At 42.2% G+C, this 288,358-nt stretch overlaps 7 protein-coding genes and 3 long non-coding RNA genes across 35 annotated transcripts; 6 read left to right on the top strand and 4 right to left on the bottom strand.

Moving 5' to 3' along the window:
- Nucleotides 1-44,405: 44,405 nt before the first annotated feature.
- On the top strand, nucleotides 44,406-117,281 carry AGFG1 (ArfGAP with FG repeats 1). Of its 11 annotated transcripts, none has more exons than XM_058702522.1 (15): nucleotides 44,406-44,709; nucleotides 62,652-62,745; nucleotides 88,066-88,181; nucleotides 91,435-91,597; nucleotides 92,600-92,753; nucleotides 100,213-100,332; nucleotides 101,014-101,085; nucleotides 102,601-102,810; nucleotides 104,422-104,539; nucleotides 107,311-107,390; nucleotides 107,601-107,693; nucleotides 112,671-112,718; nucleotides 114,553-114,711; nucleotides 115,658-115,749; nucleotides 116,596-117,281. In XM_058702522.1, the coding sequence occupies exons 1-15, from the start codon at nucleotides 44,543-44,545 to the stop codon at nucleotides 116,653-116,655; spliced, it is 1,746 nt and encodes a 581-aa protein (XP_058558505.1). In that variant the 5' UTR covers nucleotides 44,406-44,542; the 3' UTR covers nucleotides 116,656-117,281. The 11 variants fall into 11 exon arrangements, with proteins under 11 accessions (XP_058558505.1, XP_058558477.1, XP_058558475.1 ...); XM_058702494.1 differs by having other exon boundaries at nucleotides 104,359-104,539; nucleotides 115,664-115,749; XM_058702492.1 differs by having other exon boundaries at nucleotides 104,359-104,539.
- Nucleotides 44,999-48,972, top strand: LOC131496854 (uncharacterized). Its single transcript, XR_009254674.1, has 2 exons — nucleotides 44,999-46,665; nucleotides 48,242-48,972. It is a non-coding gene; the product is annotated as an uncharacterized LOC131496854 (long non-coding RNA).
- Nucleotides 117,282-130,289: 13,008 nt separating the features above from the next.
- Nucleotides 130,290-165,802, top strand: LOC131496726 (uncharacterized). Of its 6 annotated transcripts, none has more exons than XR_009254645.1 (7): nucleotides 130,290-133,377; nucleotides 147,720-147,845; nucleotides 149,317-149,393; nucleotides 152,741-152,892; nucleotides 160,256-160,393; nucleotides 160,484-160,592; nucleotides 164,326-165,802. XR_009254645.1 is itself a non-coding variant. In XM_058702489.1 (7 exons), exons 2-7 carry the CDS (start codon nucleotides 147,832-147,834, stop codon nucleotides 164,479-164,481), a joined length of 582 nt encoding a protein of 193 aa, XP_058558472.1. In that variant the 5' UTR covers nucleotides 130,308-133,377; nucleotides 147,720-147,831; the 3' UTR covers nucleotides 164,482-165,802. The 6 variants fall into 6 exon arrangements, 4 of the variants coding, with proteins under 4 accessions (XP_058558472.1, XP_058558474.1, XP_058558473.1 ...); XM_058702489.1 differs by having other exon boundaries at nucleotides 130,308-133,377; nucleotides 160,320-160,393; XM_058702491.1 differs by lacking the exon at nucleotides 149,317-149,393 and having other exon boundaries at nucleotides 130,310-133,377; nucleotides 160,327-160,393.
- Nucleotides 165,803-167,742: 1,940 nt separating this feature from the next.
- LOC131496783 (uncharacterized) lies at nucleotides 167,743-169,405 on the bottom strand. The gene is made up of 2 exons (XR_009254647.1): nucleotides 169,148-169,405; nucleotides 167,743-169,049 (listed from the first exon to the last, which is right to left on the bottom strand). It is a non-coding gene; the product is annotated as an uncharacterized LOC131496783 (long non-coding RNA).
- Nucleotides 169,406-174,748: 5,343 nt separating this feature from the next.
- Nucleotides 174,749-175,081, top strand: LOC131505702 (small cysteine and glycine repeat-containing protein 7). The gene has a single exon (XM_058719547.1). It carries the CDS (start codon nucleotides 174,749-174,751, stop codon nucleotides 175,079-175,081), a length of 333 nt encoding a protein of 110 aa, XP_058575530.1.
- A 4,233-nt stretch (nucleotides 175,082-179,314) lies between these two features.
- Nucleotides 179,315-221,134, bottom strand: LOC131496668 (thiamine transporter 2-like). 4 transcript variants are annotated; one of them, XR_009254622.1, is made up of 7 exons: nucleotides 218,904-219,643; nucleotides 204,816-204,976; nucleotides 201,975-202,791; nucleotides 197,578-197,770; nucleotides 191,176-191,317; nucleotides 181,125-181,514; nucleotides 179,315-180,387 (listed from the first exon to the last, which is right to left on the bottom strand). XR_009254622.1 is itself a non-coding variant. In XM_058702486.1 (6 exons), exons 2-6 carry the CDS (start codon nucleotides 204,963-204,965, stop codon nucleotides 181,341-181,343), a joined length of 1,476 nt encoding a protein of 491 aa, XP_058558469.1. In that variant the 5' UTR covers nucleotides 204,966-204,976; nucleotides 221,027-221,134; the 3' UTR covers nucleotides 180,409-181,340. The 4 variants fall into 4 exon arrangements, 3 of the variants coding, with proteins under 3 accessions (XP_058558469.1, XP_058558468.1, XP_058558470.1); XM_058702486.1 differs by lacking the exons at nucleotides 179,315-180,387; nucleotides 218,904-219,643 and adding an exon at nucleotides 221,027-221,134 and having other exon boundaries at nucleotides 180,409-181,514; XM_058702485.1 differs by lacking the exon at nucleotides 179,315-180,387 and having other exon boundaries at nucleotides 180,409-181,514.
- LOC131496710 (uncharacterized) lies at nucleotides 208,225-222,186 on the top strand. 2 transcript variants are annotated; one of them, XR_009254643.1, is made up of 3 exons: nucleotides 208,225-208,321; nucleotides 213,641-213,761; nucleotides 222,053-222,186. It is a non-coding gene; the product is annotated as an uncharacterized LOC131496710 (long non-coding RNA). The 2 variants fall into 2 exon arrangements; XR_009254641.1 differs by lacking the exon at nucleotides 222,053-222,186 and adding an exon at nucleotides 221,127-221,240.
- Nucleotides 222,187-226,206: 4,020 nt separating this feature from the next.
- SLC19A3 (solute carrier family 19 member 3) lies at nucleotides 226,207-252,823 on the bottom strand. 7 transcript variants are annotated; one of them, XM_058702444.1, is made up of 7 exons: nucleotides 252,503-252,823; nucleotides 249,001-249,382; nucleotides 234,619-234,770; nucleotides 232,041-232,866; nucleotides 230,004-230,196; nucleotides 228,414-228,555; nucleotides 226,207-227,301 (listed from the first exon to the last, which is right to left on the bottom strand). In XM_058702444.1, exons 2-7 carry the CDS (start codon nucleotides 249,110-249,112, stop codon nucleotides 227,125-227,127), a joined length of 1,602 nt encoding a protein of 533 aa, XP_058558427.1. In that variant the 5' UTR covers nucleotides 249,113-249,382; nucleotides 252,503-252,823; the 3' UTR covers nucleotides 226,207-227,124. The 7 variants fall into 7 exon arrangements, with proteins under 7 accessions (XP_058558427.1, XP_058558436.1, XP_058558421.1 ...); XM_058702453.1 differs by having other exon boundaries at nucleotides 252,536-252,823; XM_058702438.1 differs by lacking the exons at nucleotides 249,001-249,382; nucleotides 252,503-252,823 and adding an exon at nucleotides 247,200-247,328.
- An 11,190-nt stretch (nucleotides 252,824-264,013) lies between these two features.
- On the bottom strand, nucleotides 264,014-264,340 carry LOC131505701 (small cysteine and glycine repeat-containing protein 7-like). The gene has a single exon (XM_058719546.1). The coding sequence runs from the start codon at nucleotides 264,338-264,340 to the stop codon at nucleotides 264,014-264,016; it is 327 nt and encodes a 108-aa protein (XP_058575529.1).
- A 2,150-nt stretch (nucleotides 264,341-266,490) lies between these two features.
- On the top strand, nucleotides 266,491-266,817 carry LOC131505700 (small cysteine and glycine repeat-containing protein 7-like). Its single transcript, XM_058719545.1, has one exon. It carries the CDS (start codon nucleotides 266,491-266,493, stop codon nucleotides 266,815-266,817), a length of 327 nt encoding a protein of 108 aa, XP_058575528.1.
- The last annotated feature ends 21,541 nt before the right edge of the window (nucleotides 266,818-288,358 follow it).

Genomic DNA, 288,358 nt, shown 5'->3' with positions numbered 1-288,358 from the left:
AATTCAGCCAATTTTTTTAGACTGTTTCTCGTTCAGCGGTTTCTCCTTAATTTGAGTTATGGTGAAATGTTAAATGTGGAAGAAACGTGCTTTCATTTGGACATTTGGCCCAGATACATACATGACATAAACATGAAGGCATTCTCCTGCCATTTAAAATGGGCCACGTGGACCAGAGCAAGGACAGGAACAATTGGTCCTATTTACAAAACCTGATCCTTGGATCTTTAGATCACCCGATACAATTATAGTACAGTGACATCCTCTGTTGGAGCTTGTGCTTGAAAGTCTCCAGGAAGCTTTGATTCCTCCTAAACAGAAGGGCTCATTAGTGGAATGTTATCCTTTCAGGAGTATGTCACACAAATCTGCCCTGTCCATCAGCTTCATTCCCATGAAGGCCCTTTCTGGGCGGTGTCCAGAGAAACGGGGGGTGTACGTGTCAGCGGCCACAGGGCCAGGCCGGTGGGTTAAAGAGAGAGAGGCCAGTCAGGTGAAGTAGGCTGCCCTTCTCCCCCATCCCCCCCCCCCCCCACACACCGTCCCCAGCACATCGTGGCTACCGGGAAACAGACCAGCTGTTCCCAGATCTGCTTTTTCACCAGAAGCCGGAAATCCAGATTTGATCTGCAATTTCTCAATTTCTAGATCTTGGCAATGCATTAAAATTAAAGACAAGACACAACAAAACAACAAAAAAACACCTATGCCAGACATTTTTTTGTCCGTGGGCGGGATCTGGCCTGGGTCCCCAGTCTATGACTCCTGCCCCGGTCAGCCCGTACTGCAAAATTGAGGGTCGAAATTGCCCTGAGCTCATGTGTGTTCATTTTTATGAATTTCAAAACCTTGCTTCAACGAGAGTCTGTACATGTGTATTTTTGTGGCTGTATCGGACCCAGCCAGGCTCGTGACCAATTTCTCTCTTCCCTATATTTCTGGATACTGAAATTCGTGGGGCCCTCTAAGCCACTGCTTTGGAAATGTCAGCTTCTGAACTGTGTGTTCCCAAGCAAGGAGTCAGGCTGAGCGAAGGCCAACAGGAAGGATGGGACTGGATTCTTCTGTCACCCCAACAATGTTTTCTAAACCTGGAGTGAGGCTTCCTGACTCAATCTCTGCCTGTCTTCATACAAGAGTTGCCAAGGAACAGGAGAAGGGGTACTAAAAATACAAGCTTTGTCACCTCTCTGTTCTTTTTTCTTCAAGTCTTTTCCCCACTAAACGCCTCTGCCCAACTCCTGAATCTCCATTTGTTTTTCTCATTTGTTCGTTTATTCATTGACTCAGTAAACATTTATTAAGCAAATGATATGTGCCAGGCACTATGTTACGTTCTGGGAAAGCCAAGATAAGTCAGACTCGGCCCCTGCCATTGAAAGGTTTATGGTGACGTGGGTTCTTGGCTGATCCAGGACTGAGGCTGGAGTATGTCTGGTGATCACAACCCCTACCTACGTAACTCCTCCCCCTCACCACCCCTCCCAGGTATGGAGAATTTGGCCTGGGAGGCTGGAAGTGGACAATAGACACCAAATTGAAACGGAATCCTGAGGTTCCTTAGGAGAATACTGTATATCATGGGAGATGCCTTTAAGCCAAATAATGATTTTGGCAAAGGCATTATTATACTTTATTGTTTTTTTTAACTTTTCTTAATAGACTTTCTTTTTCAGAGCAGTTTTATATTCACAGCAAAAGTGAGCCGAAGGTAGAGAGGCTTCCCATATATTCCTGCCCCTGCATGCACACGGCTATCAACATCCCCCACACCAGAGTAGTTCGTTTGCTGCAATCCATGAACTCCATCGATAAATTTTCACCCAGGGCCCATAGTTTACATTAGGGGTCGCTCTCGGGGTTGTACATTCTGTGGCTTTTGATAAATGCACGATGACACATGACTACCACTATGGGGTCATACAGAACAGCTTCGCTGCCCTAAACAGTCTCTGTGCTCTCCCTATTGGCATTATTTTCGAAACTTTGAAATGTTTAAGAAGAGGCTCAGTAAAATGGCCGTAACCCAAGTGGAGGATGATTTGGTCAAGTTTAAGGAGCGAGTCAGTTTTATCCTATCAGAGTTCAGGGGAAAGAAAGCTCCAGTTTCTCCTACAGGAACATGAGAGACTCACCCAGAATAAGTTAAAGTCATTGAACAGCATCAGGCAGCTGACTCTGATGAAACAGCAGCAAGGCATTAGTGAAGCCACCACGAAGCCACTACCCCCTTTTTGTCCCTTCTGTCACATTCACCATCCAAAGCATTTGGAAGCCTCAGTGCTTAACACATTAACAATACCACTTAGTTGTCCAAGAAAGACGATCCTGACTGTTAATTTGATTTGAAATTCCTTATGGCAGTGAGGAACAGCTATATGTGCTAAGCAGATTTGCCAGAAAAGGAAGGCATCTTCAGGCCAAATGCTACTGGACTTATATTTTTGGAAACCTTAATGAGGAAAGATCTCAATGAAACATTTGCAAAACTGCTTTTATACTAAATGTTTGGATTCTCGTCCTTAACTGCTTAGAACTGCATCAAGTTTTATTTTATTATCAAAATAAGTGTCTGTAGATTCACGGTCGACATGGTTCTAGAATTGGGGTAGACAGGAGAAATCGAGGTAGCAAATGCTGCGTTAACAATCCCTGTGACCGTAGCTAACAGACACAAGAAGAGATGCTCAACGTCCCTCATCGTCGGGGAAATACAAATCAAAACCACAATGGGACACCACCTCACACCTGTCAGAATGGCTAAAACTCAGGAAACAATAGATGTTGGGGAAGATGTGGAGAAAAGGGGAACAGTTTTGCACCGTTGGCGGGAATGCACACTGGTGCAGCCGCTCTGGAAAACAGTGTGGAGGGTCCTGAAAAAATTAAAAATAGAACAACCCCATGACCCAGCAATTGCGCCACCAGGTATTTATCCAAGAGATACAAAAATGCTGATTCGAAGGGGCACGGGCACCCCAATGTTTATAGCAGCACTATCGACGATAGCCAAAGTATGGAAAGAGCCCAAATGTCCATCAACTGAAGAATGGAGAAAGAAGATACGGTACGTATGTACAGTGGAACATTACTCGGCGATCAAAAAGAATGAAACCTTGCCATTTGCAACAACATGAATGCAACTAGAGGATATTATGGCCAAGCAAAACAAGCCAGTCAGAGAGACAAATATCATGTGAATCCACTCATATGTGGAATCTAAGAAACTCAACAGATGACCATAGGGGAAAGGAAAGAAAAATAAGACAAAAACAGAGAGGGAGGCAACCCATAAGAGACTCTTAAGTACAGAGAACAAACTGAGGGTTGCAGGAGGGGAGGTGGGTGGGAGGATGGGCTAGAGGGGAGGTGGGCACTAAGGAGGGCACTTGCTGGGATGAGCACTGGGTGTCACGTGTAAGTGATGAATCCCTGGGTTCTACTCCTGAAACCAAGACTACATTGGATGTTAAGTAACTTGAATGAAAATACATAAATTTCTCAAAAAGCTACAATTACTGTGACCTAATTTGTACCTGAGCAGTCAGTGAGCTATCTTCTCCCTGCTCCAAACCCAGCCTTCTACACCCTGCCCTGTGATTCTGCTGTCGGAGCACTGCAGACTCATTTTTGCTCTGGAGTTGGCTTCCTGGGTGGCTCTGCCCAGAAGACGCCAGAGGGGGACTGCAAGGCTGTCCTGGGTTTCAACTCAGCCCCCTGGGGGGGGGGGGGCTCTTCCTCCAAGCCTCCCAGAGGCCAGAGTTGTAGCCTCTTCTCTTTGCTTCCAAGCTTTGGGGGGGGGGGGGGGTGACATCCGCTTCTTACAGTTACTGCTTCCAAGATAATTTATTGCTATCTTTATGCCATTTCTGTTATCTAGTCAACAACTCTGCACTTAGTTAAGAATGAAGTTCTCTCTGTTTAGATATCTCCTGCTGGACCCTGACCGACATAACACCTAAGGTTTGCTCTGGGCTTGTGTTCATTCAACAAGCAGGTAATGAGTCCCTGCCGTGTGCTGGGCACCGGGTTAAGTGCTGGGGACTCAGTGATGAAGATGTCAGACCGGCTCCCTGCACTCATGGGGGAGGAGGGAAACAGACCCTGTCAGGCTGATGGCTGGGCTCCTAAATCCCCAGCACCCACCAGGCGACAGCCACACTTGTCCAGCCCCATTGTGTTCTTCTATTTATGTTTCTGATTACATTATCCAATGAAATAGTATGTAACTCAACAAAATGTAGTGCTCAAGGGATGGGAATTCTTTTTATAAAAGGCAAATTATTGGGGGTGCCTGGGTGGCTCAGTTGGTTAAGCGTCTGACTTCGGCTCAGGTCACGATCTCACAGTTTGTGGGTTCGAGCCCCGCATCGGGCTCTGTGCTGACAGCTCGGAGCCTGGAGCCTGCTTCGTATTCTGTGTCTCCCTCTCTCTCTGCCCCTCCCCAGCTCATGCTCTTGTCTCTCAAAAGTAAATATATGTTAAAAATTTTTAAAAAGAAAAAGAAAGTAAATTATGTGAAGGTCGGTATCAACAGGGATGCAGGTGGACAGCTATTACGTGCCTGCGATGGGCATCTCACCTCTGTGTGTCCTTTCCCCAAATCCACAACTCCAGTCTCCTAAAAAAACCATCAGATATTGGGAGACAGTATACTGACACCTGGCCGGTACTTTTCAAGACTGTCAAGATCATGAAAAGCGAGAGAAGATGGAGAAACTCGCAAAGACCAGAAGAATCTAAGAGATGTGATAACGAAATGCAATGCAGCACAGGGGGCTCGACCCTGGGTGAGAAAGGGACAATGGACAGGTTGGTAAAATCCCAATAAAGCCTGGAGTTATTATTAGTTACTAATAATACGTCGTGTCATTTTCTTAGTTTTGACAAATGCTGATGTTAATGACTGGGAGAAGTGGGGCCAGGGGTACTCAGGAGCCCTCTGTACTGTCTTTGCACCTTCCTTATAAATCTAAAATTACTCCAAAACAAAATGTCTGTTTAAAAAAAGAAAAAACTAGGGGCGCCTGGGTGGCTTGGTCGGTTAAGCGTCCGACTTCGGCTCAGGTCATGATCTCATGGTCTGTGAGTTCGAGCCCCGCGTCGGGCTCTGTGCTGACAGCTCAGAGTCTGGAGCCTGTTTCAGATTCTGTGTCTCCCTCTCTCTGACCCTCCCCCATTCATGCTCTGTCTCTCTCTGTCTCAAAAATAAATAAACGTTAAAAAAAAATTAAAAAAAAATAAAAAATAAAAAACTAAATTGCATGCTTTGGAAGATTTGATAATTGTGGGTTGCTTTCAAACAATGCTGTTAAATTAGACGTGGGCAACGCCTAATTGTAAAAGATAAGGAAAATATTTTAAAGCTTGCTTCCCAAGTTCCTTTATGTTCCTGCTCTGCTTTAAAGAAACTGGAACCGAAAATAATAGATGATGTTCTATGGCTCTAGCTTATGCAAGAAAGACGATGCTGAACCTGAATCAACAAACTCCTATTCAGGATGATGACCTTGCCTCTAGGTTAAAACTGCAGCAAATGAACGTGCATTCATTGATATTTTCGTGAAAATATTTAATATAAATATACCTCATTTTTTATGATTCCCCAATTTTTGTCCTACCGACTACTGGCCTCAATTGCATTAAATAAGACTGCTTCTACTAAAAACTAAAACAAGATAATTGCAGGGTGGAGGTGTCTAAAGAAATAGGCCTGGCGTAATGGAGAGGGACCAGGCAAAGACGGGAAGGTTTCTCCGGGAGGTCAGAGAAGCTCCCTGAGGAGATGACATTTGAGTTGAGGTCAGAATATGGCGTAGGGAATTCTGGTTGTTGGAATTTAATGACGGAGAAAGTCATACCAATAAATACATGCAGCAGTGTCTTGAGATGGATGTGCTGACACGGGGCAGCGGGGACAAGGAGGGTGCTCCTTTCTAACTGGGGACATCAGAAGAGGCTTCATAAGAGATGCTGCCAGTGCTTTGAAATGAAGTCATTTCCCAGGCACGTGCAGGAGGGAGCAGGGTGATTTTAAGCAGTGGGGGCAATATTAATAAAGCACAAGGGTGTGAAACAGCTTGTGGTATTTAGGAAACAGGGAGTAACAAGGTCAGATTTACATTTTATTTTATTTTATTGAGAGAGCAAGAGTGAGGGGGGGGGAGAGGGGCAGGGAGAGAGAATCTTAGGCAGGCTCCCCGCCCAGCAGAGCCCGACCCAGGGCTTGGTCTCACAACCGGGAGATCATAACCTGAGCTGAAGTCGAGTCAGATGCTCAACAGACTGAGCCACACAGACACCCCAGATTTACACTTTAAAAAGAGCGTTTAGGGGCACCTGGGTGGCTCAGTTGGTTAAGCATCTGACTTCAGCTCAGGTCATGATCTCACGGTTCACGGGTTCAAGCCCCATGTCAGGCTCTATACTGACAGCTCAGAGCCTGGAACCTGCTTCGGATTCTGTGTCTCCCCCTCTCTCTGCTTCTCCCCTGCTTGCGCTCTGTCTCTCTGTCTCTCAAAAATAAGTAAAATGTTAAAAAAAAAATTTTTTTAGAGAGCATTTGGCAGCAGTCCTGCTTTCCTACCTAAAGTGTGGCCCCAGGACCAACCAGCATCAGCACTGTCCGAGAGTTTGTTAGAGATGAAGGATTTCAAGACCTCCCCAAACCTACTGAATGGACATCTATCTTCTTTGTAATAAGAATCCCAGATGATTTGGATACAGCATTGTAGTTTAAGAAGCATTGTCTAGAAGATGGAACAGAGGGATGTGTTCAGAAGTTAAGAGACGATTTGAAGAGATTATAACAATCTGGTCAAGAAATGGAGATGTCCAGAGCTAAAGAACTAACCCTAAGGAAGGAGAAGAACAGATTGTTCGGACAATGGAATTATAGGACTCGAAAACTGATGTAGCTGGCGTGAGGGAAGTGGGGAGCTCACATGACCTTCAAAGGGTGGCATGCCAGACCCAGGGGGCGATCCCATTGTATGCACACATAACAATTACTAAAAGTTAAATCACACACACTGACAATAAAATGAATTATATTAAATATAAAGGTAATAAATTCACAAAAGTCATCACTCTCTATTTTACTGCGTTTTTCCATTGTCTAAGCTCTGAGGTTATTTGCATCTACTCTCTATGTTTGCTGGAAACGCCACCTAATGATGTGCTCCTGTGCACCTCTTCCTCACGTCACAATCGGTGATGCCACATCAGCTGCTGGAAACCTGCCACAGTGGGAACATTTTACAGCGGAAATGGGAAAAAGCTACAAATCGGGACTTAACCTCGTTGCTTTGTTGATTTTCTAGATCAGGGAGACAACTAGACCAGAAAACTTTTACTATAAAGGGCCAGATGGTAAATATTTTAGGTTCTCTGGGTCATACAGTTCCCATCCAAACATTCAGCTCTGCCATTGGAGTGCAAAAGTAGCCGTGGACAATACGTGCATAAGTGGGCTTGTGTCCCAGTAGAATTTTATTGACAAAAACAGGAAGCAGCCTGATATTTTGTTTTTGCTTTCGTTTTTTGCCCAGCAGGCATAGTTCACCAACTCCTGGTCTAGACTTAAGAAAGTGATGGAGGGGCGCCTGGGTGGCGCAGTCAGTTGAGCGCCCGCCTTCAGCCAGGTCACGATCTCGCGGTCTGTGAGTTCGAGCCCCGCGTCAGGCTCTGGGCTGATGGCTCGGAGCCTGGAGCCTGTTTCCGATTCTGTGTCTCCCTCTCTCTCTGCCCCTCCCCCGTTCATGCTCTGTCTCTCTCTGTCCCAAAAATAAATAAAAAACGTTGAAAAAAAAAATTAAAAAAAAAAAAGTGATGGAGATATTGTTAATGGAGTAAGTCAAACAGGAAAGAGTTTCATGTCTGTAGCCGTTACACTGTGAGTAACATACAACCTTGAAACTTCTGATTCAGCTAAAAGTCATCCACATCACTGATGAATGAGTGAGGTTCCAAGATATGTCTTCCTGGCTTCATATTAACTGTTATAAATAAAAATACTAATATTACCCAGCATTCATTGTTGGGGCCATGTTCTTCCATCTGTGCCACCACACAATGGCTGTGCTTACGAGAGGTCAGTGAAATTCAACAGAAGCATTCGGTAAGAATTTACGGTAAGGATTATTATATGTTTTATTACATTTGTAAATTTTGTGGCACGCATTCTTTATAGAAGTAAAAGTTTTCATGCACGCATGTGAGTGAAGATTCCCTTTTTATTTTCTGGAGAGCTAGTTGCTATGCATCTGTCAGCACACCCCTACTCAGGTTTCTGGTTTAGATGAGAAGGTTGGTGGGGTCGTGGGACACAGAAGGAGCAGTTTTGCAAAGAAAATGAAGTTCTGTTTTAGACATATTCCCCAGTTCCAATATGCTACTTTCAAAAGGGTAAGAGCAGGGCTGCCTGGGTGGCTCAGTTGGTTAAGCATCTGACTTTGGCTCAGGTCATGATCTTGTGGTTTGTGGGTTCAAGCCCCTCTTTGGGCTCTGTGCTGACAGCTCAGAGCCTGGAGCCTGCTTCAGACTCTGTGTCTCCCCTTCTCTCTGCCCCTCCCATGCTCATGCTCTGTCTCTCTCTGCCTCTCAATAATAAATAAACGTTAAAAAAAATTTTTTTAAGGGTAAGAGCAGAGCCCGCTTAGGCCCCAACCCCACATTCCATGAACAACCCTAATTTCTTACCAAATCTTGAGTGGAATCAAGAAATTTTCTAAAGCTATTTGGTATCTGCTCACATCACCTTCCCCTACTGATGTATATGGGGCCACTGAGCAGGCTGAAGATGTTAACTCTCCTATAGACCTCGTGAAAACAAGATACTGATCCAACTCATTTCTCTCTCTCTCTCTCTCTTTTTCTTTTTGTTTAAAAAAACATAACCTTCTTAACTATTTTAAGTGTACAGTTCACTAATGTTAGGCATGTTTACATTGTTGTGCAACAGATCTCCAGCACTTTTCATCTTGCAAAACTGAAACTCTGTATCCATTAAACAACTGATTGAATTTTTTAAAATAAAATTAAACAAGTATTACAATTCCTAGAATTAGACTCAGAGGTAATTCCTAGAAACAGACTCAGAGATACAATGAGGCCCAAGATTCACAAAAAAAAACAAAAAACAAAAAACAAAAAACAACAACAACAAAAAAAACCACCAAAAAACAAAAAAACCCCAGCAAAGTGTATATATATTTTATCATCTACATCTACCTGTTCAGGCACTGTTTAATTAAGTCATGGCTTGCTTTCTTGAGTTACTTCACTTTTAAGGCAAAGAGCTTGGGTCCTGATCAAAGATTCTCACCAATACATAAGGTACTCTTGCTACTCAGGTTTTGTAGCTCTCTGTTGGCTGACTTTTTTCTTTTTTTAAGTTATGTTTATTTTGAGAGGGAGAGAGAGAGCACGAGTGGGAGAGTGGCACAGAGGGGGAGAGAGGGAGAATCCTAAACAGGCTCCATGCTGACAGCTTAGAGCCTGACTTGGGGCTTGAACCCATGATGAGATGAACCCATGAACCCATGATGAGAATATCACCTGAGGTGAAATCAAGAGTCGGACCCTTAACTGACTGAGCCACCCAGGTGCCCTGGCTGACTTTTTTTTTTTAATTTTTTTTTTAATGTTTATTTACTTTTGAGACAGAGAGAGAGAGAGCACGAGCAGGGGAGGGGCAGAGAGAGAGGGAGACACAGAATCTGAAACAGGATCCAGGCTCTGAGCTGGCAGCACAGAACCTGATGCAGGGCTCGAACCCACGAAGCGTGAGATCATGACCTGAGCCAAAGATGGACGCTCAACCAACTGAGCTACCCAGGCGCCTGCCCCCCCCCCCCAGCTGACTTTTTGTAACTGTTAGCTGGTATTTATGAATTCATTTTGTAACTGTATTTTTACCTTTGACATAAGACAATATCTAACTTTATTTCGAGTACATAATTTATGGCAGATACTGGGCTAAGTCTCTTCCCTGTAATATTTCATTTAATCCTCATGGCAAGCTAAAGAAATAGGAGCTGTTTTATTCGCTACTTTAAAATAAGGAAACAAAAGCATAGAATGCTTACTGCCAAGGGTCACATGACCAGCAAGGGGCTGAGCCAAACTTGGACCAAATTTGGAGCCTGAGATCTTCATCGTGAAAGTACAGATTGTCTTTTCTGTGCTCCCAGATCAGATTTCCAGATACAAGCACCGGCATTGACTTTCATCTTGAGGTTTAGCAATCTGGGGATTGCTGGTCCCAAGAAAGAATGGGGACCTTTTCTTCCCCCTTCATCACTACCCCGTTCATCCCCACAACCATCTCCTAAGGCAGGGACTCAGACAAGTTGCTCGATCCTTTTCCTCTGCCACTCCTGTGTGTGCTCCCAGGGTGACTGCTACCCGATGTCCTGCACCCTGAGGTAGACTCTTTCTGTCCTGCTAAGGAAGCTTGGGGGTGGATGGGTATTGAAATGACTGGCTTAGAAATTATTCTGGACTCTTTGCTGGGAAAAATGAGAGCCGCCGCTGGGTTTCCCAAAAGGTGTTCTGCAGAACGAGAAGAGTTTATGTGGAAAAAGTGTTCTGAGTCATTTATTTGGAATGCTACAAGTGAAAGTTAATCGTAAAGTTAAATGCATTTTAATGAATGCAGAATATCTTAGGGCCTCGAATGGGCCAGTGTAAATTGTGACTCTCCCAGGAGGGGTAGAACATCGATCTCAGATTTTGGCTTTCTATGCACATCTATCCCTCATGACTACTGTTCTCAGGAAGACACCTGACACATGGTTCCCAAGGATGACCCCCAAAGGGGATGAAAAATAGCTTCTTTCATAAGTCTGACACATATCTCTTCTTTAAGGTAAGAATGTTTATTCTAATATTTTAGTCCAGGTACAGCACTGTAGGGAAGGGAGAAAAATCTCTTCCTCTATCCTTCGTTTCTCCAGCTGGGGTTCTGTAAATCTGGCTGTAGACAGATTAACAAGAGAAAATAAACAGAAGTTAATTAACCTGTGCCTCATGCATATGTACACGGGAGCACTCAGTAACAAGCAACCCAAAGGGGATGTTGGAACTATGGCTTCTATACGTAGGCTGGACAAAGGGAAAGGGGTCTTGGCTTCTGAGAGGGGAGAAAAGTTATGGCAAGGCAATAAGGAAAAGTATGGTAAATAAGGATTGTTCAGTAACATTTATTATGGTGCTTCTCCATTAATAGTTAAGAGTCCTTCTCTTGTGGGCACAGGAGATTTACACTTTTAGTGCAAATTGCCTTTACAAAAGGGAAACTTGTGCCCTGTTTTTAAAGCGTTTCCCTCTTCTGCTGGTTCTCAAAATGATCCACATGCCAAAGAGGCGATATTTTAGGGTGGTAGATCCTGGTGCCTTCCAGCACTTTCCAGCTTCCAATCCTAGGCCAACTTTAAGCCAGTCATTTTCACCATAAGGTAAAGCTGGGTGAGGTTCTAAGCTGAAGCCTAAACTGGCCTCATACACTGTCGGGAATGTCAAATCCAGAATTTGTAATCTGTTCATTTGTAAATGATGATAAAAGAACCTACAGGTTCATTCACACAGATGTTATTACTACCTGCAAGATAGAGTTATTCGTTTACTCAGAAATCCCTAGGTACTTAAACAAACAGAAAGTATTTCTACCTATTAGCTGTATCTGTACCCTGTTACTGTGTGTACATGCTGGGGAGAGTTTTATGGATAGTCCCAGGAATTAGTTGGGGGTGGGGAGAAGGAAACATTTTCTATCTCCCAGTAAGCAAAAACCACGATGGAAATAATTGTAAATGTTTCCTCTTATGCAAAGAATGCCCCACGTAGCACTGTAGAAAATAAATATGACAATATTGTCAGTTTGGGAAGCAAGAGGGAGAGAAATGACAAAAAAAAATAGGGGGTAGAAAAGCCTCCGTGGTGCATACCAAAGATGCTGAGATTCAGAATCATGGGATATAAGATTACTCCGTGCAACTCTTCATCTTGTAGATAGGGAAACTGAGCCATGGAGAAGCGTATACAAGGACACCTGGTTATTTTGGTAGAACCAGAAGGAAGGAAAGCGATCACATTTCCAGCTTACTTTTCTGTTAAGCTCTGGCCGCCGGAGGCAGCCTGCATCCACGTCCTGCCTTGCGAATGTGGGTCAGGTCCAAATCCACATGCCAATCAGGAATGTTTCTACCTGTACTAACAGCCTTTCGCTCCTGAGGCTTGAGAGCCAATTTCTATGGTACATGCTGACCTGGCGGTTCACCTTTCTTCAAGCCTTTGGTAGCGCGATGTAAAGGCATCAGACTCTCTTTCACAACAGGAGACAGTCCATTTTGCAATCCCTTTCCTAAGTTGAGTTAATAGCTGAGCTCCTGTGGGATGTGGAGCGACTGAAATCCTATTATTTAGTGATCAGAAATGGCCCTAGTCCTAGTTTTTCATTTCCTTTGAAGGAGCCAACATGCTTTTCCTCTTTTTTTCTCTTTTCATTTTTATATAATACAACATATAGGTATTGTTTTATGTTGGAGATATCTTTCATTGGCAAAAAAAAAAGGTTTTTGTAGGTAGAAAATATTTGCAGCTGTTTAAAAAGCAAGCAAGATTTGAATGGGAACCTATGTGCCTATTTGCAAACTACTTAAAATAGATGAGATGAAAAGACATAACTTGCAACAATTTAGTAGCTATTGGATTTCATGTATCAGGTTAGGCAATCAATCAATCAACATAAAATAACACACATAAAAACCGTAAGGGTAGTTCATATGACTTACTATCTGAGTAATAATAAGTCACAACAAATACCATACAATATCAAAATGAACAGCATTTTGTTTTGTTTTAAGTTTATTTATTTTGAGAGAGAGAGAGAGAAAGCAGGGGAGGGGCAGAGAGAGAGTCCCAAGCAGACTCCACACTGACAGCACAGAGCCCAACGTAGGGCTCGAACTCATGGACTGCAGTATCTTGACCTAAGCTAAAATCAAGAGTCAGATGCTTAACCGACTGAGCCTCCCAGGTGCCCCCAAAATGAACAACATTTTGAAAAAAAAAATCAGCTCTATTGATTGAGGTATAGTTACAAACAATGAAGTTCATGCATTTATGTTTGATGAACTTTGACAAATCATTTGCGTAATCATTGTAACCACCATGACAGTTAAGATATGAAACATTTACAGCCTATAGGTTCTCTCATTTCCATCTAAGAGTAAGTTGCAGACACAATGATTTTTTTAAACTATTTTATAATGTTTATTTATTTTTGGGAGAGAGAGAGCGTGTGTGAGCAGGGGAGAGGCAGAGAGAGAGGGAGACACAGAATCCCAAGCAGGCTCCAGGCTCTGAGCTGTCAGCACAGAGCCCAACGTGGGGCTTGAACTCATGAACCATGAGATCATGGCTTGAGCCAAAGTTGGATGCTTAATTGACTGAGCCACCCAGACACCCCTGATGATCTTTTATTTCCCAAATATTTGTTTACATTTCCTTAAAACATGAATTCTCTTGCATGACCATAGGACAATGATCAAAATCAGGGAATTAACACTGAATCAATGTTATTATCTTATCTACAGACCTTATTAACTTTGTCAGTTGTTCCCACAATGTCTTATTTTATAGCAAAACAATGTGAAATTTGAATCCAGTCATCTTCCTGTTTGGGGGGGGAGGGCAAAGGGAGGGGGGGAGAGAGAATCTAAAGCAGTCTCCATGCCCAGCACAGAGCCTAATGGGGGTCTTGATCTCAGGACTGTGAGATCATGACCTGAGCTGATGCTTAACCAACTGAGCCACCCAGGCATCCCTGCATCCAGTCATCTTGTGTCTTCCGTCTCCTGTGATCTGAGACATTTCCTCGAGCCTTTCTCATGACATTGGTATTTTTGAAGAGTGCAGGTCAGTTATTTTGCAGACTGCCCCTTCACTCAGGTGGTTTGGTGTTTCCTCACGACTAGATTCAGGTTACATACTCTGGGCGGGAATACCACAGGAGTGACGCCAGGTTCTCAGACCATCCTAGCAGGAGCACGTGCTGTTGATTCGCCCCATTGTTGCGACGTTAATTCGGGTCATTTGGTGAAGGTGAGGTCTGCCACATTTGTCCACTGTAAAGTAACTGGTTTGCCCTTCATAATTCAAAAATACTCGAGGAGGAATATTCCTTGAGGTCCACATTATGATTCAGCACCCTATCCTCATGAACACTCTTCTCTGAAAACAGTATAATCTCAGGTGGGCAGAGTCCGTGCAATGGAAGTTGTTCTTTGCTAAACTGTTGGTTGCTCCCTATCACCTGGGGAAAGGAGACGATTTAAACAATGTTTTAAAGCTGGCATCAGGAATTTATCTTTCCAAAAAAATATTCTAGGGTCTACCTGAGGTTCTGAGGACTGGTCTTCAACCTTAGCATCCACTGCAGTTGGCCGTTAGCATGGATGTTTTGATAACTCAGTCTTCAAGGGTTAACTCAACCACGATGATACTTGTGCTTAGAAAGTCAGGAAAGCTTGGGGTGCCTGCTGGCTCAGTTGGTTGGGTGTCCAACTTCGACTCAGGTCATGATTTCACAGTTTGTGAGTTCAAGCCCCGCGTCGGGTTCTGTGCTGACAGTGCGGAGCCTGGAGCCTGCTTCGGATTCTGTGTCTCCCTCTCTCTCTGCCCCTCCCCCACTCACACTCTGTCTCTCTCTCTCTCTCTCAAGAATAAATAAACATTTTTTAAAAAGTCAGGAAAGCTTATATATTTTAGTAAGAATTTCAGCAATCGATGTTAAAAGTGCTGAAAAAAAATTCCCATTTCCTATTTAAACTTGAATAAAAATTTTCCACTCAATCAAGGTTCTCTAGCATGTAAGAAACTGTTTCATCTTTGACAATTATATTCCTAATACATAGTATTTGTTCCACATTTAAGTTTTTTATGCCTTTTCACATATATGTGAGACTGCATTAATGGACCATTAGATTTTTAACCACAATGATTTCCCTTGTCATTTAACCTTTGGGATTAACTGTTTTCATTTTTATTTATTTATTTATTTTTTATGTTTACTTATTTTTGAGAGAGAGGGAGAGAGAGTGTGAGCAGGGGAGGGGCAGAGAGAGAGGGAGACACAGAATCCGAAGCAGGATCCAGGCTCCGAGCCATCAGCCCAGAGCCCGACGCGGGGCTCGAACTCACAAACCGCAAAATCATGACCTGAGCTGAAGTTGGACATTCAGCCAACTGAGCCACCCAGGCGCCCCTGGGTTAACTGTTTTTAAAATGAACATTCCTGGCATCAAATCATGTGGTAATTAATGGGCAGGAATTATGTTCATTCTCTAAAATCATCTTCTACATTTATTTTGTTATTTCTTTATAAGAAGTGTGGGAAAATGTACTACACATGCTTCTCAAACCTAAGCTGTTACCACTTTAACAAAAAACAAAACATCCCGATTCTAAATGCTTACTCATCGACCGCCCGGGAAGGCTTTTACAGCTTTACATTAACAGAAGCGCTGCCCCCACCCCCCCGCCCCACCAAGTTTCAGATGCCTTCATTTTATGTTTTGTTAAATAAGAAATGAAGACTTGACAGGATATCCGTCTGAGCATTAAGCATGACTGAGAGTCTATAGCTTCCTGTTCGTTTACATCCACTGACAGATTAGGAGAAGGAGAGAAAACTTTTCTTTCTCGAACAAAATCAGGTGTGGAGAATAGAGAAGCAGCAGTGAATTTGGTGGGGGAAGGGCGTGTCTGGATGCTTATTTGGTATTCTCACCCTTCATGCCCTTCCCTGACTCCCACATTGGCTATGAATTACTCTGCCCTTGGCACTTCCCCACGGCCTTGACCAACCCACCGTTGTCCTATGGCCATGCTTAGCCCCCACTACATGGAGAACTCTAATTCTTTTTTGTGCGTAGGACCCCTAGATAGGTTCCTGAGACATGTCAGACAGTTGAATGGACGACTGAATGCTTCAGAGGTTGGATTAATATCATATAATATTTTATAAGCAGAAAGAGACTTAAAATCATTTAGCACAATGCAATTTTTCATGGGAGAAGAAAGCAACTCCATGTATTTAAATGACCTGCCAATGTCACCAACTATTTATTATTTTTTTAATTTTTTAAAAATGTTTTTTATTATTTACAGACAGAGAGACAGAGAGAGTGAGAGTAAGAGGGGGGGTGGGGGGGAGAGAGGGAGACACAGAATCCAAAGCAGCTCCAGGGGCTCGAACTCACAAGCTGTGAGATCACGACCTGAGCCGAAGTCGGACACTTAACCACTGAGCCACCCAGGCGCCCCGCGTCACCAACTGTTTAGATGATAAAACACCATTAGGACTCATTTGGTACTTCTTTCTCTTTTTCTTTTTTTTAAAGTTCATTTTTATTTATCTTGAGAGAGAGATAGAGAGCAAGTGGGGGAGGGGCAGAGAGAGAGGGAGACAAACTCCACACTGTCAGTCCAGAGCCTGACGCAGGGCTCCAACTCAAGAACCGTGAGACCTTGACCTGAGTCAAAATCAAGAGTCGCACACTTAATTGACTGAGCCACCCAGGCGCCCCAACATCTGGTACTTTTTCCCAAGCAGTATGCATAAGTAAATTTGATTCTTACAGGACTGAACAAAAACAAATTAGAGAGACTGTAGAGACTAGTCTCCCCATGTTCTTCACCTAGTGGTGATATAGCTAAGGTCCCTGGAAAAATTCACCTTTTGAGAATAACAGCCCTGAAGGTGACAGATAACCTCTGTCAACCTTGGTGTCCAAGCACTGTTTTCCTCGGGGTCATCTGGAACCTGCTTCATCTGAATGACATTTTCCATTTTAGAATCTAATGCATAGATGACTCCCTGGCCATGTTGTCTCTGAATCTTTGTTCTCAATAATGTCTCCACTTGGAATGCATTCTACCTATCGATAATTTTCTGAGACATGGATAGATCTGAAAATTTTTAAATGTTGAGTAAATAAGAAAGTTGTAGAAGGATGGGGTATAGTATACAACAGCACTCAAATAACTTTCTTCTCTACTTTTTAGTTACGTACAATAAAATACACGCTTTTGGGTGTACTGTTCTGTGGGTTTTGACAAATTCCTACAGTTACGTTACTTCTACAATCAAGACACAGAAGAATTTCATCTCACAGCCTCTCTAAATTGGCTTCTGCTCCCTCTTGGTAGTCAAATCTCACCCTACTCCCCCCAGATCCCTCCACGCTCTGGCAACCACTGACATAGAAGTTGTCACTATAGCCCTCTCCAGAATGTCCCATCAACGGAATCATAGAGAATGTAACCTATTAAGACTGGCTCTCCTCACTCAACATAATGCCCTTGAGATGCTCCAAGCTGCTGCACGTATCAAGTTATTTTTTCATTGTTAGGTAGTGTTCCACCGCGTGGGTAGATCTTGTTCTGTTTACCCATTCCCCAGTTGAGAGGCTTGTAGGCTATTTTCAGTTTTTGACAAGTATAAGTAAAGCCGGGGTTGGACATTTGCACGCAAGTTTTTGTGTGAACATAGATTTTCATTTCTCTTAGGCAACAGCACAGAAGAAGGATTACTGGGCCGTATAGTAAGTATATATTTAACTTTATAGGAAACTGTTACAGCAGTTTCCCTGTCTAGGGAGTTCTAGTGGTGCCACATCCTCGCCAGCGCATGGCATTGTGAGGCTTTGAATTTAGTCGTTTGAATAGCTATAGTAATATTTCACTGTGGCTTAATTAGAAGCTTTTTCTTTTTTTTCTTTTCTTTTTTTAATTTTTTTTTAAATTTCTTTTTTTCAACGTTTTTTATTTTTATTTTTGGGACAGAGAGAGACAGAGCATGAACGGGGGAGGGGCAGAGAGAGAGGGAGACACAGAATCGGAAGCGGGCTCCAGGCTCCGGGCCATCGGCCCAGAGCCCGACGCGGGGCTCGAACTCGCGGACCGCGAGATCGTGACCTGAGCCGAAGCTGGACGCTTAACCGACTGAGCCACCCAGGCGCCCCAATTAGAGGTTTTTTTCTAATTACTAACAATTTGAACATCTTTTCAAGTGATCATTTGCCATTAGTATATCTTCTCTTGTGAAGTATTTTCCCAATGTTTTGCCCATTAAAAAAAAAAACAACTAGATTGTTTTCTTACTGTTGAATTTTGAGAGTTCTTCATATAGTCTATATAAAAATCCTTGTCAGATGTACAATTTGCAAACACTTTCTCTTTTTTCCTTTTTTTTTTTTTCATTCTCTTAAAGGTATCTTCTGCAGAGCAAAAACTTTTAACATTGATGAAGTCTAATTGATCAATTTTTTCTTCTATGGATCACTACTATTTGCATCATAACTAAGAACACTCTGACTAACCTATATTGTTCTCAAAAAGTCTTATAGCTTTATATGTTATATTTAGATCTATGACCCATTTTGGATTTGTTTTTGTAGAAGATGGGACATGTAAATTTTTAAACCACAAAAATACCACTAGATAAACAAAAAATAAATGTGATAGATAGACGGGGTAGGAGAGAAGACCACGGAACTGAGTAGAATTTACAAAGAAGTGTTCAACAGGAACCATAACATTTTATTTCCATAAAAATAATGAATCTTGGAGTTACAGGTACATGTGATTTTCCCTATTTCTTTCACCTAAGTACAATTATAATACCTGGGCATTATATGTAAAACAAACGTAAGACTCTGGGGGTGCCTGGGTGGCTCAGTTGGTTGAGCATCTGACTCTTGGTTTTGGCTCAGGTCATGATCTCACTTTTGGTGAGTTCAAGCCCTTCATCAGGCTCACTGCTGTCAGCATAGAGTTGGCTTCCGATCCTCTATCCCCCTCTCTCTCTGCCCCTCCATTGCTCAGGCTCTCTCTCTCAAAACTAAATAAACATTAAAACAAATTTCTAAAAATTAAAGCAAAACAAAACACAAAATTAAGACTCTGAAAGTTTGGAGAGAAGGCAGACTGGCTAGGAGCCTCAGGTCTCCAAGAATGACATAGTGCTAAATCTCTGGGTTTTCTTTCTGTCCCATATATATTCCAGAGAAATCCACAATCGTATCTGGAGACTTCAACACTCTGCTCAACTATTGCTAGCACAACTTAATAGAAAATTGGCAATGGGGGAAGCCTGGGTGGCTCAGTTAAGCATCCAACTCTTGATTTTGGCTCAGGTCAGAATCTCGTGGTTCATGAATTAGAGCTTCAGGTATGGTGTGGAACATGCTTGGGATTCTCTTTCCCTCTCTCTCTGCCCCTCCCCTGCTTGAGTGTGTGTGCTCTCTCTCTCTCTCAAAATAAATAAATAAATGTTTTAAAAAATGAACTGTTTAAAAAAGAAAGAAAGAAAGAAAGAAAAGAAAATCAGCAATGATGTAGAATTCAACACCAATAACCAACAAGATTTCACTGGTATTTATAGAACCCTCCACCTAATAACTTTAGAATACACATTTTTTCCCAAGTACCAATGGAACATATACCAGAATAGATCAGATCCTGGACCACAAAAGAGAGCTCAAAACATTTAAGAGAATTGAAATCGTACAGTGTGTTTTCCAACCACAGTGGAATCAAACTAGAAATCAAACATGGAAAGATAACATGAAAATCTCTAAATGTTTGTAAATGAAACCACTGTGAAATGTCTTAAAGGAAATAAAAAGTTACATTGGCCTTAATGAAAATAGAAATAATATAACATAAGAACATTTGTCCTGGTGAAGATTATATGATTTTCTATGTAGAAAATCCCAAGAGAAAAACAAATCAATCATCAATCTATCAATCATTTCCTAGAAGTAATAAGTGTATTTAGCAAGGTCATAGGATACAAGACAAACTTACCACAATCAATTGCATTTCTATATAGTAACAATGAACATGTGGATACTGAGATTAAAAATATAATACCATTCACAATTGCTTTAAAAAATGAATTACTCAGGTGTAAATCTAACAAAACATGTATAGGACTTGTATGTGGAAAATTACACGATGTCGATGAAAGAAATCAGAGACGATCTACTTCTTTGAAAGTCACAGTGTGTGTGTAGATTGAATATTTGACATAATGATGATGTCAGTCATCCCCAAATTTACATACAGTTTTAACATAATTCCTATCAAAATCCCAGCAAGAGTTTTTGAAGATTTAGGGAAGATTTATATTAAGACGTATACAGAAATGTGGCCCCTGGGTGGCTCAGTTGGTTAAGTGTTTGACCACTCAGCTCAGGTCACGATCTCACGGTTTGTGGGTTTGAGCCTTGCACAGGGCTCTGTGCTGACAGCTCGGAGCCTGGAGCCTGCTTCGGATTCTGTGTCTCCCTTTCTCTCTGCCCCTCCCCTGCTTGTGCTCTGTTTCTCTCTGTCTCTCAAAAATAAACAAAAGTTCAAATTTTTGTTTACATGGAAAGGGGAAGGAAGCAGAATAGCTGAAACAATTTTGAAAAAAAAAAAGAATAAAGTGGGAGTAAGTAGCCTACCTGATTTAAAAACTTACGGTACAGCTACAGTCATCAAGCTCGTGCGGTGTTGGTGGAAGGGTACACTTGTAGATCAATGGAACAGAATAAAGAACCCAGAGATATGCCCACTTTATGTTCGATAAGAGTGCAAAACAGTTCAATGGAAGAAATACAGCCTTTTCAACACATTGTGCTGAAACACTGAGACATCCGCAGGCAACAATATGAATGCCAACCTAAGTCTCAAGCCTTATAAAAATTAATCCAAAGTTGGGGCCCCTGGGTGGTTCAGTCGGTTGAACATCTAACTTTTGATTTGGGCTCAGGTTGTGTTCCCAGGGTTGTGGGATTAAGCCTCACGTTGGGCTCCATGTTGAGTATGGAGCCTGCTTGGGATTCTCTCTCTCTCTCTCTCTCTCTCTCTCTCTCTCTATGCTTAACCCTTTTCCCCCCACTCACACTTTCTCTCCTTCTCTAAAATTAAAAATAAAAAAAAAAACCCAAAGTGGATCATGGATCTAGTTTAAAATGTAAAGCCAAAGAACTTTTTGAAGAAAACATAGGAGACACTCTAAAGGATCTAGAGTTAGGCAAAGAGTGCTTAAACTTGACGATAAAAACTCAGTCCCTAAAAGAAAAAATTAATAGATTGGACTTCATAAAATGAAAAATTCTTTCTCTGCAAAAGAACCTGTTGAAAGGAAGAAAAGAAAATCTACGGAGTGGGAGAAAATCTTTTCAAACCACATACCGGACAAAGAACTAGCACATAGTAGGGGTACCTGGATCAGTCGGTTAAGCGGCGGACTCTTGATTTCAGCTCAGGTCATGATCTCCTGCTCCGTGAGTTCAAGCCCCACTGCACTGTCAGTGCAGAGCCCGCCTGGGATTCTCTCTCTCTCCCTCTCTCTCTGCTCCTCCCCCTACTTGTGCTCTCTATCTCTAAAAATAAATGAATAAACTTAAAAAAAAAAAAAGAACTAGCATATTGTATATATAAAGAGGTCTCAAAACTCAACAGTGAAGCAAACATAAAACAAGCCAATTAAGGAAGAAGCAAATGACATGAAGGGACATTTCACCGAAGAGGATATACAGATGGCAAATAAGCATATAAAAAGATATTCAACATCAGCAGTCATTGGTGCATTGCAAATCAAAACCCCAAGGAGGTATCATTAAATACCCGCCAGACTAGCTAAACTACAAAGTAGTGACGAAGTAAGATGCTGGCAAGGATGCAGAGTAACTTGAGCACCCATCAAACTACTGGTGGAAATCTCAGATGGCACAGACTTTCGGGAATAGAGTTTGGCAGTTTCTTAAAAAATTATAAGCGCAACTATTACAACCCAGTGACTGCACTCCTGTGCCTTCATCCCAAAGAAATAAAGGCTTACGTTCACACAAAAACCTGCACGGGAATGTTTGTAGCAATAATAACGATAATGGTTATTAATGATGGCCCAGAACTGGAAACAATCCAGATGTCCGTCGATGGATAACAAGCTGAGAAATCTGTGCACCACAGAAGACTATTCAGCAACAACGACAAAAGAACTACTAGCACACAGAACGGCTTGGATGAATCTCCTGGGAGTTAAGCCGAGTGAAAAGCAAATCCGGAAAGGTCACGTAGGTATGGTTCCATTTACCTAACGTTCGGGACACGAGGAAAGTATGGAAATGGAGAACAGATTAGTGGTTTCCAGGTTTTCAGGAGAGGTTATAACGGGGAAGATGTTTAGTGTGGTCATAACAGGGCACCATCAGGGATCTTTGGGACGATGGAAACGTTCTGTGTCTTGACTATATCAATGTCAGCGTCTTAGCTGTGATATCGTAGTATAGTTTTGCAAGATGTCGTCATTGGGTGAAATTGGATAAAGATTACATTTCTCATATCTTTCAGAACTGCATGTGAATCTACAATTATCTCAAGATAAGTGTCATTAGAAAAGTGGGTCTGAAGCAAAAGTGGCAACATGTTAGTATTTATTAAAATAGTACATGAGTGCATATTATATAATTTTCCGTATTTTTCATGTCCAAAGCTCCTTTATTTGAAAAAAAAAAAACAACACTTCAAGACTCAGGTCAAATGTCACCTCTACTCAAGGCTACTGTCAGTTAGAATTACATTAATTGCTCTTTCTCCCAGGCTCTATGGGGATAGAATCAGAATGAGAGCATCTTATGTCTAGCCCTGGTGATTCATCTTTCTTTACACCCCTTCTTAGCCCTGGATTTAGTCCAGTACCTTGAATATAATTGTTATTCTTACTGATACTGTTGTTATTATTATGCATTTAGCTGTGTTCCGGGGTTCTGGATTAGTAGGAAAGAAAAAAAAAACCCACATAGTTTGAGTCTTCATTCGATAAAGAAAACAAAACAGGCCAAAACAAATCCAATAGAAGTTGTAGACAAATTCAAAGAAACCGTAAGGTACTGCAGAGTACTCGCAGTGTGCTTTGTTTTTCACAGCAGCTACTTTGCCCAAGAGGACAAAATATGGTTTGTGGGGTGGAAATTCTGTTTTTGTTCCTTTGCTGCTGGCTTCTCTATCTTTGTATCATTCCGAATGCTTTCGCTGTCAAGTAGCAGACGTTGAACTTAACGGGCTTAAACAGCAAGTAGCTGTATTGGCCCACAGGACTGGGGAGCTGGTACGGTGCGGTCAAGGTGGCCGAATCTACAACTGTGGTTCTAGCTCCCCAGGCTCTGCCATCTTTGTGGGCTGCCTTCATTTGTAGGCCAACACGGAGAAGTTCTGGGTCTTGCATTCACCGTGATGATGACTGGAGAGAGAGGAGAAAGATCTTGTTGTCTTCTCAGACAGGGGAGCCTTAAGGGGGGGCTCTCCCCTCACCTGGGTTGCTCACTGGCCCTTTGCTGAACCAGCTGCTGACAGCAGGGTTGAGATTCTGAACATATCAACCGGGCTCTCTGCCCATGCCGGGCTCCTGAGGACCTAAGTATTGTCTTGAGCAAAACTGGGGTTTAGGAGGGGCGATGGAAGCTATTTCCCTATCAACCCTCACTCGGGTGGCATTTATGCCGCTCTCTTTCTGCAGATTTACTGTTTTATTTATTTTTTAATGTTTATTCATTTCTGAGAGAAAGAGGTGAGGGAGGGGCAGAGAGAGAGAGAGGGACAGAGGATCCAAAGCAGACTCTGGGCTGACAGCAGCGAGCCAGATGTGGGGTTCAAACTCATGAACTGTGAGATCATGACCTGAGCTGAAGTCAGATGTTCAACCGACTGAGCCACCCAGGTGCCTTAACTTGGTTCTGTTTCTATTGGTGCCAACGGTTCTGGACTGATTTGAATTTAAGAGAAGGGAGGAACTTTCTTCCACATGTGTTCTGTCCATGAGGATATGTTAAAAGGCCCCAGGCTAGGGCCAGATGGGGCAGGTCACCCACTAACCATTCCAAGGAGGGATTCCTGGCAGGTGGCAGGCAGCCAGGAATCTGTCACCAGGTGGCAGTCCCTTAGTGGCTTGGGTGAAGTTGGTGAGTTTCCCTAAGAGCAGACTGGAGGCCAGAATGACTGTACGAAGAGCCTTGGGGGCAGGCTCAGATACAGTAGTGTGTTTCCGGTATGTGTTTAAAAGCACAAAGGTTCAAGGTATGTCCGGGGGGAACAGGAAACTAGCCGGGAAGATGGCTGGGAAAACGATGCATTCCTGCTTTAGGATTTAAAGGGAATAGTTAGGGTCCTGCCTCTTGAAGTAACAAGATACTCAAGGTCTATGTGTCCGCTAATGAACATCCCAGTTCCACACGATCTCCTTCGATTAGCAGGATGATGTCACTTTCAGGCTCCACTGCGTTTCACTACATGAAGCCCTTTTTGTAATTAAAGAAAAACAGCTACAACATTCCAAGTCAGCTTGGGAACTTGGGTTAAGAGCAGATAGAGAGAGAACTCAGTGAAGGCTGGAGACAATGTTATTTAAAGCCTTCCATTAATATTAAGAGATTATTTTCTCTAATTCTCTCTCTCACTTATTTGAAGTAGCTTGAGTTATATATCCCAGGGACTGGCCTGGTAAAGGCTTAGTGGCGATATAAAACACTGTGAGTTCTGGAAATAAAAAAACAAACAAACAAACAAACAAAAAAAACAAACAAAAACAGAGAGAGAGAGAGGGAGAGAGAGAAAAGGAGTTGGGGCACAGAAAAAAAATCATTTTTTCTTTCTTGTCTCTGAAAATTTCTAGGAGAACACACGAGGAACTATTAAGTGCCTCTTTCTGAGCAGTGGGGCTGGAGGTGGGGCAGGTAGGGAAAGGAAAGTTTGCTTTCACTACCACTTTGTGAGACAGGCATTTTTTCATTCACCATGAGCTGAAATGACTATTGCAATTTGTAGAAAATAAGTAAATCAGAAAGAAAGGAACAGAGCTTATTAAGTGTATTCTGAGTTTATGGAGAAAGTTAGGACTGGATTCTTCAATTCTTAGTTGTGTTACGACCCTCCTATTGTCTTCCCTGTAAAGAATTCGTGTTTGAAGTATCCTGGGTGGCCTCATTCAGGAGAGGAGGAATGTAAGCAACTGATTTTAATAACAATAAAGGGCTAAGATTCTAGACTGTATCCTTTGTAAAGATGCTTCACGCACTAAATATCACCAGGATGTCTCCGCTAAGCCTTAGCTGCACGATTGTCATAAATACCCCAGGAAATGCCCAAGGATCAGACACAGTTCATTAGGAAATGTAACAGAGTTGTAACTGAACGCTAGTGACAGATTTTAATTCAGCTTAGCCCAATAGTGCAGAAAAGTCCACCCTTGATTCTGTTTGGGGCAGGGGAGGGGACAGAATGTCATAACCAAGGCACAGTTTCAAGGAAAGAATGACTCCTTAATGGGTTACTGAGTAAATGTCTTTAATGTCTCCTGTGGGCACATATTATTCTGCTACCAGCATCAAAGAGTTAAACAAAATTCCCTGTATTTCACAAGGATTTGCAGGGGATCTGGCTTGCTTCTCACACTTCCAAAACATCTGAGCTAACCTGGAATTTGTAACAGCTCTTTGGTCTTTGAAAATATAAACTCAAATTAGATTCCCCAGACCAGAAACTCAAAGCAAGCAAAAATATTATGACAAGCTAATGTATTTCTAATACTGCTTACCTTTTTGATGCTAGTGTTTTAGTAACTGTTCATAAGGTAAATTGTTTTACCTGTTATTTCCCCCTTTAGAATGTCACTGACATCTACATTACATTGAAATCTACACTGCAGATGAGAACAAGGCCAGGGCTAAATTCCACGGAAAGCTGGAGACCCAAGAGCCAACCAGGAACCTTTGGGCAGCCAACGTCCTTTCGAACCTGGAGACGCCAAACTTTTAGTTATCTTTCTACTTTCCTTTTATTTCATCTTTCCTTCCCTTATTCTACCGCTCCCTTCTCTCTTCTCTTCTCTTTTCCTTTCTTTACTTCCTAAAAAAGAATGGAGGCTGGATATGATTTGGGGTGAGGGCGGGTGATACAGTGTCTGTGGAATACTCTTGAGATATTTGTTTGCTACCGAAGGGTTTTCACTTAAGGTTTGACTTTGAAGATCTACCCTGCCTGTCAAAACTTCTATTTGAAGAATACATAGAAACAAAAATATAAGTTTCTGATTAACAATAGGACTCTAATGATTTAGGCAAGTATGAGGGTTTCTTTTTCTTTACATCTCTTTAATGTTAGTTAGTTGATCTGGAGTCCTATGAAATTCAATTTGTCTACTGCTAGAAACAGTCTACCTCTTGAAATAACTAGAAAAGGTGCCTTTGTTTCTCTGTATGATTTTTCATACTTGCTGAGGTTGGGACTAAGAACCAGAGTTAGTAGGAAACTAAATAGTTTATTTCAGAATAACGTGTGCTCCTTGGAGCCACGTAACCAAGGAATTGGCTTTGCTTGGGGCTGAGTGAACAGTTAGACAACAGGCAAAAAAGTTTAGGAAAAAAGCCTAAACCAGTTTTTCAATCTCGGCAATAATGACATTTGAGGCCAGATAATCCTTTGCGGTGGTGTTGGGGCGGTGGAGGAGGGCCCATGCAATGTAGGATGTTTAGCGACATCCCTGGCCTCTACCCAATAGATGGTCGAAGCGCCTTCCCCTCCCCCAAGATGCGACAACCGAAAAAAAAAATGTCTCTAAATATTGCCAAATGTCTCCTGGGGGGCACAATTGCTCTCCCCCCACCCCCACCCCAGAACCACTAACCTAATTCAGCAATAGAACTGTTTTATGGACAATCTCTGGGAGTCATTTTGGAAATTTAAAAAAATTAAAAACTGTAACAGAGTAAAACTGTACACGCCTCTTCATTTTCCTTGGTCATTTGCCTAAGGTGACCTGTCACAGCCTCTCCCAGGGGACACAGACCCGCGCCAGGAATGGGTTTTGATGACCTAATAGATCTTTTCCTGTCTCTGTATTCTGGCTAATGACAGCATAATCAATGTGCTGATGCTGAAAACATGCTGAAGAAACAATGGGAACAGAGTCAAATTCCCCTGAAGAAAGATTTTTCTTTTTTGTCTTTTTTTTTTTTTTTTTTTTTAGTAGCCTGGGCCAAACGCAACATTGCATGGTACATTTTTCAGAAGGCAGAAATCATCAGATTCGAGGCAAAGTGAAAAGTTGGCCCTTTTATTGTGGTTCTGTCCGGCCCATATCTGTACATAGATGGAGCTAAGATATAGTGGCAAAAGCAGAAATCTTGAAATATGTAACCAGGTGGCTTAAAATTCACAGCCAAATCTATATATTCAATTTGGCAGGAAAACACCTTCTTTCCTTTTTTGGGAGAGATATCACACTATGCCTCCCAGATTCTGCTGAATTATGAAATGCAGAAATTGAGACGCAGGGACAAAAAAGAAACCACTTTTCCCCTACTTTTCTTCTTTCCTTTTTTTTTTTTTTCCATTATAGTGTTCACAGATATAAGAAAAGTTGATTCAACACATCTGGATTGTGAAATCAAGCACGAGGCATGGATGTGTCAGTCCAAGTATTGCGTACTTTAATGTTCGATTGAACACTGAAAATCAAGCAGCTGCCTTCCTTAGCAAGATCTGAGAAGGGAGCGTGGGTTTTGCTATCTTCTCTGTAGCTTGCAGAACTTTTCATGTTGTACAAACCAAGGACAGGTCTTTTGTTGTAAAAGTTAAACATGATTCCATGAAATGTTTCCTAGGGGGATGCCTGGCCAACTGTCTACACCACTCATGTAGCTTGAAGTGCCTGGAAACTTCTTCTGCTAGGAGAGGCAAGGGGGTGGTCAGACAAGGGACTGGCTAACTGATGAGAATTTGACTTCATTGAAAATCGATTTTGTTTTTTTTTTTTTTTTTTTTTGAGAGAGAGAGAGGACACAAGTGAGAGAGGGGCAGAGAGAGGGAGAGAATCCGACAAGGGGATAGAGAGAGAGAAAGAGAGAGAGAGGGAGAGAGAGAGAAAAGTGGAGCTCACCTGATGTGGGACTCGAACCCACAAACCATGAGATCATGACCTGAAATGAAGTCAGATGCTTAACAACTGAGCCACCCAGGCGCCCTCAACTCATTGAAAATTATTAATGTTTTCTAAATCTCAGTAACAGAATTTGCCATTAAAAGCCTGACCTTCAAGCATCCTACACTATGAACAGATGAGATTCTCCATTCTCTTTCTGCCTCCTGCGTTTTCCCACTTCTAGCTTTAACCCTGGTTGTCTCCTTTGTCTGGGATGGTCTTTCTTCCCCGAGGCCAACTGCCCTCCAAACCCTGCCCATCTCAACTGCCACCTCCTCCGTGGAGTGTTCTGTCCCTCATCCTTTGAGACCAAGGAAGTCATGCCTTCCTTTGAGCTGCCTTAGCACATTATCTCCCTACTCCTGTGACACTTTGCCCTTCCAGCAAAAGATCTGTCTCTGGTTCCTTGCTCTGTTTCTCATACCATGTGGCTTAGGGCACTGTATTTGGGAGATAACATGTTAAATATATGACCCTTTAGATACCTATCCATGTCTGATATTTGTTCGATTCTAAGTGTGTCTGTCTAAAGGTCAAGATAATGGGGTCAGGCTCCCCTGTAACACCATCGGTTGAAGAAACACAAATATGGGTTTTAGTTCAACTTGCTGGACTCATGTTGCAATTGTTCCCTGTGCAAACATGTGTAAGCGTTTTTGCTACCATTCCGTCTACAGATCTGTGATGAACAAACTCCCTAGTAAACACGGGCTGCTTCTTGAAATGGGGCATGTTCCTGAACACACACCATTCTTTTTCTTTCTCTGTTGTATAACACGCCAACGTGCTCATTCATATTTAGAAATAGAAAAACAATTATGTCACCTAATCCAATCCCTTTTCAGGGATGCCACGGTAGGACAGAGGTTGAAATGATCCCATGCCTGACCTTTCTGAAAGATGAGAAGGAATGTTCTAGAAGTGAATTCTTACGAATGAGGAAGGATGATGTTTAGAGTTCCTAAACCCATTGGCTTGTTATTTATATAAATCGATATTGGATTAAAGGAACTATTTGAGCTGAATAGTTCTAACCACGGAGTGAGAATTAGATTTCTTTAACTTGGCCTGGCTCTGAGTTTCTCTGTCTTCCTCCTTTGGAAGAACTGAACGCTGGCAAAACAGTTTCACGTTTTCTGCCAATTTGTGGTCATTGCCGCTTTTGCAGTATTTGAGATTCGCACAAAATTTATTCTGTCTCCGAATATTGTGCGGTTGGTTGGGTCTCAGATGGTACTGGGGACAAGGTAATGGTGTTCTGGTGGGCAAAGTACGGAGGGACACCTGGATTGGTGCCCTGGTTCTGCCACTATTGGCGATTTGGTTTGGGGAAAGGCAGTTAACCTCTCCTATCTCCAGTCCCGTTTGGGAAAGGACAATAATAGTGCAAGCGAGCGTGCGTCGTAAAGTTGTTCAGTGCTCTGTGAGTGCCAATTCTGGTATCACCAGACTCTGCTTTCCACACCTTATGTCCATCCCAACACCTTCTCCCCACTCGCAACAGGCAAAGCGAGCGAGAGGTCCTGACCTTGCCTTTGGAGGGCATTTAATCTAAAACTGAAGTTGAGGAGACAGGTGAGTTTGGTCACGTTTGCTTTGTGAAGCTGGAAAAGCAGCTTATCTTTTGTAAGGCATGGTTTCTTCCACTGAAAAGAAAAGTAGTAACACCGACTTTTCGAAAACAAATTAAGACCGTACACACGAAGTATCGATCGAACCCAGTCCCTGACACATGTAGGTGCTCAGTAAACGGTACCTTTCCGAGGAGATGAGAAAAACACCAACCCAGTATTGAAGGCTTCAAATTAATAAACAAGAACCAAGAACCATTCCATCAGTTGAAACCAACAAACAAAAATCTAGTAGGCTTCACGTAAGAACGAAATGTGGCCCGAGGCTTCAAGGATAGATGCATTTCTTCATTTGAAGATAACGGTGGCAATGGGTAATGCGTGCCTCCATTGTTGGGAGCGCTTTACGTGTGCTGTCTCGTTTAATATGCGCCGGGCACGGTCAGTATTCTCATCCACTTTGCAAATGAGAAGGTCGAGGCACAGAGAGTTGAGGTGGCTGACCCAAAGTCCCACACTTGGTTGGGGAAAACGAGGCCTAAGGGGCCTGGTTCCTCAACTTCATTCAGCACACACCGTTGGCACAGAACAGGGCAGGGGGCAGGTGGGAGGTCAGAGGGCTGTAAGAGGGAAGTAAGAGGTGGGGCATAGGAAACGTTACAGGACCAGAGAGGGTGAATGGAGAACTCAGGATCTTCCTCTCCTGGGAAGAAGCCCTTTAAAGAGGAGAAAGAGGCACGGTCAGAAAGAAATGGTGTGTGATGAAAAAACTTAGGGATGAAAGGGCCAGAGGGACAAGGGTTGGCAGAGTGGCCACAGAAAGGTCTCAGAGAATGGCCTGGCATTGAGCCTGTTGACACCTGCTGACTTTGAAGGCAGCAAGAAGGAGGCCTCCAGGTTTTTCAGATCCAGGCCAGACTTAAACACAGGGCCTGGGTTTTCTTAGGAGGCTATCTTGGCTAAGAAACCAGGGTTACCCCCTTCTCTGTCCATGAAATGCTGCTAACCTTGGATTTACACCCGAGATTCACCTAAAAAGCTTTCTTTAGTCACCTCTCATCAAGTCTTAGCAATTACGTGTACTTTTTTAAAAGGTTAGGCTTGCAATTTTGTTAGGGCCGCACAGTAGGATGCCGTTGGGTTCGTGCTGAAGTAGTCACGTCGGCATCTAGATCGTGAAAAGTACTTCGGCAAAGTACATTGAAGGAAACAAGGAAGGCCCGTCAATCTTTAAAACCCAAACTGCTACAAAAATGTACGTTTTCCTTAAGAAGCATAAAATCTCTGAGTACATCTAGTTTGTAACGCGATTTTGTGTGAGATTACCGCCCCCCCCCCAAATTCAGAGCTTTATGGACACGATCTCATTGGGCCTCGAGTGTCAGGCTTTCTTTTAAATAGAATCATGATGTCTTTATATACCCCAATATTGCTGGCATATAGATTCAAGGTTGATTCCTCCGCAGAAGTTAATTGGATGGGACGATGGTTATTCACTGGTAATCCATTACCCAGCCTTAGTGTGACCCTTGGGCCTGGCATTTCATTAACAGTCCAGAGAGCATGTCTCACTAAGGCTTTTTGGCTCATCACATGAGCTCACCTCTGCAAACTTAGAGACACTGAAAGGTAGCTCGCATAAATTATTCCATCATTCAACCACAAAAGCAGGTTTCTTCAGGCAAAATATTTATGACTTTTAAGTCACTTCCTTGTACGCACATTTCTGCTTCCCATCCAATGAAGCCAAATCTGACGTTCTGTTAGAGTGATCTAGGCAACACTTTGTTTTTTGCCCCAAAGACCCAAAGATCGGCTGGGAACGGCGTTAGTTAAAATAAATAAATAAATAAATAAATAAATAAATAAATAAATAAATAAATAAATAAATAAAAAATAATAATAATACTGTAAAAACGACTTTCTGGAAATTGTATGTTTTTCCTCCTATCAAGATATGTAAATACCAGCAGTGAGTAATATGCGAAGGACAGTAATAAACGCCATCATTTGCATTCAGCCTTTCTACCATGTTGATTTTTCCCTCTGTTTCCTTACTTCAACAACGGGTGGGGATGTTTTTGCAACTAATCAATACTCATCCCAGAACAAAGGCCTTATTCACTCACTTGTTTATTCATTCAACCCTTTATGCATCAAATATATATATGTATATACATGTATGCACATAAATATATTTAAAGTTTATTTATTTATTTTGAAAGAGAGAGGCAGAGAGCAGGGGAGGGCTCGAGAGAGGGAGAGACAAAATCCCAAGTAGGCTCTGTGCAGTCAGTGCAGAGCCTGAGGCAGGGCTCGAACTCAAAACTCACAAACTGTGAGATCATGACCTGAGACGAGATTAAGAGTCAGATGCTGGGGCATCTGGGTGGCTCACTCGGTTAAGCGTCCGACTTCTGCTCAGGTCATGAACTTGCAGTTCGTGAGTTTGAGCCCTGCATCGGGCTCTGTGCCAACAGCTCAGAGCCTAGACCCTGCTTTGGATTCTGTGTCTCCCTGTCTCTCTGTTCCCCGCCCCCCCCCCAAAAATAAAAACATGAAAAACACCCAGGTGCTCCTATGCATCAAATATTGAGAACCTCTTAAGTGCCTAGCACTGTTTAGGGCACTTGGAATACATTCGTGAAAAAGAAAATTAGTAAAAAAGATGCCCGCCCTCTTGGAGCATACATTCTCATGGGAGATCGTTGCATAGTAAACAGTAAACAGAGTAGTAAGAAGTGCTCTGGGAAAAGTAAAATTAAAAATAAAAACAAAAAGAAGAGGAGGGAGGGGAGGGCTAATGCGGATGGTGTGCAGGTTAAACTGGGCTATCAGGAGAGGCCCCGTAGAGAAGCGTGGGAGACGGGCAAGCAGTATCCAGTCTAAAGCAGAGTGAGGGCCCCAGGGAGGAGCCTGGTGTCTCTCTGATGTAGGCAAGAAGGTCAGAGAGGCTGGGGCAGAGAAGACAGAGAGGAGGAGCCTTGGGGACAGGAGGACAGAGCTGGGGATGGGGGGCAGGCAATACGGGATTTTGAGTGGCAAGGGGACATGATCCGGTTTAAAGCTTAAAAAGACCCCTCTAGCATTTGGTTGAAAATGGACAGTGGACGAAGGTGAACATAGAAGCAGGAAGACCAAACCATTTGTTAAACAGAAATCCCAACAGATAGCATGAAAACCTCTTCGATTTGCGTCTTTGATTTGATTTTAAACCAGATTTTGAACTAGAAGGCAAAAGACACAGCACCGCTTCCGCCTCGGCCCCTCTCTTGCCCACCCGTCTCTTACAGGAAAACGTGGCCGCCCTCCTCGACACGGGCTGCAGTGTTCCTAGCACGTGGCTTCTTCCACTGTGGCGGAGCACGACATTTAGGCTAGCTCGGTAGCTCCCTTCGGGGGCAGTACAGTTATGCCACAGAAGACAAATCATCAGTCAAGGGGCACTCAGGCAAACATAGGGTTGGAAAGTTCCAGAAATAGTTCTGGAATGCTTGGTGATGCAAGCAAACAACAGAATCAAGAAGGCGGGGGGGCTCCCCTGGGCTGTACGGTCAACATTATTTAAGCTGTTAGTGGGTTAGACTGCTGGTTTTCTTTGATATTTCGAGTGGCAAGACGTAAAATACCATACCGTTCCTTACTCTGTCATTGCCTTTGAATTTCGTGAGGCAGCTTAGACTCGCGTCAGTCTATTTTTTCTTTTTATTTATTTTAAAAATAATTTATTCTTTTTAGTAATCTCTACACCCAACATGGGACTTGAACTCATGACCCTGAATTCAAGAGTTGTATGATCTTCCGACTGAGCCAGCCAGGAACCCCTATTTTTTAAAATATCTAACATTAGGGATGTCATCCAGATTGGTGGGGGGGGGGGGGGGGAGAATCATTGTTACAAAAGAAGGTATCAAAAATTAAGACACAAGGCTTAGGAGCAATGACGTTGGACGTGAAACTTCTGAACAACTGTCTTTGTAACCTATGTAAACATAAGGAAGTCAGCAAGAATTCTTAGGGCTCTCTTCACTGTTTCACATGACTGAGAATGTAGGAGCACAGCTATTAGAAAAGGTCCCAGGAGAGATCACTGCCCTAGAAAGGGAGGTCTCTGGGCCTCTGCTGAACTGAGTAAAGCCATCAGGAAGTTTAAATGGGACCACAGGGAAATATCTACTCACGAGGGACGGGAAACCGTGTCGGAAGGTCATTTAGCCATAGAATGGCAAATAGGTTGCAGACCTCATTGCCTCCTGGGAGTAACTTCTGGAATGCTGAGTTGTGAAGGATTCTGAGGCCACCCCTGGTACTGATTTGGACACGGTACCACGTGGACCAACGGTGCCTGCCCCAGGCAAAGGGAGTGGGAATGGTGTACATGGACCACGTGTTTATCATTCCTGACTCACTGGTCCTCTTGCCTTCATATTTGTCTACACTTTAATCATCTTAGGGGTGCCTTGGTGGCCCAGTCAGTTAAGCATCCCGCTCTTGATTTCGGCTCGGGTTGTGATCTCACGACTCATGGGGATTGAGCCCCTTGTCAGGCTCCACACGGGGCGTGGAGCCTTCTTGGGATTCTCTCTCTCCCTCCCTCTGCCCCTCTCCTGCTCATGCTCTCCCTCTCTCTCTCTCTCTCTCTCTCTCTCTCCCAAAATAAATAAATATGAAAAAATTGAAAAGAATAAATCAGCTTAGAAAGATGAGGTGCTATTCTATTTTTAAGAGGTTTGCAGAGGACATTATATAAACTTCCTTCAGAAATGGAAATGCAGAGATTGTTACTTAAAATAAATTCTCCTCGCATTATCCAGGCTTTTGTTGCCCTGATGTAAAGTTCTTTTCCTTTGTTTTGGCCTTGGTGGACAGTGGAAGAGTGCGCTGTCCTGGGAACCCACCGTGGTGTCCCGGTCTCCACGTGCACCTTTGGTGGAGACCTTGGACTCTCCCACTGCTCTAACCATCGGCCACCTTCAGTCCAGGGTTTCCCTTCTCTCGGTGCCCTCTTTCCCACCTTTGTCACCCCTGCTGGCAAACTGGGGTCTTCAGACCGAGACAGAGAGAGGCTCAGGGAGATGGCATGTCATGGAGAATTTGCACTCTTTGACTGGCTCTGCCCACAGATCCCTTTCAGGCCTTTTTTGCTTTCTCTCTCAGAGGCTGCTCTTCCCCGTCTGTAAAACAAGGCAGATTTCAGCCTAGGCACAAGGACCGACCTGAGATTATAGTTTATATGTTCGGTGCACAGTGCGGGGATGGCGTCTTCTATCAGATTCTCAAAAGGAACTGTCACTCCCACATTGTTAAGAGTCACATGCATAGGCGATTTCTAACATTCTTTCCATCTGAAACTTGGCATGTGAAAATCCCTTTTCCTGTATGGATCACTGTGTCTCATGCTCACAGCTGCAGGATGGGGCAAAGCACTGTCCCATTTCTTACAGAGAATGGACCCATCTTAATACTAAAGGACCTATATTAGTCAAATTTGCAGAAGATGACTAAGGTAGACCAAAAATGTAATCTGTGTGAGAATTGAGGAACTAGCATTGTTAAAATGACCCTGAAAGCCCATAAGTTATGAAAAAGGACACATTGTTCTAGAGGATTCCAGTGTCTTCTAAAGGTCATCAACCAGAGGCATCGTTCACGGGAGACAGGAGATGGTCCTTGAAGGACCCGGCAAGAGGCAGCGGCCGCCGATCCTCTCCTGGCCGTGGTCCAAGGGAACTTTGGTTTTACTGACTGTGTTTGTTTTTAGGGCTGTTAGTTTCACACACTAGGTAGCTGAAAACAACTGGAATTTATTCGCTCACGCTTCTAGAGGCTTGGAGCCCCAAATCAAGGCGTCAGCAGGGCCACCCTCCCTCCGCAGACTCTAGGGAAGGATCCTTTCTTGCTTCGTGCAGTTTCTGGCCGTCCTGACAGCATCACTCTGATCTCTGCCTCCTCTGTCACATGGCCTCCTCCCTGTGCGTCTTCGTGTGTCCTCTCGTCTTCTTATAAGGGCACCAGTCACTGGATTTAGGGTCCACTCTAAATCAGGATGATTTCATCTTGACCTCCTCAACTAATCACATCTTCTTAGATCCTACTTCTAAATAGGATCATGCCTGAGGTTCCAGGTGAATGGAGGATGCGATTTAACCCCCCACACCAGCATGGTTGGAAATTTTTCTACAAACTGAGCTTGTACTCGTGGGGTACTTAGGATAGAAAAAACCAAAATGAAACACCAAAAAAGAGTGCATATGTATACACACACACATGATATTTGCTCTCTTACTCTGGCTGAATTGCAGGTGAGGTGGTTGATAGGAAGAGAGGAGAATAGAATAATAATAGTACCTAACACTTGTAGAGTGCTTACTATTGGCCAGACACTGTTTTAAGTGCTTTTGCATATTATATCTCTTAATCTTCATAGCAATCTTATACAGCGGGGGAGAGTATCATTCCCAATTTACAGGTGGGAAAACTGAGGCACAGAAAAGTTAAGTTACTTGCTCAAGCTCCGGGGGAAAATCCAGGATTGGAATCCAGAAAGTCTGACTCGGAAACTGTGCTTACAACTGCCCCCCTGTACTGTTTCTTCGTGTGTGCAAGGCACACGTAGGAAGTGTAGGTCTGATTCAAGAAACTCCTCACCACTTCCTAAACACATGCAGACACACATACTCTCCCTCCCCCTCCAAAGAGAACAGTAATAAATGAGCTCGTAGCTTCTCTGGTTAGATGTGTTTGCAGCATTTAAACTGCAGAATCCATTGAACCAGGCGCAGTCAGACACATACTCGGGACAGATGAAAGCTAGTATGGACTAGGTAAAATACAGCTGTTCCTGCACATCACCGATGGCCTGGCAGGTTCCTCAGACTGCAGGTGGTTTCAACCAACCAGAATGTGACATCGCACTGGTCAAAGAGTAGCCACACATCCAGGGCGGGGTTCACTTTTAGCAGCTTCTAGCAAATTGCTGCCAGTCTGCACTTGTGGTCGACCTGGTGGCTCACAAGCCAACACACACAGAGGGAAGAAAAGGGAGTCGAGGGAAGAAAAGGGGAGTCGGTAGGCCTATTTTAAAATAAGAATGACTGCAGTGCTTATATAAATGCCAGGTGCTGTGCTGAGTATCTCGCCTCCTGCAATCCTTACCACAACCTTCTGAATCATCCATAGCCCCAGGGCTGGGACGGTGACTAATAATAAAGTGGTAGGTTATCCTGATGATAAAAATGGCTATGGGCTTGTTCCTGTAAACTTCCTCCAGGGGCTGTCCCACCTCCAAAGTGGACTCAGCTCTATGGTGCTGTGCACAGTCAGTGAGGACAAATCTGTCCGGCAACAATTACCCAAATGAATACTAAGGACGTTTTCACTGTCGCCATCCAAGCTCGTGTGTGTGTGTGTGTGTGTGTGTGTGTGTGTGTGGCTTTTCAGGTAATTTTTCTTATCTAAATAACTTCTTGAGAGGAAACAGGTCCTTCAAGTGTGCAGCCTGGAGCTCTGGGCAAAGGAGGCAGCCTCGGAAAGCAGAAACCTCAGGCTAAACCAGCCCAGTTATGGCCCCCGGGTGCTCGTACCCTCAGAGGCTAAATCAAGACCAGGAAAGCATACATACAGCCTGACTTCTGCTCTCCTGTGGGATCGTGCTTGGTTGATCAGAGCATCCCACAGACAGCGCAGCGCTGACCGTGGAGGGTATTAAATCATGGGCTCTGGAGGCAAACGCCAAGCTGCAAATCTCACTCAGCTCCATCACTTTCCAGCCGTGTGACCTTGGCAAAGTCCTCAACTCGGGAGCCTTAGTTTCTTCATCTGTAAAATGGGCACAGGAATAAAACATACCACCAAAGGCTGGTGTGAGGACGAATGGGGTTACCCTGCGGCATGTGCCCTGCAAGGGGCTTGGGGCTCAGGGCCAGGAAATGTTAGTCATCGTTACTGGGATATCAGCAGTGGAGTTCTGTGTTGCTTCCCTTCTCCAGATGAGGTGTGGTGGTGACATGGTTCCACTGGGCTCCGTTCACCTCCTGTTGTATAAGGAGCCATTACCCACCTGCCAGCATTAGGTGAGAAAAAGAAAAGGAAGAGGAGTCTTTGCAGAGACCCACCTTTTTTTTTTTCTAAGTTTATTCATTTATTATTTCTGAGAGAGAGGGAGAGAAAGAGAGTGAGTGGGGGAGGGGCAGAGAGACAGGGAGACACAGAATCCGAAACAGGCTCCAGGGTCCGAGCTGTCAGCACAGAGCCCGATGTGGGGTTCGAACTCACGGACCGCGAGATCATGACCTGAGCCGAAGTCGGGCGTTTAACCGGCTGAGCCACCCAGGCGCCCCCCAGCAAGACCCACTTTTAAAAATGTCTGCGTCTGACCCCTTCAAAACAGAGGGCAGATGGGGAGGGTCTATCTTCCTTTTCTGTAAGTCCCACAGGCCTTGCTGGTATTTCTTTCCTGACAACAAGAGCAGGTTTCTCTCCCCACAGGGGCCCCTTTCTTTCCCCTGAACCAGAAGGGAAGGTCCCCTTTCTCTCCCCAGTAACAGGCAAGAACAACGTCCCATTGACAACGTGAATGGAGCGTTTCTTACCCTGAGACTCTTCTTGCTGCAGAGGCAGGGACCTTTTCTCTCTGGCTTGGCTTCCCAAGACCATGATTCCAGTTCTCTGGAGGCGACCAGGGCAGGGCAGTTCAGGATGTCTGATTCCGGCACGATCCGACCAAGGAAGGGAAACTGCCCAGTTGCCCAGTCTCCACAACAGGCCATTTTACAGGCACGCCATGACTTCCGATGCGTGCAAGTTCTAGAAATTTCCCTGTGACACCTGCCTCTGGGCCTGCCTGCCCTGACCACCCAGTAACATCCCCTCCTTCCACACCACCTTCCCTTGCCCTGCTTCATTTTCTATCAGAGCGCATAGCATCACCCGGTCCATTTCCACGAATATGTTTATGGTTTGTTCTCCCTCCTGTGGGAACACAAGTTCCGGGCGAGTAGGGACTCTGTCTTGTTCATTGCCGAATCCCTAGTGTCTAGCAGAGAGTAGGTGCTCGGTGGATATTTATTGAATGAACGGATGAATGAAGTCCGAAAGGCATTTTTGAATTCCCTCTCCAATCCAGTAAATGCCTGATAAATGGGTAACTGAAGTCTAGTTGCAATTGTCCTGGGCTTCCAGAACGGCCTGGGCTTGGAGCGGTCAACCACCTGGCATGACCCTTTTATGGCCTGGCAAACTAGAGACGCAGCTTATGACCCGGTCCCTGCTCTCTGAGCAGACAGAATTCAGCTGCTGAGACCAAACTCACAAAGGACAGAGTAAAGTGAACCCCAGCAGAAGAGAAGGTCTTCAACAGCTGGGACAGCTGCTGGGGGTGGCGGTGGGGGGGGGGGGGCGGTCTGCCACCTGTTTATCCCGGCACCTGTAGGGAGGAGGAAGCCAGGTGACTGCCTAGTACTGAGGGACTAGGGTCCTTCGGCTGTCTAGTTTCTCGCTGCTCTCTGCAATCTACCCAGAAACCACACCAATGTTTCCAGGAAGTATGCACTACGTGTCGTCTATAGGTTCCAACTCCCCGCCCGCCCGTCTTCTTCTTCTCTCTCACTGCTTCTTGCAAATTAAAAAGTGAACCAGAAAGCAATGTTAAAAATAATCAAACCACAGCTAAAGGAAGGTGCTATCAACAGAAGAAAGGCGGGAAAAAAAACCCGAGGTGAGTATTATTCCGCTGTGCTTTGAACACAGGCCCTGTGATTATTCATTCTGTGAAAGCCCTCGGAGGCGGGGGCCCAGGGGAATTAATGGGGCCACAATTACTTGCCTTTTGCATTACTTAAACGGGCCATAAAAATTAGCATTGGTTTCTGTGGCCACCAGCTGGAAAAAGTCAAGAGGAGACAAGCTGTCAATAAAAAGGAAAAACCCACTGCTCCAGTTTTCCCAGATTGTAGACGCTCACTGTCATCAGGTAACTCCTCTTATAATGAAAGTCAGCTTGGAGCATCAGGAGGTCCTGAAGGAAAGATAGGAGGACCCTAAGGATGTAGAATCGAGGCTCTCCAGCCCGAAACTGGGTGCCAGAGGGAGGACAAAGAGCTTCTGAAAGGTCAGCTCTCCAAGTTGCGGGCTGGGCAGAGACCTTGGCACTCACCTCGGAGAGGGTTCCTGCCACATCCACGTTTTCAAGGCTCCCCGTAGATTAAAACATGACAAGCCATCAAAATGGGGCCACGAAGACTGTGGTGTGTTTAAAAATAATTATACTTAACAAATCAGGCCTTTTGATACGCAAGCAAACCAAGGAAACAAGATGGCGGTGCTATGCGCAAGGCAAATCCAGGACTCATTCCAAGCAGGAATTCGGGGTGTGCCACAGGGGGCCAGGATGGGCATGGGACACACGTGTGCGTCTGGCAAGAACTTCTTTCTATTCTGTCGCTGGGTCACCTTGACCCCGGGGCTAATTCAGTTAGAGATTATTGTCAAGTCTAAATCTGAGTTCTTCCTGAATGGGAATCCCTCTCCTCTCCTCACTCAGATGCTCTGGGCCACGAATCCACTGCCTGTTCTCCCATGGTGTTTGCCACTGCTTGTCCTGCTTTGTGTCAGGGAGGACAGTTGAGGGGCCTCCTCTCTGGGCCTCGCTCGCAGGTGCTGAGGGTGGGGTGGCCTGGCTCCTTGGGGCCTCTCCAGGACACTTTCTCTGAGTCGCCCTTGGGGATAAGATAGGCTTGAGCCGGTTTTAGATTCCTCCCCTCCGAGGTTTGATTTCGGAAATTTGCAAGTTCTTTAACAACACTGTGGTAGCTTTGACAGAACTGGAATCATTCCGGGAGCCAACGCAGCAGACAACAATGAACAGAACCCTGAACCCATGGCGTAGGATTGAAGGAAGCTTTCTTCTCTGCCTCCTCACTGCTGCGTTGATTTATTCATTCAACCAGTATTTACTGAGTCCGTTCCAAGACCAGGCTCCATATTCAGGAGGAGTGATTGTGAGGAAACACAGACCTAGCCCCTTCCTGGGTGAAGCTCACCACGTAGTGTGGGTCTAGGGACACTAATTGAAAATCACAAAGCATTGGAAATAGCCACGGCAACAAGTGCTCTAAAGCAGAGGCATGTGTTACTATAAGCACCTATTACGGGGTCTAGCTTAGTTAGGCAGGACAGGGAAGGATCTCTGAAAACCAAGACACTGAGCTGGATCTGAGGGATGAGAAGGGAAAGAGAAGGAAGTCTCTTTTTGGAAGCAACAGTGCATGTGCAAAGGTCCTGAGGTGGGACAGAAGAGAATATAAGGCCCCGAGAAGGAAGTGGGGCTGGAGCAGTGTGGCAGAGACTTAAGGTGGTTCCCCGGGGCACACTGGAGCCGTGGCAGGGTGTGGAGACCTGGCATGGCCTGCAGGAAGGAGGCCCCTTTCAAGAAGCTTCTGGGCCTCCCAGATTTTCTTTCAGCCTTAGAGCAATGGGACGTCACTGAAAGGTTTTAAGCAGGGGGAGGAGGCTGGGGAGGCCTGAATCGCATTAGCATTTTGAAAAATCACTCTGGCTGCAGCTTTAACATCTCTGAAGGTAATTTCTGCTTCAGAAGCAGGGTCAGTATTCAGTTATGGGAAGCAGAAGCTGGTGTGGCGTAGCCCAATCTGGGTTTGAATCCCAGCTTCTTGCTTCATTTCCAGCGTGGCCTTGGGCAAGCCAGCATTTCAGAGCCTCAATTTCCTCAATAAAATGGAGATAATAATACCTCCTTCTGCGTTGTTATGAGGGATAAGGAAATTTAAGTAAATAGTCTGGCCTGACATGCGGCAAACTTCCCTTGGGATCTTTTAAAAGTGGAAACCTGCATGGATGTGACACAGAATACGAAAAGGCCAAAATTCAGCCCATCATATGGACTTGCAACTTTACTTGGAGAAAATATTTCGGACTTCAACTTCACCTTCCACCCAGATGGATGGTCTGGAAACACCTTCTCCTGCTCCTTTGAACAATGCGATAGCGAAACAACCACTTATTAAACTGTTTGTAGAAAGGTGCTGCAGCCACGCCTTGTGACTCTGACATTTATCGGATGATAAACCATAGAAAGATGAAGCAAGCCATTGGCTGTGGGTTAAGTGCATTTGTTGGTGATGAATAACAGTCTGCTGGGTGTCATATTTGGCCAAAGTGATGCTGGTAAGTAAGCCTCTGTTTTGATCAATCCACGCTTGGGCATTCTGGTGCTCTCATCTCCCAACCAGCCCAGGCCCTGCTGTGATGGCACTCCAGATGACCTTAAGTCAACAGTCTTGGTCGGAAACACTCAAGGGCCAACTTTCAGAGGCTCTTGCCGGCCAGTGATGAGACTACGTGAACACCCAGGATATGAAATATATCAACTGTGCTCCAATTCTCGAGTTGGTAATGACATTGACAAAAATACCAATCGCACACAAAAATATTGATCACCGTTGCAAGGTGATAGGAAACCAATATATTATTTTGAACATCTGTGTATAAAGGACAGGAATCAAACATTGATCCTTTGTGACATAAACTATGCCAGATACTAGCTGAAATCTTCCAGCTGACACACGGAGAAGGAATGACAGAGTTAGATTATCACCACTGTGTAACCCTTAACATATGAATGAATCTAGACATTAATCATCAATGGCTGCTAACATCATAAAAAGATAGAAAGGACAGCCCTCCCTCCCTCCCTGCATTATGTGCCTCCTGATGGAAGAACACAAACAAAATTTTGCCAACAATAACAAAAAAACAGAACTGGAAACAAGTGAACTAGACCCAACCATAAATTTTTAGGAAATAGAGAGGGTAGAGGTGTTAAATAACAAAGCTTATTAGAAAGGATGCAACAAAGGGCCCAATTCCTTAAAAAAAAGGAATTACAAGGAAAAAAGGAGATAGAGGGGAAACCCACAGGCCGTGCAACCCATATATGACCCAATGGCAATGTGGGGATCAAAATAAACTATAAAAATCTTTTAAAAATATCAGTGAGAACCTTGAACACCTGACAGGCTATTGCATGATTTTAAGGAATTATCATTAACTTTTTAGGTGTGCTAATGCTATTGTGGTTAGGTTTAAAAAAAAGAAAGTTGCTATTTTGTTTTTTAGCAACCCAAATTAAAATACGTGCAGATGAATAGTGTATGTCTGGAATTTGCTTCAAAATAACAGGAGGAGAGAATGGGAAGATGAGGGCAGAAAGCACATTAGCCATGAGCTCGTGATTACTGAAGGTGGGCCCCAGACTCATGGGACTTTGATATTTTCCTTAACAGAAAGTTAAAAAAAAGTCCATTGACCGATCCAAAATCTGTTGATCACTTTAATATCTAGCTATTATTAACAGTATTATATTAACATGAAGTCTCACCTGTGCGATGCATCCAGGCACTTTCATGGGAGGTCTGGGGGCTGGTGGGTTCTAGTCTTACTCTCCCATTCAGGAGCTGAGTGATTTTGGAACTTCAGTTCTCTGGGTCTCCCTGTACTCCTTCAGGAACCAAGGAGCAGGGGTGATTTCTAACATCCTGCGGGCTGTGTGCTTAGAGGGACAAAGAGATTTGGGTCCTACAGTCTGACTGTCTGGGTTGGAATCCCAGTTTCCCATTTGTATCCTACGGTAAATTTGCTTAATGCCCCAGAGCTTTAAAGATGGAAAGAACAATAATGCTTACCCCAAAGGGATCCTGTGAAGATTAAATGAGATACTGAATGCATTCATTCCATGAACATTGGGCACTTTGCTCCCAGCTCTGCGAAGGGGGGGTGGGTGGAGTAGTGAAGAAAAGGCTCGGGCCAGGCTGTTTGGAGCCCAATGGGAGGGTCCCAGACGACACCCAGTAAACACTAAAGAAGAAGCAGGACTTCAAACAGCTACAACTATGAAGAAAACCCAACACAGCGATTTCATGGAAGGCTGCTTTCAGGGAGGTGGGTGGCAACATTAAACGGGTAGGTTGGGCTGAGGAAGGTTGCCTGCCTTACAGGCATAAATCAATTGATTACATCTCTCTCGACCACGGTTCCACATTTGGCGATGTCTGAGGATTTTTGGTGGCCGCAACTGGGGGTGGGGTTGAGGGGGCGTTCTGACATCTAATGGATAAAAGGCTAGGGTTCAATATTCTCCAATGCAATAAGACCGCCGCCTCACCAAAACATTATCAAATGCAAAATGTGAATAGTGACAAGGCCGAGAAACCCGAATACAGAGCGGACAGCAGGGTAAGGGTCCTGGGTCAGAAGGCAGCTTGCGGTGACCGGGGTACAAACGGAAAGCCAGCGTGGTGGAGGAAACCAGGATGGGGAGAGAGGCAGGTTGGGGTAGGTGAGGGAGCACCTTTTGGAGCACGGTGAGGAAGTTGGAATTATCCCCAAAGCAGTCGGCAGCCCCTGGGAGAGTTTTGAGCGGGGGAGGAAGTTAACTCAGGTAATAATGCGCTTAGCACATCCAAGCTGTCTAATAACTACAGTCCATCGCTACCATCACCTGCGTATCTTTGCTACTTTGCCCCGGCCCAATTCCAGGCCTCTGCGCGGCCGCAGTAACTGACTCCTCCTGGCCAGCAGAGGGCGCCGGCCGCCACTTGGCCTCCGGCCGCCCGGGGCGGGCCTCCTCTTGCCGTCCCCCTTCCTCGTCTTTTCCCCTCAGGAGAAGTCGGGAAGGTGGCGGCGGCGGCGGTTGTCCCGGCCGGGCCGGTTGGTGTGGCCCGTCAGCCCGCGCTCCGCAGCGTCCGCGCCGCGCCCAGCGCAGTCGAGTCGAACCGAGGCGGCCAGATCCGGCGCGGGCGGCGCGCGCTGACGGAGGGCGGCGGCCGCGGCCAGGGCGGCCCGTGGGACCGCGGGCCCCCGGCGCAGCGCCGCCCGGCTCCCGCTCCCGGCCCTGCCGGCCTCCTCCCTCGGCGCCGCGGCCATGGCGGCCAGCGCGAAGCGGAAGCAGGAGGAGAAGCACCTGAAGATGCTGCGGGACATGACCGGCCTCCCGCACAACCGAAAGTGCTTCGACTGCGACCAGCGCGGCCCCACCTACGTGAACATGACGGTCGGCTCCTTCGTCTGTACCTCCTGCTCCGGCAGCCTGTGAGTGCCGGGCCGCCGGGCCGCCGGGCGGGGGTGGGCCCTTCCCCGGGGCTGGGGGCGGGGGGAGCGGGGGCGCCGGGCGGCGCGGGAGGCCGGCGGGGGCGCCCGCTTGGGCCGGCGGTTGGGGTGCGGGCTGGCGGGGAGGGGCGCGGCGGAGGCCGTGGGGCGGGATGCGCTCGGCCCCGGCCGCCGGGCTGGGGATGCGCGCTTTCGGTTTCTCGGGCCGAGGGTCCCGGCCCGGGGCAGCCTTCGTGGGTGGGGCGTGGGCGAAGGTGGGGGTCAGGAGGGGGCGCCCGGGGCGAGCATCTCTGCGCCCCGCGGAGCCGGCGCCGTCTCCCTCGGGCCTCTGCTCTCCGGGGCGCTGACCCGATGGGGCTGAAGGGAAAAGACCGGAGGAGGCTGGGGAGGGCCGTGCGGGTCTTTTGTGTGCCCCGCTTGGCGGCGGCCGGGGCGCGGAGATCCCCGGCGAGGCACCTGCCGGGCGCCCGCAGAGAGGGGGTGGGGGGTGGGGGAGAAGCTAGGGTGGGAAAGAGCAGGGACGCTTAGGCTGGGCTTCCTCCACCCCTCCCCCCGCCCCCCGGGTCGAGAGAACCTAGGTCACTGGGAGAAAGCAGGCACTTAGGAGGAGTAGCAGGATTAAAATGTCTTGGTGGCAGAGATGTGAATCCCAAGGGAAGAAGTTCGAGAGGCTTAATTGCGAGAGAGGGAGGCAGAGAAGCAGATGGGAGGTGGTGGGGTTTTAGTTTTATGGTCCAAAGAGAGTCTTGAGTTTGGGGAAAGTTTGAATGCAAATAAGGTACCGACTAGAAGCTGTGTCATGGTATCTGGAAGACTTGTCTATCAGCGTCAGTATCTGTATACAGACAGGGGAGAGGGGACGACAGCATTTTGTTCGGAAAAACGGAGACTACCTCTTGAATCGTTTGGGGTGGTTTGTATTTGTTCTTCTTCGCTTCATTAAGCTTTATTTTGATAAGATTTTTGTCACTGTGAAATTTCCTTTGGAAAGTTTGCAGATGATTGTGGAACTGCCGAGCTGCTTTTGGGTACTAATTATCTTGGCAAAGTGGTGGTCACTAAATATTCTTAAAACCTTTCTTGTACCAAAACATCCACTTGAGTTCTTCATTGGTAGCATTCCTTCAAATAAAGTAATTTGGCCCCCATCCCCCCCCCCAAAAAAAAACACCTTGTAAGATTAATACTGAGGCAAAGTATATAATAGATTAGAAAACTCATGTTTAGAAAATGCAGGACGTGCCTAGCAGCCCACAATTCGCTTTTTTTCCCCCTTGGGCAACAAGATGTTATTAGCCTTCCATGATGTTAATTCTTCAACAGACATTTATTGGGTGCCTCCTGTGTTTTGTGTGAAGCCTTGGGGTGTGCTGATGAATACAGCAAAATCACTGTGCTTTTGGTGCTTACACTGTAGGGGAGATGGTAATATAAGTAAATGAGAGAAATGTCAGGGGTAAGTATGCTAAAATGTATGTGATAGGAGAGACCTTGTTTGAAACGTTACTATTTATTTTTAATTTTTGTTTTTAAAAAAAAATTTTAATGTTTGTTTATTTTGAGAGAGAGACAGAGAGACAGAGTGTGAGCAGGGGAGGGGCAGTGAGAGAGAGAGAGGGAGGTCCAGAATCTGAGAACCCGTGTATCGTAAGATCTTGAACTGAGCTGAAGTCAGATGCTTAACCAACTGAGCCACCGAGGTTCCCCGGAAGGTTACTCTCAGATTGTAGTCAGAGAAGCACTCTAAGAAGTTGGTAAACAGTAATATTATTGAATTACACAGAACTGTAGAGCTGGGTGATATCTAGAAGAAAGTCTGGTTCACACTTCGAGTTTACAGATACAGTTAAGTGACCTGTATTGGGCAACTTTGGTTCTAAAATGAAGGCCAACAGTCTGGTGATTTAAATGTATTTGGTTTCTCTTATGTGCATAATGGTAAGTATGTTCTGCTTTTACTAAGCACAAGGTCGTTTGGTACATGGGAAATACTTGGTTTGGAAAAAAAAATGTCTATATTTACTGTTTTGAATTTCTTTTTTTTTTAAATTTTTTTTTCAACGTTTTTTATTTATTTTTGGGACAGAGAGAGACAGAGCATGAACAGGGGAGGGGCAGAGAGAGAGGGAGACACAGAATCGGAAACAGGCTCCAGGCTCTGAGCCATCAGCCCAGAGCCTGACGCGGGGCTCGAACTCACGGACCGCGAGATCGTGACCTGGCTGAAGTCGGACGCTTAACCGACTGCGCCACCCAGGCACCCCTAAATTTCTGACATTTCTCTGTAGTCCTTCATAAGTATAGCAGGGCAACATTTAGTCTAGGCAGCAAATGTTTAAGATCAACAAATATTTACAAATTTCTTCCTAAAAGCCCACATTTCAGAAACATTCTATGTAGAAGGATATCTCACTATGCTGACAATTGCTTATTTTAAGAATTTAATCTGTGATAGATAAGACTTTATATCTCCATTCGCTGGTGATTCTGCATATATTTATTGCTCACTTGGTCTGTGTCACATACATTATGGGAGGCAGTGGTGTTACTTGGATCCTACTGTCTTTAAGGAGCTTGTATTCTAACTGTGTAAACAGTGGTGATACATTGTAATATTTCCTTTCTCTAAAAACTATTCATGAAATATGTAAATGGATAGAGAAAGCTTCACAGAAGATTTGATTTCTGAACAAAGACTTTTAAAGGCAAGATCCATGTGGCTGGCTGCTTCATGGTGTTGAAAGAACAAGTACTTGTGAGCTAGATAAACCTGATCTTGAATCCTGGCACCATTTATTACCTGTGTGGTATTGAGAATGTCACTCAGTCTCCTTGAGTTTGAATTTTCTCATCTGTGAATAGTGAGGATAAAGTTTACCTTGTAGCTTTTGGATGTAGATTAGTTTTCAGTGTTAGAGATAACCTGTTTAACATCTCACTTGATGCCTGGTACATAGTAGCTGCCCGGTAAATAGGAGGCATTAACGTGGGGGAAAAGCCATTCCGTGAGTGGCAAACAGAATGTGAAAGACATTGAAATGAGAAGCACCCTTATAAAAATCTATCAGTTTGGATTCTTCAGATGTGACTCAAAACCTTTGTTCTGAAGGGAGACTTTTCCAGGGGCTCGACGATGTTGCCTAGATTTCTCTCAACCCAAATTGGCAGCTCCCAGCCCCTGCAGCTGGGTACTGCCTTAATTCCCGCCAGTGTCCCAGCTTTTCCAGAAGTTCTGCCATCACTCAGGCATGTAGCTACCTTGAACCGGTGCCCTCATTGGACTCACTATCCACAGTGACTTCACTGGGGCAACAAGGGTCCCCAGATAGAGTCCTCACGTCAGAAATCTGGGATTCTTGGGAAGGAAAGAAGAGATGCAGGATCTGATGGCTACTGCAGAAATATTGAAGGGACAGGAGCTCCTAAGGATTTCTGTCCTTGAAAAGCAATGATAAAATAATTTGAGGAGAATAGAATAACTATTGAGTTTAATAATTATATGTTTGCTATGGAGGTGACACGGTATATTTGGAAGAATATGAATTTTGAAATCAGAATCCGACACTGCCACTAGCTTTGTGACTTAGGGCAAGGTATTAAGCAAGGCCACTGTGTGCACGTTGTCCTGGATCCTTTGGGAAACCTTGATGTGCCTAGAAAATGCTGATATGCAGTAAATGGTATCTACTGTCATGAATTCTAAATTTTAGAGGTTAGTCACATACCCTTTGTCATTCATTTAGTGGTATCTTTGTTCACACAAATTGAATAAGCATCTTATTGTTTATATTTGTAGACCCTCAGAATCTTTTCTTTCCTGATGATTGTCCTATACCTGTTTGATGCTCATTCAGAGTATATGACAAGTCAAATTGTGAAACTTGAAATGTAGATGGTTATTTATTACTGAGCTAGAATGGGGGTATTGTAACAGATTGATTTGTCACTTTCTTTCTGGTCCTACCTACAGAAATACTTAAAATTATGAATGGACACTCCATTACAGCCAACAGTCAAACATTGCCTTCATGTTAAGGAACTTTTAGTTGATTTAAAGACTAGTTTTAGACCAAATTGGGGTGGCTGGGTAGCTTAGTTTAGCGTCCGGCTTCAGCCCAGGTCAGGCATGATCTCAAGGCTTGTGAGTTCAAGCCCCACATCAGGCTCTTTGCGGTCAGCACAGAGCCTGCTTCGGATCCTCTCTCTCCCTCTGCCCCTTCCCTGCTCATGAGCTTTCTCTCTCTCTCTCAAAAAAAAAAAAAAAAAAAAAAAAAATTTGGGGGTGCCTGGGTGGCTCAGTTGGTTAAGCAACTTGAGCTTAGGTCATGATCTCACGGTTTGTGAGTTTGAGCCCTGCACCAGGCTCTGTGCTGACAGCTCGGAGCCTGGAGCCTGCTTCAGATTCTGTTTCCCTCTCTTCTTTGCCCCTCCCCTGCTCATGCGCACTCTCTCTCTCTCTCTCTCAAATATAAAATAAAACAAAAATTAAAAAGACTAGTTTTAGACCAAATTATTTAATATTGGCATAATCAGTAAATAAGAATTGTTTGTCTTTAAAAAGTAATTCATGTTTTTCAAAAGGGTTTAGATAAGATAAAAAATAACATTTGAGAAATATTTTGTCCCTTCTAATACCAGCTATTTTATGTGGACAGTGTATTTAAAATGGGAATTTCAATAGGTGTATAAATGTAGCCTGATACTAACTTATACTCTATTAATTTTGTGTGCATTTTGACTCATGGTGAATATTTTAAAGTTAGATGAAAAGGCATCTAGTTTGTTTTTATACAATTATTAGCATTAGAGTGGATTGCAATCAAATAGTCTTTTGGAGCTCTGTTTATAATAGTCAGGATCTTACGAGATTACAGTGGGCAGTGATTTATATCTTTAATTCCTTTTCCATTTTTTTAGTACTCTAATGTGGCTGTATTCAATGAGATGTTTTGAAAATTTAGTACAATTTCAAATTAGTGTAAGTGGGAAGACAATGAGATACTTCAATTATGAAGGACACGATGTTTTTAAGCAAATATTTCATTAGGTTCCCAGCACTAGTACATGTGTGGGGATACAATTCAAGTATTTGTTGAAATAGAAAATGTAATAATAATAATAATTAGTAACATTTATGGAGTGCTAGCTGTGTATCAGGCAGGATTCTAGTAACAACATGAGGAAAATACTGTTACGTTTATCATTTATCGAGAGCTGTTTAATATAATAACTTGGTAATCCAGTTGGCATGGTATTTGGTAAATATATAGTTTAAGTGAAGATTATGTAAATAATGACACGTGAATTGTTTCCATAAAAACGACTCCAAATTGTAAAATTAGCATACATTCTTTTTTTTCGAAAATATTTTAATGTTTATTTTTGAGAGAGAGAGAGAGAGAGACACACACACAGCATGAGTGGAGGAGGGGCAGAGAGAGAGGGAGACACAGAATCTGAAGCAGGCTCCAGGCTCTGAGCCGTCAGCACAGAGCCTGACGTGGGGCTCGAACTCAACAGACTGCGAGATCATGACCTGAGCCGAAGTTGGAAGCTTAACCAACCGAGACACTCAGGCATCCCTAGCATACATTCTTAGTGCTTTGTTGTGATACTTTGGTTGATGTTGGGATCCAGAACTAATGCTGAGTCCACCGCTAGCAAATGTATAAAGGTTTCCCATGGATTATTGTAAACTGTTTTGAACTCTACATTTTGGGGAGTTAAATGGTAGATTTTAACTTTGTTGGATTTTAAAAGCAGGACAGACAGTTTATGGATGTATCATGCATTTTTACTTCATAGCTATGCTTTTCAAAAAAATTTAAAGGAACTTAGTTGCAAATGTGTTTTCCTAACTTTTAATTTTGTTCAGAAACTGCTGTTGTGTATTGTGAGTGTAATGGGAATATGGTGCTGTTTTGAATTTGGCCGGTCTACACTGCCATGAATGAATTCTCTTACTATTTTCTATACCTGAATTGTGATGAAAACCTCCTATCCTATGCATTTAGGATTGATAGTGATTAGATTCATTAAAAATCAATTATGTATGTATGTGTGCATATGTATATATGTTTTTATATACTTAGTTTTTTTATTTTAATGTATAATTGTTAATTTGTCAGAGTTTTTTGTAACACCTAGACTTTTCTTTGAATGTGGTTCCACTGACTAGATTCTTTGTCCCTTTGCTATAACCCAGACTCACATTGTGTTGTTTACAATATTTAGAATTTTTTTTTTTAATGTTTATTTTTGAGAGACAACACAAGCGGGGAAGGGGCAGAGAGAAGGAGACACAGAATCCGAGGCAGGCTCCAGGCTCTGAGCTGTCAGCACAGAGCCCCATGCGGGGCTCGAACCCACGAACCGTGAGATCATGACCTGAGCCGAAGTCAGACGCTTAACCGACTGAGCCACCCAGGCGCCCCACAATACTTAGAATTTTAAGTTGCTTTTAAAGCAGGTTGAGTGCGGGATTGTTCTCGATCTTCTCTTCAGTCTTTTACAATTCTTGTCTACGGTTAAACAACAAGTTTTCATAGTGACTCAAGTCTCCAAAATACTTCGTTTTTATGGAAACAATTCTCATGTGTTGTTATTTTACATAATCTTTAATTAAACTGTATATTTACCAAATACTGTGCCAACTGTATTACCAAGTTGTTATATTAAACGGCTCTTGATAAACATGAAACTCAGTTGGAAGGAGCAGGAGAGAGCCGGCCTCCTAGCTGGGAATGTTTGCTGTGCAATAGGCATTTGCTGTAGGTAGGTTGTTCAGCAAGGAGGAGAAACATGGATTCCTCCAACAAATTGATGAAGGGGGGCTGTTCTGTAGTTTTGTGAGCATCTTCTGTCCTGGGAAAACTCATAAGCATATATGGTATGGTGGCATCCTGTTTTCATCCTTTTCTAGACGACGTGCATAATGCTCATATTCTTGAGAAAGTCCTGTGGAGATAATCAGAACTAGGTGCCGTTACTCTTCCCATTGATCCCCCTGACTTCTTAATGTATTTCCCACTTTACACAGTCAGAGTGGTAATTGGTTAGGAATACCCACCGTGGATTCCTCTAAGGTGTATAAAAAAAAGGTAAATCACTCATAACCTGGAGTAGTTAGTAGCAGGTTCCTTGTGACATCCTTTACAGGCCCACACCTGAGAACTCTTGTCTTAAGAGTTGGATGATTGGATGTGATTAGAAGGAAATTCATAACTGGCTTTACGGTAGCAGTGGGAAGCTTGTTTGAGTTGTTCGAAATATGAGGAATGACAGTTTTTTTTAAGTTGGAACATATTTTTTCAGACTCCTGAGTAAGATGTAGTCTCCTTTTGATTGGAACCATACTGTTTCAGAGAGAGGGAAGTCATAAATACACCTTGCTTTTATTCTGGTTGCTTCTTTTAAGAGGTACATTAACTGCAGCATGCTCTAAGGAATTTTACCAGGATGATAAGCAGATTTAAAACTGCAGGAACCAGAAGTAAAGACGGGTGGGTTGGGGAGCTGTATATATGGTCACTGTCTTTGGGTAATTTTAAGGCCTGTATGTGGAAGAGGTAATAAATTTATTCTCTGGGAGGAAATGGGAGACGTGTATGGAAGTTATAGAGAAGCATACATGTTTACAAAAGGAAGAGAGAAGTTTTTTGTAATTGTCAGATTCTAAAAATTCTGTTCTTCCCCCATGTTTTGTTAAACTGTGCTAGCTCTTTGATGGGGAGAGTATTAAAATCACTACAACTAATAATGTGGGAAAACATGAAAACTCTTCCTCATTTCTGTCCTCAAAGCTTTATCTCCTACACAGTGAATTTTGGTAGTTCTAAAACAGTTGTGTTCAGTAGGTACGTCTGTAAAAAGATCGCTAGTGTCTAGTAGAGAGACTTGATACCTTTGAAATTTAAAAAATTCCTCAAACTTTTTCATCAAAGAAAGCAACCTGTAAATTGTATGTCAGTTAAACTTGGCTTTTTTTTTTTTTTTAATTTTTTTTTTTAACGTTTATTTATTTTTGAGACAGAGAGAGACAGAGCATGAACGGGGGAGGGTCAGAGAGAGGGAGACACAGAATCTGAAACAGGCTCCAGGCTCTAAGCTGTTAGCACAGAGCCCGACGCGGGGCTCGAACTCACGGACCGTGAGATCATGACCTGAGCCGAAGCCGGCCGCTCAACCGACTGAGCCACCCAGGCGCCCCTAAACTTGGCTTTGAAGAGCAAGGACTCTTTGTGTCGATTCTTTTTTTATGTTTCATTTTTAATTCGGTTTTAATGTTTATCTAAAGAATACGTGCACATAATGTAAAAAGGGAAAGGTTTATAACGAACAACAGTCACCTGTTCCCTTCCTCCATTTCAGATTGTCCTAGACAGTGACTGTGAACTCTTGTCTCTGCCCTCCTTCTGTGTTTACCTTAGTATTTCTAACTAACATAGTTACAGCTATTGGAAGTTTTTTTTTTTTCCAGTGTTGGCTTTATATATTCACTTCTCTGTTGTACAAAGAGGAAATAAGGATTTGGTCCTCAACACTTCTCTCTCCCTTTACATCTACTGTTTCTACCTCTTCCATATAATGTTATCACCGTTGTTGGTTAAATCATTATTTAGTGTTTGCCTTGTTGCAAGTATGTACGTATTCTCAGCTGAGACCTATAGTATATTATTATTATTATTTTCTTGCTTATACAAACTTTTCCCTGAAGTTTGTAATTGTGTAGTTCTCTTCATTTGTTTTCCATGTATGTATCGTTAATATATCCCCAGATAAATAATCTCTGGCTGAGGCATAAAACTTCTTTCAATATGATCAGACGCATCAGGTACCTTTTTTCTTTTTAATTGATAAATCTTTTCTGGGCACTTCTGTCATCTTCTGGCCTGGTCATACTTCTCTCTAGACCTACTATGCAGTGGTCATCCTGGGACTTTTCTTCTGCCTTCATTTTGGAAATTTCTTTTTCATGTTTAACCTGTGTTAGACCCTCTCTTTCCAGGAGCCCACATCTTCATTAGCCTCCTGATAAAGATCAGTGAGAGATAGTTTTGAGAGCTGTATGACTGTAAATGTCTTATTCTGCCATCATTTTTAAATTAATCGTTTGTCCCCATTCATAAGGGTGGAAATACTTTACCCTTGAAGTTTTAAGGCATTGCTTAATTGTTCAGATCCTCAGTATTGATGTTAGGAATTAGGAAGTCTGATGGTATTCTTCGTATTCATCAGTAGACTGATGCAGCCTGCTGATTCTTCGTGTCCCATTTTCCCCCTCCCTCTTTGGGAGTATATGTGATCTTTTTTTCTCTTTTCTTCTTTTTTTAATCCCTGCTGTTCTGAACCGTACGTTGAAGTATTTTGGTTAGGTCTTTTGTTCATTATTTTAGCCATTCTTTTGGACTCGTTGGTTTGGAAATCATGCTTTTTTAGTTCAGAGGTATTTTCTCCTAAATTGTTGTTGGTGACTGAAAAAGAGCCTGGCTGCCATTTTTCTAGGATCCAAGTTGAGGAAGAAGACTAGAGGCACATAATCTATCATTCAGTTTGTAGAAAGTCCCAGTTAAGTCCCTGGTTTTTAGCATGGTACCTAATAACAGTCCTTAGTCTATTTGGATAGTCTCTGCAGATTAAATTTTCCTTCAGACTTCTGCCTAGGGCCTGGTAGGGGTAGTCTTGTGGCTGTAGTGGAACTGGGAGTTTATTTTTGACCCTATGTAATCCCCAGCCCCACCCCCACCAGCCTGCCTGGGATTCCTTTTGTGAATCTTTAAGGGGTTCTGTAGTGGGAATGAGCTTCTAGTTGGCTTCTCTCTGAAGGAGATTCTGTTTTGCTTTTCTTGATTCTGCAAAGTCAGTTACTGCTGTTATATTCACTTTTTATCTTCCAAATTCTGTTATTAGAGAACTACCGTATATACCTTTGGCCTCCTTTATTCTCTGTTCCTGTCTCTTTGTGAGTTAATACCATTTTATTCCTTTGCTTTCATTTCAGTGAGGTTTGGAGAGGTTTGTGAAGACATTCTTGGGTTTTGTCCACTTTTAACTGGATACCTTAATTAGGTTTAAATTGTTACTTGAGTATTATTTTTTTTAGATGTTTTGCATAAGTGTTACAAGTACCTTTTACGGACCGTATTTGTGACTTTCAACCCTCCCCCCGTAAAAAAAAAACAACAGGTGTGGTTTACATCGTGTGTGTGTGTGTGTGTGTGTGTGTGTGTGTTCAGTATTTTTAAGTTGGGTTCTGGATAGACTAATATTTTGGAATATCCAGTACATGTTAGTGCCTTGGCATCCACAGTTTGTAGAATCTTGATAACCTGTTAAAGTTGTCTTCCATCTGCTGTAGATTTTAAAGGTATAATTTTTTTTGATATGAAACATTATTTATATGTAATATTTTTACTACATAACTAGGATTGGGATAGATCTAAATGTCATATTAACTTTATTACTTTAGATCAATATTAGCAACTGCATAAGTTTCCACAGGCTATTAAAATATTTTAACCAGCTTTTCCCCCAGGGGGAGAAAAACAATTAATAAAACTGAATAAGTGTTCCTATTCACCCAGCACACATTGTTATTTGAGTTGAACAAATGGCAGTTTGCAAGATTGTTTGAGACATAGTTAAGAGCAGCATACTGGTGGACATACGGAATGAGTCACACCATCTGGTTACAGTCATACCTGGGTGGTGGTCGTTAAAACTAAAGCCCCTGGGGATCTGCATATGACTTAATTATACTGTGAAAACATATTGGGCTCCACCAGTAGGTGACTTTGGAACTTCTTGAAACCAATTAACTGGCAAACATGCTTTCAAAATATCAATACTGCTGTTATTAAATGAGTCATTACCTAATTCTTTTTTTTTTGCACTAAATTGGAGACTTAAAATGTGTATTTTAGGATCTGCAATGGGTGGTACTTCAATATTGGCACTATAAAAATAATGTGGCTTACTTGCTCAACACTTTCATCCAGTAGTTATGACTAATATCATTACAGTAAAATGTTTTATAAACACTGAACTCACATGACAGCTAGACTGGGCTTAGCAAAAAAGGGAAGTGGCAGCAGCTTTCACAAATCCACCTTTAAAGTGACTAGATAAATAATTCAGTTTTGATCAGATTTCATTCATTTAAATGATCAAACTTGGTAAGTAGAGAAGAAGGTAGGTCCACTAATGAGAAAAAATTTATTTTAATTAGTGTAAAAGTTGTGGTTACCATGAAGAGTAACACGGAATTAGGACTATGGTGTTTTATTTAAGTTAGTGCACATCACTGTTAACGCTTTTGGTGTGTCTTAACGTAACGGTAGATTCCTGTCACTACTGCCACAATCAGCACACGGGGCTGTTCCACCATCCCCAAGACTCTTCTTAACCCTTCTCTGTTCCTAACCCCTGCCAGCTGCCTGTAGTTCTCCAGCACTGATTTTTCTTTCCAATAATGTCAGGTAAATTGTATCATAAGTACATAACTTTGTCAGATTGTCTTGTCTTCGTCACTCAGCATCGTACCTTTAAGATTAATCCAAGGTAGTTACATATTCCAGTAGTTCGTTTCTCCTGATTGCTGGTTAGTATTCCATTGCTGGGTAAATAAAAGTGGGATTGCTAGGTCATTTGGAAAGTGTATGTTTAATTTTTTTTTTTTAATGACGGTTTTTCTTTTGATTTTCCCTTTTTTTAAAAAAAAAATGTTTGTTTATTTTGAGAGAGAGAATGGCAGTGCGAGTTGGGGAGAGGGACGGGGAGAGAGAGTCTTAAGCGAGCTCCATGCTAAGTGTGGATCCCGAGGTGGGGCTCGATCCTATGACCGTGGGATCATGACCTGAGCAGAAATCATGTGTCGGACACTCAACTGACTGAACCACCCAGGGGCCCCCAGTTTTCCCTTTATACTATTTGGGAAGCTGTGAATTCCATGTACTTTTATGGTCATCATTGAAATTTTGTTCTCCATACTGACATTCTAGAGTTAATTTTAACCTTCCCCTAATAACTTAACAAGGTCTTTGAAAATACAAAGTACCCTCACATAAGGGGTATTGTTGATGAGATGTTAAATTTGTCTCTGTTCCACTTCATAAATCAGGTGTGGTTTTTGTTTTTTGGTTTGGTTTTGTTTTTGTTTTTGTTTTTGTTTTTGTTTTGAGATTTACCTACGTGTTTACCAGTATCTTTGCATCTCAGGATCTTCCTGGGGTCATTCTTCTTCTTAAAGTGTATACAATATGCATTTCTTCCGTGAGAATCTCCTGGGGGGTAAACTCTTGGTTTTTGTTTATGTGTAAATATTATTATTTTGATCTTATACTTCAGAGATAGTTTTACTGGGTTCACAACTTATTTTTTCTCACTACTTAAAGATGTTTGTTGTCTTTGGTTTCCATTGAGAAGTCTACTTTCAGCCAGATTTTATCTTGATCTTTTCTTTCAGACTGCTTTTAAGATTTTCTATTTTTGAAATTTAAACAAAATGTTTCTAAGTGTGTATTTAATTTATCTTGTTTCTGATGAACTGTAATTCCTATCTGTAGATGCATGCCTTTTATTGGATCTGAAAAATCTCAGCCATTATCTCTTCTAATATCCCTTCTCCTTATTTTTTCGATGTTCTCTTTCAAAAGTTAAGAGTATTGATTATATATGTTAGACCTCCTCGTATCCCTTTTTTTTCCTTTTTGTCTTTTTTTCTGTCTCCCTGCATGTCTGTGCTGCTTTCTGGGTGGTTTGTTTCCTGTCTTCTAATTCACCAGTTTTATTCTTTGGTGTATCTCATCTCTCTACCTGCTTTGTTGAGTTTTTAGTTTCTACATTTATAATTTTTCATTTCTAAAAGTTCTGACTTTTAAGTTGCTTGGTTATTCTGGTAACTACACATATCTTGTTCATTTTTATGCCATCTTTTATTTATTTTGATGTTTCTTACATACTGTATTTATTTTCTGTTTTGTATTTGATCACTCCAGTATCTAAAGTCTTCGGGAGAGGTAGGTATAAACATGTCGTTTCTACCGACAAGCTTAGTGGTATGTTTTGTTGTGTGATGATTTTTATTGTAACCTCATAGTTTATTGAGCTTAATGTTTCCAAATACCGATAGTATAAATTGGAAGTGCGTTGCTCCTGAGAGGATTTGCATATTCTTCTGCTGGGAACCTGGGATACTACAACTGGAAACAGTTTTATTTCTCTTCCGGGGTCTTGAGTTTAACAGGTCTGTCTCCGTTTCAGCTCTCTCATCTGGCCATAGCTCTTGTTGATTGGTGTTTGCCTTCTGAGCAACACTACATTTTGTGTATGACATGGGTCACTTTTCTGGTTTCAGCTCAATTTTTAATTTTTTTTTGCCTTTTTTTGCCTTTTGGAAGGAATTCTTAGAGATTTTCTTTCCTTTCTAGAAAGCTCAACAATAGGTTAACAGGGTTTTTTTGTTTGTTTGTTTTTGTTTTGTAACTTATAGAGTATCTATCATATTTTAGCCGAGGAGACTTTTCAGAATATCCGGTCTGCCATACTATTAGAAGTAGAAATTGGATGAGATTAAATATGCAAAGTGTCAGTATAGGTACTTTATAAATATTAATTTCACTGTGCCTTATTTAACTTTTATTTTACCACCAATTTTGTCAGCTTGCTTGACATAATAAAGTTGTTTTTTTTGTTTTTTGGTTTTTTATTTTTTTGGTTTTTTAAATTTTTTTTGGTGGATACTTTCCACAGTCTTTTCTAATGTAAATTTAATATACAATATACAAATTTTAAACTGCTATATTTATTTTGTTACTTATCACTTCATAGGAAAAAGTATTCATTTCTATTTTATGTTTTTCTGAAAATAATGATGTTAAGGGAAGATTTAACTTTGTTGTTGTATATGGGGGAGAATGTCTTATGGAAGATTAAACCTGTAGGGGTGCCTGGGTGGCTCAGCCGGCTAAGCATCCAACTTCGGCTTAGGTCGTGATCTCACAGCTCGTGAGTTCAAGGCCCGCGTCGGGCTCTGTGCTGATAGCTTGGAGCCTGGAGCCTGCTTCAGATTGTGTCTCCCTCTCTCTGCTCCTCCCACACTCGTGCCATGTCTCTGTCTCTCAGAAGTAAATAAACATTAAAAAAAAAAAAAAAGATTAAACCTGTAGAAATTGATACTCAATAAAGATCCAAAGAAATTCCAGTAATTTCTTTTGCTTGGTAATTAACATTTGGCATATGTAGAGCAGTGATTCTCAACTGGAGGCATTTTGTGCATTAGGGGAGTTTTGGCAATGTCTGGAAACATTTTTCATTGTCCCTTGTGGTTTGAGGATGTACTGATATTCAGTGGGTAGAGGTTGGAGATGTTGCAATCCTACAATGCACAGAACAGCCCCCTCACAATAGTTACCTGGCCCCAAATGTCAATAGTGCGAAAGTCGAGAAAACCTGGACTTAGAGAAATAAAGTGAAGATAAGGTGTTAATGCTGGTGGTACATTTGGGAGGAAAGGCTTTCCAGGTTTTTTTTCTTTTTTCTTTTTTTTAGAAAAACTGAAAGAAAGCCTTAGGAACACTGTTTTCTCCTTCCCATATTTTCTTTCTCTAATTCTTAAGCACTGGCATTCACATCTATACAGCAAGGACTCAGAGTCCAAACTTTTTGACTACTGCTACTAATCAGTTGGACTCTCTCATTATTTCTTGCTGTTTTTCTCCCCCTATTATAGAATAATACATATTCATCGTGGAAAACTTGGAGAGAATAGGAAATTATAAATAGAAAAAAAATCATCCTATCATTTATATGCAAGGACTGTTAACATTTGGGGGTATTTGGTTTGTCTGTTTTCTTTGTAGATAGATTTTATGTAGTTCTGAGAATACTATGTAAGTTTCATCTTAAAAAATTAAAACATAACCTTAAGTATGAATAATGTTTAGTGTTATTGTCATTTATGTAACCACTTCCCTTTGATATTGTTTCTGATGTTTTCTTATTATGAATAATGTTTGATGAACATCTTGTATGTAATTAGTTAGCTGTGTTTCAAATTCTTTCTTTAGAATAGATACTTAAAGGGTACTTATGGGTCAAAAGGTGTGAATGAGGTTCTTGCTAACAAATTGGTGAATTTATCCTACCATAGTGTATGAGACCACCTATTTTCATTTTGGACTTAATCACCTTTTTAAACAAACTATTACATTAAAAAAATTGTTTTTAATGTTTATTCTTTTTTTTTTTTTTTTGAGAGAAAGAGAGACAGAGTGTAAGTGGAGGAGGGTCAGAGAGGGAGGAAGACACAGAGTCTGAAGTAGGCTCCAGGTTCTGAGCTGTCAGCACAGAACCCCTCGCGGAGCTTGAACTCATGAACCGCGAGATTACGACTTGAGCCCATGTCAGACGCTTAACTGCCTCAGCCACCTAGGCACCGCTAACCAAACTATTTTATAAGCCTTTAATATCTATACAAAGCTTTTGGAGGCCAAAAGGGGAAAATCATTGTATATCCTTGCATTGAGACTATAGTTAATCTGCCTGAGTCAATGGAATATAAAAGAGCAATTAGAGAAATCAACATGAACACATGTAAAATTTCCTTGGAGCTACTCAATTTATGTAATCATTGTGGCCTTGCAAAATTGTATCTTCTAGTTGTGCAAATTGACTCCTATTTTAAATGCACTGAGTCAGCTCACTTAAAGAAGTCCTAGAGTAAGTGTTGTTAAGTAGAAAAAAAATGTCCTTTCATAGTTTGGTTATGAGTTCATTGTGGTTGTATTTGTTTCATAAGTTCAAAATTTTGTCACTTATTTAAGTAAAATGAATGCCGCCTTCATGCATAAACCGACCTTGTGATAGCCATAGGGTCTTGAGATCTGGGAATGAGCTAGCTATACACTGTACTGTCATGAGATTACGTCTGTAAAATAGAACTAAAAACGAGTTTTAGAAAGAGAAAAGAATCAGGGGTTTCCTCATTTAATGAGTTGAGAAATACAGGAGTATAATTCTTTGCTTGAAAATTTTCTTATCCAAAGCATACCCCCTGGTAAGCAGTGTTTGACACTTCCTCATTAGGAAATTATTCCTGTGCCTTTTCCTTTTTTAAAAAGGATACTGTAAGGGAGGTGGAAAGGTGAAGGGTTGACTGGAGCAAGGACGGAGGTATTAGCAAATAAGGGGAGACCAAGTTGCTAAGTGAGAGGGAAGGAGTTGTGGAACTTAAGAGAACAGTAAGTTAATTTGTTCTTAAATTATTTTGAACAAGGTGGGATGTAAATACACATCATAAGTTAATACGCTTCCCTGAAAATGGTGAATCTAGTCTTGTTCTCATAATACAGATGAATCGGAAAACAAAGTGTATTGCTTTACATGAATAATGAGTTTCCTACATTTTCACTTTTGGAAATTTAGGAGATGTTTTTAAACCCTTAATTTGTGATTACAAATTTACTTGAAACTAATTCATACTGTAGTTGTTTCTTCATTAGTTAAGTTTGAAAGTTTTACAAGGATGAAATTGCTGTGTTCAATTTCTCCTACTGTGCAGTCCTTATTTCTGTATCTTATGACTTAACCAAGAGCTAGAAGTAAACGAATTAGTTTAAAACTTAAAAACAGCAACAAAACCCAACTTAACGTTTCCCTAACTTCAAAACATGAAACCTAAAGTGCTCTGTCATAATTCAAAGCATGATTTGAAAGATGTGCCATCTATCTCTGACTGTTCTGTCAGGGAGCGAGAAGGAGCAGGACGTGAAAATTGAGGAGCGTCTGTTAGTTCTGAGTTCCTTATTGTTTTGGCTTATAATATTGTGAATTTGTAGGGTTATTGTGTAATATTTAATTATTCGGAATGTTTCCAGGTTACTTTTGAAAGACTTCTGGCTCATATATTATTTTACATCTTTCTTAAATCTCTCAGCATAGGAGTCTGCAAGATGACTGTGATAAATTATGTAAAAATATTAATAATCTACTCTAGACCCTGGATTCCAAATGAGGCCTTTACCAGAGGACATGACTCAAACGTAATTTGATGAAACTTTGCATAGATTACTTGTTACTTTGCATAGATTATTTAACCCTTATTTTTGTGGGTTGAGTAGGTCACTTTGGGCAAAATGTAAATAGTTTTTATTCTTCTTTGAGTGCATTTCTATTCAGTTTTTTATGTGCATTGTAAACATCAAGAAGCGCAGAGATAAAGTCCTTTTAAGGCCACCTATACAGAAAAGACTTTAAGGTTGTAAAAAAACTTAACAGGCATTTTTAATCTTGAGTCCAGGCATTTCTTGAGTCCCTTTATGTCTCTTCGGTTTCGTCTTGAATGCTTACTGCCTTCTGAGATGATTGAAAATATCCTTTTATTATAAATTTTTGTTTGAATTGATGGGAAAGGTGGGACTTCATTCTTACAGGTTAATCATTTCCAGTTTTCTTGGGTTAGTTTTCAGTTTTCAAATCAGCCTCAAGCTTAAAGGTAGCAGCTGTTTGATTAGAATATTTGTATAGCTCCAGACCTCTAACAAACCATTGTCATTTTCTTAGGAAATGTGAAAATATTTAAATGATTAATTGCTTTTTGAATTCTTTACCATAGAGCTCTTACGTAGTCCTGTCCTTCCATTAGAAACACACTAAAGCAACATTTGTATTTCCAAGAAGCTCATGTATTACAGGTACTATGTATTCCTAACTAGATAGTTACCCGAATTTATCTTTAAATATATTATTTAGTGTGAATCTGACTTATCTTGACATATCTGTTGTGGAGATTAATAATAAAATAATTTTTAAATACTTTTAGTTTATGGAGTGAACTGTTCTACGTTTAAATGCACTAATTAAAAATGTTTTACTTTGATGTGTAATTTTTAAGATCTAGTAAATTTGTAAAATATTTTATCTTTTAGGAGAGGGTTAAATCCACCACACAGGGTGAAATCTATCTCCATGACAACATTCACACAACAGGAAATTGAATTTCTGCAGAAACATGGAAATGAAGTAAGTGTTTTTACAATTTTTAACTTTCTTGTTGGCAGTCGTTTTAATAAGGTTTAATAAGTTGTTTAGAATGGTGGATTTCACTGTGGAGGGGTGCCTGAGGGGTTCTTGTCGGTTAAGTGTCAGACTTCGGCTCAGGTCATGATCTCGGGTTCGTGAGTTTGAGCCCTGCATCGGGCTCTCTGCTGTCAGCAGACACCCTGCTTCAGATTATTTGTTCCCCTCTCTCTCTGACCGTCCCCCGTGCTCGCTCGCTCTCTTTCTCTCCAAAATAAACAAACATTAAAAAATAAAAGATGGTGGATTTCACTGTTTAAAAAGTTATTTTTGTGTTCTATATTTAGATACCTAGAATGTACTCATTTAGTAATGTACTTAGAATTAATATCTATGCAAAAATACCTTTATCCTGAGGTGAAACACGTATCTAAAGTTCATCAGTGTTGAATGTAAAAGCCATTTTTGGAAGACATCTAGTATGGGAGTAATTGTTAGTGTGTACTTTAAAAGACCAAAAGAATAAACTTTTGTTAGGCCATTGTGTAATCAGCTTTTGCTTAAGGTCCCCTCCTACCTTTTTATTATATGCTGAACTTTGTGTTGAGCAGGTGCTCAGTAGGGAGGAGGCTGGCAGTGCTGGGGGAGAGCCCAGCATGAAGGGGAGCCCAAGAAGAACTTGGAGAGGAGCTGTTTCATTCTAACTCTGTTTTAATGGGCTTCCAGCAATGCCATTCTGTTTTGTTTGCTTTCTCGTTTTTAGTTCTGTGTTTTTTACCATGTGTTCATGCAAGTGGTGATCTGGCATTGAAAAAACTATAAAATTGACCCAAAAAATTATTTCATTACTTCATGGAAAGGAAATAATTACTTTAGTTATACTATTCTGTTTGCATATTTTTGATATAAGAGAAAGAAAAAAGTTGTTTTAGTATTTTATTCATTTTAATTGTTCACCCTCAGAATATATGTAGGCATTTTTACTTGCCTCTCTTTCTTCTTTAAGCAAGTAATATCTTAAACTTGCTTGCCTACTTGTTTCGCACATCTGATTTTGGCTCTAAAACAGCAAAGAGGTATAAATTCAAGATTATGAGATATTTTTAAACGCATGATTTAGAGAAGTGAGCACACTTTGAAGTCTCCCAAATTTTGCTGATAAAAAATTATTTTGTGGAATCAAGTTTCAGACTGACGTGGGAAAATCTAAAGCTAGGAGAAAGGGCAGAAGATTTGTAATGACAGTATAGAATAATATATTTACTGATTAAAATATAATTTGAATTGTTTATATAAAGTTTGGGATTAAACTAGCAGTGCAAACTTTTAATTACACTCTTAGAATGTTGGCCTAGTATGGAAAATTTTGGATATCTGAAATAGAGAGTCAGAAATAAAATATTACTGTTCTTAGATGAAAGATCTAATGATCATAGGTAAAGTCAGAGAAATAGAACTAAAAAGGTGACAGTCTATTGGAGAGGCTAGGTAAAAACATCTGCACCTGTCAGTAAGTAGCTAAGGTTAGGTGAAGATCGGCTTCAAGATACAAGATTGATTGTGATAAGAACACTTAACATAAGATCTCCTCTCTGAAAACAATTTTAAGTGTCAATACAGTATTCTTACCTGTAGGCATAGTGTTGTACATTAGATCTCTGGAACTTACTCATCTTGTATGAATGAACTTTATACCCACTGAATAGCAGCTCCCCATTTCCCTTCCCAGCTCCTGTCAACTGCCATTCTGCTTTTTGCTTCAGTGAGTTTGACTGTTTTAGATGCCTCATGTGAGTGGAATCATACGGTATTTGTCCTTCTGTGACTGGCTTATTTCACTTAGCATAGTGTCCTCAAAGTTCACCCATGTTGTTGAATATGGCAGTTTTTAAGGTGGACATCAAAATAAATTTAGAATATAGGCAAGGAAACAATTTTAGGCAACTCATATCAAAAAGTGGAAACAGGGATGCCTGGGTGGTTCAGTTGGTTAAGCGTCCGACTTCGGCTCAGGTCATGGTCTCGCGGTTCGTGAGTTTGAGCCCCACGTCAGGCTCTGTGCGTACAGCTCAGAGCCTGCTTTGGATTCTGTGTCTCCCTCTCTCTCTGCCCCTCCCCCACTCACAATCTGACCCTCTCTGTCTCAAAAAAAAAAAAAAAAAAGAATTAAAATTTGAAGAAAAAAGTAGAAACAAAATATGAATATTAGAGATGACTGGAATGGGTTCATGGATTTTAAATCCCAAAAAGAGCCATGCAGACTGATAGGCCACTTAAAGCCCTTGCCAGGGCAGTCACTGTGCGAGGTGCTGTGGGTGTGCGAGGTGCTGTGGGTGCAGTTATGGGTGTGTCTCAGAGGCTTAGCTGACATAGAGCTTACAGTGTAGTTGGGGAGGCAGATATGTAACAGTTATAGCGTATGTTAGATAACTAATGACAAGAATAAGAAGTATCAGAAATAATCTGGAAGGACAGATTCAAACTGTGGGTGAAAAGGAAAGAATTGGGAAGATCTCATAGAGGTAAAACATTTAGGACCTGAGCTGGCAGGAAAAGAGATGTGTTCGTTTTTAAGTTTATTTCTTTCTTTATTTTTAAGTGATCTTGACACCCGATGTGGGGCTTGAACTTATGACTCTAAGATCAGAAGTTGCATGCCCTTTTGACTGAGCAAACCAGGCGCCCTGTGGCAGCAAAAGATATTGAAGGCAGAGCAAACACATTGCACAAAGAGAAAGGGAAATTTACTATAGTTCGTACTGTTAGAAAATATACCAACCTTTTAAATACTTGTTAAGGAAGACACACATAGTTTCTTGTGTCCCTAAGAACATCTTAGAATCAAAGTCTTGGGCTAGGTATATTTAATTCTTACTAATATTAACAGTATCTGTGTTCTTAAAAACTTACGAGGTGCTTACTTAGAAGGTAAGGATTGATGTTATAAAGTGCAGGATGGTCAGCACAGCCTAGCAAAAACTTGATAGACTTCCAAGCGCAGGTGCTTTATTATCACTTTATCTTATGTAAACATTTAAATATTAAGTTTAACATGCGTAGAGAAAGCATGCAAATGTTAATTTTTCATTTTAAAACATGTTGCCATATTCCAGCTGTGTGTCACTGTGTTTGAGGACCATCCTCAATCACATATATTTTGGATTAAAAAGGCCCTGCCCGTCTTACGTAACGTGCATGAAGGGGTCATACCTGAGGATGAGTGTTTCTTCAGTTAAAAGAGAGTATATTGACTGGCGGCGGTCCTGGGGTCTCCTCCCTTCCGGGGTTAGTGTTCTGAGGGTCAGTTAGCTGGTCCTGATTGGAGGGTGCAGGCTTACCCAGGTAAGCGCGGTGGTTGCTGAATGACTCAGCAACCCGTGTGTTGAACAGAATTCACCTACATTGCACATGCTTTCAGTGTTCCTCCAGACATTTCTATGTGGGAAAATCTGTTTACAGTCATCTGAGTGTATAACTTCAATCTGTTGTAATGCTTGCATTACAGTTGTGAACAGCTTGCCAAAGGAAGTCATGCTGCCAAATTCAGGATAAAGAGTAGGAGGGGACCGCCAAGTTACAGGGCAAAGGGCACGGATTCAGGGAATCCGTTTTATTCACCATCAGCGCAGTGGCCTAACACATGTGCATCTCTAGGGAAGATTTCGCTTTTCATTCAGAACCGTGTTAAGAATTGTTCAGTGGTTTTGGAAAATCACAGAACTGATGGCAGCACCACTTAACGGTATTTGAGTGATTAATAAAGTTCATCTGTCTTGGTCTGCGAGCTGTGGTAAGCAAATACTGTTATTACCGTTTATAAATGTGTATCAAGGACATGCTTAATATTTATTACATTATATCATTAGCTTCTACGGATGTGGTTTACGAAGTACTTGAACATTACTTTAGTGTTCTCAGACTCCTGCGGAGCAGATGTGTACGTTATTATCTTATAGAACATAATGTGCCAGATGTTAGTACAATATTTTTCAGCAAAGCACTTTGTATTTATTATTTGCAGAAATACTTTTGACATTTTTTTCAGAAGTAAAATGTTTTACAAAAAATTTCTATATACTGTATTTACCTAGTAGCACTTTTCTATCATGATGTTAACTTAAAAAAAAATCTTTAGTTGTTTCCTCCATATATCCTCTTTTGTGATATTGTGGGTAATTTATGGTCCGCTAGCTGAGGGAATTTCACTACTGGGTTAAATCCTGATTATCAGAGTTAATGGAAGCAGGGCTGGTGATCAGTGCTCTAGAAATTCAATAAAAAGAAAATGTAATAGTAATTTTATTTTGAAACATCAGTTTTTCTTTTCTAGGAGCAAATTAACTCTCCTTAATTTTGTTTTAGGCCTGAGAATAAAAGAGTCACTATTGATGCTCCACAGGCACATACAGTCTACATGTAGAAATAAAATCCTTTAATGGACAATATTTGATTATTTTTATGCTAGATTATAAAAATAACCCCCAAAACAAACTACTGCTTAAAAAAAAAAAAAAAAACTTTCTAAAACAATTGGCCCATAAAGTAAGGTGCTCTTTTCTCTCTGTTCACATTTATGATGGATTCATTTTTCATTTTTAAGAGAGATTTATTAATCACCTGCTGTGTACCAAGGACTGTCCCTGGGTGCTAGAGATAGAGTGCCAAGCAAAAGCAGACAGGACTTGCCCTCATGTAAAGCTTGGAGTTTAGTGGGGGGAGACAGACAACAAAAATCATTTTTTGCCAATTCCACTTTGGTTTAAGACAGAGAGGGCTTCAGTGGGAGTTGTAGATGCTTTGGGAGTGTGGAGATGAGGATTTTTCAGGACGTTATACTTAGGATTAAATAGGCCTTAGTTTATGAGATAAGCTATTGAGAGTTTTTGGGCAATTAAATTGCATCTTTGGGAGAGATTGGGGCCATTTATAACAGAAAACAAACACTGTCACACACAAAAAACATTTTTGTGCCAAAAAAAATTTTAAATTCCAAATTCACATGCTCAGACAGTTTTTCTGGAATATCCAGTTATCATTTTATGATATGTTGTGTGTACTCAGTCTACTATGGGGTTAAACAGGACACCTCGTGTCCTGTAAACTAAACAAGTGATGGTGATTCTCCACACAGACACATGGACTCTGAAAAGTGGAAAGCCAATATCAGAAAGAGTTTATGGGACATTATCAGAGTAAAGACCGTGAACTTTTGAATGAATCGTGAACCAGTGTGTGAAGATACCATGTCGTTTCAAAGTGTTGTAGTCATTTCTTTAAAGTTTTGGTAAACGCTAAGCGGTCTTAACCCAAACTGTAACTCTCTAGGGAAATAGATAAAATTTGAGCTGGATTTGTTAAATACTTCTTGAAGTGCAGTGGTCTTGTGCGGAAAGAATGGGCTTTGGACTCGGCAGGCTGAGAACATTGGACAGGATGCCTCTGAGACTCCATTTCTACCAACTGTAAAATTGTGAGAGTAAAATCTTTATACAGAAAGGCTAAAATACTTTGAACTTGAGCAATCTGCGAAAGTTCCGAGTGTAGTTCTTGTTGAATAATGTAGGTATTCAGATGTTTATTGAATCAGAGTCTAAGGTAGTAGAAGTTACAAGGGAAGGATTATCAATATGTATTTTTGTTCCTTATTAGAGGGATTTTTTTAGTTTTCATAATGTACAAAAGTGGCATTTACATTAATGTTTGGGTTATGTATTTAAATTCTTGGGACATTTTAATTTTTTTGCTGATCTTAAATAGTAGCAAAAATTGGCTGTGATTTTAATAACAGCATATTAAATGTCATGATTGAGTAGAGCTAAGTTACTAACTCAGTACTCCAGGATCTAGAATTACCTTGTTACTTTTAGCAAGGTTGGCAAACTGTTTCTGTAAAGGACCAGTAAATATTGTAGGCTTTGTGGGCCACCTACATACAGTCTCTGTTACATATCCTTGTTTGAATAGGGTGTTTTTAAAATAATCCTTTAAACAGCTGTAAAAACCATTGTTAGAGCAGGGGCAGTGCAAGAACAGGCCAGTGGCCCAATTTGATCTGCAGGTGGTTGGTTGAAGACCCCTGGTCTGTGGCATTCCAGAGTTTTCAGTTCTCAGTGTAAATCCTTTTATAACCTTCCTAGTTAATCTTTTTCTTGCTTCGTTTCCAGCAGAAATGTTTAAACTGTAGTGATCTCTGTTTTGTTTTCCATATATGCTGTCCGTATTCCAGTTTTCTTGCCATTTTGCTCATGATGTTGCATTTATTGTGAATCTTTTTTTAAGCCCTATCAAATTTTTACTCTGACAGGGACTGTATAAACCCGCCACTCATACTTCAAAAAAAAAATGTATATTTATATTTAATTTATATTTATATGTATGTGTGTGCATATGTGTATATATATGTGTATATGTACATATATATACACACACACACACACACCATGGCATTCACTCTAAGATATTGCAATATACATATACATATATATATATATATATTTTTTTTTATTTCATAGTTTCTTCTGTATTGGTTTTACTATCCTCAAAACATTGTAGACATTGCTATATCGTATCTTACATACTTTTTCATTATACTTATAGCAGTGAGAGTGTACAAGAATATATATCCAAGGGAGTTTGAGACTTTGGATCCATGTGAATTTCATCCAAGTTACTTTTAGTAGTTGTTAAAATTTTTTAATATTTATTTATTTATTGTGTGTGTGTGTGTGTGTGTGTGTGTGTGTGTGTGAGAGAGAGAGAGAGAGAGAGAGAACTCTCCAGAGATTCTGACTGTGAATGCATGGAGAGAGAGAGAGAGAGAGAGAGAGAACTCTCCAGAGATTCTGACTGTGAATGCATGGTGAGTATGGTGAGGTGAAGGGGTGTCTGTTTGCATTTTTAGCCAGAACCCCATTGTGATTCTGAAGCTGAGGGCTATAGGCTACCATTTGAGAAAACCACTGTAGCAGCTAAAGGCTCCAGACTAAGACTCAAAGTAATTTGTGGTCTTGTCACTTTGGGCAAACTACTTTTCCCTGAGTTTCATTTTCCTTTGTAATCTGTGAGAAGTACCTGTTTTGTGCCTTTGATGTGAACATATTGTAGCATGGTCTTTTTGAATGGTGACTGAAAACCCAGATTATTGTAGAAGGAGCTAGGTGCTAGTTTGTAACTAATGCTCTGAGCCTTTAACTTTTTCTTTTGCACCGGTATCTTTACTTCCTTCTAGTTTATTTGCCTCAGCCATTATAGCTTCCTCTCACCTCTCAGCTATTTTGTTTCTTTTTTCCTGTTAGTTACCATTTTAAAAACTTGGGTCTAATTGAAAATAGAAATTGTCAGTCTTTTTTGTTCCTTTTAAAACAACTTCTTATGGAGATATTCATATATCTATACAAGCACATGGAATAATAGAACAAACTTCCACCCATTCATGGTCTTCTTGTCCCTTCTTTATACATAACTATATAGATATTTTAAGTATTTATTTTGAGAGAGACATTGTGAGTGTGGGAGGCGCAGAGAGAGGGAGAGAAAGAGAGAGCGAATGCCAAGCAGGCTCCACACTGTCCGTGCAAAGCCCAGTGTGGAGCTCGAACCCACAAAGCCATGAGATCATGACCTGAACCAAAACCTAGAGTCGAACGCTTAACCGACTGAGCCATCCAGGCACCACGCCCACTTTATTTTTTGAAGCAAATCTAAGACATATAATTTTATATGTAAATTCATCAACTAATGTTATCTCTGAAAAACAAGGACTTTAAAAAATACATAATCGCAATACGATTTTCATGTCCATAAAAATTAGCATTAATCTAGTTAGCAATGTTCAGTTTTCTTTCATTTCCTAAGTTTCATTTCTTTTCCTTAATGGTTTGTTTGAATCAAGATGCAAGTAAGCTCCACTTACTTGCTGTGAGTGGTTAATATGGGTTTTGAAACTGAACCTGCTGATAAACGGTCAGAAGCTAGATGATCACAGTCTTACCAGGCAACTTCTTGGACTGTATCGCTTGGATTGTGGGATAGAGCCAGGTTTGCATCAGGAGAGTTGGGGCTTCAGATCATTGGGGCTGGATGCCCTGTAATCCGGGGTGAGTCCTGGCCATTCTTAAGTCTCTGGGAAGTATAACAGCTCAGATGACTTTAGACCTAGCAGTCAAACATGCTGCACAAGTGCCCTGTGGTGCACATCTGAGTTCCAGTCCTCCACCTGTGTCTCTCTTGTGCTTCAGCATCAGCTGCTACTCAGGCTCCTCACGATTGATGTTGAGTCTTACCAGAGCAGGAAGTCTGCTTGGCTTCTAGGACAGCACCTGGCATTCATCTTGGCAACAGAGGATGCCGTCTGGTTGTGGGGTGCTTTATGAACTGGTAAGAAGAAAGTTGAAACAGGCTCTGGGCCCATAGATTTTTGAGGCATTGGTGATGACATCGAAGAGTTCTTGGTTCTGTTTCCGGAAATTAAAGTCATCCTGCACAGGCAGTATCAGCTTTGGGTAGGACTAAGCAAAGGCCACACCCAGCAAGAACTTCTTAGAGATTTAGATGATGTCTTGTCAGTCTTCTACTGGACCATGGGCTCCACCAGCTCCCCAAGGAAAACCTCATACCAGTCTGTGATTCTGGGATCTTTGCAGGGATGAGGTGGTGGTGAGCAGTTACCTTCTGTTGCAGCTGCTGCTGTAGGTCTCACTGCAGGCGAGGGGGGTCTCTGGTAGTGTGAGCGGCTTGCAGGTTGACCTACATGCTGCACTGTCTCTCAGAACCCCTTTTCATGGATGCCCCTGGCAGCATCGTCTCAAAGCCACGGCACAATGGCCAGATCTGCCTGTCTTCTGCCCCCTCCACCTCCCAACTTTGTTTGTTTGTTTGTTTGTTTGTTTGTTTTTGAGAGAGAGACAGTGAGACAGAGTACGAGTGGGGGAGGAACAGAGAGAGAGGGAGACACACAATCCGAAGCGGGATCCAAACTCTGAGCTGTCAGCACAGAGCCCGACGCGGGGCTTGAACTCACAGGCTGTGAGATCATGACCTGAGCCGAAGTCGGACGTTTAACCGACTAAGCCACCCAGGCGCCCCCCCCCCCAACTTTTTATTATGAAACATTCAAATATACATAAAAGTTGAAAGATTGTGCAGGTATGGTAAACATTGTGCTGTGTTTGCTTTCACACATGTCTGTGTATCCATCCATTAGTTAATTCCACTTAACGTTTCTTACGTTTCAAAGTAAGCCGCAAACATTAGTTCACATCACCCCTTAAATCCTCAAGGAGATCGTTAATTGGAATTCAATATTTGTTAAAAATTGAAGTATAATTGACATAGATGGAAATGTAACAATCTTACCTTGGGAAGAGTTTTGATAAATGCATCCCCTTTGGTAACCCAAAGCTCTGCAAAGATAAAACACATTGACATTTCTTCTTACTTAATGTCTCCCCTCTCCAGAGGCAACCACTGTTTTGATTTTTGTTTGTATTTAATAAAGTGTGCTTTTTGCATAAGACTTCTTGTGAGAGTTGTGCATGTGGCTACATGTAGTTTGTTCCTTTTTTTATTATCTACGACTGTTCTATGAATATATCAGAATTTGTTCATTTTTCTTCGTAAGACTGGTTTAGTGAGTATTTTCTTTCAGTCTGTGGCTTTCTCATTTATTTTCTTAGTGTTTTTTTTTTTTGACAAGCCAAAATTTGTCTTTTTGATGAATTTTATCAGTTTTTAGTTTTATAGTTTCTTCTTTCTCGGCTCTAAAGAAATCTCTGCCTACTGTCATCATCATAATCTCATTTTATTTTAGAAGCTTTGAAAGCTTTAGCTTTTACATCTACATCTATGATCAGTCTCAAATTAATTTTAGTATATGGTGTGCTGGAGGTTGAGGTTCGTATTTTTCTGTGAATATATACAGTTGTTCCAGCTCCATTTGGTAAAAACACTTTCCTCAATGGATTACTTTGGAACCTTTGTCAAATATGAAATGACCATGTAAGTATGAGTATGTTTCAGGGCTCTTTGTTCAGTTTCATTCATTCATTCATTGCCCTTTATGCCAGTAGCATACCGTCTTGAAGTCAGTCTTGAGGTCAGGGAGTGCAAGTCCTCCAATTTCCCTTTTCTTTGAAGATTCCTCTCCATATTGTGTATCAGGAGTTGGCAAACTGTGTACCTGCTCCCCGCCCGCCCCCTTCACTCCCCGCGCCAGCCAGATTTGGCCTGTTGCCTGTTTTTAAAAGTCCCACTTGGTGATGTACTGTTGTTTGACATGGAGACCCCCTTCCCCTGTTGGCAGCTTCTGCTACCAAGTGTTAGAATCTTATGTGGGAGTTGATGACTCAGTCATCTTTGGCCAGCTGCTTTAGTTGAGATGACTGGGCTCTTTAGAAGGACAGAAAGAGGAACACTGGGATCTGAGTGTCACTGGGGCAGAGTGAAAGTGATCACTGGTTATTAAGATTATCTGTTTCTTGTATCCGTTTTGATGAATTGTATTTTTCAAGGAATTTGCCTAAGTTGTCGTATTTATTGACAAAGTTAATGAGAGCCTTCTTTTAAATGTGTTTAGTAGCTTCTATAATTTTGGGCTTTGTTTTTTCTTCTATTTACTCTGGGTTATTTGCTCTTTCTTTGCTTAAGATAGAACCTAAGATCACTGATTGGAGAGCTTTCTTTTCTAATCTTTTAAAGCAGTAAATTTCTCTCTAACCTCTGTTTTAACTGCTTTGCACAAATTTTGATAGGTTGTATTTTATCATTCAGTTTAAAATGTTTTCTAGTTTCCCTTATGATTTCTTCTTTGATCCATGGATTATATAGAAATGATTAATTTCCACATATTTGGAGTTTTTCTAGATCTCTTACTGTATAATCAATTTCTAATTCTGTTTTTGTCAGTGAACATTCTCTATATGTTTTCTCAACCCTTTCTTATTTTTTGAGTCCTGTTCTATGTCCAGCACATGGTCTCTCTTGGTGAACGTGCTATGTGCACTTGAAAAGAATGCATTTCTGAAGTTATTGGGTATAGTGTCCTATAAATGTCAGTTATAGGTTGTGATTGATAGTGCTGTTCAGATCTTATAGGTCTGCTTTACTGATTTCGTGTAGGTAATTTATCAGTTAGAGCACTTAACAAATGATTGTGGATTTGTGTATTTTTCCCTGTTTTATTGTTTGCTTTATTTATTTTGAAACTTGTTAGGGGCCAATATTTATTATTACTATGTCCTCCTCACAAAGGTGACATTCTGTCATATACAGTCTCTCTCTCTCTGGTAATACTTTTTTCTTCTTTGAAAAGAGCATTATCTGATCTTTATATTGTTGTTGCTCTATGGCAATAGGCCATCTTGAAGCTCTTTTTTTTTTTTCTAGATATAACTATGATATACACATGTGTGTTTCACGAGCGTGTGTGTGTGTGTGTGTGTGTGTGTGTGTGTGTGTGTGTTTATCCTTCCTGGCATTTGCTAAGCTTCATTAATCTGTGAATTTGTCTTCATCAAAATTATTTTAACATTTTGACCATTTTTTCTTTAGATACTTTTCCATTTCTAGGATTTACATTTGATTCTTTTCTGTAATTGTTCCCTTTGCTGAGATTTCATAGTTTTATTCATCATAAGCTCTTGCACACGGGGATACAAGTTGCTTTAAATCATTATCTACCAATGCCAAAGTCTTTGTCACATCAGGTGTGTCACTACTGGTTGCTTTTTCTTTTGACTGTGGGTCACACTTTGCTGTTGCTGTGTATATCTAGTGATTTTGGATTATATCCAGAATGCTGGAAATGGTGCATAGTAGAGCGTCTGGATTCTGTTTTGTTCCTTCCAAAAGCGTTGGTTTTGTTTGTTTCTTTTGTTTCCTTTTTACTGTAGCAAATTCTGCTTCTCATGGAAGATACCAGTTAAAATCTCCACTTAGTTCTTTTAGTCTTTAATTGAGTTGGTTTGGAGTCAGCCCCGCACATGCCTAGGTCAAGGGTGAGCCAGAGACCTGGGCAGAGTTTTGTGGCTCCTACTCCCTGATTCTCTCCTTCCTTGGATTTGCTGCTCACTTTCCAGTTTTTGTAGTTGCTGCAACTACTCTGATTGTTACTGACCATGTCTTTAAAAAAAACAGCAAATGCTTAATTTCCTTTCCAACATTCTGTTTGCTTTGGTTGTTCCTTAGTGTCTTCTGGTAGTTTTTATAATGTACATAGAGTTTATAGTCATCTGTTGGAGAGTTGGGTTTTAATGTGAGCTCTTCTGACATTACCAGAAGTGGTACCTGCTTTGCTTGCCTGTTAAATCTTTGTTTTCTAGGAATTTCCCCTCCAGTTGTTTACTCCGGTTCTCTCTCTCTTCCTGTTCCCACCTCCCCTGCCCTCCCCCACTCCCCTTTTCTCGCTTCTCCAGCCCAGTCATTTGTTAGTAGTTTCCCACTGTTTGGATTTTGCTGATTCGATCCGTATGGTAGTGTGTCGGTGTTCCTCAGTCATCGTAGTTACCAGTAAATTGGTAGTTGGATCTAGTAGCGTCTTAAGATTCGTGTTTAGTTTGGAAAAAGAGGTATGGTAGTGTCGGTGTTCCTCAGTCATCGTAGTTACCAGTAAATTGGTAGTTGGATCTAGTAGCGTCTTAAGATTCGTGTTTAGTTTGGAAAAAGAAGAAGACCCGGTGTTGCACGGGTTGGGTGTTGTGTTCTTTCATGGAGAGATATTTTGGTGGCACGGTTATGTTAGGGGCTGTTCTTGTAGTTCTCTGTTCATATATCCATTGATTTGGGGTTGTAAAGTGGTGACTTCTAACTAAGTGATTTTCCAGGTGTGGTCTGGGGTTCTACTGGAGATCCTGGAGACCTTTTCAGGGATTCTGTAAAATCAAACATTTTTAATAGTAGTTTGAAGACCTGATTGGCTATTTTTACTTTCATTCTCATGAGTGTACGGTGGAGTTTTTCAGAAGTTACATAACATAAAAATGCAGAGGCAGATGAGAAATCCGTTATCTTCTATTTAATCAAGTATTCATGAAATTTGCAAAGATGTAAAACTTTTTCACTAATATTTTTGGTTTTAGAAAATACAGCTATTTGAATAAAATTTACATTAATGTGCAGTACTTTTATCATTCTTTTTTAAGTACATTAAAACTAGTCGTGAATATCAGGTATATAGTGCACATAAAGCTATATGTGGTTCTCAATATTTAACTTTTTTCAAAATGAGTTCCAAAACGTCTTCCAACAATGACCAGTTACATGTGGTTTTTTTCTAAATATTATGAAATTATTTGATGTGCTTCAGTCTGTTGTAGTTATTCTTATTGGTGGTCAAATTGTTCCCTTTGGACATTGAGATAATCTGTTTTGGAAACCTACTTAAAACTCCCCTCTTCTGCACATCTCATTTTTACTGACAAGAGCTTTGCCTCAATATTCCTTTTCCTTTTTTCTTTTTTTCTTTTCTTTTTGATTAACCTGTGGGCCACCCATGTACTCACAAATGTTCAAAGAAAACGAAATGTTTTTTTCTTTTCCTCATGATTACTTCACATAGACTGTGGTATGGATCGAGTTTACTTCCGAGGCTTGTTCTGCACTTGGGCCGCTTAGTCTCTCTGTTCTTCAGCCAGAGGCTACATTCCCAGCCTCAGTCAGCTGCCTGGCAAATGCAGGCTTTGAGTCACCGGGACAACCAGACAATCGAGTGTCAGTACAAATCCATTACTATCGTTAAGCTTTCGGTTGAGTGAAGCAGTGAGTAGTGTTCCTGTTAGAGGTGATTCACTGGTATTGGTGCGATCCTTAAGCCATTGATAATCCACAAACAGTTCTTATTGCATATTGTGACAAGTAAATACAGTTGTACTTCATATTCAGTTCTGAAGGAAATGTGATTAGGTCACCTTTCCCATTCTGCTCTCTTGCTCAGTACCTTGTTTGTTCTTGTTAATATTCTGGAAAATGTCAAAATTGAAAACTTACTCTGTAGAGAGAAAGAAACGTAAACCTTTGGTTAATCTTTCCTTTTTGGCAGGCTTGCTTATAATATGCATAACTGTCTTTGGGAATGAGAACGCTGTGCTTTAAGATTTATGAAGGCTTCACAAATTAAGTGTAAGCAATTGGAACCAAGACACTGGTAGGAGTTTTCTACTCCTTTTTAGATAATGATTCTAAAACAAAGAAGTAAAATTATCTGGGAAGAATTTGTAAACCAAAGAGTAACAAATAGGATTGGCTCCACTTAGACACTAAAAATATATCTCTGTGTTTATAGGCAATAATTTGCAATATAAACTTGGAGTAATTACAACAGTCCGAAACTAGAGTAGGCACAGATCTACAGACTAGATCCTTAGACATGCTATGATCTTTATATATATTAAGTGTATAAAGTTACTATAAAATAAACACATTTTAGCAGTTAAGTATGGAAGGAATTGGTTATTCAGTAAATGGAAAGTCTGAGTGCTAACTGATGCGGTAGACCAAAATTAATTTCAGAAGTATTTTAGAGTTAAAATTGTAAAGCACAAAGAAAGCAGCAAAAATATAGAAAATGTCTCATAGGATCTCCTTCCAAGATACTTAATCCCAAAGGGAAAAATGGTGACTTTAGTATGAAGAGATCTGGCATATGTCAGTTAACATCACCTAGGAATGGGACTGATTGACATTATGTGTCTCCTGATACAATTCACGGAAAAGGATACAACATCACTTAGGTTGTATTCCTTGCCAAAATGCATAACATAAGTTTAGTCATGAGAAAACCTAAATAAAGGAGCATACTACAAAATAATTGGCCTATACGCTTCAAAGATGTCAAGGTCATGAAAGACAAAGACGCTTGTAGGAACTGTTCCAGATTAAAGGCAGCAGGACAGTTCAGATTCTTTACCCGGTGAACCTTTTTTCCTTTTGTTCTAAAGGACACTATTAAGATAATTGGCTAGTCTGTGGATTAGAGAATAATAAAATGTAAATTTCCTGATTTAGATAGTTTTGCTTACATTTATATAAAAGAATGTCTTTGTTCTTAGGAGGTAGACATTAGGAAGAGAAGGTTCTAAACCATTTAAAGCCTAGAAAAAATTTTATCTAAAGAGAGCATGATAAAGTAAATGTTAACATTAGAGACTGGGTAAAGGGTATATGGGAGTTCTTTTTTACTATACTTGCAACTTTGCTGTAAAACAAATTATTTTATAACTAAAAAACAAACTGAATTGTAGTGTTTAAGGATTGTAAGCTTGAGGGTAGGTAATAAAAAAACATAAGTGATTACTGTAAAATTTAATAGAACATATAGCTGACTACTTAACATTTGAACGTGTAAGGACTTTATATGCTAAAAGCAATGGAAAACCACAAAGTAAATATTGATAAATTTAACTATCTAAAACTGGGAAGCTTATTAAAGGCAGCATACAAAATTGAAAGAACAATTGTTTTGTTACCCATACAGGGTAATTTACATAGTCATACTAGTTTGAGAAAGGAGGACAATTGATAATCTTACTTGAAACCAATGTGACTTCACTAATACAATAAATTTTATATTTATAAAGCTTTTTATAATTGACAAAGCGTATTCATGAATAACATGTGTGTTTAGGTTTGGGGAGTGCTTACCAAGCTCTCATGCTTTGCTGAAGGAACAAAGGGGGAAGACTCCCTCCCTGCCTTGGAAAAACCACAAAATAAAGACAGAAAACACATAGCTTATTGGACCAGGAATGGACAGCTAACCCTGGGGGCCAGTGACTAATCTGATCCTCCCTCTTATAAGAAACTGAATTAAGGTTCACAGAGGCTGGATTCAAATGATGAATCACTTAAACCAAAAAGACAGGATGTACTTGGGCCATGTGCAGTCTTAACAAGTTAAACAGAAAAAAAAAAAAAAAAAGTGTACTAAGATAAGCAAGAGCAGGGATTTAGACATAGTGTGAGAAGCAAAAGTGATCAACTGTGTGTTTGGGGGGGTGGGGAGGAGAGGGGCTTAGGAAACAGATTCTCAGACTACCTAGGTCCCAAATGGCTTTTTCTGTTTGCAGCTCAGTTTCCCCTAAAGTTTTTGTTTTCTTGGTGTTGCTGTATGCTTCCTTGTTTTATCTGAACGAGCGTGGCTGGGTTTTTTGTTCTTTGCAACCTCTCTGGAACACGATTTGACATTAGAGATGTTAAGTGAAATCAGGCATGGGAGTGTGCTGTGCATTGCGTATACTGCCCTTTACTAAGTTGCACGGTAAGTTTCTGAATTACAGCTACTGGTCTCCTGCACAAACTGCAGATTCTTGCAAGTAGGTTTTACTGCTCTTACCACTGCATTTAATTTCTCTCTAGTGTTTGAGTATTTGCTGCTTTTATCTCTTCTATTTGTTTGTACTTGTCAGTTATGTAGAAAACAAGTGTCAAATACATTAATCCTTACCTGAAACTTAACTCTGGTACTTTTTCTCCTTTATTCACTAGTGAATGGGTCCATAGAATAAACTGGCCCTTACATAGTCCTCATTCTTGGAAAGTACTTCCTCCAGGGAAAGGCTTCTTTCATGTTAGTTTCATCTCTGTTACTCCCCATACACATTATAAAACCTGCCTCAACAGCAGGCTTTTATTTATTATCCTATTTACATCGTTATTACTTTTGGGTGCTGGGATGGTATCATAGAACGTCCATGGTTGCAGTTAAAGTCAGGGGTTGGCAGACCTTTTTGGTAAAGGGTCAGATAGTAAATATTAGGTTCTGTGGACTGTACCGTCCTTGTTGTAACTACCCAACAAAGCAGCATAGACAGTAGGTAAACGAGTGGGCGGGACTGTGTCCCAGTGAAACTTCAGCTGCTAACACACACCAAAGGCCAGATTTTAGCTTGTGAGGTGTGTTTTGCTAGCAACCTCTGGTCTAGACAGAATGTGAGAATTTGCATCAGTGAATTTATTACTTCTGCATAAATAAGTTAGTATGCTAAGTGTTCTAGGTCAGCCTGTATATTTCAGATGGAACTAAGGGAAAAAAGAATTTCTTAAGTACCTATATTTCAACACTGTTAGGAAGTTGCTTTCGTTCATGTGCTAGGTTAATTTTTTAGTGTCTGTTATGTGTCAGGCTCCGAGAATACAAATAGTGGTGAATCAGAGAAGGTTCCTGCCTCGTGAGTTTTACATTTAGAAGCTGTGAGATAAAGGGCATGAAAATAATATGTTGTAGTAACGTACAGGTGAGGTTTGGTGTGGGAGATGTTGCCCCCCACCGTGGGATTGGCTTTTGAGGGAAGACTTTCTGAGGAGGCCTGTGTGGCCTGGAAAGAGTAATGATAGTAAAGGAGTCTGGAGAGGTAATCAGGGGTTGGCTCCTTTGGGGCCTGAATAGGTGAAGAATTTGATTTTTATGTTAAGGAAGCCATTATAAGGTAGTTTATGCTTAGATTAAAAACAAAAACCCTGGGCGCCTGGGTGGCGCAGTTGGTTAAGCGTCCGACTTCAGCCAGGTCACGATCTCTCGGTCCGTGAGTTCGAGCCCCGCGTCAGGCTCTGGGCTGATGGCTCAGAGCCTGGAGCCTGTTTCCGCTTCTGTGTCTCCCTCTCTCTCTGCCCCTCCCCCGTTCATGCTCTGTCTCTCTCTGTCCCAAAAATAAATTAAAAACGTTGAAAAAAAAAAATTAAAAAAAAAAAAAACCCTAAGATTAAATAAATTGGATTTGATGGAAGTCTTGCTCCCTCATGTATCCATTTATATGTCTGGTTCACAAAGGCTCTGGTGCCTTAGCGATCTGCACATAAAGCTTGTGTGTGCCCGTTTTCAGTGAATCAGTTGCATAGGTTCTAATTCTTGCACATTTTTTAAAACCAAATTTTAAGATGGACTATAACATACAGTCTGAAAAAGATACATACATGGAGAACTGTTTCTCTTGCATAAGGTGTATGGGTAGTGTCTTTTTTTCCCTAAGCGTTATTGATACACATCCTTCAGATAGGCTATAACTGGGAAATACCGATCAGTCTAGAAATATGAGCACAGTCATGCTAATGGAGGCTGGATGAATGTAGGAAATGCTAATAATGTACTTTTCAGTATTTAACTTGGGTCATGACATATATTTGGGATATTTTTCTGATTTTGGATGTTTAGGGCAAATTAAGGCAAAAACCTGATTGTTTTTTCTTTTAGCGCTAAATAATATGTTGCTGTTACGTGGTATCTCTCTAGAGAGCTTTTAATTGTATTTCCTGCTCGTATTTTTTTCTGTGTAGTTTTTCTTTGTGCTTTCAAAGAGTGGATGTTTGTTACTTGTTCATGAATTTTTCAATTCTGAGGCCTGCAGTTATTTGTTTCTGTATTTTATGGGCAGTACTAGCAAGTGCTGCGATTGTATCTTAGGGAGTCAGTAACCCTCCACCTCTCCACTAAGGAGTGAGGGCAAAATAGTCTGAAATCTGGCTGCATATATGTAGATGGATTTAATGAAAAAATGTTCTTTAATTCCAGAGCATCTTTCTGTCATTTCCTTCTTTTATTAACTTTGTATATTTATTTTGAGAGAGAAGAGAGGCAGAAAGAGCAGGAAAGAGAGAAATCCCAAGCAGGCTCTAGGCTCGAACTCAGAAGCCATGAGATCATGACCTGAGCCAAAATCAAGAGTTGGATGCCCAGCTGACTGAGCCACCCAGGCACCCCCTCCTTTTCTTATTTTTTATCTTTTTACCTAGAGGTTGCAAACAGAGTCCAGTCACAATGTTTATTCTTTATCCTTTTTATGAAAACAAGGGTTTGTCAGAATAAAGGTAAATTGCCACTCACACAAATTTCTGCTTTGTTTTGCTGTCCCTGAGAGGATTAGGAAGCTGTAATCTCTACCCTTATCTATTTTCCTTCTCAAGCCTGGTGCAGCACCCTTTCCTTATCCTTCCTTTTTTTATATGAGCAATTGAGAATTAGTATGGATGTTTCCTATCTTTGGCGTCCGTAATTGAGTTTGTGAAATTGCTTGCACCACATGTATTTATTATCGTGATTTAGGTGCTGTGCTGGATGGCTTCCATCTGCCCTTCTGGCTCTGGTCTTTACCCTGCTCTGGCTCCAGGCTGCTCATTTGTCTGGATACACAGATGGGCTTTCTTGACTCTTGGCTTCCAGTTGGGTTTAGCTGATGGGGGAACATTGTCAAAGCAAGAAAGGAAGGAGGGAGAGGTTAAAATACTTACTTTCTTCTTCCATGTGGGATTTCTTGTCTCCTTTCTGCATCCTTCCATTGAAGGTCAGACTCCCATCAATTAGCCCTCTTCGTCTTAAGGTTACCTCTTCCTCTCCTTCCCCTGCCAGTGGGTGGGGTTGAGCTGTTACGAATGAGGGGGAACCGTATTCTCACGTGTGAGTTCCTTACAACCTGCCTGTGCTTTGTAAATAGTATATTAAACTTTCTTTCAAATCTTTTGAATTGAGCATGCCACCTGTTTTCTATGGCAACCCTGACTGATACTTTAAAGTATTTTAGATTATGTCAGTGGCTATTATGATTACAATTCTAAAGTGGATTTGCACTAGAATAAGGAAAAAACTATTTTGAAAATTTCACAGGCTTATTCTTGTTGGCTGATGTGTAATTTTAAAATAAATAAATGATAGGGGCACCTGGGTGGCTCAGTTGGTTGAGCGTCCGACTTCAGTTCAGGTCATGATCTCACTGTTCGTGAGTTTGAGCCCCGTGTCGGGCTCTGTGCTGACAGCCCAGAGCCTGGACCCTGCTTCGGATTCTGTGTCTCCCTCTCTCTCTCCCCCTCCCCTGCTCACACTCTGTCTCTTCTCTCTCTTTCTCAAAAATAAATATTAAAAAATTGTTTTAAAAAAATGATAAATGAAGTGTGTTTTTCAGCATTATCGGTATATTTATTGAACACTTAATGTGGCACAACCCATTATTTTAAGCAATGTGGGGAATTCAAAAGTAAATGAGACACATGTGCAGTAATTCAAATATGAGGCAATTGGTAATGAGCCTCATGTAAAACATACAAAGTGCTATAGAAGTTTGGAGGAGGGAGTTGTGTTTTTCTTTTTTTTTTTAATCAAGACCACTTTGATTCTGTCTGCAGCAGGATAGAAGGGAGACCCATAGTTTCCTGTGTTCCTGAGGAGACCTACTTCCCAGTGCTTGCTTACCTCATTATTCCATAACCCACCTCTGAGAGTAATAATAACTGGTACTAGTTAAAGTTCATTATGTACCCCTGTTCCGGAATGGAAACCGCCCCCCTCCCCCCTACTAACTCCTTTAACCCTTCCACCATCCCTGTGAAGCAGGTTCCATTACTAAACAGAATTGGGATTCAAATTCAGGCTGTCTGGTTCCCCTTGTCCAGGCTCTGAACTACCCCAACCATCACATTATTCTATAATTAGAACTGATTACCCACCTCCCTAAAAGAGATTATCAACACCAATTCCGTCATGAGTGCAGTTCTTTCAGATGATGGCTTTTAGGTATCATTCTTGCTCCTCAGTGGTGTTTCTGGTCCCCCAGCACCATGTTTCTCGTGCCAGTAGATTTTGTCCCTGCTGTGGCTTCTTATTGCAGTCATACCCCTCATTCGTTTTAGATTTTAGCCCCTTATGTAATGTCTTTTTTCTCCTAGTGTTAATCATTTCTTCTAGTCTCACTGTCCGCATAGATAATCCACATGATTATCATAATAATAGATAATTTGGCCTCCTGAATTCCTCGACCTCCTACCTCCAATAATCCTTCATCTTATTTTAGACTTTTTATTTATCAATAACTGAATCACCTCTCAGAGTTCAAGTTGAAGCATCCTGGTCTCTGGCCACCTCCACTTCTCTCTTCCCAGCTCATTCCCTCTTAATTTCTAAATCCCAACAATTGTGGCACAGCCATCAGGACTGCAGCCCACTGAGGCTAAACTTCTTGGCCATCATCCTCACCATATCTTTGTTTTTCTTACCTTAGATTTCATGGTCTGTTATAACCATTCCTTTTTAACTTGTCGTATTTTACCTTGAAAGCCGTCGTCACTCAACTACTTTGTACCTAAATAGGCAGATGAGGCTGGAGGCAAACACAACTATTAAGACTAATTCACTTTACTGCTCATCTTCATGAGTCCTCAGTGCTGCTTGCTGTGTTAGTAATTCACTCTCCCACTCTCCTTCAGCTTTGAAAAGCTGTTCCTTTTCAGGTGATCCTGTTTATTATTTTACTAACGGAACAAAAGGAACAAAAAGAACTGTATGCTTTTCTTTCAGCAAATCTAGAAACCTGAAAGAGCAATTTTAGTAGAATGGTTGAAACAGAAGCCAGCTTTTCAGGGATGAAAATATGAATCGGTCTCAAAGAGATTGACATTGTGTTTTCCCGGATGTGTCCCTGGAACACTGTCTCTGTTAAATGAATCTTGCCCGATACCAGGATTAGTGATTTCATAATTTTGAGAAATAACCGGAAACTGTATGTAGTATATGTATGGAAAGAAAGTTTCCATTTGCTGGCCTAGATTTTACTAACGCACCAGTTTGCAAACTTTGACCAATTTCACAGTCCCCCAAAGGGTTTGCTGAAACACACATTGCTGGGCACCACCCCTTGAGGTTCTGATTTCGTAGATCTTGAGTGGGTCCTGAAAGTTTGCATTTACAAGTTCTTAGGTCACCTTGATGCTGCGGATCCAGGGACTTGGGAAATCCATTTTGAGAGCCGCTTGGCTTAGGTACAGCTTAAGCTGACATGAGTGGCAGGTATGGTTAGGATCTTGAGCAATAATAGGAAATAGCTATTATGGGGCAACATAGTGAGAAATAAGAACTAAAGATTTTTCCTGTCAGAGAGCAGGGACAGAGAAGTGCAACAGGACAGAAGTTTGAGTGATACCCACTGGCTGCTGCTGTCAGATGCCTGTAAAGTCTACCGCCAAGCACTTCATCTTCGCTTCGCATCCCCGTGATGAATGAGTGCCAAGACAGGAACTCGGGGATGTGTCGTCAGCCCATCTCCTTTTTGTTTGTATGTTTATTTGTTCACTGTTTGTTTTCAGTTAGAAAAAGTTACATATGGGTGGCTCAGTCGGTTGAGCGTCCGACTTGATTTTGGCTTGAGTCACGATCTCGTGATTTGTGAGTTCCGAGCCCCACTTCAGGCCCTGTGCTCACTGCACAGAGCCTGCTTGGGGTTCTCTCTCTCCTTTCTCTGCCCCTGCCCTGTGCTTGCGTGCGCTCTCTTTCTCTCTCTCTAAATAAATGAACTTAAAAAAAAAAAAAAAAAGTTGTATATGATAGTTCTTAGGAATTTTTAGCACGCAAAGACTAAATGTCATGAAGTGTCCTGAACTAATTGTGTCAGTTACGGTTAATAATTCTTTGGCTTTGGGCAAATAATTACCATGTCTGTTGTTTTCTCATTTGGGACTTTTTGAGAGAGAAGAACTAGAAACTTCCAATCCCTCCTTTATAAATGTAATTGCACAGCCACAGAATCTTTCAAAATTAAATTTTCGGAGAATCATCAGTCAGGTTTCTTTTTTTTTTTTTTTTTTTTTTTTTTTAACGTTTATTTATTTTTGAGACAGAGAGAGACAGAGCATGAACGGGGGAGGGTCAGAGAGAGGGAGACACAGAATCGGAAACAGGCTCCAGGCTCTGAGCTATCAGCACAGAGCCCGACGCGGGGCTTGAACTCACGGACCGCGAGATCATGACCTGAGCCGAAGTCGGCCGCCTAACCGACTGAGCCACCCAGGCGCCCCTCATCAGTCAGGTTTCTAAGGAGAGTCCCATGTGGTTCTTTTTAAGTTGCTAAATAGTCAGTGGGGAAACTGGCCCTGTACAGGGTTGACAGCATTTCTGGCAGTAAGTTGCATTACCATTTCTGGGTGTACTTCTTGGGCTTTGCCACTGTACTGCTTTGTGCCTTAGCCTAGGGCTCATGTGTGTCACCTACACTGCCTTAATGATGTTACAGTATCTGCACTGAGCCTGGAGTAGGAGGGAAAACAAGAAAACAAGAAAAATTGTTTTGAAGCATGATTGGGGTACGGAGAGAGGAAGAGGGCAAGTCCTTCTTCTGGTTCTTCTTTCTCTCTTTGCCATTTCAGTGAGCAGGTACGATTGAGAGGAATGCTGCTTTTTATTTATTCTCTGATTCCTCGAGTTTTGGGGGGCTTTTTGAAGCTGGATACTGTGTGCTTTTCACAGCGTCATAATTGGTTAATTTTTAAAATGATACAAGTTTGGAAGCTTGTGGACTGGTTTCTTATAGCTTTACTGAGGAATAATTAATTACAATAACTTGGATATATTCAGAGTGTACAATTTTGATGAGTTTTGACCTATGTGAAACCATCACTATAGTAATAGGACAGCATACATTTTCATTATCCCGAAGAATTTTTTTGTGCCCGTTTGTAATGTTTGCACTAATCTGCTTTCTGTCACTATAGATAAAGTTGTGCTTTGTAAAAGTTAAATGAGGGGGGGTCATACAGTATGTACTTTGGAGGGGAATCTGACTTCTCCACATGTAGTTGCTTGTATCAATAGTTTATTCCTTTTCATTGCTGAAGAGTATCCTGTTTGGATATTCTAAAATTGATCCATTCAACCTGTTGATGAACCCATTTGGGTTGTTTTCACTTTGGAGTTATTATCAGTAAAGCTGCTGTGAACAGTGGTGTACAAATCTGAGTGTAGACAGGTTTTTTCTTTCTGTTGGGTAAATAACTTAGAAGGCATGGCTGGGTTATATGGTAGGTGTATATTTAACTTTTAAGTAACTGTAAACTGTCTTCCAGAGTGATTGTACCTTTTTAACCTTCTTGAGAGTTCCAGTTGTTCCAAACACATGATATGGTCTTTTTATTTTGGGCCTTTTAGTGGTATCTCTGGGTGCCTGTGTAGTGGGTCTCAGTGCTGATACTGGGCTGCTGTGTATATCTTTCATGAGGTGTCTGTTCATCTTCCCTGCCCGCTCTTACTGGTTTTTTATAGTTGAGTTTTAAGAATTTTTAAATGTATTTTGGATTCAAGTTGCTTTAAGTTCCTATCACGTTAGATCACAAAATCTTAACACATTTTGCAAATACTTTTTATCAGTTGGCTTCCCTTTTCATTTTTTCTTTTTAAGTCTTTTGAAGAGCGATAGTTTTGGGTTTTTTTTTTTTTTTTTTAAGATTTTTTAAGTAATCTCTACACATGACACGGGACTCGAACTCACAACCCCAAGATCGAGAGTCATATGCTCTACTGACTGAGCCATTGAGGTGCCCTGAAGACCAAGTTTTATTTTTTATTTATTTATTTTAACTTATTTTTATTTTTTTATTTTAGAGTGTGAGTGGGGCAGAGGGAGGGAGGGAGGGGGGAGGGAGAGAGAAAGAGAGAGAGAGAGAGAATATCTTAAGCATTAAGAATATCTAAGCACAGAGCCAGACTTGGGGCTTGATCCCACAACCCTGGGATCATGGCCTGAGCCGAAATTGAGTTAGACACTCAACCGACTGAGCCACCCAGGCACCCCCAAGAAGAGTAGCTTTAAATTTTGAAGTCCATGTTATTAATTTTTTTCTTTATAGTTCTCTGCTCTTTGTGTTCTGTTTGAGTTCTGCATCATTTCATTTCTTTGGTTTTTTTCTAAAATGTTAAATATCTTAGATTCTTATTTTTTAGCCATTAGTGGGAAAAAGCATGGGAGGTACTTATAAAGCTAGAGTTGTATCTGCCTTGTGTTTTTGTTATTATTATTATTGTACTTTAAGCTCAAATTATTTATGATTCTAGTACTTTTTATTTGTTTTTGTTGTTGCTGTAGATTTTTTTTGTTTTTTTGAGTAACCTCTTCATCCAACATGGGGCTCAAACTCACAACCCCAAGATCAAGAGTCACATGCTCTACGAACTGAGCCAGCCAAAGCACCCCTATTTTGGTTGATTTTTAAATTTGTCAAAGATCCATGAAATTGCTCCTGGTCTAATTCCTCTGTTTTATGGGGTGAGGGAACTGAGGTTTATCAAGGTAACACAACTTTGCTCATGGCTTACAGTTTAAGATCATTCCAAGACCAAAAAGGCCCAGATCCATTCAAATCCCATTTCCCTATGAGGTGTTATTCTTTATGATGCTGTTGCTAAGATTTTACTGCATACTGGAATATATTAAAATAAATTTAGTTCATTCTTTGTGGTAATATTCTCATTGAAAGCAGTGGTATTAAGTAGGTTAGCTTTTTGAAAGAATCATAATTTTCCCTTAATTTTTCATTAAGTGAAGATGTTGAATTTAACACTTTTGTTTTTTTTAATTCTTTCCAAAGGTCTGTAAACAGATTTGGCTAGGATTATTTGATGATAGATCTTCAGCAATTCCAGACTTCAGGGATCCACAAAAAGTGAAAGAGTTCCTACAAGAAAAGTATGAAAAGAAAAGATGGTGAGTGAATAGTTTGTATTTAGAACAAAGGCTCCCAAAAATCACATTAATTATGGGTAAGATTAATCTGACATAAGGAAGGAAGAAAGGATGGAAAGAAAGAGATAGTTATATAGGAAATAAGGAAATAGGTATGTAGGTAGATAGATACTCCTTATATTTGGGCATTTTATTAGATTTGGTTTCGAAAAGCCTTGACTCTACTTAGGTCGTCTGTGCCCAGCAGCAGCCGGTTCCTTATTCCCAGGCCTCCTACCCTTTTTGGAAAGCGAAGGATCCTTCCTTCTAATCCTTCTCTAGCCCTGCTAGCTTCTCAAGACATTCTAGTTTCATATAGCCTCTTTTCTTAAAATCTTCATTCATTTTGCAAGTATTTATTTAGTATCTTTTATATACTAAGCAGTATGCTAAAGCTCTTGTGTAGTAATCCATCCACATAATTGCATTTTGTGGTAGGTCTTTGCCCAAAATATCCTCACTTCTCACCCAAGAAATGATTTTACTCCCTGGTTAAGAAGAGAGCGTTTATGCTCCCCTAACTAAATCCATCAGATGTCAATTTTTAAAAAGAAGTTAAAAGAGGTTGGACATATGGCTAGTACAGCCCTTTAAAAAGCATAGCAGGAAATGTGTCTGTAAAGCTACTGTTCAACTACCTTGGACTCTTCATGTTTAGTTATATGAGCACGATTTAATTCAATTTATTAAGACCTATTATTCAGTAGTGTATATTTCCTTCTTGGGGGCTTAAGAAAATAAAGGAGAGAGTCACAATAGAGGGAATAGATAAGGTGGAAGTGAATGGCTTAACCCCGGGAATACTGAAGGACTACTTGGCTGTGGGTTATAGGTGAGATATCTCCGCCTTCATTCAGTGAGCAACAGAGAGAAGTTGCTTTAATTCGTTTCCTCTGCAAACTCTGTATTCTTAACTGTTCTCGAAAGGAGACTTCTTTTTGCCAGGCAGGATCAGCTGTAGCGCAGGCTACATTTAGCAGCACTAGGTAGTGTTAGGTATGAATGCAGATAAAAGCATGCTCGTAAAATTTTAGTTCAAGAAAGAAGAAAATCTTTGAGGGTGGGCTGATAGTAGAAACACGGTGGCATAAAGGAGTCTCTTAAAATGAAGTATGTGATTAACTTTCTGTCCTTTCAGTTCTTAATTTCCAAGACCTTGTATCCTATACTAAGACCTTTCTCCATACATAGCTATAGCCTAATTTTTTTATTTTCCCAACAGTTTTACCAACTCAGCAAGTTAGTTTGAATAGAACTTAGCTAAGATTTTACATAGTTTATCTTCATTTAGCAAAAGAAAGTGTGTATGAGTAAGAGTTGTTAGATTTAAAACCATAAATTTCCATCCCTTGCATTTATAATGATGATGATGGTCGTGATGATGATAAATTATTAATTCAAACTATAACTCAAGTAACTGTAAACCTCAAATAATTACAATTTGTGTTATTTTTCTGTCCTGAGAAACAGGATAGTAATAGCAAGAATAATACAGTTACAAACTTGAATGCTCGGCATGTAGAGGGAGTGACCAGCATTCAGGTGGACCAGGTTCTGTGGATTTTAAGCACTTGCACATACCTGTGACATGTAACGAGAGAGCAGTGCAGTGGGTTTTTAACATGATATAAGCACTGTCCAAGTGCAGTCTCCCTGAAAATCCTCAGTCCAGGCAACTGTATTTAAAACATTGAGACTATTGTTGTCGTAGATCTAAAGGGGTTTTGAGATTGTATGACCAGTTTTCAAACTCACTTCCTGTGCAATACAAGCTTCACTTCTTTACTTTTAGTCAGGTGAGTGTTTTGAACTAAATACAATTATCTGGTTTTATCCTTTGGTAAGACTTGACTGTGCTCAAAAATTGATCCCATCAGTGAATATACCAAGTTACGGCAAAGCAGTTGTATTGTTTGTCACTGTCATATAATTGAAAATAGCTAACACTTGTGTAGCTAATACATGTGTACCAGGAACTGTTGTAAGTACTTGAAAAATAAATGTTAACTCAGTTATACCTCATAGCAACCATGTCTCCATTTTATAGATGAAAACTCGGAGGCACAAAGGGTTGGGGTAGTTTGCCCTAGGTTAGCTAGGTTTCCAGGGGTAGAGCTGGAACTTTAACTCTGTCTCTAGAACACGTAGGTGCTCCTTAACCACTTTGTTTTCCTGTGTCCCCTAAGTGATCTCGGGGTGGTGTTGGGGAGAAGGGCAGGGTGGGACAAAACCCAGAAATAGAACAAAAACTCTTATGTGATCCTAGCTCTGGAGATTAGCGTTGCCAGTGTTTGGGCATTATGTTCTTACTGCCTCTCTTTAGTTTTCTTCACTCTCTTCCTCCGGTAAATCCTGTACTTACGTGAATGAGATCAAACCTGAAAGACCCTGAAAGTCTTAGGGACATCTTTCCTTGTCCAAACAGAGTGGCTATGCAGTATTCTATTATACAGATGTTAGCATAATCTGCTGAATCTGTTGAATATTTCTCTCCTGATGAATGTTTGATATGTGGCCAGTTCTTTGAAATTATAAAGAGTGAGTGCTGTGATAACATGCATGTACATGTATCTGTGTGCACCTATCCAATTAATCCCTAAGGATGAGTTTCTGGAAGTTGTACTGCTGAGATACAACATACCTATTTCTGTATTTTAGCGGGCAGTAACAAAATTTAAAAATTTACGCTCAGAGCAAATGTGAATGATATATTAATTTGCATTTTTATTAGGTTGCAAGTGTTTTCATTTCTGTGTCTCCATTTGGGAATTGTTTCTGCTTATTTAGAAATTGAGTTGTTGATCTTATTCTTCTAGATTTGTAATAGACCTTTGTATTTTAGACTACTAACTGTAATGTAATAGATGTTTTCTCTTTATTTTGCTCTCTTCCCAAATGTTATTCATGATCTTATACTTTAGTTGTTAAAAAGTAGAGTTTTAATTGTTCATCATGATTAACTATAGGCCCTCTGTTGTTAAAAAAGTTATTTATGATATATATTTTTTTAGAAAAATTATAAGTAAATAATTGAAACAAGTTTTGCACATAGTCTGTATCAGCCTTTCCGAGTACTTCAATTAAGTGCAGTCTTAAGCTGTCAATTCTAAGAGGGTTTTGAAATAAGAGTAATGTCGACATAGTCTGACAAGAAATTAAAATTAAGTTTATCATGTTTTAGTATTCCCTGCAGTTTTCTCGGTTAAGTGCCTGTTGAATTTTTCATATGTTTTAGGTATGTCCCTCCAGAACAAGCCAAGGTGGTGGCATCAGTTCATGCGTCTATTTCAGGGTCGTCTGCCAGTAGCACGAGCAGCACGCCTGAGGTCAAACCCCTGAAGTCTCTTTTAGGAGACTCAGCACCAGCACTGCACTTAAACAAGGGCACACCTAGTCAGGTGAGTGGTCTCCCATCTTCGCAGAGACTTCTGCTCCAGGAGGATTGAGTATCACGGACTTGAGAATTCTTTAGGACAGTAGCTTTATGTCCTAGTGGTCATATACAGCAAGCTAGTGGTTCAGATAGTGCATTCAGAGAGTCTTGGTTAAGTGGTTGGGATGTGCATATTTTTGCTCTTTTTGCTCGAGTTTCTTTGAATGCTCCACAGGTTTACAAAGGTACACAGAACACTGTTAATAGCTGTCTGTCCTATAGCTACATTTAGTGAAACAGGACTCTGGGGACCATCAGAGTTAGAACAGTATAGGCTCTGTGATGTCCTTTTACAAGAAAGGATTTCTTAAGTAGTAGAATTTTTCCCCTGCCTCATTGTGAAGCATGCTTATCATCGAAACACAGGTGGCTTTGCATTACATGCCTTATTTTAAAAAACTAAACGGGCTGAAGGCTTTTTAGAAGTTGGTGAAAAAGCTTGTGCTTCTGCACTTTGTGACAGTTTTCTGAGCTGTGACCGGTTTGTTGATCTGGCACGACAGCGTTTGTCCTACACAAGAATGGTTCTGAGGCACAGTACTGTTGGAATTCAAGTCCACCCCTTTTACTAATGCATACGAGGACATCTGGATAAAATTGCTCAGTTGTCACAAGAGGTTTGAGTGAAAGCTGAAGAGAAAGGCACTGTCCCCACATAGAAAGGATGTGTTCTGTGAAAGTCTTATTATTGCTCTCCTAGCAGGACGTCTCGCTTGTGTTCTGAGGTGTAACAGCTGTTACAATACAGCGTTTCTTTGTCTTTGACTCTGTATTTAAAATTGAGAGATGATTTGGGAATAGATGTGGAAAATTTGTGCTTTTCAAAAAATACCAAGGTATTCAAAACTACAAATAAAAGATTATGTAATCTTTCAACTGCCTTTTAAGCTTGGTGAATTGGAAAGAGTGTTACAAAAATGTGGCAGAACTGACTGGAAGCTCTTTATTGTTAATGTGTGGTGTGCAGTCCCCTGTTGTAGGTCGCTCTCAAGGGCAGCAGCAGGAAAAGAAGCAGTTTGACCTTTTAAGTGATCTTGGCTCAGACATCTTTGCTGCTCCAGCGCCTCAGTCAACGGCCACAGCCAATTTTGCTAACTTTGCACATTTCAACAGTCATGCTGGTAAGTGTTTGTTCTCGACAGCTTTTTGCCAGGCACGTGTATTTAGCACCAAGAGACATCCATTCTTTTGAAAACTGAAATATCGGTAAATGTGTTCTGTTGAAGGTGTGGGCCCATGGCTGTTGAGCTGTCCCATGTGACTGTGTAGCCGCGGCCTTTTTAATCCCAGAAGAGATTATACTTAATGCCACATACTGACATGACCTCTTTCCAAAGAAAAATGAAAAGACTTCTCAATATTTTTTGTTTACCCTTTTAATGTGGAGAATTGCAAATATTCAAACATGACAATATAACCCTCGTGTATTCATTGCTCATGGCTAATCTGGTTTCATTTCTCATTCTTCTCATTTCCTCCTCTTATACTATTTCGAAGCAATTTTAGACATAAGAGTTTATCCCTAAATATTTTGTATTTATAAAACAGAAGAACTTTGTTAAACATCACCATTGTAGTGGTATCACTCCCTTAAATAATAGCGGTAACAATAATGATTCATTAGTCACTACTTAAGACTTTCTATTCCACTTCAGACGGACACACACACACACACACACACACACACACACACACAGTTTATTCAAATCAGGTCTACATGCTACAGTTGTGAGCTACATCACTTACTCTGTGGGTACTTCCTCCATCCCATTTTTCTCCTCTGCAATTTATTTGTTAAGAAATCTGGTTATTTGTCCTGTGGAGTTTTTAGCAGTCTGAATTTGTTGATTGCACCACTGTGGGGTCCCTTAACAGGTTCCTCTGTCCTCCGTATTTTCTGTAAATTGATAGTTGGATCTAGATGCGTCATCCATCACAGGTTCTTTTCTTGAAGGGGGCAAGCCTGCCACTTAAGATTTAAGCACATAATACTAATCGTTTCTGTTTCTATAATGTGAGCTGTTGATGCTCAGTGCCTGGATTCATTATGCAAAATGTTGATATTCTGAATTTATCATCCCTTCATTTATGAGTTGAAATATTTCTTTAAAAATCTTTGATTACCCAATGGTATAGTTAGTATAATATGTGTTAGTATAATATGTTAGTATAATAGAAAGTTAATATGTGATTGATTCTGGCCACATATCAGAATGAGTTGATTCCCTACCACATTTTAATGGTGATCTGTTTTTTTTTCTTTCGTATCATTATGAATTCATAGATTTAACATTTGCTACATCTCAAATCTGTTGTCATTATTATCTTTATTTTTTAAATGTTTATTTATTGATTTTTGAGAGAGCACAGTGGGGGAGGGGCAGACAGAGAGATGGAGGGAGACACAGAATCTGAAGCAGGCTCCAGGCTCCAAACTGTCAGCACAGAGCCTGATGTGGGGCTTGAACTCATGAACCATTAGATCATGACCTGAGCTGAAGTTGGGTGATAAACCTACTGAGCCACTCAGGTGCCTGCTCCCATTATTATCTTTATTAATTCTCAAACTATCTCATCTTTAGAGTAGCAATATCTTTAGGTTGGCTGTAGCAGATATAACTTCTTTTTTACTCTCAGATTTAACATGTTTGTTACAGGGGCGCCTGGGTGGCTCAGTCGGTTAAGCGTCCGACTTCGGCTCAGGTCACGATCTCGCGGTCCGTGAGTTCAAGCTCCATGTTGGGCTCTGTGCTGACCGCTCAGAACCTGGAGCCTGTTTCAGATTCTGTGTCTCTCTCTCTCTCTGACCCTCCCCTGTTTATGCTCTGTCTCTCTCTGTCTCAAAAATAAAAAACGTTAAAAAAAATTTTTTTTAACATGTTTGTTACAAAGAGCTTAATGCACTTCACCAGAAATTAGAAATTATGGAGTTTTATTTGTGAATGAATGTAAAAACCTTGCAGTTACCTAGGTAATATTTAAAAATTATTATTTAAGTATAGATGTAGTCATTGGTGTCTCTAATTGTAATAGTAACTAATTGTAATGGACAGAGAAATGGCATAATGTAGTGAAAAGAATGGGCTTTGGAGTTAGAATGAGTCCTTATAGTTGTTTGTTTATGCTTTGTTCTACTTTTTTATAAGGTCTGGTGTAAATGATCTAAAAGCCTACATTGTATTTATATCAGAGATATGTATGAAATACCTTTTGGATGCCAGTAAGCTTTGATGTGCATGTCATAGAAAGTTTATCTAGTATGCATTTGTGAACGGTTGAGTAAGCATCAAACCAAATGTAGAGAGCACTAAAATTAAGAATTAGGTCACTTCGTAGCCATTTTATTTGACCATTTGAAACTTTGCTTTATATTTTTGCATGTATGTATAGGGGTATTGGCTAATGTTTATTATTTCTTTGTCGCTGATTTTCTTAACTTTAATTATATAATCAAGAAACACTCAGGACTATCTTTCTAAAACATGTATTTCACTGTTTAATGCACATAGCAGAAACCAGTACTTACAGAATTGATTTCCTATTTGTATTTTTGAACTTATTTTACCTTCTTTTACTCACCTGTGAGATTGTGATGCTGTCCCTTCTTTTTCTTTCAATTTGAGGACTTGGTTTATAGTTGGATCATGATGGTATAAAGTGAATCATATATATATATATATGTATACTCACACACACACAAACACACACAAAATGTACTGTTTAAGATAGTTTGAAAAATTACGGAAAAGCTGCTCTTCGGCCACATTTCTTTCTAGCAAGCATTAAAGGAACTTTTCTTTTAAATATTCGAGTATTTTCTAAGGGCGTACTGTGGAAGAAAATTACGGTGTAAATTATATATGTTTGTATGTTGCATGTGTTTGATTTAAAAGGGGATTGTAGGGTGGAGAGGATCTCTTTCTTAGCAAAGATTATGCTGAGGAGGGTAAGAAGTCAGGAAGCTGAAGTTGTTGGGCCTGTGGTAGGTTTCCCTTCTCCTGTGTTAGCCGAGCAGCGAAACATCCAGGAAACCTGGAGAGACTCTTTCCCTTCACCTTCCAGGTGGGCAGCCAGGCTCCTCTGACCGCACAGGAGTCTCAGCTCTCTGTTCCCACCTGTTGTTTTTGAATGCTGGCAAAAGGAGCTGGAGAACCAATGAATGTAGAGGGGACCTTCTGTAATTCATGAATAGTTTTCATTTATCTCAGTTTTACACTTGCTGAAATAGGATTTGAAATGACTGCTAAGTAAGTACCAAGCTCTTTTGTACATTTTCAGCTTATTTCCCTTGTGTGTTTTTTTGGCTTTAAATGCAATTTGTGAATATTCACCATTCAGGGAATTAATGCTGTGCTCTTCCTTGTAGACTTGTTAGCCAGGCGTGTTTATACGCGTCTACACTGCAGCTGCACAGACTACGTTGTACCATGATGGCACACGTCCTTATCAGTAACTCCCTTGGAATTCTCTTTGAAAACAATAGCCATTATTTAATTGTAGAATATGTTAAAAAAGGAAAGAAAAGAAACCTATAATTTTATCAGATTGATAGAGGAAGTAGATCTTAACAATTTGGTCTCTTTTCCACATGTGGTGGAGGTGGTAGGAAAGATGAGTCTGTGAGGCTTTTACTAGTCATGTCGATTAGATCAGGTGGCCTAAGAGGAGTTAGTTTTTTCAGCCTGAAGTTCTTATTTATGAATGCACACTCAAGTCAGCTTTTTTTTTTTAAACTTCATTGGATTCAAGAAGAATAAAATATATACACATACTGCAAGGAGAAGCTAATAGAGTTAGTCATTTATCTCCTCTTTTTCCATTCTTTGTCTTTTTCTCCAGCCTTTGCAAGAACCCTGAATCTTTATTTTTCCGTGTATGGTTCACAAATACAAAGTCATTGACAGCTCAGTTCTCCCCCTGAAATTTTCATGTTTTTGTTTTTTTTGAAGAAGTTTTTAAGTGAGAATATTCTCCTGTACAGATTGATACGACAAATGGAACCTTTAATTTCAAATGATAATTATTTAGAAATGCCAATGTGGTTAGCGTTATTTTGTAGGGAAACCTGTTATTTTGCAGATCATTTAATGGCTTAAAAGCCAGAAGTCTTCACCCTTCATCTGAACATTCTGGCTGAGATGGTATGTGAGGATATGTATCAGTGGTGAGGTTATTACTGTGTTCGGGAAAAGTCATCTTCTACAGAAATATTTGTGCAGTTAGAAACATGATTAACCTACAGAATTTAATAGTTATTTTGCTTGGTAATAAACTCCACAGCCCTATGAACTGTAAACTGTAATTGATTTTTGTCACACCTTACTAGGGATCTCAAACTTTTGTCTTGCCATCCAGTCAACACAAGTGAGTAATACAATGCAGTGTGGAAGGAACCGTGTGCACAGGAAGGTGTTCTAATCTCCTGTTGCCACATGGTCAGTCAGGCTCAGGATTACTAGATTCACTGATTTTTCTTTTAAGAAAAGCAGGAAATCTTGTTTATTTAATGTAAGATGTTGTCTTTTTAAATGTTGGGTTGATGAAAAAGAATTTAAACATGTAGGTGAAACAAAGTGTATTTGTCAGCTGTATTCATGATGAAGGCAGTCAGTTTCTATCTCTCATCCCTACGTCTATCTCCCTTTCTCAGGAGTACCTGTTTCTCACTGAAGAGGAAAGACAGTTTCCAGCTAGATTCAGGCTGATTAACTTGGTGCCTTAAATTCTAAACTGAGGTTACTTCGTTGTACTTTAAAAAAATTTTTTTTTAAATGTTTATTTATTTTTGAGAGAGAGAGAGACAGTGTGCAAGCGGGGGAGGGGCAGAGAGAGAGCGAGACACAGAATCCCAAGCAGGCTCCAGGCTCTGAGCTGTCAGCACCGAGTCCTACCCGGGGCTCCAACTCAAGAGCCATGAGATCATGACCTGAGATGAAGTCAGATGCTTAACTGACTGAGCCACCCAGGAGCCCCACTTCTTTGTACTTTTTGAGATAAGATTATTTAAAAAGCATCTATTATTGTTTTGTCACATTCCGTTTAGTTTATCTTTCTTTGTATGGTAGTTGCTTGAGGTGGTTCCAGACAGTAATTTTCACATTATTGAATTTATTAGTGTTTAATTTCCAAAGTTGTGGTTACTAAAGTTTCATTCCACGGTACTTAGAAATTTTAAAATTGACCATAACCAGTTGTTGAAGACACTGAATAGATTTAGTGTCTCCATATAAAGACTGAAAGAGGTATTACAAAGTCCTGTTTTGCTGTAATGAATAGATATTTGGTTAATGTGTTTGGTGCTCTGGTTGGAAACACCAGTGTTTATAAATTTGATAAAAATAGACTTGACTGACAAAATGGATTACATTGAACTGATTTCTTAATGATGATGTTTGAAACACGTTAAATGTATATTTCTCCTGTAGTGTTCTAAATATGTTAAAAGTAGAATATATATTATTATAGGCTACTTATTCACTATATTTGAGATTATAAGTGATAAAGCAGCTTAGGGACCCAACTCCTGTTTCTCCAAGGGATAGATGTATTTCATTTGTTCAAGTAAAATTTCAGCCTATAAAGAAATTGAATTTTATCATGGTAATAAGTAAAAACAGTAACAAAAGATTTCAGAGTGTCCAGAAAATACAGAATTTTTTGTGTTAAGCAGTAAGCAGCCTTTTAATTTAGATACGTCTGTGTGATGTTTGAGAGAGAGGACAAACGTCTTTAGAAAAGGTTTTCAACAGTGCGAGCAGTGATAGGTGTATGTAGGATAGCACTCCACCTGTCACAAGTGCTGGGTGTGAGGACACAGGGAGGGAGGTGTCACAGGTGTCTAGTAAAAGGAGGACTATCTAGTTCAGGTGCATTTCCCCCTATAGTCATATACCCTTTCGGATAGACACAACATAGTAATTACATAAAATGCTGTTAGGTTTTTTTGATCATTTCCCTAGAGTAATGTTTTACTTCATTAGTGGAAAATTTGTTTAGTAACTTTTTTTCGTTGATGTACAGTTAGAATACATATCCATTGCAAAAGCTTGGTGAACTATAACAATAACAATAAACTGTAACTATAGTAAACTATAACAATGTGAAAACTCACCACTACAAGTTAATGAAAATGCAGATTTTCTGTGCATATGATACCATGCTGACAAAATTGGCAGATGAAAATGTATTTGGCACTTTTTGGCCTGTTTATCTTGATATACTTCATCATAAGTATTTTTGAAGAGGACTGTATCTTCTATGTGATTTTTTAAATGGCCGCATTATATTTCTTTGTATGATGTTTCATAATTTAAGCAATCCCTCATTGCTGGCCATTTGAGTTTTAAATTTGTTTTATTATTTTAAAACAAATCATTTAGCTATTAGATGCAGCCATACTCATTTGCAAGATTATTTCTTTATGAAAGCTTTTTGAAGTAGAATTGCCTGCAAAGGATTTAAAGTAGCTGACTTGTACTATGTTGATGGCATTTAACCTTTATCTTTTGGGCATGCTTTTCATTCTTACCACTTAGCATTCTTTTTCTTACATACCAACCACTTCTTATTATATTCTCTATAAAAATCTTAATTCAGCATCTATTGTAGCCTTTAAAAAAAAAAAACAACCTTTTGAATTGTTGTATTTAGTTATATATTTTAAGTTTAGGGAAGCCTAAAAAATTGTTCTTAGGTTAATGACAAGTGGGAAATACCAGTTGGTCTTTTTCACTGAGTCTGAAGTACACTAATGTCACAAATTTTGCTATTTTCATTTCTCAAATTTTAATATGTATTAAAAATAGCAGGCTTCCCCCCCCCCCCCCCCCCCCCCCGCCTTAAGAGCATGAGCAGGAGGGGGCAGAGGGAGAGAGAGAGAATCTTAAGCAGGCTCCATGTGTGACTCGGGAGACCGACTCGGGGCTTGATCTCACAACTATGAGATCATGACCTGAGGTGAAATCAGGAGTCAGATGTCACCCAGACTCGCCAGAACAGCAGCCTTCGAAGAGAATGTGACTATCTGTGATTTATTTGGCAGTCATGTCCTTGTTAAACATTTAAGTTTTTTCATTTTTACGTGCCATGATGTGAGATGGTTGTAAACTTAGGAAAAAAAAAACCAAAAAGAATATTAATGAAATTTAAACTTCTTTGTATCATTATTTTAGATTCACAAAGCTGATGAATCACTCACCACCATTTTAAATCTGAGTTTCCCAGAATGTAATCTGTATCCTACATCTCAGTTTGCTTTACTGTAACTCATATATTTCATGCTCTTAGAGTTTCCTTCAGTAGAGTCACTTTTGCAGTACTATTCCGGAGGTCACTCAAAGGGTATTGTGTACAAATTTATTGTTGGACAAAGTGTTTTGGGAAATTTTTGGCTACCCTTTAATGAATTGTTTGGCATCGGGTTAAATCAGCACTGGCAGGATTTAAAATTGGATTCTGAATGAATTCTCTTTAAAGTAAGTTGTGAAACAAACTTCTCATAAGATTCTTAAATTCATTTGTCATATTTTTCATTTATAATTTTCATATTCATTAACATATATTGTTCCTTACCATTTACAGCCCAGAACTCTGCAAATGCAGATTTTGCAAACTTTGGTGCATTTGGACAGTCTAGTGGCTCGAGTGATTTTGGAGGTTTCCCCACAGCAAGTCGCTCTCCTTTTCAGCCCCAAACTCCAGGTAGAGCTTCTCCGCGTCACGCGTAAACGTTTTGACATACAAAACTCTCTACACGTAGTTTAAAAAATTATTCTAAACTTAAATTCTATAATTATTTGATTTAAAAATAGTTCTATCTTACAAAGCTCTGGGGAAACCTGAAATCTTTATTTTTTTCTGTGTTCATCTGGTTTTTTTGAACTCCTTGGTGTGTTGTCTAATTCACAGTGTCTGTTCTCTTCCTTTTCCTGCATATGAATCTTCCTTAAATTTCTTAGGCACAGGAGCATTACAGTCCTCAAAATTTGTTAGGTTCACAGAACACATTGGTTTAGGCTTTGAGTAAAGGAAGCTAATTGATTGCTTCCATAGAAATAAAAACGTAAGTAATTTTCAGGGCAGCAAGCTTGAGACAATAAATATTGTCAGTCTATTAGTCAAGAGTAGATTATTTCACAGTCACTTTAATCAGACTTGGAAGTAGTTTTCTGTGCAGGAATTGGGCTTTGGACAGTGAGTACTCTCCCCTGAACTAAGTATTGTTTCCAGAATCCCGTTGAACCCTTGTTGAGATCTTTGGCTGATGACTTTTTTTTCAACTTTTAACTCTGTGTATTGTCTTATAAAGCCTTTTCTTTCACTTTTCTTTTTTTTTTTCTTCTTCTTTAAATTCCATCATTTACATAATTTCTGGCTGTCCAGCATTTAGAATGCTTTCATCTAGCTGCAGTTTTGGTGAATTTACTTCAGCTTTTCCTCTCCAGGCTTCCAACAGTAAGTTGTGTTGTCAAGTAGGCATCTTTTACTGATTTGTATGTTTTATGCTCTTCCATGGATTTTTCGATTATAGAATGTTATTCATCTTTTAATAGTAATCATTCTGAAACTCTCATTTCTGTGTCTTCACTGTTACTAAGCTCAGACTTAGAGAGCACAATAGTGTACAGTAAAAGAGTTGATTTAATAGTTCAGTTTTTAATTTGAAATAAATTTCATCATAAAAATTGTGAAAGATTAGTATTGTGTACTATGTTCACCAGCTACTTGTAACAGACCACAGTCTTAAAATACCAACACACACTACTTTTAATTGCAAAGGACTGGAGTTTATTCCTGGAAGAAATTTTATCCATATTTATTTTAGAGTGTCTGAAATACACTGATTGATGGGAAAGTGTTTGTGTTCTCTTTTTTAAATAGGGCTGTATTCTTTCTGCTTTTAAAATATCTGTTAATTGTGCTTTGCTGTTACTTTAATATATAGCTGTAATGTATATACTGTTCTCATTGCTGAAACTAATGTGTAGGTGTGAAGAACTAATACCAACAGTATAGCATCAAAAGCATAAAATGAACTATTCTGGCTTTAGTCTTCTGGTAGTGCTTTAGGAAAGTCTCTGGTAACCAGAACAGTCTTCAAAATCTTAGCAGGATGTACGATAGACCATTAGATGAATTATGATCTTATAAGTCTCAAAAGATTATATATTGTATGCTATAATTTTTATTCCTTGAACTATATAATAGGGTATGATTTTACTGATACTGTATATATATTACAATATTATTATGTGGAATTAAATATTAACTCTTCAAGTAAAATAAGTTCCAGAGCTCAAAGACCACTTTTTAAGAAATTGTGGATCAAAACAGTACATCTTAAACATTTTAAATCTCTGCTCTGGGATTTGTTGCCACCAGGTCTCCATTGGAGCTGTAAGAGCTTATAGCATAAAATACTTTGCATCTTGTCGATGGAAATCCGTTTAGGGAGAACTAGTAAAAGGTCATAGTAATATATATGTGTGAGAGAGAGAGAGACAGTGTGTGTGTGTGTGTGTGTGTGTGTGTGTGTGTGTGTGTGTGTGTGTATACACATATATATGAATATTAACATATATACGTGTAATGTGTATATATATATGTATAATGTATTAACATATATATATACATACATATATATATGTATATATGAATATTAAGGTAACTAAGCCTCAAATCCAGCAAGCATGGAATTACTCCTCTGTGAATTATAGTCTTCACTTCAGGGTAGATAATTACACATAGAAATTTGTTACGCTCCATGTTGCCAGGATCTTTGAAAATCTAGTTCCCCAAATTACAGTCATACGTAAATAGAAGATTAAAGTTGAATACCGCTTGCCAGTTGTTAATTCTAAGAATGTAAGATTGCTTATAGAACACTTAAGGAAGAAATGATCATATAATCTATCAAAGGATTTTGGGAAAAGTCTAGAAATTTCAAGTGTTCTGTTTATTCTGTTACAGGTGGAAGTGCTGGATCAGTAAATGCTAATTTTGCTCATTTTGATAACTTCCCCAAATCCTCCAGTGCTGATTTTGGAACCTTCAATACTTCCCAGAGTCATCAAACAGCATCAGCTGTTAGTAAAGTTTCAACGAACAAAGCTGGTCTGCAGACTACAGACAAATACGCAGCACTTGCTAATTTAGACAATATCTTTAGTGCTGGGCAAGGTATTAAGCTTTACACAAAATAAATACAAATTTGTAATAACATAGTCCTCTGAATTCAGTTGTGTTTATTGCAATTTAAGGTTGTTATGCTTTTTTTAGTTGTAAAGAAATTCTGCGTACACTAAATGTTCATGACCATTCGGCACATTTTTGATGCGAAATAATAATAGGTCTTTTGGAAGGCCTAGAAAACTAGGAACTATTTGTAAACTTCTAATTCTAAAAGAAAATAATTGACAAAATTTAATTTTGTCTTAGAAAGCATGCTTCACTGTTCTGAGGCTATAGAGGGCCAGCAAATCCAATTAATAATGCTGACTGGAGCGTTATTTGGTTGTTTTTATAATATATTCATTTTGAGCTATTTTTACTATTAATATTTTGGTATTAAAAGCCATTAGTTTTATAGAATATTTTTATACCTGGTTTTGATCTTAAGGCCAGTATTTTGCCTCTCAGAATGCACAGTGTGGTAGGGAACAGTAGAGGTCTGCTTTTGGACTGGATTCTGCATCCGAATCTCTGTAGCTGTTTTCTCATCTCATCTCATAGGGCAGTAATAGCATTGAGCTCATATGTATTATCACATCTAAGTCATTTAGAACAGTGCCTGGCACATAATAAGTGCTGTGTAAATGTTTCCTCGTACTACTGTCTCTAATTTTTTTCATGGAAAACCCTGGGAAGATGGTATTATTAATGGATTGTTCTCATTAGGTCTGGCATTTTAGAAATTTTTATGTTCACTTGAATGACACGCACCTGTTTTGGAGATGTTAATGTAGCACTTTGAGAATTTGCTCCTTATGCATAATTTAGACAATGGTACAGATTCTTTGCTTTTTGTTTTTAAGTTTATTTATTTTGAGAGAGAGTGCGCGCAAATGGGCGGGGTAGAGAGAGAGGGAGATGGAGAATCCCCTAAGCAGGCTCCGCATTGTCGGTGTGGAGCCCAACGCAGGACGCAGGGCTTGAACTCACGAACTGTGAGATCATAACCTGAACTGAAATCAGCAGTTGGATGCTTAACTGACTGAGCCACCCAGGTGCCCCACCTTAGTTTTTGTTACAGAAACTGTATCCTGTCTTTACCACAGTGGTGTGTATAGCAATTAATCTTGTCTAATAGTTTGTAGATAGTTTATTAGATAAGACTACAGAATTCTTGTCTATTTATTCGCTTAGCATTAAAGTAGTTTTAAATTTACATGTTTCAGGGCACCTTGGTGGCTCAGTTGGTTGAATATCCCGACTCTTGATTGCGACTCAGGGTCATGATCCCAGAGTTGTGGGATCCATGTGCAGCACGGAGCCTACTTGAGATTTTCTCTCTCTCTCTCTCTCTCTCTCTCTCTCTCTCTCTCTCTCTCCCTCTCTCCCTCCCTCCTCCCCCTCCCCCCTCTGCCCCTCTCCCCTGCTCATGTGCTCTCTCTCTAAAATTAAAAAATTTGAAAAATTAAATTTGCATGTGTTTCATGGCACATGTGGTTGGTAAATTGAAAGCATAATAACTAAGTTTTCGGTGTAATTGTTTTTGTTTGTTTATAGGTGGTGATCAGGGGAGTGGTTTTGGGACCACAGGTAAACCTCCTGTTGGTTCTGTGGTTTCAGTTCCCAGTCAGTCAAGTGCATCTTCAGACAAATACGCAGCCCTGGCAGAACTCGACAGCGTTTTCAGCTCCGCGGCCACGTCCAGTAACGCGTATACTTCCACAAGTAATGCTAGCAGGTACCTTGTCTTTGTCCGTGTTCCTGCTTCGTGTTTTCTCTTTTTTGTTTTTTAGTTCAACGCTGAATAATGATGTTAAATAATGGCTGTTTGGGGACACATTTTTAAAATTCTTGAATATTTTTGTAAGTTTGCAGAAACGGAGTTGAATCTGCTAATTAAAATATAATCCTTGAGTGATTGCCATTTTATCTTACTTACTCAAAGGTTTTGTTACTTCTCTTCCTTGAACACGGAAGTGTAATTGAGAGTATGTACACGTCTCAAAATGGAGAGTTATATACGGATTTAATTATACTGAGCAGAGAATCCATTTAGCAAATTATATACTTTTAAGGTACAGTTTTCAGTCACGAAGACTAAACACTGAAAGTAACATGTAGCTTTAGTTGTAAATAAACATTTTTAGATATGTTTGCAAGACAACTCAAGACCCCATTCTATATCTCTCCGGTGTCCCACTGGTACACATAGCATATCCATTACTGTGCTCAGATTCGTGTGGAATGAAGGAATTCTAGGCAGCAGGAAGTCTAACACATTTTAACAGCAATAGATCTTTAAAAACACTTCTAATTGTAACTTCTTCATTTTGTAGTAAGGAAACAGACCCAGAAGTATAGGTGACTTAGCTGTGCAGTGTTTTATCCAAGTGTTTTCTGTCCTGTAGATTGTCTCTTCTTTTTTTTGTTATCTGAGGTGTGTTTTTTTTTTTTTTTTAATTTTCTTTTAGCATCTTTTCTAGGGAGAAGTGGGAGGATTGTAACGCTAATGACTTGGACTCTCTAGTAATTACTTTTACAGCCAGATGGGAAAAATTGAATCCAAAGAACAGTTTAGAGTATTTATTATTTTTCTTTCATTAAGATTGTCTATGTTAGATAACAGTCGTGACCTATTGCAAGGTAACCATACAGTCTGGAAACAGAGAGGTATATTTAACAGGTGGTTTATTGGTATTATATTACAGTATCTTAGTGGTCCATGGAACATTTTGGGTACCTGAGACGCTTCCAAGGGGTCTGTGAAGTTCAAACTCTATTCATAATAATTCTGAGGGGTTGGTTGTGTTTTCAGTATTTGACATTTGTATCGATGGCACAAAAACAATGGCAAGTAAAAACTTGGTAGTGCCATAGCACAGACTAAGGCCATGACACCAACTGTCCTAAGTCATGTAATAGTCACTGTATTTCTTACACCACTTTCAGTTTTACTTGTGAATAGTCTTGATTGTTTTTCTTCTGAATATTCTTCTTCTAATTTTTTTTATTGAGGTATAATTGATATTTAACATTGATTTCAGGTGTACAACATAATGGTTTGATATTTGTATGCACTGGGAAATGATTATAGTAAATGTAGTTTGTGTCCGTCCCCACACAAAGCTAACTCGTAGGATTTACTCTCTTGATAACTTTGAAGTACGAACTACAGTATTATTGACAGTAGTCACCATGCTGTACATTACGTCCCCATGACTTATGTATATATTCTTACAAATATTCTTGATGAAACAGTAAAGAAATTTAACTTGATTAAATCTTGACCCTTACATAATGTTTTCTTAACTTGCTGTGTATTCAGATAAGGTAGATACATCACGTGGTTCTGATGCATATTGAAGTATGGTAGGTAGCTTCTGGAAAATCAGCTTGTGTGGTTAAATTGTGGAATGAACCAGCCACTTGTTTTATGGAACGCCATTTTTCCTTAAGACTGATAAACCATGGTTGTTCAGATTTGGATATCTGGCACACATTTTCTCAAAAATGAAATAATTGAAGTCTGTCACTTTAAGGAAAATAACTGACAAAATTCACACTTCCAAAGCAAATATTAGAATTTTGGAAAGTTTATTGACTCCATCATGAACTCGACAGCTCTACATTACTTTTTGATAAGATGAGCAGTGATAGTTTTTGATTTTGTATAAGGAAATTGTTAACATTTGGAAGATTTGTATCAGATATTTTCCCAAATGATACAAAAATGGTAAAAGATTCATTTAAAGTGCAAGATAGATTAGTAGATGTTACTTCAGAGAGCACAAAGGAGTTCATTGATAGGATTTCAAATTCCATTTTGTAGCTAACCTTTAGGAAATTATCACTGTCGTTTTGGCTGTGATGTCAAGGAAAATATTCACAAGTATCTGAAGAAACTATTCAGATTCTCCTAGTTTGTTTAGCTAGATGTCTATGAGAGCAGTTTTTTTCATACACTTTTACATAAACGACATATTACAGGAGATTGATCTTCTGTTAAGCCCAGCCATTGAAGGGATTTGCAAAAATGTTGTGACTCTTAAGTTCCTTTCGTTTTGGAAAATATAGTTCTTTATCCTAAAAATGCTACTTACGTTAGTGTATAATGGCTTTATAGTTAATTTTAAAAGTATAAGATTTAAAAATTTTTCCATTTTAATTTCTGTATATACGTATTGTTAATATAGCACATTTAAACAAAGACTCTTTGGAGTTCTCGGTTCAGAGCGTAAATGAGTCCTGGACCTCCTGGCTGGCTCAGTCAGAAGAGCACGCGGTTCTTGATCTCAGGGTCCTTAGTTCAAGCCCCATGTTGGGCGGGGAGCCTAGTTAAAAAAAAAAAAAAAAAGAATGTAAATGAGACCAGACTCCAGAGTTTAAGAACAGCTGTGATACATGATGTGTTCAGTATTACCTGTTTCCACATTTTATGGCCACCCTATAGATAGATTAGCCTTGCTTTAAAAAATGAATAAAAAGAACTCTTTCTGTATTTATTTTCAGCAATGTTTTTGGAACAGTGCCCGTGGGTGCTTCTGCACAGACACAGCCTGCTTCTTCGAGTGTGCCTGCTCCATTTGGAGGTACGTGTTTCTGGTATATATACCGGATTTTCTAAAGAGCCTGTGTATACTGTAGAACATTTTCTTACAGGTACTGGAAGGCAGTCAGAGCAACAATTTATTATCCAAAAGCTCTAGTTTTCTGATCTTCATAAATGTATGAACAAATATTTTAAATGACTGAATACAAATATGTTAGGATTTCATAGCATATTTTCTAATTTTTTAAAGCTACGCCTTCCACAAATCCATTTGTTGCTGCTGCTGGTCCTTCTGTGGCATCTTCTACAAATCCATTTCAGACCAATGCCAGAGGAGCAACAGGTAAGAAATAAATATAGATTATAGAACAGAAAGCTTTGGAAAAGGTATTTATTACAAAGACATCATGGGAAGAACATCAGAAAATAAAGCTCTTCTTTGTTACTGTAGTGAATGGGAAGTGGATGGAAGAGTTTGTCCATAAAGACATACACTAGCTGGGGGTGCCTGGGTGGCTCAGTCGGTTGAGCGTCTGACTTCGGCTCAGGTCATGATCTCGTGGTTCGTGGGTTCCAGTCCCGCGTTGGGCTCTGTGCTGACAGCTCAGAGCCTGGAGCCTGCTTCGGATTCTAGGTCTTCCTCTCTCTCTGCCGCTCGCTCCCTCACTCACGTTGTCTCTCTCTGTCTCTCAAAAATAAATAAATGTGAAAACATTAAAAAAAAAAAAAAAAAAGACCTACGCTAGCTGAAAGTTTATAAAATCCTGGACTTCTAATATTTGAGAGGAACCCTAGAAATTCTCTGGCGCCCCCTGGTCCCCATTCCCTGCTTTCATTCTTCAGGTGAGGAAGCCCAAGTGTGGAGGCGAGGCCTCCTTAGAGCCCTGCGCCCTGCAGCCACTTTGTGACCAAGGTGGGACTTTGAACACCGAAATTCTGACTTATTTGGTGATCGGGTTTTGGAATTAACTGGTTACTACTCATTCAGTCTTAATAGAAAAAACTTACGAGAAGTGTTTTTGTTTCTTATTTTCCTCTCCACGAGATGGCAAGGAAGGAATGAGCTTTGTTACGTGAGGTCTTAAAAATCACGTCTTTTCCAGTGCTTATCTCTTTTAGAGTGTTCACGTTTTTTAACTTACACAAACCTGATTTGATTTAGGGAATGGTATTTTAATATTTTCTCTTGATAATTTTTTAATCCTCTTTATTCCTTCCCTTTTTTTGTTTTTGGTTCATACTGCAAGCCAGCCACATATTTTTTTGTATTGAGCCTCTTTGATTTTTGTCTTATCAACCTGAACACCAGAACTGTTGGCCAGTACCTTGGAGCGTCAACAAGTGTGTGTGGAGTTGCTGGATACCCAGTAAACCTCAAGTTGGCCAGCTCTGTTTTTGTGTATGTGTCCCGGTACATTTAGAACTAAAGCTTTCAGCGTATGGCATATATTGGTGTGGAATCTGGAAAAAGTAAGGTGCTTGTAACATAATTTGTGCCATAAGAATTGGTATTTACTAGTAAATCTCTGTCATAGGCAAGATTAAGAATTGTGGTATTAATGGAGTTTGAACTATAACTTTCCTTTTAAATAAATGTCTTTAGTCATAATTTGTTGGTATCTCGCATGATCGATGTTTAATAAGTATTTTCACAGATAATTTTTAAAAAATGGTTTGTGTTAGAATTCAAGTACACCTAATCAGTGATTGTTTTCGTTTCTGTGTGTTTCAGACAAAAATATTCATCAGTTATGATACATGTAACATTTCCCTTTCTTAGCATGCTATTTTGACTTGGCAGAATGAATTTGTAAAATGTCTCACGTCACATAGGGATTTGTGCATTGTGTCGTTTAATCCTTTTAGCTCTCATCAAATAAATGTTTTAATCACTCCTTGACAGCTGAGGGAACTGAGGCTCAGAAAAGTTAAGTGTGGATATGTTTTGGGTACAGCCAGACTTGTGTTCAAATCCTGATTTAGTATTTACTTGCGGTGATCTTAAGATGCTTTTTATGTATTAGTTGTGTGATGAATAAAGATGATAGAAAGATGTACTAACATTTGTTGAGTGTTTAAAATTATTGACAAGATACTGTTGAAACATTTATAGCTATCATAACCCCATTTGACAACAGAAAGATGGAAATTCAAATTGTGCCTTGGCTAAAACTTGTATTGATTGAACTTCTCTGAGCCCTATTGTTGGCCTTCTCTATAGAATGTGAATAATATTCTCCTATTGGCAGGGTTTTTGTGAGAATTTAGATGATACAAATCATCTTTGCATGGTGTTTGCATTGTCCTGTATGGTAAATCTTTCCTATTATTTTCCTTTCATGACTACCTTGAAGTTAGTTTTGTCACTAGAATTAAGGGCTTTTTATTTTTTATTTTTTTGCTTGTTTTATGTAGAGTATGAAAGTCCTTTAAAGTTAAGGTTCTACATAGGATGTACATTAATATAAAACATACAGTATATGTTCAGATAATATAAGGTAATTTTAGTATTAGGCTAAGAAAAATTTATCGAAAGGTAAATCTGTGTCCATAAATTTTTATTTCAAGGTTAAAAAATTTCTCTTTATAAACTGCTTTGATTTATCACATTGGTCACCTTCATTAAATTGTTACAGAATTGATGAAAAGTAAATGTTAGCTATATATGTTTCTATTGAAGTTGAAATATGAGCAACATTTTGACAAATACACTATGCTCACTATGCTCAGGAATTTCCAGTGTCAAAATTAATATTCTTTAGGAAATATTTTTTGTTGCTTTCAAATATATTGTTGAATTCCATTTGAAGTAGCTTTTGAAAGACGGATTGCATAATAAAATGTAAAACTTTACTGATAACATTTCTTTCTTAAAATACATATTTTAATAATTTTTCTTCTGCATCTATAAAGCTTTGAGGCTTTAATTTTCTTCTGCTATGTTACATAGAAACTTTCATTAGGATATCAGCCAGTATGGCCTAAGACCTTTTTTATTTTAGGATTCTGTAATAGCATTTTTTAAAAAAAAGAGGGCTCTTGAGACCTTAAATCTAACAGATTTAATGCAGTTTTCAATTATTATGGAATTCTGTTAAAACTCTTCAATCTCTCCTTTGCTGTGGAATGAAAAGTCTTTATTATTTCCCTAACTTCATTTTAATGAATGATTTTTAAAAAAAATAATTTTAGAGAGAGTGAGGGGAAAGGGGCAGAAGGAGAGAGAGAACCTTTACACAGGCTCTACGTGCAGCTCCAGAGCCCGACGCAGGGCTCGATCCCACGATTCTGGGGTCATGACCTGGGCCAAAATCAAGAGTCAGATGCTCAACTGACTGAGCCACATGAATGAATGAACAAAGATTTTAAAGATTCCCCCCCCCCCCCCCAGGAGGTAAACTTAATAGAGATGTAGAGCTGAAAATCACAGTAGCATCTAGGCTAGTGTCCTTGTTTTATTATCTAGGGGGAGACTGGTTTGATGGGTTTGCCTTAAGGGTTCAAAATTAATTAACGGCACAAATATTTGTACCTAGAACTCTTCTAAACTAGCATAGTTTCCACTGGTTCCACCCATTCCGCTCATTATGAATATACCTAAGAGAAATGAAAATGTACATCCACATAGAAACTGGCGCACAGATGTTCCGTTGCAGCATTATTCATGATAGCCAAAGGGAGGAAACAACTCAAAATGTCCATCAACTGATGAAGGGGTAGACCAGATGTGTTATAATCATACAATGGAATTTGCTTGATAATAAAAAGTAATGAAATACTGACAAAAAATAATGAAGCGGACATGCTGCAACATCAGGCTAAAATAAAGGAAGCTAGTCACAAAATAATGTGTAACTTGTGATTCCTTATACATGGTGGTGTATCCAGAATGGGCATTACAGCATTCCAGGGCTAGAACTTGAGAGGGCATCGTTGTTGCAGGCTGAGGCAACAGCAATTCATATTGGTTCGCAGTCACTGTTGACTAAAGGTCGGTTTTTATCAGAGTGTATTTTGTACAGCATGTCTCTTGAGATGTTATCAAATACTCCATGGGAAAGTGTTCTATGCTCAGATATACATGGGAAATGCTGGTATAAACAATTTAACCCGCATTTTATCGTAGAACTTCTCAAGAGACTTAACGTGCTGTAAGAAAGGAGATAAACATAAAGTGACCTACCTTATTTATTATAGAATCCTTCCCCCGAATTACCTCTTTGTTGAATTCATAACACAGTACTGGTGTATCTTTTAAGTACACATCTTTTAAAGTGATTTGCAAGTAAAATACATTCATTGAATATTTACATCATTTTAAAAATTTTATTGTCAAATTTATTTTTACTGCAGCTTTGTAAATAAAGTAGGTATTGTTATCCCTGTACCTGTACCCTCTATTTGCAAATGAGGAAACTGAAGCCTGTGGAGGTTACATAATGTCTCGTAGTTAGAAAATGACAGAACCAAGACTCACAACCACTCTTCTCTCCCAGTTGCTCTGTTTCCCCAAACTTAATTGGTAAAGTTTGCTAATGTAAAAAGCATACATAGATGGACCTGTATTTTAGAAACAATTCCACTCCAGAAGGTTAAAACAAACAAAAAGTTTCTAGTACTTAACAACCTAAACTTGTTTTCTGTTCATTACGTTTATTTGTATGTAACCTCTCTGGCCTCAGTTATGCCAGGTAAGATTTGCAGAAGATGCACTTTTCTCATCTCTCTTTTCAGCCATTAACATTTTCAGTTGAAAGTTGCACTTACCTTTCTAATGAGCTGCATTGAATAATTTCTCCCTTTCATAATACGTAGTTCGCTTGAGTTATCTATGTATTTTTAGTTAGCGTACAGAGTTGTAAAGAAAACAGTCAAACATCATCCAGGTGCTGTCTGCAAGATCCGACTTTCTAGAGGCAAAAGGTAGATTCTAGATCATTTTAGATGATCCTGCAAATAGCAATTTGGGGTGTAATTCATGAGACAAAGTCTTGTTATGGACACAGTTGTATCTTGATACGAAAAATACGTTAGCATTTATTTAAAAGTGGATTTCATAAATGTTTTTTTTCATTCGATACTTATTTTTCTGGTATTATTGGCGATCTCCCTTTTACTTCAAACAGGTTAAATATTACAGTGTCGTGAATATAGTTGAAATTAAAAAAACTCTTGGTGGATATGTTTTTATATGTGTTCTTATGCTACCTACTTTGTAACAGTGTATTCTAATTTTAAAAGTTTTTAATGAAACAGATTTGCTTTGACAATAGTTAACCATAAGTTAATTGACATTGGTCTCTCTATGGCTTTCCGTAAGGCCTTTCTGGAGCAATGCATTCTCAAGTGTTCCCTCACGCTCATTTTGGTAGGTGGCCACAACTAATACCTAGATTTGTGTGGCAATCTGTCTACCTGCTTGTGGAAGCTTCTGCTAGTGTTCTGGATCCCTGCATGTGGAATTGAGTTTTTTCCATGTTTTAAAATGGAGTGGGCATGGATGTGTGGCATCGGGGTTACATTATATTTAAAGTTACACGAAAATTGTGGTGATTTGTTTTTAACGCTGAAAAGCATTGTTGCTTACCTCCATGGTCACGTTAGAATGTTAATAGCTTTTTTGATTATTTTTCTTGAGTTTGATTTCATAGTACTTTGACACCTTTTCGACACACCAAACCATCTTACCACGTTATTCCATGGAGTTTGGTTTTGCTTAACTGTATACAAGTTGCGCTTTTTAGTGCTTTCTTAAAAGTGATTTGTCAAAGTTCGTCAGTGCGTTGTTGTCTGTTATGAAACCCTTCTGTTTCCCTTGCAGTGTGCTTATTATTCTTTAGTTCACTTGCTTCCTAGTGGCTTGTTTTTCCTTTCTGTCATCAATAGTAATTTCAAGAAATTTGGCATTCTAATTGGGTTCATTGAGAAAAATTGCCTTGATATAAACAATAGGATTATGAAGATTACTTTGGGCAGTATCTGTAACATGACTCTCAGGTTTTTTTCAATAAAATAGAAGTCTGTGTGACATTTTTAGTTATTAATTCCTATGCCTTAAATCAGAGGTCAAATTGGTAAATTTTTTTATATCAGGAAATTCAGTGAACTGCCACGTTTTTGATAGCATCATGCCAACACTATTTCACTATTGTAATTACTAGTATTCTCTATTAAAAGCACCATTATTGGCTCTTACTTTACTGAGACTTTTTCTAGGACATTATTCAGAAGGTTCTGTTTTTAATCTTCACTAGTAGTAAGTAATAAATTGTTTTACTACTACATGTGTTTCTGTGCTGCAGATTCGATTATAAGTAATTTATAAGTGGGGGAAGGATGGCAGCATTACCACATACGTACTGGTCGTTCACACACGGATTTCAGTGCGGTATTGATCACAGTGCTCATTCACCCTACATCCATCTTTTCTAAGAATGCTTATTTCACTTCCTCTTCAGTCTTTGTGCATTTTGCCCCAATTTCTTTCACTCAGCAGTCCTAACCTTAAACCCCGTATCCAGAGCAGTCTGTTTATCTTCCAAACAAGAAATGGGTATCCATCTATATTTCTTTTGGAATTGATGTATTGGGAACTTCACATATTCTTTTAATTTTGTGGGTAGTTTTATTAGAGAAACCCCTCCCCCTCCTACCCTTTTTGGGCTCTGGGTACAAAGCTGCATAGGTTTTGAGTGGCCTGCTTCTAACCCTATTTCTCCTGTAAGTCTTGTTAATTTTGGTGAACTATTTTTTAGAGGTCTAAAAAATTTTTTTTCAGAACATACTTTATTACATTATAGTAGACAGTTCAGTGGACAAAACTAAATTTTGGGCCATTTTACGTATATAGCAAAGTGAAACTAAAAAATGTATGCTAGGATACATGTGAATTGCATGATGATTAGAAGTTGACTGCCATTTATTTAGACTTGAACTGTCTATAATTATTTTGAGAAGTTTTCTTGTGATTTCAAATGATAGCTTTATTCTTCGTTGGGTTTCAGGAGAACAAAATGTTATAGATTGTGTTCAACTGTAGAGTGCTAAAGCTCACTGCTAACTTTGTTAAGAGTTTTGGAATTTAAAATGCCTTTAATGTGCATCTTCATATTTTTCGAGGCAAATTGTGCTGTAACATGTGGTATGAGAAACAAAGCCTGCTCTGTTGTGTGGAAATGATCAGCCCTTGTTTTGTCTGTCAGCTGCGACCTTTGGCACCGCGTCCATGAGCATGCCTGCGGGGTTCGGGACTCCTGCGCCCTACAGTCTGCCCACCAGCTTTAGTGGCAGCTTCCAGCAGCCCGCCTTCCCGGCCCAAGCAGCTTTCCCTCAGCAGACAGCGTTTCCTCAACAGCCGAATGGTAAGATCCAGCACTCGACTAGCTGTAAGTCGACCTCAGATGTCCTCCGTGTATCGTGACGTTGTACGTTTGGACAAAGAGGCTCGTCTAAAGAATGCCGTGGTATTGGCGTTGTCTGCTAACGTTTACTACGCAAATATAGACGCCCTTGGTGATTTGGGCCTTGGAAAGTGGAGTGCTTTGGTGAGATCTTGTAACCAGGTTATAGATTTAGGAGAAATCAGAGACTCTCTAAAGACTACCCCTTCTTCTCAGAATCCCCAGTGTCTGTCTGAATAGTATATCTATGTTCTGATGTTCCTCTTGATTTTAAAAGACCTTGAGTGTTTTTGTTTTGCGTGTGTATTTTTTGTATAAATTATTTACTTTGGTGGTGTAGACCACATTTCCAATTAGGTAACTATAGAGTTTGTTACTTGTTTTCAGGAACTTTCAGTAGAGACCAGGGTTGTTTTTTTTACCCATTAAGTTCATTTGCTAAAGTTTGAAAGTCCGTAGATTTGAAGATTATTCTTAAATGATAACTGTGTGTTTTCTTTTTTGAAGTCAGGTAAAAATTGGGTCCATGGCAGAGCCATAATGATAAAATATTTCCTAAGGAATACTGCGCTGTTCACACGAAACCATTGTGTTGCACTCAGAGCCCGTCTCAGATAGTCTGTCCCAGGCTCATCTGTTAACTCCATCCTTTGAAATGCCAGCAGTTGATGTAGCTGAGAAAGATTAGAATTAACCATTTCTGAGGAGCTGTGTGGAAGCTCTTTTGAGATGTGCCACAGGAAGTTCTGTCTCTGGTATATGAAAGAGCATGAGACCCAACAATTTCATATTGGTACTTTACTATTGCCCTGGTGGGAATTCCTCTGAAACTCCTTCTGAAGTTTTACAAGTTACCAGATTGTCTCTTAAAGGTATGGCTTATAATTGGTGGTTCTGTTTTAACAAGGTGCAGGTTTTGCAGCATTTGGACAAAGCAAGCCAGTGGTGACCCCTTTTGGTCAAGTTGCAGCTGCTGGAGTATCTAGTAATCCTTTTATGGTAAGTGAGACACAGTTTTAAGCACTTGCATAAGTTGTTGTGTATTATTTGCGGATTAGGAAAACCAGGTTGTGACTCTGCTAGATGCTGTTACTCTATTGATGTCATGTGATGAGATTTTACAAACTGAGATGGCTGTCATGCACGATCCTTTTGTGATTTAAAAACCACACATGAATCAGTTGCAGATCAAAACATGGACAGTAAATAAGCTATTTTAGAACTTGAGACTTGTCTGCTTTCTTGTCAACATGACATTTTATGAGTGGCTGTAGGTTTAGTGAACAGTATGAAAAGGGCTTGAAGTCGGAGGTTTGGTTTGAATCATAAATGCATTTTCTTAAGGGCCAAGTCCTTTCTGAGAATCTGTTATGAGAGTTATATGAAGTAATGGGTATTTTTTAATTTTTTTTATTTTTTTTTAAATTTTATTTTTTTAACGTTTATTTATTTTTGAGACAGAGAGAGATAGAGCATGAATGGGGGAGGGTCAGAGAGAGGGAGACACGGAATCTGAAACAGGCTCCAGACTCTGAGCTGTCAGCACAGAGCCTGACGTGGGGCTTGAACTCACGGACCGCGAGATCATGACCTGAGCCGAAGTCGGCCGCTTAACCGACTGAGCCACCCAGGCACCCCTGAAGTAATGGGTATTAAAGACCACCTAATAGTTTTATTATAATATGTTGCTGATAACAGTAATGAATAAATGTAATTGCCAGTAGTTATAAAGGAATTTCTAATGTAAATACTGTTTAATTAGATTTAATCAAATAAAGTTTATTTTCCTATTTTCCCCACATACACCACTCTTACATGTCTGCTTCGTCTTATGTTTTCCTTTAGACTGGTGCACCAACAGGACAGTTTCCAACGGGAAGCTCATCAACCAATCCTTTCTTATAGCCTTATATAGACACTTTACTGGAACGAACTTTTACGTGGTCACATTACATCTCTCCGCCTCTTGCACTGTTGTCTTGTTTCACTGATCTTAGCTTTAAACACAAGAGAAGTCTTTAAAAAGCCTGCATTGTGTATTAAACACCAGGTAATATGTGCAAAACAGAGGGCTCCAGTAACAACTTTTAACCTGTGAATTGGCAGAAAAAGGTAGCGGTATCATGTATATTAAAAATTGGCTAATATTAAGTTATTGCAGATACCACATTCATTATGCTGCAGTACTGTACATATTTTTCTTAGAAATTAGCTATTTGTGCATATCAGTATTTGTAACTTTAACACATTGTTATGTGAGAAATGTTACTGGGGAAATAGATCAGCCACTTTTAAGGTGCTGTCATATATCTTGGAATGAATGACCTAAAATCATTTTAACCATTGCTACTGGAAAGTTACAAAGTCAAAATTGGAAGGTTTTATTCATTCTTGAATTTTTCCTTTCTAAGAGCTCTTCTATTTATACATACCTAAATTCTTTAAAAATGTAGAGGGATACCTGTCTGCATAATAAAGCTGATCATGTTTTGCTACAGTTTGCAGGTGAAAAAAATAAATATTAGAAAATATGCTATCGTTTTTGTGTTCTTGCTGCAATGCCTTTACCAAAGTGGCCTTAAAATATGAGTAGTGAATTGAGAACATCTTGAATTCTTAAATTAGAATTTCAGAAGACTTCTAGTGACTAACTTTTATGTCTAAAAGAGAAAATTTTATAAAAAGGCCATGTAGAAAATTTATTAAAACTACTATGACTGCTATATTCAGGAATATGTCAGTGGTAAAGCATTTAAATGTAGCTTGTCAGATTCACCGTAATCCTTCTAATTTCTTTGCAACTTCTTAATTTTGTGAAAATTTGTATATATGAAGAATTTGCATGTATGTGTATTTACAAATTTTTTTAAGTATCTTGAATTCTCAGACTGCAGAAGTCCTATTTTAACTATTGATTTTTAAACAAAAATATTGTCTTTGAATGTATTGGAAGCAGACATGCATTAACTGTGACATGATTGCACCTCATTTTTTTTTCCTTTGTTTGGATAAACTGATACTGTTAAAATAGGACATTTATTTATGTTCATTTCTGGGGGGAAGCAACCTGGAACCCAGTGTTACCTTAAAGTTATAGAATACTTTGTTGAAAAAGGCAACAATACTAATGTTAGGTTATATCTTTTTGTTAATACTCAAGACATGAACTTGTTTAAATATTTATGTACAGTGATGCCTCATTCATCAGGCCATAATCTAGAAGCCTCCTCAAAACCGAACACAGCTGAGAAACTTGGAATTTTAATTTTTCTTAAATGCCTTTGAGCAACGCACAAGAGTCACAGAGTCTCTACGTGTTAGAGCTCACGCATTTGTTTTTATGCGAAAGTTTGATTATTTGATTTACCAGCCCATAGCATATTAGCAGTTCAGAAGTGGTGGTTTGGAAGGATACAGAAAAACCATGGAAAACTGTCGACCATTTAGTGTGAGGACAGCTAGGCCAGCCTAGAGGATGTCGCTGTATGACATCATCATCTGACAGTGGTCTGTCACTAGGACTCTGTGTCATCAAGAGAAGGTAACATCACATACACGAATATGTAATGCGTGTTTGAGAAGTTTCATCTTACAATGAGTGAACGTTTCGGAAAAAGCTTTAGTATTAAAAGAAGTGAACGTCGGTTTCTTCAGACAATTTATTTGTGTCGAGTACCTTTTCCAGTGGTGACTACATGAGTTGTTGCACTATCTTGAAGTCTGTGTGGTGTTTCAGACTTGCCACAGCATTGCTGTCTGTTGTGTCTCCAGCCGAACGTGTGGTTGATGAGCAAGAAGGCTGGGAAATCCCGGCCCGTTTTTGAACAGTATGCCTCTTCTCTTAGAATCGAGTGAATGTGGCAGAGTCTAGGTGTGTGCGTGGGGGTGTATACTTGGAATACCTACAGCTTGGGGTCTCCCTCCAGCCCCCCTTTCATGGAGGGAATACTTAGGAAATGTCTTTGAATTTCTATGCTTTAGATTGTATTGGGTCCCAGGCAATTCATATGTACGAAGTTATGCTATATAATTGTAGGCCATTACCGAAATAACCTACCAGGCTTTCCATCTGAGAAATAAGTAAATTAAACAGTTGTTATTAAAATAATTTTAAAGACTTTTTTTTTGTTTGTTTGTTTTTCTGGGTAAATCTTGAAGTTTGTAATGAAATGAGAACTCTCAGTTACTGACTTACTACTTTAAATGAGTGCTTATAAAACCGAAATGCTTAGCTTAAAAAGTGATCCAGCTTTAATGTGGATTTAAATCCACTTCTGTTAAACCTTCATATTCAGATTTGCTTTTGGTTTTTTGTAGACCATCAGAATTGTGTTGAGTGCTAAAGAGGAGAAAATCCTCGAAAGCGACGAGGCTGAAGACCACGTTTTCTGGCTTACTGGTTGAATCAGATCTTCTCTCCCGTCTTTGCTCTGGGAAGAACATTTTCTTTTAGGGTGCAAACATTGTCGATACAGTGTAAAGGCATATTTTATTCTCGTTTTTGTGACCACAGAGATGAGGCAACCACTTTGTTCCTTAAAACCATTCCTTTTAGCAGTTTGGAGAAGCGTGTCAGTGCTCTCCGCCTGTGGGTTGCCCTTGCTGCCAGGACATACCGTCTTCGGCACCGGTCCTAGAAGTTGGCACAATGGAGAGAAGAGGAACGGGCTGCCCCACCGTGGCAGGACTTACAGTTCCCAGACATTTCGGTCTCAGGACCATAACTCGTACGGTTTTCAGGACGCCCAAAGAGCTTTTGTTTATATAGCTTGTACCGATCAGAAATTACCGACCGTATCAGAAGTTAATGCTGGGGCACCTAACAGACGTGTTCATTCATTTAAATATAACGATGATAAACCCACTGCATGTCAACATAAATGCCCTTTTTTAATAAAACATTGTTGTCTTCCAACAACAGTTAATGAGTGAGAAGAACATTGTTTTATGTTTTGCCTATCTCTAATGCCTGGCTTAAGAAACCGTGGGATTCTCCTACTACTTGGCATTCCGGCTGTTTCTGTATCACGTGGCATGTGGGCGCTGGGAAACTCCACTGTGCACTTGGGAAGTCATGAGTGAAACAGACCTAGAACGTCTTCGTATTGTTAGGAAAATAGTTTTGACACTTGGCTCTTGGGGACTTTGCACAAGTCCTCCAACCACACTTGGAAAACCGCTGCGCTACACTTCTAAATTTCTATGAGCATACCACTCCTTAAACTTCGAAGTGTTTTTCTTCGCGTGTGGGAAAAATGGAAATTTGAGGTGAAACTGCAAACATTTTTAGTGTTGTTTTCTGGATTTTCTCCTATTTTTATTTGAAATCGTTTTAATAATGATGAAATTGGTGAATATTTCCTTGAAGGATATTACAAATTCAGATATTACAAGTTATGGATGTTTATTTTGGAATCATTTACTATTCTGACCACTTTGAAATTGGGTAATTGCTTTGGGGGACTATCAAATAGCTATTTAAAAAATGTTTTAAATACTTTGCTGAAGAAAAATTCAAAATGAATAGTTTTTTATCTCTTATGTTTATAGTTAATAATTTAGCTATAGTTAAAGAATTTTTTTAATGAAAAGTAGATTCCTCTCACTACCCTCCAGGAAGTGCACTGTTACATTTAAAGGAATATGTTTACTGATTAAGAAAGAGGTTTGCTATGGTTTTCTCACCGGTGGCTTTTTATACCTTGTTCGTTTTTAAAGAGAGCACTGGCTGTTGCTTCTCATTTAAACAAAATGTTTTAAAATTCGTTTGAAGTGACTTTTTAAAAGATGGTTTACGGTAATTAGTCACCACCAACTCTGGCTTTGTTGCTGCTGCTGTTGGCATGCTCTAAAACATGCTTTTTTAAAAAAAATTTTTTTTAATGTTTATTTATTTTTGAGAGAGAGAGAGAGAGAGAGCGTGAGCAGGGGAGCAGCAGAGAGAGAGAGGGGGAGACACAGAATCTGAAGCAGCTCCAGGCTCCGAGCTGTCGGCACAGAGCCCGACGCGGGGCTCGAACTCACGAACCGTGAGATGATGACCTGAGCTGAAGTCGGACGCTTAACCGACTGAGCCACCTGGGCACCCCTAAAACATGCTTTTTTGAGATAATACCCCATTTCCATTCCCAAGCAGGCCCTGTGCCTTGCTTCTTGCGCCCTCTTTGTCCACACGTTTATGCTCCTTCTCTGAACTGGTGTTCAGAATGACTCACCTCATCTTTGGCCTCCACTGACAGTTTCAGACTCCTGTCAAAAAAATCGATCCCTAGGAGAGCATTGTGAAGAAGATCCGTTTTTAATGGTTTTTTTTTTTTTTTTATTTTTGGGACAGAGAGAGACAGAGCATGAACGGGGGAGGGGCAGAGAGAGAGGGAGACACAGAATCGGAAACAGGCTCCAGGCTCCGAGCCATCAGCCCAGAGCCTGACGCGGGGCTCGAACTCACAGACCGCGAGATCGTGACCTGGCTGAAGTCGGACGCTCAACCGACTGCGCCACCCAGGCGCCCCGAAGATCCGTTTTTAAAACCGTAATGACTTCAAAGTAATGTGGGGGTTTATTGAGCCCTTTCAATGTATGAGATGCTCGCTGAGTGCTCTTCACGTATTACACGATCCTGGAAGTGGATGCAAGGAGCAGGGCACAGGGAGGGTAGGCTGATGACAGGGCTGTTGCTCTGGGGAGCAAATACTTCGTTGCTGGGTTGAAAGGCTGTCATATTTGTGTGTAAGTAGCCTTTAAAAAATTCTTTTGGAACTCCAAGAGCATGCGTTTCTACATCCCATATACCTAACACAACTTCTTAATTTGGGTTGCATTCAGAATTTGATGAAATCAGCATACTTTACTCTCCAGGCTTTTTGGTAAACTTCACAAGTAAATTAATGAGGTAATTAGTGGAGCTTGTTTTAAACTGGAGAGGCATCTGAAGTATCACAGTGATTCCTATTTTGTGAGGCATTCCAACTTGGATGGCGAAGGTTTGTGCCCTGGACAGTTTTAACATTTACTCTCTAAAGGATGCTGTTACTAAAATTTGTGTAAGATTAGCCTATCATACCGGATTCATCCTCGTTAGTTAATTTTTTCTTTGTGTATTTTAGCACATTATAATATCCTCAGTTAAAATTTTGCAGTGTGTATTTGAGCAAGTGAATATGTGACCAAGATGGAATTCTTAGTGTTGTGCTGGTGAGACTTTTTGAAATCGCGTGAAAAAGGGCCCTGTTTTGTCCTGTTCACTGATATCTGTGGTGGAAATGGTCTCGCTGTGGCTGCTGTCGCCTCTCCATCCGACGTCATGAGCTTGGAGTTGGGAGGCACACAGCCGGCGCCCGGGCCTTTGCGAGCCGGCTCCAGCTCGCCTCTCGCAGCCCACAGCCCGTCTGGTAAATTTGCTGGTGATTGCAGCCAATATTTAAAGAGGCTTTTGCTTTCTGTTGTGAATTCAGCAAGCATACGGACACTCGCCCTCGTGTAGAAATGTTCGGGGCACGGACGCATTTCATCTGGAAAGACCCAAGTACTGTGAAGCCTGGTATTGAAAAGTCCAGTCGCTGTGCTGGTGGTAGGGCTAAGTACGTTCGTGGCGAAAGTCTGAATTCTGTCTGCAGTCCTGTTTTGTTTGACCAGCACAGTGTCCTAAAAACTTGGGTTTTGAGTAGTTTTAAAGGGCATCCGTCCTTCCGGTGGTCACTAGCCTGCCCGCCCAATTTCCTTAGCCTCAAACATTCAGATGTGTTTGAAGACCTTTAAAGCGACGCCTCTGTGTCTGCGTGAGAGGTGCTCATGACGCCACTGCACCGGTCGGATTTTGCAGCCCCGTAGGCTTTGAATCGATGGTGTTATTTTCCAGGCAAGACTTTCACCAACAGCGCGTTTCTTTTCAAACTTGTGGCCTCTATGTACTCTGCTGATCTTATGCCCCTGGATCAGAATTCAACGTGTGTTTGAATGTACTTTTGAAATCTGTGCTTGTCCAACTCAAAGGGCTGTGGAGTTTAATGAAAAGAGAATGTTGTGACTCAGGCTTTTTGTAAAAAGGAAACATGATCCCGGATAAAATATTTAATTAAGTGATTAAGATGCCCATATTTTCGTTGGTTCTCTGGAATCTTGAGTAGGTGTGATCCTGGCTACAGTTCAAGCAGTGAGAGTTAAGATTTAAACTCTAAATTCTCAACATTTTCCCTCAATCTTGAGTGGAGAGCTAGAGGAGGCACACACCCAAGGAGCCTTCTGATTTTGACGAAATGACCATTAAGTGAAAGGCATTGAGGGAAACGACCGTTAAGTAAAAGAATTGTAAACTGATGCTGTATAGTCAATGTTTCATAGAATGCTGTGGGTACAATCAGGTTTTTTAAAGACTTTATCTTTTTGTATACGTTATCATACATGCTTGTGATTTTTAAAAATTATGCAATATATAAAGGGTATAAAGTGAGAAATTACGTCTCGTCTCCTTCCTCTGACTTCATTCCCACACCACAGGGGAATATAGTTTCTTGTATTTCTTGTATAGCCTTTGAGAAATGTTATTTACTTCATACGCCTCTATTTCCGTATATACTCCTCTCGCTGTCCTCCCTCGTTTTAAATGTACAATTTTGTAACTTGGTTCTTTTTATTTAACTTGGTTATCTTTACATATTAGCACCTCCAGCTCTAACTCATTATTTCGATGGCTTCAGGGTTTCATTATATGGATATCCCTTTTGAAGAGTATTTGTATAGATTTTTCTACTAAAAAATATTATTAAATTGAGACTATCCTTGTGCATATATGAAGATAAGTCTTGACTCTGCCTGACTGGAAACTCAATAAAACAGACCTCATTCAATGTTGAGGCTCGCCAGCTGTTTATTATCTTCTGCTTCCATTTAGGAAATTCTTCCATTTAAGGGGGTGGGGGTGGGGGAGAATCCCTTGGATTGACTATGTACAGATATTTGAAAAATCCTACGCTTTCTAACTGAACTTTGAAGGTTTTCTTTCAGTCAGTTCTTTCAAAGGTTGTGCAAGTTCATTCCCATTTTGCACCTTAAGTTTTCCATTGTCCCCACCCACGACCCTGAAAGTTTCTAAAAGTGTGCTTTGGGGCCATTTTCTGTTACTACTTGTTGGTATTGTACCTGTCCTTACACATTGGCTTAGAATGTACTTTATATTTAAGAAGAAATGGTGTGGGTTTACTATAGCAAAATCTATTTTGGTACAACCACATATGTATTCTTCAAAATTAGTTCCCCTTTGCCTTAGAGAAGACTTGGGGAAATAACTGAAGGTTCTGATTCTTACTCCTCAAAAGATTCGATTCCAGAGAATTTCTTAACGTCCACTTACCATTAGTCAAGACAGGACTTGCTGCCTGGAGTCATTTGTTCATGAGGAATGTTATCAGCCCTGCTAACTGATGGTGAAGGGTACCGTAGCACCTTCAGGCTAAGCCTGGGGAGGGGAGAGGACTCCGTGAGACCTCTGAAAGACGGGAGACCCTTAACGCCAGCCAGCCAGCCAGGCCTTGGAAGGGGTGTGAATATGCCGACATTTATGAAGAGCAGTGCAGGAGATGATTTTAGGAGTTGGACGAAAACTCACAGGCTGATTTCGTCCCCATCTCTAAAACCCTTTGGTAGGTGAATTTGGTTAAGAAGTTTCTGTTCATTGTGAAATATTGTTGGAAGAATTTTTTCAAAATAAAGACTCCTCAATCTGTGTACCATTTGAGGGTAGCCTCTTTAATTGTTGCGTAGCATGAATTGTCTGCAAAGCAGCTCCTGCATCTACTTCCAGCTTAATCTTTTTATTAATGACACATTAGTGTTTCTCACTTTGTCTACACATTGCAAAACTTTTTTTTTTTTTTAATGTTAGCTCACTTTTAAAGTTTATTTATTTTTGAGAGAGAGGGAGACAGAGAGAGAGAGAGAGAGAATCCCGAGCAGGGTCTGCATTGCCAGCGTGGAGCCCCATGTGGGGCTCGAACCCACAGAGCGTGAGATCATGACCTGAGCCGAAACCCGAGTCAGACGCTTAACCGACTGAGCCACCCGATGCTTAACTGACGGAGGCCTGCGAAACATCTTTTTAAAAACACGTGTTTTTCACTGAGTTTCCGATACTGATTTTTCCCCCCCTAAAAGACTTTTTTTTTCTTGAGTCACGTGTTGATCTAGCTTGGTTTTAAGACGGTAGGTATGGTAATTAGGTTTTACCTACTCTATTACCTATGGAAATATAACAGGTAAAATCGTGAACTGCCTCCCAGCTCTTTACGCCACAATCCTCATGGTAGTCATTATTTGCTCTGTATCCATCCTGACTATTGTATACATGTCTGTTGTTTAAATTGTTGTCAACCATCACCAGAACCCAGAAGAAAATTTACTTCCCTTAGAGTCGGTATTTCCACCCTGACCACCAGTATCCCCTCCCTTCCTCCTGGGGGAAAACTAATGTTTATTTTAGTCTCAATGGGAAGAGATTAAAATTCTTTTGTCCTTTTTTTTTTTTTTTTTTTTTAATGGTATGTTAACAGTCTTTATTGAACTTGACTTGGGATCTTCGAAAAGAAATCTCCTAGAGCCCTTTACTCTGTTCAGATCTTAGGTTCTGCCATTAACTGACTTTTGGGCCTGTGATTTAGACCCTTCAGTTCCTCAACTTTAAAATGAGTTCTCTTCCAAATGGTGACGTAGGATTCCCTCAGCCCTGGAATACATGGTTAAATTAGTAATTAGCCTTGGGAATTGGAATTCAATGTTTCGGAATAATAGCTGTTGAAACTGGTATTTTCATAGATTCAAAATACCAGGTGTCAGCATCATACAGTTTAATATGGCCACTATTTGTTAATTACTATTAATTTTGTGACATGCATCTCATAGAATTGGTCTCACTGGGCACAGCAACTGTTTCCAGGCAGTATTTGTGACCAAAAAGTGGACATTCAGGTGTTTACTTTGCCAAGACTGTATTTAGTAAGTGACAGGAATACACTTCTATCTGATTTTAAAATTCATCCTCTCTCCTATATTCATACTTTGAAGCTTCTATTCCAGAAGTTTTAATAGGAGTGTGAGTATTTTAAAAACCTATTTCACAAACATTAATGGAAATTAAAAAAAAAAAAAAGTCTTACCCAGTTTTGGATTTTTTTCCCTTCCATATTTGCTTCTTGCCCATAGCAGATCTTGCATTGTGATCATGGCCAGTTAATTTTTAAGATCCTTTTCTCACAATTGTTTTCTTCCAAACTGGAAATGTATTTACTATTTTTTTCTGCTTGTCAAAATAATAACACCTATTGTAAAAAAATCTGAAAATGTAGAAAATTATTCTTTTTAAAAACCCTCTAATCTCGTGTAGATACATTGTAAGTACTTCTGGGTTCCATTCCATATGGAAGTAAATACAGAGACCTCTTCCAGAATGGAATCGGGCTGTGTTCACTATTTCATAATCTGCCTCAATATATCATGGCTTTCTTTCAACCTCAAGTATAGATCTACGTTCTCTGCCAACGATTTTTCATTGTGTGCGGTGCTCATCCCTATGGTGAACATTGAGATAGTTTCTAATTTTTCAACATCAGAAATTTTACCTACACTTTTACACACTTAGGGTTTGACGTCATCATGGTTTCTTAGAAATGGAAGTAGTGAACAATGTATATCTTTGGTCATGTATCATTTTTCACAATGTTAATTAAATATCTTGCTGTGTGTGATGTTTCATTTGTGCTGTTTTTTGGAATAAGTTCTTCTAAAATCACACGCATGGCTTAGAAGGATTAACATTTTATCCTCTCAACTAAATTGCTATTTAAAGGGATTGATTTAATTTTTACAAATACCAAAAAGGCACGTGGTCCATTTTTACTTCAATATCCAGTTGCCACAGGGAATTCCAATTTTTAATGATTGCCAATTTAGGCAATATGAAATAACGCCTCATTTTCCTTTTTTTGATTACTTGTGAAGTTGATTTTCCTCGTGATTTCCTAGTTGCATTTTCTCATGTATGGATTGTTTTAAAAGTTAATCTAAAAATATTAATTAGGTCACCTAAATTTGTATTTTTATTTCATCACTTTATATATTTGGGGATTACAGAGACACAGAGGAGAACCTTTCTAATGCTAATGATGTCATTTAGTTTAGGATGAATAACCTTGTCCATAATGGGATTTCGAATCTAGATAACTGCCAAGGTTCCTTCTAGTTCCCTTTTTTTTTTTTTTTAATCAGAGGAGAGAATTACTTCTTTAGATCCTCTAATGGAACTGCTCATCATTATTCAGGCTCACAAGTGCATCTTTTCTCCTTTCCCTGTATTTGGTACATGCAGACATGGCTCTTTTGCGGGTGCATTAGTTTCACTGTGATGTGGCTGGATGTAGGTGTTTATTTTGTGCCTGGAATTTGATGGGCCTCGAGTCTGGATTGCTGTTGTCACTAGTTCTGCAAGTTTCTCGATCATTAGGTCTTTAAATGTTACCTCTGCCATATGGTCTTCTGCAGTAACTTTTAAGGTTTTTAAGATTTTGAAAGAAGCTACTATGGCAAAGTCATAAAGCATCACTTCTTTTAGTTCTCAAACCTCACTTAAAAAGTCAAAATTGTTGAGGCACTAAATAAAATTCTGTGTAATCCTAGAAGAATTTTAAACATTAAAATTTTTATGATTCTAAATACCAATTCAGACTATATTTCCAGGAAGTTATCACAGAAGAATGTTGTGTACTTATAGAATACATTAGTTATGATTTTAGGACAATACAGTTCCTTTCAAGGCTTATTTTCAGTTAGTTACTAAACATATTTGGGTAGCTCTCTCAGAGAGAAGTGAAGAAATAACCACATCTTCCAGGGAAATCCAACATCCTAAACTATGGGGATTTTACAATAGAGAAACTTGCAAATTTAGGGCCATTCAGAAACTCAATATTTTGAACTTTTATTTAGACATAATACCTTCAAAATACGTAACAATTTTGACTTAAATTGTTTTGAGGTTTATTTTAAGAGAGAGTGTGAGTGGGGGAGGGCAGAGAGAGAGAGAGAGAGAGAGAGAGAGAGAGAGAGAGAGAGAGAGAATCCCAAGCAGGCTCCACGATGTTGCAGGGCTTGAACTCATGAAACCACGAGATCATGACCTGAGCCGAAACCAAGAGTCTGACGCTTAACTGACTGAGCCCCTCAGGTGCCCCAACAATTTTGACTTTTTAAGTGATGTTTGAGAACTAAAAGAAGTGATGCTTTATGACAAAGTCCTAGTAGCTTCCGTTTAGCGTTATTTTGGTGCCACTTTGCTAAATGATTTTTTTTTTAGTTTTTTTTAACGTTTATTTATTTTTGAGACAGAGACAGAGCATGAACAGGGGAGGGGCAGAGAAAGAGGGAGACACAGAATCCGCAACAGGCTGCAGGTTCTGAGCGGTCACAGAGCCCGACGCGGGGCTCGAACTCACGGACCGTGAGATCATGACCTGAGCCGAAGTCGGACGCTCAACCGACCAAGCCACCCAGACACCCTGCTAAATGATTTTTAAACATTATTTTCTATAGTCCTCACAACCTTGTAAGTAGGGCTGACTTCTGTTTTACCAGACAAAACTGGCTTAGAGACGGCGGTTTACTTGCTCAAGTAAAGGGAGTGGCAGAACTGAGCTTTGAACCCAGCTCTGACTCGAAGCGTGCTCAGAACCACTTTAGAATGCACAGAAGGAACCCATCGTTCAGACCCGGGAAGGAGGAGGGAGGCCGATGGGATAATAATCTGTGCAAGGACAAGGGGCTCTGGAGAGTAGGAAAGATCTCAACCCTTCCCAGTGTAGACTTAACGAAGGAGTAGCAGCCTTGACAACAGAATTTAAGACCGAGGGGGAAGGATGAGCAGAAGCTGAAGGAAGCCGGAGGAAGAGGGGTTTGTGTTGTGGATACTCTATAATGATGGGAAAGCAGCCTGGCCAGTTCCCCCCTCCCCCCCCCCCCCCCCAGGATATCAGAGCATTTTTAAAGGACAGGGTGTGTGGGGAGAGAGGAGTGTAGAAATACATTCCTTTGCAGAGTAGTAGTAATTTGGACTTCTCTCAAGCATGCATATTGCACCTCTTCATTAAAGATGGCTACGGGGGCGCCTGGGTGGCTCAGTCGGTTGAGCATCCGACTTCGGCTCAGGTCATGATCTCACGGCTTGCGGGTTCGAGCCCCGAGTCGGGCTCTGTGCTGACAGCTCAGAGCCTGGAACCTCCTTCGGATTCTGTGTCTCCCTCTCTCTGTCCCTCCCCTGCTCACCTCTCTCTCTCTCTCTTTCTAAAAAATAAACATTAAAAAAAAATTTTTTTTTTTAAAGTTGATCACGGTCATTTGCTCCTCAGAGTGTGGTCTGGGGACCCAGGCCAGATGCGGCCTGGGAGCTGGCTAGGCCTGCAGAATCTTATCCCTTGGTGGTCAGCCAGCATCTGCCTTTTAACAAATCTCAGGCGATTCGTACACATATTGAAGACATCAAACAAAGTGCACTGACTGAGGCCCTACCTATGTTAGGTAAATAACTTTAGTATCTAGCTTTTTAAGTCCATACACATTTCTTAGGCTCAAATTGCTCTAGAGAATCTTCAAACGGTAGATTTAAGAAAAACTCAAATGATGTAAAAGCACCTGGGAATGAAATTTCCTCTGAAACATGTTCCGTGTTCAGTATGTTTCTAGCAATAAGGAATCAGGGCAGAAGGTATCTCACCTCTTGACAAAGGAATTAGTAAAGACATGTGCCAGGGCTGAGCTCCGAACACATAAGGGCGTTCGTTAGGCGATGCTGTAAAATGCAGGTGTGTGTGAGCGAGGGTGTTTGTGGAGGAGGGCGATTTGAAGGACCCAGGTTTCACTGTCCCCTGACGCCAGGCAGTGGAAGGGGAAGGAGGCCTGCAGATGACAGAACACAAGCACGGGAGGACACCGCAGTGTTTCCTGGTGGTGGCAGTTGAACCACGTCGGAGCAGCTGGCTCAGAACAGCGGTGGAGAGGACGGTGAGGGTGTGCGTGTCACTTCCCCCGCTGGCCAAGGTCTGGCCGAGCTTTGGCCCCGGGCTGGCTGGCGAGGCAGTGGTTCCCATGATGACTTTAAAGAAATGATTTTACTTTTTTTTTTTCTTGTTCCCCAGCCATTTACCTTTGCAAATTTACAAGGAGTCACATCACAGATCTATTGTTTACATTGTTTACAAAAGTAAAATCTGTTCATTGAAACAAACCTTACAAGAGCCCCTCCCCGTCCAAAAAGTAACCTCATCACCCTGAGATCACCAATAGCAACATTTTGGTGTCCAGTTTTCCCAATTATAGCCATGGGGTTTTTTGGGATACAATTTATATAAATATTTTATCATCTACTCTGACGTTTTAACAATTGGCAAATACTTTTCCCCATCATTAATGGTATATAAAATCATTAAAAAAAAATTTTTTTTTACATTTATTTATTTTTGAGAGAGAGAGAGAGAGAGAGAGAGAGAGAGAGAGAGCGCGAGAGAGCGCGCACAAGTGGGGGAGGGGCAGAGAGAGAGGGAGACACAGCAGGCTCCAGGCTCCAAGCTGTCAGCCCAGAGCCCGATGCGGGGCTCAAACTCACAGACCATGAGCCGAAGTCAGACGCCCAATCGACTGAGCCACCCAGGCGCCCCCCCTATAAAGTCATTTTAATGGTGGTAGTATCTGTCTCTCTAGTAAGACCATAAATTTCTTTACTAGTGCTGTAGGTTGGGGGTCCACACACTTTACTTAAAATGGCCAGAGAGTACATACGTATTTAGACGTTGCAGGCCATGTGGTCTCTGTCCCAACTAGTGGGTGTTGCCCCAGGAAAGCAAGAGCAGTCTTAGATAAATGGATGAGCTGGGCTGTGTCCTGGTGAAACGTGACTTACAAAGCCAGACCGGCAGGCTACAGGTTGCCCACCGCCCTAGTTGAACCTTTAGGCTGGTAGTGTTCCCTAATCACCAACCAAATTTGGGCATCTTTGCTCAGCTGCATTTTCCATAAATTAATCTCTGCAATGGATATTGGGGATGCGTATATTCCAAGTAGGGAGAACATTCCTTTACTAAACAGTTAAGAAACATGCTAAGGATGTGAATAGACAAATCCCCTCGCCCCCCCAAAAGGAACTAGAACCAGCAAATAAGACTTGGGAAAATAGCTTTTCTAGCAGTTTAAATACAGTTTGGGCAATGAGATACCATCTTCTTTTTATAATAATACTAAAGACTACTTAAAAATCCCCCATCAACAAGGATCAAGCAAAATGAACATTCACATCCTGATGGTAAGAGTATAAACTTGGTAAAAATCTCTTGAAAGGCAGTTAGGCAATAATTCAGTTGAATCTTGATCAATCAGTTGAATCTTGATCAATCCCAGTAAGCCTACTCCTGGAAATCTTTCCAAAGGTAACACCATATATACACACAGATTTATGTATAAGGATATTTATTAAAATATGTATAACTAACACAAACTGGAAACACACTAGGGAAATGTTTAGTAAATTATTGTGTATCTACGTTATGGAATACATGTTAAGTATTTAAAATCTTGTTTTCCCAATATTTAGTGACATGTGGTTCAGTATATGTAGATAGCCTGTCTGAGTTCAGGCTGCTATTAACAGTATTTTTTCTAATTGTTTATCAGTTGAAAAAGTCACGTGGCCAGTTCACAAATGAAGCACTTAACTGGTGCCTGGATTTCATGGCAGTTGAGAAATTATTTATTTTCCTGTAATAAAGTGTAAATGTATTTGGCACTTTTTTTGTTACTATCTTATCTAAGAGTTGTTCGAGCTTTTAACACACCTTATCTTTTTATGATAACTGCGGCTAGAATTTGATTTCCTAAATATCAATGCATAAAAAATTATTGAACTTGAAAGACAAAAATATGCTTCTATATGAGCTCTAAACATGTATTTCAAACTTCGTAGAACATAGTGTGTAAAACATTTCTTTTTGTACTTTAAACCATTTGGAGCGACTCTTAAAACTCGACAATAAGAAAGACAAACAACCCAACTAAAACATGAGCCAAAGATCTGAGCAAACATTTCTCCACTGAAGATATACAAATGGCCAATAAGCACATGGAAAAAAAGTTCAACATCATCAGTCATTAGGCATATACAAACCACAATGAGACACCGTTTCACAGCTACTGGATTGGCTATAATAAAAACGATGAACAATAGTGAGTTGTTGGCGAGGATGTGGAGAAACCAGAACCCTCATTTACTGCTGGAGGGAAGTCAAAGTGGTGTAGTGGCTTTGGACAATGCGTTAGCGGCTCCTCCGTAAAGTTCGGCATGGTTACATACGACCCAGCAATTCCACAGCTAGGTGTGTGTATACCCAAGAGAAACAAAAACATGTCTACACAAAAACTTGTATACGAATGTTCATAGCAGCGTTATTCAGAATAGCTAAAAAGTAGATCCCACCCATATGCCCATCAACTGATAAATGGAGAAATAAAATGGTATAACCAGACAATGGAATATTTTTCAGTCGTAGGAAGGAGGTACTGATTCATGCCGTCACACGGATGAACTGTGGAAATACTATGCTAAGTGAAAAAAGGCAGACACAAACTCTGTTTATGATTCATTTAAATGAAGTGTTCAGACTAGGCAAATCCATAAAGAACAGAGAGTAGCATAGAGTTACCAGGGCTGGAAGGAGGGAAGAATGGGAACAGGAAATGATCACTAATGGATGTAGTTTTCTTTTTGGAGTAATAAAAAATATTCTGACATTAAATAGTGAATTTTGTGAATATACTAAAACCCATTGAATTACATACTTTATTGTTTTTTAATTTTTTAAAAAAGTTTATTTATCTTTGAGAAAGAGAGAGAGCATGAGCAGAGGAGATGCAAAGAGAAAGGAAACACAGAATATGAAGCAGGCTTCAGGCTGCGAGGTGTCAGCACAGAGCCAACATGGGATTTGAACTCATGAACTGTGAGATCACGACCTGAGCCAAAATTGGACCCTTAACTGACTAAGCCACCCAGGTACCCCTGCATTATATACTTTAAAAGGTAAATTTTATGGTATGTGAATTATATCTCAATTAAAAATTGAAAAAAAAAAACCCACAACAATCCTACGTATGGATAAGTTATTCAAATACTTAGCCTCCCTAATGGACTAGAAGACTTCATCTGAATCCATAGCGACAAGCCAGCACCTACTAGGCACTCATTTTTTTCTTTGAGCGATTAAACAAGTGAGCTAAATACATACATTATCCTAAATTGGATTCCTTGGACTCATTTCCCAGGGGTGATAAAATTGGGTCCCTATGACTCATCTCTTTGTGATGATGTGGTTGCTTTCCCTGCTGGTGATTCTGCTGCTTTCCTTCCTGGCTTTAGCTATCAGCCACTTACCAAATAATATCCACTAGCTCAAGTGATGTTGTATGAGCAGTCTGGTCCTAATGGATTACGTGCCGGCACTTTGTTAACGATCATTCTAAGATTTCACATAAGGTGCCATGGTTGCCTGGATGAAGAGACTAGATGGGATATTTCTGCAGTGAAAGCATCTATCACCATGTCAGGTAATAAGGGTTGAGATGTTGTGGGAGGAGGAAGAGAAGAGACAGTGGCAATGAGAAAGGAACGGGTGACTAGCATAGGTATAAACGGAAAATGGGTCCTGGCCCCAAGTGTAGAAGGAAACTGATAGGTACTTTTCTCTGCTTTTATTTATTTTTTTAATTTTGTTTAATGTTTGTTTATTTTATTTTATTTTTTTAAAAATTTTTTTTTCAACGTTTTTTATTTAGTTTTTGGGACAGAGAGAGACAGAGCATGAACGGGGGAGGGGCAGAGAGAGAGGGAGACACAGAATCGGAAACAGGCTCCAGGCTCCGAGCCATCAGCCCAGAGCCCGACGCGGGGCTCGAACTCACAGACCGTGAGATCGTGACCTGGCTGAAGTCGGACGCTTAACCGACTGCGCCACCCAGGCGCCCCAATGTTTGTTTATTTTTGAGAGAGAGACAGGGAGAGAGACAGAGAGAGACAGAGCACGAGTGGGGGAGGGGCAGAGAGAGAGGGAGACACAGAATCTGAAGCAGGCTCCAGGCTCTGAGCTGTCAGCACAGAGCCCGACTCGGGGCTCGAACCTGCAAACCGTGAGATCATGACCTGAGCCGAAGTCAGATACTCAACCAACTGAGCCACTCAGATGCCCCTCTCTGCTACTTTTAAAGTGATAGAGCACTGACATTGCTCAAGTCAAGAAACAGTTGAGTTGTCCTTCAAATAAATCCTGATAAATTGGTTTTCCTCGTCCAGAAAGAATGAACAATGCTAATAGTTACTGCTAAAATATGCAAACACATCTAGGCATCATCAGCCACCATTTGACCTTGGGTGTCCAGCCATTCACCATTCCCGTCACTCTGCTGGTGTTTACAGCGAGGGAACTAAAAGCATGGGCTGTAGAATCCCTCAAACCTGGATTATAGTTCCAGCTCTACACCTCAGCAGGCCCTGCCTCTTTGGCAGCTTATTTAATTTCGCCGGATGTTTCTCCATTTGTAAAACGTGGATCATGATATCCATCTTTTAGGATTGTCATCAGAATTAAGTTACTTGGATGTCTGTGTGTGCTCCATAGGTGTTAACTATTATTATGTCTTCATTATTAGCATCGTGGTTCTAGTTTCAAGTTTTTACTTGTTTAGAGTCCAAATTTCTTGTAGGTCCAGCCTAATTTTTAAGAATAAAATTTGGGTCTATATGTTAATATTGATTTAAATTGCAATTTTAGCATTACCTGCTTAACCTCTTATCATGAAAATAAACAATATATTCACACATTAATTGTATACATCCAATTAATAGGAATGAGTCTTCAATTCAGAACAAATAAAAATAACGCGTTTTCCACTCTTCAGACAGGTGAGTCATTCCCTAAATAAGTATATATCGGGGAAATACTTTTGAGATAAAATGATCCATTCTGCACCGTCGCTGAAGTCACCGACAAATTGAACAGCTGCCGGGACCCTTGGGAGAGTGTGAGCCAATGTTTACAAGGGAAAGAAGGGCTGCTTAGAGAGGTTCAGTGACTCATCGGCAGGCAGACAACTGCCCAGTGATACGGACAAAACCAGATCACACGGTCCCCCCCTTCCCACTCAATGCTCACTCATCCCAAGGCACCAATTCCCATGTTAAGGAAAAGAGTGATACTGGTCACTTGCCCTTAAGGTTTTCTCTTACTGTTTGTTGTCTTCAGTTCCCTGCTCAGGCTCCCCAGTGTACATCTTCCCCCTCTCCCGCTGTCCTGACCCCATTCTAGTTCACCAGCCTTACAGCCCCCAGGCTCTTTTCTGACCTCCAGTTCAAAAGGTTTTGTAGAGCCTCCAGTGCAAATGACAGCCTCCCACACTGTATCCCTACAGTCTGGTGAGCAGTTTCAGAGCTGCTCATTCCTGGGTAAAAATACTCAGCCCCATAGCCTATGGCCAGCATGGAGAAGTGTTTGATGAGAATTTGGTCTTACCTGCTGGCTCCTGGTGGGTTAGCGATGTTCCCCCGACACCTGTTTCATGTCCCCTTCAATGGCTTTTAGTTTCTAGTTCTTTATTCTGTTCGGTGTCAGAATAACTCAAAGGGAAAAGAATAGTCACTAACATCCTCCTTGAAAAATGGTTAAAAGCCAGTTTGAAGACACTGGGTCCCAGGGAATTAGGTGTGTTGCTTTGTTCTTGGTCCTGCCGGCCAAACTTTGTACCCCAGGATCGAGAGGCTGATGAATGAACTTAACAAGGGCCCTGGGCCCCGGGGGTTGTGTGGCTGGGTGCAGCGTGGCCTGCAGATGCGGATGGGTGAGAGGCAGGCGGGAGAAAGTCTTCTTTCTGGAGGCTGAGTTTCCAGCCTGTTGAAAACTAGCCGCGACACGTGGATAGAGGGTGTTATGCAATCTCCACTAGGACTAGTTTAGGTACCTCATTCCAAAGGTTTCCTTTTTATTGCCTATTTGGCTTGGGTTTGTTTTCTTGTGTTTTGGTTTTTGGTAGCTCAGTTTTGCTTGTTAACTAATTACACATTTTTGTAACAAGCAATAAAAGCCACAATAACAATAAAACTCTAGATGAATTGCGGGATCGTTTTAATGTGTTTTCAAAAGAGTATTAGCATGATCTCCTAATAGCACAGATGAAAAAAAGGCATGTCTGCCTTTAAGATGACTTTTTTCTGTGAGTTGCCATCACCCACTCTGGGTACCTCCCAGAAGCTTGGCAAACCCCAGAGGCCACTTGAACATCCCTTTTGAAAATCATGGATTTTAATTTGAATGAAATCTGTTGTATTATTATGGGGCTTTTCCTTACTCTGCTCTTTTAGATGACGTGCCTTTTAGAAAAGTGTTTCAATTCAAAATATTCCTAGACGAGAGCATCGTGCTTTAGGCTTTCTGGCTTTGCCCTTTTTTGGTGAGTTTTCTGGGAAGCGTGTCTTTGGCCAGAAGCTTAATGACACAGCCCCATTGTGCACTTTAATGAGAAGGGAAATGTCAGGTCTCCCGTGCCTGACCCCCACACCTCACACAAGATACGTTCAATATCCATCACCACTGGCCTTGTAAATGGCTTTAAGTGGATCGTTGGTGATGCGACCACCTGGTGTCAAACCCTGGAAAGAGGGTGAAGTCATTCAGTCATCAAATATTAATTGATGCCTTACACAGTGAAGGAGCCTGGGAAGGCAGCACCAAGCAGGAGGGTTCCTGCCCTCAAGAACTTCAAGGGCTTGTAAACAGGCACGTGCATGACCCCACGAAGGTACCAGGAAGATCACGTAGAAGGCAGGTGCTCGCACAGGTGAGGGAGTAACTGACTCTGACCCAGGAAGAGGAGAGAGGCTCAGAGAAAGCCCCACAGAGCTTCCTTTTATTAACACAGTGGGTCTTTCCTGAGGACGTGCCAGGCACTGCCATGAGCAGCGGGAACACGGCCCTGAGAGTGTGGATAATGCAGCCAGAGTTCAACTCTCTTGGAGAGAGAGAAAAAAAAATAAAGAAGAGCCAAGTGACACGCAACAGTTGGGTGTTGACAAACAACCTAAGAGCTGCTTCTGATCCCCTGACCAGAGATCACTCTGAGAGGGGTGAGGTTTGATTTCAGAACCTCAAAGCAAAATGGAAGGCTTTTTCTGGCAAGGCGAATATCCAGTTCTGAGCTTCCTGATGCAGACAGCGTTCCAAGTGACCTCAGCAGGAAGAGGTAAAGGCTTTCCTGCACAACCCGGAGTACAGCTGTGGTCTACCTCTGAGGTCTTACCCCCCCCCACCCCCACCGCCAACTTCTGCAGGCAGAGGAGAAGCCCTCTGGTCCTCTCACTGGTCATTGGCTGACCAGCGCATGCTGGGAAGTGCCTCTTCTCCAGGGCTTTCCGACTCCAGTCCAGGCCCCTTGCTCGCTGGGTCATATTCAGTCCTGAAGCACGGACCATGTGATTGAAAGCCAAGTCTCAAAAACTAGAAATGGAGTCAGTCACAGTCTTGGGTGCCGTGAAGGAGGCAGTAGGGCGTTCAAACAAAAGATTCAGAAAACAGTATCTGCACAGTTCATGGCAAGGATTAAAGATGAAAATCGAAATTTCAACCATGAAAGGGGTTCTCCAACAGCCAGGGACCGGGCTGGTTGCTTGGAATGGAGGCTGACATAAAAATCCAATTCTTGGGGCGCCTGGGTGGCGCAGTCGGTTAAGCGTCCGACTTCAGCCAGGTCACGATCTCGCGGTCCGTGAGTTCGAGCCCCGCGTCAGGCTCTGGGCTGATGGCTCGGAGCCTGGAGCCTGTTTCCAATTCTGTGTTTCCCTCTCTCTCTGCCCCTCCCCCGTTCATGCTCTGTCTCTCTCTGTCCCAAAAATAAATTTAAAAAGTTGAAAAAAAAAAATTAAAAAAAAAAAAAAATCCAATTCTTTTGAGGGTCTGTACGTGGTCATTGGCAGAAAACATGATAGAACAAAATGTGTCAACTTCTTTCTTTTGAAGATAGCTCTTAAGGCAAATCTTGAGGTTAGCGTCCATTCTCCATGGCCCTGCTTGTTCAGCTCCCCCGGAGCTTGAGGGGCCCTGCGATTGGCCCGCAACGCGCATCTCAGTGCAACTATGACCGTAAGGGACACGACTCTGACAATCGGGGACATTCTTCCCAACAAGCGTTTCTTTATTTAGCTTGCATGAATTTATGGAACACAAAAGATCCTTTCATAGCAAGACAACAAATGAAAGTAAAAAAAAAGAAATGTTAACCATCAGTGTATGGTCCATTATCCTATCTGTGCACTTGATTTTCAGCAGGACAGAACTGCTGGGCATGAGAACATAGTGGAATTGGCACGTAATGTGAGGGCATGATACAAGCAAGGCACTGAAGTTGTGGGAAAGTATTTCAGAAAAACAGAAATAAGTGAGTAGCCATGATTCCACTTTCAGTCTGTTCCACATGTGAATTGACTCCAGCAGCTGGGCTGACTCTTGTTTTCCTAGTTCTTGTTCACATCACTAGCAGGGTCCATTGAAATGATCGATTTGTGATGTGACAGAGAGGAGAGTCTCAAATTCCAGCTCCGAGTGCCCACGACTGACTTCCAGGTTGTGGGAAGAGAAATGGGGAGACTTGGAGGAAAGTCTGACCCACAGGCAAGCGCCGTCTGGGCGCATTCTACCAGAGGGGGGCCGGATGCCCGGTAGGGCACTGCTTCTTCCAGCCGCCCTTCCCGCAGCCGCAGCCACGGCAGCCACGGCAGCCACGGCAGCCACCACAACTTCCACAGCCACTGCACCCCATGGTGTCAGTAGAGAGGACTTGGGAGAGGTGAGGAGAAGAGGGAGACTCGGGGTGAGGGAGGTCTGATGTTTGCCTCTTCCCTGGGGGCCCTTAAATACTGTATCTGGGGGTTTCGCACAAGATACTGCTCACTCTCCCTCCTTGTTTTGACCAGAGGGATGTTTATTTCCTGTTACTATCTCAGGAGCAGACAGGACTTAATTCTCCTTCAATTTCAGATAAATTACCTTTGCTTTCAAAGGAATCAGAACTGAAATAGATAATAAAACACTGCTTTCCCCCCCAATACATCGCCTGTGAGTACAATTCTTTCTTGTTGTTTGTTTTTTGCTTTTTTTTTTTTTATTTGAAAGAGAGACAAGTGAGGGAGGGGCAGAGAGAGAGAGAGTGAGTGAGAGAGAGAATGGATCCCACGAAGGCTCCATTGTAAGAATTTCTTACATATTCTTGGCACAGAGCCTAATGAGGGGCTTGATCAAAAGACTGTGAGACTATTACCTGAACTAAAATCAAGAGTAGGATGCTTTATCTACTCAGCCACCCAGACCCCCCTCAAGTAAAATTCCTTTGGTTAGTATCAGATGATCTAAACCATGGAGATTCATCTTTCTCTCTTCTTTGGCAGATCTTAGCCTCTCAGGGAGAGATACTCGACTGGCATTTTTTCTTATCTTTTGTCTTACCCTAATTATATGTATTTTATGTACATTATCTCGTCTAATCGCTCTTTAAAAGTCCATGAATTTGGTATATAAAGTATTCAAATGGACTTTATATTCAAATAATCTAGGATGTGCTGTACTATGTGTCTCCATTTGGGAAATTGGCACTAACATAGCAGAGGTAATTAGAAGTCCTGGAGGGGAAAAAATTTTGAAAAGAAAGCAAATCAATTTTCAGCAATGAAAGAATTTCTTACATATCAAATAGAAAATGTAATTTGAAAAATCCATTCAAGGGCTCCTGGGTGGCTCCAGGTGTCCAACTCTTGACTTGGGCTCAGGTCGTGATCTCAGTCATGAGATTGACCCGTGTCGGGCTCTGCGCTGACAGTGTGGAGCCTGCTTGGGATTTTCTCTCTCTCTCCGCCCCTTCCCTGCTCACGTGCTTTCTCTTTCTCTCAAAACAAACAAACAAATAAATATTTCAAAAAGACCCATGCAAAATAGCAATAAAATTATAACAGTGCTTAACCCCAAAGACGTGCAAGATATTTAGAAAGAAAATTATTAAATTGTGTTGAAGGACATAAAAGAGGAAATAAATGGAGAAACGTCCTAGGTTTATGGATGGGAATTCTCAATATCTAAACAATGTTGTGATGGTCAGTTTCCTGTATCTCCTTGCTTGGGCTAAGGGATGCCCAGATATCTGATAAGACATCTTTTTCTGAGTGTGTTTAGCATTGAGATTAGCATTGAGAGCAGTGGACTGAGCGAAGAAGACAGCTTCATCAGTGGGTGTGGGCATCATGCAATCCACTGAGGATTTGGCTGGGACGCAAAGGCAGAAGAAGGGTGTGGGGAATGAGTTTAGGAATTCCCTGAGCTTGCACCGATGGGTTAACAAGGCAGAAAGTAAGAGAAAGCCACAGGATGTACGCATCCAAGATTAGGTAACCAAGATTAGGTAAACAGGGCAAAGGCCCCCAGTATAGGACAAATGCATAGGAATAGGAAATCTCAGGGTGAAAACATCCAAGATGAGGTCAACAAGGTTAGAGATTCAGGGCAGAAGTGACCCCCAAATTAGTACAATAGCAGAAATCTGCTTTCACAGGAAGGAAGGACGAAATTAGGTGAACTGGTAAACAGGGCTATAGACCCCTGCGGGGCGAAGTTGCCCAGAGCGGAGCTAATTAGCAAAAGAAAGGTGCCTTGTTGACCCAGAGGTAGCATGTTCTGTCTGTTTTGTCCCCTAGGCAAGTTTAGGTAAACAGAGGTGGCGCCTCACGTCTGCTGTTAACAACCATCTGCCCGGCACCAGGACTTTGTTGTGTATTGACCCAAACCCCTAACACCACATATCTTCAACACCCCCTTTCCCTCACACCCGTGAGGTAATGGTCACAGTTTCATTGTCTCTTTGAACACGTCCATCACCACGCTTGTAAGCCTTCTGATCCTAATAAAAACAAAGCAAGGACCCTTACTCGGGGCTCTTGTCTCCTCTGGGACATTAGCCTCTCTCGCATTTCTACCCTGCGTTCGCTCTCTTGCTGGACAAGAGAGAACCCCAGACCCAGAGTCTGCGACAGAAGGGCAAATTTGCTCTTTGCTTGAGCTGGGACATCCATCGTCCCCTGCCCTCGGACTTCAGACTCAGACCAAATGACATGAGTGGCTCTTCTGATTCACCAGCTTGAGGGTGGCAGATGGTGGAACTTCTCAGCCCCATGTGACGTGAGCCAATTCCTATAGTAAATCTATGTGCCTGTATCTACACCCAGCCATCCTATTGGTCCTGTTTCTCTGCAGAACATTGGTGAATACAGATGTTACTCCTTCCCAAAGTAAGTAACAAATTCATTGTGATTCTGCTAAAAACCCTAAGAGGTTTTTTAACAGACCAAGCCACCCAGGCGCCCCTCCTAAGAGATTTTTTAAAACATGGTCTCTTTTCACTGTTTCTTTATTCACTGTTTTTATTCAAAACAAGTTTTTAGTTTCTTTATTTTGAGAGACAGCACACGCAGGGGAGGGGGGCAGAGAGAAGGAGAGACAGAATTCCAAATAGGCTGCGGACCATCAGCACAGAGCCCGATGCAGGGCTTGAACCCATGAACCTTGAGATACTGACCTGAGCCAAGATCAAGAGTCAGATGCTTACCCGACTGAACCACCCAGGTGCCCCTCATTGTTCACTTTTTAAAAAAAATGTAACAGCTTCTCCTAAAATCTGTTTGACCAAACAAAAGGCAAAGAATGTCAAATATGGTTTGTTTGTTTGTTTGTTTTTAAGAAGAATGAGGAGAGAAGTTCACCTATTAGATATTGGGACTAATTCTAAAGCTATGATCATTAAAACAGTATGATATTCTGTTACTGAGACAGAGAGACTAGTGGACAGGAACTGAGAGCCCCGAGATGAAATCACACAAATTTTGGAATTTGGTATATGGCAGAAACATTACAAATCAGGAGAAGATCCTAGTCATTCAATATTGGTACTGAAATACTAGGCTATCCATGTGGATACAAATAATATGAGGGTCCTTCATACTATACATTAAAATAAATTCCAGATCTGGGGCACCTGGGTGGCTCAACTGGGTAAGCCTCCAGCTTCGTCGGCTCAGGTTATGATCTCGAGGTCTGTGAGTTTATGCCCCACGTTGGTCTTGGTGCTGACAGCTCGGAGCCTGGAGCCTGCTTCGATTCTGGGTCGCCCTCTCTCTGCCCCCCCGCCGCTCGCTCACATGCTCTCTCTCCCAAAAAAAAAATCAACATTAAAGAAAGAAAAAAGTTCCAGATGATTTTAAGATCAAAAAGTGAAAAGCAAAACTTGACATTTTCGGAAGATGTGGAAAATTCTCTTTATGACTTCAAAGTAGTAAAGTATTTCTTAAAATATAAAAGGAATAGATTGATTAAGGACAAAATACATGAAAAAGAAGAAAACGTCTTTACAAAATGATGCTGAAAACAAAAGTCAAAACCAGTCACAGGCTAAGGGGAAAATCAGTTTTAAAAAGGAAAACAACAGAAAATGCGTAAAGGATATTAACTGAGGAGTCACAGAAGACACAGCTTGACATGTGATAAGAAGCTCAATGCTACTAATGATCAGAAAGGTAGAAATGAAGGCCACACTGCGGTACATTTTGAATTTTTTTTTTTTAACATTTATTTATTTTTGAGACAGAGAGAGACAGAGCATGAACGGGGGAGGGGCAGAGAGAGAGGGAGACACAGAATCGGAAGCAGGCTCCGGGCTCCGAGCCATCAGCCCAGAGCCCGACGCGGGGCTCGAACTCACGGACCGCGAGATCATGACCTGAGCCGAAGTCGGACGCTCAACCGACTGAGCCACCCAGGCGCCCCAACTGCGGTACATTTTGTATCCACCTGATTATCAAAGTGTTCAAGTCTGTTAATAGCAAGTATCGGTGAGGATGCTGGAATGTTCATACAACATTGGGTGGGAATATAATTCACTACAACCAATTTGCAGAGCAGTTCAGCAGCATCTGGTCAGGGTAAAGATGTACGTTACCCATTTATTCATTTCCATCAGTGTGAGTTCATGGAAAGAATAATCCTATTCTATTCAATGAGGTATCTGTTCCTGTCATCGTTCTGATGCTCAAGTTGTCCTACATTTTTTTTCCAGCAACCACACCTTCAAGCTGGCTCTTGTACCTTTTAAAAATATCTCTGTCATTTTCTGAGTATCAGCTTAGATTCTGGCACAAGATGTTCATGGCCCATTTCATCCTTTCCCAGCCCCAGACCCGGAATCAGCCTTTCTTCCAAAGAGTCTGGTCCCTTTTATTGGAGAATGGTGTTGAGAATCCAAGATCAGGGGTGCAGGTATGACCATTGCTAAGATATTTTTCTAGACCTACAGTCATTTCTGCTATAACACAACATGTGTGTTCCACCAAATTGTAGAGCTGTACAAAATCACACGGTTAAAAACCACAGGGCTTATGGGGTTGGGGAACAGCACTCAACTTAATCAGTGACTTGTTTTCAAAATAAAAATTGTACATGATTTTACACATATGTTTAAAGTATATAAATCCTGGGACACCTGGGTGGCTCAGTCGATTAATCGTCCAACTTCGGCTCAGGTCATGATCTCACAGTTCATGAGTTCGAGCCCTGTGTCGGGCTCTGTGCTGACAGCTCGGAGCCTGGACCCTACTTCGGATTTTTTGTCTCCCTCTCTCTCTGCCCTTCCTTGCTTACACTCTGTTTCTCTCAAAAATAAACAAACAAAAAAATCTATAAATCCTATCAGAAATGTGGCACTCTACCTTGAAAAAGATGGTGAAATTTGTTTGTGGAAGGGAGGTCTGAGAAAGATTGCAGCTTGAGTTATTGTCAGGGGATGGAAGGGGGAAGATCTGAAATGGGAGGGAGAGTTGGGACTACAAGTGCGGATGAGCGTAGCTCAGGACATAGGGCACGCAGGAGGGTGGTCATTAGTTGTCTGAAGTGTGTGTGTGTGTGTGTGTGTGTGTGTGTTAGCTGGATGCAGCCTTCTATATTTACTTGGCGTTTCTTATGGGCAAAGCCCTCCAGAGGCAAAGAATTTGCATTCTGCTCAAATTATTCCCTCATGTATCAATCTCCTTGGAATAAGCTTCTTCCAGCCCTATTGAGGTATAATTGACAAATTCAAAATTATGTATTTAAGGTGTACAATGTGATGATGTGATCTATGTACACATTGTAAAACGATAACCATAACCCAGTTAATTAACACATGCATCGTCTCACTTAGGTACCTTTTTTTTTCTTCTTGCGTTGAGAACAGTTAAGACGAACTCTTTTAAGCAAATTTCAAGGACGCAATACGGTCTTATTAACTATGGTCACCATGTTGTGCATGAGATCCCCAGACCTTACTCATCTAACTGAAACTTTGCACACTTTGACGAACATCTCCCCTTTGTCCCCTTCCCTGGGCCCCTGGAAACCACCTTTTGATTCCCTGCTTCCATGAGTTTGACTTTTTTAGATCCCGTACTTAAGCGAGAACATGCAGTATTTGTCTTTCTTTTTTTTTTTTTTTAATTTTTTTCAACGTTTTTTATTTATTTTTGGACAGAGAGAGACAGAGCATGAATGGGGGAGGGGCAGAGAGAGAGGGAGACACAGAATCGGAAACAGGCTCCAGGCTCCGAGCCATCAGCCCAGAGCCTGACGCGGGGCTCGAACTCACGGACCGCGAGATCGTGACCTGGCTGAAGTCGGACGCTTAACCGACTGCGCCACCCAGGCGCCCCCAGTATTTGTCTTTCTATGTCTGGCTTATTTCACTTAGCATAATGTCCTCCTTGGAACAAATCTGCATTTTTAAAACAAGTGTTATAGCAGAACTGACTGTATTATATACCAGGACTGATGCTAGGTGTTGGGCATTTAATTAACTGATCTTCTGTATGTTTTCCGCTTGGCCTTCTGTTCTAGAGCTTTTCATGTTACATTATTATGGGTTACTTCTGTCTCTTTTTGATGGCCTTGACAGGCTCCGTTAAGAGCGGTTTTCCCTCTTCTTCACCTCACTCCCCCTGACGGCTACACAGTGTCTGGAATGTAGGAGACAATTATTACACTTCTGGCGAATTGACCCAGAGAAGGATGAAGGGTGGGCCTTTCTTTTGTGGTGCTGTCCATTTAGAGCTGGCTCTTCACTGAAGTGGCCGTTCACCATGTACAGCAATTTAAATTTAGATTAATCGAAATTAAGTCAAGAAGGTTTGTTCTTCAGCCTCATTAGTCGTATTCTAAGTACTCAGCAGCCACATGTGGTTAAGTGGGTACCATACTGGCCAGCCTCAGAACAGAACACTTCCCTCGTTGCCAAAAGTCTGTTGGTCAGTGTTGGTCTCGACTCTGGTGGATAAAGAGTTGTAGCTCCCTAATTATCCAGATCACTGTCAGAAGACCTGGTGATGCCCTCCACCTTCCCATGAAAGTGAGAAAAAGATGATCCCACATTTGGGAAAATATTACTGAAAACGTTTCCGACCGGGGGTGCCTGGATGGCTCAGTCGGTTAAGTGTCTGACTCTGGCTCAGGTCATGATCACAGGGGTCGTGAGTTTGAGCCCCGCATCGGGCTCTCGGCTGTCAGTGCAGACCCCACTTCGGATCCTCTGTCTGTCTGTCTCTCACGCTTTCTCTCTCTGCCCCTCCCCCGCTCTCTTTGTCTCTCAAAAATAAACATGTAAAAAATAAAATAAGAACTATAAAAATATCTGATTTTTCTGAAGAAGACTTGTAGCCTGAAATGTTTTCTCTTTTTTTAAAAAATGTTTATTTTTGAGAGAGAGACAGGGAGGGAGGGAGTGGGGGAGGAGCAGAGAGAGGGGTGGGGACAGAGGATCCAAAGTGGGCTGTGTGCTGACAGCAGAGAGCTCAGTGTGGGGCTGGAACTCGTAAACTGTGAGATCATGACCTGAGCTGAAGTCAGGCACTTAACCGACGGAGCCACCCAGGTGCCTCGGAAAAATCAGATTTTATTTTTCTTCATTTTGATTTTTTTTAATGTTTATTTTATTTTGAGGGAGAGAGAGACAGAGAGGGAGGGGGGAAGGGGGAGGGGCAGAGAGAGAGGGAGAGAGGATCCCCAGCAGGCTCGTGCTGTCAGCGCAGAGCCTGATGCAGGGCTCAATCTCATGAACCGTGAGATCGTGACTTGAGCAGAAATCAGGAGCCAGAGACACTCAACCGACTGAGCCACCCAGGTGCCCCCAAAAATCAGATTTTGAAAGAAGGTTGATCTATGTAATAAAACGTACCGCATTCAACAAAGGAGTCAATAAGCTATAAAGGAAGTGACCTTTTCTGGAAGAGACAGCACCAAGGAAGTCTATACGCCGACTCTCGAGCCTCTCGAACAGTCATGTTTTGCAAAGTAGACTTGGAGGACGAGTGGCAAAATGACTAGGAGAGAAACAGAACCTTGCCTCACCGATGCCAAGAGAGAAGGGCGTGTCAAGAAAGAGTGATTTGCCAACTGCCCAATGCTGAGAAATGACCTTGTACATTGCCTGGAGAACATACCTTGGACTTAACCACATGGGGACCATCCGGGACTTGAGTTAGAGCATTCCCAGTGAAGCTGTCCTCTAGGGAGGAGTGGAGAATTTCTGGAGTCCTCGGTGGTGGTATTTATTTATTATAGTAAGCGAACACACCATAACACCCAGGATACATACTATCATCCCCAGTTATGTTTTTGAATAATGCATATGTGTATGCACAAAGTTCTGGAAAAAAATTAGAGTGAACAGTAGTTATTTCAGTAAGGTGTGATGGTGGGTAATATTTATTTTCTTTGTATTTCTGCGCATTTTCCAAACTTTCTACAATGAACATGTATAGCTTTCATGATCAGAAAAAGCAAAAATTATATTAAATATGCATACATGTGTTATTAAGTTCTCAGTAATTATGTTTAGTGAAATCATGGGTAATATTTTGTTTCTGCATATTTTATGATTTATATATTAAAAAATATATAACTCTTTTATGTATTAAAAGATTGCCAATGCATTTTACTATATATAATCTTATGCATGCTGTGCTGACTGTCCTATCCCACGTTCTTGATCCCCACTGAATCCCTTTTTATTTCATTTGTCCCCAGCTTTATTGAGGTAAAATTGACAAAATTAGAAGATATTTAAGTTTACAGGATGATGATTTGACATAGGTACACAGTGTCAAAGGTCAATCCTTATTTTCTAATGTCACTGCGCTCGTGCCTGTCATCTAGAGGGTATTGGGATGATGCTTTCTGCAAGTGTGGGTGTCAAGGACAGGAGAGACAAGAGGCAGGAGCAGGAGGCAGACTGGGTCTAACAGAGGTGTTTCCTTGCTTGAGGGTGGGAGAGATGCCTTCCTAAAGGATGTGATGCTTGGGGTGCCTGGGTAGCTCCGCAGGTTAAGCATCCGACTCTTGGTGTCGGCTCAGGTCATGATCTCACGGTTTTGTGGGTTCGAGTCCCACATCGGGCTCTGCACTGACAGTACAGAGCCTGCTTGGGACTCTCTCTCTCCCCTTTCCCCTTCCCCTTGTGCTGTCCCTGTCTCTCTCAAAATAAAAATTTTTTAAAAATCCTTAAAAAAAAAATAAAGGTTTTGATGCTGATGAGAAGGGTCTAGAAAGCAGAAGGGGTTCATTGCTGTGTCTGTAGTGCCTACAGTAGGTGGGCACTTAGTAGGTGCTGAACAAAGGAGATTTGTGGAGGTAGAAAGTGCATGAAAAAGGAGATTCAAAAGGCCAGAAGGGTGGTCTTCAGAGCACAGATGGAGGGGCCGGCCAGTGACGGGAGGAGTAGGGGGAGCACCACCATGGTTATAAGTCAAGGTAAGAAGGAGAGAGACGGCACTGAGTCAGGCAACTTTATAGATTCTATGGTAGGAAGCGCCTTCTCAGAGTGAAGGAGGAAGCATCTGGCATCTGAAGAAAGGGGACAAGATTGGAAGTGGTCATTGCCGGAGGAAGAAGGGGAGCCGAGCTGATGAGAGAAGAGAGGTGAGTGCAGAGGAGGATGGGATGGAGGGTCCCACTAGTTCCCAGAATGCCTTCCACAGGGGCGCTACCAGATCTCAGCCCCCTCCTGCGTCGCCATTGTCCTACTCAACACCATTTCTGCCTGTTTTCCTTGTCTTGTTCTCTCCTTCCTTTGTTGTGATGGAATGAAGACACAGCCGAAGGTTGGAAAAAAGAAAGATCAGTTTCATTTGGAGGGATTGCGCAAGGCTAACACTTGAACTGTGTCTTTAAAAATGAACAGAATTTCGATGTTGGTCCTGATGCTGCAGTTGTGTGCCGGTAGTTGCTGATCCACCCAGTACTGAAAAAGAAATAGACCCTAGCAGCATCCCCACTACTATCAAGTACCAAGATGACAATTCTCTGGCCCATCCAAATCTATTTATTGAGAAAGCTGATGCTGAGGAAAAGTGGTTCAAGAGATTAATTGCTCTCCGACAAGAAAGGCTAATGGGCAGTCCTGTGGCCTAAGTAAAATACATATGGTTGAATTGACAGTAACATTGGAAATTTAGGTTTTAAAATCCCAGTATTAACGTTTTACTCTTAAAAAGCAGTTAGCTGATTATATTAAAAGGTAATACCATTTCATTCTTTTCTCACGTAGGTTTGACTATTTGTTGATTTGAACTTAAACATTGTGAATATTAAAACTAGTGAAATTTAACAATGCATGAAAATGTCATACTGTTAATAAAGCTAATCTTAAAAATATCAGTGATAATAAAAAAAAAAAAAAACATGAACAGAATTTCAAAAAAAAAAAAAAAATGAACAGAATTTCAGGGGTGGAACTTTGGCTAACGACACGTCACAAGGGATGTTTGGAAGGATAAAAGTTCAAGTAATGATTGTACGGCTGCTGTATTTCCTTAGTAAGAGCAAAAAGGTCTGAGTCACAGGAGGGATCTAGGGTGTGCTCTGTGTTGCCACCTTTATCCCACGGGGCTTTTGCTCTGTGGATGCGGTTCCTTCTTGTGCAGGGTGTTCCCTGCTGAGTCTTGCCTATTTCATTGCTCTTGTCTCTGTCTTAATTTCTAAGTGCTTCACACACCGTGCAGCACATAGTGCCTGCACCATAAAGATTAACTACTGGTCCTAATGGTATTAATTCCCAAGCTCTCCCTTCTCGTGTAGGCTTGGGTTACTCTAGAGCCCCCGACAGACGATTAGGCTGCAAAGCAAATTGGAGTCAGATTGTTACTGGTGAGTCTGGACTTTAGTTTAAAGACAATCAGCCGAGGACTGTTGAGTAACAACAAAATGTGCACCACTGGAAAATATAGCAGCAGAAGGTAGGATTTTTTTTTTTAATATAGAAACAATAAAGTTTTATTAAATGGCATTGAGCCATTGTTGTACCATATACTAACCATGTGTAGGGATTTATTATACTTGATGAGGCTAAAGTCAATAGTTGGGTGCATTTTTAAGTGGTTTCTTTCCTCAGGGGCCCAAATTTTCCAAAGCTCTGTTCTGGCGGTCTTCAGTGTGTGGCTCAAGGACCCAGGCGGGGCCCTGAGGCTGGTAAGAGCATCCTTTTCAATTGCACATCTGCGCGAGGCTGGGTTTTCTTTATGCATTTTGATCAAAACCACGCCGTACAACAGTTTCAACACAGAAGGTAGGTAATGAGAATCCAGGCGTCTTTGACTAAGTCAGACATTAAAGAGGTTTGCAGAAGTGTAAAACAATGTCACTGTGTTCACTAAATTTTGGGGAAAATGTAGTGCTTTCTCCCCCCCAGAAAAGTGCTGTTTATGTGAGCAAGTCATGAGCTGTTAGTGTTATTTTTAGATTAATGCAAACACTCTGAGGTCAGCCAATCAGAGGAGGGAGTCTCTGGGGACAGAGGAACTTCCCTCTGAAAGCTCACCTCCTCCTCACCTTATGGTCTGGTCTGGGACTGGGACTAAATGTACACACGTGACTCATGCGCAGAGAATTAATCACAAGGCAGGGCGCTAGGGTCCTGAAGATGAATCCGGGGGCCGTGGGCTTCTCCACTGAGAATGAGTTTTCTAATTGCAGTCAGGCTTCCCTATCCCAGGTAGGAGAGGTAGAAGTATCTTCTAGTCTAGATGTATGTAGCCTCTTTGATCTGTGACATACAGACCAGGGGTAGAAAGAGTGGACGTTGCAAGTTGTTTTTTTTTTATTTTTTATTTTTTTTTTCAACTTTTTTTTTTTTTAATTTACTTTTGGGACAGAGAGAGACAGAGCATGAACGGGGGAGGGGCAGAGAGAGAGGGAGACACAGAATCGGAAACAGGCTCCAGGCTCCGAGCCATCAGCCCAGAGCCTGACGCGGGGCTCGAACTCACAGACCGCGAGATCGTGACCTGGCTGAAGTCGGACGCTTAACCGACTGCGCCACCCAGGCGCCCCGACATTTATTTATTTTTAAGAGACAGAGAGAGGCAGAGCACAAGTGGGGGAGGAGCAGAGAGGGAGAGAGAGAGAGAGAGAGAGAGAGACGCAGCATCCGAATCAGGCTCCAGGCTCTGAACTGTCAGCACAGAACCGGACGTGGAACTCAAACCCACGAACCGTGAGATCGTGACCTGAGCCGAAGTGGGCCGCTTAACCGACTGGGCCACCCAGGTGCCCCGGCAACTTACCTCCTTTATTTAAGGTTCTATGTTCTCTTCCTCCCGCTGAAAGGACCCCTAAGCATTTTCCTGAAAGAGGTGTCAAGGGAAATAACAATTCCCCTGCGGAGATACTAGCGAGCAAGGCGAACCGTGGCCAGATGGGTCTCCTCCGGCTCATCTATTCCAAGACCAGCTATATTTGAAAACGGGCTAGCTGGGTTCTTTGCTAAATATTCCCACTGGGTGAAACAGAGATAAATTTACTTAAACGGAAAATATGTGACTTAATGGGACTGAAGGTGTCAGGAAATAAACAGGAAGGACCTGAAGTTTTCCTATAGGAACTGAAATAAACAACAGGGAAGTGGTCACATGTCTTCCCCCGCCCACCTCCCGGGTTGGTATATAAGCCCCTCCCCCAGCAGGAGGCGGCACCAGACCTCCCTCACCTCCCGAGTCTCCCTCCTCCCCTCTCCTGAATCCTCTCTGCCGACACCATGGGGTGCTGTGGCTGCGGAAGTTGCGGTGGCTGCGGCGGCTGCGGCGGCGGCTGCGGCGGCTGCGGCGGCGGCTGCGGCGGCTGCGGTAGTGGCTGCGGTGGCTGCGGCGGCGGCTGCGGCGGCGGCTGCGGCGGCGGCTGCGGCTGCGGCAGCTGCACCACGTGCCGGTGCTACCGGGTGGGCTGCTGCTCCAGCTGCTGTCCCTGCTGCTGCGGCTGCTGCGGGGGCTGCTGCAGCGTCCCCGTGGTCTGCTGCTGCCGCCGCTCGTGTGGCTGCGGCTCGTGTGGCTGCGGCTCGTGTGGCTGCGGCTCGTGTGGCTGCGGGAAGGGCTGCTGCCAGCAGAAGTGCTGTTGTCAGCAGAAGTGCTGTTGCAAGAAGCAGTGCTGCAGCTAGGCGGGCGGGCGGCCTCACCCCTGCCCAGGAGCTGCGGGAGCCCCCCTGCCCTGCAGGTAAGACTTGGCCCACCCTCCTCCGTCTCCTTTCCCTCGGCCTGTCACCAGCTTTCCCCCTCCTCCTGCTTTGTCCTTCCGAGAACCTCCTGTGCCCACGCTGGCACAAATCCTCCCTCCCCGCCACCGTGCAGCACGGAACCACGATGCAACCAAAGAGCTTGTGAGAAGACATCGGGGCAAAGTCCCAGCCTCTTGCGAGCCCCAAGGGTTTATTTGTGTGTCATGTTCCATCTCTGATAAATATTCGGGCCTGGCTTCTGGCCATTTTGGGGGTTTCTGCCCGCGTGCTGGCTCTTCTGTGGCTCTGTCTACATCTGCTGTTTTAAACTTCCTAATAAAGTGACTTGATGCACGATCACATCTCTTCGTTGGTCCCATTTTCTGTCCGTTCCTGTGTCGGCCACTCGGGCCGCGGCGCAGCAGATGGGGCTCTGACTCTGGCTCTGGCACCCCGGCAGGGTCCTGTGGCCACCCCTGGACCCGACCCTGCACCCACAGCCCTTCCTCAGAGAGCCACACGGCCCCCTCTGCTGCTGCCCCGAAATGACGGTTCACCTGACGGGCTTCTGTGCTCAGATTTACAGGGGGGATTTTCCAGGTGGGGCGAGGGCGGTGGGAATTGGTGGTGGTGAGGGGGTGCTTTGTGTCTTGAAACGGATTTAGGAAATGAAGAGGGTCCCAAAGGGAGGAAGAAGGCACGTAGGCCCTACCCTGCGGTGCCAGGCGGTTTCTGGGGAGTTTGGGGAGCATTGGCCCTGCCGGGGAGTTTGAGTGCTCTGGACGGCTCTGGAAGGCTCTTGTTCTTGCTGGCATCCTTGGCTGTGCCTCCAACATCTGTGTATTTCCTGTTTCTGCGGATTTCGGGCAGCAGCGAACTCACCCAGCAGGCCCTCGGGGAGGGAAGACCTTGCCTGAGCTGATTCCACTTACAGTGTCGACGTCAGGGCCAACCTCGTTGCCAGCCCAGCTTCGGCAGCAGGGCAACGGAGGGGTCCCCTTATTCAGCTCACGCTCCCCCGCCCATGTCCATTCAGAAAAGAAAGGATGGGTGGTGAGTTGCTGTGGACCCCCCTCTACATGCATGGTTGCTTCTATTCCTCCCCATAACCCTTCGAGGTGGGTTGTATTAGACCCATTTCATCGATGAAAGGACTGAGCTTGAGGCAGTTAAGAAATTCACCGCAAGAAATGCAGCTAATAAATCCTGACTTAATCCCAGGTTCTTCTGACGTCGAACCTGGCAATCCTATTTCTCTACCATATTGATTCTCAGAGTTTACATGCGTGTCCTTGTTCATTTATTTCCTTCCCTTCTTTGTCTTCCCAAGCTCATGCATGCACCTGCTGTTATCTGGCTGTTCCTCACACCGCCAGGTGGTCCTTGAACCCTGCTGCCTGGGTGAGAGCCACATTCCAGCAAGTTCCTTCTCGGCACTCCTCAGAGGTATTTCTGGACCACACAAGGTCTCTGCTCATCCAGGTGACAGCTACTTAACTCACTACTGGGGGGTGGGGGCGGGATGTATCTGTCCACCAGTGCTTACCGCGGGAAGGAAGAGGAGTCTCGGTCTCCAGAAACGGTCTCGGAGTTGGTGGATTTGCTTCGGGTTTCTTGACAAATGCTGTGGGAGGTATACGTTTACCATCGTTACCTAGGAGACATGGGGCTGGGGCTGGCAGGACTTTAGCTATTTTTTAAGTCTTACTGCTTACGCGTCTTGAACCCACCTAAGGTCATGTACAGATGGCATGGTTTCAGCTTAAATCCCATGTTCCCCACTTGCCCACCCCTAGCCTAGGAAGTTCTTTGCCTCTGAGCTCCCATAACGCTTCCTTGTTTTTATAGTATCGGATAACGTATTCTGTGTCTTACTATTGTTACTTGTAAACAGGAGATGATGGTAGATAGATAGATAGATAGATAGATAAAATTGTATTTATAATTATATATATATATTGTTCTAATTATCTGTGTAATTTTTTATTTTTTATTTTATTTTATTTTTTTTAAATTTTTTTTTTAACGTTTATTTATTTTTGAGACAGAGAGAGACAGAGCATGAACAGGGGAGGGGCAGAGAGAGAGGGAGACACAGAATCGGAAGCAGGCTCCAGGCTCTGAGCCATCAGCACAGAGCCCGACGTGGGGCTCGAACCCACAGACCGCGAGATCGTGACCCGAGCTGAAGTCGGACGCTTAACCGACTGCGCCACCCAGGCGCCCCTCTGTGTAATTTTTTAAATGTTTATTTATTTTTGAGAGAGAGAGGGTGCGAGCAGAAGAGGGAAGAGAGGGACAGAGGATCTGAAGCCGGTTCTGCGTTGACGGCTCGATGTGGGGCTCGAACTCACAAATTGTGAGATCATGAGCTGAGCCGAAGTCGGAAGCGCAACCCCCTGAGCCGCCCAGGCGCCCCTGTCTACATAATTTTTGAGGAACCTATCTATCTATAGATACAACTTTTTCAGTTCTGTCCCACTGATGTAACTGTCCAGTCAGGCTCCAGAATGGTGCTCACTCACTGTGCCTTGTGCTGTGCCGGATACTGGGGCTAGGAGACGGTGAACGACGGCTCCTGGCTTGGGGCTACTCACTGTGATGAGGGACACAAACAAGTACATGGGAAATACTGTGTAATGTGACAAGTGCTATGGCTGGGAGCAGCGTGCGGTGTCACGGAGATGCAGGAAGACCTAACCCAGGCTTCGGGTGGGGTGCCAGGGTCATAGAAAAGCTCATGGACGAAGTGACACTTAGACCAAGTCCAGAAAGGTTAAGGCAACCTCTGGGAAGAGGGCGTGTCAGGGGACAGGGCGGGGCTGGGGTCTATTTCAGGCAGAGGCACCCAACTGTGTGCAAAGGTCAGAGGTGAGAGGCAGCGTGACCAACGGGGGCAGCCCGAGTTCGGTGTGGCTGCAGAGTGGAGGGTGACGGTGTCACGTGAGGAGACGGGGCTGGAGGGGTGAGCAAAGTCCGGACCAGGAAAAACATTGCACAAATGGGCGGACGTTGTGTTCCACACTGTGCAAAATTCTTTGAAGGATTTCAGTGGAGGAGTGATATACTTTGGAGAAAATACCAGTCTGGCAGCACAGGGAGAATGGGTGGAGGGAGGGGCAGAAACCCAGACAAGAAGCTGCTGTGGTGATCTGGGCACCAATGATGGCGGCTGGACCTGCCACACAATGGGACATTCAAGAAACATTTCAAGGTTGAGTGGAGAAGCAAATGGACTCAAGAATCCAAGAGTGGGGGCTCCAGCCTGGACAGGTGGGTGGACACTAGATGGCAGGTGAACTAAGTAGGGCAGGTGGGGGAGCCGGGGGAACGGGTCGTTGCGTCACCCATGGAGTCAACGATATCGATGGTGGCCGCTGACATTTCTAGCAAGCCTCCTCCCATGTGGTCCACACAACAATCTAAGAGGCAGGGATGAAAATCATCCCCACTGTGTACGTAGGAAATCAGGGTTGTGAGGGGAAGTCTCTCAGCCTCTGTATGGTGGAGCCTGGATCAAATCCAGTCAGCTGGGTGCCATGCTGGCTTTCTCAGCTCCCAGACAGTGCTGTAGAGCAGGTGTGCAGGTGGGAACCAGCTTTGCTCATCTTGGTGGCCTTGTAGAACTCGGCATGGCATTCATGGTGGAGGCCTTTCTCCTGGAGTGATTAGAATTGAAAAGCTGCTCCAGGGGCAACGGGGTCTTAAGTCGTTTGTACTCGTCTAACCACATGTATCTTCCCTCCTGCCACAGTCTTTAATAGGGGAGGGTACGCTATGTTTGTAGATTTGTGGAGGCATTGAAAGAACTAGTCGGTACTAAACCGTGTTAAATGTTGTGTAGTAAGCTGCGGGGTTGGGACTAGGGGAGGCCGAGTCAGGCAAGTGCGGTGTCCAGCCCTCTGTTTTGGTAAAATGTTGTTATGGTTTTCATCAGGGGCTTCTTGCACCTACTTTGATTTTTTTTTTAAATATTGCATTAAAAATATCGTGATGATTTCAGGTTTTGGGTGCCACCTTAAATTTTCACCCCAGGTGGGTGCCTCATTCACCCCACATTAGCCTTGGGAAGGAGTGTTACATGGATCCAAATATTCCCCACTTACTCTACCGCTGTTATTTCTATGCAGATACAAAAACAGATTTTCTACATGGAATAGTATTCATTTGTTGGAAAGAAATATCACTTTAAATTGGTTATTCGCAGACTGTGACTAGGTGCCCGTGATCCCAAAGACTGGTAAATAAATAGGAAAGCCATCCCAGTTCTGGCGATGGGAACAAAACAGGTTCCACGGAGGAGGGAAGTCAGTTGCAAAAGCTCAGAGAAGGGTGTGGCTTATTTGAGCGGGAGAGAGAGCAAAAGAGGCCACCCTCGTACCCCACTGCAGCTCGTCGGGGTATCAGGTCAAAAACAGTCTGCCTGTACTCAGAATTCCTTTTGGACTGAGCACGCTGCATAATCCAGACCAGGGTTTGGCAAACTTTTCCGTCAAGGACCGGATGAATGTCACATGATCTCCGTCGCAATGACTCAATTTAGCCACCGTGACTGGAAACTACCACAGACAACACTTAAATGTGTGAGTGGCTTTGTTCCAATAAAACCTCGTTTACAAAGATAGGTGGCAGGCCAAAAGTGGGCCTTAGCGTGTTGACCCCTGATCTAGATGCTGAACTTTGAAGACAGGAAGTACAGGGTTGTGGAGTGGTTGAGAGGGCTGGCTCTGGGATCAGGCTGCCTGTGCCGCTGTCCTGACTCCAGTTTCTTTGTGGCCTTAAGACAATTAATGTTCCAGTGTCTTACTTTTTCTTCATCTGTAAACTGGGAGCATGGACAGTATATTCTTTGGAAGGTTATTGCAAGAATCAAGTCAGATAAAATACTTAGAATTATTTCTGGAATATTAAAAGAGCTGAAAAAAAAAATAGGGGTGGGTGTGTGGCTCAGTCGGTTAAACGACCGACTGTTGATTTTGGCTCAGGTCATGGTCTCATGGTTCATGGGATCAAGCCCTGCATCGGGTTCCACACTGAGCGTGGAGCCTGCTTCAGATTCTCTCTCACTTTCTCTCTTTCTCTCTCTGCCCTTCCCCTGCTCATGCACATACATACACCCTCTGTCTCTCTCTCAAAATAAATACACATTTTATTATTAAATTTTTTTTTAACGTTTATTTATTATTGAGAGACAGAGAGACAGTGCATGAGCAGGGGGGTTGGGGGCGCGGGGCAGAGAGAGGAGGAGACACAGAATCCGAAGCAGGCTCCAGGCTCCGAGCTGCCAGCACAGAGCCCGACGCGGGGCTCGAACTCACGGAGTGTGAGATCATGACCTGAGCTGAAGTCGGACGCTCAACCGACTGAGCCACCCAGGCGCCCCGAACTGTAGTCGCTTCTAAGACATAAGCCCATTGTGTTCATTAGTGAATGTATTATGACGAACAAGAATTTTAATAAGACGTTTGCATTTGAGATCCTTGAATTTTTAACGCGGATGGAATTTCCTACCTAGAGTCATCTCATTGGTCTCTCTATAGGTTTTCGTCTTTAATTTATCCTACAAGCTGCTGCCAGGTACGTGCTCCTAAAATACCATTTCTACATGCCACATAATTCGCTTGCAAAAGAAACATCGAAGTCTCTCCGACCTACAGTTCAGACTTAGTTTCAACTTGTATTTGCAGCCTGAATATCTACTAATTCTCTGGAATAAACTTTACACTATAGGCACATGTGCTTTCTTTTCTGCCTCCTGGAGGAGTCTTGTATTTTCCCTTACGACGTGCAGCCTACCTCGAAATACTCACGTTGGCTAACATTTATGAGGTCTGTCCCAAGCTCTATTCTAAGCGTTTCTGTGTATGATCATATTTACAGTCCTATGGTATAGGGATTATTATTTTCATCAGGAAATTGAGGTATAGAAAAATCAGGTCACACCGCTGGAGGTGGAGGGAGGAAGCAGCTTATGCAGGATGATCCCAGACTGTACCCCCACCCGCTGCTCCTTCCTCCTCTCTACCTGTTCCCATCTGGTTTCCCATTCAAGACTCAGTTTGAGCTCTGCCTGCTTCATAAAGCTTTCCTACTTTCTCTATGTGATTGGATTTAATTAGCCCCTCCTTGGAACTCTTGCAAGGCTTAATATTCACTTGGAACTTAATCAGCCCATACTCGGAGTCAACTCTTATTAGGCTATTATTTAAATCTTCTTTGTTCCTCAGTTTACCCAGTTATTTCTTCTCATCTCTCTGATCAGCTGGGGTTACTTAGAAGTACATTTCCTTGTGCTGCCCGCGTGGCCTGGCACGTAAAATGGGTTCAACAAATGTTTGTTAAGTTGGCTTGCTTTTGCTCAAGGGTTTATCATCTCAGGTAGAACTATAAGCAGGAAGTTAATTGATAGATGCGCTGAATGGTACCCTCTGTTTACAACAGCCACGCCTGGTTATTTTTAACTGGCATGCTTATGCATTTGAGCCAGGCTTTAGGCAAGAATTTGTGCTGCTGACGAATGGGTCACACATTGGAATGCTCTCTGGTTTCCAATGACCCGGCTGTACTGCTGGGGAGTTGGGATTATTGTATCTCCCAACGGGATGAAGCTGAGCGGACGTTCCCATATCTAAGTTAATCTGAATGCGGTCACACTTTGAGATCTGATCACTGTCCAATGTTATTTTTTCCAGCTTTGGTACAAATTCAAGAGAAGCAAAGAACCCATTCGATGGTATCTGTGTAGGAGTCTAGTCTTTGGCTAACTGTAGGGATTCCTGCACTCTTACAATGGAAAGCATTAAGATTAAATATTATGGTGATCTTGGTGTGCTCTGAGTCCTTATTTCTTTAGTCTCTGTCTTTTCCCAGCTTAACTAATTTTTTCCATCATCCCTTGGGCCCTGTGGAGTATCCCTAAAAGACATCCCCTTGCCACATCCAGTGACATCCATTCTTAACTCTAGGGTGGTAGGCGCAACTTTTCTGTCCTTTAGGAGGGAAAGAGGAACACCTTTTTACATAGTGTAAAGGTCTCCCATCCTTTCACTAACAAAAAGTAATGGAAACACAGTTAAATGTTCAAGATAAAAACAAATGATTCAATTTCCTTTATAGACCTTAAGTAACGTCGTGCTGTGCTAATCCATCCCATGTCAGTCCATTTAAGAGCAGAGCTTCTGAATGACAATTTCAACTCCATCATGATCCTGTCAATATCTTCTTTATTATTTGGATATCTTGTTTGAAAGATGGCCTGGAGAGCGGGGCATGGGGGGCCCCAGTGAAGAATTTCTCTAAACTTTTTCACCTTGACGTTCCACAAATACACTTGGAGCACATGTACCATATGCAGAAACTTACATATTCACCTGATGGTAGGGAGAATTGATACAAAAACAGGGAGCAATAGCAAGTATATGAAGGGGAAGGAATAGAGTTGACTAGCTCATTAAGCTAGAATAGGTAGTTGGAAAGCCATATGGGTCACCACAAATATTTATCAGTTCTGCTTCCATGATGTCACATACATTTAGGCAATGACAGTCCCATCTGAGTCTCAGCTCTACTGGTCTGGGGATTCTGACATGTCTGGTTAGGTCTTGAGAAATGGGGAGGTGGGTCTGTCAGGGGTCACTTGGGATGAACTGAGGCACATCCTAACAAAAACAAAAGCAAGTAAAGTCATTTTAAGGGACAAGAGCCAGGCGATGGGGTTAATTCCTGTGACCAATGACCCAATTACTAAAGGTCTTTTGAGTGGTTCGTGTCGTGGACCTATAGATGTCGAATCTCATGATGGACTTGGGCTTGAGGCATATGGAAAAAAAGGCAATGAGAAACACTTCCTGTGAGGCCCGGTGGGTCCAGGGTGTGGTACAAGGTGGGGGAAGACATTTTCTCCATTGCAGCAGAGGGACATCAGGGCAAGATGATGTTGGTACAGATGTGGCCAGGAAGGTTGGCCGTGGCAGTTACTACAAGACAGTGTGATGGCCGGTGGCAGTGTGGGCTCCATCATGGTATGGCTTTGGCTTAGGACCTTCACCCCTCGAGCAGTACCTGCAGGAGGTGGGATCCACCATGTGCCTTCGTGGTTTTTCCTGCCCCCCAGGCCTCAGACTTGCATCACTGCAGGCCCTGGGGGACTGGCCAGGGGAGAAAAGGGCCCTCTCCCAGGGCCACTGAGTGCTACATTCTTGAGCCCACTGATACCTTGTGGGGATCCCAGGGTGATGGTTGTTGGGGCAGGATGTTGCTGGACGCTGAAGAGAGGTGAGAGGACCTACATAATACATAATGATGAGCAAAATTCAGTTAATCAACTGATCAGTACATTCAACAATATTTACTGACCACTTACTGAGCGACTAAGTAGCAAATCTAGTAAAACACCATGTGTTACTGTTAATGTGATGCTGTTTTCTCTACTGTAATGGGGCTCCTCTCGGGAATGTTCCATGCCCTGCTTACCATTTGTTCCTTCCCTCTCTTCCCCAGTCTCTAGACCGCTGAGGCTCTCAGGCTAAGACTGTTGCAAAAGCCTTTTGACTCATCCCTGTTTTTTTTAATTAAAAAAAAAATTTTTTTTTTAAGTTTACTTATTTATTTTGAGAAAGAGCACAAGCAGGGGAGGGGCAGAGAGAAGGAGAGGCAGAATCCCCAGCAGGCTCTGCACCATCAGCACAGAACCCACAGGCGTGGGGCTCAAACTCACAAACTGTGAGATCACGACCTGAGCCGAGATCAAGAGTCAGAGGCTTAACTAACTGACTGCGCCACCCAAGTGCCCCTAACTGGTCTCTATTTTTGGTCTCGCCTTCCCACGTCCTGGTTCTGTCGTCAGTCCCCTTCCAGAACCCGGAATCCTAGTTCTCACTGACTCCACACCTCTAATGCTTCTTTACCAGAGCACAGGTGTCCCTGCTCTCTGGAAGCGGAGCGTTCCTATGAACACTTTCGAAAACCAAAGTGGCGGAAAGTGGTGAGTCAATTACCATTAACTTACACGGAGCAAATGCTGAGCGTTCCCAGAACCCCAAATCACCTCTCTTTGGCTTTTTTGCAACCTTAGGACACAGCTTGCCGACAGATGCACAAAATCAATGGAGACAAATCACAGATACTCAGAGACGCAGTTCAAAGCTCTGGAGGCCGGATGCGGAGACGTGGAGTTGCTGAGGGTGCGTCCCTGAGAAGGAGCTGGGTGGGGGCGGGGGGGGCGGGGAGCTGCTCTTCTGCTCAGGGGCAGTGCTGCCTCTACAAATGCTGAACGCTACTGGGGCCTTTATTGTAAAAGTGAACAACCTCTTGAGATTTCTTTCCGTTAGCAAAAACAGCAGGTCCTAATGTAGGTCTTTGTAAAAGCAAAGTAGCCTAACCACTGAAGGCCTGAGCTTTCGAAACGCGGGGGACACCTGAACCCAAGGATCTCTACCCTTACCTCTACCTATGTTTCAGGCTGGGCTCTCAGTGTCCTCAGCCGTCCCTGCTCCCCCTGGGTCCCACCTTGTAAGTGCCAGCTGCAGGCCTATGGTGGGCGCTGCCTGGATCGCCCCTCACATTTTCCCATCTCCCATCCTTATAAGGTCTTATATGGGAAGGAAGACTTTCCCGCGATAGAGGGTCCATATCAGTCTTCCCAGTTCCCTTTCTCCTACATAAACTCAGAATCAACTTCTTCTTTTAAACAAATGTTTATTCATTTTGAGAAAAAATGAGAGAGAGTGTGCACATGAGAGCGGGAGGGGCAGAGAGAGAGAGAGAGAGAGAGAGACAGAATCCCAAGCTATCAGCGCAGAGCCCAACATGGAGTTCGAGCCCACAAACTGCGGGATCATGACCTGAGCCGAAATCAAGAGTCAAACACTCAACCGACTGAGCCACCCAGGCTTCCCCAGAATCAACTCCTTTTTTCTATAGCTCTGAGAAAGTCAATGGACAGGGTTATTCTGGTTCTTGTCCATGCATTGGAATTCTTTGCATGGATTCATCTTGCAGATGTCAGAGTTACTTCGTCGTAAGACAAGGATAATTCAACAACTATTTATTAAATTGTGTACGCTGCTTCCCCCCAAGTTTACTCGATGGAAAATCTTAATGTGCCTGAAAACAGAAGTTCAGGGGCCCTTTCATATAAGAACAGATGAATCTTGAAGGTCAGAGCACTGGGGAGAAATGTGTGTGAGCTGAAGGCACAAAGGAAATGCTTGCTCACTGGGTGTTTTCCAGGATAGTTATTTAAGCAATTGCATTGCTCTGTCTTTATCCTGGCACAAGATAGAACAACTACTAAAAATCCACAGGGCATGATCACATTCCAACAAAAAAGTAGCAGCCAGAAATGAATCAGCTATTTTATACAGCGGTTATCTTAGGACTGTAGTGACTGAAGTCAGGTAGGTGCAGGCATGATTTACAGGTCTGTGCAACGGAGAGCCCCAAACCACTTCCCTGTCTTTCTGTTCTGAAAAGCAGGACACAGTTGCATTTACAAAGAAGTCATCTTTAAGACTTTAAAAAAATTCAACTGTAATTAACCTACGGTGAGACGTTAGTTTCAGGTGTACAATGTAGGGATTCCATACTTCCTTACCTTACTCAGTGCTCATCATGGGTGAACTCTTAATCCCCTTCACCCGTTTCACCCAGTTGTCCACCCACCTCCCCTCTTGGTAACCATCTGCTTGTTCTGTGTAGTTAAGAGTCTGGGTTTTTTTTGCTTGTCTCTTTTTTTAATTTGTTTGTTTGCTGTGCTTCTTAAATTCCACGTTATGAGTGAGATCACATGGTATTCGTCTTTCTCTGACTTATTTCACTTTGCATTACACCCTCTCGATCCATCCATGTTGCAGATGGCAAGATTTCATTCTTTTCTATGGCTGAATAATATTCCATTGTAGATAGATGCCACATCTTCTTTATCCGTTCATCTATCGATGGACCCTTGGGTGGCTTCTCTTGGCTCTTGTAAGTAATGCTGCAGTAGCCATAGGACTGCATGTATCTTTCTGAATTGGTGTTTTTGTAACCTCTTGGGGAAATACCCAGGAGTGGAATTACTGAGTCATATGGTAAATTCTATTTTTAATTTTTTAGGGAATGTCCAATCTGTTTTCCACAGTGGCTGCACCAGTTTGCATTCCCACCAGTAGTGCACTAGGATCCCTTTTGCTCCGTATCCTTGCCAACACCTGTCATTTCTTGTGTTTTTTACTTTAGCCATTCTGACCAGTGTGAGGTGATTGCCCCTTGTAATTGTGAGTTTCATTTCCCTGATGATGAGTGATGTTGAGCATCTTTTCATGTGTCTGCTGGCCATCTCTGCATCTTCTTTGGAAAATTGTCTGTTCATGTCCACTGACCATGTATTAATTGCATCGTTGCCTTTTGGGTGTTGACTTGTATAAGTTCTTTATGTATTTTGCATATTAACCTCTTATTGGATGCATCATTTGCAAATAACCTCTCCTATTCATCTTTTGGTTTTGTTGATGCTTTCTGTCACCGTGCAAAAGCTTTTTACTTTGATATAGTTGCAATAATTAATTTTGCTTTTGTTTTCTTTGCCAAAAGAGACATATCTGGAAAAATATTTCTTTTTTAAAAAATGCTTATTTATTTATTTTTGAGAGAGAGAGAGAGAGAGAGTGAGTGTGGGGAAGGGCAGAGAGAGAAGGAGGGAGAGAGAATCCTAAGCAGGCTCCACATTATCAGTGCAGAGCCTGACCCAGGACTTGATCCCATGAACTGTGAGATCATGACTTTAGCTGAAATCAAGAGTTGGTCACTTAACCAACTGAGCCACCCAGGCACTTCTGGAAAAATATTTCTGTGGCTGATGTCAAAGAGATTACTGCCTATGTTTTTTGTTTTGTTTTGTTTTGTTTTTTGTTTTGTTTTGTTTTTTTCCTAGGACTTTTATGGTTTCAGGTCTCACATTTAGGTCTTTCATTTTGAGTTTACTTTTGTATATGGTGTAAGAAAGTGGTCCAATTTCATTCTTTTGCATGTAACTGCCCAGTTTTCCCAACACGATTTGCTGAAGAGACTGTCTGCTTCCTATTGTATAGTCTTGCCTCTTTTGTTATAGACTAATTGACCATAAAAGCTTGGGTTTATTTCTGGACTCTTCATTTTGTTCTACTGATCTATGTACTTCTTTTTGGCCAGTACCATACTGTTTTGATTACTATAGCTTTGTAGTACACCTTGAAAACTGGGATTGTGATACATCAAGTCTTGCTCTTTTTTTTTTTTTTTTTTTCAAAATTGCTTTGGCTATTCAGGGTCTTTTTTTGGTTGCGTAGAAATTTAGGATTATTTGTTCTAGTTCTGTGAGAAATGCTGTTGGTATTTTGATAAGGATTGCAATGCATGTGCAGATTGCTTTGGGTAGTATTTTATTTTATTTTAACAATGTTGGTTCTTCCAACTCATGAACATAGACTATCTTTCCATTTACTTGTGTCGTCTTTAATTTCTTTCACCAAAGTTTTATAGTTTTCAGAGTACAGGTCATTTACCTCCTTAGTTAAGTTTTAAGGCTTCTTTAACAGCAACTAAAAAGTAACCTGAAGTGTGTCCTGTGTTAAAGGCCCGGTTCATAACATTATTCCAAGCTCCTTTGACTCAGGCTCATTCAGGGGGCTGACAGGACACCTGGGCTTGCCTCATTTGTGTGCCACTCGGACTGTCCCAGGATGGCCGGTAAAAGCAGTTTCATATTCCGCAATAGTCGACAGAACCTGACCTGCAGACTGTGCTGATTGCCTTCACTATTTACCCTTAACTGGAAAGAGTGATCTGAATACGGATGGCCGAATGGAAGCAACCAATTCAAGGAAGCAGTCCATGGCGGGCTGGTCCACGATCACTAGGGACTGAGCCTAGAGGTTTGTTTTTCTCTTTTAATAGGCTGATGATAGCAGAAGGCTGCTCGAGTCTGGCACATGGCTTGGGAATGTTGTGCTCAGGATGTGCTTCTATCGTCTGGCAGAATGTGAAGGACGCTCTGTAATAACCCCTGATAACACTGGATCCCTTCTCCTTGGAACCACAGTCCCCTCCTAACTGATGTTACGGGATGAAGAAACACCCAAGGAACTCTGCCTTGGGAGGACGAAATAATATGACCTGGGATCACCTTTCCCTTTGAATCTCAAAATGTCCTCTTCTGTCTAAAAGGATGCTTCACCACTTCGCAAATGGTAATAAATGGTACAAGAATGAAAAAAAAAAAAATCTTTGACCTGGGCTGATACGACCAAGAAATGTGAAACATACCCAAGGGAAACTCTGACCCACTTAGACTTCTACCAGAAAAAAAATTGCCCCAAATCCTCCAAAACCACCCCCACCCCCAGCAAACAAACAAAAAAACCCCAGGATTTCATAGTTCCTTCCTGTCCTATTTTAAACAGGGCCTTAAAAAGACAAGTAAAAGATAAATTTAGCAAGGTTTACAAGTCAGAAGGACCCATTAAGGAAGTGCACAAAAGGCCATGTGAGGTTCTGCTATGGATATTTGCATCAACAACAACAGGGAAATGGCCTTGAGTCCTGGGTCAGGACTCTCCCCCAGGGTTGGTATATAAGCCCCTCCCCCAGCAGGAGGCGGCACCAGACCTCCCTCACCTCCCGAGTCTCCCTCCTCCCCTCTCCCGAGTCCTCTCTGCCGACACCATGGGGTGCTGTGGCTGCGGAAGTTGCGGTGGCTGCGGCGGCTGCGGCGGCGGCTGCGGCGGCTGCGGTAGTGGCTGCGGTGGCTGCGGCGGCGGCTGCGGCGGCGGCTGCGGCGGCTGCACCACGTGCCGGTGCTACCGGGTGGGCTGCTGCTCCAGCTGCTGTCCCTGCTGCTGCGGCTGCTGCGGGGGCTGCTGCAGCGTCCCCGTGGTCTGCTGCTGCCGCCGCTCGTGTGGCTGCGGCTCGTGTGGCTGCGGGAAGGGCTGCTGCCAGCAGAAGTGCTGTTGTCAGCAGAAGTGCTGTTGCAAGAAGCAGTGCTGCAGCTAGGTGGGCGGCCTGGCATCTGGGCACGTGCTTCGAGCGACCCTGCTGTAGGTAAGACGTCCCCCTCCCTCCCGGCCTGCTCCTCACTTTTCAGTCACCAGCATGACCGGAGCCTTACCCCCAATCCGTCGGAATCCCCCGCTCCTGTAGTTTCTGTCATCCCATCTGCGTGTAATAAACACCAACCAAAGTAATAAATGTGTAGTCTCCTCTGTCAATCGCATTCGAATCTCGTCCTCGACAAAAATGAATCGGGATAGCTAATGTTCTCCCTTCTCCAAACGCCTTTGACTTTGTGTTTATTTATGTCCTGGTTTTGCCACTGCATTTGCTGTCTCTGTAAATGCAAAGCAACCGTCGTCCTAATAAATTAGGCTGAACCCGCCTCGAAGACCCATTTCTTTTTTTCTTCCCAGCCTCTAAACCGTCGATCCCTGGGGGAAAATGCATTTCAATCTCAACAGATGAGGCAGATAGTACGTATGTGAAGACAGCGATGAACCAAAGCTAAATTGTTTGCAACACATATAGGTGGATTAGTGAATGGTCAACCCACTGTGGGTTTCTCAAGAAGCGGGGAACTCAGGGGCACATCCTCTGTCTTAACAGCTGAATGTCATAGAGGAAACTCTTCCCAAATCTCTCCCTTGATAGAGTCTTAGCAACAGAAGACGGACTGCATGGGCATCCATACACACCTTCCATAATCGTCCGATCACTTAGGGGCATGGTCAAAACTTTTGAGGCTTATCACTTATGACGGTCACTTTTTGCTCCTAGAGTCTTCTTCTACTGCACATCCATCCTGAATGTTATGGCCTCGTTGCTGAGAATTTCCCCAAAAGGCAACATAAATGGAAGCCTCGGGTTTTTTGCATCTCTTTGCCCATTAGCTCTGTGGTCCACGAGTGCTTCCCATTCAGCCATCGCCCGGCTAAGCATCCATACCCTCCTGTGCATCCCTTCCAGAAGTTTCTGCCGGATCCATGGCAGACGCCACGGAAGGCTGTCTGTCAGCCACCGCAAACTACAAAGTCAGCCTTCAGATGTAAGGGCAGAAGAGGAGGTTTAGATTCAACATAATCAAAATGGGCAACCTCCATCCCACACCTCCAGCTCTGTCCGAAGGAGTCCGCACCACACACACAATAAAATGTGTCCCGCAAACCCCCTTCTGTTAATTTCCCATAGTGCTCCCTGCTGGTTCTTTTCTGTGTAGATTCCAGATTCTTGATCCATCGTGGTTGGTTTAGCAGTGGGCCGAGAGAGAAAGGAGGCAGGGGACTCCCGGCTGGGTCTGGCGGTGGGGCTGGGGCTGAGGGAAGCCAAGCTCCTGGGGTCTGTCTCCCAGGAGAAGGACATTCTTGCTCCAACACCACAAGTCCACGTGGGGTATTTCCTTGCCATTCTAGGTAGAGCCTGACAAAGACAGATGCTTAAATAGGCTGAAGTGACCAAATGCAATGAAATCACAAAAGGAAACAGGAATTGAGTAACCATGTTAAGTAAGACCCCCAAAGGGAGCCCCTGAAAAGATAGTCTTCCTTGCCCCTGGGAATTCAGAAGATAGGGTTTGAGAAGGAGGTCTGACGTGAGCTTCCTCAGACTCTAAGTTGACACCCACCCATCTCTATGTCTGGTTCCTTTTCCGCATCCAAGAGCCCTGAGCTTTTATTTAGTGCCCTCTGACTACTCGGCACTCCGTAGTTACTCTCAGCCTCTAGAGTTTATCCCATGGTCCCCATCCTCTGATTCACACTTCTGCCTGGCTCCGTCTTTATTTTTTTTTAATTTTTATTTCATTTTATTTTTGAGAGAGAGAGACAGACAAAGCATGAGCAGGGGGAGGAGCAGAGAGAGAGGGAGACACAGAATCCGAAGCAGACTCCAGGCTCTGAGCTGTCAGCACAGAGCCTGATGCGGGGCTCAAACTCTGGACTGTGAGATCATGACCTGAGCTGAAATCAGATGCTCAACCAACCGAGCCACCCCCAGCCTCCGCCTTTAGAACCACCTCCTGTCACATAACTATTCTCAGCAAGAGAGAGTCCCATCCATCTCTCCCCCAGCCTTTCCTCACTGAGGACTCCTTGTGGCAGTTTTCCCACAAAGTGAGGTTGACCGGCTGAATCCTGGGACACGCGGCCCTCCGAGCATCAAAGATGTAGCACGTCTTCAGCTTCTGCTCTCCCCGTCCCGCTCACTAGAGATGTGAGCTTTTTTTTCAGGCAGTAAAAGTAGGAGATGGGGGCTGTCAGGATTGGCTAAGTTGCCATCACTCAGTATTGACATCAACGGGTGAAGAAAGGATCCAGGCAGCAGGGCGAACCAGCGACCGTTCTTGAACGTTTATTTGTCAAACATCGTGCTGGGTCCTGGGAGGGACACCAAGACGCAATTCCTTTGTTAGCTGACAATCTGATATAGAAAAGAAAGTAAGGGTAAATCTGTAATGGCTATTGGCAGAAAAAAAAAAAAAAGCAAAGTCCAGATTATATTAAACAAAGGTCACTAACAAAACCACGTAAATGAAGGACAAAGCATTAGACTTCTGTATGTTTTGTTACTCTTTTGTTATGGGCTGAATTGCATCCCCCCCAAATCCGGATGTCGAAGCCCTCACTCCCAGCATCTCAGAATGTGACTATGTTTGGAAATGGGCTCTTTAAAGAGGTGATTAAGTCCAAAGAAGGTCCTTAAGGTGGGTTCTAAACAAATATGACTGGTGTTCTTAGAAGAAGAGGAAATTAGGACACAGACGTGCCCAGAAGGAAGACCGTGCGATGACAGAGCAAGAAGGCAGCCATCTTGCAGCTGAGGAGAAAGGCTGCAGACCAAACCCACTGCGAGCTTCATCTCGGGCCTTGAGCCACGGAACTTGGGCTTGATCTTGGACTTCCCGCCTCCAGAACTGTGAGAAAATAAATTCCTGGCGGTTAAGCCACCCCATGTATGGTATTTTGTTAGGGCCGCCCTGACAAAACAATACTTTTGGGACACGCCTGATGACTGTCAACAATACGTGTGTTTATGGGGGTCCTGAGTCACAAGCCTAAATTGATGCTGTGGCTTAGGTAAATCTGTGTGACAAGCTGTCCCTGATACTTAAAAGAAAGAAGCATGGGGCGTCTGGGTGACTCAGTTAAGCATCCAACTCTTGATTTCAGCTCAGATCGTGATCTCATGGCTCATGGGATGAAGTCCCACGTTGGGCTCTGCACCGCTGTGGATTCCCAATCTCCCTCTGTCCCTAGCCCCACGCCCACCTCTCTCAAAAATAAATAAATAAACTTTAAATAATCAAGTTGAAAAAAAGAAGGAGGAAATGTAGGGCTGTTGTACCCACAATGTGGCATGCGTGTGCAGTGTGCTTCCTACTTTGCCTGCATACACTCGGCTCTCGCTTCTTCCTCCCGAGCAGGGTCCACACTCATTCCCACTATATGAAGCTATGACAAAATTCACAAGGCAGTCAGACAGGATCCATGTATCGGGGCTTGGTGGCGAGGGCTGGAAAGCACGGGAAGAGCACTCCGTGTGAGCGCATATCCCACGTCTCGCGTCAGTTGCTTGAACGTGCCTGTCTGGGATCCAATTGCAAATATCGGTCTTCATTTAGGCCGTCTGAATCACTGGGAAAACAAAGTGAGAATAATATCAGATTGGAAAAGGAAGACATTTGCTGAGTTCAGTTGAACTACAGAAATATTTCCCTTAAATTGCGACCCACCTCTTTCTTTTCAGCACTCCGTCCGTCTGGGAAATGTGTGCCTCGGGGCAAAAGATGAGGACAGTTATTGCAAAGACAAGGGCCGACCCTCACGTTGCAGTGACGATAGGCTCTGCCACTCTCCGGCTCTGGTCCAAACCAGAGCAAACGTGACAGAGAGGACTCCACAGGGAACAAGAAGCCACGAGATTCAGTGCTATGGAAACCACTCTGGATGTTTTCAAGAACTACCTCTGCACCTCTGATGGAGATGCCTACAGCCAGTATCACACTTGGCCTTGGGTTATAATTCTTTGTACACAACCCACCCCACCCAATGACCCTCCAAGGCAGGATCTACTCCATCTTTGAACTGGCTTCAAACCTGCCTTTATAGCTAGGGGTTTCTCAGGGAACATTTGTCAACAGAAAGCACATTCTTCCAAAATATTTAAATCCTTCTAAATACTACTCATAATCTGAATCATAAAATGTCATTTGTATTTCGATTGGTATCTTCCAAGGGAATGAGGCTATTGAGGACCAACTGAACTGTAGTTTCCTTTTGATTTCGGCTCAGGTCATGATCTCATGGTTCATGAGTTCAAGCCCCACGTTGGGCTCTGTGCTGATAGTTCAGAGCCTGGAGCCTGCTTTGGATTCTACGTCTCCCTCTCTCTCTGCCCCTCCCCTGCTCATGCTCTGCCTCTATCTTTCTCGCAAAATTAAATAAACATTAAAAAAAAAAAAAGGACTACCAGGGTCATTGGGTGGGTCAGTGAGTTACGCATCCAACTCTTGAGTTCAGCTCAGGTCATGATCTCATAGTTTTGTGAGTTCGAGCCCTGAGTCGGGCTCTGTGCTGACAGCGCGAAACCTACCTAGGATTCTCTCTCTCTCTCTCTCTCTCTCTGCCCCTCCCCCTCTCATGCTCTCTCTCTCTCTCTCTCTCTCTCTCAAAATAAATAAACTTTAAAAATAAATTTAAGAATAAATAAATAAAACAGAATGGACTAGCACAGTCTGGCAAAAGGACACAGATTAGAGGACTAGTCAGAGCCCCTCCAAGCTCATGAGTCTCAAAAATAAAACTTAAAAACATCCATCAAAGTTTCAGTTACTAAGTAAGATCTGAAATGAAGCCAAAAGTAAGCCTGAGCCTTCACAATACCCCAACCAAGGTTAAATTAATATAAACAGAAAAGAACGAAGAGAAATCCCACATCCACCAAAGCTGACCCACTTAGCACAGCCTGATGGCATTACTTTTTGTAGTTAGGGAGATCGAAAGCTAAACTAATAATACCGAGAGTCTAAATGTGTACTGCTCGCTAAATTCATAGGGGAAAGTGACGGGGCCTGCTCTGCAGGGGTGGGGCTCTGCCCCTGATGCGAAGAATAAGTGGCCCCAGTAGATGGGAATCTAAGGCAAATGCAGCCCTCCATATTTTGGTAGTGGATGTATTTCTGAACATTTGTTTGAAATGGCTCTTTGTGAATAAAACAGCATTTTTAATCAATTAGGGACCCTTGTTTCCCTGTAACTGAAACCGTCATTTCAAAACAGAATTCCAGTTGTAGGTAAATCACTTCCAAGTGCTCTGTTGGTGTTAGTAGCTGAAATGCATGGGCAGCGGGGGCAGGAAGGCTGTTCTCATGGTTCCTTGCCTTGCTCTGCTCTCACTGCCCATCTTCCAAGTGACTTTTAAGTGAGATTAAGATGTTCCGGGAGGTGGGATATGGTAAAATCAAAACAAAGGCAAAAAGAAATTTTTCATGTTAAAAGTTTGTATTTATTAGGACATTTAGAAAAACGCTGTCGACAAATAGGAATACAAGATTAAAAAAGGAGCAGAGGTAGAAGCACAGACATGGGAAGGAAATAATCACATAGGTCTAAAGAACATTAATTGCGATCCTATCTGATGGAGCCCCATGAGGTCAGCTCTTCATTCAGAGCGAGCATGTTGTGCTCGCGTCCTTGTTTTCACTGTTGGCTATTTGATTAGAAACTTTCCAGATGGGAAACCTGAAAACACCCAAAGCAGAAGAAAAAACAAAAACAGGAACCTCAATGCAGGAGCAAAGAGGGTCAGTCTCAGAACAGCACATGAGGACAGGTGGGGCAGGCGAATGGAGCAGAGGAACGTTCCAGGGTCACCTGGGCAGGGACAGAGGCCACGTGGCCCGCCTAGCTGCAGCCCTGCTTCTTGCAACAGCACGTCTGCTGACAACAGCACTTCTGCTGGCAGCAGCCCTTCCCGCAGCCACACGAGCCGCAGCCACACGAGCGGCGGCAGCAGCAGACCACGGGGACGCTGCAGCAGCCCCCGCAGCAGCCGCAGCAGCAGGGACAGCAGCTGGAGCAGCAGCCCACCCGGTAGCACCGGCACGTGGTGCAGCTGCCGCAGCCGCCGCCGCAGCCGCCGCAGCCGCCGCCGCAGCCACCGCAGCCACTACCGCAGCCACCGCAGCCGCCGCCGCAGCCGCCGCAGCCACCGCAACTTCCGCAGCCACAGCACCCCATGGTGTCGGCAGAGAGGACTCAGGAGAGGGGAGGAGGGAGACTCGGGAGGTGAGGGAGGTCTGGTGCCGCCTCCTGCGGGGGGAGGGGCTTATATAGCATCTTGAAGTGGGTGGGGATGGAGCCGCCCAGGACCCGTGACCCTGAGCACTTCCTCATTGCCGCAGCTTCCACGATAAGCTCATCTAGGGTTGTTCCTTGTTTACATTCTAGCCGATGACATTTGACCCAATACATTTGCTAATTTTAGCTTTTCTTCTTAAAGTCATTTTATTTTATTTTTTTAATGTTTATTTATTTTGAGACAGAAAGAGAGAATGAGCACCCACGTGCGCAGGGGAGGGGCAGAGAGAGAGAGAGAGAGGGAGAGACTCCCCAGGAGCCTCCGTGCTGTCAGCTCAGAGCCCGACTCAGAGCTCCATCTCATGAACCGTGAGGTCATGATCTGAGCCGAAATCAAGAGCTGGACGCTTAACCGAGTTGTGCAGGTGCCCCTTCTTACAGTCATTTTAGAGGCAGACTAAGAGATGCTCACATTTGGGAGGTGATCTCCATTTCCACAGAAACACAGCTGAACCTTTGAGATGTTAACCTAAGAAAGCACTTGATTACTGCCAGCTCCTTTTCTCCTGGGTGATTTTCTCTCCATATATTCAGTTGGAGCCCTCCCCTCCTCCCCACCCCCGGCTCTAACAGAAACTTCCAAGAGGTCGAGTCCATATGAACAACCGAGTTGAACAAACCATTCGTCTCTGATTTTGTCACATCTATCACTGTTGTGTGGCTCACACCTTGTTAAATGGGTCCCTTTGGTTCTTGCGAGGTTTACATGTTCACAGCTACCTTTCCGAAGAAATGTGGACTATTTTTAAACGAAATGATCCTCTTTTCTCCCTCAACCCCAAAAGTTCTCTACTGAAAGTCTTGACCAGACGCTCCCTTCTCTCCCACTATACTCCCTCCCTACGTGCTCACATCCAGAACCGTGGCTTCAATTTCCATGTGCATTTCACGGATCCCTTCCTCCCATTTAGAATCTCCTTCACACCCCAAATCTCCGACATCCAACTGGTGCTCCGCCCTCTTCCCAAGGCTTTTCCGAGGCACCTGCCATGTCCCAGGCCACAGACTCAAGGCATAATCACCAACCCCACAACACAAAAGGTATATTCCTCCACTGCATGCCTTCTCCATCAAATGGACAATCCATTAAAATCTCGGCTTTGAATCCTTTGTTTCTCTCAGCCCCATTTCTGGTCTTCTTTCCAATTCTGTTGATTCTGCTTCCTTAAAAGCTCTCAAATCTCTTAAAACCTCTTATCTCTTGCCCCACTGCACCCCCCACCCCAGCTCAAGCACCACCCCCCCCCACCCCCCCCCCCACCCCCACCCCCGGTGGTTGAAAGGCTCTAGTCCACATACCACAAAAATAGTTTGGGATCATTAATAACAATGTCAACATGCCCCGGGGACCTTACAGCATTTTCTGTCACTCAGATTCCTGAGGGACAATCTCACTGGACTGGGAAAATAAACTCCGAGCAGCAAGCCATTTACAAAACGTAGTTTGGGGAATCTGTTGATCTCTGAAGATCCATCCCCACGAAGGTCCTCAGAACTCCCTGAAAGGCCAGAGTGCCCTCCATCAACACACACAGTACAGAGCCCGCTTTTGCTCTCATCCTTTTGTCTTCTGTTTTTCCAGCCTCCTTGTTGGTCGCTAGCCCTCAGACCCCACAGGACCCCAGCTACACATTCACCACATCTCACACTTCTTTCTCCCCACATCAGGCCTCTCCTCACTTCTCAGGCCTCTGCACCTGTGTCCCCCAAGGTACCACCCTGCTCTCAAAATTGCCTAGGTCAGCCTCCTTAGCAGACATCAACTGATGTCAAAGCCAAAAACTAATTCCTCATCCAGAGCAAAATACACCGAGGATTACACCATTAAAATGCAGACTCTTAAGAGGATTTATTTCCATTTTTAAAATAATCAGGAGTTGCTTGGGTGACTCAGTCCGTTAGGCATCCGACTTCGGCTCAGGTCATGATCTCCCAATTCATGGGTTCGAGCCCCGCGTCAGGCTCTGTGCTGACAGCTCAGAGCCTGGAGCCCGCTTTGGATTCTGTGTCTCCCTCTCTTTCGCTGCCCCTCCCCCACTTGCACTCTGCCTCTCTGTTTCAAAAGTAAATAAATAATAAAATAAAATAAAATAAAATAAATCAGTATGACCTGGGTATAAGAAATCACCATGACAAGGTGCCTGGCTGGCATAGGCGGTAGAACATCTGATTCTTGATCTCCGAATCATGAGTTCAAGCCCCCCATTGGGTATGGAGCCTGTTTAAAAAAAAAAAAAAAAAGGATAGAAATACTGTTATTGGAACGCCCGGGTGGCTCCGTTGGTTGAGCATCCAACTCTTGATCTCAGATCGGGTCTTGATCTCAGGGTTGTAAGTTCTGGCCCTGAGCCTAATTAAAAAAAAAAAAAAAAAAAATCACAATGGTATCTTTAGTTTCCCCTGGCCAACAAATGCAATGATGGCATCTGGCCTTGGCAGTGACCTTTGAATCTGTTGCCAATTCACATCCCCAGCTCCCAGGGTCATTTCTATCCCAAGCTCTTTGAGGTCAGGGACGACACCTTGACCTTCACTGTAGCAGCTCCCTCAGAGCTCACAGATCACCTGACCCAGGGGCTGCCTGATGACGGGTGTGGTCCGCACGCCCCGCGGGCACAGGCGGCTTGGGAAGATGGAGATGTTGCCTGGCCCCGTTGGTAGCCTCACCACGCTCCTGGTTCCCAGGAGGATTCCCTAGATTTTGTGTTTTAAACTTAAACTGGAATATAGGTTTATTTAAACAGTAAACTACACAGGTGATGAAGCCAAAGATATCTAAAAGGGAAGCACATAAGAGATGATGCGATTCTTCCCTGTAAATAGAGCCAAATAGCAACAAGGAAGTGGTCACGTGTCTTCCTGCTCCTGCTCCCGGGTTGGTATATAAGCCCCTCCCCCAGCAGGAGGCGGCACCAGACCTCCCTCACCTCCTGAGTCTCCCTCCTCCCCTCTCCCGAGTCCTCTCTGCCGACACCATGGGGTGCTGTGGCTGCGGAAGTTGCGGTGGCTGCGGCGGCTGCGGCGGCGGCTGCGGTGGCTGCGGTAGTGGCTGCGGCGGCGGCTGCGGCGGCGGCTGCGGCAGCTGCACCACGTGCCGGTGCTACCGGGTGGGCTGCTGCTCCAGCTGCTGTCCCTGCTGCTGCGGCTGCTGCGGGGGCTGCTGCAGCGTCCCCGTGGTCTGCTGCTGCCGCCGCTCGTGTGGCTGCGGCTCGTGTGGCTGCGGCTCGTGTGGCTGCGGGAAGGGCTGCTGCCAGCAGAAGTGCTGTTGTCAGCAGACGTGCTGTTGCAAGAAGCAGGGCTGCAGCTAAGGCTGCGGTGTGCAGAGCTGGTAAGACTTCCTCTTCCCCCGCCTTGAAAATACTCCCTTCCTGTCTTTCTTCGGTGCCTTAAGTCCTTCGATCAGAAGTCCCCGAACCAAGAGAAATGACCTAATGGAAGAAATCCGTATGCAGCCCAGCACCAGAGCAATTGTGCAAATTACTAATGAAGTCATGATTCCGAATACCTGGTTGGCTGGGACTGTCCACTGGCTTTCAGTTCTGTCTTTGCCCACTTTTTCTCGTCTTCTTGCATAGTTTTTCCCCCTTTTTTCTTCTGTGTTCTTAGTCACTGCATAATCCTGTCTAAATTTCCTAATAAAATAAAAACTAGAAGTCCATCAAAAGTGTTCTTTTTGCCTTTGTTGTGTTTGGGCGCGTGGAATCCTGGTTTGTGCTGAAGATTGCGAGAGAATTTATCTTTGCAGTAAGTCTTAAGAGCCCAACGGTGGCAGCACGTTCAAGGGTGGTCCTAGAAGCCCCTTCCAGGTCTCTGGGGACCAATATCTCCCCTCAGTGAAACTTCACCCTCCTCACAGACCCCTCACTCCCTTATAGCCCAGTGTGCCGTCTCCCCAGAGGTCCAGTTCCTTTGTGTCGATGTATGGACGGACATACCCCTTTAGTGGCCTATTGAACCCTCCGTGGGCATTCCCATCAGGACTCAAATACAGAATTTCATGGTGGGCCTGAGACCATCTGGGCTTTGCACGGGGTCTCTTTTGTTGACACATTCAATCTTTTCCTTCCCTTCTTTCTGCTGTTTTGTGCATACAGTTTTCTTCTTTCACCTTTTTCAGTACACCGCAACGTTCAATTACAGAAATCTGAAACATGCGTTCGAGCTGTAAATTCTCCTGGTGCCTCTGTCTTCTGAACTACCTCTAGCAAAAGTGATACATGAAAGGGAGATCTGATGAAAGGAAGCCCAGTGAAAAGGGGGTTTTCAGTGCTTCTTTGAGTGAGGAAGTCTTTTCTTCCACTGCTTCAATTTCATTTACAACAAGAGGGTAAACTGCTCTTTTCTTTTTTCTTCCCTTCTCCTGTTTTCCATTTTCTTTTCTTTTCTTTTCCTTTCTTTTCTCTTCTCTTTTCTTTTCTTTTCTTTTCTTTTCTTTTCTTTCTTCTCTCCCCGCCTTGTCCTTTCCTTTCCTTTTTTCTTATTCTGATTATTTTCTACAGCTTTTTCCAGCTGTTATATTAGCAGTAGAGACCATAGGCTGACGAGAATTTGGATCACGGTGATCCAGTATTTTCACACATTGATGTATCTGTCCAGAAAGGGTAGGGGGGAAGCTATGGCAGATAACATGTTCTAATAAAATAAATGAACCACATAGCTAGGCTCAAAAACAAGCAAACTATTTCTGTGGACCAAACATAGAATGGAAATGCTGACTGCAAGGCTGTATTCATGACCTTGCTGGGGTCAGGGTCTAGAAGTGCGCTGTAGGCATGAGGAGAGTGGGAATATGATCACAGAGATCAGATATTCGATGTAGAGAGGGGATGACAGCAAGGCAAACTTTTGGGATTTTGTGCCAGGGTGGGGCCCCTTTCGTCTTGAAAAAATTCTATGACTCTTTTCCACCTGGGGCTCTGGCCTGTGAAATGGTATCCATCAAAGACATATGGACCTCATCCCAAGGTCACAAATTGTCTTAAATTATCTGTAGGCTTGAGAACAATCTATGATATCCCACTACACTATGGGATGGGGCTTGGAGGTGGGGCAGGAAAATATTCTAGGAAAACTTCTAGACAGGTAAAAGCCAAGGCAATAATTGGGGTAAGGAGAGAGAAAGCAAAAGAAATGAAAGGGGAAGCAAAACAGCTCTCACCTAGAGGAAGCTGGCAAAATTTCAAAACCTCCTTGTAGTAGGAAGTCTCAAACATGGTGCCCAATGATCCCTGCCTCCTGGTGTTCACACTCTTGTGAAATCATCTGCTCTTCATTATGTGCTGGCTCTAGGTACAGGTGAAGAGAATGCCACAAAAGTGACAGGATATCACATCCTTGATTAGGTTACAACAGTCTGTGACTTCCATCTTCAAGCCAACTCTTGATTTGTTGGCTTGCACTCTCTGATGAAACAAGCTGACATCTTGGAAAGGCCCACATGGCCAGGAACTAAGGGGAGTCTCCAGTCAACAGCCAGCAAAGAGTTGAAGCTCTCAGCTCAGTAGCCACGAGGAGCTGAATCCTGCCAACAATTACATGAACTTGGAAATGCATTATGGCCCAGTCAGCATCCTGCCCCCTTGACATGACCACAGCCTGGTCAACACCTTGACTGGAGCCTATAAGAGACCCTGAAGTAGAGGACCCAGCTACGATGTGCCCAGATTCCTGGGACTCAGAAACTGTGAGATAATAAATGTGGAGTGTTTTAAGCCACAAGGGTTGGGTTAACTTGTTATATAATGCTGAATAACTAACACACATTTGAAAATATCTAATGTTAAGAACGGACAACAAAATAAGCTTGCAACATGAATTCATTTCAGATTAAATTGACTTTGTAGAACTAACAGTGTCTTTTAAATTATATATTTTTGGATCTTTAAGACAATAAGTAAGCGAATGACTTCTATTAAAAAAAAAAGAAGGATTTATAGTGAAAATACAGGTAAAAACAAGAATAGATTGATATCAAAATCTCAAGAATAAAAAGATACGTGAGTTGAAATAAAAAATCAACAAAATAAGACACCCTCAAAGAGAGAATTTGTGAATTGTAAGATAGACATTGGCTGCTCACTCAGTATACAACAGAGAGAAACAGAGTCCCAGAGTAGAAACTGAAGTTGTTTGTCTCGACATGATAACTAATCTGAGAAAAGGGTTTTGAAGACTTTTCCAATGGGAAAAGTCCTGCCTCCTATGCCCAAGGATTTCTTTCTACCACCCTCAAGCTTATTTACCTTGGGTTTAAATTCCAGACACTCCTGGATGGATTAGATTTTAGGCAGCTTTTTACTCTAAAAAACATCGGACTCCAAATTATCACGAAGCAATGGTAGCATTTTCCATTATGACTGCTCTTGAATATTAAGTTGCTTAAAATTCATTAGAACCCTTTCGCTCACGCAGATCAAGTAAGAATTTGGTAAACTGCTCATCTACTTCTTTTCTAGGGATACCAACCAGCCAACACCACAAGTATCCATGAGGTAGACTATTCTGACCACTGCTTTGGCTCCATTGTCCATATGGTAACAATACCCATCTTGTCTTTAGCAACTCAATGTCTCCATGTGGCTCCTGCCACCCTGGGATCCCATCATCTCCATTGTATTTGAATGTCCCCAGTTCATGGGTAGCAGCTCCCACTGGAATTTCTGACCCATAGAGCAAAGCAGCCACAGAGTTCTAGAACGCTGGGCTGCTCTCACAAATATATTCTCAAAGTTATGGTAAAAGATGTGTCTTCTGGACCTTCCCATGTTGGGTGAACAAATCCGCATGATAAATCCACTCTAATATCATACTTTGCCTAAGCTTTGGAATACCTTCCTCTATAGCACACCAAGGCACTTCTGGCATTTCAACTTCTTTAGGGTGGGCTTCATGTTTCAGCTAACCAACCAAACTGGCAACCCATATCAACAAATTCCGCTTGATCCAACTTTATGTTCCCTCTATCATGATCCTACATCCTTAAGGTCCATTTCCACACATATTATCTAGATTTCTAGGTTTTTATACAAGCTGGGGGAACCATGTGTCTCTTTTGGAGTGTAATGCTTCTCCATACATTTTGTATTTTACCTTTTGGGGCCTGCTGAAACAGCTGCCATTATAGGACCCCTCGTTAAGCAGGGGGGGAAGGGCAGCCTCTAAGGGCAAAGACTTGGCAGATCTAGGGGTCAGATGTCCCCAGCTTTATTGAGATCTGACCATATGTCTCCATTCCAGTTTTCAGGATTTCATTTATTCCCAACAAGTGTCCTCACTTTATCAGAAGACACCCTGCAGGGTTAGGAATTCAATTTATGTTGTAAATCAGCCACTTGCAGAATGAGACTCTGGGTCTGGTTATCAGAAATCTCAGCTCTGTGGCTGCAGGAGATTTGTGTTTATTTCAGGGATGATATTAGAGCTTTCAGGTCATTAATGCAGCACTTTGAGCTGGGAATTTGAAGCCCTGAGGTCATCCTTATTGCTCCCTTATTTTCTCCAGTGAGAATATATATATATATATATATATATATATATGTGTGTGTGTGTGTGTGTGTGTGTGTGTGTACTGCTCCAGGAGCAGCCTGCCAATTCCATTATTCTCTTCAGGTTAAGTAAAACATCCTGAACTGACAAATACACAGCAATCCAGAATCTCACCTCCTATAGGTATTTCAACTGGGCTGAATATTGTCCCGTCCAAAATTTATGCTCATCTGGAACCTATTAACGTAACTTTATTAGGGTCAACCCTAAATCCAACATGATTGGTCTCCTTATACTAAGAGGGGACTTTGGACATAGAGACACAGACACAAAGGGAGAACATCATGTGACACCAGAAGAACAGACTGGAGTGATGTGTCTACAAGTCAAGGGAGGCTAAGAATTGCCAGAAACTGCTAAAATCTAGGAAGAGGCAAGGAAGAACCCTCCCCGAGACCAAGTTTTCAGAGAGCAAGTAGGACCTCACCAACACCTTGATTTCAGACTTCTAGCCTTCATAACTTTGAGAAAATAAGTTCCTGTTGTTTAATGCCTCTCCATTTGTGGTAGTTTGTTATAAGATCATTAGGAAACTAATGTAGTATTTGATTAGGAGGGCCCAATGGTGACACTTGTATGTCTAAAACTACATCATGCCATGACTGTTAGTGGTCTCTTTATGACCGGAAACAGATTCATGGTGGCTTAAAACCTAACTAGATTAGATACCCAGTTCCAGGAAACCCAGAAACAGTTCAGAAAAGTTGGCCTTGTAGATGTGTCCTCTACAACCACTCCTGGTACCAAAATCTGTATCAATCAGGATTCAACCTGAGAAACAGAACCAGTGGACACATATAGTAAAAAAATGTATTTCAAGGAGTTGGCTTACTTGATTGTCAGGGCTGATGAGGCTAAGTTCAAAACTCATAGGGCAGGCCATCAGGACGCGTGGGCTAGAACTCTCAGGCATGACCCGAAGCTCCTGTCCACAGATAGAACTTCTCCTTCTTCTGGGAAGGCTCAGTTCTTCTCTTAAGGCCTTTCAACTGATTGGATTGGTCCCATCTAGATTATCTAGGATAATCTCCCTTACTGAAAGTCAACTGATTGTGAACTTTGATCACATCTGCAAAATACATCACAGCAATACCTCCATTAGTGCTTATTAGAATCAATGAGAAACTTGGCCCAGTCAAGTGGACACATAAGACCGTCACAAATTGCAACAAACTTATAAATTAGTTTGAGAAGAACTGAAATCATTACAACATTCAGTCTTTTCATGCAGGGTCATGGTAAAGTTTAAGGAAAAATTTTCCCTTAATTTTTTGGCCTCATTTTGGGGGAATTAAATTATTTTCCCCATTCTAACGTTTTTGGTAGTATACAATATGAATACAATATGGTTATCGCATATTTTATTTTTTTTGAGAGAGAGAGCATGTGCTCCCAGGTGAGTGGGGGAGGGGCAGAGAGAGAGAGAGAGAGAGGGAGAGAGAGCATCTTAAGCAGACCTCGCGCCGTCAGTGGAGAGTCTCATGCGAGGCTCGATATCATGACCCTGAGATCATGACCTGAGCCGAAATCAAGAGTCTGATGCTTAACTGACCAAGTCACCCAGGAGTCCCGGTTATCACGTATTGATCATTTAATATGCATCAGACCTGTGCTAGAAACTTCTTTATTACCTAGATCAAAACAAATCACACTTTTATGAGGTTGGGCACAGAAAGCTAATATATATCATTAACTCTGGGATATTTCATGTTTCTGTTTTTGGATGGTCCCACTTGTCTGATTTCCATGTTGTTTTGGGATGGACTTCAAAGTATTCAAATAGTTTTTAGGGTCCCAGTTGCTCACCGAGGCCATAAAGATAGCTGGTTTCAACTTGGTCAACTCCAGTTTTTGGTTGTACCCTGCTCACCAGCCCGTAGCTGAGGTTTTGATGTAGTGTTGATGATAATTCTGTCTTTTACGGTGTCTTAATCTAGGACAAAAAATTAAAATGCCATGTAGTTTAGCGCCATATATTTTCAGAACAGTCCGTCTTCTGAGTCCATGATAGGAGAAACCAGGCTAAAACTGCGTCACTGTGTTCATATCAGAAATGGAGTCCCCTGGATCATGTGGATTCTGGTCAGTAGTAGAATTACATCTTCCCTGTCTGCATTTGGCTGAATAGATTATGTAAACGCTTCTCATTAGGAAAATTCCAGCAATAACAGAGAAATAACTCCCATAGATTAAAAACTAAAAGAAGACAAAAAAAAAAAGAGAGAAATCATGAATGATATAAAAATGGATGTTCAACACTACAGGTAGGTAATGATGCTTTACTACTAGCTGTGAGATTTTGAACAGATCATGGATCTTCTCTCTGCCTCAGTTTTCCAAATTGTAAAATTACAATAATACCCATATTTACACATTTGTTGCGAGGATTAGATGAGTTATTACATGTAGGGTGCACAGAAAAGTACCCACATAGTAGAATTCAATCAATGTCAACTGTTTCCGTAGTTCTGAAGTTCTCCATCTATATAGACTCTATTTGGACTTCCTTCTCGTTTTTCTTCCTTTTTTTCTATTCACATTTAGTATATGAAATTGGGAGTTCATTTTTTTTCTTAGACCGTAACATGCTTGACAGTGTTCCTATCCAAAATATTGAAATATTAATAGATATGTAGAATTTTAGAACCCAGATATATTACTAATGAATAATACATTAACCTTGAATCATTTTTTAAAAAATTATTTATTTATTTATTTATTTAGAGAACCAGCAAGAAAGGGGCAGAGAGAGTGGCAGGGGACAGAGGATCCCAAGTGGGCTCTGTGCTGACAGCAGAGAGCCTGATGACGGGCTTAAACTCACAAACCGTGGGATCATAAACTGAGCTGAAGTCGGATGCTCAACTGACTGAGTCACCCAGGTGCCCCGACTTTTGGTCATTTTTAACGACTCTCCTTAGATATATAGATCAAGACGACTTAATTATGCTTTGTCTTTTAAAAAATTTAACTATGTTAACTCTTAAAATTTTTGTTTGCATCATATGAATTTTCCCTCCCCACTCCAAACTTTAGATGTCTTTCCATTTTAGATGTGTTTTCTGTAAATAGACCATAGTTGTAAGAATCTAACCTGAAAATATTTTTATTGTCTTTATTTATTCGGTTTTTTTTTTGTTTTTTTTTTACTGGTCTGTCTAGCTTGGAATCACTTAACTTTTATTTTTGGAAAATTATAAACATTCACAAAAGTGGACAGAATAGTATACAAATGCCCATAAATCCGTGATCTGGTTTCATCAATTATCAGCTCATAGCCAGTCTTGCTTCCATAGTGCCCCAACCACTTACCTTTTCGTCTCACAGATTAATTTGAATCTAGTATCATATCATGTAATGAATATTTCAGTTTATATCTTTTTAAAAAATGTTTATTTATTTTGAGAGAGAGCAAGAGAGGGCACGCTTGCAAGCTGGGGAAGGACAGAGAGAGAGGATCCCAAGCAGGCTCAGCAATGGAGCCCCAGGGTTCCATCTCATGGGATGAGATGAGATCGTGATCTGAACCGAAATCAAGACTCGGCCGCTTAACTGACTGAGTCACCCAGGGGCCCCTCAGTTTGTATCTTTAAAAATAGGGATGCACGGGGGCACCTTGGTGGCTTAGTCGGTTAAGCCTCTGACTTTGGCTCAGGTCATGATCTCACAGCTCAGGAGTTGGAGCCCCACGTCGGGCTCTGTGCTGACAGCTCAGACCCTAGGGCCTGCTTCTCTGCCCCTCCCCCACTCACACTCGCGCTCTCTCTCTCTCTCTCTCAAAAATAAACATTAAAAAAATAAAAATAAAGATGCACAAAAGCATAACCACAAATCATTATCACACTTAAAAAATTAACAATTAAAAAAAATAATTGTTTTCTTTTTTTTTTTATTCTCATTTTCTTTTTTTCATTTAAAATTTTAAATTCAGAAATCATAACCTGAGCCGAAATCAAGGGTCGAACACTCAACGGCAGACCCTAACAATTCTTTAATATTGTCTAGTCAGGGCTCAAATTTCCCTGCTTGTCTCAGAATAGTTTTAGTTTCTGGGTATGAATCAGATTTCAAAGAAGATCCACACATCGTGATTGATTGCTGAATTTCTCAAGACATGATCGGTCTTCATTTTATTTGTTGGAAACCTGTCCTTTCCCAGACTCTGGTGTTTTATGGGTGACATCCCTGGACGTCACTTAATGAGTTCTTCTGCTTCTCCTGTTTCCTGTGTGTTGGCAGTTCAACCCATGAGTTAATTTACTATTTAGCGATAATTAACCTATTTGTATTTTTTACCGCCCTATTTTCCCTATTTCTCACGCTCTTCAATTTTCCCCTCCTTTCTCGAACTCTTTCGTGTGACCGTTTTTCCATGTGCTATGCTTTATTTCTCTCTCCTGTATAATAATTGCATAATATACGTCTAATTCTTTCCTAGTTACACTTGAAATAGCAGCTCTTAAAAAAAAGCAATGATGTGTTAAGCTGACGCTGGTGGCTGTTGTATGCTTCAGGTACAGGCAGTAAGGGGGAGAACTGTCTGCAGAGAACTTCAAAACTGTAGCAAAACCGATTAAAAGTCTGTTGCGTGTCGTTATCGTCACGCTGCGGCAATTTGAACAATGCAGGTGATGAAACCCACCTCCCCGCCGGAGGAACTTACACCCTGCTCCCCGCTTGGTGTTGCCCCCCGGCAGTGGCCCATCGGTAATTCCTGCCCTCCTCTGGAACAGTACAAAATCTTTCGTTCTGAACATCTTTCTGCTGACAGATATCACTGTTGTTGGGTACTTTGGACATCTTTTAAAGAAACTCCTCAAGATGTAAAATGTAACTGTTTTAAATGCTTCGTGTTTTGATTTACTCACACCTTTTTTTCTTCTTTCTTTCTTTTTCTTTCTTTCTTTCTTTCTTTTCTTTCTTTCTTTCTTTCTTCTTTGCTTTTCTTTCTTTCTTCTTTCTTTGCTTTTCTTTCTTTCTTTGCTTCTTTCTTTCTTTCTTTCTTTTTTTCACATTCCTTCTTTTGGGAAATACCTTCCTCTTGGGATAATTTTCCTTCTTCCTCAGGTGCATCTTTGAGAAATTGCTTTTGTAAAGGTTTGTTGGTGATCACACACTCATCCCATTTCCGTTTGTTTGCAAATGTCTTCACTGTGCTCTCGTTTCTATTTATTTATTTATTTATTATTTTTTAATGTGCCCTCAGTTTTATTTATTTATTTTTTAATGTTTGTTTAGTTTGAGGGAGAGACAGAGGGAGAGCTCAGTGAGTGGGGGAGGGTGAGAGAGAGAGACAGAGAGACAGAGAGACAGAGGGAGAGAATCCCAAGCAGGTTCTGTGCTGTCAGTACACAGCCCGACGTGGGGCTGGGTCTCATGAACCGTGAGATCAAGACCTGAGCCAAAACCAAGAATCCAAACGCTTAACTGACTGAGCCACCCAGATGCTCCTTGCTCTCCTATTTATTTATTTATTTGCTTTTCCAATTTTTTTCTGTTTATTTGTTTTTGAGACGGAGACAGCGCGCAAGTGGGGGAGGGGCAGAGAGAGAGGGAGACACAGAATCCAAAGCAGGTTCCGGGCTCTGAGCTGTCTGCACAGAGCCCACTGCGGGGCTTGAATCCACAAACCTTTGAGATCAGGACCTGAGCCGAAGCCAGATGCTTAACCGACTGAGCCACCCATGTGCCCCTCTATTACCTTTATTATCTCATCGAAGAACTCGAAATAGGTATTTGTTGAACTTTCTCATTTTAATCCCCATGCGTATGAATAATTTTTCCACTTCTCTCACTGTGCTGCATTCTTGGTGATTTCTTCCCATTCAGTAATTTTTCCTATGTATGTGTCTACGTTGCCCTTAACATGTTTAAGTTCCTAATTCTGGTTAGTTCTATTTCCCCCAGATATTCATGATGTATCTTGTTCCCTTCTTATGTTATCATTTTCCTCTGTGTACCGACGTGTTAAACATCTAACTTTACATTCTGATGCTGATTCCTCTGTCTCAAATCTCTGTCGGTCTGATACTTTATTACTTCAGTTGGCTTGCTCATGGTACTTTATATCTATGCATGATTTTGGACTTTTAAAAAATCATAATCTCATATTTGGTGGAATTTTATCTGCGGCAGGTTTTTTGATTTCTGCATGGAAGGACAGTCTTCCAGACAGCATTTATTTGGACACGTATAAGTGCCTGGGGCCATTACCAACCAGGGGCACTTTAAATACTCAGCTTGAAAAATAACGTTTAGCATGTAGAAATTGGGCCCTGGAATTATGTGAGTGCTGGCTTTTGAAGCAAATCTCTAAAATAAATTCCTCTGGCATCAGCCCGGTTCATCTTCTTTGCTGGAGATCCCCCCACCCCCGCCGTAATTTCCTGTTCTATTTCATCACTCACTGACAGTGTAGATTTGGGGTTGCCACTAAAACCAACATTCCAGGTCACTGGGAGAATCAGTCCAACATATGCTGGAGCACATGACAGACCCGGTGTGCCCTTATCTATCTGGTTTCCTGTTCCTGCTTTGACCTCCGGGGCGTTTTCTTATTTCTTACCAATTCAGCCATTTATTAAAAAATCTTCAATTTATATCCAGGAGTTTTAGGTGTTCTATGGTGTCAAGTGTTTTTCCGATATCGAGTCGATGGCTTTAATGGAACGAGGCCTTTCTTATTTTAATGTCTTCAAACTTACATAGCTTTTAATGAAAGTCTTTCTTAATTTAATATTTTCACATTTGTTTAAACTTTAAACTTAAACAACCTGGACATCCACCCTTCTTCTCCTTCTTCAAATGCAATCCCTTAACCCCAATTCCTCTAAGGTACCTGCATTCAGATCATTTCCACTAGAACAGAAGAGTAGGAAAGCAAGACAATGTCTGAAGGTCAGGACCCAAACTCATTGAAAATCCATGTATTTTGTTTGATAATGAAAATCTGGCTTCACCTTCAGCTATTCTTTGGGTTAAGATTCCAAAATAGTTTACAAAGCAGCGAAACCTAAGTCCGACGGAACACGTATCTCACATGTTTGAGGTAATGAGTGTGAACTGAACACGCTCATCTGAGCTATCGAGACCAGCAAATATTCCATGATTTCAACACATCTGAAAAATTTCAGGTTTGATGTATGGGAGGCTGCCCGATACCTGAACGAATCCCCATTTCATGCACTTAAAATAATAGCATCGCCGTTCTCCTTTTCGTGAGATAATCTTTCTGTTTAGAGTGCCCCTTCCCTTATTAAGCCCTTTGGGGTTAAAACTAAAAATCCATTTTCATGATTCTAATTTTTATTTAATTTAAGGCAGACGAAAGTACCAGTTATCCCAGCCAGATAATCTAATGGAGTGCGTAATCAGGGTCCATCTGGTCCCAGAGTGGCTGAGTGCAGTGGCTTCCTGCCAAGAGAGCTGGCGAGGATCATTTTGCATTTCTCAGTGAGGACAGGGGAGACAGAGCAGGGCGGCAGCTGTGGTTTTTATGACATTGAGGGATCACTTTACACCAATGCCCTTTCCCTTTTCTTTTTCATGTGTACTTCCCCCCACTTGCTGGTGATAGGGTTCAGGACAATTTACCCCCAAATATGGCACTTTGGCATAGTGAATATTTTTTAACTGAAGGAATTTGAGATATAGCAGGTGCAGGAAGGACTTTCTGACCGTCCCCTGGAGCAGGTCATAAGACCCTAGTGTCTATATTCGGAGGAAAGGAACATCCTTATCTCCGAAGATAAAAGGACACGGAAAGAAATCTGAATGAACAGGCTGTGTGAAGCTTCCCCCGCTTACTATTCTTAGCTCGTAACCTTCTTGTCCTATCGTATTTTTTTCCCCCAACTCTCTACTCTTTATCAAATCTAGCATAGAAACACTCCAGCTTAACTATTTCTTTGTGTCTTCACTTCCTCATGAAGGCTCCCGCGTTACATAAAACTTATAATCAAACACAGTTGCGTACTTTTGTTAATCTTTGTTACAGAGACCCAGCTGACAACCAAGTAGGGTAGGAAGAAACAATATTTTTCCTCCCTTACGACATCAAGCGTTGCTCTTCATAGCTTAAGCCTCAAGACTATCCAGGGAGAAGGAGGGTAATGAGATTCATGAATGGGAGTTGAATGAATGGCATCTCCCACAATCAACATGAAATTTCTGGTTACCAATGTGTTGCCCATTCCAAGGGGTATCTCTGCAACTTGGAGGGGGGAGCGGGGTCTGGGGATGGGAGGGATGGAGGGCTATAGTAACGGGTAACCAACCTGGAAATAGTTGGGTGTCTTGGCGTGAAACTTGTGAGGTGTTATCCCCACTTTCACCTGACAAAAAGAGTACTTTTTAAAAAATCAGCCTTTTTGGAGTTGTGTGTTACTCACCCATTCCCTGCAAAAGTCCCTCATAACTTTAGACTTAATGGATTTCACTTATTTTTTTTAAAAAACGAAACTTCCCCAGAAAATTATTTTATATCATCAGTATACCGCAGTATTATCTTAGGTCTTTAGTAAAGACACGCTTTAAAGTTACCACTTCTTACACAACTAGCTCAATTACTCCTTAGCTTTTTCTAGATGAGGTAAAAAGATGCTTTTAACTTTTCTCATGGGCCTTTTCCCCTTAGCCTTTTAGTAATATTCAAAGATGTACGTGGAACCTCTTTTCAAGATCTCTATGGTCCTTTTAAATTGAGAAAGTTATAAAAAGCTTATTCTGTGATAACAGTTTGAGAAATAATGAGAAAATGGGGGACTTAGTTCAGGATGTCTCAACACAGACTTCTCTCTGCTGAATCTCTAAGTCATATGAAAATGCTGACTTAGGTTGTATTTTCTATTTTTTAGATTCCAATCTTTTAAAATGGCACTTGAAATTATAGTAGGAAGCTCATGGGCTATCGTAAGTGCATAATCAATGACAAATAGGCATTTAGGATTGAGATTTGGGAGTTATTAATCAATATACCTGTATATTCTTGGCTCTCCAAAGTTTAATTCAAGCATATTCAATCAGATTCTTACCCAAAATCAATTTTTAAGAAGGTTGCTTTTCAAAACCAGGGATCTGCAATGAGACTTCTTTTGTCTGGGGAATATTTTATAGAAATAGGATTTGTCTTCTGTTACGCCTTTGGACTAAATATTTTTTGCTTACCCGGCTCTGGCATCCAGGTAAACTAGTCCTTTACTCAGGAGTTGAGTTTTACATTAAGTAACTTACATGAAAGAACCTCTGTGAAAATTGTGCCAGCATTGAGGATATTGGCAGAGGCTACAAAAGAAGATAGATAGAAATATAATGAAAGATTTTATAGGAGTGCCCCGAATCTAGATTCCCCTTTGTTGCGAAGATAAAACCATTTGGAAATCTTGAATTATCAGGGGAAACAAAGGTGGGGCTTGACTTTTACTGCCAAATTTAATTTTCACCCCCAGCTCTTGATGTTTGCGAGAACTCCTCAGAAAGGTCAAAATGTATTGATTTTCCCACAAGGCAGTCGTTTAAATCAGATTACACAAAATAGTGGCAGAGAGGAGGACAGGCAGATTGACGGGCAATTTTCTTCTCAAGTTCTATTTTGCCTCCTTCTGTTCTAGGAATTCATTAATTTCAGATTAAGACACAATGGATTTGTAGAAAAATGAAGGAAATATCTGGAGGTGTGATGTATGAAGAAGGCCTTAGAAAAAATAAGTGCATCCTAACAGTGTTGACTAAGGTGAATAATTATTCTTTTTTTTCTATTAAGAAAAGAGAGGAACGTATCCATGTATTGAGTACACTACCGGCCAGGAATGGTGTATTTTACAGGTGGGCATCTAACCTAAGATCTCATAAAGTAGGTTTTATATTTTCCATGTTACGGAACAGAAAACTGAGAAATGAAAACAAAACTACATCTCCAGGGTAAGGCTGAAGAACTGGGTGGCAGGTGCAGAGAAAACAAGATTGGCCATAAAACGATAATTGCTAAGTTTGGGTGATGGGTGCCTGAGACATCATGACGCTATTCTCTCCATTTTTAAAATGCATTTGAAATTTTCCCAAATAAAAAGTTCTTAAGAAATCACTAATGAACATCAACGTTCAAATCCACTCTTGGTTGTTTTCAAGCTTGCGCTCTCTCGATCACATCACGTACCCAGTAATTTCTAAAAAGCTGGACAGCAAATTTCAAGCTGGGTAATAAACCAGGAATTTAAATTTTATGTTAGAAACTAACAATTGCTTGTTTTATGTTCTCAAAAAGAATTGAGTCTGAATCAATCTTAGTGTTGTATTTATTCAATGAAGATGTCTTTCTTTCTATTGAACTAGTGTGAGATTAAAATGAACCTCTTTTTAAAAAAAATTTTTTTTAAGTTTATTTATTTTTGAGACAGAGAGAGAGAGCATGAATGGGGGGAAGGTCAGAGACAGGGGGAGACACAGAATCTGAAACAGGCTCCAGGCTCTGAGCTGTCAGCACAGAGCCCGACGCGGGGCTCGAACTCACGGACCGCGAGATCATGACCTGAGCTGAAGTCAGACACTTAACCGACTGAGCCACCCAGGCTCCCTTAAAATAAACTTCTTAAATGTCCCGGTGTCAATTGTGTTTCTTGAAATGACTTCTTTTTCTCTTTTTCTTTTTAAAGAAGACATTTCAATATTCTAAACATTTGCATTGGATATGTAGAGACATGTAAGATCAACCATTTTGTCCGTAAGACTGAGTAGGCTTACGAAATTTGTGAACTAAGCTTTAATAAGATTGAACTTTAGCCAGAGCAAGAAAAACCTTTAGCTGTGGGTAATGAGAACCACTTAAAGTGGAATGACTTCATGGCTCTATTTTAGGTCATTCTTTCACTCTAGCACCTACTTAATGAAAAGGTCACCTGTTTAATAAAAAATTTTCTTAAGAAATAGAATGCATTGGGGTGCCTGGATGGCTCCAGTGGTTGGGTGTCCGACTCTTGATTTTGGCTCAGATCATGATCCTAGGGTCGTGGGATTGAGTCACATGTCGGGCTCTATGCTCAGTGTGAAGCCTGCTTGAGATTCTCTCTCTCTCTCTCTCTCTCTCTCTGTCTCCCCGCGTCTGCCCCTCTCTCCTGCTTGTGTGAGCACGTGCTCTATATCTCTACAATTAAAAAAAATAAAAAAGAACTAGAATATATCTTAACCTCATCATGTTTATATCTCTCAATACAAAATTATTCCATTGAAGACACTATGCTAAATGAAAAAAGCCAGAAACAAAAGGCTATAGACACTATGATTCCATTTATGACTTAAAAAAATACTTATTTATTTTGAGAGAGAGAAAGAATGAGAGCAAGCGAGCAGGGGAAGGGCAGAGAGAGAGGGTGAGAGAGAATCCCAAGCAGGCTCCATGCTGTCAGCACAGAGCCCGATGTGGGGCTCGATCTCACGAACCATGAGATCATGACCTGGCCTGAAATCGAGAGTCAGACACTCAACTGACTGAGCCACCCAGGTGCCCCATTTATATGACTTTCTGAAATGACAAACCTATAGGGATAGAAAAGTGATGAGTGGGTTTCTGGGGGTGCTGTGGAGAGAGGCGACTGACTGCAGAGGGACATGGGCATTTTCTCGGTGAAGGCACTCTTCTTTATTTCCATGTGGTGGTGGCTACACAGCTGTGTTTTTGCCTAAATTAACAGAACTGTATATACATTTATTTATGTGTCAATTTATTGTATGAAAATTATATCTCAGAAAGTCTGATTACTATGTATAATAATATAAATGTGTGTGTGTGTGTGTGTGTGTGTGTGTGTGTATAGTTTCCAAAGTATGCCTCTGTGTCACTGAGAGCACAGAATCATGCACTTACCTGTATGCTGACCGGAAGCCCCAGTCCCTGGTTGTCAACCACAGCTATAGTCATGACAGTCTGGATCACCAAGGCAACGAAGGTGTTGATTCCAAATACCAGGGCATAGCGTTCCACACTGAGGTTAACAGCAATCTGAAATCTAACATTGTACAAATGGAAAGAGCTTTGAAAGCATACATATGTGGGCTTTTAAATACAGAGCAAGGAATCGTGTTGTTCCCAAGACTTGGCTCCCCTCAGGAAGCCCAGGCTTCTGTTGACAGTTTCTTGCTAAAAGCTCTTCTAGCAGAGAAAAAGGAGTGAAGGGTAAATGAAATAGTGACGTGTTGTATTTTCACATTCCATGCGATGTGATGTATTTTAAGAATTTAAAATGAATGAACCTTTTCTAAAATTGAACCAAATATTCCAAATGTTCTGCAACGAGGGAGCACTGAACATCACTGGATGTGGCTATGGTTTATCAGTCACTTTTTAACTTAGACGTATCAATGAGTAAATCACAAGCCCCTTTGATGAGTTTTTATTTATTTGGAGATTGTTCACTGGATCATTGACTGTCTACGTTAGCGGTTTCAGAGTCTAATAGGGGAATTTTTCTCTGGAAAACTCACAAATTATTTTCTTTCACAGTTGATTCAATCTGGCATTAGTTCATTTTAAATAATTTATTGGGTTTTTAATGTTAGCCAGGCAAGACTGACATGTATGCATTAGAATTGTTCCACCTAATTTAGCTAAGACATTTATAACCTGAATCTATTTAAAAATATGAAAACAAATGGAAAGTTTTAACTATTTTCACATCCCCTCCCCAAATCCACACAGCAAAAAACAATCCAAGCATTTAAAAATTATGTGATTCAATGAAAATGTATTATTTCAGTGCAAAAACTTACCAATTAAACATAGCAAAGCCCATAAATAATCCTAGATCCCACAAAGTGAATATAACGGGTGGTCCAAATAGGCTTTATAATTTCGGGATTTTCTTGCTCAGCTAACAATTGTTCCTTTGGAAAGAAATGTTACAGGAGACAGATGCTTTTGAAACCTAGATTAAGTCAAATGGCAGCTTCCCTTTTAGTATGCAAATTATTCCAGGTTGGAATCTTGATTTAATATTTACAGATGCTTCAACAGCTTATCAGTGATTACTTGGTTTGGGATAAGACCTTTACATGTGGTGGCTTCAGATGGAGACATAATACTGACATCAGGCTGACTGTGGCATTGAATCCTGAGGTTTTTTTCAGTCTAAACCCGAAATACTGACTAAAATCTTTTGTTTTTAAAATTTTTTAAACATTATTTATTTTTGAGAGACAGAGCATGAGCAGGAGAGGGGCAGAGAGAGAGGGAGACACAGAATCTGAAGCAGGCTCCAGGCTCCGAGCTGTCAGCACAGAGCCCAATAGGGGGCTCAAAACCACGAATGGTGAGATCATGACCTGAGCCAAAGTCAGACACTTGACCAACTGAGCCACCCAGGCACCCCCTGATTAAAATCTTATTTCAAAGCTCCTACTGGATTATTTCTATGTAGGCCTAAAGCAACCACTGGCCAGGGCTGGTAAGTTCCTGGAAAGAGAATTGTATCACGTTCACCCGTGAGGCATTTAGCACTAAATACAGATGAACCTCTGAGATAGTCTATAATTTTATAAGATAGTACCACTTGGAAATTTTATTTGATCATTTATGTGCCACATATTGTGGAAATACAGGATTGGCACTTATCAATTTACCTTATAACTTAAAGGAAAGTAATAGCAACGTTTTCTAAAGCATTAAAAAAAAATACATTGGTGTGCTGGGATGGCTCAGTCGGTTAAGAATCTGACTCCTGATTTCGGCTCAGGTTCTGATCTCACACTTCATGAGATCAAGCCCCACATTGGGTTCTGTGTTGACAGCATGGAGCCTGCTTGGGATTCTCTCTCTCGCTCTTTTTGCCCCTCCCTCCCTCATGATCTTTCTCAAAAATAAATCAGTGAACTTTAAAAGCACATTACTTTGTGCCTATAAAAAATAGGATGGTTTAATTAAAAAAAAATCAATAGCCCAAAGGTTTTTTTTTTTTTTTGATATTGCATTATTGTACTCACTTTTTTTTTTTTTCAAGAAGTGCTAACTAACCAAATGCTTATTATGAAGCAAGAACTAGGGTAAAACACCAAGGTATACAATGAACTAGCTTGATTCTATCCTCACAGAGCTTATACTCCAACAGGGAATATTTAACTGTTACCAGAGAACCGCTTTGACTAATATTTAATTAACTTTATCAGTTTTTATCATGAAAAAGATATAGGTAGTAAATATCTTTTTGTAGAAAAATCAAATTATTTTTTATGAACTTCTTGTATCACATGATGGTTGAAACCATGGCTGGTCAATTATCTTAGAATTCCTTCCAAATCTGAACACTAACCCTTTGTACTAGAGATTCATGTCTCCAACACTTGCCGAATTTATTTGAAAATCTTCTTAGAAGCTGGAGAAGGTAATAAGATCTAAGTGGAGTTAGAGTGATTGGATTCACCTACAGAGAAAATGATATTCAATCAGTATTCTGAAGGTGGACATGTGTGTGATAATTTCATTCAGCACCAAATTTGACAGATCTATGAAGTTAGGTTCTCTTCTTTTCCCCGCGGTGAGTGTGTATCCTGACATTAAGATACTACCTGTTGAGCGCTGCTCAGTCATTAGATAATCTAAATAATGTAGCCAAAGTTAATTATGTCTAAAATAATTCTTCACTAAACTTAACAGTCACCTGACTGAATGGACAAATTAGATGATCACTGAGTTTTATGTAGAATGCTCTGAACATACCGTCTGGGAAAACCCTGATGGTCAGTGTATGAGTTCCATCGTCACGGGCTCCCAGAATCGCAGCATCTTACTATTCGTGTGACTTACCCCTCTACTTCTGTATGTCTATAATAAATCATTCTGAGAATTTATCAATACACCAAAACATTTGGGTTGTGTTTTTTTTCCGAAACCATCTCATATTCTGACAGTTAATCTAGCTTTTTTCTCCTTCAAATTTTCTTATTTGTTTCTTTAGTAGAACAATATTGACTTGCTTCATGGTATGCAGTAGAAATGCAGATGGCTGTGAACCAATCTGTTCTGAAACATTCAAGAATAATACTTTTATCTTTTCATTGTGTAGAAGCTGTGGCCGGGGACAGTACAAATAACTCTGAAAAAATATTGTTGCTAACTTTCAGATTCTCCATTTTCCTACATATAGCCATTGAGCGTTAAACCAAACGGATTCAGGTTTGGCTTGAGTTCTTTTTCCTAATCAAGAGTTAGATTTCGAAGACAAAACAAACAAACAAACAAACAACAAAACAACACAAAACAATTCCAAATATCTTCTAGAACAAAAGTGGGGGAAGACAGAGATCTCGTTAGGATGTTGAAGGTCAGAAAAGACTGAAATAACAATAAGAAAGTAACAGGGTAAGCCAAAACTCACGCCATCCCATTAAGAAAACAGAAGTATAGTCAAACTTCTGAAAACCAAATAAAAACAGAAAATCTTAGAAGCAGCCTAGAGCAAAATTACCATCACATTTAGGGGAACAGCAATGAGAATGACAACTAACTCCTTAATGCAAGCTGAAAGACAATGGAAGGATAAATCTTGAACATGCTGAACGGAAAAACAAAACAAAATATAACAAAACACTATCAACTAAGAATTCTGATCAGCAGAACTGTACTTAGAAATGACAGTAAACTTCATTTTTAAATGCATAAAATTTGAGAGAAATTGTCACCAGGAGGTTTGTACTACAAGAAATGTTAAAGGAAGTTTTCAGGCTGAAGGGAATCAAGAGCAGATGGAAACTTGGATATAGAAAGAAATGAAAAGTATTGAGAAAGGTAAATCTGTGAGCAAACTTAAGAGATTATTTTTTCCTGTCTTCATTTTTAAAAGATAACTTTCAGTTTATAGCAAATGGAATAATAACGTATTGTAGGGTTTATAACAGTTACTGAAGTAAATCTGTGAAACAGTACAAGGGACAGGGAGTAAATGGAATTATGTTGCTCTAAAGTATTTAGACAAGAAGTGGTACAACATTAATTTAAGGAAAACTGATGAGTTAAGAACCCTAATCCCACTAAAGGCATAAAGACTTAGCCAAGAAAAACCAATACAGGAAATAAAATGGAATTAATACGAAAGCTCAATTGACTTCAAAAAAAGAATAAAGACAAATGAACAGGTGGGACAAATAGTAAACAATAACAAACTGGTAGGCTCAAACCTAAACACGTTACATGGAGTTCATGGGTGAGCTCCTTGAACGTGTAAATTAACATTTTAAATTAATATTTATGGTTTCTTGGATATGTAAAGTAATGTTTTTCATCAAATTTGGGAACTTTTTGGCCATTATGTCTTTACATGTTTTTTTTCTCCCTCTTTGTGTTCTCTTCTTCTGGAACTACATAATGCATATATTGATTCACTTCATGATGTTCCACACGCCTCTAAAAAAGTCTAAGGCCAAAGAGCACATCCAAGATTATGCAGCTGATAATGTTAGGTCAAGGAAACTATTTCAGCTGCTTGCTTTATCACTGATCAACTTCCTAACTAAAATGAAACACATTGCCACATAGGAAAGGAGGAGCTATACCTACCTAATCCTTTAGGCAACACTCATCACCTCTTCAGCTCATTTTCTTTCCTTTTTCATTAATCTAGATAAAATATTTCCTATGTTTAAACCACTGTGTCATTTAACATTTATTATATTCACATGTGGTTTTATAGAACAGCTTCGCCTTTACAACTGCTCTGAGACTATTCGATGAGTTGTTTCAAAAAGAAATCGATGTGCCATGATTATTCAAGCAGGTAGGGGAAATTGGGAGTGCAAACTAACTTAGTCAAAATTAGATACAATCACAGATTATTAAATGATGCTGCTAAGAAACCAAAATCAAAGTGCAGAAACTGGAACACTGGTACACTGCTGGTGGGAATACAAAATAGTGCGGAGGTTCCTCAACAAGTTAAAAAGAGAACTACCCTACAATCCAGAAGCTCCCACTTGCGAGTATTTATCCAGCAGCATCGAAATCAGGGTCTAGAAGAGCTACGAGCACTCCCATGTTTGTTACAGTGCTATTCTCAATAGCCAAGACGTGAATAAAGACAATGTGGTATATACACACACATGACTACTATCTGCCCTTCAAAAGAAGGAAGTTCTGCAATCTGGGACAACATGGATGAAACCTGGAAACATTCCGCTACATAAAATGTGTCCGTCATAGAAGGGCAAATGTTGCACGATTCCATTTATGTGAGGTGTCTAAAGTAATCAGATTCAAAGAAGCGAAGAATAGAAAGAATGGTGGTTTCCAGGGGCTGGGTGGAGGGGAAAATGAAGAGTTGCTACTTAATGTATAAATACCGATCTTTCAGTAATGCAACATAAAAAATTTCTAGCGGTCTGATGAACAACATTGTGCCTATAGACGGCAATACTGTAGAGTGCACTTAAAAGTCTGCTAACGGGGCGCCTGGGTGGCTCAGTCGGTTAAGCGGCCGACTTCAGCTCAGGTCACGATCTCACGGTCCGTGGGTTCGAGCCCCGCGTTGGGCTCTGGGCTGATGGCTCAGAGCCTGGAGCCTGCCTCCGATTCTGTGTCTCCCTCTCTCTCTGCTCCTCCCCTGTTCATGCTCTGTCTCTCTCTGTCTCAAAAATAAATTAAAAAACGTTAAAAAAAATTAAAAAAAAAAAGTCTGCTAAGAGGCATAGATCTCATGCTGTGTTTTTACTAAAATAAATAAAAAAAGAGGACCACAAAATAAAAAAAATCAATAAAATTATTCCATTAAGTAAATAAAATATAAAAAAAAGATAAAAAAATCAAAATGTAAGGGCATATCACTGTTTATTACTTGTGAGAACTTTGAATTTTCTTTGCCTGATTAATAACTTTAACCAAGTCCCAAGAGAGAGCTGGTTAAAATAAGAATATAGTTGTATTGTCTCTTATTTTTTTTTAAGTTTATGTATTTATTTTGAGAGAGAGAGACAGAGAAAGAGAGAGAGAAAAAGAGGAGCAGAGAAAGAGGGAGATAGAGAATCCCAGGCAGGCCCCAGGCTATCAGCATGGAGCCCGACACAGGGCTCGAATTCAAAAACAGTGAGATCATGACCGGAGCTGAAACCAAGAGTCCAAAGCTTAACTGACTAAGCCACCCAGGTGCCTCTCCCCTGCCCCCCCCCCCCGTTGTCGCTTACATTTAGCATTAAATATAACATTGCAAATGCCATTCAGAAGAACTGGAAGAATAAACATATTTTGTTGCTTCAGATTTAGATAAAGAAAGAAATGACAAATACTTACGCTGCTATCGTTATGAGAAGCATGTAACTTGACTTGAATATCAAAAAACCGGCATAGCACACCCAAATATTAGTTGTGTGATGCATGAGAAGTAGAGAACCTGCATCTGCCGCTGAGAAGATCGCCAGAGCCAGCTCTCCCGCGAGGTTCCAATTGACTTTCACACAGCCCGCTGTGAAGGCTGCCAGAGCCCCTGGAAAGAAAGGAATCAACGTATATTACATCTTGTCATTCCATGCATAACAAAGCAGCGTGCCGCTTTGTTAAAATTCACATTGGATAGAAATTGAAGCATTTCCAGGCTTTGGTAAAAAAAAAAAAAAAAAAAAAGACTTATCGTGAACATCGATTGAATGAAAATCACTTGATCTGGCTTTGTGAAGTGTACATAACTTTTCCTCTTCAAGTTTGAAATAGATCAACTGAATTTGGGTGTCCATAAATCACACACTGGAATGGACCCGTAGAGCCCAGTTTTTCCTTTCTTCTTCCCTTTGCAGAGGATAAAACTCAGGCTCAGAAATCTGGTGTCAAACAAAAACAAATTCACACTTTGATAGGGAGAGGCTTTATTTAGAAGAAAGGCTTGTAATAGAACACTCTGATTGCCAAAATCTGCAAGCATCTTGAAATCAAACAGAAAAGGGATTTTCTTTTATAGGGTAATCCTTCACTATAGGGCAAGCAGACATAAGCAGGATCTTTGAAGGGGAAGCTGGACAAGCAAGGGGAAATGATCAGGGGAGTCTGATAGGAAAGTGTCCTGCTGTGGTCAGCTAATTTTCAGGAGAAACTGATGGGGGCTGGGGCACATTCCATACTGTGTCGTGTTTACTCAGAGTTGGAGAAGGCAGAATGTCCAGGGATCCGTAGTAAGGAGAGGAGTCTGACTAAAGTTCAGTCAAGACAAAGCAGACTGTATGGAGTGGTAAATTGGGAATACTTGGTGACCTAGTGAGACGCCAAGCTTTTCAAGCTGAATGCCAGCTCTTGCTTCCATGTCTTTCTCTGTGCCACGTTACGGCTACTCTAGCAAGGAGAGACTCGCTCTCAGTGTCCCTGTCTCTGTTTTCTTTATCTTCTCTATAACATTGATTTAAAAATTTCCTCAAATTCCTGACAGGTACCAAACTTCTTTTAAAGAATTCTCTCTATACACTTTCCCACCATTTGTTGGTTTGATCATTCCCCTTTATACTTGTTCACACACTCATTCACCTACTCACCCATCAAATGTTTTGGAGCTTCTCTGTGGAAAAATGTGGTCAATGTTGGATCCTTGCTCTTGAAAGTAGTATAGCCTACTGGAGAAACTGGACCTATCAATTTGTAGTGTTAATAAGAGTGCGATAAGGATTGCAAAAACACTGATTCTAACTCAAATTTAAACAAGCCATAACCCAGTGGTTCTCACATGGGTCTTTTGCCCTTCAGGGGACAGATGGCAATATTTGAAGACAGTTTTGGTTTTCATGACTTGGCAGGGGTGGTGGTGGTGGTGGTGGTATGCTAACAGGATCTAGGGGGTTAAGGCCAGTGATGCTGTGGAACATCTTACAATGCACAGGACGCCCCCCCCCCCCCCCACGACAAAGAATTTCCCCAACCGAAATGTCAATGTTGTTGAGGATGAGAAACTTTGACCCATGCCCAACATGTAGTCCCTAGACATATCCTTAGGACAGATCGATACAATGTGCATTATATACACGTTCTTATAATGTGTTCCTATAACGTGCTGTGAACAAAGTAACCATTTGTCAGGTTTCTTACTACCCTTAGCTTTCTTTCTTAAAGACATGGCTTAGTTTACATGAGGTCTTAAGTCAGCAAACCACTCCTTTTTCTCCTGGTTTTACCTAAAAATTTGACACTAATTAGGATCCTCGCTATCACAAAGAGACTAAAGAACAGCTGTGTTTAGGGGGCTTTTAAAGAATAAACTTTATGAACACTTGACCTTTTCTACACATTATCTGAAGAGAAGAGGATTTTTTTTTTTTCCTCCCTTTTCTCCAGGAGCAAGTCCTTAGAGAGGAAATGGGTTTAAGGTAAACAAATACAAGAACAGGTTTCTAGGAGCCAAAATGGAATTTTTAGAAAGGGAAATGAGAAGACTCTTGCCTCAACAATGGACCCTGAAATGTTCAATAAATATGTGGGTGTGGAACACCCCAACTTCAAAAATAATATCTTCAAAGTCTTATTTGATGTGAAAGCTTTGTTATGTCAGGAAAATCCATGTGCGTTGTTGGGCTCACTTCAAAGACAGCTCTGACCTCTACCCTTCTGACTTTAGACCATTAACTCTTGTGTCAGCCCACCTTCCCTCACTCTTTTCACCTCACTCCCTTTGGAAAAGTATTTCAAACTGCACAGAATAGGTTCTGGGGAAAAGGAAGCGTCCGTGGGCAAGAATCTAAAATTCCCCCCAAAAGTGCTGTAGCTTCTCAGCCAGGAGGGAAATTTTTCAAAAGAAGGAAGCCCAGGACAGGCTTGAAGGGTGAATCTGGTGGCACAGTTGGAAACACTCCATCCCCCAGAGACCTTCTCAAGGTCATTCAGTCTTGCTGCCTCTTTTCTGGTGGACAAAACGCAGTATCAGAAATCCATCTACAGGTGAATAAGGTTGAAGCAGACACTTGCCAGTCAGCTCAAGGAGAAGCAATAAATACTCAGAAACGCACATAGTCTCTTGGAGCACCCGCCTCTGCCACCTTGCCATTTTCTCCATAATCAAAGATTACTATTGGGGCGCCTGAGTCGCGCAGTCGGTTAAGCGTCCGACTTCGGCTCAGGTCATGATCTCGCGGTCCGTGAGTTCGAGCCCCGCGTCGGGCTCTGGGCTGACGGCTCGGAGCCTGGAGCCTGCTTCCGATTCTGTGTCCCGCTCTCTCTCTGCCCCTCCCTCGCTCGTGCTCTAACTCTCTCTCTCTCAAGAATAAATAAAACATTAAAAAAAAAAAAGATCACTATTTGTGAAGGGCTATTGTGGAGGGACGCACTTCTTACTGGCTCTTACTAAACATTTGAATGAAAGTATAATACATATGAAGGGCCAGAGAGAAAATTATACAATACAATAACCTGGCTGCGGAGAAGAGGTAGGGTAGAAGATTGTAAGAATCCAGGCTGGATTCACTATTATTCTAGAAAATATTTGGATATGGTAGGTAATGGGGAAGCTGAGTATGGAAAATAATCTTAATCAGAAGACAACAAGCTTTGGCAAATTCCCGCATGTAGAATGAAGGAAAGATCTAAATATATTATTTAAGTTGTCTTGATGGGAACCTTTGAAATGGTAAAGTAGCTCTTAGAACAGTAGCTTTCATGGGGCGCCTGGGTGGCTCAGTCGGTTAAGCATCCGACTTCGGCTCAGGTCATGATCTCGTGGTCCGTGAGTTCGAGCCCCGCATCAGGCTCTGTGCTAACAGCTCAGAGCCTGGAGACTGTTTCAGATTCTGTGTCTCCCTTTCTCTCTGACCCTCCCCCGTTCATGCTGTCTCTCCCTGTCTCAAAAATAAATAAACGTTAACAAAAAAAATTAAAAAAAAAAAAAAAAAAAAGAACAGTAGCTTTCAGACTTCTTTGACCATAGCCTGAAAAGGAAATGTATTTCATATGTCCACTGGTACACTTATATGTGAGGGTAAACAGTATTTTTATAAAATGAAACTTATCCTCATAAGCTGCTATGCTCCCTATTCTCTATTCTATTCTATTCTGTTCTATCCTATTCCATTCCATTCCATTCCATTCCATTCCATTCCATTCCATTCCGTTCTAAATTTTCTATTCTGTTCTTTGATTTAAAAATGCTGGTTAGAAATCCACTACATTAATCTCAAGACTTATATTCTATAAAGGCCCAAATAGTAAATATTTTAGGCTTGTGGGCCACATAGCCTTCTTTGTTTTTATTTGGTTGCTTGCTTGGATTTATTACTTTTACAACCCTTGTCATATACTGTTTTTTTTCCCCTTACAACTTCCTCTTAAAAATGTAAAAAGTATTATCTCTGGTGGGCCATGGGCCATCGTTTTCCCACTTCCATTAATGGTTTGCAAACCATAGTTTAAAGGCTAGTGTTACAGAGTGGTTAGAGAGGAAAGTGATTTGGTAGTTTTACCTTCAACTGTCCAACTCTTTATGGCCAGTGGGACACGAATTCGCAGTCCCTAGTTTTAGGGGTGGATTACACTATTTTCCATGGATAGTTTTGTCAACCTTCCCTTAAACTCATTGCCTTTGTAAAATTTGGCGACAAAAGCTCTTTTCGTTTTCGAAATATTTGGTATTCACTGTTGACACCTCTACAACCAATCTCTCCGAGACTAGGATTTGAAAGAATATATTTCCGCCACACTGAAAAGAGAAAGTCTGGTGGACCTACCTCCAAACGTTGCAAGGGCTTCTACTGCCCCATTATAGATTGCAGAGCTCTGGGATGGTGCCTTGTAATCCCACAGGATTTGAACGTAGTTCAAAACCTGGTTAAAACCTGCTGTGGAAAAAGCCCACCACAGGGACCAGTAAAAAAGATGCTTTGAGGAGTAGCAACCCTTCAAATCTTGGAACCACTGCACAAAAACTCTCAACGTTACATTTCCCGGCTTTGGATCGTTCAGCGGATCGTCGTCACCCAGGTTCCCTGAAAAGGTGACTAATCCTTTGCAGACCGGTTTGCGATCCTTTTGTGGTTCCTTTGAGAAAGCATCCTTTCCCGGTGGCTTGGGAGGAGCTCCTTTGCCGGGTTGTACATGAAAAAACATGCTCTTCTCAGGCATCGGTAGGAACAGGGAGGAAAGAAGGGCCACACAGACAGAGGCCAAGGATATGACGTTGAGGTGAAAGTACGATAGGCTGGCCAGGGATACCAGGAGCTGGGCCAGCACCGAGGCCACCGTGTAGGCCACCAGGGTGACGCTCCTGCAGTAGCCGCTCACTTTCTGGTAGTGCTCCGGGCTGACCACGCTGTAAATGTAGGCATAGTAGGCCACCTCGGTGGCGGAGACCATCCCATAGAAGAACTCTAGCACCTGCATGGCTCTTAATCCTTGACCAAACACAAGCAGCAGCCAGGTGACGACGAAGCTGATCCCCTGCAGGATAATGACTGGCTTGTAGCGGACGTAGTCGGTGACGATGAACACTGGGAGCAGCAGTGCCAGGTAAGAGTATGTCCAGATGGGAAAGACCTCTTTTGTGATCTGTGAGGTTAAACGGGGAGGGTGTGAGGACACAAGCACGAGGAAGCGGAACACACACCTGACATCTATCTTATCCACGTGACGCGTATCCATCCCAGGACGCATTGCTGGGCCCCCGTCAGTTTGACCCTCCACAGGACTTTCTGACAATATGATGGAAAGCAACGGGAAACTGAAACTCAAGGGAAAGAAGTCCCCAAATCATAGAAACTCATAACATGTGGGTTCCTTCCTCCAGGTATAAAGAAAGAGCGGTTGCCGTACTCAGTGATCTGCTTCTTACATTTTTGAAATGTAATAGGATCTGCATACGCTCGCCAGGCTGGGAAAAGAGGCCCTAATGCATATACTAAGCTCAACAGTTTTTCCGGGGCGGTTCAGGGCTGCTCAGGTGCTGTTCCTGTCCATTTAAGATAGTTTCCTCTCCTTCAATAAGGTTAAAAGGAATGTTCCAGGCACTGGCAGAACCTGACCATATTTACCTTTGATTCCCATCAGTATGTAAAATGTGCAGACCATCAGGCTGTCGTCTGTGTGATCAGGAAAATATAGAACAAATGACCAGTTCAAGACTCAGTATCAGAAGAAGGGATCTGTCCTTCGGTTCTTCTGCATTCTTGGCCTTACTTTCTTGGGCTGCTTTGGAGGACCCAAAACCCAAACCAAACGGCTTAGTGTCTTGTCTCTCTCTTGCTCAAATCGGCTTTGGCCACGATTTTCCAGGGAACACTGGTTATATCAACAAATCATCTGAGCCCATCCACAGTACATGATTAGTTCCGCTTCTGTAAGCGGAATCTACAGCAGATAGAAGATGCTGTAAAGAAGGCTGGTAGACCCTCTTTTGGGGTCTCCCTGACCCTCTCAAACCTTAGGATCTCAGATCACTGACATAAACCACCCACTTACTGAGCCTAGGAGTGTCCTTTGTTTTGACCTAATCTGTGCCCTCACCCCTTGAGTTCCCAGGTCCCCTTTTACCTACATGTTCTCACAGTTTGGTAGAACTTTATTCTTGTTCTTCCTGACACTCAGGGGTAGTCACTAACCCGGGAGAAGATACGTCCCAGATCTGCTTTTTGTGACTGTCCCTGGAGTCTAAATCCAGCCCGGGGCTCTCTCCCAGCCAAACCTGTCTGCACCTAATGGCATTCAAGATTGGCACATGCTTTTCTTATTGGGAGGGAAAAGGGTGGATTGGTTCACAAGGCAGTTTCTTTGGCGTCGGGTAGGGACACGAGCATGGTTTCTGGGAGAGGGTGGCCAAGGGGGATGCAATTGTTATGCCCCATTTGCTGAATAACCAGCCCGTAAAACAGGTGTGACTTTTTTTTTTTTTTTTTTCCCCCGGAAGAAATCAAACTGATACAGGGCTCTGTCTGGCCTTGTTATTGTTCGGTGGCTTAAAGTGGTGGTTCTCAAATGTTCGCACAGATCAGATTCACCTGCAGGGTTTGTTACACACCAGACATTCAGACTCTGGAGATCTGGGGTGGGGCCTGAAAATGAACATTTCTAACCAGTTTCCCAGTGATGCTGGTGCACTGCACTAGTCCAAGGACCACACTTTGAGACCCACTGACTAATAGGCTCCCTAGGATTAGATCCTATGGCCTGACTAACAGCTGACAACGGCCTTAATATTGATATGTAAAGAGGCAAAAAAAAATCTTCGGAGGACTTTTTCAGATGCTTTTGCATAACTTTTTCCTTCCCAATCTTACACTACCTTGTAAGGTTTGTATTTATACCTAAGGATGGCTTTATTTCTAAAGGTTCATGATAATCAGCAATGACGTCCTGGAGTATGATTTGTGTCCAGCTGGAAGACTGTTTTGAATTCACCCCATTTTTGTTGTATCAAAAAGTTTTACATTTTTGCACGACAGACATGCAGAAATTATTAAGACCCGTTTGTTCGCATTTGAGTTTGCGAGAAGTTCTGATATTTTGCTTCTACCCAAAACTTTAGACGCCGGTTTTCACAAGACGTAAAACTAAGATCAACATGTGAGTACTCTTACCGTGCTGAGGCTTATGTTTTTATCTGGTCCTGCTAAATAAGGTACAACAAATGGTTCTGATGGTTTCATCATTGAGAAAAATCCAAAGCAGCACAGGATGACTGTGGGAAAAACCCAGGAATGGCTTGGTGATGTCTGGCAACAATTCATGGATGGTTACGCTTAAAAACAAAAAACAAAAAACAAAAAAAAAAAAAAGCAAGTCAGAAGATTGATGGTTTCTTTTCATAAAACTTGTGTTCTCTTCCCCATGTTCCATTTGTCCTTTGGTCCCAAAAAGGAAAAAACGAAAAGCATTGCGACAGTAAATATATACCACAGGTCAAAACGCAGGAACTTGAGTCTTGCCTTTGCATTTCTTGGTTTAAAGAGAAAACTAATGATTATTTGAAAACACTGCAGTCGGGATTAAATTTCATCTCAGCTGGAATGGCAGGGTCACTGACGAAAAACCAGTCCCCAGCATTGCAAGCCAGTCAGCCATGCTCTCCTGTAATCTTTCATAGTAGAAAAAAGTCAGGGAATTTCTCCTAAGGCGGAAATCTTGGGCCTGAGATAAGATTGGTGGAATTTTGATAGACACAGTTGCTAAGCAAACGTCTGCTTCATGGTCCCCATCCTGAGCCTATCACCCTGTAGTGGTTGATGACCTGGAAATTCATTAATGAATGCTTTAAAATGGTGAATAAAATAGCCTTTGGGGGAGTAAAGATTTATAAAGCAGATAGACCCCTTGCTTCTTCTAAGCATTGAGTTCAAAGTAAACATTGGTTTAGCATCAGAAGCCTCAACTAATTAAAACTGTCATCCACCCAGGTGACTTGGATTGTTTGTAATACCTACTTTCAGAAGAATTACATGACAATATCGCATCATGGATGAAATTCAACGGTATTTAAAAGTATTTTTCTGAGTTGATACTTGGTTTCTGGTCTACTTTTTTCCCCACTTATGTTGCTAACACTGAAATGGCAGAACATCCGTCCGGGAGGATAAACCTTAAGGTTGGCTGACTGCAGGAAGACATGGGTAGCCCGAAGAAGGGCAATCCACTGCTCTGAGAGAATCTCCCTCGCTCAGTCTTCGACTGTTTCCTCCCCGAAGCTTCCTGACCCTCTCCAGCTCCTCTCCTGCCTTAGTCTATGCTCTGTCTCCGTTACAGCCCTGGCGAGGCATTATGGCATGGAAGTCAAGGGCAGGGCTCTGGAGTCAATAAGGTCCACATTCTTCTCCGCTGCTTACAAGCATGTAAACTCTGGCAAGTTACCGGATCTCTTCGGTACCTCGGATTTCTCATCTGTAAAATAGGGAAAATAATACCTACCTCACGTTGTGGAGACCACCCACATCAGTACATGTTAGAACAATGCCAATCAGTAAGCCTAAACTATGCAGTCTGCAGGGTGGATGGCTTTCAGAGGCACTGATGTATTGACATCCGCATCTGCTAGTTAGCCTGGGAGTTCCGTGGGGGCAGGGATTCCTTTTTGTCACCGAGTCTAGCACAGAATCATATATATCAACGGTCTCCTGGAAGGTGTCTTCAACTCCTTGGTGAAAGTACATCCATTGGACCAACCAGGGTTTTCTAACTGAGCAAAAAAAATCGTATAATAATGAGATATTTCCCAAGTGTTCTGGTTATTTAAAGTTGTCCTATGGAGTGGGAACTAGAAGCCACCATTGGATTTTCAAGAATATGGAGGTTACTCTGAAAATCGTTTTGGAGTAATGAAAGGGGAATTCCTGGTGAGAAGAACACGGGCTTTGCAGCTGAGCAAATACAGATCTCCGATCCACCTTTTAAGTTGTGTGACCCTGGACAAGTTTCTTAATGGACCGAGGCCTCAGGTTTCCTCACCTGTAGAGTGGATAACTTCCCATTCTACCCCAAGTGTTGGCAGCCAGGGTGTCAAAGAATGTTGAACTCAAAATGGGTGGACGGGTTGGTTTGACTAGACTATGGAGTCTCTTCCACCGCGATGGAAGGCTTCACGTAGCAAGTGATCATGTGGAGAAACAGCTACCACAAATCTTGAATATGGAATTTGGACTGCGGGTGTGAGGACGGGCTCCAAGTTCGCCCCCTGCTGGTATCTTCGCTTATTGCAAAAAGACGGTGTCATTTGAGCTCTGTGGTGTTTTGCCTGCACAGACCTTCTGGACTGAACTGCTTGCTCTATGGCCTGCGGAAAACTAATGGCTCCCTAGAAAGAACCTTGAAACACGAAGCATACGCTATTCTCTGATATGAGGTCTCTGCTGAGGTTGAAGGGAGCAAAGAACCCAACGTGAAAGATGCAAACATTCCTTCCTCGGACCTTGTTAATTCCAAGGCATTTTTCGCTTTTTAAAATTAATGGCAGAGTTACTGCTTGAAAAAGGGACGACTACTGAATTTACAATCCCATGTTATCTTAGTGGTGTGGTTAATAGTTCAAACAGATGATAATTCGTAGTTGATTTTTAACCTGTTGCTTCAAAGGTCATTGGAAATCAGTTAAAACGTTACCAAACGGATGCTTCGATTTGCTCCTAATTATGTCAAAATGCAAATTTCTAGTCTTCCTGAGGATGTCAGGTGCATCGAACGTAGTGGGCTTCTGTTTTGGGACACAGGGCTGAACTTACTTGAATTCCTTTACCTCTCCTAGTCCCACTGATTACAAGAAGGTAACAATGATCTACTTTATTGTTTCCGGGGAGTAAATGAGGTCAACAGGAGAGGACTGGGGCTCTGCGTAACGCGATAAATACCAGGGTTTTCCCCTAGCCTTTCTCTGAGAATCTGGTCTAGTCCCATGACTCAGGAAATCACAAGACCAATGAATTGCTGATAACATTAACAGCTCACATTGATAGCCCCAGCTAAGTTGAATCATTGATCATCAGTACAAAATGTATAAGTAATTTCAAAATTATTTTAAGAGAATAAGAAGACACTGAAAAAGTAAGTTTATGGTTTGAGATTAGATTTGCAAGGAAAACTATTCCTTTAAGGACCTAAATAGTCTGAAAGCCCTTTATAACTATTAACTTACATATGAAAGGTCATAAGTCATACGTATTTGCCTTTTAATCAGGCCTTTATGGTCAGGCCATTACGGAGAACACTTGGTCAGTTTTGTTAGGTTCTGCTCCAAATACATGCTGTCCACACCTATTCTTTTCCATGATGTTTTACTAAATTCAGTTAGCATCGTCTCTAAATTAGTGAACATTTACTGTATATACTTATTAAGAATTAAAAGAAAATAATCTCTATGTTCCAGCTCACCATGACTAAGTATTAAAAGTGGTGGTGTTTTCTAAAATCTAGATTTCTTAAATCAGCTCTCCATGCCAGCATTTTCCATCTGGACCTTGCTCTGCCCTTTCTAACCGGCAGTGTTGTTTAACACACGGTGACCACGTGGCCTCATCATTTTTAATGGCGATTTGACAGATTTCTTTCTAGTTGACTTTCAACGGCCACATCACTCATCTTGCTGTTTGGAGGCCGTCAGGTAGGACTAGGGACTCATTTCATTGGCACGTTTCCCTCGCATCCAGGAAATCATGAGGACTAATGCATTGTTGATACCGACGTTGGTGCTGGGAAGTGATGTGGTCTGTAACAAATATGTAAAAACGTGGAGGCGGCTTTGGAACTGGATAATGGATCGGGGCTAGAAGAATTTGGGGGTATTTGACAGAAAAAAAATTAGAATGCCTTGAAGAGATTGTTGGTGGAAATACTACTGTTTAAGGCAATTCTGTCGAGGGCTCAGAAAGAAGAGAAGAGGGCTACGGAGAAAGTGCCTATTGTCTTAAAGAGGACCTATATCACCAGGAACAGAATGTGGCTAGAAATAGGAATGGTAGGGGCGCCTGGGTGGCGCAGTCGGTTAAGCGTCCGACTTCAGCCAGGTCACGATCTCGCGGTCTGTGAGTTCGAGCCCCGCGTCGGGCTCTGGGCTGATGGCTCGGAGCCTGGAGCCGTTTCCGATTCTGTGTCTCCCTCTCTCTCTGCCCCTCCCCCGTTCGTGCTCTGTCTCTCTCTGTCCCAAAAATAAATAAAAAAAAAAAAAAAAAAAAAAAAAGAAATAGGAATGGTAAAGGTGTTTCTGATGATGTCCCAGATGGGAAGGAGAAGCACGCCATTGGACACTGGAGGAAAGGTGAATTTTGTTAGAAAATGGCAGAGAACATGATGGAATTTTGTTCTGTTGTTGGAAGGAAAGTAGAACTTATAAGAAACGAATCTGGATATTTTGCTTGGAGAGCTCCAAGCAGGGTTGAAGGCGCAGCCTGGCTTCTCCTTGCTGGTTATAGTAAAATATGAGGGAAAAGAAAGAAATTGAGCAAGGAACTGCAAAGCAAAAAGGAACCAGTCTTCAATGATCTGAAAGATTCCCAGCCCATCTAGATAGCATACTTTGCAAACAGTGCCAAGAGCGTAGCTGGACAATCATTTGCTAAAGAGCTCGGCTGTGTGGCTAATGGATCCAATGAACCATGTTAGCAAAAGCTGGGAATAGAGATGGGGTTCCCCAGGAATGCTCCGTGGAGGGCCCTCTTGCCTGATGGTTTGCACCTCTCTGAATTGCACAGGAGTCTGACGGATCTTTGAGAATTTTATATCCACAGAATCGCTACTAGCCTGGACTAACAGGGGGAGGGAAGCATGAAATGAAAAAAGAATGACCCTGAAGGCAGAGGCACAGATGCAGAAGTTTGGGCTGATGAGATCCCCTCAAGGCCAACACGGGTAGGCTGCCGCCCTATCTGGCCCAGAGGACAGAGCATCGAGCCACACAGGATTATTCTCAGGGCTTGAAATCTGATAGAACTTGCCCTGATAATTTTTAAGACTTCCTTAGGACCCATTACCCCCTTTTTTCCTTTTAATATCTCCTGTTTGGAAAGAAAATGTCTACTCTATCCAGTGATATTGTGTTCTGTAAGCAGATACCTTGTTCTCTGGTTCACAGGTGAAGGGGAGTTTTACCAAAGGATGAATCATATCCCTTGGGTCTCACCCATATTGATCTATATGATTTAGATGATGAAGTTTGGGACTCTGAATTGATGACAGCCTGGACTTGAGTGGATGCTGGGATGGTGAAGACCTTTGGAAATGTTGGGAAATGGGTGAATGTAATGTTGCATGTGGGAAGGATGTAAATTTTGAAAGGCCAGAAGGCGGACTGTTATGGGCTGAATTGTGTCCCCCACACAAAGAAAGTATGTTGAAGTCCTAATTCCCAGCACCTCAAAATGGAAATTATTTGGAAACAGGGTTGTTGCAGATATAATTAAGATAAGGTCATCCTAGAGTAGGGTGGGTGTTTATTCCAATATGACTGAGATGCTTAAGGAGAAACACAGGTACAAAGACACACGGGGAGAAGGTGGCCATGTGATAACAAGGCAAAGATTGGAGAGAGGCACGGGGACCTAGGTGGCTCAGCAGGTTAAGCATCTGACTCTTGATTTCAGCTCAGGTCATGATATCATGGTTCATGAGTTTGAGTCCCACTTGGGCGCCTGCTTGGAATTTTCTCTCTCCTTCTCTCTCTGCCTCTCCCCTGCTCTCTCTTAAAATAAGTAAATAAACTTAAAAAAAAAAAAAAAGATTGGAGAGAGGCATCCACAAACCAAAGAACAGCAAGGATTGCCAGCAAACACCGTAAGTTGACTGAGGCAAGGAAGGCTCTTGCCCTATAGATTTCAGAGGGTGGAGGGTCCTGCTGACACCTTTGTTCTAGATGTCTCATCTCCAGAACTATGAGAGAGAGAATACATTTCTGTTGTTTTAAACCACCCAGTTTTGTGGCACTTTTTTTTTTTTTAACGTTTATTTATTTTTGAGACAGAGGGAGACAGAGCATGAACGGGGGAGGGGCAGAGAGAGAGGGAGACACAGAATCGGAAGCAGGCTCCAGGCTCCGAGAGCTGTCAGCACAGAGCCCGACTCGGGGCTCAAACTCACGGACCGCGAGATCGTGACCTGAGTCGAAGTCGGACGTTTAACCGACTGAGCCACCCAGGCGCCCCGCACTTACTTGTTTTTTTGGGTTTTTTTTTTTTTTTTTTTACAGTCATCTTAGGAAGCTGATATTGACTTTGATATACCTAATAGGAATTTTTGATAATTTGGACATAATGTATGATGTATTTCACGTTTAAAATTTTTCATGAAACATATTCTAGCCCAGATTTCCTTGTATTCATACTTTCATTATTGTTAAATATAAAAAGGAAAATGCATCTTTATTTACATACGGAGTGAAATTTCCCAGTTTGTTTTTGTAGCTAATTATAAATATCTTCAGCTAGGTAATAAACATTGTTTATACCCCATATGGTGGTTGTTTAAAAACTGAAATGTTCTCATAAAAGACTGCAATGTTAGTTTCTTAAATTTAATGTTGTACGAATTGCAGAAATGATACTTACCCTTTTAGGTCACCCACTTAAGCAAACTATAATTTAAAAAATTTTTTCTTTTAGTTTGTTTACTTTTTGAGAGAGAGAAAGAGCAGAGGAGGGGCTGAGAGAGAGGGAGAGAGAGGATCCTAAGCAGGCTATGCACTGTCAGTGCATAGTCCAATGTGGGGCTCAAACCCATGAACCATGAGATCATAACCTGAGCTGAAATCAAGAGCTGGACGCTTAACCAACTGAGCCACCCAGATGCTCCATTAAACTGTATTTTTTAAATAAAAATTTATAAATTTCCCTATGGCTTAGTCACTACTCTACTTGTAAGTTTTATATTGATTTTTCCATTGAGATACTGATGCTTATAACAACTGTTCTCCTTTTTACCGAATCTGTCTTCTTTATCAAGTTATCAAGTTTTAGAAAGAAGCGTGTGACGGTGGCAATGAAGGTGTCTCTTGTACGGGAGGCTGATGTTCCCAGGGCACGTTTAGTAGGGTTCTGTTTTCAGCCAACAGAGCCTACATCCACCCCCAAGTACTCAGGAAGCCTTTGGGGAAAGAAGAAAAAAAGGAAGGAAGGAAGGAAGCCAGTTTTATTGTAGCTGTAGGAAAATTGCTCTAAACCATTCATGCACCTTTATTTGATATCCTGGTCTGAACAGAGCATAAATTCATCACGGCTGGCCAGATTAAAAGACTTAACGATGGAAACACCATCCTGCACACGCGATAAACTCGGGCTAGTGCTACAGGGATTTCACGATGCAAACCCTCTTTTTTTTTTTTTTTTTTTTTTTTTTTTTTTTTTTTTTTTACAATGGGCATTATCACTGCAGACACTTTCTGTTAAAGAAAAGATGACCAGGTTCATTCTAGAACCTTCTTTGATTATTCATGGCAGTACTACAAATACATTGGGTCCAGTGTATTGTTGGAATGGATGTAACTCCTATTGAGTCAGAAAGAATGGTGTAAAGTGAAAATTGCTGAACAACTGCTAGGTATAGAAACTCCTTTGTGGGGGCGCCTGGGTGGTGCAGTTGGTTAAGCATCCGACTTCAGCCAGGTCACGATCTCACGGTCTGTGAGTTCGAGCCCCGCATCAGGCTCTGGACTGATGGCTCGGAGCCTGGAGCCTGTTTCCGATTCTGTGTCTCCCTCTCTCTCTGCCCCTCCCCCGTTCATGCTCTGTCTCTCTCTGTCCCAAAAATAAATAAAAAACGTTGAAAAAAAAATTAAAAAAAAAAAAAAAAAAAGAAACTCCTTTGTGAATTTTTGGGTTTTGACAGGCTGTCCCGAGTCCATTTTTACCCCTTAATTGAAAGCAGCATGGTACAAAAAAAAAAAAAAATTGGTAGGAGAATGTGCTAAAACGGAAGACACCATCCAGTGGGTCTCTCCCCACTCACTGATTCAGCAGGTCTCAGCCTGGAGGGTTGAGACTGGGAATTTTCATTTCCAACAAGTTTCCAGGCGATGCTGAGGCTGCCATTTGGGGGACCTCACGTTGAGAGTCACAGCTTAGCAAACAGCAGTTTGGAGGCAGTTCTGAGGCTGGAAATTTGAATGAGATTTTGGGGTTGGTTTTGGCTTTACTCTCCTTGAAGATTAGACACTAGAGGGCGGTGTGATCCTGGCACACGGGGACAGAGAGCGGATGATGTCCCATCAAATCCAGACCTTTGCTTCAGCCCAGACATCTCTGATTTTTATCTGTTTTGTTTATTGACCGTTCACATAGGAATTTATTTTTTTTTAATTTTTTTAAATGTTCATTTATTTTTGAGACAGAGAGAGACAGAGAACAAGTGGGGGAGGGGCAGAGAGAGAGAGGGAGACACAGAATCTGAAACAGGCTCCAGGCTCTGAGCTGTCAGCACAGAGCCCGACACGGGGCTCGAACTCACAGACCGCGAGATCATGACCTGGGCCAAAGTACGACACTTAACCAACTGAGTCAGCCCAGGCGCCCCGGAATTTATTTATTTTTTTCCACATATGAATTTATATGTAAGAAAGGTTCTACTTCCAGGAATAAATTTAAAAGCTGCTCTCTTTTTGCTGGAGATGAGGGGTGAATGGGGGGGGGGGTGTGATTTTATGTCCCATTGTTCAGACTGCTTTAGAATTGAAAGATAAATGGGCTCTTTAGAGTATGGCGTTTCTAAAAGTGTTCTCAATGAATTCAAATTTGATTCATAATAGAAATAGAATTTTGAGACCAAGTAAGTTCAGAAGCATTGGGTTAAGTCAAGTCACAAGAGTTCCCTTGCTGGAATGTTCCTCACAATCTTTATGTGTACGTTGGAGTTCCTTGAGAGGGGGCAGAGAATGCAGGGCCACTGCGAGTGTTTTGGAAAGAAACACCAATCTGGTCCTAATTCTTCATGTCTCTAGAAAGAAGTAGAGACTGGAAGATAACGTGACTGCTGGGTAGTGACAGGGCCTGTCTCCTGACCGCGGCTCAGCGTACCTTCCACAGGAAAAACCTACACGACCATGTGCTGCCCATGCCCAGGTGAGTCAAATGCACTTGGTTTTGGGGGCCTTGACTCCTTCCCGTTCCACCTGTTGGAATACTTTTCCTTCAGGCACGTGAAGGTGGGCTGCATCCCACACGTTCATACAGGTTGTGCTCCAATGCCCCTTTTGACTTCTCAAAACACCCTGTCCAAGGGGCGCCTGGGTGGCTCAGTCGGTTAAGCGGCCGACTTCGGCTCAGGTCATGATCTCGCGGTCCGTGAGTTCGAGCCCCGTGTCGGGCTCTGTGCTGACAGCTCAGAGCCTGGAGCCTGTTTCAGATTCTGTGTCTCCCTCTCTCTGACCCTCCCCTGTTCATGCTTTGTCTCTCTCTGTCTCAAAAATAAATAAACGTTAAAAAAAAAAATTAAAAAAAACAAAAACAAAAACACCCTGTCCGAGATGGTTGTTTTTTTTTCTGTCACTCTCTATCTGCTTAATGGTTTTTGTTCAAATCTTCCCTTCATTTTTTTTAACGTTTATTTATTTATCTTTTTGGGGTGCAGGGGCAGAGAGAGAGAGAAGGAGAGAGAGAATCCCAAGCAGGCTCCCCACTGTCAGCACAGAGCCTGATGCGGGGCTCAAACCCATGAACTGTGAGATCATGACCTGAGCTGAAATCAAGGAGTCAGAGGCTTAACCGACTTAGCCCCCAGGCACCCCTATTTCTTCCCTTTAAAAAGAAGAGCTGTATCCATCCATTGTGGTGTCTACTATATTCTTAGTATTTAGTAGGTCCTCAATTAGCATTTTTTTAGGATAAATTACCTAGTGCTATCAAAGAATATAGCATAAGATTGACTATTGTACCCAACAGGGTTCTCCAGAGAAATAAAACCAATAGGAGTTTTATATATTGCGTGTTAAAATGGCAAAAACTGGTGTGTTTTATGAAATAGTTCTGACAGGACCCAGATAATCCAAACACTATATGAATTTATGGAAATATCTCCACTTGCATTTCTGGGTTTAAAATTCCAACATCTGACACTTTCCAGTAACTGTTTAAATTTAATCATATTTTATTTTTATACACCCTGGTATGTTAGAGAATATTCTTCCAGGCTTCAGGAAATTTGAATTCAAATATTATTAAGGGAGTGGGGATTTTGTATGTATCCAAAGGCCTCTCTGAGAAGGAATTCTACACTGGATTTTACTGCAATTAAGGTAACTGCCTTGGAAAATCCTGGCCACTTTTTTTTTTTTTTTTTTTTTTTTTGAATTTTCCATCTTCCAAATCTCACAGGGGTGCTTCTCGTAAGCAGGTTGACCTGTAACCACACAGTGGAAGCGAGTTCAGGCAAATATCATTCCAGGCTTCTTCCGTGCAGGAGGGAGGATGCCCTGACAGGTGGTTGTGGTGGGGATGATCTGGAGTTGCCGATGGACAAAGAAGCACAGACGTTTGTGAGGTGAATGAGCATAAGATAAAAATCCACCTTCTGAGGAGCCTTCCCCTGCTGAGTCTCACAGAATTTTTTTTATCCCTTCTCCTTGACTCACAAGGTCCCTCCTGCCCTGCAGACCATTGAGATAATGGGGGCAGGGAGTGTGTGTATGCGTGTGTGGTGTCTTAGATAGAAAACAAAGCCTGGAAATCGATGTGCTGTGTTAAAGAACTCCTGTGTTAAGGACTTGGCTTCTGGTATTCTTAGTGGGAGCGATCTACACGTGTGCAGTCTACAGTGAGCAATACACGTAGTTCCGTAAGTGTGTTCGCACACACTTGCTAGTAACAATCACCTGGCTGTCTGGTAATTTCACTTTAAAAGGAGGTTAGAGATAACGTTCACCATAGAAGATGAAGTTCCCTGGAAAAGAGTGAGATGCTTTGGGTGGAATTTCGGCTTTCCGTGGGCAAAGAGCTTTGGGAGGGATGATCTTCCGGATTACCCCATGTTCTCTACCGCCCACTCTGTTCCTTCACAAGGTGGGCCCCATGAAGACTGGCTTATTTGGGGACCTATTACATTGACTGTCCTCTTCTTTGAGGTAAAATAAATGCTGGTCCAAATTATATCAATAAAGCTCTTACTTAAGTGGAGTAGGTGGCAATGACAGACGCTCAATTACATCAGTCAAGACGAATAATGACAATGAAAACTATTTGCCAGTGGTTGGGTTGAGAGATCTGTTTTCCATTTACTTCTGCTTCACAGAGAGTAGGGATATGCTCTTCCATATGGAACGCTTCTGGGGTGTTCTAGGTGTTTCTTGTGTAAGTGGCGGAGGGAATGACTATCTGTGGAGCCATCGATGAGCCATACTGACAGCCATCTGGAAGCCTAGTCTCTTCTTTCATTCATCATATTTCTGTTCAGCCTGCCTGTGGGTTGTTGCACAATTCTACAGTTGAACTTTGAGCTGAACTTCTGGTCTTTTCTTCTCCACGACTTCCATGGGCCTACCTACAGCTATTTCCACTGTCCTGGAGAAGCTGAAATTCCTCCACCCTCTGAATTTTGGCTTGAGAAAACCAGAGATCAATCTAAGGGAAGAAACACAATCTCCCACTTGATGGGGATGGAAGAGGACCACAGCCTCTTTGGAGAGAGGAGGAGAAGAATAGGCCACAGTGCCAGGGTTAGGCCTCATTTCCAAGGACCCTTTTTTCCATTCTACCTCAGCTCCCCATTCTCATGGCTGTACTGTATTCTCCCTCTAATAAGGGATCCAGTCGTCTGGCTGTGTCTACAAACATCTCTTCTTGCTATGTCATCAGCTACGGTCACTGTACTATTCCTCAGCTCCATTGGGATATCTGTCCCCCCCGCCCCCCAATATTCCAGCCTTCTCCTTTCGTTCTTTCCCTTATTTCTACAACAATCATACCAATGCCTTAAGCTCCATCACCTGCCCATGTTTAGATCACATCTGTGTGGGAAAAAAACCTCATTCTAAGGGTTTTTGTTTGGATAACATTTCTCAGTTGGTGATTTTGCATTCTTTATCTCATCTGTTGGATGAATGGCTGAGTTCTCCGTCAGGGCTTTCCCCATCTTTCATGGAGTTCCTGGAGTGCCCTTCCAAGAGGAAGTACCGGACTCTCCTGGGTGCAATTTTCAGCCGCTACTCAGAGATTCTCCAGATTCTGATGCACCCCACCCCCAAGCCGAGAACCACTCCGAGACCTCTGCCCAGATTACTTTCCCAAAAAGGGAGCCCCTGAGGGTCAGGTCTGCACGCTGCCGGATTTAGTGCTGCACGAGGCGAGTGTGGAGGGCCACACTCTTTAAATGACTTGTGCACACAAATATCTGAACTTCTTCAGCCCACAAAAGACTTTCAGCCGCTCCGCACCCCTGGAAGCACGTGGGTAGTCAAGTGAAACCTGTCTCCTCCTGATACCTTTGAATAACCACCCATAATTATTACTTCTAGCGACCTTCTAGAATCTGGCTTTACCGGTCTGTCCACATGTCCTGAGATTCTGAGTGCTCAGCGTGTACTCCAAGGACGCAATTCCCAATCAAAACCAAATCAGTGCTTCCTAACACATACCATCAACAAGCACAGAAAAATAATACCTCCAGCACGTGCCGTTTAACCTAATACCTGCTTGGACAGGCATTGATACTACATGCTTTCTACGCCTCATTTTGAATCCTCTGAAGCTCACAAAGCAGATATTGTCTCATCCTGGCAGATGGGCAGGCAGACATTCCAGGAGAGATAACGTGGCTTGCCCGGGGTCATGCAGTTTAGAATCCAGTTCCGTAAGGATGTAAAGCTCGAAATCTTCTGCCTGCTGATCTGAAGTTCCCTTCTCTCATTCCTTTCAAGTTGTTCTACAGCCTTGTTTCCCTCCTCCTCTGTCCAGGTCGCCCTCCCCCCACCCCCAAATTTCCACTGGGTGACGTACAGCTTCAGGTTGCCGTCTACAACGATGCCCGTCATTAAAAGTCACGTATTATCTATCCCTACTGCTATAAGATGCGGCATGCATACCCTTTTTCTCATTAAAATTTAAAAAAAATCTTTATTTTTGACAGAGAGAGAGAAACAGAACGCGAGTGGGGGAGGAACACAGAGAGAGAGGGACACACAGAATCTGAAGCAGGCTGCAGGCTCTGAGCTGTCAGCCCAGAGCCCAGTGCGGGGCTCGAACTCATGAACCGCAAGTTCATGGCCTCAGCCGAAGTCAGAGGCTCAACCAACTGAGCCACCCAGGCGCCCCGGCATGGTTTATTTTAAAACTGGAAGTTTGTACCTCTTCATCCTTTTCATGTATTTTGCCCCTTCCCAGCCCCCCCTCCCCCAATTTGGCTTATGTATCTGTGAGTCTCTTTCTGTTTTGTTTCATTCGTTTTGTTTTTTAGATTCCACATACAAATGAAATCATATAGTATTTTTCTCTGACTTATTTCACTTAGCTTTGTACTCTCTGGATCCATCCATTTTGTCACAAATGGCGAGATTTCATTCATTTCATGGCTGAGTAATGCAGCATGTATTCTTGAAATCAGTTCAGTGGACATTTACAGAGGTTTTCTTTGAATAGTTTAAGCCCCCCCCACAAGCTGTTCCTTGGGCCGAAGAGATCCTGTGCTATTTATTGCTAGTGGCATCTAAGAGTTGTCAGGCTTTCCGGGATGGGGTGCTTAATTCCCAGCTGGAAAGGTTCCTAGATTGAAAGTTCAGATGTAGGGGGAAGAGCGTCTGCATTGACAGCCAGCTCTATCCTTTGGATGCTATGAGGCATCGACCCCTTCTGTTCCAGCCTGCTGCTGATGCTGCTAGCCGACTTTCAGAAGTTGTTTCCAGGATGCTTTGCCTCTACCACCCCACTCAACAGCATACAATTTTGAGTAAATGTGGCAGCCCCCCTCCAGCCTTGGGCAAATGATAAAAAGCAATGACATTTTAATTATTATTTGATTCACGTACCTTCTCCATCACAAGGAGTAGAAATAAGGATTCTATACACATTATTCTTTTCCTATGGCCCTCTCTGTTCTGATATAATTTTTTTTTTCCTCTCTGGAAGGAATACTTCTCCGTATTTTATTTTGCCCTACTAGGACAAAGCAAGGGTGGTCCCCTATTGGGTGAAACCGGTGTCTGAAGCAGACACCGGAAAGGGGTCTTTGCACACGCTGTTCCCTCCAGCAGAAAAGTAAAGCTTGTCTGGGCTTACCTTTGTGGTCTTAAAAGCGAGAGAAGAGGACGCTTTGCACAGAAGGAGAGCATTAGTCAGCAAAAAAAAAAAAAAAAGAAAAAAAAATTCACAAGGTGAGCGCAGCGTTCTGTCCTCTGCTCTGCTGGGACACGAGGCCAGCCGCCGTCAGCCGCGATGTCCAAGTTCCGGTCTGCAGGGCAGATCTGCAACACCAGCCGAAAACCTTGATTGAGCAATGAGGCACGCCGTGGCGTGCTGCAATCCGCAGCAGACCGGAAGGACCGGGCAGAGTTCATTACCACGGATTAATGAGCCCTCCGCCTTTGCATCCGCAGAGAACTGACTTTTTTCCTTGTATTAAAAATGGATCACTGCTATCATATTAACAGCTTCTTGGAGAAGCGAAGTTTTCGGATTTTCTCAGCACCTATTTTTGTTAGTGGCAGGAAGACCAGTCACACTCCTGCTACTATTTTACTAGCTTCGTATTTGGATCTCACACCCCGGGTCTTTTTCCCAAGTCACAGTGTTCTTCCTTGGAACACCTAATTGGGTTGAATTTTTGAGGGCACATACTTGCCTTTTTCTTCCATGACATTTTACTTGAATGCTTATCTCCAAAGCTTGATACATTTCCCACCCCCAACCATTTCCTTCGAGCAAGCCTCCATTGCCAGAATCTCCACAGCAATTTGGTCTCTGAGGATGAAGATTCAGCCACCTGCCTCTCTTTGTTGCCATTGTTAATGTGCTACATCATTTTTTTTTTTTTTTTTTTTTTTCTGCTGTATCACTTACAACCTGCTTTTGAGCCACCTCCTTCCGGACATTTGCAGCTGGTTCCAGGCCAGTATTCTTCTCCCTGTTTGTGGGTGTAGCTCCCAGGGCTGGCACTGGCCAGTCAGCACTGTGGATTTTAGATAATGACCTCGAAACTCACATACATTCTTAGATTAGGTCAGTTGCCCTTAAAATTGTTTCCAAAGGTAGGAAAGGAAACGAAAGGAAACCAGTGTTGTCCAAAATTCTCCTTTTGTGTTTAGTAGAAGAGAACAGGGTGTGTGTGGGATGCCCCCCCCCCCCCCCCAATGCTGTAAGAACTTGCTGTGGGTATTTTAGCCCCCTCCAACTCTTCAACATTCTCTCCTTAGCTTTCTGGGTCACCCTGACTGTGGAAGAGAAACCCCAAGAGGGGAATACCAAGAGGTATCCAGTGTGATACCTCAGATAACAGTGTCTGTGGAGTGGACACAGTTAAATTTCCTAATATTGTTTTTTCCCCTCACCCAGCCTTTTTTTTAAATTCCCAAGATCTGGAAAATCTAAGCTAGAGATAATGAATTTGTAGAATGATTTGCTTCCCGCTGCCAAAAATGCCTACATTACTTTGGCAACTATGTTTTACACCCTCTTTATAACCCCCCCCCCCCAATTCCTACAGTGTCCTCAGAATAACTATACTAGAAAGTTACAGACCAAAGGTGGGGATACGGTCTGCCAAAATTGGACTCCTGTAAATGAAATTTAAGCATTTAGTTAAATTCCATATACTTTCAAATAAAATAACATTTTAGTTTACTCTTTAGTGTTAAAGCAGGAAAAGCCCGGTAAATTTAGATAAAGCCAGCATATGTTGTTCTAATCCGGGCCAGGATCAGATGGAGAAGAAGCTGATGCTGTAGGAAGTAAGGAGAGCTGTTTAATTTCTCTTTCTCTGCCGCAAATAGAAAACAAAGGAGCATTTTTTTTTTTTAAGACCTCTGAGTCTTAACAAAAATACTCTTGTTGCAGGGGCTAGAACAATGCCTAGTTTGTATTAAGCCCTGAATTAATTGTTAATAAGAGGGGTTAGTACTTTAGAAGGAATCTCTACCAATGCCATTCAGTAGTTCCTCCTCATGCAGTCTTGTCTCAAAACTTCTCATTTTCCCATTAGTGCAATGGCTGTGGGTTCCCAAACTCACACGTATGCTCTGCGATGTAATTAGGCAGTAACAGGAGATGTTCCAATTCTGACTGTCTTAGCAAAATGCTAGTAATGTGGTCTTGCCATCAAACCTCAGGCAGCCCAAGAAAAGGGGTGCCTGGCCATGTCACATTTCGAAAAATAATTGCTAATAGTAACGTCAGCCCAGACTTACTGAGCCTTGCCTGTGGGCTGGCCACTTGACGCACGTCTTAACCTCTTTAATCTTCCCGACAATCCGACGAAGTATGACTGTTCTTGTCCCCATTTTGCAGGTGAGAAAATTGAGGTGCAGAAAAGTGAAGTAACTTTCCCCAGGTCATGCAGCATGCCGGACTCTCTTCAGCAGGGTGGGTTGGCTGCACGAATGAAACAAATGTCCCTCCATCAAAGACCATCTTGGGCCATCTCCTTCCTTCTGTTGTCGGGGACACAGGAGGTTGGCAAATTGGACCAATTAGCTTTTCTCAGGTCTGCTGGTTTCTGTTCCTTTCTGGACGAGTCCTGATCTCTGCTTCTCCTGCTTCCGGTATCTGAGATGGCCCAGCTCCCAGTCCTCTGTGCCCCCTCCCTCCCTGGCCAAGCTGTCGGGGCATAGTCCACACAGTGAAGTGTGCACCCTGCTCGAGCTTTGTAAGCTCGAGCTTACAACTTCCTTTGTAAAGTCACACAGAGACTCGGGTTTGGGATCTAGATCTTTCTGGGAATATAGGTGTCTGGGGGTGGGGGAAAGGGGGCGGGGGGTGGGGTGGAGGCCAACATCTTTTCCAGACTGCTGTGACCAAAGAAACCTAATTCAGAATTTCTTTAGAATTTTGTGCTCAGTAGCTTAAAGTCCTAGAACCAGATTTAGAAAAGACTCCCAGCGCCGCCTCCCACCTGGTGTAGACGCCACCTGAACCCTCCCCTCCCCCCCCTCCCCACAGATGATGTTTTCCAGCCTCTGCAAGAGTAAAGGGGCGGTCAGCTCACAATGTTGTTGCTTTTACCTTGCTTTTTCACTTTCCACCTGAATAGGAGGTGTTTTGATATGTAGGGAAGAATCTATATGCATCCGGAAAGAACTAGACATTGTCTCTACTCTGAAGCACATTCTTCCGAGTTACCTGATCCTAGCCTTTCATCGCCAGGTGGGCTATTTTCCAGACCTGCACACTGTAGATAACTACATGCAACATGAAATAATTCTTATTTCATGCAGGTGAACTCTGCCCAGTAGAGGGACCGTCCTTCCTCCATGTGGTAAAAACTCTAAATGTTTCCAGTAAGGATGTAAATGAGAAAGGACGCTACATTCTTTTCTGGATGTTGGAATAAATAGTAAAGAAGAAGCCATTTGTCACGTGTCCTGGGTGGCTCTATCACCATCTTCCTCGAGATGGCATTCCAGGGCCTCCCCCAGCAGGAGGCGGCACCAGACCTCCCTCACCTCCGGCGTCTCCCTCCTCCCCTCTCCCGAGTCCTCTCTGCCGACACCATGGGGTGCTGTGGCTGCGGCGGCTGCGGCGGTGGCTGCGGTAGTGGCTGCGGCGGCTGCGGCGGCGGCTGCGGCGGCGGCTGCACCACCTGCCGGTGCTACCGGGTGGGCTGCTGCCCCTGCTGCTGCGGCTGCGGGAAGGGCTGTGGGAAGGGCAAGACGCAGTGCTGTTGCTAGGTGGCTGGGGGGTAAGAGGCCGTGGGGCAAATGCTCCCTCCAGTTAATGAGATTTTCCTGTCTGCCTCTGCTCCCACACCTCCCCGCTTGCTATCACCTGGGTGCCCTGGACTTACTCTTTTTTTTTTTTTTTTTTAATTTTGTAAATGTTTATTTGAGAGAGAGAGTGTGTGTGAGCACGGAAGGGGCAGAGAGAGAGAGGGAGACACAGAATCTAAAGGAGGCTCCAGGCTCTGAGCTGTCAGCACACAGCCCATTGTGGGCTCAAACTCACGAATGTGAGATCATGACCTGAGCCGAAGTTGGACATTTAACCAACTGAGCCACCCAGGTGCCCCACTTTTTTTTTTTTTTTTTAAGTTTTATTTTTTATTTGAGCAGGTGAAAGTACATGAGTGGGAGAGGGGCAGAGGGAGAGAGAGAGAGAGAGAGAGAGAGAGAGAGACAGAGAGAGAGAATCTTAAGCAGGCTCCACGCTCAATGTAGTACCCCATGCAGGGCTCTGTCCCACGACCCTGGGATCATGACCTGAGCTGAAAACAAGAGTCAGAAGCTCAACCGACTGAGCCACCCAGGAGCCCCCATCTTGTCATTTCTCTCCCCTTACTTCTATTGTTTATGATTTTTTTTTTTTAGTTTTTATTTTTATTTGTTTTGAGAGAAAGAGCACGTGTGCTTGCGCATGAGCGTGTGGAGGGGGCGCGGGCAGAGAGAGAGGGAGACTGAATCCCAAGCAGGCTCCATGCTGTCGATGCAGAGCCCAATGCCGGGCTCAATCCCACGAACTGTGAGATCATGACCTGAGCCAAAATCAAGAGTCAGCTGCTTAACCAACTGAGCTACCCGGGTGCCCCATGACTTCTGTTTTTGTTGTTGTTTCTGTAAGTAATTCTATGTACAAACCAAAGCATTTAAGATATTTCTCCCTAAGGTGCTCTTACCAATCAAGAAAACCTACCCCTTACAAAGCAAACATATATTTTAATATATATATATATATATTATAATACATTATATTATGTATATTAAATATATATATAAATTATATATATATATCTTACATATATAATACATACATATATATTATATATAAATCTTTCTCTTTAATGAGATACCAAATAAAAATTTTTCATTTCAAAATACTCTTTCGCCTTCTGTGTTTGTTCCTTTTAATTATAAATGTGCATTTAGGATATTCATGCATATTGCAAAAAAATGGGAAAAAACCCATCAGAACGGTCACGTGTAAAAAAATCTGCAGCTTATCTTCCCTTGTTATTTCTCAAGAGGCTAAACATTTTTTTTTTTTTAATTAGCATTTCAGTTTGGTTATGAGTCATTTACACGGTGCAAAAAGCATCAAAATCCATGGGAAGCTGACACGTCCACCACATTTCTCCTTCCCCCGTGTCAGGTCATTGTTATTAGCTTTGTTTGTCCTTCCAGAAAAGTTGTATGTGTATATAAGCCACTACCCACACTTACATTTACACAAATGAGGAGCTACTACACTCATTGTTTTCCACCTAATGATTTATTCCACCTCATACTTCTCTCCACCTAATGATTTATTTTATAGGCCTTTACCACGATGTAATGATCTTCCTCATTTTTATCCCGTTAATAGTATTACAGGTGAACATATTGACGGACCATAATACATCATCCCTGTCTCCATGTAACAACCTTTAAATAGTTTCCACTCCTGTGTTCTCAGAAACAGTATTGTCATGAAAAACAGTTGTGTGAGTCATTTCCCAGGTGTGCAGTATAGCAATAGTGTCTATTTCTACCAGAGAAATCTATAGGTGGAAAGATACGTGCATTTGTAATTGGGAGTGTGGAGTTTTCCCTCACAGCAATGGAGCTGATTTGTACACGCGCCAACCATCTTTGAGACTGCCCGTGGACCCATTGCCGGAGAACTAAGTGTATTGTTACTCTTCTGGATTATTTTCTAGTCTGCCAGGGGACAAATGGTATCTCATTGTCATTTAATATACATTTTTCTTAGGAGTTCAACATCTACGTGTCTGAGCCTTATTTTGCTTTCTCTGAATTCCCTGTTCACATGCTTTGCCCATTTTTCTATTAGATGACTGATCTTTTTCTTATCAGTTGGTATTGCTTCTTTAGAAATTAAGGAAAGCAGCTTTAATGAGTTGCAATATTTACTCCAGATTACTGTTTGTCTTCTGGGTTTGTTTGCTGTGATTTTTCTCCCACATGTAAGTTTATGGTGTCAATTCATTTTTCTAATTGTCTTCGAGGTTTTATGCAACTTTAGAAAGGTTTGAGGTTATAAATAGTGTTTACGTGGTTTTTCTACTATTTTTGTGGTTTCATTTTTTATATCTGTGTACTAATATATATATTGCATATTGATAAAGTTATTTTATCACTTTTGCACCTAATTTAGTTTTTCTTTGAAAAAAATTCTGCCAATCCTATTAAATATTCCATTTTTTCTTCCTTTGTATAAGATGGTATCTTTATCATAGTCTAAAATCCCATATAAACTAGGGACTAAATCAGAACTTTCTACTCTATTCCAGTGGACTGTCTCTTCATGTTGCTATGTTATTGTAGTTAAGAGTTTAGTGTAACATGTTATTCTCTGCAAATAATTTAATCTCATTTTCCCTTGACAAAGCATTTTCTTGGTTCTTCTTTGTTAGGTTTCCAAGTAAAATGTAGCATCACCCTTATGAGTTCTGAAAAAAAAATGTGTTTTTTCCTCTGGTATAGGATTTAACTTATAAACTTATTTAGAAAGCATGATGTCTTTATATAATTTTTCTTCCTAACCAAGGACAAGATAGGCCTTTCTATATGTTTAGGTGTTATTTTGTAATCTTCAGAAGTGTTTGCCAGGCATATTCATATATGCCTTACACATGTATTAAATTACTAAATAGGTTAAATATAATTACTGTTGTATTATTTTTGTCCTACCATAACTCAGGTCTGTAAGTCCCACGCATCTTCTAAATGGTTGTTGTACCACGAAGGCTGTTGATTGCTATATATTTACTTTCTATCTTAGTTTTCAGTTGAGTCTTCTGGGTGTATGCTTGTAGTCTCTGGAATAATGATAATTTTGCCTCCTCTAATACAGTTTTTCACTTCTCATTTTTTTGCTTGTCTAACTGTGTTGGCTTATACCACTAGTCCAATCAATTAAATGGGAAGAATAATAGTGGTCATCCTTTCCTTGTTTTTTTTTTTTTTTTAATTTTTTTTTTAATGTTTATTTATTTTTGAGACAGAGAGAGACAGAGCATGAGCAGGGGAGGGGCAGAGAGAGAGGGAGACATAGAATCAGAAGCAGGCCCCAGGCTCTGAGCCATCAGCCCAGAGCCTGACGCGGGGCTTGAACTCACGAACCATGAGATCGTGACCTGAGCTGAAGTCGGACGCTCGACCGATTAAGCCGCCCAGGCGCCCCTCCTTGGTTTTGATAGAAGTAGGAATATCATTACTTTTCCCTAGTAAGTAAATGTTGGCTTTGGGGCTGAGTTTTATTTTCAGTCCAGTGACTGGATTTTAGAATTTGGAGAAAAGTATATCTGAAACACAAATCTTGAATCGGCATTCTATATTTCCATGGCAGACTGCTCAATCTGTCTTCTATTGAAGTTGCAAAGGACAAGCACAGATGATTCTCAGCACAATTCATCCAAAAATTAGAAAGACTTCAATATTTTTGCCCACATTATTTTATTTGGCACAAGCACTGCCCTTTAAAAATTAGGTGTTTCCCCCACCCTATTAGTATTTTCTTACTTAAAAGTACTTAAAAAGTCCTAGAAATTTCTAGTTAAGTTTCTCTGTTTTACACAGAGATCACACGGACACAGCATTAAAACACCTGTCTGGGGTCATGGTAGGGAGAAAGCTCGTTGTCTCCCCTATGGTCACGAGGAATTGACTTGAATGTCATTCTGTGGATATCCAGGAACGTCTGGAGCTATTCCTGAGGTAGATTTTTAACAACAAAGCTCAGCAGAACACAAAGCGAAAAACAATCATGACCAAATTAAATGGTGATATTACCAAATTTCAGCTTGTGAATAATGCCATGTTATCGGGATTGAAGAGGGATCCTCAGAAATGGGACCAAACCTTGAAATTCTCTCAGAGAACTGCATGCTATATAGAAATATACTGAATAGAAGAAGAAGGAAAATGGCCATGTGACAAAAAATGTCCCATCTCTTGCCAGTTTCAGCAAGATAAAACAAAGATGTGAGCCAAGCAACAAGGTGAATCTAGTTAGTATTTCTGCTCTGGAGTCGGGAACATCAACTCCAGAATGGCTGGAGTTTCTCGTGGTTTGTTTCCATGCCATTTGCATGTCCTAACGAGTAATCAAAACCAGAATTTCCCAGTCCTTGCTACTCCCTGGGGTCCCCAGCACGGACTGTTTGACTGAGGTGATGGGACCTGGTGAATGCATCCAGCTGGGCACATAGACATCTGGTCTAAAACCGATATTTTGTTGGGGTTTTGAAAAGGTTCCTTGAAATCCAGACTTAGGAAGTGTGTCATTTTGTGTTACTCAGTGGCTTTGTGACCAGGCGGGTCCTTTCTCAGTGGATGCAGTGGTTGCCGTAAGGTTAGAGCTTTGTTTCCATGTTGACATTCCTGGGTCCGTCTGGGTGGGGCTCAGCTGGATTCTGACATGTAGCAGAGCTCTGTGGCTGTTCTTGGAACTTGGTTGAGCAAATGATGTATATGCTTCTCATTAGAAAAATGCCAGCAATAACTGCAAAATAACTCCCATAAACTAAAAACTAGAGAAAAACAAGTAGAATTAATTAGACATACACAAAATATGACTGTGTCTATTATTGATAATACATAGTGGTGCTGTTGATTTGCTTGCATTATGAGATAACTAAGACCCAGGATCTTAATAGGAGTCATTTAGATTTGCACAATACTTTCTTCTATCTTAGAAGAATCAAGTATGAAAGTGTAAGAAATGCAGTAACTAGGGGTACCTGGGTAGCTCAGTCTGTTAAATGTCCGACTTCAGCTCAGGTCATGATCTCACGGTTTGTGGGTTCGAGCCCCACATCGGGCTCTGTGCTGACAGCTCAGAGCCTGGAGCCTGCTTCGGATTCTGTGTCTCCCTCTCTCTCTCTCTCTGCCCCTCCCCCGCTCATGCTCTGTCTCTCTCTTTCAAAAATGAATAAACTTTTAAAAAATTAAAAAAAAAAAAAAAAAAAAGAAACGCAGTAACTAAGAATGCGGGTTCTGGAGCCAAGGTTGCTTGGGTTCAAACGCCAGCTGACATGACCAATAGTGAAAAAAACCCCACTAAATCCCACTGATATGTGTGTATGTTTGCAGGACAGTGCGACGCCATATGTAATGTCCCCAAGAATGAATTTTATTTTATTTTATTTTTTTTTTTTTTTAAATTTTTTTTTCAACGTTTTTTATTTATTTTTGGGACAGAGAGACACAGAGCATGAACGGGGGAGGGGCAGAGAGAGAGGGAGACACAGAATCGGAAACAGGCTCCAGGCTCCGAGCCATCAGCCCAGAGCCCGACGCGGGGCTCGAACTCACGGACCGCGAGATCGTGACCTGGCTGAAGTCGGACGCTTAACCGACTGCGCCACCCAGGCGCCCCAAGAATGAATTTTAGATAATGAGGTTACTTCTTACATGCCTTATCCCAGCCTTTTCCAGATCCATACGTAAAATGTGAGATTGGGCTGATTTCAAGTACCTCAGTGGAGCAGGGAAAAGGAAATTGCTGACTTAAGCATTTAGCTAAGCAATTCAAGAAACGAAGGCTTGGCAGTGGTGAGGTTGACAAAAACCCTTTGCGATAACCTGGTTATTCTACACTCCCCGCAACACCCGAGTAGGAAACAGCAATCCTGTAGCTTACCTGAATGCTGATAGGCAGGTTGAGTCCTTTCTGATCTACTACGATCACTGTCATAATGGTCTGGATCACCAGGGCCACGAAGGTGTTCATTCCAAACACCAGGGCATAGCGCTCCACACTCAGATTAACTGCAATCTGAAATCTATCATTAAACGTTGAATTACATTTTTTTGGAAACAAAGTACACGTGGGATTCTTACCTTTAAAAGACAGAAATGAAGATAAACGTGGTGACTTGTTACCTGCACTTTTTGTCTAAATCTCCTCCCATTTCGACAAAGGGGCAGAGCAAAGAAAGGGAATTAAAAAATACATTTGAAGGCCGAATTAAAATACAGTTGAAGGGAATAGGACAAAATTCCTCCTCTCCAATTTAATGCTTCCAGAAATGAAACCTAAATGTTCTCAGGTCTCACCCATAACCTGAGAATATTCAATGCTATCTGATTTTTGATACCTTTTCGCAGCAAATTTTTGTGAAAATGTAAGCACCGCCCAATCTACGGAATCGTTTGGAGCGTTATTCTTTTTATTGTCAATTGTATTCACAGTTTCAAATTTTTGTAGGTGAATTATTTATTCATTGGAAGATCAGATCATGTCTGGCTACACAGCTGAGTGAATCTGTAATTTATTTTTGATAATTTGATAGATTCTGCATCTTACAACTCTTGAATGAGTGGCAGATGTATGTTCTCGAGCGCTCTCCCTTGGAACAAAGGTGAAAGGCTTTGGGTTCTGAATATCCTTAAAATGAAAAGAAGTAATGTAATCCTACCTTAACAATGCCCTCACATTAAAAAAAGAAACTTGATTCATTAAACTGACATATTTCCATGAAAAAAGTAAACCTGCCAACAAACTTTCTTTCTTTTGTTCCATGATCTTTTCCCATGGTGCTTATATTTCCATGTTTCATCAATTGCTTATCAAATATTTTTCACACATTAAAAACCAAAACTTAATACAGCTTTTGGCTCTACCTCTTTCCTGTGACTTGAAATTCAAATGTTTCTTATCTCTTTGGTTAATACCAAAGCTTATTTCCTATAGTCTGCTTTCTCTGCACTTCTATATATGTAACAACACATTTTTCACTGTTTAAAAAAAAAAAAGATTTCTGGGATATACAGTTTCTTATAATTGTTGCATCTACTTCTTTCAAAATACAACTTTTTATAATTTTCTGAGTATATTTTGCTTCACACAAAAGCATATGCCTACAATTACATAAACCAACGAAATCGGTCATGAAATCTACGTGTGATCATTCAAAATCAGGTTGCACCATACCCCGTGAGGGCAAATGGCTTGCAATAAAAATCACGACCTGACAGTGTATCATTGCTTTTGGTTTATGAACCCACAGAGCTTTGTTTTTTTCTCTGATGACTGACCTTAGCAACATTCAGAGGGCAAACAGTTAAATGAAAACACGGCTTAATTGTGTCCAATTTAATATGTAATCAACATTTAATACTGCAATCAATTAAAATCCTTCTGAAATTCTGAAAGAAACTCTCGAAATGCAACCGAAGAGAGAATATGGCGTGGGTTTAGGTGTGGAGAGACATGGCTGGTAATACTTACGCTGCTATGGTTATAAGAAGCATATAGCTGGACTTGAATATTAAATAGCCAGCATAGCATACCCAGATGTTGGTTGTGTAATGCATGAGAAACAGAGAGCCTGCACTAATGATGGAGAAGATCGCTAGAGCCAACTCTCCCAGGAGATCCCAGTTGACTTTCACAAAGCCCACGGCAAAGGCAGCCACGGCCCCTGGAAAAGAAACATTAAGGGAGATTCAACACAATGACTTTACACACAGGATATGTCAACATGCTCCCTTCAAAAATCCAGGTCATAGGTAAATCTACAAGATGAATATATGGCTTTCACAAAAATAGTGTGATCCACCTAAATGTGGATTTATCTTTTTCTCAACCATGCTTTCTTCTGGCTTCTCCCTTTACCTCCTATTCTTCCAATCAGTTTCAATTTGTATCTGCTACATGCCATGAACTGCACCCTGCAGAGGGGCCAAAAAGTTTCTTTACCACAGCAGACTGGGGTACACAGCACACAAACCAGTCAGTGACTACAGGGATCATTGTAGGGCAGGGATAGAGTAGAATGAGACAGCTGCTTAGATAGTACACCTAGCCTGTCCACACTTGCCTTTCTTTATTGCCTTTTTACCATAAATTTTTTCAATGGGTAACAGATGTGTTGCACTGAGTAGAACCTTTTGGTCTTTATTAGTAATCTTAGTCCTTTAGTCTCCATCTCAGTGTCTTTGAGATCTGGCCTCATTTGGGTGAACTTGATATTGACTTCTGGGGTTTAAGAGATTGAGTAACTAGGGCACCTGGGTGGCTCAGTTGGTTGAGTGTCTGACTTTTGATTTTGGCTCAGCTCATGGTCTCACGGTTCGTGGGATTGAGTCTTGTGTTGGGGTTCTGAGATTCGGGCACTGTGCTGAGCATGGAGTCCATTTGGGATTCTCTCTCTCTCTCTCTCTCTCTCTCTCTGCCCTGACCCCCACTCATACTTGAGCATGCTCTCTCTCTCAAAACAAATAAATAAAAAATAAACTTTAAAGAAAGAGATTGAGTAATTGACAGTAATCAGGGTTAGTCTTTATAGTTCTCTTTAACAAAATGAAAGGTATTTATTTTCAAATGACTAATGTTTGATTAATTCCCTTTCCACATGTGATCCAGGAAAGAACCAGTGCTACAAAGAAATAAAATTATTTTTTCGCCCTGAATTTGGAACATTGGGGAAATAATATCAATAAACCAATTCGAGTGCAGTCCTGATTTGCAGGAATTAAGATGAGGCCTCCCAAAGGAGAGACAATAAGAGAACAGACACTCCATGAGTTTTCTGACATTTTTTGTAAATGTCAGGGTGTGGAAATCTCTTACTTCCTAGAAAATATCTTTAAAGTCTCAGTTGAATTTAAGTTCTCATTTACCAGGATATAAATATTTATTGTAAACTTCAAAGGCAGATTTCCTTCTGACATTAGAATCCTGACTCTCACATATATCCCACTTCTCATTTAGATCTCTTAAGAAAGTTACTTTTGGAACTATCTGGTGTAGAACCTAAAACTGCTAAAGGTGAGCATGAGCTAAATCAAATCCTTTATTAACAAAACTCTTTCCCTGGTAATCCGGAAGTCGTAAGAGTTTCATCCATTTTCTAAAATAATAAAATCTATTCACTTATATACACGGTGGGTATTTTCTTTTGGATATTAAAAACAATCCTGGAAGAACAAGGGGTGTTATTAGCACCTTTCCTGAGGATGAAGTGGAATCTTAGGAATTTAGCTAGATTTTAATCATTTGGTGCCTAATCCTGAGCTCTCGAGTTATCCATTGTAACTCTACCATATTAAATAAAAGTGTCATGGTCCTCTTTTTCTTTTTATCTCCTGTACCTTCCATTCCAAAAAAAAAAAAAAAAAGAAAAAAAAAAGAAAAAGAAAAAGAGAGAGAGAGAAGATTAATATGCTTTCTGAACAGAACCACCGTGGAGTTGAGTTTAGCAACTGGAGACATAAACTCAATGGGGGTAGCCCATCAAAGGAAGATAAATCAATGTTTACTTACCTCCAAAGGTTGCAACAGCTTCTACTGCCCCATTATAGATGAAAGAATTTTGGGATGGTGCCTTGTAATCCCACAGGATTTGAACATAGTTCAGAATTTGGTTAAAACCTGCTGTGGAAAAGGCCCACCACAGAGACCAGTAAAAAAGATGATGTGAGGAGTAGCATCCCTTCAAATCTTGGAACCACTGCACAAAAACACTCAAGGCGACATTTCTTGGCACCGGATTGCTCACCCGCCGACCCTCCAGGGTCCGTGAAATGGTGGGTATTTCTGAAGTGGGTTTCTCTTCGCTGCCTGGTGTGGGAACCTTGTAAGTTTCATCTAACACTGCGGTGTTGTTTGGTGGCTTTTGTACTTCTTTGCTGGGCTGTACATGAAAAAACATGCTCTTCTCAGGCATCGGTAGGAACAGGGAGGAAAGAAGGGCCACACAGACAGAGGCCAAGGATATGACGTTGAGGTGAAAGTACGATAGGCTGGCCAGGGATACCAGGAGCTGGGCCAGCACCGAGGCCACCGTGTAGGCCACCAGGGTGACGCTCCTGCAGTAGCCGCTCACTTTCTGGTAGTGCTCCGGGCTGACCACGCTGTAAATGTAGGCATAGTAGGCCACCTCGGTGGCGGTGACCATCCCATAGAAGAACTCTACAACCTGCATGGCCCTCACTCCCTGGCCAAACAAAAGCAGCAGCCAGGTGACGACGAAGCTGATCCCCTGCAGGATAATGACTGGCTTGTAGTGGACGTAGTCGGTGACGATGAACACTGGGAGCAGCAGTGCCAGGTAAGAGTATGTCCAGATGGGAAGGATCTCATTTGTGATCTGTGAGGTTGAAAGATGGATCACGTGACCACGAAGCGCCAGGAGGTGAAAGAGATAGAAACCTTTTTAGGTAGTACATTGCTATAGTATAGGTGGCTCGCCCACTATCAAATTCTGCGTCCAGTTGGATAGCATAGTGTTCGTATTAGCGAAGAGCACGACAGAAAACTGATTTTCAAGGAAAAGACAGCTCCTCCCCCTTCTCTAAAACCAAACCAGTTTATCAGTTTATGCGGATCCCACCAGAATGTATTTGTTTCATGTGCAATCCGAACTCTTTTAAAATTTAAATAGTACGTACATTTGAGTTAAATTAGTTAACAATCGTTCAACAGACACTTCTGGGGTTTTCAGGCTCTTAAAATATACCGTCTCCTTCCTGTTCAAAGGTTTTAACGTTAGACAAAGCAGCCCCAATGTTAGAAGAATCGGACAACCTTTACGTTTATTTGATCCATCACCACGTCATAGAAATCCACAGTCTGATGAGCTCACACGAAGACAGCAAAGACTCAATAACCTTGCAGAATTACAAAGTGGGAACAAGTAATGCACAGAAAATTCGGTGCCAAATTTGCTGGGTTCCTTAACCCTCTTCTCTCCTAATGCTACTGGTTGATCTCGGCTTGCTCAATTCTGGCCTCAGTTTGATGTGGGCATCACACGGCTATCGTCAGAAATGCAGGGGACCTCAGTGATCATTCAAAGAAAGGAAAGACCGACCAAAGGAATTGATCTTTGGGGCAGGATGGGTGTGGCAGAAACTCATTCGCACCAGCCTTTGTCCTGTGCCTCCCTGCTGTCTATAGCAACCTCCATGGGTCCCAAGGTCAATGATGAGAAACAGTTCAGTGATTTGAAAGGCTAGTGGGACTGAGCGGCACCTCTCAGCATGGGTGCATTAACTGGTCTGTAGTGGTCACAGAAGCAGCCCCCAGCGAGTTCATTGGCTGGTTTTGGACCTGTCTTTGTCCTTTGTTTTGTCTTAGTCCTGACAGGCTTCCATCTGGACAAAACTGGAAACAGAGTCGCCCCTAACTGATATTACATCACCCCACAACGAGTTTGCTTTCCTGTCCTTCGCACCTCACCACCAAATAACTAGCATCAATTAGCCTTCTGGGCAGAGTTGCACACCCTGCAGTGTTTCTCATGGCTATGGCTGGAGCTTACAAAACCAGCCCACGGTAGCGCTCCCATTGGGTGAGTGCATTTTCTCGTTGCCCTTGTTATAAAAAGGGAGGTGAATCTTTTACGTAAGAGAATTCCGTCTTCAGGGGAAGCTAAAACTGGGAGATAAAGCTGTTAATGTCTCACCTGCTGGTTAATAGCTTTTCAAGACTGAGTAAGTGTCCTACAGAAACGATGCAATTCTTTACCAGATCCTGCTCCTACCTCGGCAGCCTGAAAGTTTCTTAGGACTGGATCCTGTGCCTGGCACAGACTTGGCTTTAGGATTTGTTTAACAGAATCCATTGAGACCTGAAAGTTACCATGCGTTGAGACTAATGGTAGGACTCCACAAGAGTTAAGATAGTTATTACACATATAGCTATTACACATATTACACACATTGCAAGTGTGAGGAGGAAAGAGTAGTTTGAATAGTTGTATTAAATGACAAATACCATGAAAATAGGATCACTGAGGTCAGTGTGTTAACGTCTCAAGTTGAAAGAAACCCTAACCCAAAGTCCCGTCCGAATGCTGTAAAATTAAACCACGTTAAGATATGTATATGTATCAATTTACCTCTGAGCTGGTCAGGTTTTTATCTGGTCCAGATAAATACGGGACTAAGAAGGGTTCTGAGGGTCTCATCATGGAGAAAAATCCAAATAAACACAGGATCACGGTGGGATAAATCCAGGAATGGCTCGGTGAAGCTTTGAAACAACCCATTGCTGATCAAATGGAAACAAAGCCAAAATTAGCTGATGGTTAATTATTTTCGGTATCTTGGATATAAAGAAAACCCGACTGCTAAACATTTTGTGAAAGGACAAAATTTCACCTGTCTGCAGTTGAAATGGATAGGTGAGTGATGAGTAAGTGTTCTCAGATATTCCTTAGGTGCGCCAGTGAAACCCTTCTTTGTCAACGGGCTTGGTCCTCACTATTGCTGGGACAGGGTCACACTTCCCTAGTGTTCTCCATCACAAACATGATAACGAGTAGTTACTAATAAATGGTAAACAATGGGTTAATCAATGTTCGAGAGTAAGTAAAACATTGATTGGTGAATTACTGGTGTACATGTGGTAGGTGAAGTACCTTCCGGAGGTCAAATGTAACTTAATACCCATTTAATCGATCAAGTTGCTACGAATCTGCCCACTATATTTTGCACCGTGACCGTGAAATCTTTAACACGTCGAATGGCACGTCTTTATTCACACATTTATCTCTCTATTACACTATCCCTTGATTAGTATTGTGCTTGACACATAACGGACACCCAAGATACTTTTGTTAGGGGTCTCCAATCTGAGAATTTATAATTCTTCAGTTAAAAAAAAATGAAACCAGGTACAGATCCAACTGGCCATTTTTCCATGTTTCCCCCCTTTCCCAGATTGATGCTAATTCTATGTTGGGAATGAAAGGCATCGCTTTGTAGACTGTTATTCTGCTTTTCATTACGACTGGGTCCATTTCTTGTCTCAGTCTGCAGCTTTACACCCCTCAGTGGGGCAGGCAGCTCATTAATGGTTTATACTTTGTTCCTAAGCCACAAATGAGATTGCTTGAAGTTCAAATTTCAGACAAAAAGTCCAATGGATTATCTGCAGTAGGAAAATTCCTTCTTATTCCTTCCTATTTTGGATCAAGCTTTACTTACAAAATATATACATTTTTGGTGGCCTTGGATGAGGTTAAGTTCTCTGAGATAATTTATAGGGAGGAAACTAACTTGTGAGTATGAGGCTTTTCTGCACGTTATCTAATTAAGTCCCAATAATAGCTGTAAAATATACACTATTTCCCCAAATTCCCAGGTGAGCCTATGGGAGATCCAAGGTGTCCTACAACCGGCTTCAAGCCACACGGTCAAGATTTGAATACAGATCTCCCTGACTTCTCTCTGGGTCCCTTCTCCTGCTCTACTCTGTCTCATTCTGGTGGCCCTATTTCACTGGGCTTACTATTTCACTAGTAAGCTACTGACAACCTCCCCTTGCAGTGAGGGGAGAAAGTGTTTTCACGAACACATTTGTCTTAAAGATTATGACTTACTACATAGAGCTTCCCAGGTCAATTGTAGTTTGAAAGTGGACCCAAGAGAAGGAAAGTAATGCTCACTCCAGAGGAGCAAGTCATTGAGTGAAATTCCAGGGATCCAGGAAGAGGAAGAGGGATGTGGGGAGGGCCTATTGGGTCACACCATGGGTCTGCCACCCACCCCATCTTTTCATAACGTGACCTCAGACCGCTGCATGGTTCCTATCTAGAGTTAAATGAGGGGAACACTGTTTGTTTATGTCAACAAAACCCCCAATGAAGCAGCGCAGAGACAATGGAAATCAGAATTTGGATGGGATCATAATTGCAAGCAAGGCTGACAATGTGAAAATTTTGCCAAGAGCATACTGGGTTTGACTGCCCTCGGCCCTCAATGCTTGGGATTGATCTCTTCCTGAGTGGTTGCTAGAAGCTCCAGAGACCTGCTGGGGCCTTCTTTTTTTTGTAAGTAACGTTCTCGTGGAAAAGTCTAAAAGTCTATCAGAGGTCGGCAATTCTTGAGGCTTGCCCGTCTTTCAAAGGGTGGTCTTAATGGGGTAATATCTGTGGACTCCACGTCTAGAATATTCTCTCCATCTATGTTGACCATGGATTGTCCACTGACTTCAAGTCGTCCCCTTCATCTTCTCCATGCATCTCAGAGAACTAGCACTGCTCTCAGGGCTCCCTGGGCTGTTAAGAGCCCTCTGGATTATCTGCCCCTTCGTCTCTTAACTGTTCTATTATGCTACCCAGCTGGACTTGGTGAGGAAGGTCACACAGAAAAAGACACTGTATGTCCCCCTAGAGTGTAAGCAGGAGGGCGGGGTGTTTTGTTTGGTTGGTTCAGTGCTCTAAGCCTAGTGCCTAGAAGAGTGTCCAACACATGGTATGACTTGCAGAAGGAAGGGGATGAAGGTCAAACCTCGCCACTGAGATCTAGTAAAGATTTGTCCACATTTCCAGAATGTACTGCTAGCTGCATCAGGTAAAGGTGAGGGAGGTCCTTAATTCTACAAGCACCTTGCAGTTTAGTTGTGCATCTGTAAAATGGCGTCATGATGCTAACTATGTGTGTGGGCTTTCCATGAGCATCAGGTGCCTTGATATCTGCAAGGGATTTGGTGCCATGTTAGGCATAGGGTTGCTGCTCAAACACAAGGAATTTCTCTTCCCTTTGCTCTTTTTCAGCTTCGAGGATCCACAGTGATTCTGGCTTAATGAGGAGAAAAGGAGGGAAGGTGTCTGACCTTAGCTGAAGATAATGGGAAATATCTGGGGAGCTCATCCCTGCATCCTAGGAAGCTGGGCTTCCTTTCCTCACTCCTTTTCAAGCCTCTGCCCCACAGAACAGCAAACACATGCTCCAAAGCTAGCTTTCTGGCCAGAGGAAATAGAAGGCATCTAACCAAACAATAGCAGGTATCCATTAACCAAGAAGGACTGGGCAGAGGAGTTCCAGTTTCCTGGTTTAATGGCAACAGGAGCTCCCAGACCCTTACCAAGGCCATGTCTTGCCTAGTGTCTATTCTTCAGGGCCACAGCCATCGTGACTGCCCGTTGGGAGACTTCTCAGAGGCGAATGGCTGTTCTTTCACCTTCCCCTACCCCAAGTTCTCTTTGTCTAGCACTAGCTTCTTTCCATAATCCTTTCCTACGCTGGTCTGTTAACAAGGACTGTGTGAACTTGACTGGCATATCAGATGGCTTGGGAGCTTCGTGGGTCAGTAGGTATGGAGGCCCAGGAGTCTGTGTTTATACACACAGCGATTCTGACACAGGAGGCCCAAGGACCACTCGCCCGTTACTCAACCCCCCAGGGACACTGGCTCCACGCCACAGCCTTGGATCTTAACAGGGTGGAGGGCGAAGTGGATGGAAACCGTCCAGGGAGCTTTTGCAAAACTACATGCAGACACATAAGACCCTGAAATTCTTTTCTGGCTCTCTAGGGCCTGAAGAGTCCAGGACAGGTGGAAAAATCCTGAGGCGACCGTGGTGTTTTGAATATGCCTCTCACGCTCTGTCTCCCTCGACCCACCAACCCTTTCATGTGCACACATCACTCCCTGTTTGTGACCCATTCTGTCCCATTCAGCCCAAATCTGTTTCTAGTAGGGACCCTGGAGTGCCTGTATCTAGCACTGAATCAACAGCAAGGTTCTGGCTCCTTCAGTTATCACAGCACACAGATGGGTATCTGAAATTCTCCAGCCCAGCATGACCTTTCACCCACCTTCTGAAGGCACTGATTTATTTTTTCTTCCTTATGTAAAAGCCCACAACTCACACGGGTAGGATGACAACAATCTATCAGCTATTGTTCGCTTGCCTCCTGCTTCACACCAAGCATCGTATCCGTTATTGTATGAGACACAAGCATTGTATTAGACATTTAATGATTGTCTCTAATCCTTAGAACGATCCTAATTATATACATTATATGTATTTATCTATAGTTATTAGATTTTCATATAACACAATAATCATATGCAGATATTTATTATATAAATAATCATATTAGCTATGATTATGTGAAATAAATATACATATAATTATATAATATGTAATACAGATTTATTATACATTTTTTTAACTTTTTAAAAGTGTTTATTTTTTGAGAGAGAGAGAGAGTGCAAGCAAGGAGGAGCAGAGGGAGAGGGAGACACAGAATCAGAAGCAGGTTCCAGGCTCCGAGCTGTCAGCACAGAGCCTGATGCGGGGCTGGAACCCATGAACTGCGAGATCCTGAACCTGAGTCAAAGTCGGACACTTAACCGACTGAACCCCCCCCCCCCAGGTGCCCCTAATTTATTATATTTCATATTATGGGTTATACAGTTGACCCTTGAACAACACGTTTGAACTGCATGGGTCCACTTACAGGTGGATTTTTTTTTTTGATAAGTACAGTACAGTACCGTAAATCTATTTTCTCTTCCTTATGATTTTGTTCTCTAGCTTACTTGATTGTAAGAATAGAGTATATAATACATATAACATACAAAATAGGTGTTAACCGACTGTTTTGTTATCAGTGAGGCTTCCAGTCAACCGTAGGCTAGTAGTAGTTAAGTTTAGGAAGTTTATTACGTCAAAAGCTTACTACGTGCATTTTCAACCGCACAGGGCATTGGCATCCCTCATCCCGATGTTGTTTGAGGATCAATTGTAATTCCATATTTTTTACAGGTCTCTAAAATGTCGCCAACTTCTCAGACATGGGAATGGAGCCTCCTCATGGCTCATGGCCACTCCGCTAAGAAAGGTTAAGATTGAGTTCAGGATCGGGTCTGTTGGTGCCACGTTTGCATCTTCCCTCTACTCGGGGGGTAGGCATCTCCTACTTCTGTGGCACCATTTTCACCTCCTGGACGTTTTCCTCAAATTTCCTCGCCAGGTGTCCCCAGAGTCACTGTCAATGTGGCCCCTGGGTTTCCAACCCAACAATCCAGGTACTGCCCAAATCATTCTCTCCTCCTGGAGAAACCTCTGGCTAATGGTCTCATAAAGTCTGGTGGTATTGATCACTACCTTTTATTTTTATCTTATTGAAGAGATGCTACTCTTTTCTGTCACCAAGACGATGATAGTGATAATCAGATTACACAGTCTATACTTTTTTATATTTGGAAAATTATCTGATTTTTTCCTCGAAGTCTTTGTGAGGTAGATAGAGGAGACGGTATTGTCCTCATTGTATAGATGAGAAAATTGAGGGCCAGAGGCAGTCATGTTTGTGCAGGTTTTCACCTTTAATGAACATTAGAGCCTGGACTTTTTTTCCTGTACTTGCCTGTACTTGTTTTTTCCAATTCCAAGTTCAGTAATCTTACCCCTTGCGTGGAGAGGCCTGGTCGTACCCTCAAGATTCCAATTCCTTGTTTGTTTTGGGAGAGTGTTTTTCAGATTGTGGGTGTCAAGAACATTCAGTGAGTTGTAAACAGAATTATTTTTTTTTTTATGTTGCAGAAAAATATATTCAAAATCCAAGTGCACCACAGAGTGAGCCTATTTTTTTCTGGGCTTCGTTTGGGTTATCAACATATAAACATAGAAAAATGATCACACCTTATATTACATCTTTCTGTGGGACAGAGTCATAGGGCTAGAAGTTGCACAGGAGGGGACGCCTGGGTGGCTCAGTCGGTTAAGCGTCTGACTTCGGCTCAGGTCACGATCTTACGGTTCATGAGTTCGAGCCCCGCATCAAGCTCTCTGCTGTCAGCGCAGGGCCCACTTCAGATACTCTGTCTCCCCCTCTCCCTGCCCCTGTCCTGCTCACACACGCTCATTCTCTCTCAAAAATAAATAAACATAAAAAAACTTAAAAAAAAGAAGTCATAGAAGAAAATATAGGACGAAATATTTACACATGTCCCTCAGAAGCATACCTGTTAACATCATAGAACACCTGTTCTGTCTCCAAAGCACTCAGCCTCCACAGCAAAGCACCATCATGGAAAAGACTGTCCTTTTGCTACTTTTCCACTGATAATTAATTTTGAGCCTGTAATATTATCTTGCCCCTAGAGAACACTCTAAACTTTCCTTCACTTCACTGACTCCAACTCAAGGTCGTGAATTGTATGTATTGATTTTCGGACCTGATGCCTCTGAAAGCAAGATGTTGACCTTTCCCCTTTCTGTGCTTAAGATAATCCTTCTAAAAGTTGCTCCTGCAGTCATAATTCTCACATATTACTCATATGCTCCATTACTTTTTTTTTTTTTAAAGGCACAAGAACATTATTTTGGCAGGTGGTTGAAAGAAAATACAATACAAGGACATTCTCCAAAACAAAAGTCAGCTTATCGGACGATCGTGGCTTGAAATCTAGAGTGAAAATGCCAGAAATAACAAGAGAGGCTCAATGCATCAGCTGCTCCTTCTGGAGGCAACTTGGAGCCGTAGCTGAGTCAACCACCGAACTTACCTTGGTTGGCGGGGCCGCGTGGGAAAGCGCTTCAGAGGGGGAGCTCTCACTAGCAGCAGCCGCTGGAAGAGGCGAGCGCTGAGCATGCAATTCGGCTTCACCCCCAGCTACAGCTCCCCCCCACCCCCCACTGCAGGGTGCCAGTGTTCTCCCTGCCCAGGGGACTAGAGAGCACTTACTTCCAACCAACCGCACCACCTCCGCAGTTGCATCACATCACGTGGGCCCCAGTAGCAAATGGTCACGTGCACTGTTGGGGTTATCAGCCAGCACCTGTGACCTTGCCTGAGCTCTGGAGGCCACACTTCTGCATTGGGAAGAGACCCACCTAACTTATTTTGGAAGTGACATGCTCCTTTCTCTTTTTGGCGGCAAGAAAACAGTGATTATTTTTCATTAACGTCCACCAGGGACCCTTCAGCCAGGTCTGCAGTCTCTTCTCTCAGGTGCTACGTGGGGTCCGGTTCTGGAAGATCTCATGGTTTTCCGGCCACCTCCCTTTCTTCAGGGTATTGTGGGATGCTGTAGCCTTCAGAATGAGAATCCCTTTGTTAGTGTATCTAAACCAACTTTGTTTTAAGGTGCTCAGAGACTTTTCTCCATCTCCTAAAAACGTCAAGGTTTACTTGTGTTTCAGCTATGATCAGGTTGGGCTGGGGCGACTTCTCACTAGTTTTGTTTTCATCTTCCTCGGAACGATGTCTTTTTATGCATCTTCTTACGTGTTTCCAGTCTCTTGATATCAGAGTTCATGTTTTTGTCTTCTCTTTCATTCCAATCGTTACCACATTATTGACCTTTCTCCACTCTTACTGTTCTTTAACCACAGCCTTAAATCTTTCCAACTGGCTTTTCCACACGAATGTGCATAGCTTTACCAATAATCTCAAGTGTTCTTTGATTTATAACATTGTCCCTGAAATTCCCAACTTTCTTATATTGGCTGCAAAAGAGTGATACTCGTCATTATCATTCTATGGTAGGGCGAAAAGGAAACTTGATTTTACGGTTGCCAGGATCCCATTTGGATCGGGTCGCAAGGTAGACGTAGCACTCACATTTTCTGCTTGCTGAAGTCTACAGCCATCCACTTTGTTGTATTTCCTTCAGTTAGTTAACTTATCGACTCACTGTGTGAACGAAACCATTTCCATATTTGTGCACACAAAAGTTGTCACGTATTGTTTATCTATGCCATGGGGGACCCCAGTGGGTCCAGGCCAATGTGGACTTTATCCAAACTGCAAGCCCTGCCAGTGTCCTGTTTCCTAAACGACAGGCTATGCGTGTGCACCTGTAAGTATAGCTGTAAAAACTTTGTGGCCGCAAATATTTCTGAGTGTATATTTCCATTTGCATAGAACAGGCAACTCTTCAAAAGCAAGAACCACAGACACTGGCCCATGCTGGTGGGCTTCCTGGCTCCTTGGGGAGTGGACTGGGTAGACTTCTTAGCTAGGGGGACTCCAGGTGATCAGATTCCACCACCCACTTCGTGAAGATGGAATTCTCCTCCCACAGCCAAAGCTTTCAGAGCTGTGAGCTCCCTGATGCAGGGGACAAGATGACCTAGTCCAAGTAAAGATCTTTTCCAAACCCCGTTTTCCAAAGGTTTCTTATAACAGACAGCCTGGAGTGTCAGGGACTTGGTCAGTGGAAAGGCATCATTTTATCAAATCCTCCTTCATGCTTGTTTTGAAGATATTGCCAGAATTAACTGAGGTGCGAACAACTGAGGAGAAAACTATCCAGAATCCCCAGTCTCCACCGAATTCCTGCCCAGTACTCCTTATTAAACATTCTAGTCATCTCAGAGAGGATACCTGACAAGTCAACTAGCATCTGAAAATGGGCTGGCCTCATTTTCACATTATTCTCCAGAATGTTTACTGCAGTCAAAACACCAATTTCAAACAACAGAGCACCAGACTGGTCATTTAAAATAACCATGAATCTTACAACCTCTAAATGCCAAAAGACTTGGGCAGCTGGTCCAGAGAGATGACATTTGCAAACAGTTTCACTCCCCAGGGTCCAAAGCCTTTTTAAAGACAGAGTTTGGGAGGTATTTGTTACACTTTCCAAAAACCCATCTTTCAGGTTTTCAACACTGCTGGCCCAAGCCCCTCACCAGTCAGAAGCAAAGCCAAAGTCTGATTACTGAAAACTGAAATGTATCCTTTTCACGGACAACAGAGTAGAACAACATCCTGAAGTTACACCTTTCGATCTACTTACCACTTACTTACTAAAGAAGAGAATATAACTTTGAGCGAAACATCCAAATAAGTCAAGGAGCCACAGCCTGCTTGAATCCAGGCAAGTTGATGCTGGAAGAGTATGGGGAAATGATTCCAGGGAATTGCTTAATTACTGTTCCTCTGTTGAAAATCAGGATCGGAGGTCGGTTTCGCCCTACTGTATTTTAGGCTTCATCTGATTTAAAACGCACTTCCCTGACCTCTACTTCACCCCATACACAAAAACTAATTTGACATAATCAGCTCTAGAAACCACAGAGTACTGTCTAGAAGAAAACGTCTTTATGACATAGAGGTTGGGAAATGTATCACTGAAATGACATAAAGGACTCAGCTTAAAAGAAATGAATTGATAAACTGGATTTCATCAAAAAACCGTATCTCCTTATCAAGAGATACCATGAGGAAAATGGAAAGGAAAACTACAGAGAAGACTTTACGACCACTAGAATGCTTAAGCACAAAAAGACTAGCAAACCAAATGCTGGCAAAGATTTAGAGCAGCAGAATTCGTACACATCGCTTGTGGGAAAGTAAAATGCCACCAACAACTCTTTGGAAAACCATTTGGAAATCTATACAATAATTCCATATAGTCACAATAGTGAAAACACAGGAAGCAACCGAAATGTCTCCTAAACGGTGAATGGGGGTGGAATAAACAATATTGTGTATTTAGGCAACGAATGCTGATTTAATCAGCAACATAAGAAATGAGCTATTGCAAAACCTTGGTGAATATTTAAAAAGTTATGCTCTGCCAAAGAATCCAGGCACAAAACTGTGATTCCATTAAGGTATGTAAAGTCCTAAAGCCAGCAAAAAGTAACTTACAGTGATAGATACTGGATCAGTGGTTGCCTGGGGGTTGGGGGGGGGGGGGACGGGGAGACAGTGGAGGGACTTATTGCAATAGAGCACAAGAACACAAGGGAACTTTCTGGAGTGATGGAATATCCTATGTCTTAATGAGATACAGATACATGGGTGTAATTATAAACATTCGAACTTAAAATCCATATTTTATGTTGTATGTAAATTATATTTCAAGTAAAAAAAACACATCGTACTTCCCCTCCCCACTCCCCAATCTTTAAAAGCATTTCATTGTGGGGTGCCTGGGTGGCTCAGTTGGTTGAGCATCCGACTTCGGCTCAGGTCATGATCTCACGGTTCGTGGGTTCGAGCCCCACGTCGAGCCCCACGTCGAGCCCCACGTTGAGCCCCACGTGGAGCCTGACCGAGCCCCGCGTGGAGCCCGACTGGTTTCTGGGCTGACAGCTCGGAGCCTGGAGGCTGCTTGGGATTCTGTGTCTCCCTCTCTCTGCTCCTCCCCTACTCGCACTCTGTCTCTCTCTCAAAAATAAATAAAGATTTAAAAAAAATGTTTTTTAAAGCATTTCATTGTGTGGGACCCTCCCTAGCCCTGGACTTTGCTTATTGTTGTAAGCACTAAGGTTTTTCCAAATTCTACCAGGGACAATCGGAAAACAGAACAGCATCTTTCAAATTGGGTCTGTCCTAGAAAATTTGGAATGGAAAACAGTGCCCACAAATCAAAACTAGGACAGACCACAAACTTTGTAAGTCTGGCCACATCGAATACGCTTCAAAATAAAACAGAGGGAATCAGAGTTACCTGTTCCTTTTGTGTCCTGAGTTTATTTCTTTCCAGAACTAAATCCAGTTTCCTGCCTTCAGATTCAGCTGCAGCTCCTTCCTGATGTCCCCTGCTGGGAGTCCTAGTCGCAATGCCCACCCACCCCTCCGGGAGTCTAGAGTCCTTCAGAACTGAGCTGTCAAGAGCAATGGATTTATACAGCAAAGCCCACCCACTTCTTGAGACACTAGAACCCACCCTCTTCCGCAGACATCCTCTTTTGGAATCTCATCAGAAAAAAAAAAAAAAAGGAGAAACCGATCTTTGTGAGACACAGACAGGGAGTTAAACATATCAAAAACACTCACCTGAAGGTTAGTACTAAAATAGTCTAGGGGCACCTGAGAGGCTCAGTCAGTTAAGCGTCCAACTTTGGCTCAGGTCATGATTTCACAGATGGCGAGTTTGAGCCCCGCGTCTGTGCCGACAGCTCGGAGCCTGGAGCCTGTTTCGGATTCCGTGTCTCCCTCTCTCTCTCTCTCTGCCCTTGCCCCACTCACGCTCTGTCTCTTTCTGTCAAGAATAAATAAACGTTATGAAATAAAAATTTAAAAAGACAAAAAGGGAAAAAAATAGTCTAATTTAGTGTCTCTAAAGTTTTGTATTAAGTGACTCAGACCCTCAGAAAACCAAGAAGCAGTACTATCTACTGTCAGCCACTCATAATCCTTTATGTATCCCCCCCCCCAAAAAAAAAAAACATAACAAAAACAAACACTAGGGCATCTTTGCTGAAATTAAGCAGTCCACATAGCTTCAAAAGGTGTGAATTAGGTCCATAGATTCAATATGCAGACCAGAATAGTTCTGCTTTTGGTCAAAACCATGGCAACAGTAGATACAAGTGATCTTTAAGAGACAGGCTTCAGGGGCGCCTGGGTGGCTCAGTCGGTTAAGCGTCCGACTTCGGCTCAGATCACGATCTTGCGGTCTGCTGGTTCGAGCCCCGCGGCGGGCTCTGGGCTGATGGCCCAGAGCCTGGAGCCTGCTTCCGATTCTGTGTCTCCCTCTTTCTCTGCCCCTCCCCCGTTCATGCTCTGTCTCCCTCTGTCTCAAAAATAAATAAACGTTAAAAAAAATTAACAACAAAAAAAAAGGAGAGACAGGCTTCAGATTCCATTTTGTCCTATATGGCGTCATTCTGTTTTGCAAATGCGTGAAACATCTGCTGATGAATTACTCAGGCCTCTCCAGGCTGTTTCTTCTCTGGTTCTCCGCACACAATAGTTGCTCAATAAAGCTTCCTTCCCATCTGCCTCCCGCAAGCCACAGAGCAAATTCAACCAGAATGAAAACAGCTTGGCACTCATAGTTCAGGGAAGAGTGACTTCAGAAAAGGTACACAGTAAATAACTTCACCTCAATTCATTTGAATATTTCTCCTTGAATTGGATTCACCATTACCCAACCTTGAGAAACCACTGACAATCTCTGACCAACGACTGAGCAAACTCGGTATTTTTGCCCTTTTCAGCTACTACGAAGACACATTTGGAAGTTGGTTACCTTTGGGTCTATTTAAAAGATGTACCTTACTGAAAACACCCCTTTTTGCTTTAGGAGATACAAATGTGTTCCAGGCTTGGTGAGTACTTCCAGAAAACATTTCCTTCACCCCTTGCACACGTTAAGCACCCACGCCACAACCACAAGCCTTTTGCACGTTTACAGCAGCAACACTGACTTGCCAACTAATTGCTGTGCATGTTCTTTCATGAATTAGGCCTCCTTTCCAGAAATATCATTGTAAGGTACGGTTGTGTTTTCCTTTAATTTCAATAAAGGTAGTCTCAGTAGAGGGCGGGGGTGGGGGGCGGAGAGGGCTCTGCCCTTCAAAGTTCCCTGCTGCTGCTTCCCTCACCGGGAGCCCTGTCTCCCTTCTTGGATGGGGATTTATTCTGCGCTGAAGTTTCTTTTCGGTGAAAATCTGTGCACGCGGGTGTAACCATGGGGGATGCTGGCCCTTTCCCAGAGTCGTAGTCTTAGTCTGCTTTGCAGATGGCTGAAAGTGAGATTCTCGCCAGACCCACTTGGGCGAATCTTCAGTACCGAGTTGGCAGGAGAGCGCAGGGGCCGCGCAGCACGAGGCAGCCTAGGGCGCGCCCGGGAATCCGGGCGAGTCCCAACCCGTCCGCTGCAGCGCGGGGACGCCTCCCGCCCGCGCGGCCGCGCAACCGGGGAGAAGGGGAGCGCTGCAGCCTAGGGGTGATGGTGTTTCGGCCAGGAATTCGCCTCCCGCACAGGCAGTCTTACCTATAGGAGGGGGCTGTTGCTCGCCAAATTTCTCACATCCCGGGAGAACGAGCCCAAGGGAAGGGCCCCCTTCCGCCGCGAGGCCGTCCCTTTGGGTCTGGCCAGGAGCTGAAGGTAGGGGCAGGGAGGGAGCCTGCCACACACGAAGCCCCGAGGCCCCGCCCCACGTTTTGCATATGCTAATTATAAGAGGAAACTCTGAGAAGTAAATCTGAGGTCTGAGGTCTGAGGGCCAGCTCATACCTGCTACCCTCTGTACCCCAAAAGAGCAACTTTTATAACAATAAAAGTATTATCCTGATACATCAGTGTGATAAAGCAGGATGAACTGAGTACAGTGTGGATCTATTTACAGATAGATCCTTGCCTACAAATCCATTTACGTTTCCCCAAATCTTGTGAGAGAGGAACAGCTAGGAAGCCCATTCTACAGATGAAGAAAGCGAGGCAGTGGGAATAGTAAACGGAGACGTCTGGATTTTTGTCTGGGCATCCCGGCTCCAGAGCTAATGTTTATAATCACCGTGCTCTTTTATTTTGCTTTATTTTTCAAGGTTGTGAGATGGCGTGGTGTTCTTGCCCTTTGAGAATTTGAACAAATAGTTCAAATATTAAGTAGTTTTTGTTAAGCGGAGGTTGTTTTAAAAAGCAATATGAAGTTCTTGTTGATTAAAATGGAAAAGAAAATGTTTTTGTTATCTTTTGGTAGAAATGGAAAACCCTCCCCAAAGATTAATACTGTTTGATTTTAAGGACTACGACTGGAAATGAAATTGATTAAGAGTCCTCCAGGCGTTCTGGGTCACTGTCCTGCTGGCTTGGATTTTTCTATTCTCATCCTTCTATGATTTGCGGAAAATCGATTTATAAGTTACCAAGATACACCTTGGGGATGGGAGTACCCTGCTCATTGTGCAACAGAGTGCCCTTGTACATTGACTGCCAGGCCCTACCAGAGAACTCTGGAATTTTCTTAAAGGTCGAGGGTGTCATAATTTCCTCCCTACCTCTTGCCAAGAGAAGACCTCATTTTGGACCTTGAGTTTACCTCTGTGTTTCTCTGATAGCCCTTGGCCATAGTCTAAGTCACAGAGAGACGATGAAGAATTCATTCATTTGAAGGGACATAAACATATTTGCTGATTAGGTGACCTGAGGTCCAGATTTGGTTCTGTATTATCCAGTTGTGGGAGGGGTATGGGTGAGGTCATACGCGATAAGAGACTGGCCATGTTGATAACTGTTGACTTGGGTGGTGGTTCTTAGGAATTTATTGTACTGTTCACCACTTCTGTTTATGTTTGGCATTTTCCATACCAAAAGCGTTAAAAAAAATCATTTCTTCACAAAGAAGCTGTTTGTTGAGTATATATTATATGCTGGATGCTGTTCTAGGTGCTTGAGATAGTCAACCAGAGAATGAGAAATCTTTGCTTTGTAGAACGTACATTTCAGTTGTGCATGGGGTGAGGTAGAGAGGACAGCACAAGGTAAACAGGAGAAATTCCTGAATCTTATGGTATTTTAGAAAGTTTCAGGTGTGCTGGAAAAGAAAAGAAAAAAAAGACAGAGTAGATAGAAGGATGTAGAATGATGCAGGAGAGGGCTAGGGTCTGAGCACTAGGGTGTGCATGTTGGACAAGCACATATAGAAGATGTAAAGGAGTTACTGGGAGGAGGATGAAAACCTGGGAGAGGAAAGTTTATTAGGGAGGATCAGGTGCTCAGTTGTGTCAAATGCCACTGGGATCCAAGGGAAAAACCCCATAGACAGTGTCAACTTCTCACTTGGTCATCTTACCCAGCAAATGAATGGAGAGTCTCTTATGTTGGTACTCAACATCATGGCGGCAATCATATTCACAAAAAGTTGACACAGGAGTGGAGAAAAGGGGACCGAAGAAACCTGACATGGGATGCTGTTTGGTAATGAACTCTCTCGCGCGCGCATGCTCTCTCTCTGTCTCTCTCAGATATGAACTTTTGGAAAGCAAAGGCTTGTTTTTCTTTAGATCTCCGGTGCTGGCCTAAATACGTGGCCTAACACGGCACTTACGTATCTGCTGGATGAACGAGTGAGGAAAATGGACATGAAGCGATGGAGTGAAACAATGACCTACCATGTGGGGTGTCCAACACTTACAACCAGAATTCGGTTGCAAACACAGACATCAGGAGGTCATCTGTAGGAAAACACAGAAATTTCCCTCAATGAGACTGACAACGAAAAGTTGGGGCTCTACCCCTCCACCCTCCCCCCCCCCGCCCCCGATTTCTATCTTTGTTATAGAATCCATTATAAGACATTATAGGACCGATCATCCATTAGTTGATTAGTCGCTGTACTGGCCTCAGTCATGGGAAGGTACACATCTTTATAGAATGGAAAGACACATTAGAATAAGCAGATTTTTTTTTTTATTATTAAATAAGAGTTGCCTTTTTTTTTTTTTATAGAGACATAGAAATGGGAGGAAGTTAGTGAATGTACAATAGAAAAGTTGACCAAAAGTAATTTTTTGAAGAAAAAGAAATCTTGGCTATCATGGTTTCACTTTACCAAGCTTATGATATAAATCGATCTTTGACACGGGTGGCTGATGTCGCCACAATATAGGTGGTTATTCATCTTTCTTTCAAATGGAGACGGGATTACACGGGTGACCGAGAGTATTTACGCGCTTCATGGTACCTTCTGGAAAACCCAGGGTGAAGAAACTGGTGTCGTCATGAAACCACACTGGAGGGAAAGAGCCAGCCCTGAAACCTCAGAGCCCGAGGACAGCATGAGTAGCTCCAAGACATCCAAGGACACAGAACAGGAGCAGGGGGGCGGAAGGACGGAGAGAAGTCTTACCCAATGCGAGCAGAGCCCCGGACAGCTCTTGCCCTGGAGGCAGAGCCGCCCGCCCGCCCGGCCGCCTAGCTGCAGCCCTGCTTCTTGCAACAGCACGTCTGCTGACAACAGCACTTCTGCTGGCAGCAGCCCTTCCCGCAGCCACACGAGCCGCAGCCACACGAGCGGCGGCAGCAGCAGACCACGGGGACGCTGCAGCAGCCCCCGCAGCAGCCGCAGCAGCAGGGACAGCAGCTGGAGCAGCAGCCCACCCGGTAGCACCGGCAGGTGGTGCAGCCGCCGCCACAGCTGCCGCCGCAGCCACCGCAGCCACTACCGCAGCCACCGCCGCAGCCGCCGCAGCCGCCGCAACTTCCGCAGCCACAGCACCCCATGGTGTCGGTACAGAGGACTCCGGAGAGGGGAGGAGGGAGACTCGGGAGGTGAGGGAGGTCTGGTGCCGCCTTCTGCAGGGGGAGGGGCTTATATATCCTCTTTGGGACCCCACCGAGGGCACGTGGCCACTTCCTTGTTGTGGTTTCCCCCAGCTTCCCTGGCAGAATGTCACAAGACCCTGAATGTATTTCTTCACCGAGCACCTCTGACTTCATAGGATCGCTTGTTTTCACATTCACCTCTTCCTCAAGTTGTGCTTCTAATAAAACAACGCGTTTCTCAGGTGTTTCATCTTGTTTGAATCCAGCAGCCTTCAAGTGCAAGTAAGACACACACACACACACACACACACACACACACACACACACACACAGAGTCTCACGTGGCCAGAGCTCATCTGTTTTGTGAGCATCAGGATCCCTTGGTGCCAATGATTATTTTTTCCTTGGTTGCACGGGGCCCCTTCTCTGCTTGCACATGGTCTTTGCTGGGTGCCGGGGAAGGTGGGACCCCATGTGCAGAAGCAAAGCACCCACATTTGTCTCTTTTCACATGTCAGAGGTTCTGAGGCTAAAGACTCCAAGAGTTCCTCTCACTGAGTTTCAGATTCACTTTGTCCTTGGCTCATGGGTCCAAATATGGGAAAGTCACTTGAAAGGGATTGCTCTGGGGTTAGAGGGTTTGTGCTGATTTATTTCAGCATGAGCTTCCCACGCCGGCTCATGACTCCCTGTGTTCTGTGCTCATGGGGTAGTGGACAGAGCCACGTTGGCTCCAAGGCCCAGAGAAAGCCATGGTTCCTCTGTGACTCAGTTTCCTTAGTTTAGGTTAAGTTATGTCTACTTTATTTTTTAATTTATTTTTTTAAAGTTTAGTTATTTATTTGAGAGAGACGGAGACAGAGCGAGGGGGAAGGAGCAGAGAGAGAGAGAGGGAGAGAGAGAGAGAATCCCAAGCAGGCTCCGTGCTGCCAGCACAGAGCCCAACGTGGGACTCGAACTCATGAAAATGTGAGATCATGACCTGAGCCGAAACCAGGAGTTGGACACTTAACAGACTTAGCCACCCAGGCTCCCCACTTAACAATTTTCTTAATAATATTTTCTTCTCTCTGGCTTATTTTGAAGTAAGAACATAGTATATAGTATACACAACATACAACACTTGTGTTAATCGATGTTGTATGTTAACATGAGGGCTTCTAGTCAACAGCAGGTTATCAGTAGTGAAGTTTCAGTGGAGTCAAAAGTTATATGTAGAGTTTTAAATGTGCGGGGCTCTGGCGCCCCAATCCTGCATTGTTCAAGGGTCAACCGTATATAATTTAATCCTGCCTAGATTCGTGTTGTCACACATAAAATGATCACAGCAAGATCTTGACTATTACTTATTGGGCTTCCTAGTAAATATGGGAAACTTACTTTGCCACTGTAGCTTCTACTTCTAGCTTTTCTAGAAGAAAAACTAACCAGGAGTATACAATACATAATTCCACTCCAGGTACTTTGTCATGTTTAGTGTTGGCACAGTCCTCAGAGGTAAATGCCATTAGCAGTTCTGGTTCAAAGGGGTCAAGGTACATGCTGAGTGTCACATCTGGGGTCTGAGCCAGGATTCCAACTCAGCTCTGCCTCACTCTGGCGGAACAGAGCAAAGGGATGATCGTGTCCCTTTGATTCTAAGATCTGCTCTGTGTGCTCAGAACCTACAGCTGAAATCTCCAGGCTCTGTTTTTCCTTTCAGTTATAGCTTTGAGGTTTGACATCATGAGCAATGGTGACAATTACCTCCGATCATATTTAACATACGCTGTGTAGAACAACGGCTACTTGAGTTTTCTCTGTGGGAATGCCTGCAATGGCTCGCATCTACTAGGTCACGCGTCACTTCCGAAGGAGTTCCCTCCCGTGTCTCCTTACTGCTTGGGTGCCTTCTGCAAATGTCACCGTAGGTGGCAAAGCCTGGGGGAATGGCGCATGACCTTTGTTTTCATGACCAAGCTTAATTTCTTGGTTGTTTTTTCATACTTTGTAGTATACCATAATCGGTCACTAACAAAAATGATACTTACCGAACGCTACCTCGACACCACTGTTTTCCTCACCTGTGGCCTCTTGGAAGATTTCTGCTCTTATTGAAGGCTCAATGAAAACATCTTCTGTGTACCATCATTGCCCACAGAACATCACTCACTCTTTCCTTCCCACTTTTTCTACTCGTTTCTGATGTCTTCATGTCGCCTTCTCTGCGTTACTGCCCCGACTGAGCTCCTTGAAGTCTGGGATCATATTTATTTCTATTCGCATCCCGGTACCAGGAACACAGAAGTGAATGGATAAAGGGGCAGGCTGGTGAGAGTTGAGAATGCTGCAATGGACTGAAGGTTTATATCCCGCCAAAATGCATGTGCTAAACCCCTAACCCATCGTCATCTCGTATTTGAGCCTTTGGAAACGTGATTGTTACCGAGTCACCTGGTCTACAGTATTTAGTTAGAGCAACCCAAACGAAGACAGATGTGACCGGACAAAATAACGTGGGCCGAAGAAGAGTCATCCTAGAGGCTTCCAAAAAGAAACTGAAGAGGAAGTGACAGACCTTGAAAAAGATGGGGTCTTCCTGTCCCATCTGTCAGCAACAGGAACTGAGGGGGAAAGAGGGCCGGGGTACGGCCTGGGCCAAAGTAACGAGATGTCAGATCTGTCCCCGGCATTCTCCAGCTCCGTTTTTATGGCGTCTTTCCCGGAGCATTGCCTTTCGATTCCTTGCAACTTAGGCCTCGTGGAAGCCATTTTGGGTTCCCTGGGGCACAATGGTATAAAAAGTTTATGTCCCCAGGCCCCTTTTTAGCAGTGTTCGTGCAGCCAGGAGTCAGAAGGCAAGCCTGCTGGTCCAACCATGGCACCCGCCCCTTCCCCTCACCAGGCATCTCTGGCATTTCTCCATCTTCCTTTTCTCTCTCCCCCGCCCTCCCCCGGCCCTGCCATGGGGATGAAAGATGGAATGGTGGGTTGTGCTAAAACAAGATAGGTCCCGTGGCTTTCGTGTATGTGTGTGAGTGTGTGTGTGCTTTGCTCTTTCTACTTCATTTATTGTTTAAAGTTTATTTGCTTATTTTGAGAGAGAGAGAGAGAGAGAGAGAGAGAGAGAGAGAATCCCAAGCAGGGTCTGAGCTGTCAGCACAGAGCCCGATGTAGGGCTTGAATTCACAAACCATGAGATCGTGACCTGAGTTGATAGTCCGGTGCTCTTTCTGTTTCACTTTTAAGAAGGGGCTGGAATTTCGTTTTGTTGGCATCACTAGACTTTGCTGTGGTGTTCCTACTGCTGCCTGCCTGTGGTATTTGACAGAAAAGAAACTGATGACAGCACAATTCAATTCACTCCAACAGCATTTCTGGAGCACTGAGTCCTCATCAGCATGGTGGCAGGGCTGCGTAAGAGTGGGCCAGGCCCTCCTGGACTCATTCACCAACCACCCCGCGTACTCCACTCCTTCACGATCATATGTCCCAGGGGTTCTCTCCAAACACGTAAAAGCTAAGAAGGATTCCGTGCAAAATACTTTTGCAGCCTTCAAGGGGCTATTTCTAAACATGCATCCTTTGCCAGAGTGCTCTGATGTGGGGCCTCTGGTTCTCAAGGAGGGGGTGGCGATTCTGCCCCCTGGGGGACATCTGGCAATGTCTGGACACAGCTGGGTTGTCATAGCTGGGAGAGAGGTTGTCACAACCAGCTAGTTGAGGCCCAGAGGCCAATGCATAGGACATCCCCCCACAACTAGGAGCTGTCTGGCTGAAAATATCGGCAGTGCCGAGGTTAAGAACCCCAACCACACTGTATCTTTCCAAAGTATTCCAAAGTATTTCCAAAGTATTTTCTCCTGTAGTTTTTCAAAGTGATATAGTTGCCTGAGACTTGGTGAAAAAAATTATTTCTCAATAATGAAGTCGCATTCAGCTCCTGACACGTATGATGTTCCTTGCTAGGAGGTTCTATAGTGGACTATTTTGTGCCATTATTTGGTCTGTGATTTAGGACAGGAATAAGGCTGGGAATACAGCCAGCATATTGCACATTCTCTATCAGACCATATGGAACGTGCAATATGGGTCATGTCAGTAGCTTTCAAATATGCCTTGAGGGGCGCCTGGGTGGTTCAGTCGGTTAAGCGTCTGACTTTGGCTCAGGTCATGATCTCACTGTTTGTGGGTTTGAGCCCCACGTCGGGCTCTGTGCTGACAGCTCGGAGCCTGGAGCCTGCTTTGGATTCTGTGTGTCAGTCTCTCTCTCTGCCCCTCCCCTGCTCACGCTCTGTCTGTCTGTCTGTCTCTCTCTCTGTCTCTCAAAAATAAAAATAAACATTAAAAAAATTAAAAAGAAAAAGACTCAAGCAGAAATCGGCACTTCTTAGGGCAGTTGAATGGCTCAATCAGTTAAGCGTCTGACTCTTGACCTTGGCTCAGGTTGTGATGGCACGTTAGTAAGTTCAAGCCCCGCATCGGGCCCTGTGCTGACAGTGTGGAGCCCACTTGGGATTCTGTCTCTCTCCCTTTCTCTCTGCCCACCACCTCCTGCTTGCTCCCTATCTCTCTCTCATAATAAATAAAAATAAACTTAAAAAAAAAAAAAGAAATGGGCACTTCTTGCCTGGCCCAAGTCTGTTTTTTTTTTTTTTAAATAGTTTTTTCTTTTTTTCTTTTAAAGTTTATTTATTAATTTTGAGAGAGAAAGAGAGCATGAACATGGGAGGGGCTGAGAGAATGGGAGAGAAAGAGAATCCTGAGCAGGCTCCATACTGACCATGCAGAGCCCGAGGTGGGGCTTGAACCCATGACCTGAGCAGCTAGACCTGGTTCTAGGGACCGAGAGTACTTCAATGAACAAAGCAGATAAAAATTCTTATCGTCCTAGAACTATTATGCTCATTGTGGGAGTGGGACTATATCCTTAATGAATACGTACATTATCTGATATGTTAGAGGTTAAAGACTACACGTACAAATGGCCAATGGCCAAACCAGATATAAAACAAAACTCTCACCCATAATGGGGAGCAACCAGCCAGGAAACCAACCTTGATCTAAGGAAGCTGCTGAGGCAGCCAATGTACTACCCACAAGTCAGACTTACATAGTCTGACCACTATCTACAGCAAACAATCCAGGAAGCCAGATGATAACTCCTGTAATCTACCCCAAACGGTCAGGACCTGATCAGTAACTGCCAGCTTCCCAAATTTTCATCCCCGCTTCCAGCTTAGGACTAACCATGGAGAGCCACGTATGCACCCGCCCCCCCCCCCCCCCAACCAGTAACATCGGGTGCCCCGCTTCTAGTCTGTGTCCATCTTCCCCAGGTCACAGGGTCCAGCAGGGCACACCTGAGACCTCTCCTTTTCCACTATAAATCTCTCCCACATTCAAGCCTCTGCCCAAACGCAAGAGACAGTGGCCGACCCCTTTGCCGTAGTGAGCTCTGAATAGATAAATAACCTTTGTCTATTCTCTTCGGTCTTCATTTATTTCCACAAGGTTTACTCTCTCTCCTTCTGCCCCTCTGCCCCTCTCACGCATGTTCTGTCTCTAAAATAAAATTAAAAAAAAAAGAAAGAAGACCCTGGAAACAATGGAAATTTCCATCATCCAGAGAGTAGATGAACAAATGAATCTTAGTATGTTGACATAAAAGAATGCATATAGATGTAAGAAATCCACGTCCAAAGAAAAGCAAAGAAATAGTGAGCACAGACTTTAGAGTAATGACTACTTTGGGTGCAGGGGTGCAGAAAGAAGGGTTGGGATGGCAACCTTTCAGTTAGGATGGGTTAGTTTTAGTTTTAGAAGGGTTGGGATGGCGACTTTTAGTTAGACTAGGATGTCAAGGCTTTGTCCCGTTATATTACTAAAATAATTAGCAAATTAAATAAAGAAGACTATGCTGAGTGTATTATGAATCAGAGATTATGGCTCATTGTTTTCTGGGCTTTGAAAGGCCTTAAAAAATAAAGTACTGTATTAAAATATAGTATCATGGGGGGAAAGAGAGCAGTATAGGAGAGATTTGGATTGCAGGGAGGGTGAGTAGGATTTCGATTTTATTTTTTTATATATATTTTTAAAAGTTTATTTTTAAAAGTTTATTTTTTTGCATCCATATTATTTTTAAAATATATATTTTTAAAAGTTTATTTATTTTGAGAAAGAGAAAAAGAGGGAGAAGGAGAATGGGGGAGGGACAGAGAGGAGAGAGAGAATTTAAAGCAGGTTCCATACCCAGCGAGGAGCCTGACTAGGGTCTCGATCCCATAGCCATCACCACCTGACCCAACATCAAGAGTTAGACACGCAGCTGACTGAGCCACCCAGGTGCCCCAGGATTTCGATTTTAAATTGAGTGATTCAAATAGGACTCATGGAGAGTATGGGTGACATTTGAGCACAGACAAGGAGTGAAACATCCAGTGGTAAAAAGTCAAGAGCATTGTGGACTGTGGGACTGTAACAGATGAGGGTGCTGGGAGCAAGAGTTCAGCAAGGTGATGAGGAGATTGTAGCTCCCCATGTTAGTTTCGGTCACTGCAAACGTCAGCCTTGCCGCTGAGTGTCCTGGGCAACCTGGGGAGGGTGCGAGTTAGAGATGAGATCAACCGCCTTTTCACTGCAGAAGGATTACTGTAAACTGTACCTTGAGAGCTGACTATGGGGAGAGGCTGGATGGGGGCAGCTCTACCCTGAATCTGAGGAACTCTTGCTGGGGGTGGCGATGGGGCCCAGACCTTTGGGGGAGGGGTGCAGGTGGTGAGCGGGTTGGATTCCGATGATGCCACCCATTTCGCTGATCAATCTAGCGCAGGACATGCAAACAAGATAGGAGTCAAGGGGTGCCAATGTCTCTTTGGCCTGGGTCACAGGAAGGATGAAGTCATGCTGGAGAGGATTAACCGGGAAGGGTGTATCTGTGAGAAAAGCATTTTTTTTTTGGTGGTCGGGGTGGGGGGTACTGGTAGGAAGATCAAGAATCTGGTTTTCAACTGTAGATGGTTTCTAATATTTTGCTATTATAAGTGATGCTGTAATGAATGTCCAACATAACCCACCCAGGCATTGGTTCAAATCCCAGGGTTCAAATCCCCTTTCTAAAGTTACTAGTTCTGCAGTGACTTCACCTTTTTGGTCTCCTGATTTCTAAAATGATGATGATAATAATAATAATAATAATAATAATAATAAACCTAACCAAAATTATTCTGCGGATTAAAGGAATCAGTGCCCAACACAAAAAAGTAAGAGCTTATTAAATGTTAGCTGTGCATTGCATCCTTTCTCTCTTCTGATATTTCCTTGGAGCAACTTCTTAAAGGTGGAATTTGCTAGATCAAACGTTATCCCCGTTTTGCTGATGAAAGTTACAAAATTGCTCTCTATAAAATGTTCATCAGTTGTTCCCATCCACTGTGTGTGATGCTTTCCTTATACTCTGCAACCAGCACTAGACATGATTAAAACAATACTTTGTTAATATAACAGATGAGAAAAATTCATGTTTTTCTTAATTATTAGTGAAGTTCATTGTAAGAAAAAATGTGTTTTATATTATGGATGCAAATATATATAATGAGCTCCCATGTATCCAGCTTCAACGATGTATTCTGAGCCAATTATTTTGAAGCCAATTTGTAAGAATTAAAGTATAACTACAATACCATTGTTATGCTTAACAATTAACAGTAATTTTTAATTAACTTCTAGTAAGTAGCCATGCTCAAATTTTCACACATATATCTTACTCTAAAATCAGTTATCTAATTAGGGTTCTGATAAGACTCACGTATCCCTGCAACTGACTGAAGGGCCCATACAATGTATTCTTTCTTTCTTTTTTTTTTTCTTTTTTTAATGTTTATTTATTTTTGAGAGACAGAGAGACTGAGACAGAGCACAAGTACGGGACGGACAGAGAGAGAGAGAGGGAGACACAGAATCTGAAACAGGCTCCAGGCTCTGAGCTGTCAGCACAGAGCCCGACGTGGGGGGGGGTGGCGCTCAAACTCACGAACCGTGAGATCCTGACCTGAGCCAAAGTCAGACACTTAACCGACTGGGTCTCCCAGGTGCCCCTATAGTGTCTATTCTAGCCTGCAGCTCCCCTTGAAGCCCTGTCCACCTTCTTGCCTCTTGTCTTCAGTGTAGCATTAATTTTGGGTGACTGAGTTTTGGAGTTGGAAGACTGCACCCCCGTGGAATCATTTAACACCCTGGATTTCCAGTAATCAGATCCACCTGCCACGATTCAGTGTCTAGTTTTGGACAAGCCTGCTTCATAGGTGGTGTTGTGTTCTTCCATCAAGAGGCATCTATTTGTCTCACTTGTGTGACGTTGGGATCCATGATTAGTCACTACCTACATCCATGAATTCATTAGGGCTGGATTTTCCTTCCTCTGTATTGCCTGGACTCCGTCTGCAGAGAGAAATGTCCTCTTCTCTCCTCTTTGGCTACTCTGAGGTACGTTTTATTTCGAAAAAGGCAGAACAAATGTCTGATTCTCCCTCCCACCATTTTTAAAAACGAGTTTCAAAATAATGTGCTAATTTTCTGGCCTCTTCCAAAGATGACTAATGAGGTTTTTTATTTCTTTTTGGTATTACTATGAACTCATGTATTTAAAAATATTGAATGTGTCTCTGTACTTTGCAGCTATTGTTGTTTCTGATGTTCAGATTGTCTTCTCAATACGACTCCGCTACGTTTTGTAGCTTCCTGTTTTCTAGACTGACAAGAGGGCTGGGGCTCATCTTGTCTATCTTATGACCCAAACCAGGAACAACCCAGTTTTCAAGGAGACTTGGTTTATGTTTTTTTTTTTTTAAATACTGATTTGCCCTTTGTACATTTTTTTCCATATGGGTTTGTAAGAACTGTTTACATATGAAGATATTTATCTTTTGTCTGTCAGATGAGCACATACAGTTTCCCAGCTTAAAAAAAAATGGAGACTTTGTTTATTTTGAATTGTTGGCAGACATTTAAATGTGTAAATGCTGTCCAGGAGCCCCAGCAAATACTTAATATAAGGATAATTATATATAATTAAATATTACATTAAAAATCAGAATAAAGTCTATATTTTGTAATAATCTTCATTTTGTCATATAAATACACAGAAGATAGCACCGTGGTTATTAAAAGGGAAAGAGTAGATTAACAGTGGATGAAACTGGTGGGCATAATACTAATTAGTCGATCACATTACCAGTAAGGTAAACTGACATTGCATACTTCTCAATGCCAAGTTCTGAGGGAAAAAAAAAAAAAATCACCTGTGTAGTACTTCTGCAAATATGCCTAACTTGAATTTGATCATGAGGGAACAAACACACAAATTCATTTTAAAGGTGATTTTGCAAAAACAACTTTGCCAGGAGAAAAATAAAATGTCGGAGGCCAACTTAAATTACATAAGATACATCTGTGATTAGACCCAGGTTGAAAAATTATTAAAAATGTCAATAAAGGCGTGCCTGGGTAGCTCAGCTGGTTGAGTATCCAACTCTTGATTTCGGGTCAGGTCATGATCTTGCAGTCATGAGATCGAGCCTCGAGTCAGGCTCCATGCTAGGCTTGAATAAAGTGAAAGGAATAAAGTGAATATATAAATTACAAAGCATCCTTGGGATGGAGAAATTGAAGATTGTATATTACATAGTAGCATGTATCACTATTAAGTTTCTTAAGTGTGAAAATTGTGTCATTGTTTTGTAGGAGAATATCCCTTTTGGCCAATGCATGCCAATATTTTTAAGGGTGAAGTTTCATATTTGCAACTTACTCTCAAATGAGAGGGACAGATAAAGCTAAGACTGGCAAAATGTTAACCATGGGTGAACTTCAGTGAGTGGTGTATAGGATCTTGCAATATTTTCACAATTTCCTGTAGGTTTGTAATTCTCCAAAATAAAAATATTGGGAAAAAAAAAGAATAGGAAAACAATGGAAGGAAATAAAACAAAATGGTAAAAGTGGTTATTATAAGCAATGTTAACTTTCGCCCTTGTAATTTTCTGTGTTTTGAAATTGTTTATAATGAATTCACATTATTTTGAATTCATAGAAAATATTAAAAATATTTTTTTAAACTTTATTTATTTTTGAGACAGAGAGAGACAGAGCATGAACGGGGGAGGGTCAGAGAGAGGGGGAGACACAGAATCTGAAGCAGGCTCCAGGCTCCGAGCTGTCAGCACAGAGTCCGATGTGGGGCTCGAACTCACAGACCTCAAGATCATGACCTGAGCCGAAATCAGACGCCTATCCGACTGAGCCACCCAGGCGCCCCAGATAGAAAATATTTTTAAAAGAAGGGGAGAATTACCACTCTATTTTCTTCATTTTTCTCCCTGAATGTTTCATGTCAGTTTCCATGATCTGAAGTCACAGCAGGGGGACTCATAAGTTAGGGCAGCAATTCATGCCTTTATGTGGCACTTCCTCACAAATTTGGCAAAGTGCTCTTAACCAGTGAAGAATGCAACGATCTTCACCTCTGTTGTGAGTGTGTTTGGGAACAAGTTCCTCTCATTTGGGTGTGTTTCCTTAGAAATCTAAAGGACAGTGTAGGTCTAATTCTCGGACTAAAGAAGGACCTCCAGGAATTCGAAAACCTGCAGAGAACAAGCTTTGGATGAATTACTTAATGAAACCCATAACTTGACTCTAAGGAATTCCCTGATTTTTTCCCAAATGGCTTTACTCTCAGCCCAACCCGAGACATTGAACATTCTGGCCAATTTGAGGTCAGACACCTGCACCTTGCACAGCAATGAAGGCAGTCACTGTCACAGTCATGGCCACTATTTTGCCTGGACTCCCTCAGCCTCAGGTCCAGAGCTGCTGTGTGTAATTGAAGAGACACAGTGAGACCGCAGAAGCACAAGAATTCAGAGCACTGCTCTCCCTGACTATGAATGCTCCCCGGGGCTTTAATAGTTCTCGGGGGTGATGTCACAGGAACACTATAGTGCTTGGTGGTGCCTTTGCCATCTACAAGCCTGTGGGATTTCCATCAGTTAAGTCTTTCTTCCTAAACTCTTTTGTACCCCCATGGGCACCCCACTCATGCACACTTGCTGATAATACCTTTCGCTTGACTGTGTGTTATAATTTTGGGGGTAGGTTTCTATTTACACAAATGATCTTGTTGAGCTTTCAGATATTCCCTTCTAAGTTCACAGGGATCTCACTCTTTTTTTTTTAATTTTTTTTAAATTTTATTTTTGAGAGAGAGAGGGAGAGGGAGGGAGAGGGAGTGGATGGGGGGGAGGCAGAGAGAGGGGGAGAGAATCCCAAGCAGGCTCCGTGCTGTCATCACAGGGCCCAACGAGGGTCTTGATGTCATGAACCGTGAGATCATGACCTGAGGCAAAATCAAGAGTTGGATGCTTAACCGACTGAATCACCCAGGTGCCCCTTTTTATTTATTTATTTTTATTATTTGGATCTCGCTCTTTTTTTTGACTGCTGCGCAGTATTCTGATGTAGAGAGACAACATTTAATGTGACCTCGATAGCAGACATTTAGTTTTTTCCTAGTCTTTAACTATGCTGCAACGAATAGACTTACCAATAATACATTTTTGCCCAAGACGTGAGATTTCTGAGTTCAAAGGCATGCGCTTTAAATTTTTTTTTTAACGTTTATTTATTTTTGAGACAGAGAGAGACAGAGCATGAACGGGGGAGGGTCAGAGAGAGGGAGACACAGAATCCGAAACAGGCTCCAGGCTCTGAGCTGTCAGCACAGAGCCCGACGTGGGGCTCGAACTCACGGACCGCAAGATCATGACTTGAGCCGAAGTCGGCCGCTTAACCGACTGAGCCACCCAGGCGCCCCCAAAGGCATGCACTTTAAAAAAAACGTGCAGATTGTTAGATTGCTGCCCTGAGAAATAGTGCCATTTAGAACTCTCATCAATATTGGAGAAAAAGGACATCTTTTCCATGCCCATGCCGACAGGCTGCTACTCGTTTGCGAAAATAGCTAGTGGGGACTAGACAAAAACTGTTCAAGAGATTTTTGCAGGATAAACTTCCTAGTTATCCCTATCCACGCTTATTTAATGGAAATATGGTGGTGGGGTGTGTGTGTGTGTGTGTGTGTGTGTCTGTGTGTGTGTGTGTGATATCCTCTATGGAAAATCCTTTCTGCAAATGGGATGACAGCCCTTACCTCAAAGCTGCAAAGCGCAAAAGGCTGATTTGCGTGCATTCAATGTGAAAATAAAGTTCTAAATTGAGGAGTGGTATTACGTTCTCTTATAAGGGATTACTGAGGTTGTAGGCAGACCTTGACCTCGCTATAAATCTGTGGAATTAATCTTTTGTAACTGAACTAGAATTTTTCATTCAGTTGAGGAAATGCAGTTGTGGAAAAGACACCATTCCCACATCAAATTCAAACTGCATATGAAATCTATATGTTCGTGAAGTTATTTTACCTTGGAAGGAATATGCATGGATGGCAATGACAGAAATTCTAGCGCCCAGGGTGGATTCTATCGAGCCTTGTGTGTGCTTAGCTATTATTGTCAGTCTACTTAAGACCTTCTTGAAAAACACAAACATATTACAAGTTACAATATAGATGTGAGACTGATAAAATATTGAAGAATCTAGTGTTGATTAATGTAGGCCTTCCATTACAGGCATAATTGGTGTTCACAATAAATGCAGGCAACCCGGCGGGGGGTGGGGGGGGCGCTGGGGGCGCTCTTTTCTCCCTGCTCAACACGGCCTGTTCATCCTCCCAGAGAGGTAACCACCAAATAAGAGGCTTTTGGGAGTCAGTATTTTAAGGACGACCTAGTATAGTTTATTAGACATTTAGAAGGTTGCCGTGTAATAAGCAGAAATACAAGGTGGCAACTGAGAAGTGGGCAATCCATCGCACTTAGACACGGCAAAGGCAGACATTGACCGGGGAAGGCAATGAACACGGAGTGAAATGGTCTTACTGGTCTGAGCTCAGGGCGGCTGCAGGCTGCTCTTCCTGGGCTGGCAGGGGCTCACGTCTTTTAGTTTAATTATTCCTTCGGGTTTAGACACTTCTGAGGTGTGAAGTCTTGAGCCACCTGAAGCAAAAAGAGAAGACGCACAGGCAAGGTCCCAACACAGAGCCCAAAGCGATCAAGCTCACGCAGCAGGGCAGGTAGCCCGGGGAGCAGCAGACAGGGACCGGGTGACGGAGTCTGCCCCCCACGGCTCCTGCCTGGGGGTCGGTGCCAGGACTGCCCCTCCGGAGTCAGCCAAACCGCCAGAGCTATGCAGAGGAATGATCAAGATGTTCTCCGTCTTTCCCCACTGGACGGCCTTGTACGGGAGGGTCTGGCTCTTGCTCTCCAAGGGTGAAGCCTCACGGACGTTTCAGAGTATGAGATACTTAACCGAAGAGAAAAATCCCAGGGAGTTCAAGTGACAAGGAGACAGGGGAGCAGGCAGGTGGGATGGAGGGAAGCCTTAGCCATGGGGACCAGCAGACGCCCCTCCCCCCGCCCCCCAGCACCTGCACCCCGCCCACCGCCCGCCTAGCTGCAGCCCTGCTTCTTGCAACAGCACGTCTGCTGACAACAGCACTTCTGCTGGCAGCAGCCCTTCCCGCAGCCACACGAGCCGCAGCCACACGAGCGGCGGCAGCAGCAGACCACGGGGACGCTGCAGCAGCCCCCGCAGCAGCCGCAGCAGCAGGGACAGCAGCTGGAGCAGCAGCCCACCCGGTAGCACCGGCACGTGGTGCAGCCGCCGCAGCCGCCGCCGCAGCCGCCGCCGCAGCCACCGCAGCCACTACCGCAGCCGCCGCAGCCGCCGCCGCAGCCGCCGCAGCCACCGCAACTTCCGCAGCCACAGCACCCCATGGTGTCGGCAGAGAGGACTCGGGAGAGGGGAGGAGGGAGACTCGGGAGGTGAGGGAGGTCTGGTGCCGCCTCCTGCTGGGGGAGGGGCTTATATACCAACCCCACAAGCTAAGCCCCTACCTTATTGTTTACCCCTCTTCCTCGTAAACACCTCATGAGGCCTCTCACACCCTTCCTTATTGGAGTCTTGGCCAGTTCACCTTGCTAATTTTAACTTTGACTTGTCTCTGAAACCTATATTTGGATTAGAACACACGTCCAAGAGGTGTGCGCCCTTGAAAACATAAATGCATATAAATGCCTGAAATATTTAGGAGCAATCTTTTTTTTTTTTTTTTTTTAACATGGGAGTCTGAGTCAAGAGCCAAATAAATCCTGTGTTTCTGTATATACTTCTTGGTTATCCGGGTTAAAAACAACAACAACAACAAAACATTATTTTTCTCTCTACTGGGATTCATGACATTCCCCCCTCCCCCCCCCCCCCCCCCCCCGTTGCAAACAAAACAAAACAAAATCTTTTGAAAGAATAAGTGAAAACCAGAGTGAAAAGAGAAAAAGTAAGTGTCTGTAAATGCATTCTATCTCACCTGAAAACACGGATATGCTTTTCCTGGCTCCCTAAGATTTTTTGTTTGTTTTTGTTTGCAAGAATTGCTTGGTCATTAACACATTTCTTTTTAACTTGTCTAACGTCAGATGCTAAAGACAGAATTGTGCACAGCCTACTCCTAAATCATCTGTCAAGAGAAATTTCTACTGTAGTTTGTCTGTTAAATAATTGAGAAAACAGGGGCGCCTGGGTGGCTCAGTTGGTTAAGCCTAGGACTTCTGCTCAGGTCATGATGTCATGGTTTGTGAGTTGGAGCCCCACCTCAGGCTCTCTGCTGTCAGCACAGAGCCCCCTTCAGATCCTTCTCTCTCCCTCTGCCCCTCCCCTGCTCTCTCTCTTTCTCAAAAATAAATAAAACAATTAGGGGCACCTGGGTGGCTCAGCCGGTTAAGCATCCTACTTTGGCTCAGGTCACGATCTTGCGGTCTGTGAGTTCGGGCCCCGAATCGGGCTCTGTGCTGGCAGCTCAGAGCCTGGAGCCTGCTTCAGATTCTGTGTCTCCCTCTCTCTCTGTCCCTCCCCCACTCACACTCTGTCTCTCTTTTCTGTGCCCCTCCTGTCTCTCTCTCTCTCTCTCTAAAAAATAAGTAAACATTAAAAAAATAAAAAAAAATAAAACAACTAAAAAAATTGAGCAAACAAAAATAAGAAAGGTTTCATCGGGTGGCTGGCTTTCTCTTGCATCTCTCTGGTTGAGGACCTGCGTTCAGTCCCCTGTTTCAGACCCATTGGGGCCTGGGAATGTTGATTTGAAATGACTGGTCTCTGTCTGGCTCATTCTCTGATTCCAGAGAGCCCGTGAATGTGATGAGGCATCCACAGAGGCGTGTTCTTGCTGGACTGACTTGAGGACTGAGGCCTGCCTGGCTAGTCCAGCCACTCCAGAGGGGGCACAGAGGAGGAAACTGCCACGGTCTGTCTTGGGGCTTATGCTGTGGCTTCTGGATCAGACACAGCCCGGCTTTGCCTTTGGCAGGCCTGCACTTCCCCCAGAATGTTGGTATCCCTGGATTTATAAGTGACACCTCTTTTATAAGCTTACTTAAAATGCCCTCCCATGATCTGCTTCTCATCAACCAGGAGGACGTGAGGACCGTTCCTGCCCTCCATTTTGGTGGCTGGGCATCCCGGAGAAGCCCTGCTGTGTGCAGGGAGCCTCCAGAAAGGTCTCCGATGGCTCCTGTCTGTCATACAGGCATCATGGTCGGGGACCTGGAACGACTTCTTTCCTACAGCGTGGCTATCATTTTTCTAGTTGTGGACTCAAGAGGCAACACACAGCTATTTCATTCATAACAGAAAACTCAAAGTTTACTAAGGAGGCTGCTGTGCTAAAAATAGCAGTGTTATGTGGCAAAGGACCTCAGGAAGGAAGTAAAGAAAACGTCTTGTGAGGTCCTTCCATGGAAACTGGGCTAAAAAATGAGGGGGGGGGGTATTGATATATAAACCCCTCCCCCAGCAGGAGGCGGCACCAGACCTCCCTCACCTCCCGAGTCTCCCTCCTCCCCTCTCCCGAGTCCTCTCTGCCGACACCATGGGGTGCTGTGGCTGCGGAAGTTGCGGTGGCTGCGGCGGCTGCGGCGGCGGCTGCGGCGGCTGCGGTAGTGGCTGCGGTGGCTGCGGCGGCGGCTGCGGCGGCGGCTGCGGCGGCTGCACCACGTGCCGGTGCTACCGGGTGGGCTGCTGCTCCAGCTGCTGTCCCTGCTGCTGCGGCTGCTGCGGGGGCTGCTGCAGCGTCCCCGTGGTCTGCTGCTGCCGCCGCTCGTGTGGCTGCGGCTCGTGTGGCTGCGGGAAGGGCTGCTGCCAGCAGAAGTGCTGTTGTCAGCAGACGTGCTGTTGCAAGAAGCAGGGCTGCAGCTAGGCGGGCGGTGGGCGGGGTGCAGGTGCTGGGGGGCGGGGGGAGGGGCGTCTGCTGGTCCCCATGGCTAAGGCTTCCCTCCATCCCACCTGCCTGCTCCTGCTGTCTCCCTGCGTCCTGGACTTTCTGGTTCTTTCCCCCTCGGCTCTCATGCTCTGAGTTGAGGTAGCTTTTGCCGTTTTAAAAATAGCCACATGGAGGGGGCACCTGGGTGGCTCAGTCTGACTTCAGCTCAGGTCATGATCTCACAGTTTTGTGAGTTCAAGCCCGGCATCAGGCGCTGTACTGACCGTGTGGAGTTTGGTTGGGATTCATCCTCTCTCTCTCTCTCTCTCTCTCTCTCTCTCTCTCTCTCAATAAATAATAAATAAACTTAAAAAGACAGTCACGTGGACATTTTCTACAATGTCATCCAAGAAAAAGGATGGAGAACACCTTGATGATTGAGCTCAGCAATCGTGACTTCTACTTGGCTTTCTTCTTTGCACTATTTTTCTATCTAGACTTTGAGCCTTTTTGTATTTACTATAAATGGTGTGTCCTTTCTGTGGCCATAGAAGCTTTCTAAATGTTTGCCTAAAAATCACTTAATAAAAGGCGAAAAGAAACTCTGACCAGTTGTTATTGCTTTATCTTGTTTTATCCTTGGGGTTATTTTCGTTGAGCTAACGTTGATTATGTTCCTCCATGGACTGGGGCCATCAAGGGCACAAAAATAATTATGCCCTTATCTGATGACAATGTAGTCATACACAAATAACCACCAACACAAGGCAGAATAATAAACAAGTCAAGAGGCCATGATGTAGTGTGTTGTGGCAGGAGAGGGTCCAGAGGGTTGGATGGGGAATGAGTGTAAAGGACCGGAAAAGCTTCGAGATGCCATTTGGGGGCGTGTTTTAAAGAATTAGTGAGGTTTTGACAGGTGGAAGTGATTAGAGACAGATATTTCAAGCAGAAGGGCAAAAAAAAAAAAAAAAAAGGGAAGGATTGGAAAGTTGAAGACATATATGGGAACTAGTAAGTTGTTGAGTGTGTCCCGAGTACAGAGTATGTGACTGTATTTGGAAATAACCAATGACAAGACTAGCATTCACACTGCCCTTACAAGCCAGGAATTCTTCTAAGAACTTACGTGTTTTGAAGGACGCCCTATTATTATGTCCATTGCACAGAAGGGAAACAGCCAAGAGAGGTTAAGTAACCTGCTGAAAGCTCACGGATGTTGCTGGTGGAGCTCGGGCGTGCCACAAATGCTACAGGCTGGTGGTTTTTGAGAGGGGATGTTTGACTGCAACATAGAGTTAACTGGTTGGTAGAGAGAACTGAAGCTACCTCGGCGCGATATTGGGGAAAACAACGAGGACCTAATACAATGGCAGAATGGGAACAGCAAGTGGGGGGATTGAAAGCATGATACAAAACCCGACAAGTGAGGACCACGTCTACAGTCCCCAAGTCGGCAAGACACCAGTGGTGGTTGCTATGGACTGAGTTATGCGCCCCCCATCCCTGTGTTGAAGCCAGAGCTCCGGATGTGATGGCATTTGGAGATGGCATCTTTGGGAGGTAATTAGGTTCAGACAAGGTCCCGAGGGTGTGACCTCAGGATGGGATTCGTTCCCTTACAAGAAGAGGAAGAGACTCCAGTGTTCTCTGTCTCTCTCTGCCACTTGAGGGCGCAGCAAGAAGGTAGTCGTTTGCAGTCCAAAATAGAGTTCTCACCAGAACCCACCCACACACCCCGGTCTCAGACTTTCCAGCCTCCAGAACCGTGAGAAAATAAATCTTTGTTGTTCAAGCCAGTGAGTCTATGGTCTTTTGCTGTGACTGCCTGGGATAATACCATGAGGCAACAATAATGCATAGTGACTTCTGTTCTTTTCTGAGAGATTTGGGATACCGTACATGACCGCCTGTTTTTAAATTTATGTTAAATATGGTCGACAAATAGGTGAGGAACTGACCATTTCCGTTAAGGTTGTTTGTCTCACTCTGTAAGGTGTGGAGTTAAAGGGAATTGATAACAGCATAAAAAAGCCGTCCAATAAATGACACATTAAATTCTCTTATAAATCGCCCTGATTCTCTTCACGGTGTATTTAATCTACTCCCTTGGCATGGGTATTTTGAGAAGCGGCAGGTCTGCTTGATTTGCTAACCTGAAAAGATCCAGACCTGAAAAAATTGTCTTCTTGGTCTACTTATCTAATCTTGATGTTTTGCATTCATTTCTAAGAGGAAAATTTGGGTTCAGATTGTCAACTGAAAACACGCTTTGTATGGATCATGAGGCTTGGCTCGCAGTTTGCTTATAATATGATTAGAATCAGTAGACACTAATCATAACATATGTATATAACCTGTGTGTTTATACATTTATGTATTATTTATATTTATCATTGTTTTTATTATATATGTTATTTACATGGGTTATACCTATGTTCTTATATACACATCAGGTTATAGATATGGTGTATACGTTATACATAATATTTACATACCTATATATACACACATGACTTACCACGATTATTTATGATTTTATGATTTTACGACTTACCGCATGATTATTTTCTTCATTCATTCGTAAAACCTAGTGATTTGTGAAGATCTGTTCTGAAGTATAGTTGTTTCTGTAAAGGCTTGCTTCCAAGTTCTTCTGTCTGTTCCTTCCTGATCTTTGGATCAACCGTGACCCTTTTGCTCTTGTGTTTACTTTCCCACTGTGGCTTCTATGACCCAGGTTAGCACAGGTTAAAGTGTTAGCATCCGAAAGACTTTTGGTCATTTCAAGACAGCTGAAGCAAAGACATAAGGATCTTCAGCATATACTAGCTTATGGAATGTTCTGGAATTGTGTGTTGGCTGCCTGGGGAGGAAGAAGGCGAGCATCAGTGAGAAGGATAGGAGGGTGCTGGGAAGGACGAACAGGTGCACAGTGATGGTTGACTTGTCTTTCGATGGTAAGATTGGGTCTACCTTAATTTTTTCTTCGGACCTGACTTCTGGTTCTCTTTGCTGTTAGATGTTGAATGACCTGTTTGATAAAGATGCCTGAAGTTAAAACACAGTCTTACTGACTTTTTGTTTTATTCTGTGATTCATTTTCTCTCAACACGAGACTGTCTTTACCCCTTGGGAAGACCCTGAAGTAATGGTGCCTAAACAATTAGCCCGGTGCCTAAATCTCTCTTATATTTTCAACTGATTCAAGCAATGATTTCTCTTTACATTTGCTAGACTAATGAAACAAAAATCAGATGATACTTAACTAACCCTCCTGTGATAAAGAAAAATCTATGTGTTTTAGTTTTGATATTAGTTTTTATATATTTAGTTTTTACATTAGATACCTTTCAAGGGTCAATTACTAAGAAATGTTGTAAAACATACTCAACCACATTTTAACTTCTTTCTTGTAAGGATATCATTTGCTAAGAGTGGCATTCTATATGATGGATCCTCAGGCTGCCATAGTAAACTACCACAGGTTGGATGGCTTGAATAACTGCAATTTTTTTTCTCACAGTTGTAAAGACTGGACATCCATCCAAGATCCCAAGATCGGAGTTTGGGGAAGTTTGGTTTCCCCCCTGAGGCCTTTCTCCTTGACTTGAAGATGGGGATCTTCTTGTTGGGTCCTCACGTGGCCCTTTCTCTGGGTGGATGCATCCCTGGTGTCTCTCTTCTAATAAGGGGAACACCAGTCATATTGGATTAGACCCCCACCCTTAAGACTTTATTTACCCTTAATTACCTCTTGAAATACAATATGTATTGTATCTTGTGTGTGCACTTGGCACACTATGGATAAAGCGTTGAATGGGTGTTATAGCTCTCTTGGCCTGACTTTTGTTGGAAAGAAGCTTAGAGTCAACTTTTCTGTCCACTCCAGTGGCCAGCAGGATTGCGTCATGTCTGGATTTCTGTATTAATCTTTCCTCTTAGTGTAACTCACCCAGCTCTAGTGTTCTCTTGCCAACACGTTTTCAACCTTTATCTTTCTGTGCGCTTTTTGTAAACCATCTTAAGTCCTTTGTGAAATGAGTGGAATATAAATAAGCAAGCAAGAAAATAACCGAACCAAAGCCTTTGGCTCTTGAGCCAAAAAAAAGTTGGTAGTTACTTTTCCTTGCTGGAGCTTCCCAGACTTTAGCTTTTCTGATTGGTTCTTACGGACTCACCCTGAGCGTTTCTCCTCCTGCAGGAGAAATGCATACTTTATGAAAAACCTTTCTTTTCCTTAAAAAAAATTTTTTTTGTTAGCATTTATTTATTTTTGAGAGACAGAGGGAGACAGAGTATGAGTGGGGGAGGGACCAAGAGACAGAGGGAGACACAGAATCCGAAACAGGCTCCAGGCTCTGAGCTGTCAGCACAGAGCCCGATGTGGGGTTTGAACTCACGAACCGTGAGATCATGACCTGAGCTGAAGTCAGATGCTTAACTGACTGAGCCACCCAGGTGCCCCTGAAAAACCTTTCTTTATGTACATTTCTCCACATCTTCCATCTACCTTATTTTGATGAATAGTGAAAAATGGACCCAATAATTCCTCCAAACACAGAGTTGTGCATAATGCCAAAGGGAGACAGGTAAGTTGGAAGGGAAGAACTTCACCTCACCGTGATACATGACCTTTCCTCTTGTCCACAGAGGTAGGTTTTCACAGTCCTGTCTTGTTTGTGGAGATTCAGATGTTATGGTTTGAGGATCCATGTAGATTATTCTTCTTCAAAGTAGACATCTTTTTCATATATTTTAGAATTGTTCTTCTCTCATCCCTCTTTGCCATCTCTCAAGGCCATGTTTACTAATGATGACTTTTGAATATTGTCAATTCATTTTTTAAAAATTTAAATCAAAGTTAGCTAACATATAGTGTCATAATGATTTTAGGAGCAGAATTTAGTGATTCATCACTCTCATATAACACCCAGTGCTCAACCCAACAAATGTCCTCCTTAATGCCCATCCCCCATTTAGCCCATCCCTCCCCCAACACCCCTCCAGCAACCATCGGTCTTTTTCTCTGTATTTAAGAGTCTCTTATGGTTTACCTTCCTCTCTCTTTATATTTTATTTTTCCTTCCCTTCCCCTATGTTCATCTGTTTTGTTTCTTGAATTCCACAGGAGTGAAATAACATAATACTTACCTTTCTCTGACTGACTTATTTCGCTTAGTAAAACACACTCTAGTTCTATCCATATTGTTGCAAATGGCAAGATTTCATTCTATATCTATATCTATATCTATATCTATATCTATATCTCCCACATCTTCTTTATTGATCATAAATAAGTCATTGGAAATTTGGACTCTTTCCATAATTTGGCTATTGTTGATAGTGCTGCTATAAACATTGGGGTGCATGTGCCCCTTTGAATCAGCAGTTTCGTATACTTGGATATATACCGAGTAGTGCAATTGCTGGGTTGTAAGGTAGTTCTATTTTTAAATTTTTGAGGAACCTCCACACCGTTTTCCAGAGTGGCTGCACCAGTTTGCACTCCCACCAATAGTGCATGAGGGTTCCCCTTTCTCCACATCCTCATCAACATCTGTTGTTTCCTGAGTTGTTAATTCTAACCATCCTGACAGGTGTGAGGTGGTATCTCATTGTGGTTTTGATTTGTATTTCCCTGATGATGAGTGATGTTGAGCATCTTTTCATGTGTCTGTTAGCTATCTGGATGGCTTCTTTGGAAAAGTGTCTGTTCATGTCTTTAGGTCCATTGAAATAAGGGAAATAAATGGTTTGATCAAACGCCCCCGAGACGACTCACAGCCTCTTGTTCTGAGATCAGATCAGAGGTTTAACCATCTACCTCTTTGTGTTCCCATATCATGACCAGTTTCAAAAACCCAAATTATGATTCCATAATGTGTTTTTGTATCCTTGTTTTGTAAAGACTGTTTTGGAGATATCAACCCCCAATTTGAGATTTCTTAAGACCTCACGGTGTCCTTTCCCTGAATAAAACTCACTCTTGACTTCACTCAAACTTTTCTTTCCTTGTTATTCTTGTGTTCTTATTTCTGTACTTGAAAAAAAAATCTCGTGCCTATATGTATGTGGAGTAAAGTGGTACATAACTAATAAAAGAGCACAGTGTTAGAAAAATACTTTTTCATCATCCCAGAGAGTAATAACTCTTTCGGTGGACTTTTTTTTTTTTGATAATGAAAAATAAAGCTTTATTAGTTTAAAAAAAATAGCTTATTACATGTATATCTTCACAATCAAATTGTCAATGCATATTCTGCATTCCAGGGCAGCTCTCTTTTCTGTTGGATGTTTTTTTGGTTAAGACTGTAATCACAAGAACAGTCCTTGACATGTTTGGGAGTCACTGAATACCAATTCCATTCTGCAGAGTCTAAACTTTACAAAGGAGGCCACTTAGTAAATCCCATAGCCAGTCAGCTTTTTCCAGCATCAGATACAGATGCCTCCATTTTCTCAGGTGTGAGCAGGGATGCTGCATGTCCGGATGATGCTAATTTATGAGGGCCAGTTGGCTGGAGTCCAGGAGAGGGTATTGAAAGGTTAGCCTGAAGCAACTGGTGAGGGAGATCAAGGCTGGTGTCGGTGACCTCACTCCTGTTTCTATTCTGTGCCTTAGGCTGGTGGCGGTGGTGGGGAGGGCTCATGTTCTTACCTGTGTTCAGTGTCTCATGTGTTCCCTTTCTTTTTCAAAGCCTATGCCCGGGAATTACTTGGTAACGGGAGTCACTTATTAAAAGTTGAAGGTGGCTAGTCCCGCCCAAGGTTTCATTTAATATTTGAACTGGGAATGGTTTGCCTTTGAAGGAATGTCAGCTGAGATTACGAGCTGGAGCTGGAGCACTTTTGTGATGCTCGCCATAAATTCTGGTCCAGAGAGGAGAGCTGCCTGCATAGATAGCACAAAGAGTGGTAATCCGCTTAAATAATAATTATGCAAAACAAGAATTAATGAGACACTAGGTGATCCTCCAACATTTCTGGCCTTTTGGCAGCAGAGACAAGAGAGTAGAGTGCACCAGATTTAGAAGAGGGCAAAGTTTAATCATTGGCTGTAATGCACCCTTATAACCGTTTCCCTGGGCTCTGTTTTTCTAGCGGGGAAAATAGTATCTTGAATGGTTAACGCTGTTGGGTGGCTACTGTTCTTTTGTCTTCAAAAGAGCATGAGGTATCTTGTGAAATATGTGTGTGCACTCTAAATCGAACCGTAATAACTACCATGGAAGATCCCTCGTTTTCCTTTTTTTGCTCTTAGCCTCTTGTATCCCATTTACTTCCAGGGGAAATGACTGAAGTGGGATCATCATGGTATGTATGTGTGCATCATACCTTATACAAGAGATAGATTGTGTTGCACAGATAGCTGCTAGTCATGAATTAATACGCGCCCGTGCCCTCCCCTCCATCCCACTCTTTTTGAGTTTGTCTGCCAGTTTCAAGAGTGGAAAACCCAAAGAAGTCCAGACAGACAAAATCGATTTATGTTTGAAGGACAGAGGATTAGACGAGGAAAGAAAATAGGATCCTAAAAGAAGAAAGCCAAGGCTGAGTTCTTTGGGAATTTATGGGTAATTTTCAGAAGGTGAGGTGACAAAGAGGTTGGTCGTGCTGTCGTGCGGAGGGTGCTTGGGGGACAGGAGGATGCAAATGTTTAGGATGTTTTTCCCTGGCTTCTATAATTTGCTTCTCCCTTTGAACTTTGCCAAGAGATTGCAGTGAACGTTCGCATTTTATTTTTTCCTGGGTAATGTGACTTTGCTTAGATAGACCATAAGGCAATGCAGCTTTACAAAGAATGTACATACACATCTGTCTGTCTACCACTCTATCTAAACCTATGTTGATTTTATATTGCAAAAGTCAATCATGCTAATGGAGAAATTTAAATGGTCCAGTATTGGACAAAGTAAAAAACAAAAGTCCACGGTGAATCTCATCACTTAAGTAGAATCACATTTACTTTTGGTAGCTAGACTCACAGTCCTTTTTTCTATGCATATACTAACATATAGTTAATATTTGCAAAATGAGACTAAATTCTATATACTTTTGTGCAACTTCCTTTTTTCACTTGTTAGTACTGCATAACATCTCTCTGGCCCATGCATATCTTTTAGAAATTTCTGCAAAGTTTTCCATCTTACAGGTTTACTATAATTGTTTTTAAAACTTTGTCACCATTAATGGGCATTTAGGTTCTGTCAGATTGTTTGATATTGCAAACAATGCCGCAATGAACATCTTTGAACATATGGACATATAGATTCTACCATAAACCATCTTTTTAAAATTATTTAATGTTTATTTATTATATATATATATATACATACGTATATATATATATACGTATGTATATATATATATACGTATGTATATATATATATATGTAGAGAGAGAGAGAGAGAGAGAGAGAGAATGAGGAGGGGAGGTGCCAAGAGAGAGAGGGAAATGCAGAATCCGAAGCAGGTTCCAGGCTCTGAGCTGCCAGCACAGAGCCCGATGTGGGGCTCGAACTCATGAACCATGAGATCATGACCTGAGCTGAAGTTGGACACTTAACCGACTGAGCCAGCCAGGAGCCCCCCATCTTTAAAAAAAAAGAAAAGACCTTTATGATCCTTTGTATTTCTATGTTATCAGTTGTAACATCTCTTTGATTTCTGATTTATTTGAGTCCTTTCTCTTTTTTTCTTGGTGAGTCTGGCTAAAAGCTTGTCTATTTTGTTTGTATTTCCAAAGAACCAGCTTTTAGTTTTATTGATCTTTTCTGTTGTCTTTTTAGTCTCTATTTCATTTATTTCTGCTCTGACCTTTGTTATTTCCTTCCTTCTACTAACTTTGGGCTTTGTTTGTTTGTTTGTTTTTTCCTAGTTATTTGAAACATAAAGTTACATTGTTTATTTGAGATTTTTCTTATTTCTTGATGTAAGTGTTTATTGCTATGAACTTCCCTCTTAGAACTGCTTTTGCTGCATCTCATGGTATATTCCATTTCCACATGTCTCATGGGATTTTTTGATTTCTCTTCCTATTTCTTCCATGACTCATTGGTTGTTCAGTAGCAGGCTGTTTAATGTTCACATATTTGTGAATTTTCCAGTTTTCTTCATTTCTAGTTTCATATCATTGTGGTCAGAAAAGATGCTTGATATGATTTCAGTATTCTTCAATGTATTATGACTTGTTTTGTGGCCTGACATATGATCTATCCTGGAGAATGTTCCATGTACACTTGAATGTGTATTCTCTTGCTTTTGGATGGACTGTTTCTTATATGTCTATTAAGTCCACTTGGTCCAATGTTTCATTTAAGGTCAATATTTCCTTACTGATTTTCTGTCTGTATGATCTCTCCATTGATGTAAATGAGGTATTAAAAACCTCTAGTATTTTATTGTTAACTATTTCTTCCTTTAGGTCTGTTAATATTTGCTTTATATATTTAGGTGATTCTATGGTGGGTGCATAAATGTTTACAAATGTTATAGCCTCTTGTTGGATTGACCTCTTTATGATTATGCAATGCCCATATTTGTCTCATTACTCTTTTTGTTTCAGGTATAACGTTATTTTATCTGATATGTTTATTTATCTGATATAAGTATAGCTACTCCAGCTTTCTTTTGGTTTCCATTTGTATGAAATATCTTTTTCCATTTCTTCACTTTCAGTCTCTGTGTGTTCTCATACCTAAAGTGAGTCTCTTGTAGGCAGCATATAGATGTCTTTTTTTTTTTTTTTTTAATTTTTTTTTTCAACGCTTTTTATTTATTTTTGGTACAGAGAGAGACAGAGCATGAATGGGGGAGGGGCAGAGAGAGAGGGACACACAGAATCGGAAACAGGCTCCAGGCTCCGAGCCATCAGCCCAGAGCCTGACGCGGGGCTCGAACTCACGGACCGCGAGATCGTGACCTGGCTGAAGTCGGACGCTTAACCGACTGCGCCACCCAGGCGCCCCGATGTCTTTTTTTTTTTTTTAATCTATTCAACCACTTTATGCCTTTTTATTCATGTGAATTAATTATTGATAGTTCTGTACTTACTACCATTTTGCTAATTGTTTTCTGGCTATTTTATAGTTCTCTATTCCTTTCTTCTTTTTTTGCTCCCTTTCTTTGTGATTTGATACTTTTCTTTAGTGGAATGCTTATATTCCTTTCTCTTTAATTTTTGGGTATTTACCATATAGACTTTTGTTTTGAGGTTACCACAAGGTTTACATATAGTAGTTTTTATCTAAAATAGTCTATTTTAAGTTGATAACAACTTACATTTGAAATGAAAGAGACATTGCAACTGATACCACAGAAACACAAAGGATAATAAGAGGTTACTATGAACAATTATATGCCAGCAAATCGGACAATCTAGAAGCAATGGATGAATTGCTAGAGACACACAACCTAAAATACTGAATCATGATGAAAAGGAAATTTGAACAGACTGGTAACTAGTAAAGAGATTGAATCAGTAATCAAAAACCTTCCAACAAGCCAAAGTCCAGGGCCGGATAGCTACACTGGCAAATTCTACCTAACATTTAGAGAAGAATTAATGCCAATCCTTCTCAAACTCTTGCAAGAAATGGAAGAGAAGGGAACTCTTTCAAAGTCATTTTATGAGGCTAACATCAGTCTGATACCAAAACCAGACAAGGATGCCACAAGGAAATGATAGGCCAATATCCCTGATGAACACAGATGCAAAATATTATTAAACCAAATTGAACAATACACTAAAAAGATTATACGACACCTAAAACCGATATAATATTTTATGTCAGCTACACTTCAGTTTAAAAAAATGGGCTATAAAAATGGATTATACACCATGCTTAAGTGGTATTTATTTCAGGGATGCAAGAATGGGTTGGCATCTAAAAATCAGTCACTGTGATACACCACATTAACAACATGAAGAATAATCATGTGATCACCTCAATAGATGCAGGAAAAGAAGTTAACAAAACGTAGCTTCAATTCATGATAAAAACTTTCAACAAAGTGGGCATAACAGACATAACAAAGGCCATATATGATAATCCCAGAGCTAACATCATACTCAACAGTGAAAAGTTTAAAGCTTTTTCTCTAAGATCAGGAGCAAGAGAAGGATGCCTACTCTCACTACTTTTTTTCAACATAGCATAGGAAGAAAAAGAAGTAAAAGGCATATAAATTAGAAAGAAAGCAGCAAAACTATCACTATTTACAGAATGACATAATGTTATAAACAGAAAACTTTAAAGACTCTACCAAAAAACCACTGTAACTAATACACAAATTCAGTAAAGCGCAGCATGCAAAATCGACATACAAAAATACGTTGTGTTTTTGTGCAATAATAATGAGCTATCGGAAAGAAAACTAAAGAAAACAATCCCATTTACAATTGCATCAAAAAGAATAAAATACCTAGGAATAAATTTAACAAAAGAGGTTAAATTGTATGTTGGAAACTACAAGACACTAGTAGAAGAAATTGAAGAAGACACAAATGAATGGAATGATATTCTGTGCTCATGGATTGGAATAACCAGTGTTGTTAAAATGTCAATACTACCCAAAGCAATCTACAGATTCAGTAGAAAATCCCTATTTAAATTTCTATGGCATTTTTCACAAAAAGAACAAATAATCCTAAATGTTGTATGAAACCACAAAAAGCCCCAACTAGTCAAAGCTATCTTGAGAAAGAAGGAAAAACTGGAGGTATCGTGCTCTCTGATTTAAAACTCTATTATAATGCTATATTAAATTAAAACAGTATGATATTGGCAAAAAAGATAGACACAGAGATCTATGGAACAGAATAGAGTCTAGAAATAAATCTGTGGATACATGGTTAATTTATGACAAAGGAGCCAAGAATATTCAATGGGGAAAGGACAGTCTCTTTATTACATGGTATTGGGAAAACTAAACAGCTACATGCAAAAGAATAAAATTAGACCACTATATTATACCATATGCAGAAATAAACTCAAAATGGATTAAAAACTTGAACATAAGACCTGAAGCCATAAGATCTGTAGAAGAACACATAGATAGTAAGCTCCTTGACTTAGGTCTTGTTGGTGATTTTTTGAATCAGAAACCAAAAGCAGAGGGAACAAAAGCAAAAATAAACAAGTAGGACTGCATCAAACTAAAAATCTTCTGCACAGGGGGGTATATTATAAAGGAAAACATCAGCGAAATGAAAAGGCAATCTACTGAATGGGAGTGAATATTTGTAAATTATATACCTGGAAAGGAGTTAATGTCCAAAATATATAAGCAACTCCTATGACTCAATATATGAAGAACTCATACAACTCAAGAAAACCTAATAATCCAACTGAAAAATGGGCAGAAGACCTGAATAGGTATTTTTCCAAAGAAGAAATACAGACAGACAACAGGCACATGAAAAGGTGCTCATACATCTTTACATCCTTAATCACTGAGGAAGTGAAAATCAAAGCCACAGTGAGATGTCACCTCACACCTGTCAGAATGGATATTACTGAGAAGACAAGGAATTACAAGTGTTGGGGAGGATGTGGAGAAAAGGAGACCGTCTTGCACTGTTGGTGGGAGTGCAAACTGGTGCAGCCACTCTGGAAGACAGTGTGGAGGTTCCTCAAAAAATTAAAAATAGATCTACCCTATGACCCAGCAATTGCACTACTAGGTATTCATCCAAAGGATATAAAGACACTCACTCATTTTTTTAAATCGGATGATTTATTTTTGGGGTGTTGAGTTGTATCAGTTCTTTGTATATATCTGGATACGAATCGCTTATCAGCTATGTCATCGGCAAATATCTTTTTCCATTCCATAGGTCGCCTTTTAGTTTCGTTGATGGTTTCCTTCGCTGTGCAGAAGCTCTTTACTTTGATGTAGTTCCAGTAGTTTATTTTTGCTTTTGTTTCCCTTGCCTCAAGAGACATATTTTGAAAAATGTTGCTACAGCTTATGTCACAGAGCATAGTTCCTGTGTTCTCTTCTAGGGTTTTTTATGGTTTTGGGTCTCACATTTAGGTCTTTCACCCATTTTGAGTTAATGCTTGTGTGCGGTGTGGGGAAATGGCCAAGTTTCATTCTTCTGCATGTAGCTGCCCTCTTCTTATCTTAAAAGGAGACGGCAAGGGAACTCACACCCAGCTGGAATCCATGACCTTGGCTTAGGCTTAGAGCCTTCCCTTGTGGCTCAGCATACTTTCCTGAGCTTGTAAGTTCAAATCTCTTTTTCTTCCTGGCTCCCAACATTGTCGCCCTAATAGAGAAAAAAGACGCATTTACGTCAAAGCAAAAACTGTCTTTATCGGAAAATGAGTGAACTGGCACTATGTGAAAAGTCATTGGTAAAAGTCAGATACCGATACCAATAATCACGAGACTGTGTGACAATCGTTACTGGAGTAATATATACAACCTGCAATGAAACGGAGAAAAGGAAATTCTGGGGTGCTAGGGCAGATATAACGAGGGGAAGCAGCTTCATGAAGACAGAGTGAGTGTGGGTTCAGGCAGAAACCGCCTGGTAAAACAGTCACGAGCGCGGGAAAGGCATGTGGGGTGGGAAAACGTGTGCGATGGTGTATGACACCAGGTGGTGAAGGTGACCCACGGTTAATCCTGAACCCCCCCGTGGACCTTTGTAAGCCATGCAAAACCAGACTTTATCCTCCAGGCAGCCGTGAACCAGACAGGACTTTGGAGCAGGGGAGTTGCGCGATCAGATCTGGGCTCTCCAAAGTCCTTTCTGATGAGGAAATAGGAGGCAAAGGGTTTGAACAAGAGGTTCACGTTCCGGGGGGGGGGGGGGGGGTGGTATTACAAATGACCAGGAAACTTGGCAAATGATTCGGAAATTGTGCAACCACTGGGAGGGCATCACAAGGCTCCTGTGAAGTGGGCTCTCTGTCGTTAAACATGAAATATTAAGCACGGTGAGCCGCGGGGAGAGGTGGGCACCTCAACAGAAAATGATGATATGACAACGGTTGGCCCTTACCGAGCGTCCCCCCGGGGGGATTTTCCGAGCACCTTGTACACATTAGCTCATAGAATCCATGCAACGATTCCATGATATAAATTCTGTTTTCCCTCCCTCTTACGGATAAAGACAACGAGGCACACGGAAGCGTTAGGTCATCTACCCGGCGCTCCCTGAACGGGTCGCAGAGCGGCTCCTGAATTCAGGCCGCTTGACTCCTGGGCTGCAGCTTTGAAACACAGCCCTGCGCTGCCACCTGGTGGTCAAGTGCGGGAAGTGCGACAACACGGGTGTGTCCGGGCCCGTGCGAGGTCAGAGAGGGCGGCGGGAAGGTGTGAACTTGGCGCAGAAGTTAGGAAGACATTTGAGGCGGAGGGCTGGAGGACACTTGAGACATTTGAGGCAGAGGGAGCATGGCAGGAAGGTTCCAGTCTTGGCACCATGCGTGCAGAACATGATGATCTTGGTGGGCCGGGAGGCGAAAGTGGGACACGCCAGGAAAGGAAGCGGTGATGTCACGGAGAGCAGATTATAGGGGACCTCTTAGGTTCACGGGGGCCTGGGACTTAGAACTCAAGCGGATGGGAAACCACTGAAGAGCAAACCACAGGAGCAACGGGGCGAGATTCCCATTTGACGCAAATTCCCCCATTGCTACGGGGAAAAAGGATGTGGGAGACGAGACCAGGGCAGGAGGCCAGCAGAACAGCCGGAAGGAGACAACGAGCTGTGGCAGAGGGAGGGAGGACAGCGTGGTCAAGGAGGGCTTGGGGGGGGGCAAGCGGTCAGGATTTGGGAGTGGACGTGAGGTCCAAGACGGAAGAGTAAAGCATGATGGTGGGGTCTGTGATCCGAGGTGGAGAGGAAGCAGGGACAGCAGCAGGTTCAGGGACACCAGGAAAAAGACATGGTTACGGCTGTTCCTTGCCTCTGAGGCTCCCATAGCAGTGGCCCTCAATCAGGGAAGCTTTGGGGTCCGAGAGATATTTGGGTCTCATAACTGGTTTCTGCTGATCATCCTGTGGTTTTCAGGAGAGCTCCTACAGCAAAGAATCACGAGACCCCAAATGTCAATGGGGCCCGCCTCAACATACACTGAGCTCGGTGTCGGCTGTGTGGCTGCTGGGCCAGGGCCCCAGAGAAGACCACTGGCTGGCTGGGTCATGTTGTGTGCATTCCCCCACCCCCACCCCTCCCCCCCAAGGCTGCTCCAGGAGCCATAGCAGAAAGACACTCGTCGCCATCGGCATACGACCTTACAGAAACAAGGCCCTGTGCTCCAGGCAGATTCCCAGGACATCCTACATGGGGCTGAGTTCATCCAGTGTTCCCTCCCCCCCCCCCCCCCCCCGCCTCAGGAGGGGTTAGTAGGTTTCTGTGAGCTAAGAAGTGCATTCCAAGGCTCAGACAACTAGATCACAGCCTTATCTTTGAGGAAGCCACTGGTCAAAGTTGGCAGTTAATGGGAGTAAAGTTCTCCTTCGGGCGGATATTACTTTGTGGTGAGGGTAGGTTCAAGGCTTTCCTCCTTTCCTTTCTCCAGGGCCATCTCCTTACGGGCAGAGACATGGCCAGCTACCCTGGCTGGCCATCCAACACTTGACTTTTGGATTGATTCTCAGCAAAACATGAATTATTTTTCACTGTTGGTGCTCTGGATAGCGAGCAAAGGAGCTTCAGTTCTAAGAATAGGGTGGTAAACCTACAATGGCGAGTGGGTGAGCGAAGGGGGTGTCTGTCTCTCTGTGATGCCTATGGAGCCCTCACTCTGCCCAACAGCCCTTGGCCACAGCAGCTGCCCAGGTGGAGATTCATCCCACCATGCTATTACCCCTAAGTGACTGACCGTTGAGAACAATTTTCTAAAGAACCATCCCTTTTTTGTACACGCAGGAGGACCTGGAAGACAGAGAGGAAACTGCCTTATGCTAATTCACAGACTCTTCATACAGTGAAACTTCACATGGACTCTGATACATCATTTCCTTGGGGCAAAGCCAATGTTCAAGAAAACATTGGGTTTTCTTAAGTGTTGAAGAAAACTCATTGGGTATGAGTTTTCGTTAGAAAAACCACAGGTTAAAGTCTAGACAGGTGTTGCACAAAGAGATGGAGACTCTGTACCCACAGACACCCTTCTTGGGTGCCAAGCATACTCATGAAGTTAAAGAGAAATCAGGACAAGTGTGGTAAAGCCCAGCTTGCTCACGTTTGCTAGAAATAAGCTTTGTCGTTTTAGCTCGCTGGCTGACTCAGTTTCTCCACTGGTTTTGAAAAATGACACTATTTGCTTATACCGGGGGTGGCGTGGGAACCCTTGTTTAAATGTTTTGTAATAATAAGATAAAAAGGATAAGTGAGAGGAACAGAATGTGGATGGCTGGGCCAGTGACGATACCCATCGTTCTTCTGTGTCAAGAACTGTCACCTGTTTCCTCTTCTCACATCCCCTCCCCGCTGGCCACTAGATATTCATTTCTGTTGTCTTCGGATGCGGTGGGGGCAGTCTGGCAAGTGCTTTCTTGTGAAATGGAGACACGGGAAGCTGTACAACGGTTTCTCATTCTCCGACAGGTGCCTTCAGTCATTGTCAACTGTCATCACTGCTTTGCTTGTGAGCTGTTTCTACTTACTAAGTAGCAGAGGTGAAAGAAACGAGTAAGGGGTGAAAGAGGCTATCGCTCCATTGGCCAATGCTCAGGCGGTCTCCGCCCCCATGTGCTACAGGACGAGGCCGATCTTTCTTCTGTGAGGTGTTGAGGCCTGGGTCCCCAGCCAGAGACCAGAGATCAGGCCTGGAGGGGAGCGCCTCGTTAAACACAAACTCTCCCCCCCTCAAGTGGCCTTTGAACAACGGGACAGGACCAACTCGCTCCCGAGGGTGGTCTGTCTCCTGCCAGACTTTTTAAAAGAAAGATCTAGAATCCTAAGAGGCAGACTAGTTTAACTTTGTGGCACTCCTTTACAGCTCCGATTCGCGGGAACAATCCCTCTTGCTGAGCACTGTTGGAGTTTGTAGTTTGTTCATGATTTATGACGCTCTCAGAAGGGGATTGCTTGGAAATTGTTCCCCTGTGGCCTCCTGTGTGCCAAAAACATTGTCGTCTTGGCTCATTGATTAATTTGGAAATTCTCGAGGACCTGGGAGCCTTCCCAGTTAGGGCACCTAGAAAAGCAGTGTGAGACATACGTCCCGGGGTAGGTGTGGGAACAGATGCTCAGTGAGGCACCCCACACCCGGCCTGTACCTACTCTCCCGGGCTCTCCCTGATGAGCGTGTCTCTGCTTCTCTCTCTTTAGATGGAAACGTGCCTTGATCGCCACGTGGAAGTCAGTCCCCTTTTACCCCCTGTGTTAGTTTCCACCTTAAACATGGTGGCTCCAAGCCACACCCATCTGTTCCCTTACCGTTCTGGAAGCCGGAAGTCTGAAATCAGTCCCAGTGGGATAAAGTCGAGGGGGAGCCTCCCTGGCTCCCTCTGGAGGCTCTGGGGGGAGAAAGGCTGCCTCGCCTTTTCTAAATTCTGGAAGCCTCCCGCATTTCCTGGCTCGGGCCCTTTCCCCTCATCCCTCCGCCCCTTCCCGCTGCTTCCATATCCGCAGCACTTTTCCCTCCACGTTAGTCAAACTGGGCGACTCAGAGACTCATGTTTAGTCTGGGGGAAAAAAAAGCCTCATGAGGCCTGAAAATACTTGCAGAACAGGAGGCAGACACAACTACACTAAAAGCAAATGTTTTAGCTTTAGGAAGTGTTATTTGGTCAAAGAAACTGCTTCCTCTAGAACCTTTAGGAATTCAACCTGCTGGCAAACCAAAACATGTGTTTGCGAAAGCTACTGCTTTTTGTTACACTTTACATTTTTATTTTATGTATTGTTACGATTGGCACGATTCCACCAATTCCCAATTCCCCCCCCCCCCCGCTCCCGCCCCCAGCTCTGTCTGACGGGCCTTTTCCTTAGTGTTTCCTAATGTCCAGAACTCTTGCCCCTCTGATCACGAGTCATGGAGTTTTGAGCTGTGCCAAGGTGCTGTTCTGCTCCCACGAGCTGGTGCAGGGAACACGCTTCAGCTGAGGAAAGAGACGGCCGGATGTCTGAGGAGTATTTGATTTTCTCGGTGTCGGAAGCGGCGAACGTCCTGGAGAACAGGGTCGAATGCTGGACGGAGACAGAGGCAGTAAATGCAGTCGGCTTCAGCGTTGATCTGAATCTCAGGGAATCTGGCTCTGCTCTAACCAGCTGACACGCTGGGGGCCAGCCAAATGCCTTCTGTAGTCATTGGTTCCTCACTAGAAAGAGAAAGGACTTTCCTACGTGATCTGCGGCTCCCCCTCCTTCTCCCCCATAAGAGAAGATTCTTACAGGTGAAGGCTACTCAGCGAGTTTCTCCACAATTTGTCAAAGGCCTTACGAGACCTTCTCCAGGTACCTTTCTTCTTGAGATTCCCCAGAGGAACGAGAGTAAGCACGCAAAGTGCAAGGCGAACAAACAAATCCGGAAAACAAACGAGAGAGGGTTTGAAAGCTCTAGGAAGTCCTATTTATTTGCTTCTTGGCCTGTGTGGTGCAAAGCTCAGGTGATACTGTATGAGGGAAGTTCACGCTTCTCAGTGGCCTAGTCAAGCCCTGCAAACCACAGAATACGCCCCACTGGACGACACCAAACCGAACCTGCTCTCACGGACCACATGCTGTGGTATCTCTCTGTAGGGTGAGCCAGCGGTTGCTTTCTTCCCTAGGCTCCAGGTCGGTCAGCTCAGGGGGGTTCCCGCTGGGCGTGCGAGCATCTTCTGGTTTTCTGACAGTAACAGGGATCTGTCCAGTTCCAGGGCCTGTTGTGGTCACCCCACTGTCCTTCCTCTATTCTCCCATCGTACCCAAATTTCGGTTAGTTTTTAAAACGAAGACTTCTTGTCTCTTCATGTGTAGGTTTAGGCTCAATTAAGAGGAAGGTGTAGAAATTTTGCCTCTAACCCCTGCCCCTGCACATAGACGGCCTCCCCACCAAAACCCCAGAGTGGTGCATTTGCTACAACGGACAAACATGATGCGTTGACACATCATTATCACCCGTAGTCCATAGCTTACACTAGGGTCACTGTTGGTGCTGCACATTCTATGGGTTTGGACACATATATAATGAAATTCAGCCATTGGTATGCATTCGTGTACATTGTAGAGTATTTTCATTGCCCTGCAAATTCTCTGTCTTCTACTTTTTCACCCCTTCCCTTTGCCCCAGCCCCTGGCAACCGCTGATCTTTTCGCTCTGTCCGTGGTTTTGCCTTTTCCAGAATGTCATAGAGTTGGAATCAGACAGTATATAACCTTTTCAAATTGTCTTCTTTCACTTCGTAACATACCTTTATGGTCCCCCCCCCCCCGCCCCGTTTTCCCACATGGTTTGGTAGCTCACTTAGCTCCAAATAATACTCTGTTGTCCGAATGTTCCACGGTATATTTACCCCTTCACCTACTGAAGGACATCTTGGTTGCTTCTGAGTTTTGGCAATCGTGAATAAAGCTGCTGTACATATCCGTGTGCAGGTTTTTGTGTGGACAGAAATGTTCAACTCCTTTGGATAAATACCAAGGAACACAGGTGCTGGATCTTATGTTAGGAGCATGTCTGGTTTTTGGAAGAAGCCTCCCAACTGTCTTCCAAAGTGCTGCACCATTTTGCTCCCCAGCAGTGAATGAGAAGTCCCCTTGCTTCCCCATCCTCACCAGCATTTGGTGCTTTCAGGGTTCTAGATTTTGGCCATTCTAATAAGTGTGGAGTGATATCTCAATGTTGTTTTAATTTGCGTTTCCCTGACGACAGACGATGTGGGGCGTCTTTTCATATGCTTATTTGTCGTCTGTATATCTTTAGTGAGGGCTCTTTGACTTATTTTTTAATCCGGTCGTTTGTGCTTTCATTATTGATAGGTAAGAGTTCTGGTATATTTTATGTTAGTTTACTTGTTTACTTTTATGTTATTTGAATTTTTTTTTAACATTTATTTATTTTTGGGAGACAGAGAGAGGCAGAGTATGAGCAGGGGAGGGGCAGAGAGAGAGGGAGACACAGAATTCGAAGCAGGCTGCAGGCTCCGACCTGTCAGCACAGAGCCTGACACGGTGCCTGAACTCACAAACCTCCAGATCATGACCTGAGCTGAAGTCAGACGCTCAGCTGACTGAGCCACCCAGGCGCCCCTATTTTTATGTTATTTTTTGAGAGAGAGAGAAAGAGAGAGAGAGAGAGAGAGAGAGAGCGCAAATGGGGGAGGGGCAGAGGGAGGGAGAGAATTTTAACCAGGCTGTGTGCTCAGTATGGAACCTGATGCAGGGCTCGATCTCACCACTGTGAGATCATGACCTGAGCTGAAATCAAGAGTTGGCTGTTAAACCGACTGAATCACCCAGGCATCCCGAGAGTTCTTGGTACATTGTAGATACCAATCCTTTCTCAAATGTGAATTTTGCAAATATTTTCTCCTGGTCTGTGGCCTATCTTTTTATTTTCTTGACACTGTCCTTGCAGAGCAAACAATTTTAATTTTAATTTTAATGAAGTCCAGTTTATTGATTATTTCTTTTATGGCTTGTGACTGGTGTTTTATGTAAAAAAAAAAAATCATTGTCTTACCAAGGTCATGTAGATTTTCTCTTATGTTATCTTCTAGGAGTTTTATGGTTTGGGGTTTTGGTTTCTGTGGATTTTTAATGCAAACACTTCAGCTTTCTCTTTTGTATCCTTGTCTTTGCATCTGATGAGCCTATCTGCTTAGGACATTTTGCTTATGAAAACAGGTCCCTCTCTGAGAGTATTTCTGACAGCAGGTGTTAAGGTAGTGGCATAGTTATCCTCAGCATACTTAGTTATTCTATAATATTCATGGAGGGGAAGGTGGACATTGTCTAGGGTAAGAGGACTCGGGCTCCAACAAGAATATAATCTTGCTTTGAGAGCACCACTTTATTTCTGAACCAAATAGTACAAAATAAATAGACAGTTGCTTTTCAATAACAGATAATTATTGTCTCCAATTTTTTCTTGGGCTTTCTTATGATTATAAATGCCTTTTTTTGAACACAATAATGAATTACTTTACCCTTTCTCTATATCTCAACACTTTACCTTTTTTGATTGAGGTGAGATAAACAGAAAAGAGGCCGAAGGGTAGATGACAGATCACCAAATATGGCATTGGAAGACCTGGACTGAAGTCTTGGTTCTCCTGGAAAAGTCACTCAGCTGATTCGGGCCTCCACTTCGCTATCTGAAACATGAGTTGTTGTCCTAGACGACCTCTACAGTTTCTGTGAAAATAACACTGAGCTCTAAGTAGGTCACTTTTCACAGTAGATTTTTCCACATCTAAGGTGACCCTAGAAAGACTTTTCAAATCTATGTAAGTCAGTTTAAAAAGAAAGACAAAGACTATGAGAGGAAATGATGAGTCTATAGTTTTCCATTTCTTAATTTTTAAAATCAAAGTTCTGGTATTGTCTATCAGAATTTCCACTGATCGTGGAAAGGCCATTGGAC

This window comes from Neofelis nebulosa, chromosome 2 (assembly GCF_028018385.1).
Source record: "Neofelis nebulosa isolate mNeoNeb1 chromosome 2, mNeoNeb1.pri, whole genome shotgun sequence".
Lineage (NCBI taxonomy): Eukaryota > Metazoa > Chordata > Mammalia > Carnivora > Felidae > Neofelis > Neofelis nebulosa.
The sequence above is the reverse complement of the archived record's forward strand: the minus strand, read 5'-3'. Positions and strand labels throughout refer to the sequence as shown.

Bases quoted from the DNA above. Each gene is read 5' to 3' on its own strand.
- AGFG1 (XM_058702492.1), top strand. From the start codon at position 44,543: ATGGCGGCCAGCGCGAAGCGGAAGCAGGAGGAGAAGCACCTGAAGATG. The intron at 91,598-92,599 runs GTGAGTGGTCTC...TGTGGTGTGCAG, and splicing joins ACAAGGGCACACCTAGTCAG to TCCCCTGTTGTAGGTCGCTC. The intron at 104,540-107,310 runs GTACCTTGTCTT...ATTTATTTTCAG, and splicing joins TCCACAAGTAATGCTAGCAG to CAATGTTTTTGGAACAGTGC.
- LOC131496726 (XM_058702488.1), top strand. From the start codon at position 133,230: ATGTTGTATGAGCAGTCTGGTCCTAATGGATTACGTGCCGGCACTTTG. The intron at 152,893-160,319 runs GTGACAGCTACT...CTTCTTTACCAG, and splicing joins CAAGGTCTCTGCTCATCCAG to AGCACAGGTGTCCCTGCTCT. The intron at 160,593-164,325 runs GTGCGTCCCTGA...CTCTTTTAATAG, and splicing joins GAGACGTGGAGTTGCTGAGG to GCTGATGATAGCAGAAGGCT.
- LOC131505702 (XM_058719547.1), top strand. From the start codon at position 174,749: ATGGGGTGCTGTGGCTGCGGAAGTTGCGGTGGCTGCGGCGGCTGCGGC.
- LOC131496668 (XM_058702486.1), bottom strand. From the start codon at position 204,965: ATGAATTGTTGCCAGACATCACCAAGCCATTCCTGGGTTTTTCCCACA. The intron at 202,792-204,815 runs GTAAGAGTACTC...TTAACCTCACAG, and splicing joins AAAACATAAGCCTCAGCACG to ATCACAAAAGAGGTCTTTCC. The intron at 191,318-197,577 runs GTAAGTATTTGT...GTACAATGTTAG, and splicing joins CTTCTCATAACGATAGCAGC to ATTTCAGATTGCTGTTAACC.
- SLC19A3 (XM_058702444.1), bottom strand. From the start codon at position 249,112: ATGTCAGGTTTCTTCGGTCCCCTTTTCTCCACTCCTGTGTCAACTTTT. The intron at 234,771-249,000 runs GTAAGATGACCA...CCATTTGATCAG, and splicing joins ACTCTCCATTCATTTGCTGG to CAATGGGTTGTTTCAAAGCT. The intron at 230,197-232,040 runs GTAAGTAAACAT...TTTCTTTTCCAG, and splicing joins AGCTGTTGCAACCTTTGGAG to GGGCCGTGGCTGCCTTTGCC.
- LOC131505701 (XM_058719546.1), bottom strand. From the start codon at position 264,340: ATGGGGTGCTGTGGCTGCGGAAGTTGCGGTGGCTGCGGCGGCTGCGGC.
- LOC131505700 (XM_058719545.1), top strand. From the start codon at position 266,491: ATGGGGTGCTGTGGCTGCGGAAGTTGCGGTGGCTGCGGCGGCTGCGGC.